This window comes from Meles meles, chromosome 14 (assembly GCF_922984935.1).
Source record: "Meles meles chromosome 14, mMelMel3.1 paternal haplotype, whole genome shotgun sequence".
In the NCBI taxonomy this organism is placed as follows: Eukaryota; Metazoa; Chordata; class Mammalia; order Carnivora; family Mustelidae; genus Meles; species Meles meles.
In genome coordinates, this window is record NC_060079.1 from 32,106,154 (window position 1) to 32,324,785 (window position 218,632).

General features: G+C 38.8%; 3 protein-coding genes and 1 pseudogene across 16 annotated transcripts; 3 read left to right on the top strand and 1 right to left on the bottom strand.

The window, feature by feature from the left end:
* Positions 1-306: 306 nt before the first annotated feature.
* NAA16 (N-alpha-acetyltransferase 16, NatA auxiliary subunit) lies at positions 307-66,040 on the bottom strand. Of its 9 annotated transcripts, none has more exons than XM_046028359.1 (20): positions 65,756-66,031; positions 60,930-61,014; positions 59,471-59,575; positions 57,953-58,110; positions 55,428-55,562; positions 53,981-54,134; positions 49,369-49,488; positions 46,841-46,936; positions 40,146-40,252; positions 24,101-24,173; positions 21,543-21,712; positions 21,042-21,194; positions 15,777-15,905; positions 10,502-10,715; positions 9,202-9,395; positions 7,893-8,001; positions 7,372-7,470; positions 6,899-7,042; positions 2,973-3,070; positions 307-1,701 (listed from the first exon to the last, which is right to left on the bottom strand). In XM_046028359.1, the coding sequence occupies exons 1-20, from the start codon at positions 65,807-65,809 to the stop codon at positions 1,504-1,506; spliced, it is 2,595 nt and encodes an 864-aa protein (XP_045884315.1). In that variant the 5' UTR covers positions 65,810-66,031; the 3' UTR covers positions 307-1,503. The 9 variants fall into 9 exon arrangements, 7 of the variants coding, with proteins under 7 accessions (XP_045884315.1, XP_045884320.1, XP_045884316.1 ...); XM_046028364.1 differs by lacking the exons at positions 57,953-58,110; positions 65,756-66,031 and adding exons at positions 58,185-58,227; positions 58,664-58,693 and having other exon boundaries at positions 59,475-59,575; positions 60,930-60,944; XM_046028360.1 differs by lacking the exon at positions 65,756-66,031 and having other exon boundaries at positions 59,471-59,573; positions 60,930-60,991.
* Positions 66,041-82,904: 16,864 nt separating this feature from the next.
* Positions 82,905-131,519, top strand: MTRF1 (mitochondrial translation release factor 1). Of its 6 annotated transcripts, none has more exons than XM_046028367.1 (10): positions 82,905-83,210; positions 85,065-85,478; positions 90,420-90,511; positions 91,927-92,008; positions 92,208-92,315; positions 101,667-101,839; positions 107,815-107,932; positions 122,576-122,712; positions 125,799-125,897; positions 130,950-131,519. In XM_046028367.1, the coding sequence occupies exons 2-10, from the start codon at positions 85,073-85,075 to the stop codon at positions 131,061-131,063; spliced, it is 1,329 nt and encodes a 442-aa protein (XP_045884323.1). In that variant the 5' UTR covers positions 82,905-83,210; positions 85,065-85,072; the 3' UTR covers positions 131,064-131,519. The 6 variants fall into 6 exon arrangements, with proteins under 6 accessions (XP_045884323.1, XP_045884326.1, XP_045884324.1 ...); XM_046028370.1 differs by having other exon boundaries at positions 101,667-101,764; XM_046028368.1 differs by having other exon boundaries at positions 82,905-83,118.
* Positions 131,520-136,862: 5,343 nt separating this feature from the next.
* LOC123925094 lies at positions 136,863-138,375 on the top strand (annotated as a pseudogene).
* Positions 138,376-141,930: 3,555 nt separating this feature from the next.
* Positions 141,931-147,031, top strand: KBTBD7 (kelch repeat and BTB domain containing 7). Its single transcript, XM_045978574.1, is given in 2 exon segments — positions 141,931-144,335; positions 144,337-147,031. Coding segments are annotated over 2 exon segments (2,040 nt in total). The 5' UTR covers positions 141,931-142,616; the 3' UTR covers positions 144,658-147,031.
* Positions 147,032-218,632: the final 71,601 nt, after the last annotated feature.

Sequence of the window (218,632 nt, forward strand, 5' to 3'; positions counted from 1 at the left end):
TTTCCACATTATCATTAATGGGAATCATTTATGCAAGTGGCATCTTGCTGAAAGTTAACATAATGAATTACATACTTGCCAGGATCACTTCCTGACAAAGACTGCCAAGTTCAAAAATTATTAAAACACTAATAAGAAGCCAAGCTGCTATGGCACCAGAATTTATTGGTACGTGTTTATTTTTTAATAACCAACTTTCTTTTTTATAAACTTGTAAAGCTTAAATGATTAAGTTTTTATTCCTTTGAAGAAAAAACATTTTGCAAAAATATTTTATGTGAAATAATAACACAAATACAAATAAACAACTGTGTACAAAATAATTTATTACAGCATTATATAGGTTGGCATTATTTTACAGTGAGTTTTTTTTCTCTTAACAATTACGAATCTAAACAGCTTAGAGTGAAGGAAAACCATTTTAATTAGAATGGATTCTCTAAATAAAATCTCCCTTTTTGAATTCATATTTGCCTTAAAGGGATGTATTAATATTAGACATATTTACACAGTTCTGAAAGAAATATACTGAATGATTCCAATATTGTTTTCTGTACAAGATAAAACAAAAAACCTATACTCCCACCCAAAAATATTGCTCAACAATGTTTTAATAGTTAAACTAACAATAGTTTAAATTCTCATTTTGCTGATACAAAAACGTATTTAAGAGTCAAAGCATGGCTATAAGAGTAACAATGTTTCCTTATAATCTGTATTCTTCCCTATTAAGCTCCCTTGAAGCACACCACTTAGATATAAACTACTTGTTAACACCTGAAGCAATTTAATCAAGATAGCATAATTCTTACACATAGGTCCTTAAAAGACTGATCTGGGGATATGCAACAAATTTACCAGTGAATTGATATGATTAAGAGGCAAACCAGTCCCCACATTCTGAATCATCTACATAAAACTGGAGTACCCTTATTCAACAGAAAGTATCATTTTCATGGATATTAAGGAGGAAATGGTACATCATCAAAAAATTAAGGTGGAAAAAAGGGCAAATTGAAATAAATTTAAAAATAAACCTCTACATTGCCAAAAAAAGTTTCATGTTGTTTTTAAAATATAGTTTACACTTTAAAACTGATGTGCTTTAATCAAAAAGCAACCAAATAAACAATAATACAACAAACCAATAACAGATCAAAACACAGATTCTGAAACCAGGATCTAAAGAAAATACTACAGTGGGGCTGTATACAACTGAGGACAATAAGAAATTATAGTCATACAACAGAAGTGACAGCACCCATCACAATGCTGATGATCTTAAAGTTTAAGAAAACTGCACAGGTATAAACAGGTAATTTTCAAAAGAGTTTATGTAAATTGACAGGGTCAGATAAAGGATAAAATAAGTTTACAGAATACTCCACTGCCAAATTCTATCCAACTATTTCATTTCATACCTATATTAAAATATACCCTGAAAAGGAAACCCCGATCTGAATTCAGCTCTGAGTCTTATAGGAGTCGACTTTCTATGGGATTTCAAATTTCGTTTGCCAAGACATCATGGTTGCCTGTATGGTTGAGTGCCACACCGGGACCGTCTGCTTCGTTCGCACCGGGCAGGAAAGCGGAAGTGAAAGGAAGCAGGTTATGACAGGCCACCCTGTATTCTTCATACTGGGAATTACAGTTCCCAAAGCTGCCATCAAGCAGTGCCTCGGAAACCTTTAGTAAAGTCTATTTAAAAAGGCGAGAATAAAAATAATTGTTAAGAAAAAAGGCTGGGTTACTAATCACTTTAATAACCAAAAGTTGCCAGGTGTTAATTAAGCAAAAGAAAACTGGCAAGGCCTCAGGGTAAAATAACTTCTTGCTACTCACAGTTAGTAATCACCTCAAAACAGGAACATTTTCTTTTTTATTTTTTTTTTAACTTAAATTCAATTACTCAACATATGGTGTATTATTAGTTTCACAGGTAGAGTTCAGGGATTCATCAGCTGCACACAACACCCAGTGCTCATCGTATCATGTATCCTCCCCAAGGCCAATCACCCAGTAACCCCATTCCCCCACCTACCTCCCCTCCAACGACCCTCAGTTTAGAACAGGAACATTTTAGAAATCAATTCTGCAAAGTCTTAAAAAATGGCAAAATTCTACTGCTTGAAAAAGCGACTGAAACTAATCACTACAATGAAAATGTCCTTTATTAACTACAGTAGTTCCCATTTCCTGAGGGCTTACTATGCGCAGGCAGGGAGTAAGCCCTTTGCAGGGCAGTATTTCGGTGAACCTTCCCACGAAGCAGGTAAGTGGTACAGACACAGCCGGTGTTACTGTGCCTCGCTTTACTGCGCTTTGCAGATACTGTGTTTCTTACAAATTGAAGGCTATGGCAACCTGGTGTCTGCAATTCTACTGTCACGATTTTCCCAACTGTATTTGCTCACTTTGTGTCCCTGTGTCATATTTTGGTGATTCTTGCAAATATTTCAAACTTAGTCACTATTATATTTATTATGATGATCTGTCATCAGGGATTACAACTCGCCAAAATCTCAGATGACGGTTAGCATTTCTCAGTAATAAACTATTTTTTTAACTAAGGCATTTAGATTTTTTTTTTTTTTAGACATAACACTATTTTACACACTTGACGGACTACAGTACAGTATAAGACTAACTTTTATATGCACTGGGGAACCAAAAAATTCACCAGACTCATTTTGTTGTGCTATTCACTTTATCAGCAGTGGTCTGGAGCCGAACCCATAGTATCTCCCAGGTATGCCTCTGTTTTCATCCTCATCTTATAAATGAGGAAGAGGAAGGCAAGAAGTGGAAATCTGCCTAATGTGTGTGACACAGATCATAACTGATAGAGCTGAGATCCAAATCCAGACATAACTCTGAAGGCCCACTCAAGAATTATGTTGTAAAGACCCATGTTCTGTCAGAGCACTCCGTATCCACAAATTTGCCCAAATCAATCTGAAAAATCTTACCTTTACATTTTTATCTTTTATACTTTCATCCAATCTAGTGGCAATAGCAATTGCTTTCTCTTGCCTTGACTTGTCCAGAAAATACATCATTTTAGCCCCTGAAATACCAAGAAACTACAAAATGAGTGAACTCCAAGATCTTAAAATTGATTCAACTGACATCGACCAGTGACTTCAAATAGGGTTCCAAGCATTTAATCAGCAGTGGGTTGGAGCTGACTCCTACCCAGAACTTGGGATCCAGATGCAAAGTCTCCACCCAACTCCCAATTCAATGACATCCTACTGACAGACTAGGGTTTATATTATGACAAAATGCTGCAATTCAGGGCTTCTTCTGTCAAAAAGAGATGGTTGTCAAACACTTACCAGGAGACCAGATTTAACAACCACCCCTCCCTCTGGAAATGCTAAAGCTCAAATTATAAATATGGGCTACCCTGTAGCTAAAATCATTTTTTAAAGATGATACCTTCAAATAAAACAAATAAGGAATAAATTACTGTCACAGAGAAGTGTGGCAGAGGGACAAAAAGGAAAACGCTTGCATGTTCACAAAGAAAGTAAGTAATTCTTTAAAAGGTTTTTTTTTTAATCCCTATTCCTGGGTGGTATTTTTTCTGCATCCACTAAAATGATCATATGGTGTTTACCCTTTCTCTCTCATTGAGGCAATGTTTCACACTGATCTGCAAATACTGAACCCTTGTAACCCAGGAGGAAATCCCACTTGATTGTGGTGAACGATTTTTTAATGAATTGTTGGATTCAGTTTGTTAATTTTGTTGAGGATTTTTGCACCTATGTTCATCAGGGATATTGGCCTGTAGTTCTCCTTCTGTACTATCTATATCTGGTTTTGGTATCAGGATAAGGGTGACCTCATAGAATGAATCTGCAAGTTTTCCCTCCTCTTCTGTTTTGGGGAATAGTTTGAGAAGAATAGGTATTAACTCCTCTTAAATGTTTGGTAGAGTTCACCTGTGAAGCCTTCCCTTTCACAGTGGAGACAACAGGTATTTTATTTTTTTAAAGATTTTTATTTATTTATTTGACAGAGAGAGAGAGATCACAAGTCGGCAGAGAGGCAGGTAGAGACAGGAGGAAGCAGGCTCCCTGCTGAGCAGAGAGCCCCGTGCGGGGCTCGATCCCAGGACCTGAGATCATGACCTGAGCTGAAGGCAGAGGCTTAAACCGCTGAGCCACCCAGGCGCCCCAACAACAGGTATTTAATAGCCGCTTTCTCCATGTCTGTATCTCCTATATCTCCTGGTCCATACTCTATGCTCATTTTTCTCTTAGACTTTTAACAATTTATACTGTTTACTGTTAATTTATAAGAGCTCTACATACATTATTAGCTTTTTATTAGTTGCATATCTGTAAATATTTTTTCCAACTGGCCTTTTGACTCTTCTTCTAAATTTTTATTTATTAAGTAATCTCTTCCCCTAACACAGGGCTTGAGCTCGCAACCCTGAGATCCAAAGTCACATGCTCTACTTGACAGAAGGTGCCCTAGCCTTCTGACTTTCTTCATGGTGTTTTTGTTTTTATGTGGCAAAAATTACCTTTTTCTTAGAATTTCACATATTTGGGAAGGCATTTCCCATAATAATAATAAAGAGGGGTGCCTGGGTGGCTCAGTGGGTTAAAGCCTCTGCCTTTGGCTCAGGTCATGATCCCAGGGTCCTGGGATCGAGCCCCGCATCAGGCTCTCTGCTCAGCAGGGAGCCTGTTTCCTCCTCTCTTTCTGCCTGCCTCTCTGCCTACTTGTGATCTCTGTCTGTCAGATAAATAAAAAAAAAAAATCTTAAAAAATAAAAAAAGAAAAGAAAAAAGAAATGTTTTCTTTCATTATCCTGTATTCTTGAAGAGAAATTATCTGTCCTTACTACCAAGAAGCTGTCATTTTTCGTAGGAAATAATTTTTTTCCATAGACACCAGAATCAAAAAGTTTCCCTTTAGAACAAGAAAACTTAGGTTGAAATATTTAAGTATATGGCTTACTGCAGGAGCATAATTATACACTTCTTGCTGTCCCCAATGCCTTTTCCACAATCTTTTGTCCAGTTTACCATCTTATCTATCCATGCCATTTTGTCATTTTATGAATTTGTATAAACTGCCTAAAATCCTTCCTGTAACTGCAGGATATAAATAAATCCTCAAAATACAAAACATATGAAGTAATAAAAATACAAGAAAAAAAAAGATCACTCATAACCACAAAATGTGAACGGAAACAACTAAAGCCCCATATGTATTTCTTTTTAGCCTTTATCCCATGTAGGCTTTTTTTTTTTTAACATAGTTGAGATTATATTGTATGTTAATTCTGTGTACATACTATAAAATTACTTACTTCTGTTATTACAAATTTTTTGAATAAACATTACTTTACAGGACTGCCTGGTTTTCTATCTCATTACAAACTTACTACCATTTCCCCACATACTAGACATACATTAAATTTGTTTTCATTCTCTTCCCTACACTTACACACAGCATTTCAGTTACCATCTTTACACGTAAAGCCCTATCTCTGCTTTGGATTAATCTTTAAAATTATTTGCAAAAGTATGACCACAGCAAGAAATCACAGATAATGTGAAGCTTTTTTTTTTTTTTTAAGATTTATTTAATTTAGGGGCACCTGGGTAGCTCAGTGGGTTTAAGCCTCTGCCTTCAGCTCAGGTCATGATCTCAGGGTCCTGGGATCAAGCCCCGCATCAGGCTCTCTGCTCAGCGAGGACCCTGCTTCCCCCTCTCTGCCTACTTGTAATCTCTGTCTGTCAAATAAATAAATAAAGTCTTAAAAAAATTTTTTTTTTTTAAATTTATTTGAGTGCACACACACGAAGGCGCAGGGGAGAGAGTCTCACGCAGATTCTTGCTCAGCACACAGCCTCACGTTGGACTCAATCCAGTGTAAGGGCCTATTTAGCCAGAGTGATTTCATCTCAGTTAAACAGTAATTTTGTTGTTTATGCAGTAAAACTTAAACTGACCCTGCCCCCCACCCCAACTTACTTAAAAGCAAGTCTGGGAAACCAGTAGAATGTGGTCGACCAGTCCCTGATAACAGAGCCCAAATACAAGGGCGGGTCAGGTCAGGTGGAGGTAACAGAGCCGGAATGCAGGGATGAGTCGGGCCAGGTGGAGACATCCAATCAGTGGGGCGCGCATACTGTCTCCCTAGCTACCAAGGAGTGTGGGCCCTGCCTTTTGGGCACCAATTCTGACCAAGGTGATAGGCTAGTTCAAATATCTACTATGGGGTAAATTGTAATTCAGTTGGCCACCTGTGTGTGACCTAGCATGACTGTGCAGCTTTCTCTGTGTGTTGCAATCTCATTGGCCACCTGCGTGTGGCCAGGCTCAACGACATGGCCTTTGCTCTATAAAAGTTAGTCTGTGGGGCTGGGAGTCAAACGCTCTCTCTATAAGAGGTGGCCCCAAACGGTCGGTTTGATTCTTGGTGCTTGGAGCGAAATAAAGCTTTGCTTGACCTTTGCTTTGAATCAGTCGCGCTCCTCCTTTGATCACGGACCTAACAGCAGGACCCTGAGATCATAACTTGAGCTGACAGTAAGAGTCAGACACTCAAACAACTGAGCCCCCCAGGCGCCCCAATGTGAAGCTCTTACTCAGAATAACAAACTGCTTTCCTAAATGGCTCGGCCACTTTACACTCTCAGAAGCAAAATACTGAGTGCTTATTCACCATGTCTTTACCATACTTTCATCTCCTTTTTCCAAACCAACAAAAAAACCCTTTCTTATTTTGAAAGATCAAAAATGGTATTGTGTTAATTTCTTTTTCTATGATCATTTATAAGGCTGAACATCTTTCCAAACTTTCATTTTCATCACATTCTAACCTCTTCCATAAATGTTTTAACTCCAGGAGTCAGACACTGACCTGAAAGCAGATGCTGAAGAGAGGTAGCATTGTGTTTGAGAAAATCTTCATTAAAACTTTCCAAATCTTTGTTGACAAATATTTTCTGCATTTCTTGAAATAGAACTTTGCTCACAATGTCTGGAAGATTACTATGATTAGACACTATAAAAACAAAATATTTGGAATTAAAAATTTTTTCATCTGTTCTCTGAAACAAAATCAGCATCTTTAAAGACATTTACATTTACTATTAACCTTGATACATATTACATAGTAAAATATTGCTCCTTTTGAATATAAATATATTCTAGCTTAAACATGTACTAATTTTTAGCATATCCTTGCTAGTATGTTTAATTTATAGATGCACTACAAATATTATCTTTTTTTTGCTTTATATTATTGCAAATCTTTTTAATGTCCAACTTAACAGAAGGCTGCTGAACTGTCATATTCGCTTTTACATTAACATTACCTTTTGTATAACTTACCAGACTTAGAAAATTTAATTAAACATTCATGTAACCATGGGTGATTACTGTTGATGGCAAAAGCTCGTTTGACAGACTGCAGCATTAACAGAAACTTCCCTGTGTCAGAAAAGAAAATATAAAAGTAACAGCATGAATATTTATGTATGCTATTTTAGTCACTTTATTTTATCCTCACTAAATTCCAGTGACAAAATGTTACCTTTCCTGTAACATTCATAAGCAAAATTCAAAGCTGACTTTGGTTATCAAAGACAATTTTTATTTTCTAAAGAAAAGCTTGAAATCATGTAGAATTGAATGCCTCAGGTAAACAATTTGTATGACTGTTCAAACTATTCTCAAAATGGATTTGATCATAATATTCTGATTGCCCTGTAAAGTTTTGAGTAGCAAAGGAAAAAGGGATCAGGAGCCTTTGTGGAAGGCTGAAATGGAACTCTAACGATCTAACTGATAAAGATCACACTGAATACGTCACCAATATAAGTAAGGATAAACAACTGAATTCAAATGATTACCTTTTCTAAAATATATTTCAAATGCTAACAGATGAGTGTCAATGTTATCAGCAACAAGGTTCTTAAGAGGTATAAGGAACTTGATAGCTTCTTCTAATGGATTTTCTATCTATTTTGAAACAGAAAGGAAAATTACTATATTTAAAAACAGCGTTATACAAGTTAAATTTCCCCCCAAATCTCATATTAGTACATATCTAAAGTAATTTACAGTTCTCTTTATATGACCAAACAAGCAAGAAAACATTTTAAAACTATCATCTGTAAACAAATTCAAAATAGTCAACAATTTCAAAATGAAAATAGCTCTATTATTTTTTCTGATTATAAAATCAATATAATCTCATAAAACTCCAAAATGTCCAGGAAATTATTCCACAGGCTTAAGGAGATGGGACACCAAATACTGATAGCCCTTATTCTTGAAACATTTAAAGTAAGGAGACAAATACAATTGCATTGTGTAAGTAGAAAAAATTACCAGTTTAAAATCCTTATGCTAGATTCCACAGTAAATAAACCTGAAAGTTAAATATTTCCCTAAATCTGATCCCCAAATAACTACGGACACTTTGAGAAAATCCCAGAGATGAAGTGCTTTATCTTTGTAACTAAAACCTATCAAGATACACAAGATGTTTTCAGATGTAACAGATAATTGGCTGTTCTAACAAATTACCAAAAATCTAGTGTCAATAAAGCAACACAGAGTTATTATCTTGGCAGTTCTGTAAGTCTAAAGTCCAACATGGGTCTCTCCAGGCTCAAAAATCAAGAAGCCAGCAGGACCATGTCCCTTTTGGAGGCTCTAAAGGAGAGTGTGTTTCAATGACCTTTTCGGCTTCTCAAGGTTGCCCACAATCTCCGTTTGCAGCTCCCTTATTCCCTCTTCAGAACCAGATAACAGAGGACTGAGTCCTGCTCAGCTACTCCAACCCCCTCTCCTTTGAAGACCCACTGTGATTCTACTGGGCTCACCTAGATCATCCAGGCCAACTTCTTATTTTAAGGCCATCTGCCACATTAATTCCCCATTGCCGTGTAATACAACATATTTGCAAATTCTAGAATTTGGAATGTGGCCGGATTTCAAGGACCACTGTGCTGCCCACCACAACTACAATTCTATGGATCATTTGCATTAACCAAAATTTGCATATTATCACTAAAAAATAATTGACTACTATCATATTGACCCTGAAATATTAAAAACAGCTCTGATCTCTAGATTTAATTAAAACATGTTCATGACCAGAACAGAACAAAATAATGTAAATCCTACAAAGAAACACAGTAAATTTCATCTCACCCTTTCTAACTTTTCAGGTATAAGTTCTTCTTTGAGACCACTGGCTTCTTCTTCTTCATCATCCCTTTTTTTCTTTTGATTTTTTTGTTGACGTTCCCGTTCTGCATGCTTTCTCTCTTCTTCCAGTTTAGCCTTTTTCTGAGCTCTTCTTTGCTTGCTGAGCATTTTCTTCAATTCTTTGGCTGACAGGTTTTCTATAAATATCCAAATGAACACAAATTCTAAATCAAGGTTTCTATTTTCCTCACATTCTTCTGCAATACACAGTACTGCATTAAAGCAATATAGCTTTACGAGGGGAAAGGGGGAAGAGGCAAGGACACAGAGGTTTTTTAGAAAGTATATTCCCGTCTACAGCCATACCACCCTGAACGCGCCCAATCTCGTCTGATCTCGGAAGCTAAGCAGGGCCGGGCCTCGTTAGTACTGGATGGGAGAAAGTATATTCCCACAGCCCAGCACACACACCAGCACACATGAGGCAACCAGCAAATACTGTGACTAAAGTTAATCAATTAAAAAAAATTAATAAAACAAAATTAATCAATTTTGGCCCAGTTCCGCCTTGCACACAATACATGGCTTTAGGCAAATCACTTCATCTTGCTGAGCGGCAAGTCCCAATGAGCATGCAGTGGTGTGCTGACACTGATCCTCTTGGACTATGTCAAGGGTGAGTCGGACGTGTACACATACTTGTGATCTGTTCAGAAATCTGCCTCCACGCTACTACCTCTCAAATATCTGGAGACACTAACATTTTAGTGAATAAAAAGCTGTACATGTGTTCTCAATGGCACTATTATTTTCAACCAACTAGGCAGTAAAAGTTGTAAGAATACGTGTATTTCCCAAAAGGGCTCAAAGCTATTAAAAAGGAAAGAAAGAAAGAAAAAATTCAGACATTTCTATTTTTTCCAATTGGCCTTACTGAAGATAAAAATGATTGTGGGGAGCCTGGCTGGCTCAGTTGGTGGAATGTGGTACTCTTGATCTCAGAGTTGTGCGTTTGAGCCCCATGTAGGGTGTAGAGATTACTTAAAAAAAAATCTTTAAAAAATAAAATTAAATAAATAAATAAATAAATAAATAAGATTGCAAGTCATCCATTAGGGATACTTAATAAGTATCAGCTACAGAATAGGATCCCTCCCCCACCCACCGTTTTTTTAGCATATAAGTGACCTGATTTCATCTTCACATCCATTTGACAAGAAGCTTTTCTATATGTTGTTAATGCTAAAGACATTCTGAAATGTAGTTTTTTCAATCTTTTTATCACAAGTTCCTTTCCAGTTACCTGAATTTATTTCTTGTTGTTTGCTCTCATTGGTTAAGGGGTTATCATACAATTTCAAGTATATTTCAATCGCTGATCTGGCAGCCTTGAAATAGAAAGCATGTCTTCTGAGTGTATCTTCTAATCTCAAAAGGTCAACATAGGCACGAAGGGTCATCTTTCTCATGCAGTATGTATGGAAGTCAAATTGATCATCGGTTATCTCAAAAAAATGCTTAAAAAAAAAACCACAAAATTATTCCTTACATATATGTCAACGATGTCTATTTTTAAAAAGAAAATCATAAAAATCCCCAAATACAGTGTAAACAGTCACAATTCCACTTAGTTGCCCTCTCTACTGGGCAATCCTTAATACTACAAAGGACATCAAACTCTTCTTTGCATTCAACTGAAGTTTGTTATAACAATCCTTGGCCATTCCTTATAAATCATGTTTTGTGATGATACTCAATGTGTGTGTAATAAGTTAGATCAGATTTTTTTAAACTGAAATCAGTATATATTAATTTTTTGCTCTAAGGAAATATGTCTCCTTAGTATTCTCCCAAAATTAACATGACAAAGTTGAACAGAGCTCTGAATGACGGTCAAATATATATAGGTTCATATTAAATGTTTACAGATCAGACTACTCTACTCAACTTTAAGTTCTTTGAGGGTAAGCCCTGTCATCTCTATCCCCACTGTCTGGCATAGGGCGGAACATTGAATAAGCATAATTTTTGCCAACTCAAGAGAGAAGCTGCTTATCAGGCATGTGTGACCTCTTAATTTCCTACAGCCTCAAATATTTAATCTCAGTTAGGAATAAAGAAATGTATACAGCCAATTTCACAAAGTTGTTAAGGAGTCAAATAAGATATTTTAAATTTTATTGGACAAAGAGCATTATGATTTTTTCTCATTCAATAAATTCCCACTAATCTACCAACATTCTATTTTAGCAATGGTTCTTAATATGTAGTCTGTGTATAAATGAGCATAATAACATTTTCCCAAGGAGAGAGTTCAAGGCTTTCATTCAACTCTCAAAGCTCCATGGCCCCAGAAGTTAAAAAGCTAATTCCTTACATGGCAAGAAGACAATTAACATCGTTACTTCAAAACAATGTAAACTTTTATTTTCTTTCCTATGTGCATCTCTACCTCTATCTTCTTTCTTCTCCCCTATTTTAGCTTCTCTAAAAATACAAAGAAAAACGAATGATTCAATATGCAAAACCAGAGTAAGCTCTTCTCCTACTTCATCTGCCCTCTGTCCTGGGGGCCAAAGTAACTCACTGTGCAGAAGACACATTAGTAAGTGTCCACATTTCATAACTTTAGTTGTGTTGGTGATTAGAAATACTCTACACACAGAATTACTTTAAGTACCTGAGATTTTAAGGGAAGAACTCTAAGATAAAAAGAATAGGAGTACACAGTGTAGGGGGGGAAAAATGAGCATTTAACATTAGTTGATAACTTTAAGAATCATGCTTTAATAGGTTATGTTTGAAAACTGCATTCCTCTCATCAATAAGACAAACCAACTCATAAGAATTAACATGAACCTGTTTTGTTTTTTTTTTTTAATCAAAGGGTTACATATTTCATAAAGCTCTTCATGGTTAATGTAAATCAAGTTATGTCTAGTACCATAAGATCTTAAAATCCAATACAACTCAGGAAAAATGGCAGTGCCAATAATCAAGGAATACAAAATGAGATGATAACACCTATGAGATTACAGGACTTTATTTTAAAGTTGAGAAACATTTATGTGTAAAAAGGCAGATGCAAGTTTCCGGAGATACTCTAGCAGCTTTAGTAGACACAGTCTAAGTCAAGTCTTAGAGGGAGCCATAGGGAACCACAAACATTTAAGCCGCCTCTTTACCAGTTAACAGCCCACAGGCTGCCTCTCTCCAGTTAGTCTTCCATACATAGGGTAACCAACTTATCCCAGCTTGTCTGGGGCTTTCTCGGTTTTTCCAATGAAAGCCCTGTGTCTTAAGAACCTGCCCTGCCCCAGGCAAACCAGGATGTTGGTCACTCTATAGTAAGCTAACAGTGCTGGACAGCATAAGGCTAGAGTACATTAGGAAAAGTAGGACACTAACAAAATAATTTTGCTTTGGGAAGAAATGCTATATTGTAGAATCCTACTTATAAACAACTAAATAATCTTAGCTTGATTTTCTTTTTAAAAAATTCTTTATTTTGGAATAATTATAGATTCAGAGAAAGTTACAAAGTTAGCATAGAGATATTCTGTACACTTTTCTCAGTGTCCCCCCAGAAGTTATATCCTACACAACGACAGTATGAGAACAAACTAAAAAAACTGACATCGAAACAACATGGGTATATAGTTCCATATGATTTTATCCCATGTGTAGATTTATGTAAATACGACCACAATCAAGACACAGAACTAATCCATCACCACAAAGATCTCCCTAACACTACCTTGAGGTGATATAAGTCTCCAGATTTATAAAACATAAAAATCTACTAGCTGACACAAACAGGTGAAGTTAGTTTCCTCATACTTTAGCTAAACAATAACACAGTATGGTCACCTACCAGCTTCCTGCAGAAACTAGGTACCCAAATTTTAACATACAGCTCAGGCTTTTAAATCAATTTTCCCCTCATTATAAACTACCAGTTCTTTTGGGGCCAGGGGAAGGTAATGTTGGTAGGAATTGCTTAACTTGTCAAAATCAGGCTGGAATCAATGTTAAGTCAGTGAAGAACTGAGAAATGCTACTGATAGCTTACGAGTGTGGTTTCCTTTAAGAATTCCCTACTACTCCCTCTCTTCTCACCCAGATTCTCCCACTCCATTACTTCTCAGAGTTCCTGGAGGAAACCAACAAAAGCTCACATACAGAAAGGCAACAAAAACCTCTGACTCAAAAAATAATAATCAGACCAAATAGCGTAGTATGCGATCTGTGCCCTTTATAGAAAATCCGTCATTATAAAGCAGGCGTCAACTGGATCAGGATTAAGATGCGCTAGAAGATCAAGTTATGAACTGCCTATGGCTCTCATCTATTGGAAATTCTAGATCTTACCATAAAGTTTTAGAAATATGTATTACTGCTCTATTTCAGATATAAACCAGCACACTAAAATAATAAGAAACTAATCACCTGGAAAAATAGAAAAAGAAAGGAATTCTTAAAATAGTTTAAAGTTATTCTGAACACAAGTTTATATCCAATATTCTGAAGATGGTTGTTTTGTTTTTGTTTTTAATAAAACTCAAGTTCTAAACAGATTGGGCTGGACTTTATAACTGTTACATATAATCCTAAAATCCTTTGAGGGTGGTAAGATGCAAGCAGAGAAAGTATTACACTGGACCATTCCAGAATTCTAACATTTTAAATCCAATTACTAAAAGCTCACAGCAATATGTGTCATAGCTGAAACTAACCTTGAAGAGAGAATTCTTGAATGAATTTTTGAAGGCAAAAGAAAGGCCTAGCCCTTATTTGAACTTCTATTGTATTCATTGAAGGTGAAGGTAAACTGAAAAGTTGTATTTTTGAAAGGTGCTCATTTCTTTACAAAAATAGTTAAAATCCAGGCACAAAAGCAACTCATGCAGATACTTATAATAAATCTGTAAATTCTGCAATTACTCTTAAATCTTCACAAATTATATCATTAAGAATTATTTTAGATTGTTAATTTTATTAGAAATGAATTTTAGCATTAATCAATTAATAATTAATCTCCCTATTTGTACTAAGCATTCACACTTCAACATATAACCACTGGAAGAGTTAACTCTTACTTTTACTATAAAAGACTAGCTTACAAGTGGTCTACAAATAGGCTTTTTTTTTTTTTAAGATTTCATTTATTTATTTGAGAGAGAGCAAGCATAAGAGAGAAAGAACAAGCGGCAGGAAGGGGCAGAGGCAGAGGGAAAAGCAGGCTCCCCGCGGTGCAGGGAGCCCAATACAGGACTGGATCCCAGGACCCTGGGATCATGACCTGAGCCAAAGGCAGATGCTTAACTGACTGAGCCACTCAGGCACTGCCCCCCCTCTCTTTTTTTAAATCTGTGTCTAGTTCTTTCTGTCCTCAAGGACTAACAAATCCAAAATCAAAACAGTAAAGTTTCTAGCAATAATTATGTAACATGAACAGAGGGTGACAATGTCTGCCATATTTTGATCTCTGATAGCCAGTGATTTCCTGTAATCTTTTTTCTTCAAAAATGCTACCAGTCAAATCATATTTCTTGAACTAGATATAGCCGATCTGACATTACAGAATTTTATTTCATGCTCCTCAGCCAACATCACTATAAATTCAAGGGAGAGCATAATCTAAATGAAATTTAGTAATGGCACTGCTAGTCTTCATATTCTAACAATCCTCAATAAATATCACAAAGAAATGTGTGGTCATTAATGTTAGGAGGACTGGGGCTGAAGCTGGAGATATGATTATAATGATCTTAAGGATGTGCAAATTTCTTTCTTCTGGGTCACCTCAGAAGTTTCACACGGGAAAACAGCCAAAGTGACTGCCGAGTGCAGACAGCAGGCTCACCTGACTACGCCGCCTGTGGCTTTATACTGCGTCAGCATGGGAGCAGGGGGTGCCGATTGAGCCCCCAACTGAGGGCTGCTGAGGACTGCCTCAGGCGCGCTTTTGTGGCTCTTTTCCTCCTGTTGTCCATTTGGAAGGAGAGTGCTTCAGAGATGACAAAGAACAGGAAAACAAAATTCACACAAAGGAAAAGAAAAGTCCCCTCGCTAAGGCACATCACACATAATCCTAAAAGCAAGTAATACAATAAGCCTGCAAACCAGATGCAGACTGCTGTTCACAGAGAACAATATCCTGGGAAGACAAACTGGAGAGAGGCTGACTACAGAGCAGATCCTGACGTAAAGGGGAAAGAGGTGGCCATCCGCTTGTGTGTCCTGCTGGGCGAGTGATGAAATCAAACAATGGCCCAATTATGAAACACAAATTCTGAATGTATGTTAATAATAGCAATAATGGCTTGATAGATCAATCTTTTCCTTCTTCCCTCAGACCAAATTATGTAGACACATCACAATCATAACCAATTGAGGATCAAAAAAGCAGACATCTGTTCACAACTTCTGAATGTCTGAAAGGCTAACGATCCAGATTTCTTTCCACAATGAAGCTTCCAAAGTAGTCAGAACAGGTAGAGGATCCCATGTAGAAATCAACCTGCTTTTTTCGTCACCTTACAGGAGAAAAATAGAGTCAAAATTCTACAACTTACCCTTTCTACTTCGTGGCATTTTTTCAAGGCATCCCCGTACCTCCCCAAACGCTGGTAAGCTGAAATGCATTCGGTCTGAAACCACATACACTGCATTTCATTTAGATTTTCCATGGCAGATGTTCCTTCCTGCAAGGGAAGCATTCACAAATATAGGAAGCAAACAATAAAAGAGATCCTATAAAAACCTCATTTTCTCTTTTACAACTTTGACTACAAGTATTACTATGACAATAAATAGCAATAAACAACTATCTCAAGGTGCTTCCGAAGGCTCCTGCTGATTCAAAATCACATGTCTTATTTACCCAGCTCTGTCGGGGTATTCAACACTCTACCCAGGAAAGGCACCAAACTGCTGAAGCTAAGTTTTGAACACCACAGGGTCGCCTGGTGGCTCAGCTGGTGAAGTGTCTGACTCTTGATAGCTCAGGATTGTGAGCTCAAGCCCTGTGTTGGGCTCCACACTGGGCGTGAAGCCTCCTTAATGAATGAATGAACCATTTAAGACAGTAATCCTATGAAGCCTATCTTCTTTTTAAGCAAACGCTATTTAACCTCTCCGGGTTGGCTGAGGGTCACTATGATTGATGTACACCCACTATTGCTGAATCTGTTAGGAATAGTTCTAAGCCTGCTTTCTAGGTTCCCAGTCTCCTCCCTTCATCTTAGGCCATTGGTTGATACTTTCTTCATGTCCATGTGTCTGTTTCCTGTTCCTTGCCAATTTCTCTCATTTGCAGTGGGCTGACAAAACCAAATAATGGTATTTGGGAAGAACAGTTGTTAACTTGGGTTCAATGAGAATTCTGAGCAGAGTGAAAGACTTATGGAGGGACACTGAAGCTTTGTCACAATTCAGAAGAGTTATTTCAAATATATTTTATGTGACCCACCAGGGAAGATGGTAAAGGTATACATACATAAATAACTTCAGCCTTCAATTCTTTTTCACACTCATTTTTGGGTGACCAGTTCAATTTTCAACATTCTCATTAAAAGTATAAGAACTGGTTATCTTGGGACACCTGGGTGGCTCAGTGGGTTAAGCCTCTGCCTTTGGCTCAGGTCATGATCTCAGGGTCCTGGGATCCAGACCCACATCAGGAACTCTGCTCAGCAGGGGGCCTGCGTCTCCCTGCCTCACCCCTGCCTGCCTCCCTGCCTATCTGTGATCTCTGTCTGTCAAATAAATAAATAAAATCTTTAAAAAAAAAACAAACAAACTAGTTATCTCTCAGTGAATGGAATTATAGGTATATGCTATTTCTTCCTTATGGTTGTATTTATTTTCCATTTTTTGATAATTACATATTTTTTTAAGAAATCTACATTCTTTTTCATTTGAAAATCTTTATTAACTAGAACTGTCCAGCTTGCATCAGCAACTCTGTACAAAAACTCTAAAAACCTGAAAATTCTGCAAGAAGGAAATGTGCCACTTCACTGACTTATTAGCATCAGCTAGAATCACTTATCATCACACATAAAGTGACTTTCGAAGGTTAGCAGTCTTCCTCCCCTGGTTCAGTGGGCTATCCACCACTATTATGGACATTCCTGGCCAAAGAACAAGGGTGGCCAAACAGAAGCAGCTCTCCATCTGACAGGAAAACTTGTCAAGCGTGGATGACCAGATGCCTAGTCTGACAAGCCAGCTGGACCAGAGATTTCGGGGACTCCTCTCCTCAACCAGCCAGCCCTTCCTGTTCTTCCACATTCTGTGGTGCCTTTTCAGACTCATCTTGGCTGACTGTGGCTTGGTGTGCACGTTGGTTTTTAAAATCACTGGACTTGGGGCGCCTGGGTGGCTCAGTTGGTTAAGCGACTGCCTTCGGCTCAGGTCATGATCCTGGAGTCCTGGGATCGAGACCCATATAGGGCTCCCTGCTCAGCAGAAGAGTCTGCTTCTCCCTCTGACCTTCCCCTTCTCGAGTTCTCTCTCTCAAATAAACAAGTAAAATCTTAAAAAAATAAAATAATATCACTGGACTTATTCAATTTAAGAAGTTTTGTACAGGGTCGCCTGGGTGGCTCAGTTGTTAAGCATCTGCCTCGGCCTGGATCATGATCCCGGAGTCCTGGGATCAAGCCCTGCACCGGGCTCCCTGCTCAGCAGGGAGCCTGCTTCTCTCTCTGCCTGCTACTCTGCCTGCTTGTGCTCTCTCTCTCTCTCTGTCAAATAAATAAATAAATAAAACCTAACTTCCTTTTAAAAAAAAAGTTGTGTATACTCGTTTTACTGGCACTTTCCTTCTTATCCCTGCTCTGCCCTTTCAGGGGGTTATCTCCTGCACAAACACTGCTGCCTTTACATCTACTATTGTACCATCTTGCCATCTCCAAAACTGTGCTGCACTGCGAAGGGCATGGGAGAGTCTGAGCCCCAGCACTACGTACTACGTGACCCTTCAGAGTCTCGACCACTTTGTTGCCAAATGCCAGACACATGGTTCAGTGCTATATGAACATAAACATTATCATGATTTTCCTTATTTTATTTTTCCTTCTCCTAACCTTTAGCCATCATTCTTGCTAATGCTTTCCCCCCACAATATACCTACCATTTTGCACCTGTTGATCCTGCAGCGTGTGAATTTCAGAAACATTATTTACTGCAGTTTCTGCTCCTAGTACAATTCTAAAACATGGGTTTTAGTTTTAGAGTCAGAGACCTCCTAAGCTAGAATCTTGGCTCCAAAATGAATGACTAGCTGGGTGATCTCCAGCTAGCACAGTACCTGATCACTCTATTTTCTTGACTATAACACGGGAGTAATGCTATCAGAGGACTGGTAAGATTAAGTGAGATTATGTATACAAAGTACTTAGCTCAGAGCTTAATAATTGTTAAAGCCACTTTCTATTTCCCCTTACAAATGGTACACAAATTATCTGCATTACTCTAAATATGAGAAAGTAGAATTCAGGAAGGTTCAGATGAAAAAGCCATTTTTATGAAGAGCGAGAGACAACATATGGTCTCTAGGTGGTAGCCTTTCATGAAAATTTAAATGTGTGAGATATACATACATACAAACACACTCACATATATCACACATTTAAATTTTCATGAAAGGCTACTACCTAAACACCATTTGTCTCTTACTAATATAACTTACATTTCATATATATGATATATATGTGTATATATATATCTGTATATGTGACAGATTCCTTACCAATACCTACTAACACCAGACTTAAATTTACGCTACTTAGGTAGTACAAAACGAGATCTTACTATGTCCCTGATTACTAATGAAAGCATCTTTTCTGGCCATTCCACTTTCCACTTCTGTGAACTAACTATTTGCATCCTTTCTCTTGTCTTGTCTTTTGCTTACGAGGTTTAGTGTGTGTGTATTTTTGTTTCTATGACATTCTTCTAAGTAGTTAAGTTTTCACAATAAAAGTTCAAGCTCTTCTGTGATTTCTAAATTATGATAAACACCCCGACACAACCAGAATCTGGTTAACATTTTTTTTTTCGTTTTGTTTTTTCATTTTATTTATTTTTTCAGTGTAACAGTATTCATTCTTTTTGCACAACACCCAGTGCTCCATGCAAAATGTGCCCTCCCCATTACCCACCACCTGTTCCCCCAACCTCCCACCCCTGACCCTTCAAAACCCTAGAATCTGGTTAACATTTAAGGAAGGTGGTACACTGGGGCTGCAGTAGGAATAGCTTAGTATACAGGGCACAGTTACTTTCATCTAAAATCACTTACTCACAAACACCAGCACTAAAGCCCTCCAATGTGTATGTCATGTGCACTTGGAGGTAAAAATTTTTTTTTTTTTTTTTTTAAAGATTTTTTTTTTTATTTATTTCACAGATTGTAAGTAGGCAGAGAGGCAGGCAGAGAGAGAGAGAGAGGAGAAAGCAGGCTCCCTGCTGAGCAGAGAGCCCGATGCGGGGCTCGATCCCAGGAACCTGGGATCATGACCTGAGCTGAACTCAGAGGCTTTAACCCACTGAGCCACCCAGGTGCCCCAAATATATTCACTTTACTCTTATACTTAAGGTTTTTAGTGACTTAAGAAATGCTTCCTACCTCAAAGTCAAAAGCTAGATTACAAGACTTTCTTTAATCAAGTTGCAACTGATTTATGTACAGCAGAAAAATGTCATTTTATGTTTTTTTAAAAAGATTTTATTTACTTATTTGACAGAGAGAGATTACAAGTAGGCAGAGAGGCAGGCAGAGAGAGAGAGAGGGAAGCAGGTTCCCTGCTGAGCAGAGAGCCCGATGTGGGACTCGATCCCAGGACCCTGAGATCATGACCTGAGCCGAAGGCAGCGGCTTAACCCACTGAGCCACCCAGGTGCCCCTCATTTTATGTTTGTTTATACAAATAACTAATTGTGTCAGCAATGTCTTTTCATCTCTGATCCTGAAAGCACCTCTGGCTATATGCCAGTTTCCAAATACGTGTGCATCTGTTTCTGACCTTACCTGTTCCATTAGTCTACATATATTTTTAACCATAAACTTACTATTTTTATAACAAGATAGAAAGTCCACATGGTAAAATATATGTAAAGAGGGTGAAGGAGGGAAAAGAAAGGAATAGATGTTAAGCCCAACAATTTCGGAGAACTTAAATTCTAAAATGCCAGAGACTATAGTCCATGAATGTTAGTCCTTTTTTTCTTTTTGTTTTTAAGATTTATTTTTTTGAGAGAGAGTGCACGTGCGCGCACACGCCCGAGGGGGAGTAGGGACAGAGAGAGAATCTCAAGCAGACTCTGCACTGAGAGTGGAGCCTGACGTGGGGCTTGATCTTACGACCTGGAGATCATGACGTGAGCTGAAACCAAGAGTTAAATGCATAACCAACTGAGCCACCCAGGGCACCCCCAAAAATATTAGTTCTACAGAGAAAGAACTCTATGAGCAGATCCAAAACAACTGTAAAAGAGAAATTAAAAAGGAGCCACAAGTTACTAAAGAGACAAAAAAGTTGTAAACTGAATACTACACATAAGCACTAAGTCTGGCATATTGCTTATTTCTGTATAAAGGTACTGTGTTCCTATTGCTGTCTTTCAACCATCCGCCACCAGAAGCACACGTGCACACACACTCCACCACAGAAGAAACCGTACTTAGGACACGACCTAGACAGGACTCACACAAATATTAACAAAAAATGAATTCTTTTGAACTTCAGTGGCAAATTTCACAAATCATCATAGAACTGGAGTTTCATTTTACTAATTCAGAAAAGTACACGCTCATGTATGGTATTTCCTACCCTTGTGAACTTGGAGCACATTTCCTCTGCTTCTTTTATCATATTTGCTCGAAGCATGTATTTCGCAGATTTGGAGTTGATGAATCTATCGGCTGTGTCCAAAGACTGTGCTTCAGCCATCCACTTTGCAGCTTCTTTGAGATTACCCATGTGCTTTAAGAAATCAAAGTATTAAAGAAACCACAGTATTCATGATTAAAAAATTATGGGTGAATATAGAAAAAGTTAATAAAGACAAACTAGAAATTTGGTACCATTTCTAACAAATTTATCTAGAACTCTTTGGATAAATTACAATTTGCATTTACTAAGAGATGTATCAAGAGATTACCAAGATTATCCACTGTTTATACCACTATGTAACATAAAATGCCCTAGGATTATTAGAATGTTAGAAATAGATTATCAGTGTACCCTAGAAGTTATTTTTATATTTTATATAGAAAAAACTCCAAGTTTCTTAAAGTGTCAAATTCATCCAAAAACACAACTAAATTTTACCTTGTAAATTTTTGCTTTCATATAGAATAATTCTATTAGAGTGGGAGTACTAGCAATTGCAGCATTGATATAATCCAAAGCCAAAGAATACTGCCCAAGTTTATCAAAGTGCTGTGCCAGGAAATACTGAACCCAGAGCAGTGTTGTTGGGGGTTCCTTCTCCCCATTCTCTGCAATCAAACAAATATAAAATTACTATGGAGAAGGCAAAGTAAAGCAAATCATGTATTTTCTCCCTTAATGCATGATGAAGTTAATAATTACTACAAAAATAATGGGTAAAAACACAGAAAAATAACCAATTTCAAAAGAGAAAGGTAGGACTTTATGCCATAAAGTTCAAATAGTAGCAGCCAGGCAGAGAAACAAGATGCTGGTTTCATAGGCTTCTAACACCTACCTCATCCCAAAGAAACCATCCTAGGGAAAGAGGTAAATCGGTCTACTCTATGAATTCTCTGGCTGAGAATGTAGGGCAGCAGACCAGGAAAAGTCAGGGGAAACAGCTGGGTTAAGAGAAGTCCCTAACTACCCCACACAAACAAGACCTGCCAGGGCTTTGCATTTCCTAGGTCTCAACCCTACATCAGGGGAAACCAAAGTTGAAGGTATGAAGAGACCTTCCTGACAAGGTGGAATGAAGCCTACAATGTGACAAAAGCATGACAGTCAGTTGAGCTCTATCCTGTTCCCCATTCTGAACCCCGAGCTACAGAAGAGTAAATAAAGAAATACCAAGCTCTCCAAATGGATTTTAGCAGGGAAGACATACAGGTCTGAAATTAGGCAGAAAGAGAAGAGAGGAGAATTTACCCACACCACAGGGAAAAAAAAGGTTTCCTAGACTAGCTAATCAAATAAAAGAACAATGTAAACACAAAAATTAGCATAAATTAAAACAATAAATAAGGGAAAGAGACAAGCATTTATTTTGTTCCTTTTATATAAACCATATTTCAGGGGAACCAAATATTTGATGAGGGCAAGTTCTTTATAAGAAAAATTCTAGCTATTAAATGCAAGGGAAAAAATGATTCGAATGAAATAAGGGACTAAGGCAATGGTCCTCAGGGGCTGCCAAAATCACCAGGTAAGAGGAACTTTTTAACCAGCAGATCAGGCTGACCACATCTAAACCCGGATCCATCATCACATCACAAACAGAAAACCAGAACGTCTTCCGGCTACAGATGTGAGACAAAGCAACACATAAGTATTCACAAGAAACCTGGATTTAATCAAGCCTGTAAACCTAACTATAGGTTTACAGGAAATATGGAGAGCAAAATATATTAAATGATACCAGGAGAAAGCAATCGGCCAAATCCATAACATGGAACATTCCATAAGACAAATGACCTTTCAACAAATAGTGGGGATTTTTTTTTGTTTTTGTTTTTTTGTTTTTAATGGGAGAGGAGGTTACTGCTCAAAATTAAAAGACTATCAGAGACATAACCAAATGTAAAGTGTAGACCTTTGTCGGAGCCAAATAAGTCAATTACACAGAGACATTTTTTGAGGTAACTGGGGAAACTTGCACGTGGACTGGGTGTTCAATATTATGATACAAGCGTTAACTTGTATGAGCTCGCACCCTGGCTGCATCTTCTGTGTAAGTGTTTTAAACCATTAGAGATGCGTGCTAAGGTACTGACAGGTAAAACAGGACGTCACTTTAAAAATACCCCAGAAAAGAGACACAACATAACTTCAGACAGGACTGGCAAAATGTTGGCCACTGAGGCTCAGTGATGGGGACACAAGGGTTCATTCTCCCATCTACTTCTGTGTTGCTATTTCATTATGAAGTTTGTTTTAAACTAACAAAAACAAAAGGGCAATAACATGTAAAAGACACAGGAAGAACTCAGAATAAATTTAGCATCTGCGTGACTTGAAAGCGTTCTAGAATGTTTTTTAAACTAAGATGCCTTAATTTACATATGTCCGGGGGGGGGGGGGCGGTACCTAGGTGGCTCAGTGGGTTAAAGCCTCTGCCTTCGGCTCAGGTCATGATCCCAGGGTCCTGGGATCGAGCCCCGCATCAGGCTCTCTGCTCTGCAGGGAGCCTGTTTCCTCCTCTCTCTCTGCCTGCCTCTCTGCCTACTTGTGATCTCTGTCTGTCAAATAAATAAATAAATAAATAAATCTTAAAAAAAAAAAAAAAATTTACATATGTCCGGATAAAGAGAGAAATAAAAGACTAAATCATACAGAATTTAAAGTAATAAAAGAGTAGAAAGAACAGAGAAGTAAGAATTTGGGAAAAACAGATTTCAATATAAACTAACTGTACGATCTCAGCAAGCCACTCAACCTCTTAAGTCTGTTTACCCATGTTAAAACACAGTTAACTCCCATCTCACAAGATTATGGAAAATTTAAATTAAGTAAGACTGAAAGTGCTCTTCTAATTTCCTTCACAAATTCAAAAACTATTTAGTAAATAGGTATCAGGTAGCACATACATAAAATACAGGCTAGTTTTACTCTAAGTGATTAAAAATGGATTGAAGTGAGTAATCAAATTCCAATTCAATCTAATTTAAACTTACCATAAGGGCTAAAAAAGTCACACGTTTTAAGAGAGGTTTCATAATTCGTAACAAGCTCCTGGATTATAGAAATCTGTTAAAGAAACATAGTTTTAAAATTTAAAAATATTTTATTAATGGTATTCATATTTACTGTGGAGTGTATTAGATTTGGAAACAATGTAGAGGTTATTTCAGGACTACATATTAACTAAACTACTAGTTTAGTTAATGTCTGTTCTAGGATGTCTGTTCCCCCTGCTTCCCCACTGTGTGAGGGGAAAGCAAGAAAAACACAGAAAATATACTGTTCTCTTTATTAATAGTCAGAAAATATACTATTCTCTTTATTAATAGTAAGACAGAATCTCATTAATTTGTCATCTCATTAAATAGGTTTGAGTTTTTAAAGGACAAATTATCAATAATTACTACAAAACCTTTTTTTGGCTAATAGTTTACCTGCCTTTTGCTTCTCACTGTTAGAGTGGGTAGCTGTAAACAATTATATATTCAGATTTTCTAAAGCTACTCATAACAAAAAAGACAAATGAAATGATCCAAATGACACAGTGATTCAATGGAAAAGGTTAAGTAAACTCCAAACTAGGTATTTACACTTCCTTTACTTTCAGTGGTCATTCTGATAAACAGATTTGCGTCTCAATGTCCCTCTCAAGTAGGACTGAAATACAATAAGCTGCACTGGTAAAGTGCTCTGCCCTCAAAGTGGCAAACAAAAAGTGACATGAATTAGAAGCCCAAGAGGAAAAAAACCAGCTTATATATATATAAAATTGGTTTTAAATGCCTATTGATGTTAACTGTTCAGAATGAGTTGGAAAATATAACTACCTTATTTGTGAATTCCAAAAGGGTAAATGTTTAGGACTCTTGGTTAAGTGGTTGTCTTCGGCCCAGGTCCCAATCTCAGAGTCCCTGGATTAAGTCCTGTGTCCAGCTCCCTCGCTGAGCAGAAGTTTGCTTCTCCCTCTGACCCTCTGCCCTCTTGAGCTCTGTCGCATTCACTCTTTCTCTCTCAAATAAATAAAATCTTTTTTTTTTGTTTAAAAACAAAAAACAAAACAAAACAAAAAACAAAGACAGGCGCCTGGGTGGCTCAGATCATGATCCCAGGGTCCTGGGATGGAGCCCCATGTTGGGCTCCTTGTTCATTGGGGAGCCTGCTTCTCCCCTGCCTGCTGTTTCCTCTGCTTGTGCTTGCTCTCCTCCTTGCTCTGTGTCAAAAAATAAATAAAATCTTTTAAAAGAATAAAAATTTAAAAAATTAAAAAATAAAGAGTAGGGGTGCCTGGATGGCTCAGTCGTTAAGCGTCTGCCTTTTGCTCAGGTCATGATGCCAGAGTCCTGGAATCAAGCCCCACATTAGGCTCCCTGCTCAGTGGGAAGCCTGCTTCTCCCTCTCCCACTCCTCCTGCTTGTATTCCCTCTCTCTTTTCTGTCAAATAAATAAAAATCTTTAAAAAAAAAAGGAGTAAAGATTTAAAAGTGAAGGAAATCCATTAAAACTTTTAATAGTATCTAACCAATATGGTATTATTTTAATAGTGATAATATTTAAAGTTTTCTAGTTTTAAAACATGGGATGCCACTAATACTACCAGACAAAAAGAACGTAGCAAACAGGAACAACAATAAGAAGCCAGTAACTGTTACAAGTGCTTTACATGTATTAAAATAATAATTATACTGAGAGTCAACCCCCTACATGGCACTGTTTTAGGTACTTTACTTGTATTAACTCACTTATGCTCAAAAGAACCCTATGAGGTGTGCACTATTACTAACTTGATCTTACAGGTGAAAGGAAAATAAAAATAAGCTGAAAGTGTACCATGGTGAAGCATGGAGTTGTTTAACCCAAGCAACAAGGCTCCAGAAAGTAGTTTCTAACTACTTGGTGTATCAATGAATGGATGAGACACAGCACATTTATTACTAATGGACAATTCTCCTGGATTCACAGGAATGCATTAAGACTAGAGACTAAGAGCAGGACAGGAAACTTTCCCTGATCAGGTTTAGAGCACAAAACACCAAGTGGTGCCCATTAAATCAGCCAGAACATGGAAAATGGAAAATGATCTCTGTTTTGCAAATAATATGATCTTACTTATAAAACCCCTAATAATTTCTGGGGTACCTGGGTGGCTCAGTCAGTTAAGTGTCCAACTCTTGGTCTCTGCTCAGGTCAAAACCTCAGGGTCCTGGGATCAAGCACAGAGTTCTGAGTGTGGAACCTAGCTTAAGAGTCTCTCTCTCTCTCAAATAAGTCAAGCAGAGAGAGTCAAGTATCATATGGTTTCACTTATTTGTGGAGCATAACAAATGACATGGAGGACATTGGGAGATGGAGAGGAGAAGGAAGTTGAGGGAAATTGGAAGGGAAGGCGAACCATAAGAAACTATGGACTCTGAAAAACAACCTGAGGGTTTTGAAGGGTCGGGGTTGGGAGGTTGGGGGAACCAGGTGGTGGGTAATAGGGAGGGCACGTATTGCATGGAGCACTGGGTGTTGTGCAAAAACAATGAATACTGTTATGCTGAAAATAAATAAATAAATAAATTTAAAAAAAAAAAGAGTCTCTCTCTCTCTCTGCCCCTCTCCTACCTCAAAAAAAAACCCAACCAAACAAAAAACCCCTAACAATTCCAAAAACAACAAAACTGTTAAAACAAAAAAATATTGATTCAGCAAAGTAAAAGGATACAAAGTCAACACACAAAAACTAGTTGTATTTCTATACGGAACAATGAACAACCTAAAAAAAACAACAACTACAAAAATTCAATTCATAATAGCATCAAAAAGAATAAAATACTTAGAGGAAGTGAAAGACTTGTATAATGAAAACTACAAACTATGACTGAAAGAAGTCACAAATAAATGGAAACGCATCACATGTTCATGGATTAGAACATTTAATATTATTAAAATGTCAATTCTTGTCAACTATACTTCAGTAAAAACATTTTCTAATGTTAATACTACCCAAAGAGATGTACAGATTCAATGTGATCACTATCAAAATTCCAATAAGGCTTCTTGTGTGTGTTTTTTGTTTGTTTTGTTTTGTTTTGTTTTTTTCAGAAATAGAAAAGCACATCCTTAAATTCACATGGACTCTCAAGGGTCCAAAATAGCCAGAATAATTTGTAAAAGAACAAAACTAGAGGACTCACACTCCAGATCTCAAAATATACTACAGTAAGTTATAGTACAGTAATCAAAATAGTGTGATAATGGCATAAAGACTGACATAGGGATTACTGGGGTATAACGAAGAGCCCAGAAATAAACCTTCACATATATGGTCAGATGATTCTTGACATAGGTGCCACTCAATGGGGAATGGACAGTTTTTTCCCAGATGGTGCTGGGAAAACTGGATATCCATATGCAACAGAAGGAAGCTGGACTATGACATAATAGCACATATAAAAATTAACTCAAAATGGATCAAGAACCTAAAGAAAGGGCCTAAAACAATAACACTCTTAGAGAAAACATAGGACAGAAGCTTGATTACACTGGATACAATGATTTCTTAAGAGACGACACCAAAGGCCTGTTACAAAAGAAATAAAAAACAAACTGGACTTCATGAAAATTTAAAATTTTGTGCATCAAAAGGCATTATACAGAGTAAAAAGGAATGAAACCCACAGAATGGGAGAAAATATGTGCAAACTGGATAAGGGACTAATACCCAGAATATACAGAGAACTCCTAAAACCCAGGAACAAGGACACAACAGACTTAAAAAACGGGCAACTATACTTGGATAGAATTTCTCCAAAGAAGAGGTGAGAATGTGAAAGAAAGAGATAACATGTAAAAAGATGTCCCCTACCACTAATCATCATGAAAATGCCAATCAAAACCAAAAGGAGATACCACCTCACACCCAGGAAAATGGCTACTATCAAAAAAACAGAAAACAATTTTGATGGGAATACAAAATGGTACAGCCACTCTGGAAAACAGTATGGTTAGTTCCTCAAAAAACTATAAACAGAATCACCAAATGATCCAGCAATTCCGCGTCTGGGTGTATACCCAAAAGAGGTGGAAGCAGGGTCTTGAAGAGATATTTGTACACTTGCATTCACAGCAACATTAGTCACAACACTAGAATGTGAAAGCAACCTAAATGTCTGCCGATGGATGAAGGGATCAACAGTACCTGGTCTATACACACAATGCAGTATTATTCAGCCTTAAGAGGGAAGGCAATTCTGCAATATGCCATGATACGGACAACCCTGGAGCACATTGTGCCACATGAAATAAGCCAGCGACAAAAAGACAAATGCCAGGATTCCACCTGTATGAGGTATTCAGGGTACTCAAAATCATAGCAACAGGAAGTATAATGATGGCTTCCAGGGGCTGAGAGAAGGGGAAAATGGGAAGTTATTGTTTAGTGAGTACACAGTTTTAGTTCTAGATGAATAGAGCTCTGGGGATGGACGGTGAGGATGGCTGCATAATAATGTGAATGTATTCAATACCAATGAACTGTGCACTTAAAATAATAAGGTAGTTAGCTTTATGGTACCTATATTTTTACCACAATAAAAAAACAAAACAAACCTGTGGTTCTTAAAAGAGTGTGCTCTGCAGACTATCAACATCATTAATGTGAGCATTAGCATCACCTGGTAATTTGCTAGAGATACAAATTTTGGCACCAGACCCCAGATTTACACAATCAAATTCTGGGCCCAGCAATCTCTTTTTAGCAAAGCTTCCTATTAATTCGGATACACACTAAAGATTATAAACTGAAACAGATGTTACCCAAAAATCCCCACCAACTATTGCTGTAAGACAAAATTATTTTTAACCCACCATGACCAATCCCACCCCATCAATGTCACTTAGAATATCTGTAACTTTGAAAGTTTCCAGGCTTAGAATTCAGTATTCAAGTTGTCTAATTTAAGGAGGCAAATATTTTTTTCATGAACTTACAATGCCATCTACTGGTAGTCACAAAAACTGCAGCTAGAGCAGATTTTATGTAAAGGTGTATCTGAATTTCTAGGGTAAAACATACTTGTTTCAATAATTTAAAATATATACTGAAGTTACACATAATTCTTCATAAAGGAATATAAAAACTGCTGAATGAAACAGATTTCCAGTTTCAGGACTCACAATAAAATATGATTAAGGAAAAAAAATAAAGATCATGGAAAGTCCACATGAAATCTAAATAAAAAGTATGGAGAACACCAACAATCCTAGTTCATTAGGCATACTTCTTTAATCTAAAAACTGTATTTTAATCACTAACTTAGTAATTAAGTAGACAATTATCTTTCCAAATTTGTCTATGAAATTAGTCTAAAGAATTTTATTCAGATATACGGACCCATTTCATTTCAAGTTTACTTATCCTTTATATCTCAATGAGAAAGTAAACTCACTCCTTTTTTATAAAACTTAATATGTAACGGATATTTTTCTTGAAAATATTTTGTCACTGCCATTTAAAATCAAGAAATCCAATCCACTTGAGTTTGTTATCTAAGATCACAATAAGAACTTAAAGCCTCAAAATGAACATCTTAAATTACAAGGCCAAAATTTTTTGTGAGTGGAAAAATTTCAAAGTTCAATCACCTTCTCTTGATTTAAATATCTAATCAGGATTGAAGCGGCTTTATTTTTGCTAGTAAAATCTAACCTGAGCAAATACTGTGACTACTATAATTTCCTAAAATATGGCCCTTTACCTGCTTTTTTTATGTGTGTGCTAAAAAAATTATTAACCCTGAAGACAAAGTTCTGTAATGCCATAACCAATACACAATTTTGTACAATACAGATTTTTTACATACACATACAAATCACATGTCTAAAATAGTTACTGCAACAGAAAAGCTACAGAAATTTTTTGGATTTTACCCAAATTAAAAAACTAAGAATAGCTTATCAAAAAGGACCAAAACTGCTAGATTAATTTCCAATAAATGTGTGATTGGTGGTAACAATTTTGGTTTTGGAGGAGCTAGCCATAGAGATAAGTTGTCCGAGAACTACAACGTTAAAATTAAGTAATTTCCTACAGAGATGAGGTGTGAGGATGGGGTGGTAAAAGAAAGACCAGCTCTTGAACATCTTCTTTGAATCAATAAGCACTTTATAAGTTTTATCATTTAATTAAAACAAATATCAACCTTCAAGTATTGTCTTTTCTCAACTTTAAGATCCAGAAACAGACTCAGATAAATGCTTGGGCCAAGAGTGATAGAATCAGGATTCCAAACCAGGCCTGATTCCAAAACAATGCTCTCTTCCCTAAACCAGTATTTTCTGAAGTGTGGTGCACATGGTAGAATACAAGATGATTATAATTAATTCAACAACTGTAATTTAAGTTTTATTTTTACATTCTGTGTTATAAAAAATATATTAGCACAAACCCATGGTTTTATGAAAAACAAAAAAGCAATCAAATTTAATGAAAAATATGAACTAAATAAGTAACACTATCAGTGTTACCTCCATTTGGCAAAAATCATGAGAGACATTAATAAATGCATGTCAGCAGACATTATACTATACTGTGATGTCTTCCTAGGTAGGAAAAGCACTTGCTTTTATTTTCCTCTTCCCAGATTTTTAAAACTCTTTTTAAACAAACAAAAAACTCATTCATGCACATAATTGTAATTATCATTAACTGCTGATCGAAATGTCTTAAAAATACTGGCTGGGGAGTTCTCGGATACTGTTACCACTGCAAATAATGCCTTTTGGAATTTTTGAAGATAGGGATTGCTGGGATGCCTGGGGGCTCAATCAGTTAAGGGTCTTCCTTCAGCTCAGGTCATGATCCTAGGGTCCTGGGACCAAATCCTGCATCTGGCTCCCTGCTCAGCATGGAGCCTGTTTCTCCCTCTCCCTCCGCCCCTCCCCCTGCTTGTGCGCTCTCTCTCTGACAAATACATAAATAAAATCTTAAGGGAAAAAAAAAAAAAGATAGGGATTGTTGACTTCCCTTTTTTCCTTTTAGTGAGAAATCTGTCATTCTCACAAAGACATATATATTCTTAATGTAGCCTTCCATTACTTAGAGCATCTAAGAAAAAAATTCCTTCATATTGCCCTGATACAAATCAAACTTGCTTTCCTTGGTAATTATGCCCCAAATCGCCTTCTAAAAATCTCCCACTCTTCCAAAAGTAAATATGAAGTAAAGCATTTTAATTTAGAATTTTACAGAACCATAACTGTAAAAGCCATTATTATACTGATGACAGAATCCTATTATTTTTATAATGCTATCCAGCTTCATTTTTTTCTAATTTCCCTTCCCAGCTGAAGTTAGATGATAGATATTAACTCAATTTTACACCTGCCCGAGTTACTTAAGAATAAAGAAAGAACCACAGATACCTTATAGATAATGCATTCCAGGATTAAAATCCAGTATACCCACCATCCCTACCAACCAATTAGATATTTCCCAGACAATTCACCACTTCTCATAAAAATCTTCCAATGAAGTTGATGAGGATTCTCTTTTTTCACCGAACAAGAGGCCCCGTTTTCTCTTTGTGCCCACTGTCTCCAGTTTCTAAAGGGTACACATAGCCCCATAAATTATTTAAATGAGTAAGGATCTTGGGATATTTTCATAGTATGGGTGGGTTTAAGACGAGAAAGACGGGTCTTCTGGGAAACAGCCTACCTTCCCTTCCTGTGTATGGATACCCATATAGCTTTGGTTGAGAGCTCTGATGCCTCATCCAGTGAGAGTCTCATCAAGTCCTCACTTTCCATGCTGTTTGAAGTGACTCAGATTCAGCGCATCCAGGCACTGAGGTCCAGCTTCAGTGGAATCAAACAGACTTATCATAACCTGTACAAACCTTAATGATGATTCACTGTCTTCACTCAAGAGTCTGACATAGTGAATGGATAGATAAGAAAATGAGAAAAAACTTTCCATTATAGGTAAAAAGGAAGTCCAAAATTAATTTGTACTTCCTCTTCGTCGTTTTGGTTCCTTTAGGACACTAAAAACACACAGAATTATCATTTAGCCTTGACAGTTGAACTAAAATTAAGTAATATATATATATATATATAGCCTTGACAGTTGAACTAAAATTAACTAATAACTGATTACATTAATTAACTTTTTCTGAAAATACAGATTTTTTACTGTTAGAGAAAATCCATTTTTTTTTCAGCCATTAAATCAGCTAGATAAAAGACAAAAGTATAGAACACTAAGAACATGTTAGGAAAAAGATACTGGAAAAAGGCAAGCAAAAAAACTTAAAACAAGCAGAAGTAAGGACATAAAAAAGATGAGAGTAAAAATTAACAAAGTAGAAAAGGGTCAACAAACCCAACTTGGCCCTCTGAGAAGATTAACAAAATTGGCAAATCTTAAGCAGACTGACCAGGAAAAAAAAAAGACTCAAGTTATGAAAACTGAAAATGAAAGAGGGGACATTACTACCGACATAATAGAAATAAAATGATGATAAAAGAATAGGAGGAACAACTAACTGTATGCCAATACTGGATAACTGAGAGGAAACTGACAAATTTCTAGACACAATTTTCAGAAACCAAGTCAGGAAGAAGTAGAAAATATGATAAACCAATAACAAGTAAAGAATTCTAATAAGTAATCAAAAACTACCCAAAAAGGAGAGTCCAAGCCCAGATGACTTCACTGGTAAATTCTGCCAAATATTTAATAACACCACCAATTTTTCACAAACTTTTCAAAAAGAAGAAGAGAAGAGAACACTTCCCAACTCATTATAAGGCCTTCATTTCCCTGATACCAAAAATAGACAAAAACCTCACAAGAAAACTACAGATCAGTACCTCTATGGAATATGTAAAAAAAAATCCTCAAAAAAAGTACTAGCAAACTGAACCCAGCAACATATATGAAAAGAATTACAGACCATGAGCAAGTGGGTTTTATCCCAGCAATGCAAGATTGCTTTAACATCTGAAAATCAGGGCGCCTGGGTGGCTCAGTGGGTTAAAAGCTCTGCCTTCAGCTCAGGTCATGATTTCGGGGTCCTGGGATCGAGTCCCACACCGGACTCTCTGCTCAGCAGGGAGCCTGCTTCCTCCTCTCTCTCTGCCTGCCTCTCTGCCTACTTGTGATCTCTCTGTCAAATAAATAAATAAAATCTTTAAAAAAAAATCTGAAAATCAATTCATGTAATACATCATAGCAAGAGAATAACATACAATCACCTCAATAGACAAAAAACATTTGACAAAATCCAACACACTTTCCTGATAAAAATGCTTCGTGAACTAGGAAGAGAAGGGAACTTCTTCAACATTATAAAGGTCATCTATAAAAAAACCCATGGTTGGGGCACCTGGGTGGCTCAGTGGGTTAAAGCCTCTGCCTTCGGCTCAGGTCATGATCCCAGGGTCCTGGGATCGAGCCCCGCATCAGGCTCTCTGCTCAGCAGGGAGCCTGCTTCCTCCTCTCTCTCTGCCTGCTTCTCTGCCTGCTTGTGATCTCTGTCTGCCGAATTTAAAAAAAAAAAAAAAAAAAAGAAAAAACATGGTTAACATAATATTTTATGGTGAAAGACTAGATTCTTTCTCCTAAGATCAGGAACAAGACGCAGATGTCCACTCTAATCACTTCTATTCAATGGTGTACTGGAGGCTCCAGTCAGGGCAATTAGTCAAGAAAATAAAACTAAAAGAATACAAAATGGAAAGGAAGAATAAAACTTCCTATTTGTAGATGATACGATCTTGCACATAAAATCCTAAGGAAAAGTAAGGGCAGAGGTGCCTGGGTAGCTCAGTCAGCTGAGCATCTGACTCTTGGTTTTGGCTCAGATCTCATGGGTTGTGGGATCGTGTTCCATGCTCAGCATGGAATCTGCTTGAAGATTCTGTCCCTCTGCCCCTTCCCCATTTGTGTGCATTCACTCTCTCTAAAATACATAAGTCTTAAAAAAAAAAAAATCTAAGAAATCCATTACACCAAATATAAGCAGTAAATAACAAATAAGCAAGTCCAGCATGGCTGCAGAATACTAGATCAATATATAAAAAAATCAGCTGTATTTTATATACTAGCAATTACAGTCTGAAAATAAAATGAAGAAAATAATTCCATTAGAATAGCATTAAAAAGAATAAAGTATTTAGGAGTAAATTTTACAAAAGATGTACAAGATTTGTATACTGAAATCTACAAAATATTGTTGAAAGAATTAAAGAAGATAATGAATAAATGAAAAGACATCCAAAGTTCATAGACTGAAGAACTTAATATTGTTAAATTGATCCTTAGATTCAAAGCAATTCCTATAAAATTCCAGCTGGTTTCCTTATAGAAACTGAAAACCTGATTCTAAAATTCAAATTAAAATAAAAGGAATCCGGAAGCATCAAAAGAATCTTGAAAAAGAGCAAACTAGAAAGGTTCATACTTCAGTTCCTAATTTCAACTTATCCCAAAGCTACTGCAATCAAGATAGTGTGGTACTAACACAAGGACACACAAAAAAGATTAGTGGCATAAAACTGAGAGTCCAAGGATGAACACTCATTATAGTCCATTTATTTTCCCAAAAATCGCCAAGACCTTTCAATGGAGAAAGAAGAAACTTTGCAACAAATGGTACTGGGAAATTGGAGAGTAATCTGCGAAAGCAGGACTGACTCACACCATAAATAAAAATGAACTCAATGGACCAAAGATCTCAATGAATGAACTAAAAATGTAAAACTCCCAGTAAATATGTATAAATCTTCATGACCCTAGATTTGAAATGCTTTCTTAGTTATGACACAAAAGCACAAGCAACAAAAGGGAAAAAAGATAAGTTGGACTTCATAAAAATTAAGTTTTGTCATCAAAGGATATTTTCAAGAAAGTGAAAAGACAACCCACAGAATGATAGAAACATTTCCAAATCATTTATCTGATAAGGGACATATATCTGGAATATACAAAGAACTCTTACAACTTAATAAAAAGACAACTAACCCAAAGGGTCTGAATGGACATTTCTCCAAAGATGATTTACCAATGGCCATAAGCACATGAAAAGCTATTCAACATCATCAGTCATCAGGGAAATGCTAACCAAACCATGAGAGCACCTTTACACTCACTAGGATGGCTATAATCAAATGTCAAGTAATAACAAGTGGATTATTGGTGAGGATATATGGAAATCAGAATCCTCATATACTGCTTGTGGGAATGTAAAATGGTACAGTTACTTTAGGTCACGATCTCAGGGTCCTAGGATCAAGTCCCATATTGGGCTCTGCTCAGCAGCAAGTCTCCTTGTCCCTCTCCTTCTGCCCGCCGCCACCCCTGCTCATGTGCTCTCTCTCTCTCTCTCTCAAATAAATAAAATCTTTAAAAAAAAAAAAAAAGAAAGAAAATGTACATGTAAAAATTAGCACACAAATATCCACACAGTATTAGTCATAATAACTAAAAGGGAGAAACAACCAAAGTGTCCATCAACTGCTACAGTGTGGTATAGCCATACAATGGGACAGTGTTTAGTGATAAGAAAGAATGAAGTAGTCATTGACACTACCACATGGATGAAAATACCAGGCTAAGGAAAAAACACTAGAGAATGAAAGGTCACATATTTTATTATTTCATTTGTATGAAATGCCCAGAACAGACAAATGCACAGGGGAAAAAGTAGACTAGTGGTTGTCTAATGTTAAAGGGAATGGGATTTCTTTTTGGGGTGATGAAAATTTTCTAGAGTTACACTGTGGTGATGGTTATAAAACTCTGAATATATTTTAAAAATCACTGAATTGTACACTTCAAGTAGGTAAATTTTATGGTATATGATTTGTATCTCAATAAAGCTATTAAAAACAACAAAAATACTGGGGAGGGGGAACTACTGGTATCTAGTTGGTAGAGGCCAAGGACACTGTCTATTGTCCTAGGGACAGTCCCTATAACAGTCCCTATAACAAATTATCTAACCCAACAGGTCAATATGGAATTCTTTGCTGTGGGGAGCTGTCCTGCGCATTGTAGAATGTTTAGCTGCATCCCTGGCTTCTACCCATTTGCTATCAGTAGCATACTCCCACAGTGGTGATAATCAAAAATGTCTCAAGATGTTGCAAAATGTCCCTTGGGGGTCAAAATCCCCTCCCTCATTGCAACTTCAGAAATACTGCCCTAGAGGAAGAGGACCTTCCAAACTGTTTCTAAAACAACAGATGAACTTCCATAATACAAAGATCAGCAAACCAAGTTGTATTACATTTTTAACCACTTTATGTTAAAAAAAAAAAAAAACAAAACTATATCCACAGAAAAGCAAACACAAGGGAAAACATTCAAGAGTATCTAATGCTGGTGACGGTACAGTGAACCTTTCACATACATACACTGCAGTAATGATACAACTGGTGTCTACAACCTCATAGAAACCAAAGTACCAGTGTTTACTGAGAATCACAAAATGTACACACCTTTTACCCATTAATTTATCCTGAGAATTTGTAAGACGGAAATAATCCTGAGTAAAGGTACGTGATCAAAGATATTTATAATGGTTTTTTTTAACAGTGACAGTTTGGAAAACCAAAGTTCAACAATGGAGGTATGACTGATAAAAGAGCATGCAGTCATCAAAAAGGAAGGTAAGGAAGACTATAAAATAACACATAAAATACTTACGAACTTGCAAGGGGGGAAAGGGAAAAACAAAACTTTATGGCCAGAATTATTACAGCTACATACAGACACCACAAATAAATTCACGGGAAAAAAACCTTGACAGGAATTATCCAAAAAATGCTCTCCATACTTCTAAATTGCATATTCACAATTTAAAATGCTGCAGGCATTTTTAAAATACTTTTTTACAATTGTACTATATCCTGGTCTAACTTCAAAATATTATTTTATTTTCACGCTACCTAACATGGATCATTCTTTAAGACTCAGAAGTTTATGAAACTATAAATGTTTATCAGCCTTAACCTCTTCTAAATACTTCCTCCAGAGTTAAAATGCAGTGTTTAGCTACAATACTTACTACTGGTTAGAAGTCAATTTTAAAACACCCTTATTAGGACAAGTGACAAATACACGTGGCCGTAATTATTTATTTGAAAAGTACTCCCCATGCTTGTACATTTTTTTCTTACAATACTAAGTTCTAATAACCTGAACTGAATTTTCTGTGGTTTAATTCAGTTTTCAAAAGCACTTGGTAAACATTCCTATTCCATGCTTAAAGATAACACTAAAGAGATGTCAAAGGTTCCTATATAAATTAATATACTCTCAGTTCCTTCTTTAAAAATATAGGGGCAGGGCACCTGGGTGGCTCAGTGTGTTAAGCCACTGCCTTCGGCTCAGGTCATGATCTCAGAGTCCTGGGATCGAGTCCCGCATCGGGCTCTCTGCTCAGCGAAGAGCCTGCTTCCCTCTCTCTCTCTGTGCCTGCCTCTCTGCCTATTTGTGATCTCTCTCTGTCAAATAAATAAATAAAATCTTTAAAAATAAAAAAAAAAAGGTAGGGGCACCTGGGTGGCTCAGTGGGTTAAAGCCTCTGCCTTCGGCTCAGGTCATGATCCCAGGGTCCTGGGATTGAGCCCCACATTGGGCTCTCTCCTCCACAGAGAGTCTGCTTCCTCCTCTCTCTCTCTCTACCTGCCTCTCCGCCTACTTGTGATCTCTGCCTGTCGAATAAATAAGTAAAATCTTTAAAAAAAAAAAAAAAGTAATTTGCATGCTGTATAAAATACCAAGAAATGTTTTACATCTTTACGATGGTCATTTGGGGTCAATATGGGGGGGGGTATTTAAAAAAAGAAAAGTCTGGGGCACCTGGGTGGTTCAGTCATTAAAGCATCTGCCTTGGGGTTGTGATCCCGGGGTCCTGGGATTGAGCCCCACATCTGGCTCCCTGCTCAGCGAGAAGTTTGCTCCTCCCTCTCTCACTCCCCCTGCTTCTGTGCTCTCTGTCAAACAGATAAACAAAATCTTTCAAAAAAAAAGAAGAAGAAGAGGAAGAAGAAAAGCCTGTGCCCCTTGTGAAAACTGAGAGAGCCCGTGAAGGCTCAGTGGCTTAAGAGGAACAAATCCTTTGAAGACACTATATTCAGCAGCTGCCACAAGATATTATTACAAAAACAGTACCAGTGTCTCAGGCTTGTTGAAAGCTTGCTCCTCACATGACACCACTTCATTTTTACCAAAGACAGACGCTGGTACCTTCGGTTCCCCAGAAAAAGGCAGAAAGTGAAATCAGTGCTCAGCATTTGTTTTGCAGTGAGCCCTTACAGAGGCATCGCACACTCTGAGCATTGAGGGACACTGCCAAGCTCAGTCCCCCAGGAAGGACATTCAGTGTCAAGTTACCCTAGATGTGAACTTTGTCCATGAGCATCTGTGCTTTGTCTTGATTTGGTTTGTGTATCTGTCAGCAAGATGTGTCCTAAGATATCAGAAAAGCCAAGAGAGGTAATTTTTGGGCCTGGGGATTTCAAAAAATTTTCAAATCTATATTAATGTTCAAGAGACTTTCCAGGTAAATTAATGCTAACTGCTCTTCAAACTTTACACCACTTCAGCAAGAGAAATCTCACAGGAACACTCTACTTTCAGGTTGTGGGAGAAACCTGTATTTGAACTCACACACGTTAAGTTCTTTATTATTTCTGACGTCTCGTCTTACCTTTTTTCCCTCACCCTTGCCAAAAAGAGTAAGGGAGGAATTTTGGCAAACGTTATTTTAAATAACCTACAGAAATTATTGGTAGGCACTGTTCCATGTTTTCCCATGAATCAAACACTATCAAAAAGTGACAGCAGCACCACTAAAATCAAATAAAGGATACTACAGACACTAAGGAACCAGAAACTTTCTAAAAAAATGTAAATGACACTTTTTACTTATGGAGCACTAGATATTATCAGTTGTTCCATTTTATTTATGAAAACTGCTTCCCCAGAAAAGAAAGTATCTTCGGTTATACTACCTATCATTGACCTTGTTTTCCATATATTATATTCACAACTACTGCAAGTTTACAAATTATGGGTCAAAACTAAACTCATAAGTGATAGATTTCACTATAAATATTTTACCACGTCTAATAAAATCTTTTCTTTATCCCCTAGTAACTTTCAGGAATTCTGACTACAGAAAAGAACACAAGACTTTACACCTTAAGAAAAAAAAGCAGAGCGCCTGGGTGGCTCAGTGGGTTAAGCTGCTGCCTTTGGCTCAGGTCATGATCTCAGGGTCCTGGGATTGAGTCCCGCCTCGGGCTCTCTGCTCAGCGGGGAGCCTGCTTCCCCCCCCCCCCCGCCTGCCTCTCCATCTACTTGTGATTTCTCTCTGTCAAATAAATAAATAAAATCTTTAAAAAAAAAAAAAAAAGAAAGAAAAAGCAATGCCCAGAAACAGAAATATAACTTGTTTTCTATTCATTTTTAATTTTCCAAGTACCTAATTTAAGACCAAGTGCCCATTTTCTAATTTTAAAGGTAGACAAATACTATTCTTTTCATTTAAGAAAGAGCCAAAACTATTCTTACTTATTAAAATGTTGCCTACTAGTTAAAACTAGTAATAGTCTGAAGACCAAATGGCACTTTACTGTTGCACTAACTTGACTGTTCATGCTCTAATATTAAAAGCATGCATAATGCATAACAAACTTTAAAAAATCTATAAACTATGAAATAATAATCATGAAATATTTAAATACAGACTTCTGGTGTCAATATCAAATTTCAAATTCTATGAGAAAAGTACACCCATTCAAAACAACCTTTATAATCTTAGTGCTTTTATAAAGCCTTTATTCTGTAAACTTCACAGGCTGACGATACCTTTGATAGTATTTATCCTACATACATATAATTTCAGTTCATCTGTTATTAAACTAAGGTGAATACTAGAAGAGAGAAAATTATTAAATCATAGCATATTATTTACATTGAAATCTTTCTATAATAAGTTAGTAAAAAGATTATAGCAAAACTGAATAAAGACCAAATTTTACCTTTTCTGTATTGTAATATAAAGATTTCAAAGTAGTAAACAAGGGTGGGCAGCCTTTACTGAAGTTAACCCTCAGGAACTTATCCATTAGTTCTCTAAATTTTTCACCTAGAAACAAAAGTGTACTTTGTTATACTTCAATTGATGCAAACAGTTCTCAAAATGATTTTACAAATTAAAATATAGCTCCCTCAAAAACAATGATCCCCCATCCTATTTTTAAACCCAAAAGTCTGTCAGCATTATTGCTTGACTCTTAACCACCAAAAAAGGATAACACTAAGGATCTTAGTTGGCAACTATACTTTTCCCTGGATCCTGTTTGAAATATCTTCAAAGAACACTTCAAAAGGTAAGTAAAGAAAATCATTGTGCAGCTTTAAGTAGAGTGAAAAAGTTACTTACTAACCATCCTGAATACAGTCCCCATAGCAAGTCTCTTTCCTAATCTAACTAACCAGCAGACTCAGTCCTCATCTGCAGACACCTCAGAAAATACTCTGCAGACTATAATAAGAGCCTACTGTAACCAGCACTATATTCAATTAGCAGCCAAAATATCTTGTTAAACACTAAAGCAGAATTTGAAGATGTTTTCCAAATGAACAAGTGCTTTACTTCAACATTCATTCCACAATCACCTTTCAAGGACCCACCTTGTGCCAGGCACTGTTCTAGGTATTAGCGATATAGCTGTGATTAAAACAATTAAAAAAAAAAATTCTGCCCTCATGGAACTTAGCATTCCAGTGGGCAAGATGGAAAATAAGCAAAATAAACTTTTGTTAGACATTAGACTGAGCCCCAGAGCATTTTAACATTAGAATTAAATACCCTATTTGCAACATCAAGTAAATAATTCTATTATGGTTAAACCCTAACAAAAAAACCTCGTCATCACTTTCTGGAAGCAGAAAAAATTAGAAAAATTTTCATTTTAAATACAACACGAGGGGTGCCTGGGTGGCTCAATGGGTTAAGCCTCTACCTTCAGCTCAGGTCATGATCTCGTGGTCCTGGGATGGAGCCCCACATCGGGCTCTCTGCTCAGCAGGGAGCCTGCTTCCCCCTCTCTCTCTGCCTGCCTCTCTACCTACTTGTGATCTCTCTCTCTGTCAAATAAATAAATAAAATCTTTAAAAAAAAATACAACACAAAGCCTTTAACTCACTTAAAGCTTTAATTATTTTGACAGTAAGAGTTAATATACAGGGACATGGATTTGCTCACTCATTTAAAATAAAATTAAAAAAAGATATATATGTCATAAATGGCTTAACCTAAAGTAAAACTACTGAAACTACCTCTATGGTTTCATTATGAAACAACACTTGACAAAAAAAATACCAACAACCCAAAGTGTTTATTTTTATTGTTGTGACTGACTATATTGAACAAAACATGCGTACTCAAATATAATTATGTCACAAAAATTTGAAAGAGATATTTAAATTTTCTTGAGGGAAAGGAATATTTATCAAACATAAAAACATGTTTGACATTTGTTAACTCAAGTTACTATACAGACTGTTTTCATTTTCAGATAATCTCTAATCTTTTATCAGATCATATACAAAGTGTAAGTGTTTTGAAAATCAGATTACCAAAACAACACAAAATTTCACTCTGGGTTAAAGACACATCATTACTTCTTTAAAACTCAAAAGTAGTTTCAGAGATCAAGTCTTTCCAACACTTTGATATAAGGCAAAAGTTAACAGTATCGTGGTGGACAGTGAGATGTAGGTACTTAGAGAAATGTGCGTTCTTCCACCTCCTCTGTGTGTGACCTTGAGCAAATAACCTGTCCACTAACGTCCTCTTTCCCCACTGCAGGTGAAGCCAACAATGCCAGCAGCCTCAAGAGTGCTCCCACATGGCTCAAACCAGGTAAATATATAGCAGTAAACAGAGTATCGGGCATACAGTAACCACTCAGTAAATGTCTACTATTATAGGCCTTGATATCTGACAGCTACTATATTTCTGTAGTTAATAATCTTTTCCAGGGGCGCCTGGGTGGCTCAGGTGGTTAAATGTCTGCCTTCAGCTTAGGTCATGATCTCAGGGTCCTGGGATTGAGCTCCCTGCTGTGGGGAGTCTGCTTCTCCCTCTGCCCCTCCCCTCTGCTCGTGCTTGCTCTCTCACTCTCTCAAATAAATAAATTAAATCTTAAAAAAAAAAAAAGGAGTCTTTTCCAAATTTGCTGACATCCACTGAGAAAAAGAAGCATTTTATCTTCATGTCAGAGGCTATTCTCAACTCCTCTTCTTGGTCAACTTTCTCAGTCAATTCAGACCATCGTGGCAGATTGGAGTTAAAAGACAATATACTCAACTCTCGATTATCCATAATATTGAAAGCCTCATCTCCTATTAAACTGTTATTTAGACTGAGCAGCTAGGAGAAAGGAGGGAGCTCTTTCTGTGCGAATTTAAGCACAGATATATGACAAAACCAAGTGCACAGCAATCTATGCTATTACCACTTTTGTACAAAGAGGGATAAAAAAGGAAAGCTATACACGAACCCCTACCCCATACATTTTTGCTTGTATATGCACAGTATATTTATGCAAGAATACGCTACCTACCGATAACAATGGCAGCCTCTAGAGAAGTAAACTTGGTAGGTAGAGGATAAACAGGAAAAAAACTTTGCACTTAAAAACCTTTTTATAGGGGTGCCTGGGTGGCTCAGTGGGTTAAGCCTCTGCCTTTGGCTCAGGTCATGATCCCAGGGTCCTATGACACAGCCCCACATTGGGCTCTCTGCTCAGCAGGGACCCTGCTTCCTTCTCTCCCTCTGCCTGCCTCTCTGCCTACTTGTGATCTCTGTCTGTCAAACAAATAAATAAAAATCTTTAAAAAAACCCTTTTTATAATCTTTTATCTGGAACTATAATAATGCATTATCTAAACAAGAGGCCCACAGACAGCTACTCAAATGCTCCATCACATGCTCTATTCCAAAATTAGTTACCATTATCCATCTCCCAAACGCTTTCTTTAGGCATAAGAAAAACCCTTCCACAAAACAATCTATCTTTCTTCTTCCTAGTTATTTAAAAATAATTTTTAGTAACTCCCAACCCCGCCAGACTTTCCTTTAGGGGAAAAAAGACCATCACTCATTAGTGCCTGTTAGCATTACAGCTTACCAAACAGGTCATAGCACAGATGCTATGCTAATTCTTCTCTGGATGATTAGTGTGGATTCAAATAAAAACTGCTGTCTCAAAATCCACTGCTGAAATAATTAACACAATCAGCAAGATAAGACTAGCTGATTCACTGGGAATTTATTTTAAATAATGGAGAATGCTCTCACTATAAAAAAGAAATGATAGGGGCACCTGGGTGGCTCAGTGGGTTGAGGCCTCTGCCTTCAGCTCAGGTCATGATCCCAGGGTCCTGGGATCGAGCCCCGCATCGGGCTCTCTGCTCAGCAGGGAGCCTGCTTCCTCCTCTATCTCTGCCTGCCTCTCTGCCTACTTGTGATCTCTGTCTGTCAAATAAATAAATAAAATCTTTAAAAAAAAAAAAAAGAAATGATAATTATGTGACCTAGTGGAGGTGTAAGCCAACATACTATGATACCACTATGATAATATTATAATTTTTCAAATCAACAATTGCACACCTTAAATTTATACAATATTATGTGTAATTACACCTCAATAATAAATAACCCATAAAGAATGGAGCAAAATTTGATGAGAACTTTGTATTTAATCGTCTGGAACCAACTCCTTCCCTCTCATCTGTATAACAGAATAGAAAATGATGAATTAAACTACTTCTTTGGAAAAGTTGCAATATTCCTGCATTATTTTCACAGTGCTTAATATTTAGGCTGTTGGAAAATCTACCTAGGACTTCTGTGTTCGCTACTCCATAATTTTAAGCCTTTTTTTTTTTTAGATTTTATTTATTTATTTGACAGAGACACGACACAAGCAGGCAAAGCAGCAGAGGGAGAGGGAGAAGCAGGCTCCCCACTGAGCAGGGAGCTCGATCCCAGGACCCTGGGATCATGACTTGAGCCGAAGGCAGTCACTTAACTGACTGACCAGGTGTCCCAGTTTTAAGCCTTTTTACCTCAAAACTGAAAAAACTCTTTTTCAAAACTTTCACCTTACATTCTCAAGTTCCATGATGTTTCTTAAACAAAAATCTTACTGCTTTTGATAATGCCAAAATACCTTTCTTATTGTACATAAAAATATTTCTAGACAGGCAGAACACCACGAAGGATTCAATTTCTGCACAGGTATCTGTAGGATTTTATTTATGCTCACTGGAGCTTTGTAAATCCGTATGTGTTAGAACCTCACAGTGAAGTTGACTTTGAAGCCCATGCCCTAAGATCCTTCAACTGAGCCTCATCTTGTATAAAGACTCCTTTAGCATTTCAAAGACAGAATCCCAGAGAGTCCATGATAAGGCCACAAAAAACTAAATCACACTCTACAATCCACAGTTGGTTCCAAGCTGCCTTTCAGTAAAAATGTATTTCTTATCATGCACTAAGAGCTTTTGGCAAACTTTATGAACTGTGAAAAGAACTGAGGAACTGTAAAGTTGAAGCCCCATGTTCCATAAAGGAAAAACAGGCCTAAGATATCTTGTTAGTAATCATCTTAGAGGGGCACCTGCATGGCTCAGTGGGTTAAGCCTCTGCCTTCTGCTCAGGTCATGATCTCGGGGTCCTGGGATCGAGCCCTGCATTGAGCCCCGCATCGGGCTCTCTACTCAGCAGGGAGCCTGCTTGCCCCCCTTCTGCCTGCCTCTCTGCCTACTTGTGATCTCTTTTTCTGTCAAACGGATTAATAAAATCTTTAAAAAAATAATAATAATCTTAAAGTTAAGTGAGTCTTCTTTCTTTTCTAAGAGGCCAATGAATGCATTTGAAAGTTCCAAACTAAAAGAATATCCCCACTCACAATGTGACATAAGACACACATTGAGACTGATTAAAAAAAAGAAGCCAGACACCAAAGGCCACATATGGTAGGATTCCACTTATATGAAATTCCCAAAGAGGCAAATGCAGGCAAAGGAAGTAGATTAACGGTTGTCTGGTACTAGGAGGTCAGGGAGAAACCACTAGTGAGTGTGAGGCTTCTTTTGGGAATGGTGAAAATTTTCTGAAACCGGATAGTGATAATGGTTGCACAATTCCATGAACACACTAATACACTGAGCTGCATACTTTAAAAAGTGAATTTTATGGTATGTGAATTATATTTCAAATGCTGTTACTTAAAAAAAGACATACAGAAACATGGGGCCAAGCATCTTCAACAAAACACTTTTATTATGGGAATGCTCCTCCTCACATCTCAGAAATTCACAATGCATGTATGAAAGTTCCAACAAGTCCCGCAGAAACCTGATTGCTGGGTTCAGCCCAAAGCTTCCCCAACTCACCTGCCTAAAGAATATCTCAGCAAACAAGTCACCCTCCCCACTGAGCCTGATACTATCCACTTGAGCTTGATGTTCCCTGAAAAACCTGAGGGAAATCTGCTTTCAATATTTCATAAAGCCACAACAAAAATGGGAGCATCAGAAGAATACTATTTATCATCTGAGATGTACTAGTGGAAAATAAACTGTTTATAACAAACTCGTACCGACTGTCTAATACAATATGCTTCTAATAGGTACTTGATATATTTTTAAAGTTAGTCCACTAAAAAACTTTTTAATTTCCATGAATCTTTTGATAAAGAAAATTATAACCCAATTATTTAAACAAATATTTCCACTATAAATGAAAACTCATTAGAAAATAAACCACCTCCTCACCCCATGCCTAGACTAGATTTTTTTAAGTTGTTTAGCTTTCCAGGGTCTGACTTATGTCAAAAGACAAGTGAGAAGTCCCATAGATCACAGATCAATAGTGATCTATAGCATTTTCAACTAAAAATAAAGACAACTTTAAGAAAAAGGCACAATTTTCTATAAAATCATCAACAAAGATATTAATTATCCGAAGAACTAACACACTTTTACCTCCTCTACAGCCCCAAAGTGAAGGAGTTCAACTGCATGCAAACTTGGATCAAGGTCGTGAATACACCACTATTCGATAAATGCAAGTCACAATACATACCACAGTGCTCTGATTTACACAAGTACAAAAGTGGGGGGGAGGTGTTCTGTTTCCTAGAGATACAAAATATACGGAGTTCTCTAAAAACAACAGCGTGACACAGGCAAATTTCAGGAAAGTGGACAACTTTGAGGAGAGAGGGCCTTCAGAGTGAATGGCGATGTTCTTCAACACTGTGGGGGGGCACAAAGGGCTCACCATGCTTTCTCTGAATGTAGGCTCAAAAAGAAAACCTAAAACTTCAAAACTTCTACCACTTAAATCACAATACCTCACATACAATTTGTCATCAATTCTACAGCACTTAATTTATCTTCTAAATCTGCTGTTTAATATTTAAAGTCACATAAGAAAAACAATCTTATATGGATAACTTTGGATACTTGAAAGCAACATATAGCTATATGCTACACACACTTATTAACACATGAATAAGTTTATAACTGATCACTCCCACCCCCAAGACATGTGTAGATGTAAAGTAAACTCTGTACCAGAAACAAGTTTTTTTTAATGTGAATGATGTTGAATAACAAATAATTATTAGTGTTACAAAAGATATCCTAGTATTACCTGGGGCAAGATTCAAAGGTAATCTTCTAGGTGAAATTGCTCTGGGGTGCTGCTTACTAATTTCTTCATAAATTTGAAGCCTCTCTTCTAAAGTGCCTATTATCAGTAAATATGTGTGAGATTCAAAGCATCAGAACTTTTATCTATGATAAAATGCTAATAAACTTTAAAAACTGTAATAAACTGTAATAAAGAAAGATTGCATTGTCAATATTAAAAAACTCTGGCGGTAAAATAATAGCATCAGCAAAACACCATTTTAAACCCAATCTCCAGAGAAATCCAAAACTTCATCACAACAGATTCTACATCCAACTTAAGTCAGACGCATACAAGACACACAGACTCAAGATATGCAGCGCTTCTCTTATATTCCTTAGTGCACAACCCATGAAAAACAAAGCGCCCGCTTCTAACTTTTCTCATACAAATTCTCTAACTTAGTGAGGCCTACACACACCCCAAAAAAGCCTGTAACTGCTAAGTGGTTAGGCTTTAACATATGTGCTGCTGAAGCGAGCACTACTGATTGATTAGGTTTTAAAAAGCAACCGTTTCAGCATCATGAATGTAAATGTTTTATAGTTTAAAAGATGAACTAAATTTTTAAGGTAGCTTTGACATTTAAAATCTTCAATGAAAATCCATTAAAAAGAACCCCGTTAGTATAGACTGTTTAAAGTGGCAATTATTTCTCCCTGTAAATACAATGATATAAAAAATACTTCTAACAGAAAGTTGTCTTCCCTCCCACGACAAACCTAATTTTATAGTACTCAATATAAACTATATGTTACTCTGCAGCAACAATTTGCAAAGTAGGATCTGGGTCTACTTTGTTATTCGAAAATAATATCCTGCATAATTTTCAAAGACAGATTTTATTTCATGTAAGCAAACGACAATTTACAGGAGAATTTAAAGAAAAAGCAAACAAACCTGATTTTAAACTGTAAGGTTTTTAATTAATTTTCATTCAGAAAACAGAAATATTATTTTAAGAAGAACCCCTCGTACTAACGATCAAGGTATCTCTGTATTAAATCTAGTGTTCACTCTCAAGATTATAAATATGATACTTAAAAAAAGTAATGTTTGATTTTGTTTAGACTCTTTCCTTCCCCCAATGGTATGTTTTGGAGCTCCAATGTGCTGGGATTCAAAACTTGGGATATAGGAAAGATAATTTTCATAGTCCTTTAACAATTTGGAGACTTCAAGAAATATCAAGAACCCTTACACTAAAATTTACATGAAGTCTATTTACTGCATATTTTTAAAAAGCAGGTCTCATATTTATGCCTAATCTAAAGAGTGTAAAAAAAATTTTCTTCACTATCCCAGATACAACAAATCTTCTAACTGTAAGTAAAATTAAGGCAAAACCAAACCATTTCAATGCCCTACTTGAAGTCACAAGTTGGAGCTCCAGAACTTACCATGGGGGAGAAAAGGTCCTAAGGAGGAAACCTAAAAAGATAAAGTAATGTAATTAGTTTTGTAATCAATACATTTTAGAGTAAGCATGGATCTTGACATGGAACATATATTCATTATACTAAACATTTAAATATCTCTATTATTAACTACATGTCAATAACTGATAAAGAAAAACATCATAGTTATCTCACCTTTCCAACCTCCAAACATATTATGACTTTTGTCCTGATTTTTAAAGACACAAATTAATGATCTAATTAATATTTTAATTTTCATCATTTTTGTAAAAACAATTTAAGGAAGGAAATTAATTATTCATGATATTAAATTTTAAACACACACAGAAAACCTGGATTAATTTGTAAGAGTGAGTAGGGTAAAACAAATTTTTCTCATAGCTCACATTTCTATAAATGATTATGAATAGCTACCTATTTTTACCATATTTTTTAATTTAAAAGTTCTGCTGTTTCAACCCCCTTGAGCCATATTTTCATAATTATTTCAGCCATGTATTTATCCATAAGTAAATCTACTAGGGGTATTAACTGGTCTTAAGATTTAATTATGAGACTATTAAGGAAAATTTGGAAAAATACTATAGATTTCTAAAAAGGATAGGTCACCTAATTTGAAAAGAAAATACATAAAATTTTGCTTTACACAAATTAAGCTAGTTTGAAATTAAGAAAATAATTTTCATGTCAATGCTGTACACTACATACCCTCAGCAAAATTTCTTTGGCCTAATTCTCATGCTTAGAGGCTGAGGGTAACAAACCTCTAATTCTTTAAAAAATATTAAACTTCCCAGAAAGGGAATGCTTGTTTTGTTCCCCAGCTCTCTGGTTAGTCTAAATTGGTAACACTTTAATGGGTTAAGGAACTTAAAATTATCTTTGAGCATTCATCACTTACATATAAATAAATATCTAAATTCCTCTTCACTGCCATGTTTAACCTATAATTTTCCTAAATGGAAAAATAAATGCTAAGGCTAAAAATATTTGTCTTCAAATATTATTACAACTGCACATTTACTTCAAACACTAGTTAAGATTATGTAGAGGAGAAAAATCATTACATACTAAGTTGCAGAGCTTTTTCCAAGCCTTCATAATAACACCAATTTTCTGCATTCCGATCAATCAAGTTTTTGAATACTTCACTGGCTTCTTTTAATCTTCCCAATTTCAACAGCATTTCCCCTAAAATTGAGTTTAAATTCACATTCATTTTACTTAAACATTAAATACCCTTCTGATCTCATAGACTTCACTAAGCATTATTAGCATAACAGATGTTTATGAAAAACAGAACCGTACGTGCTTCCCTTTGGGGCATGCTGCAGTTTAACCAACTCAACACAGACTAATTCACAGCTTGACTTCAGAAATGAACCTTCATTCTATATAACATTCTATTATACTAACATTTATTTCTGGCTCCCCTCTACATCCCAAATATACACACAGGATATTTAAATTCTTAGTAAAAATATTTGGATTGTGCACATTTTTATATACCCTTTAAGATACTTAAAGACTCCCTCTATAGACTGGTAAATAATTCTAATGAAACATCCCTACATTCCTACTGCTAGATTTGAATGTACTCTACCTCATCAAATCATTTATTAAACAATTCTCCATTCAGTTCTCTTAGCTTCCTTTCAACGTCACTAAAATTGGAGAAGTTTAACTCAGTAAAAAAAAAAACACTAAGTACCACTTCACAGCAAGAAACCACACAAACCAGGTTCACATGTGGGTCGCCCCTAAGGTTCAAATCCTTTTACTAAGCCATACTAATTGAAAGTAGGCATGGGAGGGGTGTTTGAGGGGCTTAGTTGGTTGAGTGGCTGACCTGACTCCCCACAAGGAATTTGCTGAAGATTCTCTCTCTCTCCCTCCGCCCCTCACCCTGCTCATGAATGCACACACGCATTCTCTCACTCTCTCTCTCAAATAAACAAATCGTTAAAAAAAAAAAAAAAGCAGGTACGGGAAATGAGTATCTAAACTAATCCGATATAAAGGAAAGCACATCTAACCCAAGATAAAAGGGAGATTCTTAAAAAAAGATATATCTCAACTTCCTATCACTAAGACTTCCTCTTCCCCAATCTATCTCAAAGAAATAACCCTTTGAACATGTCTTCAGATGTTTTATTTCAGGTTTCATCATCTTGGAGGAGACAATATGTTGAAGTAGTTATTATATACTATTATTTCACTATTTACATATATATATATATATATATAAAACTCAAGCTCTAGAGGAAGACTAACCAAATGCAATTTCCAGTTTTACCACTTTCTCGCACAAAATTCCTATGTCCATTTACCTATAAAATATCAACTACCTCAGTTTGTTTTTGTGATAAATGAATTAATTTAAAGGGGTTAGCACAGTGCTTGGTAAAAACGAATATACATAAATGTTTGCTACCTAAAACTATAAACGTGCCCCACTCCTCCAAAACTAATTGCTGGCTAGTCCAATTTTTACCCTGCTTATCCTAGGTAAAAAGACAAAAACATATTTTTCAATTCTATTATCTGCTTCCACCACAGGCAAAAGTTATTACTAGAGGAACACAGAACAAGTAAGCACAACTGCATATGCATAAATTAGTGAAAATCTCTAACAACATTTTTTAAGTTTATAAAAAGATCTTAATAAGCTAAGGACTACAAAATACATAAATCTGTAAATACCAAAGGCCTCTGGGCCTGCACAGTTCACTGAAAAAATAAAAATACTGTAACTTGTCTCTATAAACAGTATAAAGCACTGGCTTTATATTCAAAATGAAGACTCCCAAATTACCCTCACTAGCAACATATGGATGAATATGGTTACATGACAATTTGCAGACTTTTTAACTAGAATTCATCTCATACATCATATCTACTTCTTTTTTTTTTTTTAAGATTTTTTTTTTAATTTTTTTTTTTATTTGACAGAGAGATCACAAGTAGGCAGAGAGGCAGGCAGAGAGAGTGAGAGGGAAGCAGGCTCCCTGCTGAGCAGAGAGCCCGATGCGGGACTCGATCCCAGGACCCCGAGACCACGACCCGAGCCGAAGGCAGCGGCCTAAACTACTGAGCCACCCAGGCGCCCCTCATATCTACTTCTTAATCACTGCATTCTGGATCGATGTCACAAGAGACAAAAAGCAACCTAAGCTAATATTTAATCAAGAAACAGCAATAATACATCAGAATGTGAAAATAATTGTCATTTTTCTTTGCTCTTATCAATTATAAGTGATAGAAAAAAGAAACCAGAACATTAAAATTATTTATCCCCATTTTACCAACAGTTTGAAAAATAGTGTTGTTCAATAGCCAAATTATGGAAAGAGTCCAAACATCCATTGCCTGAAGAATGGATAAAGAAGATGTGGTATATTATATACACAATGATATTACTCAGCCATGAAAAAGAATGAAACCTTGCCATTTGCAATGAGAGGGATGGAGCTAGAGATGATTATGTTAAGTGAAATTAGTCAGAGAAAGAAATACTGTACAATTTCACACATATGTGGAACTTAAAAAAAAAACAACAGATGACATAGGGGGGAAAAAGACAGGTAAACACAAAGCCAACTCTTAACAATAGAGAACAAACTGAGGGTTGCTGGAGAGGAGGTGAGTGGGGATGGGTAAAATGGGTGATGGGTATTAAGGAGGGCAGTTGTGATGAGCACTGAGTGCTGAATCACTAAATTCTACACATGAAACTAATATTACACTGTATGTTAACTAACTGGAATTTAAATTAAAACTGGGGAAAAATAAATAAAAATAAATACATAAAATAAAAATTAAAAGTGTTGTCAATATTAGTATTATTCACAAAAATTAATCAGTAAGTTACTGTACATTAATTGGAAGAGCAGAGTATAGCAGTTAGAAAGGACTCATGAAAGGGAAAGAGAAAGTAAGGATTCATAAAAAGACATGAAGAAATCTTGAATTACTAAGTGAAAGAAGCTAATCTAAAAAACCTACATACTACATGATTCCAACTATATGACATTCTGGAAAAGGCACATCTATGGAGATAGTAAAAGGATCAGTGGTAGCCAGGAGTTGGGGGCAAGGAGAAAGAAACAGACAGCACAGAGGATTTTTAGGGCAGTTAGACTACTCTATATGACTACAATGGTGGAGATATTTCTCAAAACCTAGACAAGAGTGAACCTTAATGTAAACTGTAGACTCTGGATGGTAATTACCTGTCAATGTGGGGGTTCACTAATTACAACAAATGTACTATTCTGGTAGGGGATGTTGATATGGCGGAGGCAGAGGGTGGCCCAAGCCTTACATGTGTGGCAACAGAGGGTGTATGTGAAATCTCTATACCCCCACTAAATTTTGTTGTGAACCTAAAATTGCTCTATAAAAATGAAGACTATTTTTAGATTTAAAAAAGTATGGGGATTGACTGGCTCAGTTGGTAGAGCATGTGACTCTTGATCTTGGGGTCATGAGTTCAAACCCCATGTTGGGTGCAGAGTTTACTTTAAAAAATAAATAAATAATAGGGACACCTGGGTGACTCAGTCGGTTAAGCATCTGCCTTCGGCTCAGGTCATGATCCTAGGGTTCTGGGATCAAGTCCTGTATTGGGCTCCCTGCTCAGTGGGGGGTCTGCTTCTCCCTCTGCCTGCTGCTTCTCCTGCTTGTGCCACGCTCTCTCTCTCTCTCTGACAAATAAATAAATAAAATCTTTAAAAGATAAAATAAAATATAAAGTAAAAAAAAAAAAAAAAGTAAGGGTTCTGAAGTCAGGAAGATGTGTTTAGAAATTAACTCTACCACCTAAAAGGCAAGGTGACTTTGGGCAAGTCCTTAACCTCTCTAAATTTTAGTTTCCTCAACTATAAAATGGGGATAATCTACCCATGTTAGAAGTGCTAAAAAATTAAATGAAATAGAACAGTTTAAACTATAAAATGGGGATGATCTACCTATGTTAGAAGTGCTAAAAAATCAAATGAAATAAAACAGTTTAAACAATTACCATACTCTGAGACACAGGAAAAGTAAATAAACATTAGCTATTATTTTTATTAAGCTTCAGAAGTCCTACAACTATATGAAGCTTTAGTTTTAAACTCATTATTACTTTAGTTCGACATTTTATTATAGTATTGCTCAGAGAATGGTAACTGATGAGCAAAACTTTGTTTTAAAAAAATGTGTTTGGCCCATTTTTAACAAGCTATTTATCAGGATCCTGCCTTCATACTTAGCCCATATTGAAAATAAAGGAATCTTGCTTTTATGGTGACTTCGGTGTTATCATTTACTATTCTCATCGTAATTTATTTATTTGTTTCATGGACACATATTTGGGGGAGGGGAGAAGATATGAAGGCAGTATAACATACTGCCTAAGAAAATGGAATCTGGATAGACTCAAATGTAGTACTACCGAGCTTACTTGGCTATATGACTTTGGGCAAGTCACTTAACCTCTTTGTTCCTTAGCCCCTCAACTCTAAAATGGAAGTAACAACCATACATAGTATTATTATGAGGATCAACTTAATAAATAATGACTTAACAACAAAACTTTTTATTATATAGCAAGTCTTATTTAAATGTTAGGAGAGAATAAAGTGTATAGTTTTTGTTCTTTAATTGAGGACACTAAAAAAGAAAAAGCAGGTCAACCTACCTTTAATTTCTTCCACCAAAAGTTTATCACATATTTGTTTCTCATATGTTTCTATATGTTCCAAAGATTCCTGAAATAGATCTGCCTCTCTCATCACTTGATTCTGGTATAATATTAGTTCACTATATTCGTAGTCTATTTTGTTGGGAGGAACCTGAAAAAAATTGAATTATTTATATAATTACACAAAACAGTTATAGATCTTTAATTGCTTCCTCAGAAAAGTCATTCACATAGGCTAAAAGAAGCAATTACAAATAGAAGACAATAACACATTCTTTAAAATAAACAAAAAGGTGGCATTTCTGCCTATGGCAAAGTAAAGATTCAGGTCAGCAAATCCTATACCCACAGAAAAGTATGTAAAAAACTACTAAAATAAAAAAGTTTAGCAAGGTGACAGAATACATGATCAAAATACAAAAACCAATTATACTTCCATATACTAGCAACCAACAATCCAAAAATAAAACTAAAATAATTCCATTCACAGTAACACCTAAAAGAAAAAAATATTTAGGAATAAATCTAGGAAGTAAGACCTATACATTAAAGACTGAAAGCATGCTGAGAGATTAAAGACCTATGGAAATGGAGAGACATTTCAAATCGTGTTCATGGATCAGAACAATATTGTTTTGACAGTGATTTTCTCCAAACTGATCTACAAATTCAATGCAATCACTATCAAACTCTCAGCATGCTTTTTTTGCAGAAATTGACAAGCTGAATCTAAAATTCAAATGGAAATAAAAGAAACCATGCATAGCCAAGGAGTCTTGAAAAAGAACAAAGTAGGAGGACATGCATTTCAAATTTCAAACTTAATATAAAGTAACAGCAATCAAGACAGTGTGGTATTGGCACAAGGAAAAAGTGGAATTAATAAACTACAGCTTATTTATATAATGAAATACCAGGCAAAAGTTAAAAATGGATAAACTGGGATACCTGGGTGGCTCAGTTGGTTAAGCGGCTGCCTTCAGCTCAGGTCATGATCTCAGGGGTCCTGGGTTCAAGCCCCCATCAGGTTCCCTGCTCAGTGGGGAGTCTGCTTCTCCTTCTCTCTTTACCCCCCTTTACCCTTAACCCTGCTCATGCTTTTTCTGTCTCTCTCAAATAAATAAATAAAATCTTTAAGAAAAGGATAGGGATGCCTGGGTGGCTCAGTAGCTTAAACCAGATGTCTACCTTTGGCTCAGGTCATGATCCCAGGGTCTTGAGATCCAGCCCCATGTCAGGCTCTCTGAGCACAGAGCCCATGGGTCAATCCCATGACCCTGAGATCATGACCTGAGCTGAAATCGAGAGTCAAGAAGCTTATGCAACTGAGCCACCCAGGTGCTCCCACAGGTTCCAAAGACTAATGCACAACTGGGAATCAGGGCAATATAGAGGTCAACTACTTTAGTTTGTGCAGGTAGGAGAAACCGAACAAAGTTCTTACTTGCTGAGTTTGTCTAAATTCTTCCAAAAGTTTTAGTGCCATATCATAATCTTTTAGCAAATGGTATGCAATAGCATATCCAATCCAGGAAGCACGCTGTGTTGGGCGCAACTGAAGAAGCTGATACCTTGTCTCCTAAAAAAATAATTAAATTAAATTAAAAATTGTCTTTTTCTCTTTTTACTTTAACTTTCCAAAATTTTTATATTTTACCACAGAGCTTTATGAAAATGATTTAATGCCTTTAATTCCTTTCTAATGAATTCCACAAACAAATAACAGCTTCTGAATAAAACAGAAATATTTTTTATGTTAAATTACTTAAGTTCTAGAATACTCTGTAATGGTCCCTGTAAAGCTGTCAATGAGGAGCTGACCTTGTGTGGTCCATGCTTTTGTGCTGCCTTAGAAAATAACCTTTACATAACGGGAATTTCTTTTGGTACCTAAACATCTTAGAAGAGAGACTAAAATACCTTTTTATTCAAATATATTCTTCTGTTTATAAAATCACTGTATAAAATTATAGCATCTTTATTACATTGTTACAGCAGTTCCCAGAAACAGGGCAGGTGCAGCCAGGGCAAACAGTCAAACAGAACACCCTGCTGCTACTCTAAGACAGCTCTGTATCTATGACACCAGGGAGAAAACACCAGAAATTCCACCGTGGCTGCTCCAGAAGAATCCAAATATCTTCACCAGCAGAAAATGTCCCCTCCCTACACGGCCCCCACCTCTTGATAGCTCGTATTTGCCTCCAAGTTTTAGGCACGTGCATCTGCTTGGAGGAGCAGGGCCTCAGGAAGAACACTAGCTGCAACGAAGTTCTGCAAAAGTGCCATTTTGCTCCTGCTGTGGGACTAGGGGCCAAGGGAGTCCTTCCACACTATATGCCAGAAGCAGTAACATGATCAGATCTTTGGCAGAAAGAGAGATCTTTGAGAAAACAGCTTAGACAGTCTCACACCTCTGCCTTTATATGCCTGTTCCTTCAGGCATATGACATTAATATGTCTCTCTCCTTGACACCTCTCTTTGACACCACTGCTTTTCTGTCACTTCCCTCCTTTACTGAAGTCTGCATCAGTTGCTTTTTCTCTGCCAAATCCCACCACGATCCTGTTACAACTGCAACACTGCAGAGCACCCATCCAACAACTTAGTGTTTTAGAATCAGGACTTCTTTATCTTTAATGATCTCCATCGCCCTGCTTTGGGCACCCTAGACCTTACTGCCATGCAGAAATCATAAATTCAGACAGCTCATTCTCTGTCCAACGCTCTTACTCAGTGACATCCCTACCCTGGTTCTGAGCTACCACCAGTGCCTCTGGCTCCCTAGAACCTTGGCCTCTAACCACCAGCTCCTACATCTTCGTTTATTTCACTACCCCTTTAGGCAAGCACTGTCTTGCAACATTCTTAATTTCCTTGCCTCATTCCTACAGATAACTGATTTTAACTCCCACCACACTTGGGCTAAAAGAAAAACCACAACATCTGGAAGAATGATACCATTTTTATGCTCAGCAGCATGCTTGAAATCTCTGCAAAAATCTACGCAATAGGCATAAGGATTTACATGGCAGTAGAAGACAAAAGTAAACAATAGATGAAAGAACTGAACTTATTTAAAGAGAACTGTTAAGAGTTTGTGGGTTCCTTCACATGAGAAAGAGAGAGAATTCCACTGTGGACATACTGAAGTTAGGGTACTTAGTGGAGTAAGCACATGGAGACAACCCAACAGAGTTGAAGATGCCAGTGCAAAGAGGTCTGGACCACAGAAAGACTGCTTTTCAACAATCCTTCCCACAGTATTTTATATTTACTAACCCATAACAGAGAAAACTAATTAATCCCTACATTTAGATTTCAATGATAAAAGTTCTATTTACGGTGCACCTGGGTGGCTCAGTGGGTTAAAGCTTCTGCCTTCGGCTCGGGTCATGATCTCAGGGTCCTGAGATTTATTATTATTATTATTAAAAAATTAAAAAATAAAGTTCTATTTACTAAATCTGTAAACGTCAAGCCCACAAAGAATCTAATACAGTATTTACACATAGGAGATAATCTAGTTTTTTTAAAAAGCATTAAATGAACACAGTTTCCCTGTTTTTTAATGATCAAGGATGCATTTCTTTTCTTTTTTTTTAAGGTTTTATTTATTTATTTGACAGACAAGATCACAAGTAGGCAGAGAAGCAGGCAGAGAGAGAGGAGGGAAGCAGGCTCCCTGCTGAGCAGAGAGCCAGACACGGGGCTCGATCCCAGCCCTGGGATCATGACCTGAGCTGAAGGCAGAGGCTTTAACCCACTGAGCCACCCAGGCGCCCCCAAGGATGCATTTCTTAAAACTATTATTGGGGAAGAAGGTCACAGGTGACTTTCCCCTTCTATTCCAGACTATAATGAACAATCAAATCTACATAATTTCAGCCTATGCTCACCTCATTCCGAACCTCCACATTTTAAAATTATGCCTATTGTAAAAACAACACTTAAGACTAAGTACTTACTCGATAGCCTTCAAGGTCCCTCATTTGGATCTGCAACAGGGAGAGATCCCTCAAAATTTGCAGATTATCTTTATCTAATTTGAGGGCATTTCGATAACACTTAATAGCTTCATCATACTTCTTATCAGAACGCTGCAAGAGTCCATACACATGCCAACCTACTAAGTTAAGGAAATAGAGACATTCAAGGACACTAGTATACATTATGCTACGTAGCTAACATAAAGCTTACCTTAACGACGTGTTATGTTGTCTGGGACTTACTTCAGAATAATCTTGAGTCAGAGAAAGGGGGACAGCGAGGGGGTGGTCAAAGATGAAACCAGATTAGTGCTGACTGACAGCTGTTAAATGAAGTTCAGTGACGGGCACATGGAGGGGTGGGTGCATCATTCTACGCCCTCCACATCCATATGTTTGGAATTTTCTGTTATGTTTACATAACGTCAGAAAATTTTTGGAAAAATTCTTCACACTCCCTACCCTTCACCCCCTCACTTTCCCACCCCAGCCCTTAGTCATTTATTCTTCATTTCTATTTATACAAAAATTGTAATTATCTCTTCAAACTAGTTTATATTCAATCAATTCTAAAACATGTAATCATCAGTTAATTCACTAGTGATACTAAAAAGCACAAAAATTAAGTTTTTATCTATTATAAATTAAGGTCTCAGCATATCTTGGAGCCAAATAAACTATCATACTTACATGCCCTCTCTCCTCTTTCTGGGGTAAATGCTGAGATAAAGAAGTAAGTATTTAGTATTTCGAGAGAATCCTAAGCTAAATATGTGAAAACAGTATCTAGACTATTGATGTTCAATACTGGCCAACAGCTAGATGAATAAAATGTAAAAAATTAAGATAAGGGCAACATGTGAAAAGATGGCAAATAAGCATACAGATAGGCAAAGCGGAAATGGAAATCAATTCCGATGACCTATCTTCGAAAAAGTATTTTTGTTTTTCACAAACTGAGATACCAGCCAATGAAAAAAAAAGTGGTTAAGTATCTTGTGGAGTAATAGCTATGTTCCTGTGCACCAGAAACCTCACTAAAGAACCAATATCATCATATCTGCTTTAAAACGGGGTTCTTCTTCCTGAATTTTTCTTGTCTACAACAAAGTTTAAGGAACTTAAATTCACTATACAAGTAATTCATTTGGAATGACAGGAAAGTTATCACTCGGTTTATGGATATGTGAGAAAAAAAAATGGGTTTCAAGTCACAAATCAGTTAGTTTTCCCTCACACAAAGCACAGCTGAAGTAAAAAAGTTACAAGAATTCTCTTTCAACTACTGCAATAAATAAACAAGGGGTAGGGAACAGAAGAAACTACTACAAAATGTTGATAATTATGGAAGCTGAGTAATGGTACAGAGCGTTCATTAAATTCTCTCTTCTATACAAAATTTTCTATAGTAAAGGTCTGTTTTTTTTCCTGAATTAGAAAACCCTACTAAGTGGAAAATAAATGAAATAATAAATTTCAATTATTGCAAAAGGATACAGACATGGCTTTTGACATCATTACGAAGTCCTTTACGAACAAATTCATACGCTTCTTCTTTTTTTCCTAAACAGTTCAATGTCAATCCTTTCATAGCCAAAGTCTCTGAAAGATATTTTTTAACCTCTATTTACACACAAAAACTTCAAATTATTCTCTTAGCACTATTTTTTTTTAGCTCTTACTATTTTAATATGATATCTGCCAATGCTTGTACTATTTGTCTTCTTAATAACATAGTTAAAATTTCTGTCCAAACACAGAAAGTAAAACTACATTTAAGTATTTATTAAAGCGTAGCCTGGGTCCTTTTCTGAAATCTCTGAGGCTGGGACTGAGTTCCTCAAATACCTTCTGCCTTTATAAGACTGTTCAGAGGGGCTGAGATGATTCAGCTGAAAAAACCAAATACGGTGGGCCCCCAAGTTCTGCTGTGTTAAATTTATGGCAGTAGCTCCAGAGCTTTCATCCAAGGTCAATTCTAATCATCCTCCAATTTACATCGCACAAAAACAATCTACCTTAGCAAAGACATGCACACAATGTAAAATTCAGCTTATTCATTTATTTTTGGCAGTAAGTTTATTCCAACTAACTCTGGTTAGGCTAATTAACATCAGTTTGCATTCTAAGAGTGTAACACTGAACTGAGGGAGTGGTAACCCAAAAATGTATTTAAGGCAGCTAATGAAAGATGGCTTACAGTGAAATAATTCTCTGACTATATCCACAAGAATGAGACAAGAACAATGGTTTTCAAATGATCTCTGTGGACTCTGGTTCTCAGAACATGGTGATCCAGCAGTTCAGGCCCCTATAAACATCTTCATTTATCTGTTTTCACACAATGAACTTCCCTATAAGCTGCCATGTGGATAAGGGTTCCACAGAGAAAAAAAATGAAAATAAACTTAACGTTTCTCCAACTTTATGAACCGAAGACTTCTTTCCATTTCCTTTAAAGAACGTTTTAAATGTTAGTTGAAAGCTGAGCAAGATCAGCCTACTTTCCGAATAAGATGGTCTCAAGAATTACCCATGTCTAATATTCAGAGACCCTAACTGGCAGTGCTCCACTGGAGGACTGTGACTAGCATGTCTCATCTTATCTGTCCTTCAAACAAGCACCGGTCACCAGTGAAAAGGGATGAGACAAGCAAATATAGACCTAGTAACACCAGTGCTAGAAAACAGCTCAAGATAAACAATCCAATGGTAAATCGATAGTACCTAATTTATTTATAAAGGTCAGCAGATATGTAAGAATGACATTTACCAGAGAATAAAATACATGTGACTGTATCTTCATACTACTTCTATACTGCAAATGTTGTCTTCATTTCATACATAAGAAATCAAAGCATAAACTTAAGTTCTACCCAAAGTAATAGATGAAACAAGGTCTCTAAAAGTACTATTATATACTCCGATAAGCAGTCTCTCACAGATGAGACAATACCTCCGTGTTCAGCAAATTTTGGATTCGAAAGAATCATCTTGCAAAACTTGAGGCCATTTTTGTACTGCTTCTGTTCATAGCATTTCTGTAAAGAAATATGAACAAAAATTATTTAATAAAATGAATTAGGGTGCAACTTTTCTTGCATTGTATAAATTCTAAATTCAAGATCCAAAATTAGATCTAAAACATATGTGATGGGAAGGTGTTATGTCAATTTTTATCACTTATAACATGACATATATTTTCGTTACCTACTTCTTGCCAAGTTGTTCTAGTATGAGTATTTTCACATTTATAGGAACAAAGGGGGAAAACCCACTTAACAAATAGGAAATTTAATTGTCAGCCAATACTTTTACAACTTTTTAAAATTCAAAATTCAAAAGCAAAAATTATGTGATAACAACATAGAAAAACACTAAAAACTGCACTATGTTTTTGCTACTTCAAGAGTGAAACCAAAGTATACTACATACACACACACACACACACACACACACACACACACACAGCAACTACTACGTATCCAGATAAAACCTGTTATATATCTCACAGGTATCCCTCAAGGTAGGTGTCGTCATCTCCTCCCTACAGATGTAGAAACTGAAATTTAAGAGTTCATAAAAGGTGTTTATAAAAAGCTCAGCCTACTTACAAACTCTGGTCTGATTCCAAAAACCATATCTTTCCACACTAGGCTAATACAAGTATGAGCAACACCTTTCTTCCTAAACACCACCAGCCAGGCTAAGTAATCAGCACCTGTCCACCACAGCCATTGATCACAAGAACATCTCATCATCTTCCACTTACCCTCCCACTTACGTTGACATGGGTTTTCTTTCTAGTACTCAACATGCCAAGTTTGTGCTCACATCAGGGCCTCTGCACATGTGTTCCTTCTACTTGAAATGTTCTTCCCCAGATCTTCCTTACCAGCAGAATTTCACACGTCACCTGCCTGACCATTCTATCTAGTACTGCCAGCCTCCCACCCCCACACAATTATTCTCTATCATATCACTACATTTTCTGCACAGCACTATCATTCTCCAAAATTCGTATCTGATTACTTATTTAGTGTTTATCTTCCTCACCATACTGTAAGAACTCCATGAGAACAGAGATGAGCTCTGTAAACTTGTAAACATTGCTGCATCCTCAGGATCTACACAAATTAGGACCGCTCAAAAAATCAGTCTCCTAAGTTTAAAGCAAAACAGTACCAACAAAGAAGCAGGAAGTGGTTAATCTTTGCAGCAGGGGTGGGATGGGGAGGGGAGAATTAGAAAAGGGTTCATAGAAAAAAAATGTTTAGGGGCACCTGGGTGGCTCAGTGGTTAGGTGTCTGCCTTCAGCTCAGTTCATGATCCCATAGTCCGGGACTGAGCCACGCATGGGGCTCCCTGCTCAGCAGGAAGACTGCTTCTCCCTCTCCCACTCTCCCTGCTTGTGTTCTCTTTCTGCCAAAAAAAAAAAAAAAAAAAAGGCGGCTTCTTGGTTGCATCTAGGGAAGGGAACTAGTAGGCAGGAGACAACAATGGGAGAGAAACCTGAATTCCAAACCATATGAATATATTCACTATTCCTAAAATATTTAAAATAAAAATAAATGGGCACCTGGGTGGCTTAGTCAGTTAAACATCTGCCTTCAGCTCAGGTTATGACCTCATGGTCCTGCTCCCTACTCAATAAGGAGTCTGCTTGTCCCTCTCCCTCTGCACCTTCCCCCATCCCTTGCTTGTACACTCTCTCTCTTGCTCACCTTCTCTCAAATAAAATTTTTAAAAATAAAATTAAAAATTAAAAATAGTGTTGACTATAGGAGTTCACCTGACAAATGACAAGAAGAAAAACAGAAGCAGAAGGAACCACTGGCAAACAGTAAAAGAAGAGAAATATAGTTTCTTTCTGACTTACCAAGTGATCTAGAAATACTAGTAATCATACTACCAATAACAGTAATAATTATAGTTAATACTTTTTGGAAGCATTTACTAGAGTCAGGCATCATTCACTTAATCCTCATTTAAATCCCAGGAAAGCCTATGAAATACAGGTTATTGCCATTTTAGATGGAGACAGTGAGGCACACAGTTACTAAGTTTACAGAGCTAGTGTCAGAGACATAATTTAAACCATGTTGTCTGTCCCTAGCATCCAAGCACACAGGTTAAAGAAAAGTGTTAAGTTATACTCAGTACAAAAGATAGATTCTACTTTCAACTTTGTTACTAACCAGACAGAGAACCTTAGACACTTAATCATTTACCACTCCTTGGTTTGTTCGTTTCATTCTCAAAAGAAAGCATGGATTAGCTCCAAAATTCAAAAAAACCTAAAGCTAACAGCCAGTTTGGGGAATAAAACAGGCATGCACAAGCCCATAACATGTAATAAGCTAGCTACTGAATTTGTATGGATGTGTTTAAGTATATTCATAATTCATTTTAAAAAATCTGTTGTTGGGGGAGCGCCTGGGTGGCTCAGTCAGTTAAGAATCTGCCTTCAGCTCAGGTCATGATCTCAGGGTTCTGGGATGCATCTTGGGATCCCTGTTCAGCAGGGAGTCTCCTTTCCCCTCTCCCTCTGTCTCTCCCCCAAAACCCTTCAATCCCCCTGCACTCATGCACAGGAGACAGCAAGCTCTCTCAAGTAAAATAAAATAAAATCTAAAAAAAAAAAAAAAAAAAAATTTTTTTTACTGTTGGTGGCAGAGCACTTTGGTCCACTAACCAAACTTGAATAATAATTTTAATGAACAGACTTTGTCAGGGAATTATTGTAGCAAAATTCTACCCACATTTATTGCAACTGTGAGATGCTAAGATCATTCACTTTTGCAGCACCCTCCTAAATTCATGTACCCTTATAATAAACATTACATAACCAGAGAAAAACGTGTTTAGCATTTCCCAATTTATGTAGGGATAAAGTTAACTCAGCAGCAGCTGTAACTTTCTGTAACTAGAGTATAATAAATCATGTAATTTTTTTTTTAAGATTTTATTTATTTATTTGACAGAGATCACAAGTAGTCAGAGAGGCAGGCAGAGAGAGGGGAGGGGAAGCAGGCTCCCTGCTGAGCAGGGCTCATCCCAGGACCCTGAGATCGTGACCTGAACCAAAGGCAGAGGCTTTAACCCACTGAGCCATCCAGGTGCCCCCATGTAATTGTTTTTTAAATAATCTACCGATAACATGATTTAAACTAGAAAATACCCAAATAGAGTGAAAAATAAGTTTTCTGTCATCCTTTAGGGATAATGCCAAATGTACTTAAATCCAACCAACAACTTACAGATGAGCCTGAAAGGCGCAAAAAGTTCACTTCTCCAAACCCAACCTGTGAAAAAAGAGAGGTATGGAAAAAACGAAACTAAAATAACAAAAAAAGGGGCGCCTGGGTGGCTCAGTGGGTCAAAGCCTCTGCCTTCAGCTCGGGTCATGGTCTCAGGGTCCTGGGATCAAGCCCTGCATTGGGCTCTCTGCCTGCTGGGGAGCCTGCTTCCCTCCCTCTCTCTCTCTGCCTGCCTCTCTGCCTGCTTGTGATCTCCGTCTGTCAAATAAATAAAATCTTTAAATATATATATGTATGTGTGTGTATATATATACACACACATACATAAAGCCCAATGAAGCAATCTGCCACAATCCTTTAATTTGAAATTTTTGTGTTTTACATTTGTCTCTCATTATTTGCTCGACACTAAGTATCACATAAAATTAAGACTTAAAATGTTAATCCCATCTACTGTGTATCTTTTTAACATTTTGAAGAAGCATAAAGTTTCTATTGGCTTGAAACAGAAGAGCTGCTATGAATTCCTACTCTACCATTGATAATACTTAAAACTATTCTAACTTAGTATTTTATTTACAGTAAAGGTAAGCATATAGTCATATAACCAACACAAGCTCTAAATAATAAATTCCCGCTTATATTCAGACGAAATGACACCCTAAAAAATACACTATGTACAACAGCAGTTTAAAATTCACAGTCTCCATGTGTGCTGAGAAAAGCGAAGGCATGTCGCCTCTCCTCCTGGAAGGACGGAACCTAGAAAACGAGGGAAGGCACTGGGGACAGTGGCACGAAACCCACAGAAAACTCTCCCGGCCGGCAGCGGTCTTCTCTACGGGGTCATTACTCGGGTTTCAGCTTGAAAACAAAGTAGAGGCGCCCCTGCAGAGTGAAATCAGCCAGCCCGCGCGCCTTTGCCGAGTCCGGGCCTGAACGAGTTCGAAGCAACCAAAGAGCTATCCGCGTTCGACTTTGTAACTTGGAAAAGCAGTTCAAGTCGCTCATTCGCTCCCTAAAGAGGGTAAGTACCGTACACCAGAAGCATGCAAACTCTTGGGAAGGGAGGCTCGGCTTCCCAAGGTTTGCTTTCCCCATCCCCAGTGTAAGCCGGAGCCCCACTCCGCCCTAGGATCGCCCCATCTTCAGCAGGTATCGGCGTGCGCTGTGCAATGGGTTAAGCACGAAGCAGTGAGTGAACACCCGGCCGAGGGGAAAGGAACACACGGGAGTTCGGGGGAAGGAGGGGTGCAGAGGTCGCGAGTCCGGCTGCAGGGAGCCGCGGAGGCCAGGGGGGCCACCTCCCGGGCCCACGCTCCCTGGCCCAGAGGGACTGCGGAGAGCGGCCGCAGAGGGACGAAGCGCGCGGAGAAGCGGACGGCGGAGGCGGGCAGTTAGGTCGCCGCGGCGCAGAGATAAACAAAGAACGGAGCCCGGGACCAGCCCAGCCCGCGCAGGCGCCGCCGCCAGACCGCTCGCCGCACCGGGCAGGCTCGGGAGCGCGGCCTCGGCCACTCACCAGGATGCGCTTGAAAAGGTTGCTCTCTTTGGGCGGCAGCTGCACGTTCGGCATCGCGGCCCGTGGGGAGGACGGGCACCCGGGCACCCGCGTTTCGCGGGGGCGGGCCGCTGCGAAGAGTCGGGCGGCGGGTCAGTTCATGGCCTGGAGTGAGGGCCGGGCAGGGCTCGCGATAGAAAGGGAAAGGGACCCGGACCGGACCCTGTCGACTCCCACCCTGCGGCCCAGCGAGCGGCCGCAGCTCCCCCGCGCAGCAAGATGGCAGCCAGGGCCCGTCCCCTCGAGCGGGCCGGTGTGCGCCTGCGCTGGGCGCCTCGTGGCCAGAGGCGGCGGGGGACTCTGGGCGGCGCGGAGCGCGGTGTTCGCAGGGCTAGGTGGCCTCTGCCACTGGCACCCCGCGTAGGTTACTGGCTGTGCGGTGCTCTGATTGCTGGGCTTGCGGGCCACCGGAATGTGAGTCAGACCTTTTTGATTTCTCTGCACTCGGGAACTTAAGCGGTGCTGGCTCCGAGTAAACTCTCGATTCAGGACGAACTTGTTTTCCTTCCTAGACTTTGAGAGAAGCCTTCTCTTTCTGGCGCCTACCCAAGACTGATGCACCGCGTAGGAGAGGTCCTTGGACGGGCCTTGAAATGGACTAACGGGGAAGCATGTTTGAAATGTTAGGGAAAAAAACATACTGCCAGCAGCTTAGAACACCTGACCTTGGCGGTGAAAACTGGTGGTTTCATGGGGCCACTGAGTCTCCCAAATCTACCTACCCTTTCTCCTCAGAAGGTTCCCATTCATACAAGTCATATAATAACGTGGCTTAATAAGCCAATAATAATGAGAGAAACAATAGTCAAACCCAGGATCTTCCAATTCTGGGACACCGTCTGTCACACCTAAAAAGCAGCCTGGTGATAGAAATGTGTGAGTCTCGAAAGATACGCATACACATCTATGAAAAGCACAGCCATGCATACGAGGTAGGTATATTATCAAGAAATATGTAAATATTAGGTGCATAAACTTATTTCTGCGTGTTCCGGATCTTCATGTGTTATGTGTTTGTGTGACTGCGGAGGGGTTGAAGGGCAATTGCACTGAATGGGCTGTAATCAGAGCTGGGGTGGGGCTTACTTGAATTTCCCTTTAGCCTGAGTTTGTTTGGAGATGGAAGAAGGCATCACAGGGGTCTTTAAAATAGGGAAGAGCTGGCTCAGTTGGTGGACCGTGTGGCTCTTGATCTCCGGGTTGTGAGTTTGAGCCCCACATTGTATGTAGAGATTACATAATAATAAATATATATGTATATATTTAAATTAGAAAAATAAAATAGAGACTGGACTGTTATTAAAAGGGGGGTAGGTTCAGAGGGACCTAAGTGTTCCGGACAGATCCTAGGCTCCTCAAGCGACTAGAGAAAAATTGGCAAGGAGAGCTTCATGGGAATTTAGCTGAGTTGTACCTGAACTGGTTGGTGGTAGTCTTCTAGACAATGGAGCAGGACAGAGCACCCTCATACCCAACCACTTCCATAATCCTTACCCACTGTTTGCTCACCATGCTTTACTGATTCCTGAAAATTCTTTGGCTCCCAATTTATCTACGCTCTCAGGAGCAAAGGGTTAATTGTGGCAAGAGCTGAAGATCCAGTACTCTGGTCAGGCCATCCTTTTACTCTCATCGGACACAGACTTTTCTGGACTGTACCTCAGTCAGCCGTCTCAAGATATTCTGCCACACCTCAAGGCCGATTTCAAAAGGACAAATTGAAAAAAAAAAAAGTGGAAAAAAGCATCGTGCCAACTGTAAATATTTTGGAGGCATGTAATGTTTATCTTTTATGAAAGTTTCCGTGGGCCTAGTACAGCCTGACTCGTTACAAATCACTAACTGTCCCCATTCTCTGCAGTAGCCGCTGGATCTTTACCATGGCCTCACCCCTAAATCAGGCACCCCTCACTGGTTCTTCATTTGCACTCAGCAACTTCCCACCCATTGCCAACTTCTCCCCTTCCCATAGCCTGCCCACCATCTCTCAGCAGTGCAAAGGAAACCTGCAATCCCAAACACGGAGAAGTGAGTAGTTATAAACCCTCATATTTACTATTTTCCTCATCTGCCTTACACGCACCATAGCATGTGATACACACATACCTATATTGTCTACATTAGGATGGGAGTGAGGGGAGAGGTGAAGACTTGAAAAGAATACCAATAGTGGGCACCTGGGTGGTTCAATCCGTTAAGTGTCTGACTCTTGGTTTCGGCTCAGGTTATGATCTCAGGGTGGTGAGATCGAGCCCTGCATCGGGCTCCATGCTCAACAGAGAGTCTGCTTGGGTTTCTCTCTCCCTCTCCCTCTGCCCCCTCCCTGCTGTGCACTCACACTCTCTCTCAAATAAGGAAATATTTAAAGAAAAAAAAAAAAAGAATGCCAATAGCATTGCTGGTTGTTGTCAGCATAAGTCTTAGAGTGTGTAAAGGATATAATGCATGCACAATCAGAAAGCCTGCATTAGCCAGTGGTTATAATTTTATTACTAACTTCCTGTTTAGTCTGGAGCAAATCTTATTTCTACCTTTCAACAGAAATGAGGTTATAATAACATTATTTAATCTTTCACAGCAAGTTGTGTGAATATATTGCTTTATCATTTCTAAGCCCAACAGAGGGGAAAAGAAAAAAAAGCACACACATTGTAAATCTGAACTTGCCGACTCTCAGGAAGAATGCTGAAGCCTGGCTAGGGCCATCATGGGCCTCCACCAGATGTTGCTTCCTGGTGCTTCAGACAGGTTGTACCTTCTTCAGAATTATGCACATGGTACATTAATAGCAACAATATCTATGAAGACCTTTTTGCATATATGATACATGCCAGTGATTCTCTTGCTAAGCTTAGTAGACCCAAGGAAAAAATAATCTAGAAAAGGATGTCCTCCACCCCATATGCAGAGCATGTTTTACAGAACTAGCTGGCATGGTTTGCTGCTAGTCCTACAACCAACTGAACCATGTAATTAAGGGCTGATGGGAAAAGAACTCATGAGGTTGCATAGTGCATTATACCCTCAATTCCCTAATGTGTCTACTCTTGTCTTCCTTCCTTGCTCTTGTTTTGGAGAAAGCAAGCATACTTCATTCCTCCCTGGAACTCTTTTTTTTTTTTTTAAGATTTTATTTATTTATTTGACAGAGACCATAAGCAGGCAGAGAGGCGGGGGGTGGGGGTGGGGTGGAAGCAGGCTCCCCACCGAGCAGAGAGCCTGATGTGGGGCTCAGTCCCAGGACCCTGAGATCATGACCCAAGTGGAAGGCAGAGGCTTTAACCCACCACCTGAGCCACCCAGGGTCCCCTGGAACTCTTGATCCCATTGCCCTTGGTGTTTCCTAAACTTTTATTCATCAGTTGCCCCCCCCCCCCCCGCCATGTTTGCATTTTCTCCCTCCTTATATAGCCTGTATTCTAATGGGAGGAGACAGACAGAAAACACATCGATCAACAAGATCCTCCCAGACTGGGAAGTCCTGGGGAGGGAATAAAACAAGGTCCTGTGAGGGCAGAGGGGACTGAAGGAAGGACTACTTTAAACCAAGTACTCAGGAATGATCTTTGGGATGGGGCGGTGATAACATGTGAACAGACCTAAAGAATGAGAAGTGAGTTAACAAGGAAAAAGCTGGGACAGCATATTCTAGCTGAAGGGACCCTCATGCAAGTGCCCTAATGCAGGGGCAAGGTGAGCATGGTCAAGGCCTAAAAGGGACAGGTAAGAACTTCAGTTTCAAGGAGGTGACTGGAGAGTGGTGTGTGAGATGAAAAGCAGTTCAGTTGAAAATGTAGACCAGCTTATAAGGGGATGGCCATCTCAGGCAATGTGGTTTGGTTTGGTCCTAGGTTCAGCAGGAAGCCATTGAAGCACTTTAAGCAGGAAAGTGGCATGATCTGATTTTTTTAAAAGATCACTCTTTGGGCACCTGGGTGGCACAGTCAGTTAAGTGTCTGACTCTTGGTTTCGGCTCATGTCATGATATCAGGGTCAAGAGATACAGCCTGATTTCCAGCTCTGTGCTCAGCATGGAGTCTTCTTGAGATTCTCTCTCTCCCTCTTTCTCTACCTCTTCTTCCCACCCCCACCCCCTGGCTCATGTACACACGTTCTCTCTCAAATAAATAACATCTTTTAAAAAAATAAATAAATTTATTTTAAAATTTTTAATTTCTTAAATAAAAATATTACTTTAAAAATGTTATTTAAAAAAATAAATAACATCTTTAAAAAAATAAATAAAAGGGTGACTGACCAGCTCAGTCCATACAGCATGCAACTCTTGATCTTTGGGTCATGAGTGCAAGCCCCATATTGGGCATAAAGCCTACTTAAACCTACACACAATTAAAGTCATTCTGGAGGTGACTGGCTGGCTCAGTCATTAGGCGTCTGCCTTCAGCCCAGGTCATGATCCCAGGGTCCGGGGATCGAGCCCCACACCGGGCTGCCTGCTCAGCAGAGAGTCTGCTTCTCCCTCTCCAGTCCCCCTGCTTGTGTTCCCTCTCTCTCTGTGTCTATGTCAAATAAATAAATAAAATATTCTCCCTCCCCCCAAAATAGAAGGTCATTCTGACTACTTAAGGAAAATGGACAAGAAAAATAATGAGGTTGGGGTGCCTGGGTGACTCAGTGGGTTAAAGCCTCTGCTTTTGGCTCGGGTCATGGTCTCAGGGTCATGGGATCGAGCCCCGCATTGGGCTCTCTGTCAGTAGGGAGCCTGCTTCCTCCTCTCTCTCTCTCTCTCTGCCTGTCTCTCTGCCTACTTGTGATCTCTATCTGTCAAATAAATAAATAAAATCTTAAAAAAAAGAAAGAAAGAAAAAGAAAAATAATGAGGTTTCTTCTGGCTAAGTGGTAACTCTTATTTGTTCCTTAAGATTTGGCTTCTGCCTCCAACAGTCTTCTGAAAATATTGTCTGAAATCTCAAGAATGCATTTTTTCCCATACTTAATTACTGAGTACAATGTACAGGCAGTCTTCTAACAAAAACATCTACCCTCATGAAGCTTATATGTTAAGGCTGCTAGGTAGCGGCCAACTCTGAAGATTTTTTTTCCTGTCCTCCTTCATTTTTCCTCCTTAAGTCACCAAGACCATGAAGAATCCTGGGTATTTTCTTCTTCCCAGTTACTCTGCTGGTCCTCCATCAACTCTTCTTTCTTCTCTTAAACTCTGTTTTCTTTTTCAACATCAGCAGTAAAATGGGTTCATTGAGTACCTGCTACTCACCCCCAAAACCAGCAGAATTAATAAATCCTCCCACTCCCATAGGTTCCATTATTAACACCAAGCTGATTTGAAATCTGCCTCTAGCTTCAGGCCTCTTTTGATGGCCTGGCCTTTATTCCCACTTGTTTGTGAAAGAGCTCCATCTAAGGTCTGCCAAGCATTTTCCATTTGGACGTAAAGAAAAAACTTAACCTTCCCATCAAACCAGTCCAAGTCCTGACTTCCCTATTTTTGTTGATGATAGTACTCTTGTAGTTAAAATTCTCTGATCACCTCTGACTCTTCTTCATTAATCCCCACACCCAAATTGCCTTATCATTTAGGTGCTAGATCTGTCACGTCTCTTCCTTTCCTGCCCTGCTTTCCAGTCCCTCTTCACCTTAGAACTAAATTCTGCAAAAACCTCATAACTAGTGCCTCACTTTCAGTGTCTTCTCTCCGTTTCATTTTGCATGTTGCTTGTAGGTGTGTCGATATGTTGTTTCTACCCAAAAACCTAAATGGGTCTCTCAGTTTATCAAAACTTTCAGTGGTTCCTATTGTCTATAACTAGTCTATTCCCAGATTTTTCTTTGCTCCTGCAATTACATTATGTAGGAGGGGAACCAATGGCTATAACCGGTCCAGTATTTTCTAAACTCCATACTCTTGCTCACCCTGATAACTAGATATTGTTTTTTTCACTGCCTGAATTTTTTTTTAAATCCTTCATCTCAAATGTCATGACTTTCATAAAATCTTTCCTAGTCTTTCCAGTGGATCTGATCTCACTTTTCCATGAATTTACATAGCACTTTGTCCTTCTTTCATGCCTTTGTCTTACTATTTTATGTTTTATAAATTATAAGTTGTCTGAAGGCGATTGTTGTCAACCTTGCTGCAACCTTAATGTATCACATTAAGAAGTTTCAAAAGGGGGCCCCTGGGTGGCTCAGTTGTTAAGCATCTGCGTTCAGCTCAGGGCATGATCCCAGGGTTCTGGGATCTAGCTAAGCCCCCCATCATGGGCTCCCTGCTAAGCGGGAAGTCTGCTTCTCCCTCTCTCACTCCCCCTACTTGTGTTCCCTCTCTCACTGTGTCTCTCTCTGTCAAGTAAACAAATAAAGTCTTTTAAAAAAAAAGAGTTTTCACCTCTTTAAAAAAAAAAAAAAAAAGAAGTTTCAAAAGCTAATGCCCGAGTCCTACCTCCAGAAGTAATGACTCAGTTAGGGTGGGGTGGCGGTTGGGTTTTAAAAAAATCTTTCCAGATGATTGTAATGTACAACCAGAGTTGAGAACCACTGCTTCAAGGCATTCTATCCTAATCCAGGTTTAAACATGCCTCCCATTCATCTTGAGGTTAAGTTTAGGCAAGGCACAAAAACAAGCAAAGAACCCTCATCACTAAAATTCAATTTGGAACCCTAGGTAGAAGCCACAAATTGCTGATAGGCCCACAAATAGTAGATGTGGTCTAGAACTGGCATCATTTAAAGTCTCCGGATCAACAGAGAAACATTATGACACAAGAGTTCTCTCAAAACCATCATCAGATTTACACCCCGCCAGGTATCTCACTTCTGCTGTATGCATGTTTGTTTGGCTCTCTGCTTTATCTGCAAACTCCTTTTCCTCCTGTTCTCTGTGCCAAACTTTCCAATGGGCTTCATCCTCAACCCCTTTGCTGAACACTCTCTTCCTCCTTGTTTGAAACGCTACCCAACCCTTCTCCTAGGACCTTGTCTCTCATTTTGCATCTTCCTGGCCTCACATATCGTAGGTGTTGGTGGGGGAGAATCAGCATTTTTTCCCATCCCACTGCCTCTCCCAAATCATAAAACTTCACCTATATTTATTTTGAGTTTATACCCACCAACTCTATTATTCTCTTTTCCTTTTCACCTTGGTCACTTTCCTTCATTTGTTCATTTGCCAACTGACAGTCCTTTCAACTTCACTCATAATATCCATCTACTGTGATTCCAATATCCATATGGATGATTCAAAATTCTAGCCTTTGGGGGCTCCTGGGTGGCTCAGTCGGTTAAACATCTGCCTTAGGCTCAGGTCATGATCCCAGGGTCCTGGGCTCTCTGTTCAGCATGAGAGTCTGCTTCTCCCTCTCCCTCTCCCTCTGCCCCACGAGCAGGCACCTCAAATGCATAAAATCTTAAAAAAAAACCATGCCCTTTGATAAACTATGGTACATCCAGACAATGGAATATTATTCTTTACTAAAAAAGAAATGAGGGCACCTGGGTGGCTCACTGGATTAAAAAGCCTCTGCCTTCAGCTCAGGTCATGACCCCAGGGTGCTGGGATCAAGCCCCACATCAGGCTTTCTGCTCAGCAGGGAGCCTGCTTCCCCTCCTGTCTCTCTGCCTGCCTCTCTGGCTACTTGTGATCTCTGTCTGTCAAATAAATAAATAAAATCTTAAAAAAAAAAAAAGAAATGAGCCATCGAGCCATAAAAGACATGGAAGAATCTTAAATACATATTACTAAGTGAAAGAAGCCAATCTGTAAAGGCTATATACCACATGATTCCAACAATATGACATGCCAGAAAAGATGAAGCTATTGAAACAGTAAAAAGATCTGTGATTGCCAGGGGCTGGGGGAGGGAGGGATAAATAGAAAAAATCCTATGTGGAGAATTTTCAGGGCAGTGAAAATATTCTGTGTGATACTATAATGATAGATACATGTCATTATACATTTTTCAAAACCTAGAGGGTTTTGACCAAATTTTGAATCAGCAGCATTTGCCCTACGTTTCAAATCAGAAATTCCAGGAACCAACTCTGACTTTTTCTAGTTATTTTTAAATTACAAGAGATTTGCCAATGTTCGTTTAACTCTAGGGAGACTTCCTACAGTAGGCATGACATTCCTGTTAATGGAGATGAGATCCCAGCTTGTGGGGTTAGTAGTCTATCAATGTGACACTGAAAAGTCTTCATTTACTTATTTATTTATTTATTTGGGAGAGAGAGGAACAAGCAGACTCCGTGCTGAGTAGTGAGCCCAATGCAGGGCTCGATCCCATAACCCTGAGAGCATGAGCTGAGCCGAAATCAAGAGTCAGATGCTTAACCGACTGAGCCACCCAGGCACCCCCTGAGAGAAGTCTTTCTGCCATTGCACTGAAACTCCAGAATCCTGCCTTCAGCATGAAGCCAAGAGCCATACCCCTCAGACTGTTGTTCTATATACATCTATAATTTCTGATGGTAGTGACTCCAAGCGGATTCTTTTCGGACAGTCCATCTTCTGAAGACAATCTCCTATTGCTCTTTGAACAAACACTTGTTGATTCCTTTGTCACTGCCATTCATTCTTCAAGATGCAGGGGTCTAGGCTCACTCACTCACTCTTCTGTCCTCCATGCACCTGTTCTTCAGTGGCCTCTCCCTTGCTAGTGTCTGGATTTTTGCCATTATCTCCCTGTCTATTCACTCATTCGGCCCACAGTGGTTGAACACCCATCTGCACCCGTTATTTTCTTCTCTCTTCTTTTCTCAGCAAAAACAGTGCCTTCTGGCCTATGCAGAATTAATTCCTCCATCTGTGCTTGGAAGAGAATACATTTTTACCTTCTTTGGAGACTTTACTGCTCTCTCCTTGTACTCTCTTCTCTTCTTAATGACTGTAACCATATAGGGGCACCTGTCTGGCCCAGTGGGTAGAGCATGTGACTCTTGATTTGGAGTTGTGAGTTCAAAGCCCATGATCGGGGAAGAACTTACTTAAATAAATTACTGTAGGGGGGCTCCTGGGTGGCTCAGTTGGTTGAGCGACTGCCTTTGGCTTAGGTCATGATCCTGGAGTCCCGGGATCGAGTCCTGCGTCTGGCTCCCAGTCCTACGGGGAGTCTGCTTCTCCCTCTGACCTTCTCACTCATGCTCTCTCTCGCTGTCTCTCTCTCAAATAAATAAATAAAATATTTAAAAAAATAAATTACTGTAATCATTTCATAATAACTATTATTGAACACTTACCCTGTGCCAGGCATTATATGTAACGGGCTGTTTTGTATTTAATCCTCATGGGAACTCTGTGACAAAAATACTATTATTCTACTTTTACAAATGAGAACTGAGGTTTTTTTTTTTTTAAGTAAATTTGCGTTAAATTACAAAACTGCAAAGCAAGGGCCACCTTGCCAAAGCTCTTGACTCAGCTACTATGCTAAACTGCCTCCCTTGACCAGCCTCCTTCAGTTCATTTTCTGCATAGCTGCCGAGGGAGTCTGTATTCAGGCCTTATTGCTGCTGTAAGAAATCACTACGCATTTAGTGGCTTAAAGCAACACAGATTTATTCTCTTAAAGGTCTGGAGGTCAGATGTCTGAAATGTGTCTGCAGTACTATATTCTTTCTGGAGGCTCTAGCAGAGAATTCCTTTCCTTACCTTCGCAGCTTCTCAAGGCCACCTACACCCCTGGGCCTTTGGCCCTTTTTTTCCATTTTCAGAGCCAACACTGTAGATACTCTCTCCGCGGCCGTCTGCTTCCTCTGCACATCTCCGATCTGCTCTTACTCCACTGCCTCTTGTCATAAGGACTCTTGGGATCACACCCACCAAGATAAGGCAGGGAATTCTCCCCATCTCGACATCCTTAACTTAATCACAGAGGCAGAGTCCCTTTTTGCCACGTAAAGTGACACATTCCCTGATTCCAGGGATTAGGATATGAACATTTTGCCAGGAAGTAGGGCTTCATTCAGCCTACCAGGTGATCTTGGGAAACGATAACTCTCACACTTACGGCTTAAAATCCTTCCATAGATTTTAGGAGAAAGCTGAGCCTTTTCCCCTAGGTATGTGAAGCCATTTATGATTTGGTACCTGCCTGATTTTATAACCTCATGTCTCACTCAGCCAGACTGCACTACTGGCCATTTCTCAAGTCCTAATATATATCTGTGTTGTCCTCCTTCTCTGTGCCTAGTTAACTCCAACCTGTCCACCAAAACTCAGATTAAACATCATCTCCCAGAAGGCATTCCTACCCACCCCCCACTCCAATGCGGGTAGGCCTTCTCCACATTCTCAGAACACTCATTACTCACCTCCCATATAGCACTCTTCATACCATGTTGATTTGTTAACTTACTTGTCCAATTCCTCCGTTAGGCCGAAGTGCCTCCGGATTGGACACAATGTCTTATTTGACTGTGTTTCAGAGTTGGTCCTCAAAAGCTTCTTTGTTGAATTAATCATTTTCCTCTAGCACATAGCATCACATCTTACAGACAGCAGAGAGTCAAAAACATATCAGTTAAAATAAACTGCAGTTACTTTCACCTCCTTGAGAATAGAGAGATAATTTATTATCCTACACAAAAGATATTTAGAATTTGGAAGCTGTATCCTGTTCCCCCAGAACTATAACAGCCAAGGTGAACAATACATTGCTAAGTATAATACAAGGAAAGATTTAGCAACATCACAAGAGATGTAATTGAGATTACGTGGGAGCTCAAAGGGAGGCAGAACTAGCTGATTAGATTGGTGAGCCGATCTATAAAAGACAGTGATAGCAGGAAGGACATCTATTCTCATCACTGAACACGTAGTACTTAGCACGCCTGGCACATAGTATGAATTGCACACCAGACAGAGAAATTAATGTGGTGAAGAAAAAGCGTGAGGCTTTGAAATGGGCAGAAAGATTATGGGACAGTCCTGCTGAGTGAACGGTTTTCCCTCGCCTTTGAGCTATTTTATAACTCTTTTAAATTGTAGAAAACTGCTAACAATACAAATGATTTTTATCCCTAGCGATGCAAATTCTGTATAATGGCAATGTGAATTATTATTGCCTCGTATATATTGACCAGCTTTTCATCTTTTTTTTTTTTTTTTTTTTTTTTTTTTAGATTTTATTTTTGAGGCGCCTGGGCGGCTCATTCGGTTAAGCGCCTGTCTTTGTCTCAGGTCACGAAATTAGGGTCCTGGGATGGAGTGAGCCCTGCATCAGGCTCCCTGCTTAGTGGGGAGTCTGCCTCACTTTCTCTCACCCTTTTTTGCTCTCTATCAAATAAATAAATAAAATATTTTAAAAATTTTATTTTTAAGTAATCTCTATAGCCAATGTGGGGCTCGACCTTGCAATCCCGAGATCAAGAGTCATAGCCTCTACTGACTGAGCCAGCCAGGTGCCCCAAGTTTTTCATCTTTTAAACAAATTCATTTTAGCACTCCTCATGGCATATTTATGTCTTCTCTTGGGATTTTTCTTTAGTTATAACATCCTTCGCTCATTCATACCTAATTAAAATTCTTAACAGGTATACATCTCATATCTCTACAACAATCATAGTCTTACCTTTAAAAAAACATGAGGTTCTTGGAGGAGATCGCAATGGAAGAAAGGCTAGATTGGGGCCAGATGGTGCAGAGCTGGGGGTGTGGGTGGGGGATGATGCATGATTAAGTGAAACGGAAAACCGAGGGCAGAAGCAAGGTCACAGTGCAGCCCAGCCGATGTGGTTCAACTCCCTTTGGCCAAGATACTGTTCCTTCGGCACAACTTAGAGCAAGTCATCTAACCATATGCTGTGCCTGTTTCCTAAACTGGGCTTTGCACCTCAATCTACCATTTAGGGGTGTTATAAAGATTGAGTGAGTTAGTTCAAGGAAAGACATTTAGAGCATTACCCAGTAAAGAGTAAGTACTCAGGGAGTATTAACCACTGTACTATTGTTACAGTTCACAGTTCTCTGTCTGAAGTAGTTGGGTGCACATGTTTTCAAACTTGGGAATATTTTGGATTTAGAAAGGAAAATGTGTACACCGTATGTGGCATAAGACTCTCAGTGGGATCTGGGGTAGGAACCTGTAATCCAGTACATAAATATTTCTTCGGTAAAATATATGAATGTTTATCCTAAGTGAGATAAACACAGATATAAATAGCCTCATAGAAGTCCAAGTCAGGATTGCTTGCCAAATTGGTTTAAGTTACAGGAGATTTGCCCATCAAGTGATTTACCGAAACTGCAGCTTTCAGAAATTTTTGAATTGAAAATAAGGGTTTTCAGAGTTTTGGGACTTGGGAATTGCAGACAACTGTTACATCCACGAAGTAAGAAAAGACCAAATTGACATAGGATTTGGAAATCCTGGAAATTATTCAGAAAGCAAGCTTTTTTAAAAAATTTATTTTTAAAGATTTTATTTATTTATTAGAGAGAGAGTGCGTGCATGCACAAGTAAGGGGATCAGCATGCAGAGGAAGAGGGAGAAGCAGGCTTCCCTGCTGAGCAGGGAGCCCAATGCAGGGCTGGATCCCAGGACCCTGGAATCACGACCTGATTTGATCACCTCTCCACTTTGGCAAAGTTTTCATTTTTCCCTTTTAAAAATTTCAAAGCAAGGGAGACCAGTAGTTGAGAAGGGCAAGTTTCGTAACCAAACTCAAAGGAGTTCACCCTTGAGGAGCATTAAATTGAACACCACCCAAACAAGTATCAAAAGCAAAGAACTTTTTATTATTTGTTACAAGTCAGGAGGCAGGGAGATAGTTCCCAAAGCCCTGTGTCCCCACAGGGTTAGTACAGGCAGCTTTGATTCAGTATACGGGGGGCGGGGGCAGGGGACTTGCAGGGCTACTCTAGTTTAGTAGCGCACGCCTAGCATGTCAACACACTAGGCATATACTTTTTTGCTCAAAAAAATGGCAACAAACTCCCATGGGAGATCTCAGTATTATAATGAGCTAAAGGTACCCTCAGGAAAACTCGAGGTCATCTGCACAGGTCCTCAACCCTGGTCCACCTCTAACAATCTCAGATAAGGGGCTGTCAGCTGAAACACCTAACTGGGTATCTCCTTGGCTGAACTGTTGGCTCTGCAAAACGAAACACATTCCATCCCTGCTTTTGTCCCATCCTCCTCCTCCCTTCTGCTTGCAGCTTTCAGCCTTCAGCTTTGAGTAACAGCCCACTGCCTCCTAGCCAACGTTTTCTCTTTATAATGAATGAAGAAGGGATGATAAAATATCACCATTTTGCAACCTCTAGGGAAATAATGGATCCAGACAATGAAGAGCTTCTAGTATCATTTTAAAAACTCACAACTAAGTATTTTGCACCTCCCTTTGGAAGTTTCTAACCCACCTATAAAGTACTTTTGCCTCCAAAATTTGAATCTGAGTCTGATCAAGCCAGGTTATAGGAAAAACAGGTCACTAAGGAATAAACGTCTCAACATAATACTAGGAAAATCCAGACTGTGTGACTCTCCTCAAGGCAAAAGATCTGATTTCTTCAACAAATATGTTGCAAGGAGGATTAAAAGGGGCAGGGGGAGACCTAGATTAAAACAAACTAAAAATATAGGAAGAAATTACAATATATGGGGGCGCCTGGGTGGCTCAGTTAGGTATCTGCCTTCAGCTCAAGTCATGTTCCCAGGCTCCCTGCTCAGCAGGAGGTCTGCTTCTCTCTCTCTCTCTCCTCCTTCTGTGTGTGCTCTTTCTCTAGCTCTCACTCTCTCTCAAATAAATAAGTAAAATCTTAAAAGAAAAAAAGGAATTGATATATATAGACCTTATTTGAATATCAATATGTACAAACTGCCAAGGAGATAAAAAAAATCTGCTACAGTGAGAGAAATTTGAACATGAAGTAGGTATTTGATAATATTAGGAAGCTATTTTTAGTTTTGGGAGGTGATTATATTTCTCAGAAGTCTTTCTCTTCTGGAGCTACAAGCTAAAATTAAATCGACCCCTTTGGACTTTGGACTAAGTTTGATTTAAACGAATCTGAAAAACAGCTGCAAATATTTTGTTGTTAGCTCCAAGGCAGAGGAAAGGGACCCAGGTCGTTTCATTTCTAAAGGAATACCCAACTGTCGGTGCCCATTACACATACTTTCATAATAGAAAGGTTTATGAGATCAACTTTATTGTGAGAATTATCTCAGACAGAGGAGCTCTTGGCGCTAATTTGATCGAATGCTGTAACTTTCACTGAATCAACCTTTTTATTACTGCCTCCAGAAAAATATTTCGTGTAATGTATCAGACTCTTTGGAAGTAGAAGTTAGCTTCATAAAAATGATTCAATAATAAAAACTCAATAAGGCTTTTTCAAACAAACATTAAAGAATGTCCTTTGGGGGGCGCCTAGGTGGCTCAGTCCGTTGAGCATCTGACTCTTGATTTTGGCTCAGGTCATGATCTCAGGGTCGGTGAGATGGAGCCCTGTGTTGGGCTCATGCCCAGTGGGGAGTCTGCTTGTCTTTCTCCTTCTGCTCTCCCCCCGCCACTTGTGCTCTCTCTCTCTCTCTCTCAAATAAATAAATAAAATCTTTTTTTTTCTTTTATAGCTGTCTTATTTACAATAATACTCATCACGAAACTTCATGAAATCCAGACTACTATGAAGAAGATAAGGATTACCTATAATTCCACTGGACTTTTAAATACATATGCATCACATATATTTGTTTTTGTTTTTGTTTTTATATAGTCTCCACACCCAGCATGGAGTCCAGTATGAGGCTTCAACTCATGACCCAGAGGTCAAGACCTAAACTGAGAACAAGAATCAGATGCTTTGCCAACTGAGCCACCCAGGTGTCCCATGCATCATATGTTTCTAAATGGAACTCAGTTTGCTGAGCTGTTGTTGGTTTGGTTTTTTTTTTTTTTTTTTTTGGTACCCTCCCACCCCCACTGCCTCCCTTTTTATTTTTTTGTTTGTTTGCTGTGTTGGTTTTTTTAAAACAATGTCTTTCGTTTAATGATGAATTGTGGACATCATTGCATATTCATAAATATAGATATACCATATTATGTTCTTTTTAAAAAAGGATGGAGGATTTATAGTACCAAGCATAAATGTCTTTAGGGATTTTTTAAAAAAATATTTTATTTATTTGTCAGAGAGAGCACAAACAGGGAAACCAACAGGCAGAGGGAGAAGCAGGCTCCCTTCTGAGCAAGGAGCCCAACACAGGACTCAATCCCAGGACGCTAGGATCACCACTGAGCCAAAGGCAGACCCTTAACAACTGAGCCACCCAGGCAGACGTCCCTTTAGGGACTTTTTTTTTTTTAATTGAGAAATAAAATACATAAAGTATGTGAAGTTTCATGTATATCATAAAGTTTCATGTATATCCCCATAAATTTTTACATACATAAATGTTAGTTTGCTTGGGCTGCCATAATAAAATACCACAGACTGACCAGCTTAAATGACAGAAATTTATTTCTCACACTTTGGGAGGCTGGGAAGATCAAGGTGTTACTAAGGTAGGTTTCATCCTGAGGCCTCTCTGTCTTGGAGAAAAAGAGAGGAGAGAGAGCTTGCACTCACAAGTTCTCTGATATCTCTTATAAGGGCACAAGTATCACCAGATCAGGTCTTCACCTTTATGACTCATTTAACTTTAAAGGCCCTGTGCCCCGTGCAGTCACACTGGGGTTACCTTCAAATCTTAAATGGGGGGGGGCACACAATTCAGTCCATAGCAGTAAGGTTATTTTTAAGGGAGGATAAAGCTTTATATACTCTATTACCTAAATTATATATCTGCATACCCAAATCAAAATAAAGAATTAAATGATTTCATTGGATAATTCAGGAGAATGATTTTTATGGGTTCTTTGGAATTTGTTCCTTATTGGAACATAAACTCCATGTGAGCAAAAATTTGTGTCTTTTCTATTCATTGCTAAATTCTCATGTCCAGAACACAGTGAGTAGCATATAACTGGCGCTCATTGTTGAATGAACAATGGAATGTTTCCTTTTTTTCTTTCCTTCTTTTTTTCTTTTTGTGGGAGGGGGAGGAGAGAGGGAGTATCAGAGCTTAGGAGCCACAGAACATTAGCACAGACTGCCTTAACTGAATCGCAGTTCTATTACTTACCAGTTCTTTTACCTGGACAAGTTACTTAAGCTTTCTGTGCCTTAGTTTTCTCTTCTGCAAAATGGGTATTTTAGGGTTGTTGTAGTAAGGATTAAAGTAATTAATAGGTTTAAACCATTTAATATAGGATTTAATATATCCTAGGTAAAAGTAAATACCCTGAAGTAACATAACACTTAGAGTTAATTGTTCTTTTTATATGCAATCACAACCTAAGAAAATATCTTGTGAAGTCAGTTATATGGGATGATGTTTGCCTTGGCTTTTGATGAAGAAATATTGAGACACGGCAGTGACTTGTATTCAAAGTAAGGCAGTATGTTTGCATTTTCCTGGAACTGTTTATTAGTTGGATTTTTATAATTATTTAATCAGTAGTTTACAAGCTATGAACCTAGTTTGAGCCCCTAAATTCAATATACGCATGCAACATCTATAAAGTCATTAATTTGTGAATAGATATAGTCTCCTATCTTTTGGATCCTGTTATGATTTTTAGAAATATAAGTTTATATCCTCCTTTAGTTATTAGGTATTTTCCCAAACAGTGGAAGCTGAAAGTACAACTACTAACATGCAGAATCCCATAAAGGGTAAAAATAGAAAAATAAACAAAAACAAAAAAAAAATGTAGAATCCCTAAATCTGGGGATGATGAAAAGGGAATCCTCAAAAAAAAAAAAAAAAAAAAAAGTAAAGAACCACTGCTTTAAAAACAAAACAAAACTCCACTGCTTTAGTGGCTCCATTATATAATTTCCACATATAAAAAATTCTTGTAATTTCCTATTAATATATTGTAAATCTTGATCTCCTAATCAGAATTGTAGAGAGCTCTCTCCTGTGTTTGCCTCTGTGAAACCAGAAGTCCGCTTTTGTCCCAGGGCTTGGAGGCCAGCCTGTGCACAAAATACAACTCCCAGGATTCCCGGGGAGGAGCTCCCGGAAGTTGTCGTTCATTCTACTTTCCGCTACCGCCCACCCTACCTATCTTGTCGGAACCCGCGCCCTGGGCTCCGGCTCCGGATGAGTACCGCCCGTAGTCATCTCCTGGGATTTCCTTTATTGCCTTGTCTTTTTATTTATTTTTCTTTCTCGATTTGTCATTTTTATCTCGGGTTTCCCCTGTTAGCTGTTACGCACGCCGAAGGACCACCGTTCAAGAGAAGGTGGTTGAGCAAGCGTTAACCCGGAAGGAGTGACCCGGATGTGAAAGTGAGTCAGCGTTCGTCGGGCTGAAATGTGGTAGGTCACAGAAGGTTCCGGCTTCAGAAAGGAAAGCCGTCGTCCTTTCTTCTTTTTCTTAGGTACTCACATTTTTTTTTTCTCTTTTTTGATCTCAAAAAGTATTTTTCCACTCCCTCTCTTTTCCCCATGTTGTCTCGATAGGATCACTCCGTATACTGAGTGACGAAGTGTGGCTTACACGTGTTGTTCTGGCGCAGGCTTAGTGTCACTTCTGACCTGCCGACTCAGAATTGTTCCTAGAGTACCAGAGTAATGCTGCTCCTGGGGTGGGTGATGGAGGGACTGGCCGTGCTCAGGCATAGGTAACCCTAGCGAGTAAACGTCTTGGTTTAAGGGGAGAGGGGTGTGTTCTCTCTTAACATTGAAGTTCAAGACCTTAAGAGTTACTCATTCTACTGCTGTTTCGAGGGTGGACATTTTAGCTAAGTGTTCTAACAAAAATTTGTCATCCATTTGTCCATTTTTTCAAATGGACACACTTCTCTGATCTGCTTGATACTAGATGTAAAGACACGGGAACTTCTGCTGAGGGACTGTAACGTGTGGCTGCTGGGCATTGGCACATTCTTCCACAGTCTTTTTCCAACCGTGCTTCAGACATTAAAGTTCATTAGCAGAATCCTGCAAAATCTGAATGTTTGGGAGACCACTCTGAATATTTTAGTTTCTAGGAGGTTATGATATTCAAGTTAGCTGATTTATAATAATCAAATGAGTTGATACATGAATGCACCTCCTAGCATAGTAGGAACACCGGAGACAATAAAGGTTGATTATCATAAAATTTTGACCCTCATTTCAACTTGGAACCTCAGAATTTTAGGAGTCAAGTGTTTTTCCTAAAATACTTTATCTTTCCCCTTTCTTAATAAAGCTGCTTTTGTTAGCTTTTGATTATGTCTATTAGAGAGGTGAAGAGCAGGAAATTAGTGTACACAGCCGGTTACACCTAAGTTGTAATTTTTTAAAGTAACTATTTTTTCCTGATTGTGACAGTAATGCATGCTGTGTGTACAGAAAAATTAAGAATGCTGAAACGTAGAAAAAACAGAAAGCAAGCGAAAGGTATCCACAACTAGAGATCATCTTTTTAACATTTTGCTATGTTTCTTTTTTAGGTTCACCCCCCCCCCCCAAATATTCCATTTACTTATTTTCCTTGTATATCATATATCATAGAAAATTTTGAAAACCTAATTGAGATTATATTGTTTTCCATTCTGCTTTTTTCACTTAATACAAATATTGCCACTGTCCCTTCTTACCAGACCTACTTTCTTAATCTGTTAAATCTGAAGTTTTCCTCCTTTAGGATCTTAGCTGAAAGGGAAGCACCCGATTGCAGAATTGAAAATGGAAAGCACTGAGCTCTGAACAGGCAGACCACTTTCCAGTATGAGCTCTGCCTCTGTCTGGCTAAGTAAATAATCATGATTAAGTTACTTGATTTCCTTGGACATCTGGATACCTAAAATTAAAGAACTAGACAAGAAAACAGTTAATATTTCCTTCGAGCTTTAGAAATCTATATAAATGTGAACCACCTAAAACTTGCATGATTTTTTCATACCTTTCAAGTGCTTGTTCACATACTCAATTCTAGATCTTGGATACCTCCTAGAAAGTAGCTGATTTAACCCAGCCTATTGATTTATTTATTTATTATGCTCCTACTCATTTGCCATCGTTAATTTTATACATTGAGTGAATAGAAAACTATGCTATCTTCATTTATTTTAATATGTTATATTCAGAGGTATGAAGAATTATTTTCCTTTTATAGGTTACTGAATTTTCAGACTGTGTTTGGAGCTGGCAGTGCCCAGAAACTGAACAAGATTTCTTGAGGCTCCTTCCAGCTTTTGTATTTGTAGAGCTGATTTTTTTTTCAGATTGTGTTTATTATATTTCAGATGCTGAGATGAATCGTCACCTGTGTGCTTGGCTTTTTAGACATTCATCCCTTAATGGCCCCCGCCTCCATTCCCAATCTCATCAGTTTACACAGATCCATCTTGATACAAGGCTGTGGATTTTTAGACAAAGCAGGAATCCCATTCTCCACCATCTGTTAAATAAGAATTGTCCCAGGAGATACTGTCATCAGTCCAAGATGCTGTGGAAGCATAAAGCACTACAGAGATATATGGAGGACCTGAACAAGGAGTACAGGACGCTTGATGACTATTTGCAGCGTATGTCTGTGAATGAAGGGGACCGGAAGTCCCTGAATCGAAGGCATGCTGAGTTGGCACCACTTGCAGCCATTTACCGAGAAATTCAGGAGGCTGAGCAAGCAATTGAAGAATTAGATTCAATGTGTAAAAGTAGGTAAAAAAGTATGTGTGTAAACGATGTGATTGGTTTTATAGGTTAAAGCTTTATTTTTTTTTTTTTTTTTTTTAAAGATTTTATTTATTTATTTGACAGAGAGAGATCACAAGTAGGCAGAGAAGCAGGCAGAGAGAGAGAGAGGGAAGCAGGCTCCCCGCTGAGCAGAGAGCCCGATGTGGGACTCGATCCCAGGACCCTGAGATCATGACCTGAGCCGAAGGCAGCGGCTTAACCCACTGAGCCACCCAGGTGCCCAGGTTAAAGCTTTATTGAACAGTCTTTTAAAAAGCCTAGAATGGCTGCACTCTGTACTTGGAGAAGACAGGATTCTGCTCTGTGTGTTTGATGTATTTTGGCTACTAAAAATCAACTGTTAAGAGACCAAGCTCCTCGTGGTGCTTGTCAAGAAGTTTTTAGGGTCTAGGCAACTGAATACTGACCTTTACAGAAACTTTAATTTATTGAGCAGGCCTTTCCTGAGCACTGTCCTGCTTATGTAGCAGAGATACAAAAATGCAGTTCCTACCCCCAGCAAAGGACTTGTAGGGTCCAGGTATTATTTCATCATCCCAGGAAGAACCCTGCACCTTGTGGCCACTTCCCCCAATTCCCCTTCCCTACCAAGCCGAGGCAGTAGCTCATCTATTTTCTAGATTTCTTTATTTCAGGCATTGTATATAAGTGGAGTCATATAATACATCGTTTGTGACTGGCTTCTTTCATTTAGCATAATATTTTCAAGTTTCATCTATGTTGCAACATGTGTTTGTAGTTAATGTCTTTTTGTTGTGGAACTGCATTCCATTTTATGGATCTACCACATCTTACTTTTATTTATCCATTCATCACTTACTGGATATTGATTGTTTCCAGTTGTGGGTTGTAATGAACAGTGGCGCTACAATTGCCTATCATAACTCTGCATTTAACCTTTTGAGAAGTTACCAGACTGTTTTCCAAAGTGACTGCACTATTTTTACCCCGCCCTTTTGATTCTAGCTGCCCTAGTGGGTGTAATGATATCTGATCGTGGCTTTGATTTACATTTCCCTGATTAATGATGTTGAACATCTTTTCACGTGCCTGTTGGCCTTTGTGTCTCATCTTTGGATAAATGAGTGTTCAGATCCTTTGTTCATTTTTAAAATGAGTAATTTGTCCTGTTATTGAATTGTGACACTTCCTTATATTATAGCCACAAATTCCTTTTCAGATACATGATATGCAAAACTTTTCTTCTGTTCTATGGGTTATCTTTTGAAGCAGTGTAACTTTTTTTTTTTTTTTAAGATCCTATCCATTTATTTGACACAGAGAGACAGCGAGAGAGGGAATACAAGCAGAGGGAGTGGAGGGGGGAAGCAGACTCCCTGCCGAGCAGGGAGCCCAATGTGGGACTCTATCCCAGGACCCCAGGATCATGACCTGAGCCAAAGGCAGATGCTTAACCGACTGAGCCACCCAGGTGCCCCTAAGCAGCATATTTTTTTCATTTTGATTATGTCAAATTTATCTTTTTTTCTCTTGTTGCATGTGTTTTTGGTGTCATATCTAAGAAACTGTTGTGTAACCCAAGGTTACAGAGAGTACATCTGTGTTTTCTTCTGAGAGCTAAATTTTTTAACTTTACATTTAATTTTTTGATCTATGTAAGAGATGTTTATTTTTAGTTTTGGTATTTCTTTTTTTTTTTTTTAAAGATTTTATTTATTTGGCAGACAGAGATCACAAGTAGGCAGAGAGGCAGGCAGAGAGAGAGAGAGGAAGGGAAGCAGGCTCCCTGCTGAGCAGAGACCGCAATGCGGGGCTCGATCCCATGACCCCGGGATCATGACCTGAGCCGAAGGCAGAGGCTTTAACCCACTGAGCCACCCAGGCGCCCCAGTTTTGGTATTTCTTTTTCTTTCTTTTTTTTTTTTTTTAAAGATTTTATTTATTTATTTGACAGACAGAGATTTCAAGTAGGCAGAGAGGCAGGCAGAGAGAGAGAGGAGGAAGCAGGCTCCCTGCTGAGCAAAGAACCCGATGCGGGGTTCGATCCCAGGACCCTGGGATCATGACCTGAGCTGAAGGCAGAGGCCTTAACCCACTGAGCCACCCAGGCGCCCCTTGGTATTTCTTAATATTGCTTATTGCCTTAACATTTTTTCCTCATATGAAAATAACCAAAATGTACAGAAGTTGAGAGAAAGGCACAGTGGACTAATCTGGGATTCAACATTTATCCAGATAGTACTACAGGCTTTTAGTTTCTAAACTTCTGTGCTCTATCCTGTTCCATTAAGTGTTAGAGATGTTAAGCAATCTCAAGACCAGTCACAGTTATAACTAAAGTCCTGGATTTTCTGCCGTCTGTTGGTGGTACCATGAGTCTCTCACTATGTTTAATGAGGATTTTTTTTTACTCTTTGCATTATGCCACTCAAATTTGTAATCAAGTAGTTTGGGGAAGGTTCTTTGCATATAACAGGAGTTTACTAAATGCTTCTAAATTAAATTGACATAATCTCTTTCAGCCTTGGTTGTATCACCATTATACAATGGTGTATACATTCTATCACCAGTATAATTGAGATTGGATTGGATTGTTTCCAAAGTCTCTTCTAGGTCTAAAATCCTGCTATTCTGTAATAACAGTGATAGAAGTGACATTTACTGTCCTACCATATGCCAGACACTAAGCTAAGTATTTTGTAAATATTACCTCATTTGAGTATTTACAGTAATCTTATGAGATAGGAATTATTATTAATGTCCCCATTTTATGGATGAAGAAACTGAGAGCTTTAAATGTCAGAGGTCACTCAGCTAATCAGGCAGGGAGCAAGGATTTGGACTCAGTGAGATTCCACAGCCTGTCTTATCCACTGCATGAGTCCAGTTCCAATGAGTCTCCTTCTGTTTCTGTAGTGTACCCTTCATGAGTCCCCTTCTATTCTTTCTGCTAATTTATATCTTTATTATAGCTCATCCTGGATAATTACAATACATTCCTAACTTTTCGTGCCACTTCCAGGTTTTCCCAGTCCAAGTACAACCTTAATCAGATTACTCCCCTGCTCAAAATTTTCAGTAGCTACCACTGCCTATAAATATAAATTTCTCGATTTGGTATTTAAGAGCCTTCAGATCAGGTCATGATCCTGGGGTCCTGCAATCGAGTCTGCTTCGCTCTCTCCCCTGGGCCCCTCTCCCAACCCTACTTGTGCTGTCTCTCTCTCTCTCATAAATAAGTCTATAAAAAAAAAAAAAAGGAGCTTCTGAAAACTGACACCAGCCTCTCTGTATAGTGTATGAATTCCCTTTGCATATGCTACCTTCCAAGAAAAATAAATAACTTGCTGTTCCCTGAATATACACGTCATCACATTTCTGTCTTTGCACACATTGTTACCCACCAATTTTACCTTGTTAAAATTCATTTCACTTATAAAGTTGGCTTGGATGTCATACTTTGGCTTCAGTCCCCTCTGTAAAACAAAAATGTTACCTTTCTCTGTTTTGAATTTTGATCCTTTATGTAATTGTCTTAATTTCTGCCCCTTCCCTCATTATCTGTTTCTCAAAGACAGAGCCTGTGTCTTACTCATTTTTATATTTCCTGCAACACTGAACATAGGATATATTAGACTCTCAAATCTTTCTTGATATAATGAAACTGAATTAGGTTAGATTTCAGACATCAGAAAATAATAGGCCACAAAAATAATTTTATGTGACTGCATATCAGGTTTTTCTGATATCTTTGACACAGTAGGTACCTGTACGGAGTAATGTCAGCCTAGTGTCCATTTGTGGCATAAGTACATGTTATGGGGCCACTAGTGATATTACAGTTCTGCAACAGATGATCCGTAATTAGAATTTAGTTCAGAGGACATCTATCCAGGAAGCCTTCCTCAAGTGGTAAGGTCTGGGTTAGACCCCCTCCTTTGTGCCTCCATGGCACTGTCCTATCCCATACTGTACTCATGTGTACATGTCCTATTTCCCACCAGACTGAGCCACTTAAGGCCTGGAACCACATTTTATTCATCCCTGTGTCCCCAGCAACTAGCAGAGTATCTGGTGCATAATAAGTGTTAGATGTTGAAGGTATGAATGAGGAATAGAATCCCACCAGGTGTTAATGACTTCCATGACCAGGGAAGAAGTTTCAAGAGCCTTCTCTGTTTTATAATGAGGATGTTTCATTTCTGTTTTCTTCTTCGCTATTAAGAATCAAACATTTCTACATCAGCTGGCAAGCATCACCATTAACAAATGGAGTCTAGGTATCCGGAGCAATGGAGTCAAAGGTTGTAAGATCTACTATCTCTCATTGTTAGCTTTTTTGTTGGGAGTTCTGGGATTTAACTTTCTCTCTTGAAATGATGTGAAAAGGACAATTGTTTCCATAAAACGGAGGTTACAAAGATGTTTCCTTTGACTTACATGGTGCTTTTAAAAAGTGTTCACTAGGTATAAATATTTCAAGAGATTTCAAAATTCTAAGAGTTCTTATTTCTGACTTTGAGGGGAAGAAAATGGAGGCTTCAGCCCTCCTGGATTACCCACGGTGTGCTGAGTAATGGCTGCTACCTTTAAGACAAGAAGCGGTCACTCCAGTTTACTCTAAAACTTACCTTCTTTAGGTTTGTATTTAATTAACCAGTCCTTTTTCAAACTTGTTTTATTAATCATTGATTTCTGTAATTAGTTTTAGACATTCAGATCATAAGCTTTTGGACAATGATCATACTTCCTTATACACTGAGTTTTTTTAGACATGCTTCACAAGTACTTATTAATTAATTAATATTCTCTAACTATTCTGACTGTTCTTTTGTATAATCCCTCCTTCACAACTGAAATAAAATTTATAAACAGAAATTAGCTAGCAATTTAAGAGTTTTCCTATATTTAAAAGCATAATTTTTGTTGATGGTTTGTAGGTCTAAATAAACAAGATGAAAAGCAGTTACAAGAACTCGCATTGGAAGAGAGGGAAACCATCGCTCAAAAAATCCATATGTTATACAGTGAGGTATGTTTTAGGAGGTAAACTGCTCAATCGTGTTACTATAAAAGAACACCGTTTTACGAGGCTATACTTTGGTGTCAAAGTACTTTCCAAATACCAGTTTATTAAACCTTCTTTTATGGTGAATGAGTTAGCTGGGTTTAGTACTGTAATTTGCTACAGAATGAGGTTGAACCGATTGGGATGCCAGAGAATAAAACATCATCTCCCCCCTCACCTCCACGAGCAATTATATTCCAAAGCCGTTAACTTGCCAGCCAAGGCGGCAGATGCTGGTAAAGAAACTTAGTTCACCAAGAGGAAGAATCAGGTTTTTAAGCCTTAGAAAAGGGGATTGGTACATAGTGATTTTGTTAATTAAGGATCGAAAATTTGGTTTCTGTATGCAGTAGAGTGAATCCAAAGGTACAGACACAGTTGGTTCATACCAAGTCGTTAGCTCCTTGTAGTTCAATGGATGATTTGTCTAAAAGACAATGAAAACCACAGTGCTATAAAGCATCTGTAGTATCTTCTCTTCTGTCCTGTTTGCCCTTGTCCTGCCTTCGGTCCCCCTACTCTGGGACTCTAGGGAGGGGCTCGTTGAGGGGAATGTGGTGGAGGAGTTACTGTTATCACTGATTTAACCAGCAAGTCAAAGGCAGAAAGACTGTCACTCTTGGTCTGATATTCCCTCTCACAGACTACCATTTCTAACAGAGATGGAGTATTTCAAAAACTGGCAGTAGGGAGAGTCATGGCATGTAGGTAGTTTGATTTGAAAAACTTTTCACTAATAAATAAAAAATAAAATTGCATCCCTTTTCTTCTTTAGAAGGAAGCTAGTTACTTTATTAGGAAGCCCCTTGTTTTCTTGTCACGGCTCAGAAACTATTTCAGCCTTATCCTGGGAGTCCTCAATATATTCTTTAAGCAGAACAGCTCTACTGAGAACACAGGGCACGACCTGGGGCCAACTGTCATCTGTGGCAGGAGAAAATACACAATCATATGTAAAGAGTCCTCATTTTCTCCAAGTGAAGACTTTTCAAAGCTTCACTTCATTCATTAGATGAAAGAAGCCACTGTTTAGAACTAGCTACTGTTTAGAACTAATAAGAGTCAAAATCTGAAAAATGAATGGAACACTCTGGACTTTGATCTAAACTTGGGCATTTTAGAAAATTAAGATAATCTGATAGCATTGTGGAGAATACCCTGACAAGTAACTCCATTGTTAGCGTGAATTGATCACTTATTTTAGGTCAATGCAGTCTACTTATTGTAGCATTTAATGACTAGACCTCATTGGGATACATATAATTTTGTTAATCACTGACTTTTTTTTTTTAATGTTTGGAGGTCTTTTGTCTAAAATCAAGCAATAGTATAATCATGGAAAATATACAAACAAATCTGATCTTTCTTTCCTTTTTCAGCTTTTCCAGAGTCTAGTGCCAAAGGAGAAATATGACAAAAATGATGTTATTTTAGAGGTGACATCTGGAAGAACTACTGGAGGTCAGTTAAATAATTTTATTGTAAATGATCTAAAAGAACACTTAGATTTTACCTTGGTTTGATACCATATAACTTTAACAGTCCAGTAAATGTGTTTCACTATGGAAACAGTTACTCCTTATTTCCCAGGGGGCCTGTATCTAAGAATGGCTCTCTTTAAAACAATCTGTGCTGACTGAGTATTTTTGTATTTTTTTAGGTGATATCTGCCAGCAGTTTACTCGGGAAATATTTGATATGTACCAGAATTATTCAAGCTACAAAAACTGGAAATTTGAACTCCTGAATTATACACCAGCTGATTATGGTAGGGATATTTGAGAGTTTAGTCCACAAATGATGCTGAGAATTATTTTACCTCTGATCTTGATTAGAACCATGTTGTCCCATTTTTTAAAAAGATTCTATTTATTTATTTTTGCAAGAGAGAGAGCACACATGAGTTGGGGGTGGGCAGAGGGAGAAGCAGACTCCCCGCTGAGCAGGGAGCCCAATGTGGGATGCAATCCAGGAACCTGTGATCATGATCCGAGCTGAAACCAAGAGTTGGACACTAAAGTGAGTCACCTAGGCACCTCAAGTCCTTAAACTTTTAAATACTCAGTTGTGTTAAATCAAAACATCTGATAGTATCTTTTTTCCTCATTCTTTTAAGCCATATGGAAATTTTTTCTTCTTGCTTATACATTGCTACCCAATAATAAAGTAGGGAAAGAGGATTAAAGTAAGTTAAACAATAGAGAAAAATGAAAGCTAGTATCTAGAATAAGTAAGTTGTGCTTGGTACAGGTTTTATTTTTTAATTTTTTATCTTTTTAAAGATTTTATGTATTTATTTGACAGAGAGAGTACATGCAGGGGGAGCAGTAGGCAGAGGGAGAGGAAGAAGCAGGCTCCCCACTGAGCAGAGAGCCCGATGTGGGACTCGATCCCAGGACCCTGAGATTACAACCTGAGCCAAAGGCAGATGCTTAACCGATTGAGCCACCCAGGCATCCCTTGGTACAGGTTTTAAATACGGCCACTGGTCAAGGAAAGGGAATTGAGAGAAGGGAAGAAAAAATCAGAGCAACCACATGGTGGTGGGAAAGATCTTGATGTGTGTAGGGCTATGTTAGGAAGCCAGCCTACCCAGAGCATATCTGTGACAGGAAGACATAGTAAAAGGTGAGAGATACATATGATCAGAAGAGAAACCGGAGTATGTGATGAGAAGACATAGGAAATGAGTTCCAGGGGGTAGAGTTTGAACAGCCTTAAAAGCAGAACAGGACTTGATTGTTAGAGAGTAGTGACCTATTGAAGATTTTATCAGTAAGCATATGATGTGGGGGCACCTGGTTGCTGCTGTCGGTTAAGCCTCCAGCTCTTGGTTTCAGCTCAGGTCATGACCTCAGGGTTGTGAACTTGAGCTCCATGTCCAGCTCTGTGCTCAGTGCAGAGTCCGCTTCAGACTCTCTCTCCCTCTGCTTTCCCACGCCGTGCTCCCTTGCGCTCTCTCAAATAAATAAATCTTTTTTTAAAAAAGGCACATGATAAAAAAAAAAAGGCACATGATTTGGTAAATATATATCTTAGGGAGATTATTTAGATAGCAGCGTGTGGGATGGACCAAGAGGTTCGATTTAAGGCAAATTGCAGAGCGGTTGCTAGAGCAATCCAGGTGTGACTAAGACTTAGACCTGGCATAGACCTTGGCAGACCTTCACAGGAAGAGCGGACAAAAGACGGGCCAGTGCTTGCTCCTGTGTCCTGCATACGGTATAGGTGAGCTGATCCTCACGGCCCTGTGAGATAGGAGTATCAGTCCCATTTTACAGATGAGGAGCCGGGCTCAGAGAATAAGTGACTGATCCAAGACCACACAGTATGTAATGGCAGTCCTAGGATTGAACTTAGGTTTGTCAGATCCAGAACCACACTACATCCTAGTAGTCTGTTCTAACGCAAATAAGATGAGCCACGGGGATTCTGATCTTCCTAGCCAGAAAGACTGTGATATTCATTCAAGTTGGAGAGCAGAGCCCATACGGGAAGAAGAATGATAAGTTGTTTTTTGAATGACTAACTCTGTGGTTATTGTGAACACCCATTTAGAAATATCCAGTAAATGCTGAAGTCATGTCAGCAGAGCTTTGGCGAGAGAACAGAATGAAGGAGAGAGATTCAGTAGCCCTTAGCACAAAGGTGGTATCTGACACTGAGAGATTATGTGAGGGAGAGGTTGGGAGAGGGAACATTCAGGGTGCCAAACCCTACGTAATGGCCACATTGAGAAAGATTGACTCTTGGCCAAAGAAAGGAGTGAGATAAGCAGGAAAAGGATGAGTATAGTATAATATTATGGAAGCTAGATATGGGAGAGTTTCAAGGGGAATATAATCAGGAACAGCAGTGTTTTGGGACATCTGACTGGCCCAGCTGATGGAGAATGTGATTCTTCATCTCGGGGCTGTAGGTTTGAGCCCCACGTTGGGTGTGGAGCTTACTTTAAAAAAAAAAAATCTTTAGAAATACAGCATTATGAAAGAGAGAATTATGGCAAATGTCAGCAGTGATCTCTCTCAGATACTTTGAATCCAGCTTTTAAGAATGAAGGATGAGCTCAGTAATAACAGGAAGAGTGATTTGGTTCCAGGGATGCAGAGCAACCTAAACAATCCCTAGACAGTGGTTGGAAAACCTTTCTTTTAGATAGACTGGCGTAGTGGCAAAATAAAATAGAGGTACTTTAAGAAGTAAAAAGAACAGGGGACACACCAGATGACTGGGTTTGTTGAGCATCCGACTCTAAATCTCAGCTCAGGTCTTGATCTCAGGGTTCTGAGTTCAAGCCCTGCATTGGGCCGTACATGCTGGGCATGGAGCCTACTTAAAAAATAAAAAAGAAATTTTTTAATTAAAAAAAATCAAAAGGACTATTTTTTTAAGGCAGGGAAACTTTAAATATTTTACTTTAAAGACTAGGAGGGACGCCTTGATGGCTGGGTCAGTTTAGCATCTGCCTTTGGCTCAGGCCCTGAGCTTAGGACATGATCCCTGGGTCCCAGGATCGAGTCCTGTATCCACTCCCTGCTAAGCGGGGAGCCTGCTTCTCCTTCTACCTGCTGCTCCCCGTAGTTGTGCTCATGCTCGCGCGCTCTCTCTCTCTCTCTGTCTGATAAATAAATAAATAAATAAAGATTAAGAGTAAACCTCTACTCATTAAAATTAGAAAATAATATATAAAAATTGATCTATTTATAATCAGGAGAAGAAAAATATATGAATAGGAGGACTAACATAGAGAAGGGGTGAAAAACACCTGTCTTATAAAATATGCTTATGAAACAATATGTGTATATATTTTAATGTTTAATTGAAACGGAGAGGAACTCAGATTCATACAGCACTAAAAGCTAAGGTTGAAAAGAAACATACTCTCAGGCAAAAATTCACGCATCAGGTGACTTGGAGCCTTGTAGTTTTGTGATTGGAGGTATGGATAGGGACAGTACTCAAGTATTCCATGAATAGTCCAAGCTAAAGGATTACAGGATGGTTTTTGTGGCAGCAGGGGAGGGCGATAGCTCTGGGTATGTAGTGTAGGTCTGACACTTTGTTATTCTGTGTATCTGGCATCTGACAAATTGAAATCTCTTCCAAGTTAAAGGGATTCTATAAAGATTTATCTTAATCTTTATCTCTTCCCTCCCAACAGGTTGATGTTTATAATTATGTTTTGTTATTTTCTGCTTGCTAGTTAAATTCAGGGAGAGGTGACTTCAGGTAACATGATGGTTAGTTCTACATGTTCAGAAGACGTACTTCCTACCGTGAGTGTGAGAAATAAATTTGTAAGGGGAGCCCTGACATCCTTGAAGGGCTCTGTGATGGCTTTTTTCTGTGGGCCAGACTCAACAGTAGGAACTCTGGTAACTAAACTGGGAAACCTAAGTGTACTGGAAGTTATTGGATTTCAGGATGGCAGGGGTCAAGGGTAGCAGTCCACAGCCAAAGGCCAGATGAATGTGGTTACTGTCGTGGACAGCAGAGCCAAGGCAGCAATCAGAGTTGTCTGACTTGTGCAGCCCTGTGGTATTTGCTAGTTGATTGTGGTGCCCCTAGAAGTAAAGAGGTAGGAAGACTAGTAAATTCTCACTTACCTGTGTGAGCAGAAAGGTTTTAGATCAAGTGAACAGAAATGTAACTTTAATCATAAAAACAAGCCATGGCCCCTCAGTCAGTTCTCAGACTTGAGCCAGTGGATAGGCCCAAAACCCTTGAATAAAGAGGGGGCGGGGTCCCCTTGAGGAAGGACCCCCATATATTGCCAAGTATTTATGCTGTTGACCCTTCTCCCAGCCTCCTCCCAAAAGGGGTCTGTCGCCTTTTCCCAGGGTAACTATGCTTTAGAGAAACGGAAATAACCAGACTTTGCAGGGACTACTGGATGCTGGCTCTGAACTGGTGCTAATTCCAGGAAACCCAGAACATCTTTATGGCCATCTGTTAGAGAAGGAGCTTGTGGAGTCACGTAATGAGTAGACTTTTAGCTCAGGTCCTGCTCGCAGTGGGCCAGCAGGTTCCCAAACCCATCCTGTGGTGTTTTCCCCAGTTCTGGATACATAATTGGCAGATACACTGAGCAGCTAGCAGAATTCCCATCTTTCCTGACCTGTGGAATAAGAACTGTTAATGGTGGTAAAGGCATAGTAGAAGCCACTAGAACTGCCTCTACCTGGGAAAATAGTAAACCAGAAGCAGCATTGCCTTTCTGGAGAGGTTGCAGAGATAAATGCCACCATCAAGGACTTGGAAAATGCAAAGTTAGTGATTCCTGCCACATCCCCATTCAACTTGTTTCTTTGGCCTAGAAAGGCAGTAGATGGAGCTCAGTGAATGACAGTGGGTTACTATTAGCTCAGCCAGCCAGTGATTCTCATTACAGCTGCTGTACCAGATGTGGTTTCATTGCCTGAGCTGTTCATACCTCCTGGCACCTGGTGTGCAGCTGTTGATCTGACAAATGCTTTTTTCCTTCATACCCATCCATGAGGACCACCAAAGGCAGTTTTCTCTGAGCCAGCAAGGCCAGCAGTGCACCTCTCTGTCCTCTACCTCAGAGGTCTATCAGCTCTCCTGCCCTACATCGTAATTTCCATTTACAGGGATCTTGATCGTCATTCTCTCCCACATTGTCTTGAACTGGTCCAGGAGAGCCAATGATACAGTTCCAGTCACTACTGATACTTACTGACGGTAAATATCAACACTGCTAAGTACACTGCGAGTGTTTATCTGTTATTCCTCACAACAGCCCCTTCGAGGGAGGGAGGTTGAGTTCAGGCTGTGTCATATGCTTACACAGGACTTGAAGCACGACTCACGGGATCTGCAGTATCAATAGCCTCTCATTCAGGTGCGCAGTACTGTGATGCAAGCTATAATTACCATTTCCAGAGAAGGAAACCGAGGCATGAACAAATGAAGTAACTTGCCTGTGGGCACACAACTAGGAGGAAGAGCTTAAATTTGAACCTATGCGGCCCAAGATCGGCTCTGGTAATCTGTACGGTAAAGCAGCCTTCTTTCAGGTCATACAAATTTAAATATGTGGCCTGGACATGAAGTAGGTAAATGAGGTGAGGGGAATAATTTTAAAAGTACACAACAAGCGGTGCCTGGGTGGCTCAGTGGGTTGGGCCTCTGCTTTCAGCTCAGGTCATGGTCTCATGGTCCCAAGGTCCTGGGATTGAGCTCCGCATCAGGCTCTCTGCTTGGTGGGGAGTCTGCTTCCCCCTCTCTGTCTGCCTGCCTCTCTGCCTACTTGTGATCTCTCTCTCTGTGTCAAATGAATAAATAAATAAAATCTTAATTTTTTTTAAGATTTTATTTATGGCAGAGACCATAAGTAGGCAAAGAGGCAGGCAGAGAGAGAGAAAGGGAGAAGCAGGCTTCCTGCTGAGCAGAGAGCCTGACATGGGGCTTGATCCCAGGACCCTGGGCATGACTTGAGTTGAAGGCAGAGACTTTAACCCACTGAGCCACCCAGGTGCCCCTAAATAAAATCTTTTTTTAAAAAAAGTACAGAATGATTTCGAGGTGGAAAATTTTAATTGTTTAGCCTCGCTCTGTTTGTTTTGAGGTATTTTTCAGAATTGACCATCTTGACTATACTGAGTGTGAATGGTAAACATTACATTTTTCCTATCACATGACCCCTAAATGCTTGTCATCTTTATCTGGTGTTCAAGAAGATAAACAGTAACCTGTTCCACCGCTGGAGGAAGACTGGCTATTTTGGACTTACTTTTTTTTTTTTTTTTTTTTTAAGATTTTATTATTTGACAGAGAGGGAGAAAGCACAAGCGGGGGCGGGGGGAGGTGTAGAGATAGAGGGAGAATAAGGCTCCCCACTGAGCAAGGAGCTCTATCCCAGGACCCTGGGATCATGACCTGAGCTGAAGGCAGACGCTTAACCAACTAAGCCACCCAGGCCCTGCTGTGTGGGACTTACTAAGAGACAGGTCAGTCTCTGGTAAGGTACCTTCCTTTGGCATTTTCTAGGGTAATCTAAAACTCTGCCCAATTTTTATCCACCATGCTGACTTAATTTTTTTTTTCCTCAAAGATTGATTTGTTGAGAGGGAGAGAGAACAAGTGTATGTTAGTGGGAGGAGGGGCCGAGAGAGAGAGAGAGAGAGAAGCAGACTCCCTGCTGAGCTCAGGGCCAGATGTAGAGCTTGAGCTCATGACCTGAGTAGAAACCAAGAGTCAGACACCCAACTGACTGAGCCATCCTGGTGCCCCACCATGCTGACTTTAGAAACTGAGTGGATTAGATCTGACGTTGTAGCACTGAGTCTTCATTAGAAGCCTATTAGGAACGTGGCGGCAGCAGTAGCAGCATAGTTAAGGAAAGGAAATTTGAGTTAAGGATTTTATAGGCAACGAAACTAACTTAGGAGTATAAGGGTACAAACTTAACAATATGCAAGAACTTAAGAAACACTTTTCCCATTGTCCCTTTCTGAGGAGTCTGTTAGAAAACAGGACTTTAGACAGCTAAAATATGAAGTTTTGGCATAGGGAGTAGGGGTGAGCATCAAATATGTGGCTACCTGTAGAACTAAGTCTGTATGGGCGCCTGGGTGGCTCAGGCAGTTAAGTGTCTGACTTTGGCTCAGGTCATGATCCCGGGGTCCTGGGATCAAATCCCACATTGGGCTTCTTGCTCAGCAGGGAGGTTTCTTCTCCTGCTGCCTCACCCTTCCACTCATGCTTGTGTGCTCTCTCTCTCTCCAATGAACAAACAAAATCTTTAAAAAAAAAAAAAAAAAAGACCTAGGTCTATTTGAGGAGGAGGGAAGAATACACTATATAACCATTGTAAGATCTGACAGTATAGAGTACAGCCATTTGAAAAATGGGGGAAGAACAGGAAGAGCATATGCAAAAAAGTTTTAATGTTTTTAGTAATCATGTTGTGGCAGAACTCGCATTGTTACTCTGAGACTGTTGTATGTATACTGTGGAATAAAGTAGATGAGTAGTTAGGAAATATTCTAATTGTAGTATCTTCTGTGTCATTGGGAACCAGATTCTTGGTATAGAAGACAAGAGTGATAGAGAAGAGGCTGTCATCTTGAATTTACACTGGAAATATCAGTAGTCAAGAACTCCAAATGGTCTAAGATTTTACCCCACTTGCAAGCTAACAAGTTAGCATGTCACACTTTCATGGGTCAGAGGTGGAGGGTGGTTTATTACTCACAGAAACAGTAGCCAGAATATCAACATTTTTGTGCTCGTTCCATGAGCCCCAGGTCCTACAAGGTGACCGAAGGCCAGATGATACCTGGCCTGTGCGGTAGGTTTCATTATATGAGAGGAATTCTGAGCTAAGTGATCTCAAATTTTTTTTTCTTCAAGATTTATTTGTTTTAAAGAAAGAGAGCACATGGGCGGGGGAAGAAGCAAAAAAAAAAAAAAAAATTAGGTATAATTTCTCTCTGAAAGGAACCAAGACTTCTTGGGGAGATCACTGATTTCAGGTGTGGGGCAAGAATAGTTCAGGATAATCCTGGAATGTTTTGTTATACCGTAATAAGAGGTGTGTCAAAAAGAACTCAGAAATTAACTTGAAGAGGCTTCTGCTGGCCAAAGATGGATACATTGAACTTTAATCATAATAATTGCAATTGGTTTAGACATGCTAGATGTATTCAGATCCTTGAATTCATGATGATATTTTAAAAATAGTCATCTGTAGATGATTAATCCTAACTCATATTGCAAAACACAGATACTGGTAAAACGGGTAAAGGAACAGAATCAAGCATTTATCTTGCCTTTCGTGTATAACTCTAGCACAGGGTAATCAACTAGTAGACAAGGGGAAATATCTCTTTATAAATGTATTTTAGCTACTAATACCTGACAAATTACAGAAATAAACTATCACTATTTTATAACCCATGATACATTAAACATCAAAGGCTGCCAAGACCATAAAAAGAAAGAAAATAGTCATTATGTGCCTCCTGTAGTCCTGCCAAGGAACTCAAGCTGGTGATCCGGTCTCTGGATCCATCTGCCAAATCGTAGCCAGAACAGAGGGCGGAAGACAGTTGAATGAATTGTACCAAGAGTATGCAGTTGGCAAATTCATACTATGAGAAATTTTACAGGTCAACGTCCAGGTTCCTCAGGAGATAAGTTGGAAAGAACAAAAGAAGTCAGTGATGAGCGTGTATAGATTAAGAGCTTTAAAAGGCATCAGACTTTAGGGGGCACCTGATTGACTCTTGATATTGAGGTCATGAGTTCAAGCCCCACATTGGATGTAGAGATTACTACACAAAAATAAATAAATAAACTTAAAGAGGACATGAAACTTTTTTAAATGGACAAGACTAGACTGTAGCACATTTAGGTAATGAAATTGTAACAGGAATGAAAGTCAGGATCATAGTTACTTGTGAGAAAGGAGGGGATTGTAACTGGGAAGGTGCACATGAGAGCTTTTGGGTGACTGACAAAGTTCTTTTTCTTAATCTTGTGGTCACTAAACCATTTGTTGCATGTGAATTTTTATGTCTGTATGTTATTTTATAATAAAACAGTTTTTAAAAAAATATGTCCAATAAGAAGAAACTAGCTTAGGCATTAAGATTGGGGGCGGGGAAGCTTATTGTCACACCACAGATGAGCAAGAGCTAAATTTCAATAGACTCTTGAGAACTTGGGAGGACCTATAGAGTTTTCCATCATTATTAAATTGTTATGTTTTTGAGCTTTCTTATATATAGATACCATATCAGCCTAAGGTTGCAGAGGGCAGTTCTATGCAGAAAATGTCCCAGTATTTTTTTTTCTAGTAACACTTTTATTAAAAAAAACTTGGCTGATTATAGAACATTTAGAAACAAAGTATAAAAAGTAAAACAAAAAAAAATATTGTTGTTCTGTTCCCCAGAGGTAAGCATAAATAATGTTTTGGTATATTTCCTTTTATATATGACTACATTGACATTGGGAAAATACCATCTTGTACCTATTTTATGTTCTCGTCTTTGGCTCTGTACTTACATTCAGGCCTAAGATTAAAGGTTTTTAAGATCCAGATCCCTTTCAAAAGAGAACACATTGGCATTTTTGGATTTTATGTTCCTAGGTGGGCTACATCACGCAGCTGCCCGAATTTCTGGTGACAGTGTCTACAAGCATCTGAAGTATGAAGGTGGGATTCACCGAGTTCAGCGAATCCCTGAGGTGGGCCTGTCGTCAAGGATGCAGCGCATTCACACGGGAACCATGTCCGTTATCGTCCTCCCTCAGCCAGATGAGGTGACTTCACCCGCACACGTTGAAAACTTACTCTCATGTAGTGGGTATTGTGCTGAGGAAGCTTACCTTCTAGCAAACTGATTTACAGGGTTTCACATTGAACTTTGCAGTCTCTATTGGGAAATCCTTAACTCTTCCCCAGGTAAAGTTGCCCTTCTTACACCTGACCAAGATATTTTGTTTTCTTTAATTAGAAGCCACTTCTCTTCATAAAATAGAATTCACAAACCTTTTCAGATCTTCTTGCTTAAGTTTTATCTTAAGAAAAATACGATTTCCACAGATAATATGTTGAGATCAGTGATAGAATATCTGTATGGGGTCAGTGTCTTATTGAAGCCAGCCATATTGCCTCTATCTTTTTTCCTAACTTTTTAAAATTTAATTTTAAACATACAGAAAATTGGAAGAATACCACTCTAAAAGAATACCACTCTAAAAACTTACATAACCTTCACCTGTAGTCAACACCTGTTTATATGTTGCCACATTTGCTAGATTCCTCTGTGTGTGTGTATGTATACTTTTTTTTAAATAACTATGAAGAATATAGCCGTCACTGGGAGACTTACTCCCTCAAATCTTCAACTTAACATCTCCTAAGAATAGGACATTCTTCCACCTAAATGATGCCATTGTCTGTCTATCGACTGATGAACGGATGAAGTTGTGATGCATATACACAATGGAATATTACTCAGCCATCAAAAGAATAAAATCTTGCCATTTGCAGCAACGTGAATGGAACTAGAGGGAATTATGCTAAGCGAAATATGTCAGAGAAAGACAAATACCACATGATTTCACTTACATGTGGAATTTAAGAAACAAAACATAAACATAGGAAGAAAGAGAGAGAGGGCAAACTGTAAAAGAGGCTATTAACTATAGAGAACCAAACTGAAGGTTGTTGGAGGGGAAGTAGGTGGGGCGTGGGCTAAGTGGGTGATGAGCACTAGGGAGGGCACTTGTGTGATGAGCACTGGGTATCGTATGTAAGTGATGAGTCCCAAAATTCTGGAACTAATATCTTAACTGGAACTTAAAAACTTAAAAAATTAATAAATAAGTAAAATGGGTATAATAGCTCAACCCCATAATTTTTCTTTTTTGGGGTGGGGGAAAGGCAGAGGGAGAGGGAGAAAGAATCTTAAGCAGTCTCTGTTCTCAGCACAGAACGCAACGCGAGGCTCGATCTCACAATGCTGAGATCATGACCTGAGCCAAAATGAGGAGTTGGACACTTAACCAGCTGAGCCACGCAGGTGCCCCAACTCCATAATTCTTCTGTAGGGATTAAATGAGACACTAAGGGTTATGCACTTGTCCCCAGGAACCAACAGATTAGAGACCTTTGTATAACATCAATAATAAAATTGGAAAAGTTATTAGAAAAAATACCATTAGCTATGAAAATCAAACGCATATCTGTAATATTTCTATGAAAAACTCCTATGCATGTCTCCTCACAGAATACTTCTACCCTCTAAATCTGTCAAGTTTTTTCTCTCACCAGGCAATTTCTTCAATTCTGTGTGGACACCAAGTTAGGTATCCTACAAGCCAATTCAGTTCTGACAGCATCTGCTGGGGAATAGCTAAGAGCTCAGCCCCACAACACTTTCTTCCCTCCTCCTTCAGAGGCCAGTCACAAGTCCAGGTTGTCACCTGTGCTTCCCACCAAGTGGCTATGAATTGAGAGGTTTCCACAACCCCTTCCTTGGGTTCAGTAATTTACTAGAGTGGCTTATAGAACTCAGACTCCACACTGAACATGGAGCCCTGTGCAGGGCTCACTCCCATGACCCTGAGATCATGACCTGAGCCAAAATCAAGAGTTGGACACTCAACCAATGGAGCCATCCACATGACCCTCAACCTTTTTTCTTTTTTTTTAATGCCATTATTTTTTGAAGAGTCTGGAGTCTTCATCTTGTAGGGTGTCCCACATTCTGGATTTATTTGTTTCCTCTTGGTACTCTTCAACTTGTCCTTTTATCCCATTGCATTCAGGTCACAGGTTTTGAGTGGGAATACTTTATAGGTGTAGTTATATTCATGTTGTGTCTTATCAGAAGGCACATATTCTGAAATTGTCTGATTTTCAGCGAAGATGACCACAAAACCAGCTCCATTGTAAAAGTGTATTTTTTTCGCTTTGCAGTTACTGAGTAATGCCTGTGGTACATATAGCCTATTTCCAACAACTTTTCTTCCACAATCGTAACATCCATTAGTGATCTTTTTTGCCTGAATCGGTTATTTCATTTGGGGTGGAAGATGGTGATTTTGTAACTCTGTCATTTCTTCTATATTTATTACCTGGCATTCTTTTCTGTCAAGAACTTTCCTCCCTACTATCTTCTCTCCTCCTTCCTTCTTGCTTGCTTTCTCTTATTTTACCTCATTATAAACTCAATATTATTTCATCTATTGACTTCATTATAGACTTACATTTTTGTTTTTTAAATTGTGTGAGTTATAATTACTATGGTTTTTGATGTTCAAACTTGTCCCTGATTTGGCCAATAGTAGCCTTTTTATGGGAGTCCCTTTTGCAATGACTCCATTAATTTTTAAGCATACCCTTGCTTTCTGATATAATTAGATATCCTAAGCCCACCTTCTGCCTTTCTGCCCTCAGACTTGGGAGTCAGATCTCATTTTTTTTTGGTGAGAAATGTACCCAGAAATCAAAGTCTAGGTACTAGGTATGCTCATTATTACTAAAGTCTGCTTATGTTTAGATTTCGTAGTGGACAGAGCTAGGAGATACATATGAGTTTAACACTGGTTCAAGTTATTATTACCAACTCAAATTTAACATTACAGGGAGTTTTTCCCCCTCACCATCTTGTATTTATATCTCTTCCCACTTAGAGTAAAAATTTTATTTCTTAATCACTTAATGTGTTTACTTTTTTCCTCCTATATGGCATATACAAAAACTTAAAAATTACTTAGTAAACTACTGAGCAATGTTTAAGATTTCTGTCCTTAGAATATAGTCCACCAAGAAAGCATTGTCAGAACACGATGTTCAAAGACCATCAGAAATAATGTTTTTCTGTGTGGTTTTATGATATCATTATGGTAAATATTTTGATTCCTAGGTTTCTTTTCCTATTGAATATTAGGATTTGATTTTTCCTTCCTCTTTTATCTAATTTCATTTTTGGCGTATAGAAGCATTTATGTCTCTCAGAAATCAAAGCCATTAAGTTGTCTTTCTTTTTCTTTTTTTTTTTAGAGATTTTTTTTTTTTAAATTTATTTGACAGAGATCACAAGTTGGCAGAGAGGGAGGCAGAGAGAGAGGGGGAAGCAGGCTCCCTGCTGAGCAGAGAGCCTGATGCAGGGCTCGATCCCAGGACCCTGAGATCATGACCTGAGCCGAAGGCAGAGGCTTTAACCCACTGAGCTACCCAGGCACCCCATGAGTTGTCAATTTCTTAACTCCTTATTCCTTCCACTGTTCTCACCCATCCCCTTATTCTTTTCACGTTCTTGAAAATTAAACCCATGTAGTGGAGTTTGCTTTTCATAAAAGAGCAAAGTCTTATTCTCTTAATTGACATTTAAAATTCTTTGTATATTTTTTTTTTTTTTTTAAAGATTTCTTATTTATTTATTTGACAGAGAGAGATCACAAGTAGGCAGAGAGAATGAGAGGGAAGCAGGCTCCCCGCCGAGCAGAGAGCCCGATGCAGGACTCGATCCCAGGACCCTGAGATCTTCTTTGTTCAGAATTTCCCAACAGTCATTAGGTAGTTTCTGTAACATTTGGGAGAATATGACATATAATATACGTATATTTGCTATATAACTACTTAATATACTATAGCCACAAAAAATGGGAAATTGCTGTTCATCTCTTTAGTGTTTATTGAAATTTTAAGGTAGCCAACACTGGCATATTTAACAAAAGCTGAATACTCTTTTTTTTTCCCCCACAGTAGAGTACTCATTTTAGAGGAAACAAAAGAATAACCACGCTGTATAGTAGATTCTAAAATTGACCCTGTTACTACTGTGCTTTACAAAGAGTCACATTACTGTCATTCATACAAATGAATGGTAAATGTGAAATAAGATGTTAGTTCTCTCAGGAAAAACAGCATGTTTTGTAGTATTTTTCTGTGTGTGTGTGTGTGTGTGTGTGTGTGTAACAAATAGGGGCTTAAAACAATAAAAATTTATTGTCTAACAGTTCTAGAGGCCAGGAGTGCAAATTCAAGGTATCTCCAGGGCTGTGCTCCCTCCAAAGCTTCTGGGTGGGGGAGGGATGCTCCCTTGCCTCCCCCAGTTTCTGGTGTCTCCAGGTGTCCATTGGCTTGAAGCTGTGTAACTCTGAATGCACATGTTCTTCTCATCCTCTTTCTCCTTAGCTGTCTGAGGGCACTTCTCATTGGACTTAGGACCTGTCTGAATAACCCAGGATGATCTCATCTGAACTCAATTACAGCTGCAAAAACTCTTTTTCCAAGTAAGGGTCTAGTGGTTAGAATGTGAACGTATCTTTTTGGATGCCTCCATTCAGTCCACTAATCACTGCACATGCACAGTTGGTTCTCATTGTTCACGGTGGTTATGTTCTATAAAGTCTCAGCAAATGCTCATTTAGCAAATACTGAACCATCATTTCCCCTAGGGAAAATTGTGTGTGTGTATGTGTGTGTGTGTCTGTGTGTGTGTGTGCAGGTGTACATAATGTTTATATACCTATATATAGATTTCTATATCTATGTGTCTTACGTAGATTATAAACTTAAAGAAGTGACCCATCCAAATAAATAAATAAAATTTTAAAACCGAGGAAAGTAACCCATCCTGGTTACTTAGAATAGATTCTATTTTCTTTATTTTACAAAGAGAAAATGAGGTTCAGAAGTGTTCAGTGACAGGCACCTGGGTGGCTCAGTGGGTTAAGCCGCTGCCTTCGGCTCAGGTCATGATCTCGGGATCCTGGGATCGAGTCCCACATCGGGCTCTCTGCTTAGCAGGGAGCCTGCTTCCTCCTCTCTCTCTGCCTGCCTCTCTACTTGTGATCTCTCTCTGTCAAATAAATAAATAAATAAAATCTTTAAAAAAAAAAAAAGTATTAAGTGACTTGCCTGAGGCCACTTCACTTCCAGATGGATGCCAGAATTGGGGTTCACACCGTGTCCAACTGACCTGAGAGCCAGGGCTTCTTGTACTATCGGCTCTGCCCACTCCTGTCTTCATTCTCTGGTCAGACTGAAAAAAGAAAGCAAACTGTCACTTTGTTGGGCATCAGCTGGGAATGTGCCCATATAGGACAGCTTGGATTTTTTGCTGCCCTGCACAAGTTCTCTGGTGACTTTGAAAATGCTGTAGTAATTGATTTTGGGGAACAAATAAAGTAGGTGAATTTGCAAATACAGAATCAGGGAATAATGAAGATCAACTTTTTGTATATACACACACTTACATACACACACATGTACATACATATATATAAATGTATGTACATATGGAGAGAGAGCATGTTTTCTATCCTGTGGCTTTGTGGGATGATGGATGCTGAAACTTGAAAGTTTGCATAAACTCAGTGATCTCATGGCATCAAAAGTCACTGTCAAATATAGGGAGTTTACGGTTCTTTCATTTTTATAAGCTATTTCTTAGTCTAATGGCTGTGCCTTAGAACAACACAGCACAGTTTATTTGAAGAATCTTGAGAATATATTTAGTATTAAAGTATTTGTTGGGACGCCTGGGTGGTTCAGTCAGTTAAGTGTCTGCCTTTGGCTCAGGTCATGATCTTAGGGTCCTGGGATCGAACCCCACATTGGGGCACCTGCTTGGCAGGGAGTCTGCTTCTCCCTCTGCCTGCTGCACCCTGATTGTGTGCCATCTCTCTCTCTCTCTGACAAATAAATTTTAAAAATCTTTTTAAAAAAGTTAAGTGTTTGTTGAGTGTAGAATTGACTTCCGTGTTCCCTTTTGTTCTAGGTAGATGTGAAGGTGGACCCGAAGGATTTGCGGATAGATACATTTCGAGCCAGAGGAGCGGGAGGACAGCATGTTAATACCACAGATAGTGCTGTCAGACTTGTCCATGTCCCCACAGGTAATCAAGTCTGTTCGCTTTTATACTTTTGATCTGTTTTTATGTCTTACAAAACTATTCAGCATTGAGAAGAAAGTAGTTTTGTGTTAGGGTCTTGTTTCTTGCCCAAACCCTTTAAAGGTGACACTGAGTCATGGGTTTTAGGTCTCCAATGTTCATATCCCACTTCTATTTGGACAAAGCACCTCTCGTAAAGGATGCAGATACTGAGTGTTCCTATTCCAAGAAACTGCCCAGGTGTACTGGACAGTGATGGGCAACCAGAGGTGTCCCAGCCTAAAGAAACCCACAAAAGCAGTCCTGGACATGCCCCTGCAATGGAGCTTTTGTCATCCTCTTGTTCTAGACTGACCACTACTTCCGCTGGTCTGTGTTGCCTTAATGTTGTTATTTTGAATATTGGTAATTTTGGTATACTGTGAAGTAGTTTTGCAGCCCTTACTGTGATTTTAAATATTTCTATCATTTTTCACTTCTCTCTACTTCTATCACTTTACTTCTTTCAATTTCAAGCTTTTAAAATTTCCTTTTTAAAATTAATTTTTACGTTATATGTTAAATGGTTTTAAAGGCCCGTGGGAAAATCCTTTAACAAAAACTAGCAGCTCCCAACATGTCTTTTTTCTTCCCCTCCCTCCTACCTTGACCCTAACGTCCCATTAAGCCACAGGCAACCAGTTTAAAACTCTTAGTTATTTTTTCCTGGTAATTACCTCATTCTAAATATTAGGCAGATCATTCTCTTCTGATAGATTAGATGTAAGATTATGTACATATTGACTTTTTTTTCTTTTTTAAGATTTTTATTTTTTTATTTGACAGAGATCACAAGTAGGCAGAGAGGTACGCAGAGAGAGAGAGGGAAGCAGGCTCCCTGGCTAGCAGAGAGCCCGATGCGGGACTCAATCCCAGGACCCTGAGATCATGACCTGAGCTGAAGGCAGCAGCTTAACCCACTGAGCCACCCAGGCGCCCCTGGACATATTGACTTCTTAACTTAATGTAGTAGATGAAGATTAGGCTCTCATAATAGCCTATTTTCCTCTTTCTAAAATATTTATATTTTGGCAGAATTAACCTTCACTACTTTCATGTAAAGAACAAGTATATAGTGTTCACTGCCGAGCCAAGAAGCATACAGGTATCTCCCTGCTTTTCAAAAATTCACATGAAGCTGCTTTACTTTTATGAAAGACCTACATTATACCTGTTCTCACCAACCAAAAGAAATCTAAAAAAGATTTTCATTTTTACAAAAAAAGGTGAAAAGCAAAAATAGTGTTCAGTATTTTTTTGCAGCTAACAGTTGTAGAAGATTTGCACACTCTGGGCAGCGAGAGCAGCCCCCGCCAGCTCCTTCCCCAGAGCTACCAGCATCTCAGAGAGTTCAGCATCTCAGCATCAGGCTACCACAGCTATGAACTCTGTGAGCATCTGTGTAACTCAGTTTATTTTCTCAGTTTACTTTCTCAATTTATTTTGGACGTCCATTAGCAAGATGTGTTTTAATAACAGATTTTGCGGGGGGGTCTTGGAATGCAGAAAAAATTCTCTATATAACTTAATGGTAAGTGCTCTTCACTTTACAACATTTCGGCCTATGAAAGATATCATAGGATTGTTCTACTTTCTGATAGCAGGGGAGACATACTGTGATTTCATTTCATAGAGTTAATGATTACTTCATTGCTTTTATATTTGCTTCTCTTTGACTCTGAGTCTTCTTTGATCTTCTAAAAACTCTGTAGAATGAAACTAACCAGATTTCCTAGATGGCTAATGCGTGGTAGCAACACCTCTGGCAGAGCTCTCTAGTCTAGAGCGGTTGCTCTCCACGGCTACAACACAGAGGTGGTTCTGAACACCAACAGGGAATTCCCTTCGACCATACTGTGTGTTGGATCCTCCTGTATCTTGGATCCTGTCTCATCTCTCTTAGTGTATTCCTTCATTTTAATGAAGTCCTTTTTCAAGTGGTTTCCTGAGAAAAGATGCATGAGATGTACATATTCTGAAAACAGCTTTATTCTAAGCTCATACTCTGCTGACCATGAATACTTGATTAGAAATCGTTTCCGCTTAGAACATTTAAGACTTTCGTCACTCAGGGCGCCTGGGTGGCTCAGTGGGTTAAGCCGCTGCCTTCGGCTCAGGTCATGATCTCAGGGTCCTGGGATCGAGTCCCACATCGGGCTCTCTGCTCGACAGGGAGCCTGCTTCCTCCTCTCTCTCTGCCTGCCTCTCTGCCTGCTTGTGATCTCTCTCTGTCAAATAAATAAATAAAATCTTTAAAAAAAAAAAAAAAGACTTTCGTCACTCATTATTTCTTCTTCTTCTTCTTCTTCTTCTTCTTTTTTTCATTTAAGTAGGCTCGTGGAGCCCAGCACAGGGCTTAAACTCATGACCCTGAGATCAAGACCTGAACTGAGATCAAGAGTTGGACGCTTAACTGACTGAGCCACCCACGTGCCCCTATCATTCATTGTATTTGTATCTGAAGTATTTTCTTCAATAATTTCTTATTTACTGTTTTCTTTTTCTTCCTGGAATTTCTTTGAGTCAGATGTTAGACATCTTGGATTTATGGTTTGTCTTCTTTTTTTTTTTTTTCTTTCACATTGTCTACCACTTTGTGTTTTAGGTTTTTTCCCCAACACTTTTACTGAATTTTAAAAATTTGTTCTTTTTTAAAATTTTCACAAGCTCTCTTTTTATTCTCAGAATTGTCCTATTTTTATAGCATTCTTTTATTATTGATGCAATTTTTCCTTTTTTATTCAAATATATTAATTTTAATTTCCCTGAAATTTTTTTCTGCTTCCTGCATGTCTCTCTTTCCTTTGAGTTTATTTTTTCTGTTTCACTCTTGCTTTCTGCTTAGAAGGGTCTGGGAATTCTTTTTTGTCTTTGTATATACATAAAAGCTCTGAGTGTTTGGGTGCCACTTACCCACTAGTAAGTTTCACTGTGGGACAGTTAGATTATTAGTTAGCTTTTTTATTAGGGACTCCCAAGTGTCAGTGTTTTTACAACTTTTCACTTGGGTAGTTTGTTTTCTCCTTAGTAGGATCCTCCAAGATACATTTAAGAGTAAGGTCAAGGTCTCACCATTCAATAAGCAAACTTAATCCTCTTACTTTCAGTACCATGTCTCATATTTATTCTCTTTTGTACCAAGTCCCAAGTCAGACTTCCCTTATTTAATTCTTTAAAGACTGTACCTTCCACTTCCTACAGATCGAGGGAGGGGACTTAAAGATCTACTTTAAGACTTTCTGTTTTTAGTCCCCAGCTTTCGAAGTACCTGATGCCTCAATTCCTGAGCCCTTCTGGTACTCTGCACGGCAAGAGGCTTGTTTCTAGCCAGCTCTCCCACTAGAGGGAGTTGTGTTTCACCTTTCTCCCCACTGCTAAGTCACTTACCATTCTTCCATATGCTTTCTGCCTTTACATATTGTGTTTGTGGCTGTGTGCATCACCTGTTTTATTTTGTATTTCCATTTCTTGTTCTTGTTTTAGTGGGATTTTTTAAAAGAAAGAGGAGGCCATCTTGAGATCAGATGTCACCTTTAAATTTTAAATTCATTTTTAGCCTGTTGTTTTTGCTTGTACTTTTATAATAGCAAAAGTTAATGTAACCTAAATATCCAGCAACAGCATAATTTTATAATCTCTCTGATGTTGATTTTTATTCCATAAGAAACTGTAAAAACTGAGAATATATACATAAGCAAAAAAACAGAAAACATCTATAACCATTCCCAATAACCATTGTTGGTATATTTCTTTGGTGTATATCCTTTTGAATTCTTTTTTATGCATATAGAATCATATCCTTTTTTACCAAAAATGAGGTGATAATTTTTGTAACTTACCATAATTTACCTAAGAAATCCACAAACTTTTAGATACTCATTGTGTTTTACGGGATATTGTTCTATATTCTAAACTTTCCAGAGTAATAATAATGAGCTGAAGCTGAAATAAAAATTAAAATGAGAAAAAGTCAGGTGAAAGTGATAAAAATTCTGACAAAAGTGAATCAGAATACTTTAAAACATACACTTGTGCAGCCATAAATTATACTGACGACAAAAAGTGACCAATGTTTTTGTTTTCAAGTTTACCTTGGGCCAAATTAGTTTTTAGCCACTTAGATCTAGTTCTTTGATTTAAAAGAGGCCTTATAGCTTACCCTCGAACCTCCCCTTAAGCAATGTATGACAAGGCCTGCTGACTTTTATGAGTGCATGTTGTTATGAGCAAGTGATTTCTTGAGTCAATGCTATGCTTGGAAGCTTTCCATGATTTCAGCATCTGTTGCAAAGAAAACTCAGTCTTTCTTCTATTCTGGGCACTCCACAGCCCTTAGAATGGGAACTATGTCCATGTTAGACTTGTAAGTGAGAGCTATAGGTCATTCTTCTGTTTCCCTCTTGCACATGGACTCTTGAAGACTCGTATTGTTTTCTAACCTACTGCTTCTACAGAATTTCATTTTTTAGCCATTGGAAGAATGGTACTATAGGGGTATGGTTAAATGATTGTTCAGAGAAAAGTTAAATTTTTTTGGTAGAATTTATCAAATCAAGATGAAGACATTAATATTTTGTGCTTTAAAACAAGCTTTTTAGTTTCTTACCAGTTAGTGAAAGCGGGCCTCTGTAATTCTTACAGTATCCCTTCATCATCATAGATTATGGATAATACCTAGTTCTTCCAAATCAGATTTAATTTTTTACTTCATTTTGTACTTTTAAGATTATAGGATTTTTATTTAACCTTTGGTTATGTACAATTTATTTCATCTGACCTAAGAACTCATCAACTGAAAGATATATCACTATTTTGTTACTATGAGGAAATATAAAAAACACTACCAATTAAACTATCATATGCCAATGAACATGACGCATATCAAGTTCAGAGATGTTCATTTTTTTAAGTGGGCTGTTTAGAATAAAATATGGTATATTTGTTCTCACTTATAATTGAAAATCTTTTAAATAATGTAGTTATTTAACAAATATGTATTAGATACCCACATAGTACTATTGCTGCCTGGAATTTTGGAATCTCCTGTAGAGTATTGAAACAACACAAGAGTTCTTTTCTTTTTTTCAAAGCCCTTTTACAGTTTTTTAACAACTGCAGCATCTTACTTTAACAGCTCTTCCGTTATTCAACTTACCTCCCTTTACCCTAATCCTCTATTCCTGAGGGAGTACTTACAATTAACTACTCCTCTATAGAAAGTGTAGTAAAGTACAAGATCAGGTGATTCCCTTGGGAATTACTGAGCTGGTAAGAGTTGTAGGCTAAAAATTCTGACCTGAGCCTCTGGATAGGAATAGTGCCGATGTGTAAGCAAAGCTTACTGCCGGTCAGCTGAGATGAGAAGGAATTTGAAGGAAAGCTTATGAATATCTTGCAATGACTATTTTCCTATCCTTTTGGGTGGTGAAAAAAGAAGAGCAGAAATCACACAGCTCCATGCGAATGCCTGAAGACGAAAGCAAGTCGGTGCCCCAGCCCAAACTCGTGACTGCAGTAAAGCAGTCAAGAACAAACTAACAGGGGCACCTGGGTGGCTCAGTGGGTTAAAGCCTCTGCCTTTGGCTCAGGTCATGATCCCAGGGTCCTGGAATCAGGCCCCACATCGGACTCTCTGCTCAGTGGGGAGCCTGCTTCCCCCTCCCTCTGCCTGCCTCTCTGCCTACTTGTGATCTCTCTCTCTCTGTCAAATAAATAAATAAAATACTAAAAAAAAAAAAAAGAACAAACTAACAGACTCATGAATCACGGACCTGTACCCCTGAAACTAATAATACGTTATATGTTAATAATAATAATCTTTATAAAGCATCAATAATTATATCCTAGAGGGTTGAGGTAAAAAGATACCAACATTTAAAAAACAAAGAATAAACTAATAGAGGTGAAACCTGGGTGTTCCTACTGAAAGTGTTAGCAAGTGTACGTTGTAGCTTATTTAGATGGGGGAAAACGTAATTGGGAGAGGAGGATTTTGTCTTGTTTAGGGACAGTGGAATTTTATAGGAATTTTTAAAATCTTCACCCAAGGAGTTGCCAGTATTTTAGTTCAGCTGGCCTAGCTAATGCGGTTTTTGGGTTCTGTGGTTCAGAAAGAAAAGTACTTTCACCTCTAATGTACCTGAGAATGGGATTGGACACAGACCTTCAGACTGGTAGGTGCAAGGTTAAGGATAGCGCAGCCTGAAGTCTTAAGAGTCACTGTTCAGGTCGAGATTTGGGCTAGTAACTGGGCTACACTGGCAAAATCTACCCAAATCCAGAAGTTGGTTAACGAAAACATGTATGATTAGATGTGGGATTAGCTGAATTTAGAGCTAGGACAACTGCGAAATACTTGCTCTAAACTCTTCCTTGTAAAGAGTTTAGTTTCTTCTTTGGTTTCTATATATAACATCTATATATTGATCCTTGAACAACATGGAAATTAGGGGTACTAACCCACTCAACCCCTTGCAGTCCAAAATACACATATAGCTTTTGATTACCTCAAAACTTAACTAATACCCTACTGTTGACCAGAAGGAAGACTTACCAGTATCATAAACAGTGATTAACACAGGTTTTGTGTTGTATGTATCATATACTACATTCTTTTTTTTTTTTTTAAGATTTTTTTTAGTGTTTTTTTAATTGTTAGAGAGACACAGGCAGAGGGTGAAGCAGGCTCCCCGCTGAGTAAGGAGCCCAATGTGGGACTCAATCCCGGGACACTGGGATCATGACCTGAGCCAAAGGCAGGCACTAAACCAACTGAGCCACCCAGGCGCCCCTATATACTGCATTCTTAAAATAAATTAAGCCAGATAAAAGAAAATGTTATTAAGAAAATCAAAAGGAAGGAAAATACATTTATAATACTATATTTAAAAAGAAAGAATGCACAAGTGAATTTGTGTGGTTCAAACCTATGTTGTTCAAGGGTCAACTATATAAAGTCATTTTTATTTTTTTCTTTTTATTAATTTTTTAATTCTAGTATAGTTAACTTACAGTGTTGTTAGTTTCAAATATATAGTATATATATAATATGTATGCAATAATTTAACAATTTTATACATTATTCAGTGCTCATCACAATAACTGTACTCTTAATTCCCATCACCTACCTCCCTCTGGTAACCACCCATTTTGTTCTATATATTTAAGAGTCTGTTTTGTTGTCTCCATTTTTCTTTATGTGTGTGTTTTGTTTCTTAAATTCCACACACGAATGAAATCATTGGTATTTGTCTTTCTTTAGCTGACATTTCACTTACCATTATGCCCTCTACATCCATGTTGTTGCAAATGGCAAGATTTTGTTCTTTTTTTAAATTCTTTTTTATGTCTGAATAATATGCCATTATGGATATATTATATATATAAATATCTTTTTTTCTTTTTCAAATTTGTATTTAAATTCTAGTATAATATTGGATTCAGGTGTAGAATTCAGTGATTCATCATTTACGTACAACACTCAGCGCTCATCACAATTGCCTTCCTAAATGCCCATCACCCATTTAGCCCATCCCCGACCCAGCTTCCCTTCATCAACTCTCAGTTTGTTCTCTGTCATTAAGAGTCTCTTATGCTTTGCATCCCTCTCTTTTTTTCCCTTCCTGTATGTTCATCTCTTTTGTGTCTTAAATTCCACATGAGTGAAATCATCTGGTATTTGTTTTTCTCTGACTGACTTATTTTGCTTAGCATAATACTCTAGCTCCATCCATGTTATTGCAAATGGCAAGATTTCATTCTTTTTGATGGCTGAATAATAATATTCCATTACATAGATCTATGGATATAGATATGGAGGTATAGATATATAGAGATGTAGATATCGATAGATATATGTATGCCACAAGGCCACATCTTTATCCATTCATCTGTGGATGGATATCTGGGCTCTTTACATAGTTTGCCTATTGTGGACATTGCTGCTATGAGCATTGGGTGCATGTATCCCTTGCCACTCTGTATTTTTGTATCCTGTAGGTAAGTACCTAGTAGTGTAGTCGCTGGGTCTTAGGGTAGTTCTATTTTTAACTTTTTTGAAGAACCTCAGTACTGTTTGCGAGTGGCTGCACCAGCTTGCATTCCCAACAGTGGCAGAGGGCTCCCCTTTCTTCACATCCTGTGTTATTAATTTTAGCCATTGTTGTTTCCTGTGTTTTAATTTTAGCCATTCTCACAGGTGTGAGGTGGTATCTACTGGTTTTTATTAGTATTTTCCTGATGATGAGTGATGGAGCATCTTCTCATGTGTCTGTTGGCCATCTGAGTGTCTTTGGAGAAATGTCTGTTCACATCCTTTTCCCATTTCTTAACTGGATTATTTGTTTTTTGGGTGTTGAGTTTGATAAGTTCTTTATGGATTTTGGGTACTAACCTTTTATCAGATATGTCATTTGCAAATATCCTCTCCCATTCCATAGGCTGCCTTTTAGTTCTGCTGACTGTTTCTTTTGCCATACAGGAGCTTTTTATCTTGATGAAGTCCCAGTAGTTCATTTACGCTTTTGTTTCCCTTGCCTTTGGAGATGTGTTTATAAGAAGTTGCTGTGGCATGGGATGCCTGGGTGGCTCAGTCGGTTGAGCCACTGCCTTCGGCTCAGGTCATGATCCCAGGGTCCTGGGATCGAGCCTGCATTGGGCTCCTTCCTCAGTAGGGAGCCTGCTTCTCTCTCCACCTCTGCCTGCCAGTCTGCCTGCTTGTGTGCTCTCTCTCTCTTACAAATAAATAAAATAATCTTAAAAAAAAAAAAAAAGTTGCTGTGGCTGAGGTAAAAGAGAATGCTGCCTGTGTTCTTCTCTAGGATTTTGATGGTTTTCTGTCTCATATTGAGGTCTTTCATCCGTTTGGAAGTTGTTTTTGTGTGTGGTGTAAGAAAGTGGTCCAGTTTCATTCTTCTGCATGTTAGTATTCACAATACCATTTTTGAAGAGACTGTCTTTTTTCCATTGGATGTTCTTTCCTGCTTTGTCGAAGATTAGTTGACCACAGAGTTGAGGGTTCATTTCTGAGTTACGTATACTGTTCCGCTGATCTGTGTGTCAGATTTTGTGCCAGTACGATACTGTCTTCATGAGGACAGCTTTGTAATAGAGCTTGAAGTCTGGAATCATGATGCCTCCAACTTTGCTTTTCTTTTTAGGATTGCTTTGACGTTTAGGGTTTTTCTGGTTCCATACAAATTTTAGGATTGTTCTAGTTCTGTAAAAAATGTTGGTGTTATTTTGATAGGGATTGCATTGAATATGCAATCCCTATCATTGGTTGTATGGGTAGTAGGTTGCTTTGGGTAGTACAGACATTTTAACGATGTTTGTTCTTCCAACTCATGAGCATGGAATGTTTTCCCATTTCTTTGTGTCCTTTTCAGTTACTTTCATAAGTGTTCTGTAATTTTCAGAGTACAGATCTTTTACCTCTTTCGTTAGGTTTCTTCCTAGGTACCTTACGGTTTTTGGTGCAGTTGTAAATTTCTTTTTGATTTCTTTTGAAATCTTCCTTGATTTCTTTTTCTGATGCTTCATTATTGGCATATAGAAATGAAGCAGACTCTATGCATTGATTTTTATTCCTGTGACTTTGCTGAATTTTCCTGTATCAGTTCTAAATTTTTTGTAGTCTTTCAGATTTTCTACATAAAAGTATAACATTGTCTGCAAATAGTAAAAATTTTCTTTCTTGCTGTTTGGATACCTTTTATTTCTTTTTGTTATCTGATTGTGGCGGCTAAGATTTCCAGTACTATGTTAAATAGTAATGGTGAGAGTGGACATCCTTGTCTTGTTTCTGACTGTAGATGAAAACCTCTCAGTTTTCCCCCATTGAGGATGATACTAGCCGTGGGTCTTTCATATATGGCTTTATGATTTTGAGGTATGTTCCCTCTATACCTACTTTGTTGAGGGTTTTTACGAAGAATGGATGCTGTATTTGTCAGATGCCTTTTTTCTGCATCTGTTGAGGGGATCATATGGTTCTTATCCTTTCTTTTATTAATGTGGTATATCACACTGATGATTTGTGGATATTTACCCACCCCTGCAGCCCAGGAATAAATCCCACTTGGTCATGGTGAATAAGCCTTTTAATGTACTGTTGGATTCAATTTGCTAGTATCTTGGTGAGAAATTTCATCCGTGTTCATCAGGGATATTGACCTGTAGTTGTCGTTTTTAGTGGGTACTCTGTCTGGTTTTAGGATTAAGGTAGTGCTGGTCTCATAAAATGAGTTTGAAAGTTTTCCTTCCATTTCTATTTTTCGGAACACTTTCAGAAGAATAGGTATTAATTCTTCTTTAACTGCCTGGTAGAAATCCCCTGGGAAGCCGTCTGGCCCTGAACTCTTGTTTGTTGGGAGATTTTTATTTATTTATTTATTTTAAAGATTTTTATTTGAGAGTGAGAGAGAGAGAGAATATGAGCAAGGAGAAGGGCAGAAGGAGAGGGAGAGGCAGGCTCCCCACTGAGCAGGGAGCCCAATTCAGGGCTCGATCCCAGGATGCTGGGATCACAACTGAGCTGAAGGCAGACGCTTGACTGAGCCACCTAGGCGCCCCTTGTTGGTTTTCTGATTACTGATTTAGTTTAGTTACTGGTTATAGATTTGTTCAAATTTTCTATTTCCTCTTATTTCAGTTTTGGTAGTTTGTATGTTTCTAGGAATTTGTCCATTTCTTCCAGATTTCCCAGTTCATTGGCATATAATTTTTCATAATATTCTCATATAATTGTTTGTATTTCTGTGATGTTGCTTGTGATCTCTCCTCTTTCATTCAAGATTTTATTTGGGATCTTTCTCTTTTCTTTTTGTTAAGTCTAAGTGGGGGCTTATCAATTTTATTAACTCTTCAAAGAACCAGTTTCCTTGATCTATTCTGCTGGTTTTTTGTTTATTTGTTTGTTTGGCTCAATATTAATTATTCTCTAATTTTATTATTTCCTTTCTTCTGCTGGCTTGAGGTTTTATTTGCTGTTCCTTTTGTAGCTCTTTTAGGTGTAAGGTTAGGTTGTGTATTTGAGACTTTTCTTGCTTTTTGAGACAGGCCTGTATTGCAATATATTTCCCTCTCAGAACCTCCTTTGCTGCATCCCAAAGGTTTTGGACTGTCATGTTTTCATTTTCATTTGCTTCCATGTTTCGTTTTTTTTTGAGATTTCACTTATTTATTTGACAGAGACACAGTGAGAGAGGAAACACAAGCAGGGGAAGCAGGAGAGGGAGAAGCAGGCTTCCCACTGAGCAGGGAGCCCAATGCAGGGCTCGATCCCAGGACCCCGGGATCATGACCCGAGCCGAAGGCAGACACTCAATGACCAAGCCACCCAGGCACCCTGCTTCCATGTATTTTTAAAAATATCTTCTTTAATTTCCGGTTAATCCATTCATTCTTTAGTAGGATGTTCTTTAACCTACATGTATTTGTGGTCTGTGCAAAGTTTTCCTTGTGGTTGACTTCAAGTTTCATAACATTGTGGTCAGAAACGATGCATGGTATGATCTCAGTTTTCTTGTACTGACTGAGGCCTGATTTATGACCCAGTGTGTGATCTGTCTTGGAGAATGTCCCATACGCACTCGAAAAGAATGTGTATTCTGCTGCTTTAGGATGGAATGTTCTGAATGTATCTGTTAAGTCCATCTGGTCCAATGTGTCACTTGAATCATTCAAAGCCCTTGTTTCCTTGTTGATCTTCTGCATAGATGATCTATCCATTGCCGTGAGTGGAGTGTTAAAAAGTCTCTTACTATTACTTATTATTATCAATGAGTTTCTTTATGTTTGTTATTCACTGATTTATATTTGGGTGCTCCCAAGTGGGGGGCATAAATATTTACAGTTGTTAGATCTTCTTGTTGGATAGACATCTTTGTTGATATAGTGCCTTCCTTCAACTTTTGTTACAGTCTTTGGTTTAAACTTCAGTTTGTACTTGGCTTTCTTTTGATGTCCGTTAACATGGTAGATAGTTCTCTATCCCCTCACTTTCAATGTGCAGGTGTCTTTAGGTCTAAAATGAGTTTCTTCTCTCTCTCACTCATTCTGTCTCTCAAATAAGTAAATAAAATCATTTAAAAAAAAAAAAGGGCAACTGGGTGGCTCAGTTGGTTAAGCATCTGCCTTCAGCTCAGGTCATTATCCCAGGGTCTTGGGATCAAGTCCCACATCAGGCTCCCTGCTCAGCAGGGGAGTCTGCTTCTCCCTCTGCCCCTCCTCCCAGCTCGTGGTCTCTCACTCACTCACTGTCTCTCTTTTTTATATAAATAAAATCTTTAAAAATGTATAAATAAATTAAATGAGTCTCTTATAGGTAGCATATGGATAGGTCTTATTTTTTTATTCATATTTATCACTCTGTCAAATAAATAAATCTTAAAAAAAAAAAAAAAGGTAGATCCTGTTTTCCCTAAAGCTGAAGCTTTGCAGCACTATGTGATGAGTAGACTTGGTGCCTATAAGGGGTCCATGCTGGTCTTCTGGAGTGGGGCCTGCTGTGCTGATTCTTAGTCCAGCTTGCCCTAGTGGAGATGTACCTGCGGGGCCATGAGGCGGTGTGGGAGCTTGGTGTAAGCTGCTTTAGTTGCCACTGGGTGGCACTATGTTGCTCACTGAAGTGAGTCAGTGCTAATGGGCAGGAGAGAAAATCGCTTTGCCAGGCCCTCTCTCCTGGAGCAGGAAGTTCGCACCAGCACTCTTCAGGAAGTGCTCACAGATGAGCAAACCATCACCCCTCCTGTGTCCCCCTCTTCTGTCAGATCCTTGTCTTCACCCTATTTGTGTCTGAGCTATCTGCATACTAGGCAGCACAGTACTCCTGTGTTTTATCTCAGGCACATGGCTCTGTTTCAGAACTCTAAATTTTAAGGATCCCCATGGCACAGACCCATGCTGATCCTTTTGGGGAAGGTCTCACCTCGCTGGCTGGTGCTGGTTTGTCCCAGAAAAGCAGTCACACACCGAACGGTGGTTTATGGTAAAGTGCAGCTAAAAGCCAGCACCAAGGCTTGTTGCCCTCAGCCAGTGTCTCTGTTCCTATTAGGGAACAGGGACACACATCGCTGACAGTACTTCTTCTGTCTCCAGAAAGGCCCTGCCACCATTCCCAGGTGCACGCCAAAAAGAGGATTTCTTTCTAGCCACGTGACCCAGGGGATGCTCAGACCACTCTGCCTACTCCCAGGTCTTCACCCTCCTTTCCTACCAGAGCAGCACTAACCCCCCCCCCAAGCACAGCCCCATCCATGGCACGGTCTTCTAAAACTTCAGACTTGGCACTCTGCTGCTTATAAAAACTAGCAATAGTCATCCCCTCTCCTTTTCCAAATCACTGGTTTTGGGGAATAGCTTTTTTTTGTGCAGTGCCCTGCCTGCTGCTTCTCTCGCTCTCTCTCTCTCACTCCTCTCCCCATGATCAGGGCTCCCTTCCCTCCACAGCACCTCCAGCTTTTCTCTCTCCCAAATCAACTCTCCACAGCCCTTACCTTCTGTGAAGTGGCTGTTTTTCTACCTGTAGATGTTCATTTTGTGCTCTCAGTCCTCAGATCAATTTCTTGGGTGCTCAGAATGATCTGATATTTATCTAGCTGTGTTCGAGGGATGAGGCAAGCTCAGGGTCCCCCTACTCCTCCACCATCTTAACTCCTAAATATATGCATTTATAAATATATATCTATACACACACACACACCCGTATCTTCTTTATCCATTCATCTAGTTTTTAAAAGATTTTATTTATTTGAGATAGCAAGAGAGAGTGAGAGAAAGTGAGGCAGACTCCCTTCTATGCGGGGAGCCCAGTGCCCCCGGGATCATGACCTGAGCCATTTCACCGACTGAGCCACCCACACGCCCCTATCCATTCATCTGTTGACGGACGCGTGGGTTGTAGAAAGTCATCTTTAAAACATCAGCTCTGTGCGAATTTGTGGTTAAGGAAGGAAAGCTGAGTTCTCCTTGACTAAAACAGAGAATGGAGCAGCTCTGTGTGGGGGTGAGACTCTGCTGGGCTGTCTGTCCGCATGAGCTGAGAGAGAGAGAGGCAGAGATGTGGGAATGAAAGTATGTGTAACCATCTGTAGATGCAGCTGCTTCCAGTCTTCTCATCTGAAGTGTCTCCTTCAGATCTCAGAGTCGAAACAGCCATCTACTGCTTTCGTCAGCACGGTTCAGGGATAGTTTCTAAAGTATGCTAAGTCTAAGTTGTTTTTAATCCTTTGCGATCTTTTCCTGATTAGCCTTTCCCCCTTTAAAGATTTTTTTTTTTTTTAATTTGTCAGAGAGAGAGAGAGAGAGCGAGCAAGCGAGCACAGGCAGACAGACTGACAGGCAGAGGCAGAGGGAGAAGCAGGCTCCCTGCCGAGCAAGGAGCCCGATGCGGGACTCGATCCCAGGACGCTAGGATCATGACCTGAGCCGAAGGCAGCTGCTTAACCAACTGAGCCACCCAGGCATCCCAGCCTTTCTCCCTTTAAAACGCTCCTGAGGCCTATCTTTTTTTCCCCCAGTTTTATTGAGATATCATTGACATCTCAGTTCTGTCTTAATCTGGCTTCTGGAAGCTACAGTTTACCTCTGATCCTTGTTCTTTTTCAGGGCTTGTAGTAGAATGCCAACAAGAACGATCACAGATTAAAAATAAAGAAATAGCTTTGCGTGTGTTGAGAGCTAGACTCTACCAGCAAATTATTGAGAAAGACAAGTGTCAGCAACAAAGTACTAGAAAACTGCAGGTAAGGCTTACACAGTGTGATACATCTGTGGGGCACCTGGCTGGTTCAGTAAGAAGAGTGTGTGACTCTTGATTCCGGGTTTGGGAATTCGAGTCCTATGTTGGGTGTAGAGATTTCTTAAAACAAAAATAATAATACCTCTGCACAAAAGTCATCATTTTCTGTAGAAAATGTAGCATTTGTTCTTGATCAAATGGGACTATCTTATAGCATAGGGAAACATACTTATTTGTAAATAAGCAGTAATTTCATGCATATAGATTGATTATAGCTAGATTTGGATGTGCCAGTTTGCAAATGAATCAATGAGATATGCATAAACCCAGGATTATCTCCCAGTTTTTCCCTCCAATGTTTGTATCATGCCTGTTTTGAGAGGAGATTAGGTTAAAAGATAAAATAATTCCCTGGAAATTAAGGGACTTTCAGATTTTTTTATTTAAAAACCTATACTCTTTTATTAAAACCCTATTGGATCAAAAGTAAATGGCACTGTAAAAAACTGGTAATGATGATTGTTACTGATGGGATGTGGGGGCAAGGGTAGAAGAGAGATTTATGTCTGCTATATACCTTAATACTTTCTGAATTTTGTACTACATAAATGTGTAGTATTATTTATTTAAGTATGTAGGTACATACTAAGCAAAATGAATAAATGTCACTGTTTTAAGTAAACAGATTATAGGATTTTAAATCCTAAAAAGTGTAAAGTTGGTTCTTTGAGAAAGGTTGGAAGAGAAAGTGAAATAACTGTGCGTTTGTGTTGTTTGCTGGTGGGTATGCTACACAACATTTGGAAGACTTTGTGGCCTTTCAGGACAATGAATTAAATAAACTTAACCATTAATTATTCTTTTAGGCAAGATGTCCTGCTCTCCCACTTTTGCCCTTCAGGCTCTCCTTACCCACATTCTAACTTCCAAGTAGTGAAAGTGATGGGATTAATGGAATATTAATCCTCTGGTAGTCCTAGATTGTTGTCCTGGCATCAGTATGTACATTTGCAGATAGGAATGCCCATTAACAAAGCATTGCTTCTTAGCACATAAGTGGTTAGCATAAACACTAAGAACTCCCCATGAGTGACATTTGAATTAATAAAAGACATTGGGATTCACTTGCTATTTGGCATTTTAGTACCAGATGTTTCACACAGTAATTTTAAAAATAAGTAACTCAAGATTGGCCTGTAAGTTGTGTGTGTGCGTGTATCCTCTTCAGAAATTTCTGGTTTCAAGCACCAGAAAAGACCTCCATGCCTCCCAATTAACTTATCCATCTGTGTGAAACTTTTTTCTAGGTATTTCTAATACTTAGAGAAGTTTTTGCTTCCACTAATATATATAGTAGCTTTTATAAGGAAGGCATTATGTCAGGTTCTCAACCCTGGTTCCATTTATCTCCTGAAGAGCTTTGTATATCCCTCAGGCCCCAGCCCCCAAGAGTCTGACATAATTGATTTGGGTGGGAGCCTGGGCATTAATATGGTACTTTGGGATAGTAGTTTCTATACCTGGCGGGTTGCAGAATGGATGGCCTGAAGAATGTTCTAAAAATCCATAAATCCCTGCTTTGTTATATCTGAGATTAGACTTTAAAGTCTTTAATTTTAAAAAATTCTTCTAATGGTCAGCCATATTTAATTTAGTTTCATATCATTTGCCTGAGGAGTAAAGAAACTAAGTTACAGAAATGTCTTTTTTTAGTCTTAAGAAGTGAAAGTGAGGGACGCCTCAGTGGGTCTGTTGGTTAAGCGCCTGCTTTTGGCTCAGGTCAGGATCCTAGGGTACCGGGATAGAGTCCCACATCAGGCTCCTTGCTCAGCGGGGAGCCTGTTTTTCTCCCTCTCCTGCTCCCCCTGCTTGTGTGCATGCTCTCTCTCTCTGACAAATAATAAATGTTTTTTTTTTAATTTAATGTGAAAGTGAGTGAGAGAAGGTGTTGTGCTGGGGAGGTAGTAGAGATGAGGAGATTAGAATACAAATAACCATAGCATAAGGCAAACTGTAGTGTGCTCTGAAGATTCCAAGTATAAGGGGTTTCAAAGGAGCACATTAATCTATCTCAGTTGTTACTAGCTGGAAAAGGGGGATGATAGAGTGTGTGGGAAGGGCATCCCTTGAGATGATATTTTAGCTGAGTAAACAGACATGCCCATAATTTTGATATGGTATTGTAAGTGGCATGGTAGTGGTTCACATAATTTTCAGAAATAATGTTGGGAAAGTTGGCTACATTGTGAAGTGCCTTGAATGCTGAGTTCAGTTGTCTCTGCTTAGTAGACAGGAAGAAACGAAAGACGAAAACTTATCAAAAAGCTGTTTTAGGCAGATTAAGCAGGGTAATACAATGTAAGCAGAGACCTGGAAGATTCATCAGGTGATTTTTACAGGAAGGAAGGTGAAAAATCGTGAGCCCTTGAATGATAGAAATGAAAAGGGCAGATTATAACAGGAGACTCTTAAAATCAGCAGGAATGGGCAGGTAGAGAATATGATGAATTGAAGATGGTTTCTCCCCCAGTGTCTGTGTCAAAGCTTAGCATGTAGTAAGTGCCTGTGAAATGTTATGTAAGTTGCGGGATGTCAGAGTTTCCCACTGGGAACCAAGGACATGTGGTGGTGCCATTTATAGAAGCCAGGAGGAAGAACTGATTGGGGTGCAAAGATAATTTCGTTTTAAATATTTGGAGTTTAAAGTACCGAAGAAATACTCATTCTTATTCCATAACCTTACAAAGCTATAGTCTTTAAGTTCTACCCATTCTTGTTCCTTGTCACTTTGTATATATGACCTAAAAAAACAAACTGGGTGGCTCAGTCAGTTAAGAGTCTGCCTTCGATTCAGGTCATGATCCCCGGGTCCTGGGATCGAGCCCCGCATCGGCTCCCTGTTTAGCAAGATGTCTGTTTCTCCTTCTGTCCTTCTCCCCACCCAAGGCACTCTCACTGTTTCTAATAAAAAATAAAATCTTTAAAAAACTGAAACTGTTACAATAGAAAAGGCATTTATAAGTATGTTTCCCATTGTAATAAAGGCAATTATAAAGTTAAAATATGAATTACCTTTTTGTTGTGGCACAGGTGGGAACGAGAGCCCAATCAGAGAGAATTCGGACATATAATTTCACCCAGGATAGAGTAACTGACCACAGAATAGCATACGAAGTTCGTGATATTAAGGTAATATAACTTAATATGTTTTATGTACCTTTGCTTTTCAAAGAATGTGTACTCATATTCTAGAGAGTTCTATCTAAAATATTATCAAGTAACTTAAAATCATGAAGCCAGTTTAAGGTTGTATCCCCAAATAGGCAAACATTCATATTAGTTTGTTGGTCAGAAATGGGGTCTTAGTGTCAGTTTGAAACAGGTCTCTTTGAACTCCAAATTCTTTGCTGTGCAGTCACAGTGTATTAAGGTCTATTCAGTATACATATATACACTGTGTCAGATTCCTATTGCTGTGTTACAAATTACCACAAACTTTTTGGCTTAAAGTAGTATTTCTTATCTTATGGTTACCATAGGTTAGGAGTCTGGGCAGGCAGAGCAGAGGTCTCTGCCCTCGGGCCCTAAAGACCACTAGCAGGTTCCTTGCTAAGTGGCCCCTCCATACACTTTCTCCCACTTTGAATATCTTGCAGGAATGGCTCAAGCCTTTTTAAGGGCTCACGTGTTTAGTCAGGCCCACCCTGGCAATATTTTGAATGACTCAACATCAACTGATTAATATCACTGGAGTGATATTCCATCATATTCACACCTTCTGCCTCCATGTAAGGGAGGGAATTCTGCAAGGTGTGTACACCAGGGGGCATCTTAGAGTTCTGCCTAGCACGATGAATTGTTCATGGGTTTCAGGAGTTATAATTATGCTGTTGGGGAAAGACCCTGTTAACATGGTTTGAACATTAACCTAACTAAATCCCATTTAGCCAGACCATTGGCATTAATACATTAATGATGAAGTACAGGAAAATTCCCCTTTTGTTTCCCCGAAGGGGAAAACGAACTGGTTCTCATAAAGGACTATGTACAAAAGGCAAGAGGTAGAAGGTTCTGATTTTTTTTTTCCTTGATGTCATGTGATACCTAGGGCTTCTTTCAGTTGATTCTGTCCCATTCTGTACTCAAAAGTAAAGTCCTAATTTTATAAGGGCAATGTCTGTGTTTTTAAAATGTTTAGAAATTTCTGTGTATCTTACGCCACTTCCTCCGTCTTCTTAGCAATTTAAGGCTGTCTCAAATAGGAAAATAATAGCCTTGTCAAAAAGGAGAAAATATTTGCTAACTTCCCTTTCCTCAGGAAACACACAGTAATAACCAAACATGTTTGGCCATATCGTTCAGATTACACCATATTCTTTCAGTTGTTTTTCTGGTCGTGGTGATGGTTTTCCCTGAAACGACTGCATTCTTATGATGGGTAATATTTTTTAGACTAGCCCTTAGGTCCTGAGTTAATATTCAGTCTTGAAACAGAGGCAGGTTAAGTGGCTTTTATAGTTATAAAATATCTGACTTTGGCCTGCATGCTAACATATTATTACTAACTAAACTAACATGCCAGATTTAGAAATAATTAGGGAAATTATATTTGTGTGCTCTCATAATGACTAAGCAGCCCATTGGAAGGGAAAAAAAAATCCCATATTAATGAAATGGAAAAGTTTGGTAATGTGATAAAAAAAAATGTAGTAAAACATTAAAATCTGTATGAAGGACAATAAAGAGACTAGTTGGAGTGAATAACTATGGAACAGAATAGTTACAGATGAGGCAGGAAAAGGGATAAGGGCCTTAACCCCAGAGGCAAGAGCCACAGGTCAGAATGGAAGGAGTGGAGAGGGAAGAAAGTGGATGTCTGTGGGACTCCGCTCAGCTCAGCTGAAGTCTTAGAGCCTGAGCTCTCCCTACTCCATTTACATAGTTCGTGATGAAGCTGCTCTGCTCTTACAGGATCATGATCCTGACTCAAGACAATAATTGGTTTGTTTGGGGAGGAAATCTGAACGAGCCCCCCTCAATGAGTTAGTTCCTTCCGAGCATTTTTAAACTGGAGACAAAGAGGGCCATTCTCGGCTGAAACTGAAATATGTAAAATGGATAAGAGGTTAGAAGCCACATTTCCAAGCCATGAGGAGAAGGCAGTGTTCAGTAAGAGATGAAGCTGATATTGAAAGGATCAAAAATAGAACTGGGTGGAAAGAATCTTGTTGATATCAGTCCTCACATTCATTTATTCCTGTGGCCAGCTTCATTCCCAGGGCGGTGGCAGTAGCCTTTCCATTTCTATCCTTGGGTTCTATGAGATCACCTCATATTCTTAGTGTGGGTTCTCTCGTAGGTAATTTTATTTTTATTTTTACTCATCTAGATCGTAAGTGCAGACTACCCTGTAATCTATTGTTTTATGTTTTTATTCTGTTTCTTAAAGTCCTTGTGCAGATTCCATAACATCAGCCTATCTCCTGCCCTGTATCCCTCCCTGAACTGAAAATCACCCCTTGCCCTTTATGCTTGCACATTGCCTCTGTGCCTCACTTCATCCTCATTCTTTTGACTGAAATGCTCTGCTTGTCTCTATTTGGAGAAAAAAAAAAAAACTATTCTGTTTTTAAGATCTAATGCAAACTTGTTCTTCCTTCCTAAACTCTTCCCTGATGCTACCTTCTTAAAAATAACCTTACAGCCCTCACTTGCTTTTTTTTTTTTAAATTTTGTAATTTATTTGACAGAGAGAGAGGTCACAAATAGGCAGAGAGGCAGAGAGAGGGGGAAACAGGCTCCCTGCTGAGCAGAGAGCCCAACGCAGGCCTCCATCCCAGGACCCTGAGATCATGACCCGAGCTGAAGGCAGAGGCTTAACCCACTGAGTCACCCAGGCGCCCACTTGCATCTTTTTTAATTTCTTGTGCTGGTTGTGGTGCCTAGCTCTGTCACTAGATTATGAGCTTCCCCAAGTCCTTCATCTTTGGTCTTTGTATCTCTGGCAGTCTGATTATTCCAATCAAACTCTAAATGTGGTTTGATTGTCGTTTAAGAGTGATAATCCTTTTAACATAATTTCCAAATGATGAAATCACCTTGGCAACGCCATGATAATTTGAGCTCTGGGCATGCTGATTTTATAAGCAATTCCCCATATTATGCTCAAAATGGTATAAATTTTAATTTTGAAACTTGATCATAGGGCTTTTGCTTTACTTTTAAAGTTTAGTTGAGGTTTTAATATATGCTGGTGTTTTGTAGGATACAAAGATAGTAAGTCATCTTTTCCCCTACAGTTGAACTTGAAAGATGAATGTATATACCTAAAATACAACTCTAAGGGGGCGCCTCAGTGGCTCAGCCTGTTAAGTGCCTACCTTTTGCTCAGGTCATAATCCCAGGTTTTTGGGATTGAGCCCCAAATCGGCCTTCTTGCTCATTGGGGAGTGTGCTTTTCCCTCTCCCTCTGCTGCTCCCCCTGCTTCTGTGCTCTCTCTGGCAAATGAATAAATTAAATCTTTTTAAAAATAAAATAAAATTCAACCTTAAGACTGTTCAAGAAAGACCAAATATATGTTTAGTTCACATGAGGGCACCTGGGTGTTATAGTCGGTTGGGCTCCCGGCTCTTGGTTTTGGTTTGGATCAGGATCCTAGGGTCCTGGAATGGAGCCTTGCATCAGGCTCCACACTGAGCACAGAGTCTGCTCAAGACTCTTTCTCCCTCTCACTCTGCCCCTCCTCCTTGCTTTCTCTCTAAAATAAATAAAATCTTTAAAAAAAAAGTTCATACCTACATCAAAATTTTAAATGTTCTGTGTTCCAGATGCTGACATGGATATTTCCATTAAGCCAATGTTTAGATTTTGAACATTTCTAAAATATGAGACTGTGTTAATTCACTGTTCCCAACAACTGTTACTCAGAACTTGTGACCCAGGAAAGGTACTCAAAGTTATTTTTAGTGACTTGTAGAGATGAACTGTAGGGAAGACTACAAGGGAAATCTAACAACACTTTTCACCCAGTGGACTTATTTGGGGTAAAATAAGAGCATTTATTTTTCTGAACTTTCTATTTAGAAAATTTCAAGTATATATGTTTAAAGACCGGTTCCGTATACACCCTATACGTAGATGCAGCCGTTGTTAACATTTGCCTTCTCTTCCTCTTCTATCTCCTGTGCTGTTGGTGAACCATTCGAGAGCAAGGTACACACTCAAAATGCCTATCCCCTAAATATTTGGGCATATATCTTTTTTTGATCACGCAGGGTTTCTAGATTTTAAAACTGCCATATTTCCAATTTAAGAAGAAACACAACTAGTATAACCCACTTAGAGATTAAATAAAATCTAAATTTGGAGGTTGGGATGAGAAGTGTAAACAAGAATGGTCCCAGGAATGGTGAGCAGAGATTAGCGGGGCTCAGGTGTGCGGGTTCAAGTGGCAGCAAGGTGCCTGGGGCATTGAGTGAGGCATTTCAGGTTTTTTTGCCCTTGGGAAATAATGTTATGAATGACAAGGGTGGAATTTTCAGGACAAGAGTGAAAAAGTCTTATCTTTTCTAAGGAACAAAAGGAGAAGGGATTCAGCAAACATATCATCCCAAAGATGGTTTGAGATCCTAGAACCCTGTTGTCAGGAATATCAAGTAAAGGAATTTTAAAGAGAGATTCAGATCTCCTTTTTTTTTGTTGTCTCCAGAGTTATTGAAAAAATCCAACTCCCAGAAGACTGATTTTTAAACAAAATGATAATGTAAACAAAGAAAGAGTAGAATTTTATTTACTCTTTTGGATTCACTTTTTATGAGAAGCCAGTATAACTGGGGATCCTCCCAAGTTAGCAAAGTTGCCCATTATGTTACAGAGCCATTTTAGTAATCCGTTGTTGCTATTAAATAGTGACTGTAGGGGCGCCTGGGTGACTCAGTGGGTTAAGCCTCTGCCTGTAGGGGCGCCTGGGTGGCTCAGTAGGTTAAGCCTCTGCCTTCTGCTCAGGTCATGATCTCATGGTCCTGGGATCGAGCCCACATCGGGCTCTCTGCTCGGCGGAGAGCCTGCTTCCCCCTTTCTCTCCCTGCCTGCCTCTGCCTACTTGTGATCTGTCAGATAAATAAAATCCTAAAAAAAAAAAAAAGTGACTGTAAAGAAACAAAGTAAATACACATTTAATTCTTTGTTTTGTTTCCCTTTTATTTCTAGTAATCAGGTTTTTATAATAACTCTTTTACCAGGAATTTTTATGTGGGGAGAAGTGTCTGGATCAGCTAATTCAGAGACTCCTTCATTCAGCAGATGAAGAAGCCATTATTGAATTTTTGGACAAAAACCTTAAATCAGCAAAATAAGTGCAGATTTATTATTTATTATTATATAAAGGAAATGGACCTATATCAAGAAGCAGCTGTTTATAAAGTACAGCTAAAATTACACAGGACGTACAAATATATTTTTTAATGAGTAAGTCACATTTCTTGACTGAAGAGCTTATAAAGTACAATCCAACTCTTCAAGCAGAAAACAAGCATGCACTGTTGAAGAGAGAAATGAAATTTTGAAAATTGATTATGTGATACAGGCTTATAAACTTTGTAAACCCCTATTTCAAGAAAAGTATTATAAATCATATTAAAATTAGGCTTTTAACTACTACTTTTAAACAAACAAACAAATAAAAAAATACAAAAATTGTGAAGAATGGGAGTCACTAACAGCATCTCCAGGATATAGATTGTAGAGCTCTTAGAGAGTGGAACTAATTCTGTGCTGTATAAACTACAAGCCAATATTTAAAGTGAACTCTCTGCTTGGCTTTTCTTTCTTGTTTTTCTTCGGCTTAACTTCGGAGCATCTTCAGATGGAGTATAATGTGAGTAATTCCCTATGCCTGGTTCTGTGCAGTGATGTCCATAGAGCCCAGTCCTGACCTCACCGAGCTTCCAGTTGAGTGACAGAGCCAAAATAGAAGCCACCAACTCTAATACCAAGTGATGTGATGTATTTAGTACTTGTTCTCTGGAAGTTTTTTGAGCCAAAAAGAAAGGAGTTATTATTTTGGACATTCTTCAGTAGAAAATTATGTGCCCAGGAAAAATTAGCTAAAATAGAGTTCTAAGGCCAATGGAATTAATTAGGAGGTAAACATTGAAGTCATATTTTTTCCCCCAATTCTTTATGTTGAGAGTTTTCAAGCACCCGGAAGAAATTTTTAAAATAATTTTTAAGAAATAGTGCAATGAATTGCTAGATATTTACCCAGAGGTTACAAAAATACAGATTCAAAAGGGTACATGCCCTCCAGTGTTTATAGAAACATTATCAACAATAGCCAAATTATGGAAAGAGTTCAAAGAATTGATAAAGAAGATGTGGTAATATCTATGATGGAATATCACTCAGCCATCAGAAAGGATGAAATCCTGCCATTTGCAAGGATGTGGATGGAGCTAGAGTGTGTTATGCTAAGTGAAGTAAATCAGAGAAAGATAAATACCATGTGATCTCACTCACATGTGGAATTTAAGAAACAAAACAGATGAACATATGGGAGCAGGGGATAAGGAGTGGGAAGAGAGAGGGAAACAAACCATAAGAGTCTCTTAACCAAAGAGAACATTCTGAGGGTTGATGGAGGGAGGTGGCTGAGGGATGAGCATTAAGGAGAGCACTTCTGATGAGCGCTGGGTGCCGTATGTAAGTGATGAATCACTGAATTCTTCCGTATCACATTGTGTGTTAACTAACTAGAATTTAAATAAAAATTTGAAAAGGCAAAAGAAAGAAGAGGAAATAGAGCCAAAACAAAAACAAACAAAAAAACCCCAAAACCCAAAAGAAGGAAAGAAATTGTTCAATGAACAGTATATACTCTAGAGTTCTACTGTTACCATTTTGCTATAGTTGTTTTTTGCTCTCTGTGTACACACACACATACCTGTGGTGGTTATTGGACCATGTAATAGTTGCAGACCTTGTAACACCACACCAAAATATTTCATCATGTCCTAAGAATAAGGACATTCTCCTACAAAATCATAACTCCCATTATTATACTTAATTGTATAATAATAATTATATAATATGATCTATCACATATTAAAATTTCTTCGGTTATCCCCAAAATGTCTTTTTAGCTGTTTTTGCTTATTAGTTTTATACAATCCAGGATCCAGCCAAGATTCACAGATTGTATCTGGTTGTATGTCTTTAGTGTTTGGATTAATCCCTCAACCTTTTTTCCACATGATGTTGACATTTTGAAGAGTCCCACAAAGTTGTTTTATAGAATGACCTACATTCACATTTGTCTGATTGCTTCCTCAAGGTATTGGTAACTTTTAATTATCCATTCAATGTACTGTAAAGTAATATTAAATCTAAAAATTAATTAAATTCAGTTAACACATTTGGCAAGACTACTTCCTAGGTAATGTGAAACTCATAGTGTATCGTATCAGGAAGTTCCACTATTAGTAATGCTGAGTTTGCCAAATCACTCCATTAAAATGGTACATGCTCTTTATAATAATTAGTACGTAATCTATGGGGTAATACTTTGGCATTATATCAACATTTGATTCCTCATAGTGCTAGGCAGCTTCCCAGATGGCCCCAGTGATCTCATTCTTGGTATTCATGCACCTGTGTAATCTGTTCCCCTTGAACAGGGCTGGATTAGTTGACTGTCTTCTAATAGAATGTGATAGAAGGGTAGGACTCTCACTTCCAGTATTAGGTTATAAAAAGACTTGCCTCTGGCTCTGCCTTTCTTTCTGGCCACTCACACCGTTGCTGGGTGGACTGTGGAGACCCCCAGGCCCTGAGACTTTCATCCAGCCTGTCTCCGAGTTGTCACAGGAGGCTCTTGGTCTCATCACGAGAGAGAATTCAAGGACAGACCAGACACAACAGTTGAGCAGTGCAAGTAAGAAAGTTTATTAAAGTGAGAGTACACTCTCAAGATGTGAGAGCAGGTGAGCTCAAAGGAAGCTGGTGGAATATTTATTACTTGGGGAGGAGATTTGGGTGAGGGGGAACAGGTTTTCATGCCTTTCTCCCTTACTTAGGGTTTCTGGCCTTTGTCTTGGGCCTGTCTGGTTTGATCCAGCTTCTTGTGGCTTTGTTTTGGAATGCTACCAGGTTTCTAATTCCCCCCCCCCCCCGCATTCCTTCTACCCCCACCAAGGCTAGCCTTGCCTCCCACTTTGCTGGCCTGCAGGCATCTTGTTAAAACTTAACTTCCTACTCTAACAACACTGGTGGAAGCTGGATGATGTGATCAGCTCTGTGGAACAGCCCATACTGTGTGACTAAACTGGAACCCTTATTCTGACAGTTCTCAAGGAACTAAGATCAGTCAGCTAGCACAGGTGGGAGCTTGGAAGCAGATCATTCAACCCTAGTGGTGGCTTGACACAATGGTGGTTCTGGTCAACAGCTTAACTGTAATTGCACAAGAGAGCCCTTGAGCCAGAGGCACATCACTAGCTGCTCTGGATACCTGACTCTAAGAAATTGAGTAAATTATTATTTTTGCTGCAAATTTGAGGGTAATTTGTTACACCAAATTGTTTGTAATGAATGTACCCAGTGCCCTTTCATCTCATTGATTTAACATCAATTAATGATTCTTGCTTTGCCCAAATCAACTTGAGTTTAAAAAATGGTGATGTTCTTGTTCTTTCTACGTTAATAGGTGACATTATTTAAAGAAAGCTTTCCTTTGTTTTTCCTCTCACTTTCTCTAAGTGGAGAGATAATTTAATCTTGTTTGGATCGATATCATTATTATTTCCCCAGGGGTAAGCATTGCCCTCTAAAGTAATCGATGTCTCTGGAGAATCTGATTTAATTCGAAAGAACATTCAATTAAATAGGGAGTTTTAGGATAAACATTAGAAACTGATTTTTATTGTCAGGTGGTTTACATCACAGAAACATCCTGGGGCACCTGGCTGGCTTAGTCAGAAGAACATGAGACTCTTGATCTAGGGGTCATGAGTTTCAGCCTCACATTGGGCATAGAGATGACTTTAAAAAACTTAACTTTAAAAAAATTATAAAAGAAACATTTATCCAAGGAAATGTAAATTAAAACATTGCATGAATCAAGGCAAAATGAAGATAGTCTAATTTGCTATGTGATATGTGTGAAAGCACATGTCATTTTTTAAAATTTTCAGAAAAAAATCACTAAATACTATAAGCCTCAAAACATGATGTCTGCAAAAAAAATTTCATTAATTTAAGAAAGTGAAAAATTGTAAGAGGGAAAGCAAGAGAAAGAGAGAGGCATTAATTTGTTCTAATCATTCGATAGTCAGTATTAATATTCTATACATGGCAAAGAAGAGCAGACTCTAAGAAGGCATGAGGACAAAAGGAAAAGTGCTTCCTCAAGGAAAGGGAGACTGCGCCTTTCCAGAAGGAAGTTCAGACCTTTGTATCACCACCAAGGTCTTTGCCCTTCCCTCATTCTCCAGCTCTGGCTTTTCCTTAAAGCACACACTTTTTTGGAGGAAAAAAAAAATCAAAACAAAAGTTGCAACTTATGAACCCAGAAAAATCTTGGGTAGTGTTTTTTCTCAAACCTCTGTATAGTACAGGTCACTTGGGGATCTTACCATAATGCAGATTTTCATTCAGAAGGTCTGGGGCCTGTGGTTCTATATTTCCACAATTCATTTCATTTCCACAAGCTCCCAGGTGATGGTGGTTACTTCTGACTCACAAACAACACTTGGAGTAGCAAAGATCTAGGATGCCTATTATTCAATTGTTATATATTTTATGTGTACTTTCAGTTGTTACACATATTATTTTTGTACAATGAGTTTCAGTTAAACTTGTAATCCTACTTGATTCAAGTAGACCAGTTTATCTCCCAAACTAGAAAGATAAGGTTGACATTTTTAAATATTTTCGTAATTTTTAAAAAGATTTTATTTATTTATTTGACAGAGATCACAAGTAGGCAGAGAGGCAGGCAGAGGGCGGGGGTGGAGGGTGGTACAGAGCAGGCTCCCTGCCAAGCAGAGAGCCCGATGCTGGACTCAGTCCCAGGACCCTGGGATCATGACCTGAGCGGAAGGCTTCAACCCACTGAGCCACCCAGGAGCCCCTAAAGTTGACATCTTTTAACTATTAGTAGAAAAATGTTAGGAATCAACTTATAAGCCAGTGATAAATCAGGTTCCTGTAAAAAACTTGAAAAGCCAAAGTTCATTGCCTCATATGCACAGCACCTTTAGAATATCAAAGAATAATAAACTTTATTTAGAAAACAAACTTAGAGATATTTTTAATTAAGGTTTAGTCAAGGGATTAAGAACAAGCTACTACTGTCAAAAAACTAAAAGAAACTATCTTTAAAATCTGACTTTGGTGTTAGGGGTCAATAGTGATTAGGAGGCTGTTGAGGGGGATGCTTCTCAGATTCTGGTAGTGTCTTATTTCTTAACCTGAGTGGTGTTACACAGATGTATTCATTTTGTGATCATTCATTACATTTACGGGGTACCTGGGCAACTCAGGGTCAGTTGGGTATCTGCTTTTAGCTCATGTTTTGATCCTGGGGTCCTGGGATCAAGCCCCATATTGGGCTCCCTGCTCAGCTCAAATAAGTAAATCTTTTTTAAAAAATTCATTGCATTTATCATTTTTATTTGTTCCCCTTTTCTGTATGTGTGCTGTACTTCAAATTTTTAAATAATAAATTTAAAATTGTTTCAGTTTAAAACAAATGAAACAATGTTGTTTGATGAATGAAACAAGTTGTTTGCTACTAAATAATGTGGAGCACAAGTCATGTCCAAGGCTGCTCACTCACTAAGCCCTCTCTAATTGAGCAAGAGTGGACCCATCAAAAGCTCTTCCAGTAGCCAATGACTAATGGCAGTGCAGGTTATTTTGGATATAGAAATAAAAGAGTGAAAGTTTGTGGACTCTATTTAAAAATGAGAGTGAGGGGCGCCTGGCTGGCTCAGTGGATTAAGCCGCTGCCTTCGGCTCAGGTCATGATCTCAGGGTCCTGGGATCGAGCACCGCGTCGGGCTCTCTGCTCCGCAGGGAGCCTGCTTCCTCCTCTCTCTCTGCCTGCCTCTCTGCCTACTTGCGATCTCTCTCTCTGTCAAATAAATAAAATAAAATCTTTTAAAAAATAATAAAAAAATAATAAAAATGAGAGTGAAAAACAATACAGATGGGGCCCAGGATGACAAACTAGTGACCCCTGAGTGCACACAGGACCTGAATTAGAGGTTGTGGAGAGAAAGGGACTGAACGCTCATGAAGTGGGAGGCGGCGCAGCCTGGCATGAAGCCTAAATTCTGGGGAGGTGAGTGAGTGCTGTGCTTGCATGGGCTTCTTCATGAAACCAAGTGAGTAAAAGTTACCATAAAGAACAAACAAGTGAAATACTATATACATTACAGTGGTTGGGACGAAGGGGTTCCCGAAAGCCGAGTACTTAAGATGCATGGAAACCAGTTACTGAATCAGTAACACACACACACAAGAGGTCAGTCAGGAGCGACATTCAGAGGGGAAGATTAGAGGGGTTGCCCCAGGAAGGAGGATGTCTGATCTGTGAGAATGTTGAAGTCACCCCGAAATGGAATTGGTGGCAGTACCAGTGAGATGCCTCAGCCTCCTCAAAAGAAAAGGGCCAGAGTAGATCCTGCTGTTGGAAACACTGATGAGCAGAGTTGAAGTTAAAAGATTTCTGAAGAACTAAAACCATGGATTGTTGGGGCACCTGGGTGGCACCGTAGGTTAAACGTCTGCCTCCTGCTCAAGTCATGATATCTGGGTCCTGGGATCAAGCCCCGCATCGGGCTCCATGCTCAACAGCAAGTCTGTTTCTCCCTCTCCTCTTCTGATCTCTCTCACTCTCACTCTCTCAAATAAATAAATAAAAATCTTAAAAATAAAAAAGTTTTAATTAAAAAAAATAAATCCATGGATTGTTAATGACTGAGGCGTAATTACCAGGCAAAAACTGTTCTATCTTCCTGTGAAGAAGAATGTGGATTCCATTGTAAAGGATTATGCAAATTCTAAGAAATCTTGAGGAAACAGAAAATAAGGATTATGCTGTTAATGAAATTGTGGCAGGAATTTTAAAAACCGGAATATAATGTTGGGGGCTCGGCTGCTCTACAAATTTGAAAGACCCCAGTATGTCAATTCCTCAAAGATTGCCCTGAGTCACCTCACCTTTATCCCACGTACATGGAGTGCCACATCGACTGAACTGGAGCAGCGTTGACTTATTCGCCTCAAGATAAAAAGATTCTTACTTAATGACGGAATGATCTTCACAATTTCTTGGCAAAAATTCTGCAACTTTATTTAGTGCCACCAATTACGAAGTGGCTTCTCCTCAGAGAAGATATAATTTATAGTAAATGAAATGCAACTGCATACACCATGTAACCACCAGCTCAAGCAAAAAGAGGACATTTGCATCACCCCTGAAATTTCCCTTGCGTTCCTTTCCAGTTGACCCAGCAGTCTGCCAAAATCCCTTCCTCCAACAGTGGCAGCCTCTAATAAGATTTTTTTCTTCTGACATGCTTTATATTCACCATAACTTATTTTCACTATTTTGGAACTTCACATACGCTGTGTACTCTTGTATATCTGGCTTCTTTAGATCAATACAAAAGTTTTGAAACCTCACATTATGGCATATATCAAAGGTGGTATCTTTTTATTTCCAAGTCGTATTACACTGTATGAATATACCACAATGTTTTTCATTCTCCTATTGATGCCCACGGGGATTATTTCCAGTTTTTGGCTGTTACAGATAAAGGTACTATGAACATTCTTGCATAAGTCTTTTGTAGACATATGTTTTAATTTCCCTTGGGCAGGGGTGCCTGGGTGGCTCAGTCATTAAGCGTCTGCCTTCGGCTCAGGTCATGATCCCGGGGGTCCTGGGCTCAAGCCCTGCACGGGCTCCCTGCTCTGCGGGAAGCCTGCTTCTCCCTCTCTCACTCCCCGTGCTTGTGTTGCCTCTCTCGTCTCTCTGTCAAAAAAATGGATAAAATCTTAAGAAAAAAAAAATTTCCCTTGGGCAAATAAATGCTTAGGAGAAATTACTGTTTAACATCCAAAGAAATTACCAGTTCTCTGAAATGAGTATACCAAATTATATTCCTATTAGTAGTATATGAAGGTTTCAAAGGCTACCTATCATCACCAACATTTAGCACTTTTGACCTTTTTAAATTTAGCCATTGTCGTGGGTATGCAGTGTTTTCTCATGAATTTAATTTGCATTCATCTGAGGATGAAAAACATGGAGCAGCTTCCTCATGTTTTTATTGACTATTGGGTTTATGTATCACAAATTTTTTAAAGTTTTACTTAAGTAATCTCCACACCGACCATGACACTTGAACTCACAACTCCCAAGATTAAGAGTCACATGCCCTTCTGACTGAGTCAGCAAGGCGCCCTTACAAATAAAAATTTAAATATATGTATAAGTGTATATATATATGTGTGTGTGTGTATATATATGTGTGTATATATATATATATATGTATATCAGACTATGGCTTGTCTTTTTAATTTTTTCACTGCCTTTTGATAGGCAAAAGCTTTTAATTTTGTTGAAGTTCATTTTATCATTTTTTTATGATTAGGGTTTTTATGTATGTGTCCTAAAATGTCTGCCTACTTCAGAGTCAGAGACAGCCTTCTATATTTTCTTTTAGAGGTGTCAGAGTTTTCATGTCTCTGTTTAATATTAAGGTCCATTTAAAATTTTATGTGTGTAATATAAACTAAGGGCCAAAGTTCTTTTTTTTTTTTTTTTTTTTGCATTGTGAACTGATTGTTCAACATTATTTGTTGAGCAGACTTTCCTCTTCCCATTGAATTGCAGTGATACCAATGCTGGGTTTCTAGTATATGTGCTGCCGAAGCGAGCACTAATGCTGGGTTTCTAAAATGTTAAATTCAGTTCCTTAGTTGCACTAGCCACATCTGAAGTACTCAAAAGCTGCCTGTGGCTTCCAGCTACCTTAACAGTCAGCGAAGGTATTAAACATTTGCAAAGTTCGGTGGCAGCACTCCTTCAGACCTTAGGGCACTGTGCCTGCTAAATACTTTGGTTTTTCTTTTTTCTTTTTTTAAAGATTTATTTATTTATTTGACAGATAGAGATCACAAGTAGGGAGAAAGGCAGGCAGAGAGAGAGAGAGAGGAGGAAGCAGGCTCCCTGCCAAGCAGAGAGCCCGATGCGGGGCTTGATCCTAGGACCCTGGGATCATGACCTGAGCGAAAGGCAGAGGTTTTAACCCACTGAGCCACCCAGGCGCCCCGTCTTTTTTCTTTTTTTTTTTTTAAGATTTTATTTATTTGACAGAGAGAGATCACAAGTAGGCAGAGAGGCAGACAGAGAGAGAGAGAGGAGGAAGCAGGGTCCCCGCTGAGCAGAGAGCCCAATGCGGGGCTTGACACCAGGACCCCGGGATCATGACCTGAGCCAAAGGCAGAGGCTTTAACCCACTGAGCCACCCAGGCGCCACTAATTTTTAATTTTTTTAATTTCTTTTCAGTGTACCAGAATTCATTGTTTATGCACCACACCCAGTGCCCCATGCAATATGTGCCCTCCATAATACCACCACCAGGCTCAGCCAACCTCCCACCCCCCCCAAAACCCTCATTGTTTTTCAGAGTCCATAGTCTCTCATGGTTCATCTCCCCCCCCAATTTCCCCCAGTTCCCTTCTCCTCTCCCTCTCCCCATGTCCTCTATGTTATTTCTTATGCTCCACAAATAAGTGAAACCATATGATAATTGACTCTCTCTTCTTGACTTATTTCATTCAGCATAATCTCTTCCAGTCCTGTCCATGTTGCTACAAAAGTTGGGTATTCATCCTTTCTGATGGAGGCATAATACTCCATAGTGTTTATGGACCACATCTTCCTTATCCATTCGGCCGTTGAAGGGCATCTTAGTTCTTTCAACAGTTTGGCAACTGTGGCCATTGCTGCTATGAACATTGGGGTACAGATGGCTCTTCTTTCACTACATCTGTATCTTTGGGGTAAATACCCAGTAGTGCAGTTGCAGGGTCATAGGGAAGCGCTATTTTTAATTTCTTAAGGAATCTCCACACTTTTTCCAAGTGGCTGCACCAACTTGCATTCCCACCAAAGGTGTAAGAGGGTTCCCCTTTCTCCACATCCTCTCCAACACACGTTGTTTACTGTCCTGCTAAATACTTTGGATTGTGTAAAAAGATAATCTAAACCAACTAACAAAGGGCATATATAAGGAAGTTAAAAATCAATCGCTGAACTGATACGCAGTACTTAAGGTAGTCAAATTCGGAGACAACGTAGAATGGTGATTATTACTAGGGGGTTGGGGGAGGGGGAAAGGAGAGTTACTGTAAATGGGTACAAAGCTTCAGTTCTGCAAGATGAAAAGAGCTCTGGAGATGGGTGGTGGTGATGTTTGCAAAAACATCTCTGCCTATTTGTAATCTCTGTCAAATAAGTAAAATCTTTAAAAAAAATAAAGTAAAAGTTTCCTTTTAAAAAAGGAGGACACAAAACCCAGTGTCTAAGCACTTGATTTTGACCATTTAACTAAGAATATTGATCAACACATACATAAACGTTTGTAAAGCACAGATTGAACTATATAAATTCAAAATATTACGGCATGCGTGAATATAGAGCTTTCAGGATCTTGTGCTTTTGTACAAGGCCTTGTGTTTAAAAATTTTAAGACTCCCGTTTAAACTCCTTGATAAAGACAACTATAATCTTCGACTGATTTGCGGAAAGGAAGTCAAATGAGAAGTATTAGACGACTCAAAAAACACTCAGATTAAGAGTTTATGAAAATAATCTTGCTCCCCGGAGGAAGTGTTGATTTAGTGAGATGTTGAGACCCACTGTTTAATATGCCTTATCTGCTTTTTTGAGGCCACCTATAAATGGTGTTCTCTAGGACCTCATCTTTGTCTAAGACATCCTAATGAACCTATGGATATCGCTTAGTACTGAAAATATTGTAATAATCTTCAGAACCCTTCAAAAGAAGCAACATTATAAACGAAGTTTTCTTGCAGAAAATTGCTCATGGTTTCACATGTTCTGGGTATCTCATTTTTTTAAGCCCCCCCCCCCAAAAAAAAGCTAACAAAGATCGAATCTTTCTATTCTAGGCATGGTGTAAGCATGTAATTATTCTAATCAACAAGTATTTATTGAAGCGCTCTGTGTCCTCTCCAATTTATCTCATTCCACTCTCACACAATCCCACGAAAACTGTTATCCCCACTTCACAGAGGGAAAAGTTCTCAGAGGGATGGCACACAATTAACGAATACTAAAACGGAGATTTTACCCTGGAACTTCAAAGCCAATCCTACAAACCAACAAATCCAGGAGAATTAACGCTTTCAAATTCTGTTAGCCAAGCGGTTCGCCCCAAGAAACCTCGCGATATTACTCAAACTACTACTCCCAAGATGCACAGCGGCTTCGGTTTGTCCGCTTATCCCCTTGAGTCTGGAGGGCCCCGACATGCCTCGAGGCGCGAAAGGCAGCCTGGGAGCTGTAGTTCTCTTGGACGCCTACCGGTATTGCCAGCGCGGCAGTGGCGGCTTTCTTGGTTCCGTCCAGCGGGTCCTGTAAACGAACTGAGGCGGAGAAAGGGCGCGGAACTGGAAGAGGGTGAGTCAGGCGCTGTCTACGCGATAAAGGGAGGCGGCACCGCGGCGCAGGACTGAGTTGAGTAAGTGCGGCCCCTGCAGTCTATTCAGGGACGCCGCGATTTAGCGCCTTCGAAAAGAGGGCGAGGAGGAGCCAGAGCCCCGGTCCTTGCACCCATTCTCGCCCTCGTACCCCGCCGCCATCTACACCATGCAGTCCCGGGAAGAAGCTCCGCGTTCTCGCCGCCTGGCCAGTCCCCGAGGCGGGAGGCGACCCAAGAGAATTTCCAAGCCTTCTGTTTCAGCTTTTTTCACGGGCCCGGAGGAGCTGAAGGACACGGCTCATTCTGCAGCCCTCCTGGCACAGCTGAAGTCCTTCTACGACGCGCGGCTGTTATGTGATGTGACCATCGAGGTGGTGACGCCTGGCAGCGGGCCTGGCACCGGCCGCCTTTTTTCCTGCAACCGTAACGTGCTGGCTGCCGCGTGTCCCTACTTCAAGAGCATGTTCACCGGCGGCATGTACGAGAGCCACCAGGCGAACGTGACCATGCATGATGTGGATGCCGAGTCCTTCGAGGTGCTGGTCGACTACTGCTACACGGGTCGAGTGTCGCTGAGTGAGGCCAACGTGCAACGGCTTTACGCGGCCTCTGACATGTTGCAGCTCGAGTATGTGCGGGAAGCCTGTGCCTCCTTCCTAGCCCGCCGCCTTGACCTGGCCAATTGCACTGCTATCCTCAAGTTTGCCGACGCCTTCGACCATCACAAGCTGCGAGCGCAGGCCCAGTCCTTTATAGCCCACAATTTTAAGCAGCTCAGCCGGATGGGTTCAGTAAGGGAGGAGAGTCTGGCAGATCTGAGCTTGGCCCAGCTGCTGGCTATCCTGCGTCTGGATAGTCTGGACATCGAGAGTGAGCGGACTGTGTGTCATGTGGCCGTGCAGTGGTTGGAGGCGGCTCCCAAGGAGCGGGGCCCCAGCGCTGCGGAGGTCTTCAAGTGTGTCCGCTGGACACACTTCAGAGATGAAGATCAGGATTACCTGGAAGGGCTGCTGACCAAGCCCATAGTGAAGAAGTACTGTCTAGACCTTATTGAAGGGGCCCTGCAGATGCGCTATGGTGACAAGTTGTGCAAGTCTCTGGTGCCGAAGCCAGATAGCAGCAACAGCTCTGTTGTACCCACAGCAGAAAATCCCCCCCAGAGACTGGGTATGTGTGCCAAGGAGATGGTGATCTTCTTTGGACATCCTAGAGATCCCTTTCTCTGCTATGACCCATACTCAGGGGACATTTACACAATGCCATCTCCTTTAACCAGCTTGGCTCACACGAAGACTATCACCTCCTCAGCTGTCTGTGTCTCTCCAGACCATGACATCTACCTGGCCGCTCAGCCCAGGAAGGACCTCTGGGTGTACAAGCCAGCCCAGAATAGCTGGCAGCAGCTTGCCGACCGCCTGCTGTGCCGGGAGGGCATGGATGTGGCCTACCTCAATGGCTACATCTACATATTGGGTGGGCGAGACCCGATTACTGGAGTCAAACTGAAGGAAGTGGAATGCTACAGTGTCCAGAGAAACCAGTGGGCGCTGGTGGCTCCTGTACCCCATTCCTTCTATTCCTTTGAACTAGTAGTGGTTCAGAACTATCTTTATGCTGTGAACAGTAAGCGCATGCTCTACTACGATCCTAGCCACAATACGTGGCTGAACTGTGCTTCTCTTAAACGTAGTGACTTTCAGGAAGCCTGTGTCTTCAACGATGAGATCTACTGCATCTGTGACATCCCAGTCATGAAGGTCTATAACCCCTCCAGGGGAGAATGGAGGCGGATTAGTAACATTCCCCTGGACTCAGAGACCCACAACTATCAGATTGTCAATCATGGCCAAAAGTTGCTTCTCATCACTTCCACCACCCCTCAGTGGAAAAAAAAACCGGGTGACTGTTTATGAATACGATACTAGGGAAGACCAGTGGATTAATATAGGTACCATGTTAGGCCTTTTGCAGTTTGACTCTGGCTTTATTTGCCTCTGTGCGCGTGTTTATCCTTCCTGCCTCGAACCTGGACAGAGTTTCATCACTGAGGAAGATGATGCTCGGAGTGAGTCTAGTACTGAATGGGACTTAGATGGATTCAGTGAACTGGACTCAGAGTCAGGAAGTTCAAGTTCTTTTTCTGATGATGAAGTCTGGGTGCAGGTAGCACCTCAGCGAAATGCTCAGGATCAGCAGGGTTCTTTGTAAATATTTTGAAGCACTAAAATGTTTCTACTACTGTGGAATGTATCTTAAAAAGATTTCCTTTTCCTGAAAAGAAAAATGTTGATTAGGATTGCAGATTTGGTTTGGAAAGGGTCATGTTTGAATTACTAATGTAATGTTACAGAATTGAAACAGTCCATGAAGTCAACCTATGTGATAATTTACTGTGCTAAAAGTTGAGATTAAAATATGCAAATATGAACTATTCTAATTGATTAGAATACTTGGTGGTTTTTTCATTGTTCAAATATTTGTTGCACCAGTGGATTGTTTTGGTTAGTTATGCCCTTTTTATTTTGATTTTCTACTTTAGCCTTCTGTTAACTTTTTTCTATTTACTGCCACGAAGAATTTAACTTTTTAATTTTTAAAAAGTAGAACATCGGACTAGAAGCTGTTGGTAAGGCTTTAAAGGTTTATATTTTCCTTCGGAATAATGAAAGTAGTAGATTTCCCAAATTTTGAACTAGCCAGTTTGTAGTATTATAAGTTAGTATAGTTAAATTTAGTTTGGTTTTCTCCCCTCTGCAAAGAAAAAAATTTGGATATATGTTATAAAATGGGATTTCATTTTGATAATGTGCAGAATGGTCTTAAGAGCTCACAGAAAGTTAAAAAAAAATCAGGATTCCACTGCTTTGAAAGAAATTTCACTTTTAATTTTGGAATATAATGTGCAGTTGCTAAATGACCATTTTTCTATTTTAAAAAACATCCAATCTAGTAGAATCACCAATTTAAACACCCTTCTAAACCAAAAAAAGGTAACTTGCTTTGTAAGATCATATATTTCATCTATATCTGATACGTGCTTCATTCAATCAAATAAACAATCCTTTTTTTCACTGGACATATGATGGAGTAATGTACATTTTTATCTGTTCGTCATGCCTAGTCTTAAAAAGTTTATATGCTTTCCTAAAATATCTTGGCTGTATAGTTTTGGTGTTCATCTTAGAGGATTCTTCAGCAGGAAGTGATTTATTCTTTACTGTTTTTGTGAAGTAATACTGGTTTTGAAAATACATTTAAGCTAAAAGGGTATTTTATTGAGATCAATAATTACTGCATCTATCAACCATAAAATCAATGCCCGCAGAGAACTTTAAAACTTAAAGCTGTGTATGGAACTGTTTTGTGTAGCATTGAAATGTTCTGTCAAGTTTTGTAAGTCACTGTATATGATTATCATCACAAAGTTATTTTTCTATTAAAAGTTGACAGTTAAAGAACGTAAGTGGGTGATGGCACTTGGGGCCAACAGTGAAAGTATATTTCGCCTAAAATGTTTCCCTAGCAATGGTGTACATGGTTATTTTATTAGGGTATTTGTCTCTGTTCTGTATTTCTCTGTGAACCATGCTCCAGTCTTTGTTTTTTTTGTCTTTTTGTTTGTTTTTGTGTCACCATAAAGTAAGGGTAAGTCCAGAACTAGAAACTAAATCACACAAAATTGATACTGTTAAATACAGAGAAATAGAGGTGCTTACCTTTTGAGGGTCTGTTAATACATATGACTGTCACAACACATATCCATGATAGATGGTGTACATACGCAAATGCTTATAGTCTATAAATTTTTCTATACCGACTTAGAATCCTCTTTTTGCATCTTTTTTCAAAATGTTAATTCCTCTTACGTGTTTATTCTGTAGTGACCAAATGCTAACATTTCTTACACCACGTCAGAGTACTGAGGAGTTTGCCTGGAGTAGGGACCTGAATTCTGAATAAAAAAGAGGGAGAGAGAAAAAGATTAAGAAAAAAAAAAAAAAGCCAACACACAAATGTTTTCTTGGCCATTTTGACTGGGCATCTGAAGAGTCCATAGGACATTCCTGTTTAACATTATTTCTAGTGAAATACGACTCTTGCTCTAGCAATGTGTTCTTAAGAATGTGTTCCCTCAAAAAAGAGAATGTGTTCCCTCAAAGCAGCAAACATTCTTTAGTGGCCTAAGGCTAACTTTCATTCCATTTGATATCAGGGATGTTAAAAGCACTGGTCTCAACTTAGCGTTTTCTTAGTAGTGTTATTTTTGGCCACTTCTTCTTCACCAGTAACTTCTTGTGGATAGCTTTTTGTTTTGTAAGGTTGAAATCGGACAGTGCTGATCTCAACCAGATTCTCCATCTGCAGAATTGAAGTCTGCAACTGACTGATAAAAGACAAATTCTACAATTTGTCACTTTCATGCTTTAGTTAAGTAGAAGCTAATTAACAGTAATGTCCTGGTTTAAAACGAAGTTCTGGGGGAAGAACTGGTTTCATGATATATTTGTGAATTAGGGGATAGATGTTAACCATTATTTTATAGATAAGTGATTTGTATATGGTTAGTTACAAATAAAAATGGCAGTGGAACCCAGGCCTTCTGATCTCTTAATTAGCGTTTCTGCTAAGTGTACAAAACCTTTGCTTGTGCAGCGAGTGACACAACCAGCAGTGTTGAAATCCCTTCTTGACGGGGAAGCAACTTTGTCTCAGTTTTACAATAAATTGACACCTTTTAGCAAATGCTCAATATAATATTGTTTGTAAGGCTATTCTGTGTAGGATTTAGAAGGATCTTAATGGTTTTTTTGTATCTTTATGCCTGTAGTCTGAAAAGCTCAGCGAACCCAAATTAAATACTTGCACAATTCAAATGGTAAGCGTCGTTGGCATTTTCGGAAGGATAAAAGACTAAGTTAGCAAATACCTTGTTTAATTTGGGTTTAGGATTAAATTTAAATTGTAGTTGCCTTCTTCTGTAGTTGCAGTGTTTTCTTCTGTTCTGTACCTGGATCTTATCGAGAACCTGAGGAAAGCTTTTGACTCATTCCCCAGAAAAATGTATATGTTCATGTTTTTATAATTCCAAGGGTGTTATGACACTTCTGAAGATATTCCACACACCCAGGAAAAGAACACTTGTGACAGAGTCCCAAGAACACTTCGACAAAAAGGAATTCACCTTTCTTCACAAGGCATGTTGCGCAAACGTTTGTTAGAGGGAGAAGAACATTATTACATCTCTCCTAAAATAGAGCTAACGAAGTAATATACATTTACCATCTGAAAGGGATGTGACTATGAAGGGGTACCTCAGAACTGAGGCAGAGTCGACATTTCTGCTGTTTAAATTTCTCCATTTAATAATTAACACGAGTAGTTAAGTAACTAAATTTGATTTCTGAATCAAAAGAAATTAATCAAATGAGCTAATCTATTTGAAAGCTTTGACTTGAAGAGTTATGCATATATGTTATGTATATGATTTCTGTCTAGGAAGACTGTATAATGAGAATTCAAAGCAAAACATAGGTTCCAGATGTTTCAAACTGGCAACATATCAGCTGCTTCTTAGCCATACACCTAAGTAGCCAGAGTTCTTTATCTCATAATGACCAGGTTAACAGGTGGTTGGAAAAGGACATTTAACCATAAGGAGTCTATTTAAAATATAATCAATCTGCTACTCACTGCTCATTAAACTAGGAACCAGTGCTTTGCCTGACGTCATTTTTGTCAATTTGTGCTGACATAAGGAAAATATATAAAACATGACAAATGAGTTGTAAACTAAAACCATTTAGCTGAATTTGTTTGAATGTTCGTAAGTTGGAAGTATTAAAAAGTTTGCAGCTCTGTATCAGTCCACTAAATTTTGAAAGAAAGTTTGTCTTTGGAATCCTAAACTGTGTAACCAGAATGTAGACATCCCTAGTCTGCTTACATTGGAACTGTTGGAATCATTTTATGTCACGTGCTTCTGAGGTGTTTTACTTTGCCTCTGTCCTCTCATCAGATCTCACCTGCATCTTAACTTAAACACCGTATCATTACAATTAACTTTAAGAGAATATTCATTATAACAAATAATGATAAAGCAAGAAAGTAGTGGGGAAAATTATTCTTAAAAAATGTGACTAGCGCGAAATAAGTCAAGCAGAGAGAGTCAAGTATCATATGGTCTCACTTATTTGTGGAGCATAACAAATAACATGGAGGACATGGGGAGATGGAGAGGAGAAGGGAGTTGAGGGAAACTGGAAGGGGAGATGAACCATGAGAGACTATGGACTCTGAAAAACAACCAGAGGGTTTTGAAGGGGCGGCGGGGGGGTGTGGGGTGTGGGAGGTTGAGGAACCAGGTGGTGGGTAATAGGGAGGGCACGTACTGCATGGAGCACTGGGTGTGATGCCAAAACAATGAACACTGTTATGCTGTAAATAAACAAATTAAAAAAATGTGACTAGCAATCCCAAGAGAATTGATAAGCTATTTTTAGAAACATTAAGATTGTTAAATATGGGGACGCCTGGGTGGCTCAGTAGGTTAAAGCCTCTGCCTTCGGCTCAGGTCATGATCCCAGGGTCCTGGGATCGAGCCCCGCATTGGGCTCTCTGCTCAGCGAGAAGCCTGTTTCCTCCTCTCTCTCTTTCTGCCTGCCTCTCTGCCTACTTGTGATCTCTATTTGTCAAATAAATAAATAAAATCTTTAAAAAAAAAGATTGTTAAATATGTGCAAACCAGTTTTTGTTGTTGTTTTGTTTTTAATTTCATGAAGGAATAAAAATAGTGTTCACAGAAGCTGCCAAGTCTTAGAAAACCAGATAGGCAATAGGTTTCATGCCCTTTCCCTGACTCGGGGCCACTTTGTCACCCATATCTAGCCAATCAGCTGCAGTTCCTTGCTTCTTTAACCTTATGGACTAACCATGGTCTAAGACACAGGGAGAGTAAGGGACAGACGTTGTTGCATACCGTTTCCCCCATTTGAGATGTATTTTCTTAGTAACCATTCCTATTCTGGACAGTCACCTCTCCAATGGAATCAAACTTTAGAGTCTCACCTCCAAAGCAATTACAGCTGCTTGAAACCACCATATATTAGGAATATTTGGAGTGGGGGAGAAAACTATTCCTTAATTCTGGGGTAACTAACAAATAGCGATGGCTCTCACTTCAAGGCACAGTCTGTTCAGAGTCTCCAAGTCCTTATGGCTTTCTTTGTGTAGAGAAGATATCAGGGATTGATGTTTTCCTCTCATCTTATACATTAATTATGATCTGTGTGTGGTTGTATGTATGTGGAGACCCTATAGTTGTTTTAATAAGATAGAAGATTATCGTATAAATCCACAATCTGCTATGTCTCCCCTCATCTAGAAAGTCATCTGAGAATAGGCTTTCTGGTTTCCCATTCTGCTAACCCTAGAGGATTCTGGTCCACACAGTCCAAGCTGGTTCACACTTATGTTCATGACTATATACGGAAGGAAGGGGAAGAAGCTATAAGGAAGAGGGTAAGAAGAGGACATGACCCTTCCCTATAAGGGAAAGTGTGTACATCACGTCCAGTCACATGACACTAGCCAGGTCTTAACCACGTAGCCACACCTACTGCAAGAGTGCCTGGGAGAGGTAGTCTTTACTCTGGGTCAACAAGCATAAAGTTTAACTTTACAGATTCCTTCTTGTAGAATGCTATGGAAAAATATTGTATAAATAGCAATCTCTACTATACCATCAGTTGGGCTAGATTTTATGACATGGCAGCCAAAATGATTACCAGGACACCCAAGACCCACATCCTACCAGGTTGGAAGCCCCAGTGGAAAAAGGCAATATTTAATGATATCTCTGGCTGATAATTCCTGGAAGACCTGGGACTCTGGGTAGCCACTTGTAGATAGTCACTTGTAATCAATGAAATTGAAGATGGGAATGTTGAGGAAGACCGTTAAGGAAATAACTTCAATAAAGAGTTATAGTTCCTACAGAGACAGTAAGAGTTCCAATGATGGGAATGTTCAAGTTATGGAATGTATTTTGTTTTGACCAGATTTTAGGATAGGAGGGGAGGTTTGGAATGGGAACAAGCTGGCAATGTTGGTTAACATCAGATCTTGGTAACTTTATATTCCATGCCAGGGAATTGACTATTTTTGCATCTAGTGTGAATTCACTGAGAATGTTTAAGTAGGGACTTGACACAATTGAATTTGTTTTCTCGAGATTCAGCTTCTGAATGTATTGACGGCCCAAGATTGGGAGGCAAGAACAGTTTTTTGTGTGTGTGTTTGTTTTAAAGATTTTATTTATTTATTTGACAGAGAGAGAGATCACAAGTAGGCAGAGAGGCAGGCAGAGAGAGTGAGAGGGAAGCAGGCTCCCCGCCGAGCAGAGAGCCTGATGCGGGACTCAATCCCAGGACCCTGAGATCACAACCCGAGCCAAAGGCAGCGGCTTAAACCACTGAGCCACCCAGGCACCCCAAGAGGCAAGAACAGTTAAAGGGACATTGTTGTAGTCCAGTGAGAGGATGCAGTCCTCGGCAGGGACAGTAGTTGTGGGCTTAGTGAGTGAGGTAGGAGCAGACATGAGAGGTTGAAGAGATTGAGCTGGACCCATAATTGTATGTTTGGTGATGAGAGAGCTGTAGGTATATGAGAAAGGGAGGACTATAGGCTATTTCCCAAGATTCTTGCTCGAATATTGTGTTCATGTGTAAGCCAAACTTCTGTACCAAAGAGGCCCTAAGATAAAGGATGGAAACTTGTTTCTCTGCACTGAGTCCAGAAGTGAGCAGTCACAGGCTGGCAGGGTGGGTCTGCCCAGTAAGATTCTTCATGAGCCCAGTTCCTGCATCATTTCCCCCAACTCCTAGTGAGTCATCCTCATCCTCATAGGCAAAAAGCACACTCACCAGAATTATATCTATGTTGCCAGCCTGCAAGAAAGGGGAAAGAGAATAAGTGCAAAAAATTCCTTTTGAAATGGACTTTTACATAATTGTGCCATTTTTCCATTGGGGAGAATTTAATCATACCACCATATCCACCTGCAAGGTGGACTGGGAAATAGTCATTAGAGGGGTAGCTCTGTGCCCAGCTAAAACTTGGTGTTCTATTACTAAATAGACTAATAAATGAATGTATTTTAAGAGAGACATGTCCAGGCTTCCTGTATTCGAATGAAGATAATTCACAACACCATGCAGGCTTTATTGCCTTGACGGTCATTTCAAATCTCCCTAATCCTCTTTCCACAATAATTCACACCCAAAAGTTAAATTCCATGTAATCCCAAATAAAGATTTTTCACAAGGCAGAAATTAAGCCTTCATAGTGTCAGAGCTCTTTTCCAGTCCCTTCTTTTCTGGGAACCCACCGCTGAGCCCCCTCATTCTTCCCACACCCCAACAGCTCTCACTAAGAGGAAAAAGAGGAGAATGAAGAGGCCAATTAGCGGAGGCTGTCAGGGTTGACCAAGTGGTTAGTGCTGTCAGTGTGTTTGAGAGTCTTAGGTGTCAGATCAGATCTGGAGACGCTAGTAGACGTATGTGGTGTCCCACGTCACCTCTGATTTCAGCCGCAGCTATGGCACACACTCCCAGACCGTGATAACCGTCCACTTTACTTTGCTTTTCTGGCTAGAGGTTTCTCTGAAAGATCATGCTCTTGGGCAACGCTCTTGCAACAGCACAGGAGTTCAAGGGGAAGTTAATGCCCCCAGGGCAGTTCTTAAGCAACAGAGGTTGGGAATTGGTAGGTGTATGTTGCAGGATCCCAGCTTTAAGAAAGAGACATCTCTGAAATGCACTCGGTACGGATCCTCAGCGGGTCCCTTGCTGGACTGTACCCCAGTTTCCCACCACAGTAATCAATTCAGTAACACCTCTTCCCTGTGTCATTTTCAGGGTATGGCCAACTGGGTCACATCACAGAAAGGACTTGGCCCTTAGAAGGTCCATGGGTGGTATTTGACAAAGAAGTTTCAATCTGAAGATTTGCTTGGGGGCAGAAGCTTAGAAAGAATGAATCAGAAAAAGTGAGATGAAACTTCAATTAGCCATCTGCCAAATACGGGTTCACCCAGCCACGAAAGAGCGCAGGTGAGTTCAAGTCTCACAGCCCTTCTTATAACATGACAACAAAAAACTTAATGTTTATAACAATTGTGTTGCCAACGATGTTTTTTTTTCCCCCTAAGATTTTATTTATTTGTTTGACAGAGAGAGACACAGCGAGAGAGGGAACACAGCAGGGTCAGTGGGAGAGGGAGAAGCAGGCTTCCCGTGGAGCAGGGAGCACGGTGTGGGGCTCCGGGCTCGATCCCAGGAGCCTGGGATCATGACCTGAACCAAAGGCAGACCTTTAATGACTGAGCCACCCAGGTGCCCCTACCAACAATATTCAGCCTGAATCTAATTAAGCCATTAGAACAAACTTCCAGTTTACAGGACAGCCTGGCCAGAAGGACCAAGTAAAACCAGTACGAAGAAGCAATCAGCCAACTCCAGAACGTGAGTTATCCAGCAGGACAACTAACGCGATGTCGACAGGACTCTATCTTCCCTTACATGGTAAGATGTGAAGAAGTGGAAGGGCAGGCGTGGCCTACTCTATGGAAAGGAAGAGAGAGTACCTAGTGAAAGAGAGAGTACCTCAGGTTGTGTTTCTGGTTGCTTTGAGTCTTTAACACCTTACGAGGCTCAGGCAAAAATCCATTAACAGAATAATGAGGACTCTGGGCCCAGAAGTTCAAGGAAAGGGAGGAGATGGACCAAAGCCCAAGGGTCAGGGTCATATTGGAACAGGAGCCACGACCCTCTTTCGAAGTGGGAGGGAGAAAGGCTCACAGAGATAGAGATGAATTTCTTAATTCTTTCATTGAATTAGGATGCCAGGTTTTCTGCTCAAAGAAAGGGAGTGGCTTGGAGCCGTGAGTTTACCTATTCACTGGTAAGCTTTGTGAGTTAAACTTTACAGGTTCCTTCTTGTAGGGATAGGGCCTATTTCACCGTTATATCTCTCATAACACCAATCAAAGTGCTTTGAACAGAGTTTTTAAAAAATCAAGACTGGAGGTGTTACTGTAAAATAGGACTGTAACTATCCTAGGTCTTAACAATCTATTACTAAAATTATTTTAAGAATAATCCTTAAATAGTTTGAATTTCTGTATATTATTCTTGACCACTAAGTGAGTCTTGATTTTTTTGTCAATTAGACTCACAGAATACTAAAGCCCACTTTTCTTATTTAAACCTAAAGAGCTTTAGGGATGCCTGGGTGGCCCAGTCGGTTAAATGTCTGCCTTCGGCTCAGGTTCCCTGCTCAGTGGGGAATCTGCTTCTCCCTCTGTTGCTCCCCCAGCCCCCTGCTAATTCTCAATCTCTCTCTCTCTCTCATGAATAAATAAATAAATAATCTTTTAAAAATAAAATGCACAGTATTATTTTTTAGTGTTACATTATGCTTTTATATTTATATTTATATTATATTTGGTATTTATACTATTTATATTTTAGTATTATATTTTGGCCATTTCAGTTCAGATATACCTCAGTAATCTCAAATCAGCATTGAGCTAACTTAATAAATTTCAAAGTCTTCTTATATTAAAATTCACAATTATGATATTAAATATGTCAAGGTAATGATAAAGTATACTTTCTCAAATAGTACCTCTGTGTACTCACTGAATACCATTTGAATATAATTGTGAGAAGTAATAAAACAGTCTAAATTTGAATCAATTTGCACAGTATCAAGGTTCAGACTTAAAGATATGATTATGTCACTTTTTATTTTAAAACGCAATAAATTTATATCAAAAGTTACACATTTCTCATCATGAAGTTTGGAATTACAGCTGGAGTCAAAATTAAATAACCATATGATTTAATGTTTGAGGTCTCTGAAATGTCAAGAACTTTTAATATGGTCAATTTCTGATTTTCTAGGAACTCGGGTCCTTTCTTTTCCCATGTTGACTGTCTGATGGCTCTGTGAATGTTCGAGAGAAGAGACAGGATGGAGAGTTGGAATCAGCCAATTGAATTGCTTGTTAGGAGACTCAGAACATTTGGAGAAAGGTGAGGCACATCCAAGTATTTCAAATAAGGTCTCTGTAAGCTAAGGGTCCTGTTCATTTTTCTCTACGTGTCGTCCAGTTTTCTCGGCACCACTTGTTGGGGACTGTTCTTTCCTCACTGGCTGTTCTTGAGTCCCTTGTCACATATTGACTGACCTTATGTGCAGGAGTTTATTTCTGGGCTCTGTATTATGTTCTGTTGATCTATGCATCTCTATTTATGCCAGTGACATAGTGTTATAATTATTATAGTTTTGTAATATAGGCATACCTTTATTTATTGTGCTTTCTTTTATTGCACTTCACAGATATTGTTACTTTTCTTTTCTTTCTTTTTTAACAAATTGAAAGCTTTTAGCCCTCCTGCATTGAGCCAGTCTATTGGCATCATTTTTCCAACAGTATTTGCTCACTTTGTGTTTCTGTGTCACATTTTGGTAATTCTCACAATACTTCCAAATTTTCATGATTATATTTGTTATGGTGGTCTGTAATCAGTGATCTTTGATATTATGATAGTAATTATTCTGGGGTACCACAAACCACACCCATATAAGATGACAAGCTTAAGGGTACCTGGATGGCTCAGTCAGTTAAGCACCAACTCTCGATTTTGGCTCAGGTCATGATCTCAGGGTCATGGAATCAAGCCCCGTGTCAGACTCTGCGCTGGGCGTGGAGCGTGCATAAGATTCTCTCTCTCCCTCAGCTTCTGCCCCTCCTAGCATGTGCTCTCTCTCTCTCTCAAAAAAAAAAAAAAAGGAAGAAGGAGAAGGTGGCAAGCTTAATGAATAAATGTTTTATGTGTTCTGACTGCTCCACTGATCTGCTGTTTCCCTGTCTCTCTTCCTCTCCTTGGGTTTCCCTATTCCCTGAGATAACAGCAATATTGAAATTTGGTCATTGAATAATCCTAGAGTGTCCCCTAGGTATTGAAGTGAAAGGAAGAGTTGCATGTCTCTCCCTTTAAATGAAAAGCTGGAGCTCATTATCATTAAGTGCAGTGGGGAAGGCATGTCAAGACCCAAAACAGACCAAAAACTAGGCATTTTGCACTAAACAGCCAAGTTTTGAATGCAAAGGAAAACTTCCTGAAGAAAATTAAAAGTGCTACTCCAGGTAATACACAAATGCTAAGAAACTGAAACAGCCTTATTGCTGAGATGGAGAAAGTTGGAGTGGTCTGGATAGAGGATCAAGCCAGCCACCACATTCCCTGAGGGCAAAGGCTAATCTAGAGCAAGGCCCTAACTCTCTTCAATCCTAGGAAGGCTGAGAGAGGTGGGGAAGCTGCAGAAAAGTTGGAAGCTAGCCGAAGTTGGGTCATGAAGTAAGGAAAGAAGCCTTCTCCATAACATGAGAGTGCAAGGTGAGGCAGCAAGTGCTCATAGAGAAGCTGCCCCAAGTTCTCCAGATAGGGCTAAGATCATTCATGAAGGTGGCTACACTGAACAACAGATTCTAATTGTAGACTAAAAAGTCTTCTATTGGAAGAAGATGTCATCTAGGACTGTCGTAACTGCTATTCTTTTATAACCCCAGCCTTTTCCTTTCTCACTGCCCTAACCCTTGCCAACCCTAGTCTGTAATCCATATCTCTTGTTTTGTTTTGTTTAAAGAATATCATACAAATGGAATCATATGGTATGTAAACTTTTGAGATTTTTTTTCATTCAATATAATTCTCTTGAGACTTGTCCAAGTTTTCTGTGTATTGGGTAATTCAGTTCTAGATGTAGATATTCCAAATGGTATAGTAACAATCTGCCCCCAAAATCTTCCCCTTCATAAAAGCAATGAAAGCTCTAGCAAAAACTCTTAAAATAAATGTATCAGAACTATGGAAATGAACTAAAGACTAAGAAGTGTTCATTCAAGGGGAAACAGATGAATCTTGGTAAGAGCAGTAAGCCCTGTGACATTTTGACATGCCCTAATCCCATCCTTCTCATCTAGCTTTATGGAAGCCTTAAAATTCAACAGCTTCACAACTACAGGGCCTGTAAAAAATAGCAGTTTAGCAGCCACTGGATGAGACATAATAGATTTGGAGATCCCTAAAAGCCCTATTTCCAGAGATTTGCTTCTCTCGTGACTCACCTAAAAGCTCCATTATCAGGACTTGTCTTTATTTGACATTTTTCAGAGTACATTCTGTGAAAAAAGCTTGACATCCAGGGCTTTTATAAAAAAAAAAAACAGTGACAAAACAACAGGAAAAAATAGATAAATTGGTCTTCCTAAAAATTAAACTTTTGTGCCTCATCTGATGCCATCAATAAAATGAAAAGACAATGTAAAGGGAGAAAATACTGGCAAATTATTTATCTGATATGATTCTTGCATCTACTATATGTAAAGAACTTGTACAATTTAATAATAAAAATACAAACAACCCAATTGAAAATAGAGAAAGGCTGTGTATAGATATCTCTCCAAAGAAGCTATACAAGTGCCGACAAGCACAAGAAAAGATGCTCAACATCAGGAGTCATTAACGAAAATGCAAATCAAAAACACTTCACACCCACATGGACTGCTAGAGTCAAAAACAAAATGAAGGGCAGCTGGCTGGCTCAGTCTGTGGGATGTGGGACTTTTGATCTCAGGACTGTCAGTTCAAGCCCCACTTTGGATGTGAAGATTACTTAAAAATAAGATCTTTAAAAAAAAGAACAAAATGAAATAAATAGCAACAACAAAAAACCTTGACTACAACAAGAGCTGGGAAGGACATGGAAAAAATGAAGTCCTTATAACAGCTGGTGGGAATCTAAAATGGTGCAGTTGATGGGGTGCCTGGGTAACTCGGTTAAGCATCCAAATCCTGATTCTGGCTCAGGTCATAATCTCAGGGTTGTGAGATCAAGCCCCATGTCCAGGCTCAGTGTGGAGTCTGCTTGAGATTCTCTCCTTCTCCCTCTGCCCCTCCCCCTGCTTGTGATCTCTCTTTCCCTCTCTAACACAAAGAAAATTTTTTAATTAAAATTTTAAAATTTTATTTTTTTTAAGATTTTTTTTTAAAATTTGACAGACAGAGATCACAAGTAGGCAGAGAGGCAGGCAGAGAGAGAGGAAGGGAAGCAGGCTCCCTGCTGAGCAGAGAACCCAATGTGGGGCTTGATCCCAGGACCCTGGGATCATGACCTGAGCCGAAGGCAAAGGCTGTAACCCACTGAACCACCCAAGTGCCCCCAAATTTTTAAATTAAAAAAAAAAAATAGAAAGGTACAGTTGCTTTGGAAAACCATTTGAAGTTCCTCAAAAAGTGAAACATAGAGTCACCATATGACCCAGCAATATCACTTCTAGGTATACTCAAGAAAATTGGGAACATACATCTAGAAAACAACTGGTACACAAATGTTCATAGAAGCATTATTCATAACTAACAAAAAGTAGGAAAAAAACAAATGCCCATTAGATGATAAATGGATGAAAAAATGCCAAAATCAATACCATGGAATATTATTTGACCATAAGTAAATAGAGTTCTGATACATGTTATGACATGGATGGACTGAAAGCAATAGGTTAAGTGAAAGAAACCAAAACAGAGGACACATATTATATGAGTCCATTTTTTAAAAAATTTTATTTATTTGAGAGAGAGAGAAAGAGATCACAAGCAGTGGGGAGGGACAGAGGAAGACAGACAAGCAGACTACCTGCTGAGCAGGGAACCTGACATGGGGCTCAATGCCCGGACCCCAAGATCACGACCTAAGCCAAAGATAGATGCTTAACCAACTAAGTCACCCAGGTATCCCGATGTGATTCCATTTAAATGAAATATCCAGAATAGGCAAAACCACAGAGACAGAAAGGAGATTAGTGGTTTCTGAGGATTTGGGGGCTGGGCATATGGAAGGTCAGGAAGAAATGGATATTCATTGCTAATAGTTATGGAGTTTTGGGAGAGCAATTAAAATATTTTGAAATTTGTGATGATTGTTGTACAATATCTAAATAGTTCAGATATCTAGTTTATTTTGTTTTTGTTTTAAGTAGACTCCATGGGCAGCACAGAGCCCTATGCAGGGACTAAACTCATGACCCTTAGATTAAGACCGCAGCTGAAATCAAGAGTCAAACAATTAGCCAACTGAGCCACACAGGCACCCTTAGATATCTAGTTTTTCTATCATGACGACTGTAAAAATGAGTGAATTGTAAACTTTAAAAGGATGAACTCTATGGAGACTTCTGAGTAGGAGGATGGAATGGAGGATCCTAGACTTACCTTGTCCCTTAGATATCTAGTTTTTCTATCATGACGACTGTAAAAATGAGTGAATTGTAAACTTTAAAAGGATGAACTCTATGGAGACTTCTGAGTAGGAGGATGGAATGGAGGATCCTAGACTTACCTTGTCCCTTAGATATCTAGTTTTTCTATCATGACGACTGTAAAAATGAGTGAATTGTAAACTTTAAAAGGATGAACTCTATGGAGACTTCTGAGTAGGAGGATGGAATGGAGGATCCTAGACTTACCTTGTCCCATGAATACACCTAAATAACACCCCCATCCATGTAAATAACCCAGAAAATGATCCAAAGACTGGGTCAGGCTGGCAGAACAGTCTCTCCACAGTTAAATTGAGAGAAAGGGGCACATTGAAGAGGTAGGAAAGGAAGAGAATGCCACTAGGTGAAAAGAGGGGAGAGGAGCAGACCCCCACTAGACCCCCACCTCAGGCATGGGAGCTCATGTTGGAAAGACAAATTCCCAAAACCTTTGGCTCTGAAAACCAAAGGGACCTAACATCATAAATTCTTATGATCAGTGTGGCTTAGCACCTGGAACTTTAAATATCAGTGAGCTCATCATCTCTAGAGAGCCGGAGGGTGATAGGAACTTGAATCCCTACCTTTAAAAGAGAAAGCAAAACAAGCAACCCTACTGACATACAACATAGAAGCAGCAGTTTTGAAAAATATCTGGACCGTATGAGGGAGATTTATTTACCCATCTCGGAGCGTGTGCTGGAGGGGTCGGGATCTATGGGAGACATCTCCAAAAACATCTGACTGGGGGACAGGTGCCATTTCTGCTCCCCACCCCCAGCCTAGATACAAGGACACCTGTGGGAATCAGCACATCCCCAACACTCTTCACCTGGCTTTGTAAAAGTGTACCCTGCCACCACCCGTGTTCTCCTGCAGATAGGCACCCTCCACCCCAGCCTTGGCAAGAGTTGTCCCAGGTAGCTGCAAGGTCCCTCCCTAGAGGGACCTCCCTATTCAATAGATATAGAATAGCACTGGACAAGTACCAGCACCGACCTTGTTAACCGTGTGGCTTGACCCTGTGTGTTCTTGCAGACTTGCCCCCTCTAACAACCCATTGGCAGGAGTCAATCCAAGGTTGTGGCACTGTGCAAACAGCTTCTATGTGTTTAGGGCCCAGTACCATTCCAAAGAGACTCCTGCCTCAGGGAGAGGGGAAGATAATCACATGTACAAGTCTAACTGAGGCTCCACCAACTGGTCTGACTGCAGGACACACGCACTAACTAAAGCTTCTTGTATCATATGGTCTCACTTATTTGTGGAGCATAACAAATAACATGGAGGACATGGGGAGATGGAGAGGAGAGGGAGTTGAGGGAAACTGGAAGGGGAGATGAACCATGAGAGACTATGGACTCTGAAAAACAACCAGAGGGTTTTGAAGGGGCGGGGGGGGGGGTGGGAGGTTGGGGAACCAGGTGGTGGGTAATAGGGAGGGCACGTATTGCATGGAGCACTAGGTGTGGTGCAAAAACAATGAATACTGTTACGCTGAAAATAAATTAAAAAAAAAAAAAAAGCTTCTTGGGAACAACACAGAGAGAGCACCCGGCAGTTCAGTGCTGCTACAGCTCGGGAAAATGTCTTATCTGACTCAATACAAAGCCAAGGCAGCCCCAGACTGGCCCACTAACAACACAGGGATGAAATCTTGCCCACAAAAGGCAAAGAAAACCATTGCAAATGACTGGACTTAAGATAAATGCTGTTCTACCACAACAGTGTGATGCATGGAACGCACACAGGAGAAACCCCTGAAGCATCAGGTTCTGGTGAACAGAGGACATTGTAGTGCAGGGGACTACAGGATCTCTTTTTCATAAAGCCACTAATTGCAAGAGGAGACATAGCTGACTTTCCTAACACTGAAGCAGATACAGATAATTTGACAAAATGAGGAGCCACAGGAATGTGCCCCAAATTAAAGAACAGGATATAATCATAACAAGAGAGCTAAATGAAACATGCTCTCTGTCTCATGCTCTCTCTCTCTCTCAAATAAATAACTAAAATCTTTTTTAAAAAATAGCAAAATGAATCCAACAGTACCTTTAAAATCATTCACCATGATCATGTGGGATTTATTTCTGATCTGCAAATATGATTCAATATTCACAAATCAGTCAACACGAGACATCACATCAACAAGGGTAAGGATAAAAAGCATATGATCATTCCAATAGATATAGAACAGCATTTGACAAAGTACAACATCCATTCATGATAAAAACCCTCAACAAAGTAGATTTAGAAGGAACATACTGCAAACTAATAAAGACCATATATGGAAAAACCTACAGCAAACACCATATTCAATGGTGAAAAACTGAGAGCTTGTCCCCTATGATTAGGAGTATGACAAAGATTCCCACTCTCACCGCTTTTATCCACCATAGCATTGGAAGTCCTAGGCACAGCAATCAGACAACAAATTGATAAGAAAGAAGTTACCAATGACATGAGATTAGATAGAGAAAACACTAAAGACTCCACCAAAATACCACTAGAACTGATAAATGAATTCAGGAAGGTCTCAGGATACATAACAAATATATAGAAATCATTGCATTTGTATACAGTAATAATGAAGTGGCAGAAAGAAATATCAAGAGAACAATCCCACTTACAATTGCACCTAAAACAATAAAATGCATAGGAGTAAACTTAACCAAGGACGTGAAAAACTTGTGTTCTGAAAACTATAAAACACTGATGAAGAAAATTGAAGATGACAAACAAATGGAAAGATATTCCACCAGCGTGGATCAGGAGAAAAAATATCATTAAAATATCCATTTTACACAAATCAATCTACATATTTAATGCATTCACTATCAAAATACCAACAACATTTTTCACAGAACTAGAACAAATAATCTTAAAATTTGTATAATCACAAAGACCCTGAATAACCAAAGCAAACTGAAAAAAAGAGAAGAAAAATGAAGACATCAGAATCCCATATTTGAAGATAGACTACAAAGCTATAGGAATCAAAACAGTATGGTACTGTCATAAAAATCAACATAGATCAATGGAACAGAATACAGAGCTCAGAAATAAACCCACACTTTTATGGTCAATTAATCTTTCACTAAAGAGGCAAGAATATGCAAAGGGAAAAAAATCCCTTTAATAAACGGTGAGGAAGGGCGCCTGGGTGGCTCAGTGGGTTAAGCCTCTGCCTTCAGCTCAGGTCATGATCTCAGGGTCCTGGGATGGAGCCCCGCATGGGGCTCTCTGCTCAGCAGGGAGCCTACTTCCTCCTGTCTCTCTACCTGCCTCTCTGCCTACTTGTGATCTCTCTCTCTCTGTCAAATAAATAAATAAAATCTTTAAAAAGAAAAAAAAAATAAACGGTGAGAAAAACTGCACAGCTACATGCAAAAGAATGAAACTGGACTATTTTCTTAGAACACACAAAAATAAACTCAAAATCAATTAAAGACCTAAATGTGAGACCTGAAACCATAAAAATCCTAGAAGAGAGCACAGGCCGTAATTTCTCTGATGCGACCTTAGCAACATTTTTCTAGATATGCCTGCTGCGGCGAGGGAAACAAAAGCAAAAATAAACCATTGGGGCTATATCAAAATAAAAAGCTGCTACACAGCAAACGAAACAACCAACAAAATTAAAAGACAGCCTAATGAATTTTCAATAGCACAGCCAATAAATGGTTAATATTCCAAATAAGGAAGAACTTACACCACTCAACATCAAAGAAATATCCACCTGGGGCGGAGGCATTAAGATGGCGGAGTAGTAGGAGCACCCTATGCTTACCTTTTCCCTCAAACAGCTAGATAAATACCAGATCATTCCGAGCAGCCAAGAAATTTGATGAGGACAGGGAGAACAAACTGCACAACTAGAGAAAGAAAAGAGGCCACGATGTGCACGATAGGAGGGGCAGAGACATGATTTAGGGGACAAAAGAATCACACATGCTGCAGAGGGGAGGGAGCCATGATCACAGAGAGATGAGAGAGAGAGAACAGTGTGCAGGGGATTACACAAGAAAAACATGTCCCCAAAATCCACTGATGGAGAAAACAAGGAGGGCTGATTATGGCAAGTTTTGCAATCAGTGAGTCAAAGACTGAAGTTTTAGAAGTCAACGCTGGGCAGAGCCTAGAGGGCAGAGCAGTCCTTCAGTGAAGAAGGAGGGCAGAGGCCCCGGAGTGGACAGGATGGTCTGAGGATGCACTGGGTCACATGGGGAGAGATAGTTTGCCTTCTTAGAGTGCATTTAGGAGAGGTGGCCTTGCCTCTCAAGAGACAAAAGAGCCAGTGGGTGCCACTGCACTGCCCCATTCAGTAGCATACAAGCAGAGACACCTACTGAGGGCAGCTAACCTGGACGCCAGCTTTTTGCTGCACTTCACCATCAACTCAAAGCCCCCGCAAGTTCCTGGAATTGCCCTTCTGGGACAAACCATCACCAGCCACAGTGCAGGGAGATGCTCCCCCAGAGGATCAGTGTGGGTCCAGGCCAAGCTGGGTGTCTGGAGTTTGGAGTTTTGAAACTCAGCCTGTGCACCCGAGGTAAAACAAAGGAGCACTGCGCCACCAGGTGGGCAGACAGCTCGGACCCTGACAGGGATCTGAGGGATGCCTGGGACACTCGAATAGAGGTTATTCATTCTTCTGTGGGGGGCTTCCTGAAAAAATGGCAAGCGCAAACTCCTCTCTCCAGGGGGAGAGACTAGGCTGATGTCACTGTCCCCTTGCCCAGCAGCACAGGGGAACTTCAGTGAGCAGCAGAGGACCCACAGTGGAGGCTTGAGCTGCTTACACCAAGCCCCACCCCTGTGCTCTGCAGGTGCTTTTTTTTCTAGGACATGTGTGCCTGACAGCCAGAGCATCAGTGGGCACCCTCTTCCAAGAGACCAACACAAACCCCCTACATGCACCAAGTCTACTAAGTAGAGAGTGCTGCAAAGTTTCAGCTCTAGTGGAAATAGGATCTAGCCTCTTTTAACCAGCAGACCAGAGCACACCTATTTAAAACTCACCACAGACTGGACAAGGTCCAAACATTCCCCACTACAGGCAAGGAGAAACTCTGCAGAGTACTGACCTGAGGGAAAGAGCAGCCCAAATACAACAGAGTACACACAGGATATACCAGAAACACTTCCCGAAGTGCCAGGCCCTGGACAGTATATGACTTCTTCTTCATATAGCCATTACTCTCAGAAGCAGGAAACATAACAGGCTTTCCTTTTGCACAGAAGACAGAGACCTAGACACAATGCCAAGACAGAAGGATTCATCCCAAAAGAAAGAACAAGAAAAGGTCATGGCCAGGAATCTAATCAAAACTGATAAAATATTCCTGAACCAGAATTTAAATCAACAATCATAAAGATAAAAGCTGGGCTTGAGAAAAGCATAGAAGACACGAGGGAGTCCCTTACTGCAGAGATAAAAGACCTAAAAACTTGTCAGGCTGAAGTAAAAAATGCTATAGCCAAGATGCGAAACCAACTGGGTATAATGACGATAAGGATGGAAGAAGCAGAGGAATGAATAAGTGACAGAGAACACAAAATTATGGGCGGAAATGAAGCTGAAAAGAAGAGAGAAAGAAAAATACTCATCACGAAGGTAGAATTAGAGAACTCATCGACTTCATAAAGTATAACATTCATATTATAGGAGTCCCAGAAGAAGACGAGAGAGAAAAAGGGACAAAAGGATTATTTGAGCAAATAACTGAAAACTTCCCTATTCTGGAAAAAGAAACAGACATCCAAATCCAGGAGGTCCAGAGAACTCCCATTAAATTCAACAAAAGGACAGCCAACACCAAAATCTGCAAAAATCTGTAATAAAACCTGCAAAATACAGAGATAAGGAAAAGATCCTGAAAGCAGTAAAGGAAAAGAAGGGAAGACAAGTAAGTTTAGACCAATCCACAGAAATTTGGCAGGCCAGATGAGAGTGGCGTGATATATTCAACCTGCTGAATGGGAAGAATATGTAGCCAAGAATACTTTATCCAACAAAGCTATCATTCAGAACAGAAGGAGAGATAAAGAGTTTCTCAAACAAAAACTAAACAAATTCATGAATACTAAAACAGACCTGCAAGAAATATTTAAGGGGACTCTGAGTGGGAAAGAAAGATGAACATCCACAAAGACTAGAAAGGAGCAGAGACAATCTACAGGAATACTAACTTTACAGGTAATACAATGGCATTAAATTCATATCTATCAATAATTACTCTGTGTAAATGGACTAAACATTCCAATCAAAAGACAGAGAGTATACGAATGTATTTAAAAAACAAAACTGGCCTAGGTGCTCCCCACAATAGACTCATTTCAGACCTAAAGACAACTGCAGATTGAGAGTGAGGGGGATGGAGAACCATCTATCATGCTAATGAACATCAAAAGAAAGCCAGAGCACCAATTAAAGTTTAAACCAAAGACTGTAACTAGAGCTGAAGGAGGGTATTATATCAATACAGGGGTTTGTCCAACAAGAAGATCTAACAAGTATAAATATTTATGCCCCCAACTTGGGAGCACCCAAATATATAAATCAATAAATGTCAAACATAAAGAAACTCATGGAAAATAATACAATAATAGTAGGAGACTTTAACACTCCACTCACAGCAATGGGCAGATCATCCAAGCAGAAGATCAACAAGGAAAGAAGGGCTTTGAATGACACTGGACCAGATGGACTTTTTTTCTTTTTTATGTTATGCTAGTCACCATACAGTAGATCATTAGTTTTTGATGTAGTGTTCCATGATTCATTGTTTGTATATAACACTCAGTTCTCCATGCAATACGTGCCCTCCTTAATACCCATAACCAGACTGGAGGAGATTATGCTAAGTGGACCAGATGGGCTTAACAGATATATTCAGAACATTCTATCCTAAAGCAACAGAATACACATTTTTCTCCAGTGCACATGGAACATTCTCCAGGATAGATCACATACTGGGTCACAAATCAGGCCTCAACCAGTACAAAAAGATTGAAATCATACCATGCATTGTTTCTGACCACAATGCTATGAAACTTGAAGTCAACCACAAGGAAAAATTTGGACAGACCACAAATACATAGAAGTTAAAGAACATCCTATTAGAGAATGAATGGGTTAACCAGGAAATTTAAAAAGAAATTAAAAAAAATACATGGAAGCAAATGAAAATGAAAACATGACAGTCCAAAGCCTTTGGGATACAACAAAAATGGTCCTAAGAGGGAAGTATATACTGCAATACAGGACTACCCCAAGAAGCAAGAAATGTCTCAAATACACAACCTAACCTTACCTATAAAGGACATAGAAAAGGAAGAGCAAATAAAGCCTAAAGCTAGCAGAAGAAGGTAAATAATAAAGATTAGAGCAGAAATAAATGACATAGAAGCAAGAGATATCCAATTTAAAAATGGACAGTAGATGGGTGCTTGGGTGGCTCAGTTGTTTAAGCATCTGCCTTCAGCTCGGGTCATGATCCTAGGGTCCTGGGGTTGAGCCCAGTGCCAACACTGGGCTCCCTGCTCAGCAGAGACATTTAGATTTGTTGTCAATTTTTGCCTATTACTAAAAATGGAATGATTCTTGATATGAAAAAATACCCATTTTGAAATACACAAACAGCCCTTATTCTCATGTTGAATCCACCCAGTTTGATGGGAATTTGAGCCAAAATAATAATAATGTTTTAGTTAGCCGTTTTGTTTTTTTTCCTTTTTTTAAAGATTTTTAAAATTTATTTGACAGAGAGAGAGCACAAGTAGGGGAAGCAGCTGAGGGAGCGGGGCTTGATCCCAGGACCCTGAGATCATGACCTGAGCCGAAGGCCGGCACTTAACCAACTGAGCTATCCAGGTGCCCCAGCAGTTTTGTTTCCTAAATAATTTTTATAAATAGCCTGTAAGTTTCCATCCTCTATTTCTTCACTTTACTAAATCTATACTTAAAGTCGCTATTTATGATATCCATATTCTATTCAAGATTATAGAGAAAACAGCAGTTCTCTGCTTTGTCCAGTATCAGGTTCCATTGTTTTATTTCCTATAGAGCTTTTCTCACATGTAGGAAATATTTAGTGTATTGAGATATATATATATATTTATATATATATATATACACACACACACACACACAAACATACATATGTATATATACATATATATACATACATATATATATTTTTTGTTTTCTGTCTCTTCCACTAGAATGGGCACCCCATTATAAGTAAGGCCATGTCTGGTTTTTTCCACCTGTTCCTGGCATCACATTATGCATGGAGTTGTGCTCATTATTGAAGAAACAAATAAATGTGTTTGGTGCTAGTTTGCATTTATATAACAAATATCTGCATTTACAGATCTCATCCTTAGTAAATTACCTGTCTTTGTGGGAGAGAGCTATTACTGCACCATTTTTTTTCTGGTTGTTATAGCAACTCACTGACCTCCAGAGCTACAAGTTAATTCTGATATATTTATTTTCCCAGAAGACCAAACAGCATTTTCAGTTTTGAAATAATGACGCTATTATAAATCACATTTGTCATACTATAAAAAGGCATTGAGAGGTTTTCTCTTTATCTTTTATGAGATGGCAGAGAACTAGAAAGGGAAAAAAAATCTGTTCAATCCAATATACGCAGGAAAAAAACAAATAACAGTATGACCCTCATCTCCACTCCTAACCTTTTCATATTTCCCCCAAGTTCTCCACCTTTCCACAAGCATCTGCAAATTTGGTTGTGTTTTTTATCCACATTGTTAAAGTTTCAGGAAAAATTCTCTTCAGATATCTTAGTCTCATTAAATGAAATAATGGGGGTGGGTGCCTGGGTGCCTCAGTTGGTTAAACGTCTGCCTTCAGCTTAGGTCATGACCCCAGGTCCTGGGACTGAGTCCAACCTAGGATTCCTTGCTCAGGGGGAGCCTGCTTCTCCCTCTACCTGCCATTCACCTTGTGTCTGCTTGCTCTCACTTCAGTCATCAAATACACTGTATAAACATTATGACTTATAAAATATACCATTGTATAATTAATAACATACTTTTGTGTGTATTCATATTTCTGGTCTTTCTGCTGTTTCTTTGTCCTTCCTAATACTAAAAGATACTCTCCTTTATCATTTCCTTCCCAGCCTTTTTTTTTTTTGAAGATTTATTTATTTATGGGGGTGGCCAGGGGAGGGAGAAGCAGGCTTCCTGTTGAGCAAGGAGCCCGATGGGGAACTCAATCTCAGGACCCCAGGATCATGACTCAAGTCCAAGGCAGACACTTAACTGACTGTGCCACCCAGGCGTCCCAACACATACGTATATTTTAATACCAGAGCAAATACTAAAAACCATACAGATATATGCATTCAAAATTCTACAAATAAATACAGATGAATCCCCAATAATGTTCAAGTAACTCATAGGAAGGCAAGAAAAGAGAAAAAGAGGAACAAGAACCAGAGAAAATAAATAATAAAATGGGAGGCTTAAATGCTAACATGGCAATAATTACCTTAAATGTAAATGTTCTAAATATACCAATCAAAAGAGACAGATAAGCAGAGTGAATAAAAAACATGACATAATCATAATATATTGTTTATAAGGAATTCATTTCATTTTTTCCTTTTTTTTAGATTTTATTTAAATTCAAGTAAGTTAACATATAGTGTATTAATAGTTTCAGGGGTAGAATTCAGTGATTCATCAGTTACATGTAACACCCAGTGCTCATCACAAGTGTCCTCCCTAATGCCCATCACACATTTACCCCTTCCCCTCACCCACCTTCCTCCAGCAAACCTGTTTGTTCCCTATAGCTGAGTCTGTTATGGTTTAGCCCTTTGCTTTTATCTTTCTTTTTTAAAAAGATTTTATTTATTTATTTGTCAGAGAGAGAGAGAGAGAGAGCGCACAGGCAGGCAGAGTGGCAGGCAGAGGCGGAGGGAGAAGCAGGCTCTCTGCTGAGCAAGCAGCCCAATGTGGGACTCGATCCCAAGATGCTGGGATCATGGCCCGAGCTGAAGGCAGCCGCTTAACTGACTGAGCCACCCAGGTGTCCCATTCTCTGCTTTTTTTTTTTTTTTTTTAGATTTTATTTATTTATTGACAGAGAGAGAGCACAAGTAGGCAGAGCTGCAGGCAGAGGGAGAGGGAAAAGCAGGCTCTCTGGTGAGCAGGGAGCCTGATGTGGGACTCAATCCCAGGACCCTGGGATCATGACCTGACCTGAAGGCAGCCGTTTAACCAACTGAGGCACTCAGCAGCCCCCCACCCCTGCCCTCTGCTTTTATCTTACTTTTCCTTCCTTTCCCCTATGTTCACTGTTCATCTTCTTTGTTTCTTAAATTCCACTTATTATTGAAACCATATAGAATTTGCCTTTCTCTGACTTATTTAGCTTAGCATAGTACATTTTAATTCCAACCACATCATTGCAAATGGCAAGATTTCATTCTTTTTGATGGCTGAGTTATATGCCGTTGTGTGTGTCTGTTTTGCAGAGTGACTGCCCCAGTTTTGCATTCCTACCGAGAGTGTAAGAGAGTTCCCCTTCCTCCACATCCTCACCAACATCTATTGTTTCCTGAGTTGTTCATTTTAGCCATTCTGACAGGTGTGAGGTGGTATTTCATTGCAGTTTTGATTTGTATTTCCCTGATGCCAAGTGATGTTAGCCATTTCTTTGTTTTCTTTGGAAGAATATCTGTTCACATCTTCTGCCCATTTTGTGACTAAAGTTTGGTGGGGTGGGGGGGTGTTGAGTTTGATAAGTTCTTTATAGATTTTGGATTCTAGCCCTTTATCCAATATGTCATTTGCAAATATCTCTAGGTTGCCTTTAGTTTTGTTTACTGTTTCCTTTGCTATAGGCTTTTTATCTTGATGAATTCCAAATAGTTAGTTTTTGCTTTTGTTTCCCTTGCCTCCGGAGACATATCTAGTAAGAACTTGCTTCAGCTGAGGTCAAAAAGGTTGCTGCTTGTGTTATCCTCTAGGACTTTTCTGGATTCCTGTCTCACTTTTAGGTCATTCATCCATTTTGAATTTATTTTTGTGTATGGTGTCAGAAAGTGGTCCAATTTCTTTCTGCATGTGGCTGTCCAATTTTCCCAACACCATTTATTGAATAGATAGTCTTTCTTCCATTGGAGATTTTTTTCCTGATTTGTTGGAGATTAGTTGCCATAGAGTTGAAGGTCCATTTCTGGGTTCTCTATTCTGTTCATTGATCTATGTGTATGCTTTTGTGCCAATACCATATTATCTTGATGATTACAGCTTTGTAATACAGCTTGAAGTCTGGAATTGTGATGCCTCCAGCTTTGGTTTTCTTCAACATTACTTTGTCTACTGGGATATTTTCTGGTACCATACACATTTTAGAATTGTTTATTCCAGCTCTGTAAAAACTGTTGGTATTATTTTGATAGGGATTGCATTGAATGTGTAGAATGCTTTGGGTAGTATAGACATTTTAACAATATTTTTCCTTTCAATCCATGAACATGGAATGTTTTTCCACTTCCTTGTGTCTTCCTTAATTTCTTTCATGAATGTTCTATAGTTTTCAGAGTACAGATTTTTTCCTGTGTGGTTAGGTTTATTCCTAGGTATCTTACAGGTTTTTTTTTTTTTAAAGATTTTATTTATTTATTTGACAGAGAGAGATCACAAGTAGGCAGAGAAGCAGGCAGAGAGAGAGGAGGAAGCAGGCTCCCTGCTGAGCAGAGAGCCCGATGCGGGGCTCGATCCCAGGACCCTGAGATCATGACCTGAGCCGAAGGCAGCGGCTTAATCCACTGAGCCACCCAGGCGCCCCTATCTTACAGTTTTTTCATGCAATTGTAAATGGTATCAATTCCTCTTTCTGCTGCTTCATTATTGGTGTATAGAAATGCAACAGACTTCTATGCATTGATTTTATATCCTGTGACTTTTCTGGATTCCTGTATCAGTTCTAGCAATTTGGGGAAGGGGTGTCTTTCAAGTTTTCTACATAGACTATCATGTTGTCTGTGAAGAGTGAAAATTTGACTTCTTCCTTGCCGATTCAGATGCCTTTTATTTCTTTTTGTTGTCTGATTGCTGTGGCTAGGACTTAACAGTACTATGTTGAACAAAAGTGGTGAGAATGGAAAACCCTGTCGTGTTTTTGACCTTAGGGAAAAAGCCCTCAGTTTTTCCCCACTGAGGATATTAGCTATGGGTCTTTCATATGTGGCCTTTATGATGTTGAGGTATGTTCTTTCTATCCCTACTTCTTTGAGGGTTTTTATCAAGAAAGGATGCTATAGTTTGTCTATTGCTTTTTCTGTATCTATTGAGGGAATCATATGGTTCTTATCTTTTCTTTTATTAATTTGGGGTATCATGTTGGTTGATTTGCTGATATGGAACCACCCATGCAGCCCAGGAATAAATCCCACTTGGTTGTGGTGAATAATCCTTTTAATGTACTGTTGGATTGGATTAGCTACTATCTTGTTGAGAATTGTTACATCCATGTTCATCAGGGATATTGGTCTGCAATTCTCCTTTTTTAGTGGGGTCTTTGGTTTAGAGATCAAGGCAATGCTGGCCTCATAGAATGAGTCTGGAAGTTTTTCTCCCATTTCTATTTTTTGGAACACTTTCAGAAGAATAGGTATTAATTCTTCTTTAAATATTTGGTAGACTTCCCCTGGGAAGTCATCCGGATGTGGAGTCTATTAGGAGATTTTTGGTTTCTCATTCAATGTATTTGCTGGTTATCAGTCTATTTACATTTTCTATTTCTTGCTCCTTCAGTTTTGGTAGTTTATATGTTTCTAAGCATTTGTTCATTTCTTCCAGATTGCCTAATTTGTTGACATATAATAGCTCATAATATTCTCTTATAACTGCTTGTATTTCTGCAGTGTTGGTTGTGATTTCTCCTCTTTCATTATTGAATTTATTTAGGTCCTTTCTCTTTTCTTTTTAATAAGTCTGGCTAGGAGTTTATCAAGTTCGTTAATAGAGTCAATGAACCAACTCTTTGTTTTGTTGATCAGTTCTATTGTTTTTTTAAAATTTCTATATAATTTATTTCTGTTCTTGTCTTTATTATTTCCCTTCTCCTACTGGCTTTAGGCTTTATTTGCTGTTCTTTTCGCAGATCCTTTCGGTGTAAGGTTAGGTTGTATATTTGAGACATTTCTTGCTTCTTGGGGTAGGCCTGTATTGCTATATATTCCCTCTTAGGACCACTTTTGTCGTATCCCAAAGGTTTTGGACTGTCATGTTTTCATTTTCGTTTGCTTCCATGTATTTTTTTTAATTTCCTGGTTAACCCATTCATTCTCTAATAGGATGTTCTTTAACCTATATTTGTGGTCTGTCCAAAGTTTTCCTTGTGGTTGACTTCAAGTCTCATAACATTGTGGTCAGAAACGATGCATGGTATGATCTCAGTCTTTTTGTACTGGTTGAGGCCTGATTTGTGACCCAGTATGTGATCTATCCTGGAGAATGTTCCATGTGCACTGGAGAAAAATGTGTATTCTGTTGCTTTAGGATAGAATGTTCTGAATATATCTGTTAAGGCCAACTTGTCCAGTGTGTTATTCAAAGCCCTGGTTTCCTTGTTTATCTTCTGCTTTGATCTAACCTTATGATCTGCCCATTGCTTTTAGCGCGGTATTAAAGTCTCTACTATTACTGTATTATTATCAGTGAGTTTCTTTATGTTTGATATTTATTGATTTATATATTTGGGTGCTCCAAGTTGGAGATATAAATATTTATAGTTGTTAGATCTTGTTGTTAGATAGACCCCTTTATTGATATAGTGCCCTCCTTCAGCTCTTGTTACAGTCTTTGGTTTAAAAATCTGGTGTGTTTCAGGTGCCTGGGTGGCTCAGTGGTTTAAGCCTCTGCCTTCGGCTCAGGTCATGATCCCAGGGTTCTGGGATCGAGCCCCGCATCGGGCTCTCTGCTCAGTGGGGAGCCTGTTTCTCCCTCTTTCTGCCTACTTGTGACCTCTCTCTGTCAAAATAAATAAATAAAATATTTTAAAAAAAACAACAAAAAAAACCATGTTAAAAATCTGGTGTGTTTGATATGATTTATGTATGATAAAGTACTCCAGCTTTTTTTTTTTTTTTGATGTTCATTAGCATAGTAAATGGTTCTCCACCTCCTCACTTTCAATCTGGATGCTTGTTTGGGCCTAAAATGAGTCTCTTATAGGCGGCATTTCAGTGAGTCTTTTTTTTTAAGTGCATTCCTACACCCTATGTCTTTTAATTGGAACATTTAGTCCACTTACATTCAGATTATTTATTGAAAGATATTAATTTAGTGCCATTGTATTATCTGTAAAGTTGATATTCCTGTAGATTATCTCTGTTCCTTTCTAGTCTTTGTTACTTTTACTCTCTCTTTCCCACTCAAATTGTCCCCCTACATATTTTTTCCAGAGCTGATTTAGTATTCATTAACTCATTTAATTTTTGTTTGTCTGAGGAACACTTTAAAAAAAAGATTTAATTTATTTATTTACTCCACAGAAAGAGTGAGAGAATACAAACAGGGGGAGCAGTAGAGGGAGAGGAGAAGCAGGTTCCCCTCTCAGCAGGGAGCCCAATGTGGGGGCTTGATCTCAGGACCCTGGGATCATAATCTGAGCTGAAGGCAGATGCTTCACCATCTGAGCCACCCAGGCACACCTGAGAAAATCTTTACCTCTCTTTATATTCCATATGACAGCCTTGCTGGATAAAGTATTCTTGTTTGTATATTTTTCCCACTTAGCATGTTGAATATTTCCTTCCACTCCTTTCTGGCCTGCCAATGGACGGGTCTGCTGCTAACCTTATGTGTCTACCCTTTTAGGCTAAGGACCTTTTGTCACTAACTACTTCCAGAATTCTCTCTTTATCTGTGTACTTTTAAGTTTTGCCATGATATGTCATGATAAGAAACTCATTTCAAATTCAGGGACATAGCTAGGTTAAAATAAAGGCATGTAAAAACATTTACTATGCAAATATCAATTTTTAAAAAGTATAAGTGGCTACATTAATATCTGAAGTAGTAGGTGGTAGAGAAAAGAAAATTACTAAAGTAAAATGGAGATGATAAAGGGAAATATTACATAATAAAGATATCTACAAACTAGGAAGGAATAATGATCTTAAATGTATATTCACCAAAAACCAGAACTTTAAAATATCTGAAGCAAAAAATGATAGAAATGAGTGGAAAAGTAGGCAACTCTACAGTTATCAGTAGGGAATTCAACATGACCTTTCAACAACTGATAGAATTACTAGGTGGAAAACTGAAAAGGGCAGAGAAAATTTGAACAACACAACCAGTCATGGAGTGACCTATGATTTAAACGCACTGGATAATAACAATACATGTCTTGTTGTTTGCCCAAGGAACACTTACCAAGATATATATATCTTGTACCATGAAACAAACCTTGACGAATGTAAAATTGAAATCACACAGGGTACATTTTCTTTCTTTTTTTAAAAAATTATTTATTTACTTATTTATAAATATATCATGTATTTTTATCCCCAGGGATACAGGTCTGTGAATCACCAGGTTTACACACTTCACAGCACTCTCCATAGCACATACCCTCCCCAGTGTCCATAACCCATCTCCCCCTCTCCCAACCCCACCTCCCCCCAGCAACCCCCAGTCTGTTTTGTGAGATTAAGAGTCACTTATGGTTTGTCTCCCTCCCAATCCCATCTTGTTTCATTTATTCTTCTCCTATCCCCCTAACCCCCCATGTTGCATCTCCACATCCTCATATCAGGGAGATCATATGATAGTTGTCTTCTTCCAATTGACTTATTTCACTAAGTTTGATACCCTCTGTTCCATTCACGTCGTCGCAAATGGCAAGATTTCATTTCTTTTGATGGCTGCATAGTATTCCATTGTGTATATATACCACTTCTTCTTTATCCATTCATCTGTTGATGGACATCTAGGTTCTTTCCATAGTTTGGTTATTGTAGACATTGCTGCTATAAACATTCGGGTGCACGTGCCCCTTCGGATCACTACGTTTGTATCTTTAGGGTAAATACCCAGTAGTGCAATTGCTGGGTCATAGGGTAGTTCTATTTTCAACATTTTGAGGAACCTCCATGCTGTTTTCCAGAGTGGTTGCACCAGCTTGCATTCCCACCAACAGTGTAGGAGGGTTCCCCTTTCTCCACATCCTCACCAGCATCTGTCATTTCCTGACTTGTTAATTTTAGCCATTCTGACTGGTGTGAGGTGATAGCTCATTGTGGTTTTGATTTGTATTTCCCTGATGCCAAGTGATGTGGAACACTTTTTCATGTGTCTGTTGGCCATCTGGATGTCTTCTTTGCAGAAATGTCTGTTCATGTCCTCTGCCCATTTCTTGATTGGATTGTTTGTTCTTTGGGTGTTGAGTTTGCTGAGTTCCTTATAGATTTTGGACACTAGCCCTTTATCTGATATGTCATTTGCAAATATCTTCTCCCATTCTGTCAGTTGTCTTTTTGTTTTGTTAACTGTTTCCTTTGCTGTGCAAAAGCTTTTGATCTTGATGAAATCCCAATAGTTCATTTTTGCCTGTGCTTCCCTTGCCTTTGGCGATGTTCCTAGGAAGATGTTGCTGCGGCTGAGGTTGAAGAGGTTGCTGCCTGTGTTCTCCTCAAGGATTTTGATCTATATGTCTGTTTTTGTGCCAGTACCATGCTGTCTTGATGATGACAGCTTTGTAATAGAGCTTGAAGTCCGGAATTGTGATGCCACCCACTTTGGCTTTCTTTTTCAATATTCCTTTGGCTGTTTGAGGTCTTTTCTGGTTCCATATAAATTTTAGGATTATTTGTTCAATTTCTTTGAAAAAAATGGATGGGATTTTGATAGGGATTTCATTAAACATGTAGGTTGCTTTAGGTAGCATAGACATTTTCACAATATTTATTCTTCCAATCCAGGAGCATGGAACATTTTTCCATTTCTTTGTGTCTTCCTCAATTTCTTTCATGAGTACTTTATAGTTTTCTGAGTATAGATTCTTAGCTTCTTTGGTTAGGTTTATTCCTAGGTATCTTATAGTTTTGGGTGCAATTGTAAATGGGATTGACTCCTTAATTTCTCTTTCTTCTGTCTTGTTGTTGGTGTACAGAAATGCAACTGACTTCTGTGCATTGATTTTATATCCTGACACTTTACTGAATTCCTGTACAAGTTCTAGCAGTTTTGGAGTGGAGTCTTTGGGTATTCCACATATGGTATCATATCATCTGCGAAGAGTGATAGTTTGACTTCTTCTTTGCCGATTTGGATGCCTTTAATTTCTTTTTGTTGCCTGATTGCTGAGGCTAGGACTTCTAGTACTATGTTGAATAGCAGTGGTGATAATGGACATCCCTGCTGTGTTCCTGACCTTAATGGAAAAGCTTTCAGTTTTTCTCCATTGAGAATGATATTTGTGGTGGGTTTTTCATAGATGGCTTTGATAATATTGAAGTATATGCCCTCTATCCATACACTTTGAAGAGTTTTGATCAGGAAGGGATGCTGTACTTTGTCAAATGCTTTTTCAGCATTTCATCTATTGAGAGTATCATATGGTTCTTGTTCTTTCTTTTATTAATGTGTTGTATCACATTGATTGATTTGCAGATGTTGAACCAACCTTGCAGCCCTGGAATAAATCGCACTTGGTCGTGGTGAATAATCCTTTTAATGTACTGTTGAATCCTATTGGCTAGTATTTTGGTGAGAATTTTTGCATCTGTGTTCATCAAGGATATTGGTCTGTAGTTCTCTTTTTTGGTGGGATCCTTGTCTGGTTTTGGGATCAAGGTGATGCTGGCCTCATAAAATGAGTTTGGAAGTTTTCCTTCCATTTCTATTTTTTGGAACAGTTTCAGGAGAATAGGAATTAGTCCTTCTTTAAATGTTTGGTAGAATTCCCCTGGGAAGCCTTCTGGCCCTGGGCTTTTGTTTGTTTGGAGATTTTTGATGACTCTTTCAATCTCCTTACTGGTTATGGGCCTGTTCAGGTTTTCCATTTCTTCCTGGTTCAGTTGTGGTAGTTCATATGTCTCTAGGAATGCATCCATTTCTTCCAGATTGTCAAATTTGTTGGCGTAGAGTTGCTCATAGTATGTTCTTATAATTGTCTGCATTTCTTTGGTGTTAGTTGTGATCTCTCCTCTTTCATTCATGATTTTATTTATTTGGGTCCTTTCTCTTTTCTTTTTGATAAGTCTGGCCAGGGGTTCATCAATCTTATTAATTCTTTCAAAGAATCAGTTCCTAGTTTTGTTGATTTGTTCTATTGGTTTTTTTGGTTTCTATTTCATTGATTTCTGCTCTGATCTTTATGATTTCTCTTCTCCTGCTGGGTTTAGGGTTTCTTTCTTGTTCTTTCTCTAGCTCCTTTACGCGTAGGGTTAGGTTGTGTACTTGAGTCCTTTCTTGTTTCTTGAGAAAGTCTTGTACTGCTATATATTTTCCTCTCAGGACTGCCTTTGTTGTGTCCCACAGATTTTGAACCATTGTGTTTTCATTATCATTTGTTTCCATGATTTTTTTCAATTCTTCTTTAATTTCCTGGTTGACCCATTCATTCTTTAGAAGGATGCTGCTTAGTATGTATTTGGGTTCTTTCCAAATTTTCTCTTGTGATTGAGTTCTAGCTTCAGAGCACTGTGGTCTGAAAATATGCAGGGAATGATCCCAATCTTTTGCCTGGCTGAGACCTGATTTGTGACCCAGGATGTGATCTATTCTGGAGAATGTTCCATGTGCACTAGAGAAGAATGTGTATTCTGTTGCTTTGGGATGAAATGTTCTGAATATATCTGTGATGCCATCTGGTCCAGTGTGTCACTTAAGGCCTTTATGTCCTTGTTGATCTTTTGCTTGGATGATCTGTCCATTTCAGTGAGGGGGGTGTTAAAGTCCCCTACTATTATTGTATTATTATTGATGTGTTTCTTTGATTTTGTTATTAATTGGTTTATATAGTTGGCTGCTCCCACGTTAGGGGCATAGATACTTAAAATTGTTAGATCTTCTTGTTGGACAACCCTTTGAGTAGGATATAGTGTCCTTCCTCATCTCTTATTATAGTCTTTGGCTTAAAATCTAATTGATCTGATATAAGGATTGCCACCCCAGCTTTCTTCTGATGCCCATTAGCATGGTAAATTGTTTTCCACCCCCTCACTTTAAATCTGGAGATGTCTTCGCATCTAAAATGAGTTTCTTGTAGCCAACATATAGATGGGTTTTGTTGTTTTATCCATTCTGATACCCTGTGTCTTTTGATTGGGGCATTTAGCCCATTAACATTCAGGGTAACTATTGAGAGATATGAATTTAGTGCCATTATATTGCCTATAAGGTGACTGTTACTGTATATTGTCTCTGTACCTTTCTTTTTTTTTTAAGATTTATTTATTTGACAGAGATGACAAGTAGGCAGAGAGGCAGGCAGAGAGAGAGAGAGAGGAGGAAGCAGGCTCCCCACTAAGCAGAGAGCCTGATGCAGGGCTCGATCCCAGGACCCTGGGATCATGACCTGAGCTGAAGGCAGAGGCTTTAACCCGCTGAGCCACCCAGGTGCCCCATTGTCTCTGTACCTTTCTGATCTACTCTTTTAGGCTCTCTCTTTGCTTAGAGGACCCCTTTCAATATTTCCTGTAGAGCTGGTTTGGTGTTTGCAAATTCTTTCAGTTTTTGTTTGTCCTGGAAGCTTTTGATCTCTCCTTCTATTTTCAATGACAGCCTAGCTGGATATAGTATTCTTGGCTGCATGTTTTTCTCGTTTAGTGCTCTGAATATATCATGCCAGCTCTTTCTGGCCTGCCGGGTCTCTGTGGATATGTCTGCTGCCAATCTAATATTTTTACCATTGTATGTTACAGACTTCTTTTCCTGGGCTGCTTTCAGGATTTTCTCTTTGTCACTAAGACTTGTAAATTTTACTATCAGGTGATGGGGTGTGGACCTATTCTTGTTGATTTTGAGGGGGGTTCTCTGCACCTCCTGGATTTTGATGCTTGTTCCCTTTGCTATATTAGGGAAATTCTCTCCAATAATTCTCTCCAATATACCTTCTGGTCCCCTCTCTCTTTCTTCTTCTTCTGGAATCCCAATTATTCTAATGTTGTTTCATCTTATGGTGTCACTTATTTCCTGAATTCTCCCCTCGTGGACCAGTAGTTGTTTGTCCCTCTTTTGCTCAGCTTCTTTATTCTCTGCCATTTGGTCTTCTATATCACTAATTCTTTCTTCTGCCTCATTGATCCTAGCAGTGAGAGCCTCCATTTTTTATTGTACCTCATTAATAGCTTTTTTGATTTCAACTTGGTTAGATTTTAGTTCTTTTATTTCTCCAGAAAGAGCTTTTATATCTCCAGAGAGGGTTTCTCTAATATCTTCCATGCCTTTTTCGAGCCTGGCTAGAACCTTCAGAATTGTCATTCTGAACTCTAGATCTGACATATTACCAATGTCTATATTGATTAGGTCCCTAGCCTTCGGTACTGCCTCTTGTTTTTTTTTTTTTTTTTTGTGGTGAATTTTTCCACCTTGTCATTTTGTCCAGATAAGAGTATATGAAGGAGCAAGTAAAATATGAAAAGGGTGGCAAAGACCCCAGAAAAATACACTTTAACCAAATCAGAAGAGATCCCAAATCGTGGGGGGGAGAAAGAGGATAAAAAGAGGTTCAGGAAAAAAAAGAAAATTTAAAAAAGAAAACAAATAAAGAAAAAAATAGTAAAAAGAAAGAAAAAATATATATATTAGATAAACTAGTTAAAAAACGTTAAAAAAGAAAAGGGTAAAAGTTTAAAAAAATTTAGCAGAAGAAGAAAAAAGAAAGAAAAAAAATTGAAAAAAAAATTAAATTAACCGCAAGACTAAAGAATCATGGGGAGAAAGCCTTGAGTTTCATGCTTTGCTTTCTCCTCCTCTGGAATTCTGCTGCTGTCCTAGGTATTGAACCTGCTTTCTTTGGTAGATGAACTTTGTCCTGGCTGGATTTTTTGTTGATCTTCTTGGGGAGGGGCCTGTAGTGACTCTCAAGTGTCTTTGCCCGAGGCAGAATTGCACCGCCCTTACCAGGGCCTGTACTAAGTAATCCGCTCGGGTTTGCTTTTGGGAGCTTTTGTTGCCTGAACACTTTCCGTAGAGTTCTGGAGGATGGGAATGAAAATGGTGGGCCTCCCAGTCTCTGGCCCAGAGGAGCCGAGAGCCCGGGGCCCCACTCCTCAGTGCGCCCCCAGAGAACAGTGCCCAATCACTCCCGTATCCCCGGCCTCTAGCCGCTCTCCAAGCTCACCAAGCCTGCGATCGGTTCAAGGTAACCCCGAGCTGAGAGCTCAGTCCTCAGCTCTGTCTCTGTAGCCGGCTTCCCCGTTCTAATACCTGTGAGCTCTGCGACACTCTGACACCCCCGATCTTTCTGTGACCCTGTGGGACCTGGGGCCACGCTGACCCCACGTGGGCTTCACCCCAGTTTAGCCTCTGGAGAGATGTCCCTCAGTGGAACAGACTTTTAAAAGTCCTGATTTTGTGCCCTGTTGCTCCGCCGCTTGCCAGAAGCCGGCCCCTCCCACCACGGTCTATCTTCCCATCATTTTGGATTCACTTCTCCGCTAGTCCTACCTTTCAGAAAGTGGTTGATATTCTGTTTCTAGAATTGCTGTTCTTCTTCTCTTTGATCTCCCGTTGGATTTGTAGGTGTTTGCAATGTTTAGATAAGCTATCTATCTGATCTCTTGTTGTAGTCTCAGCCTGCTACTTCTCCGCCATCTTGACTCCTCCCTCCCAGGGTACATTTTCTGGCCATATTGAAATCACACTAAAAATCAATAATAGAATGAGAATAAGACAATCTCTAAACACACAAATTAAACAACACAATTTAAAATAACCATGCATCAGAGGAAATATCAAAGAATATTTAAAATAGAATTGACTGAAAATAAAAATACAGCATACCAAAACTTGTTGGATGCAGCTAAAGCATTGTTGAGAGTGACGTCAGTTGAACTAAATGCTTGCATTAGACATGACAAAAGGACTCAACTCAATAGTGTAAATTTTTACTAAAGGTGGGATGCCTGGCTGGCTCAGAAGTTAGAGCTTGTGACTCTTGATCTTGGGGTTGTTAGTCCAAGCCCGACACTGGGTATAGAGATTACTTAAATAAATAAAGTAAGTTTTTACTTAAGGCACTAGCAATAGAAGAAGAAAAGAAATCTGAATAAGTATAGAGAAAGAACTAATGCAGAGATCAGTGCAGTATTTAATTACATTGAAAATAAAAAACAATAGCACATATCAATGAAATAAGAGACAGGCTTATTTTAAAATCAATAGAATTAATAAACTTTAGTAAGACTGGCAAAAACTAAAAGAAGAAAACACATATTACCAATATAAGTATAGAAACAAGGGATGTCGCTACGTATGCTTCAGCCACTAAGAAAAAAAGGAATATCACAGAAAACATTACATTCATAAATGTGACAACTTAGAAGTAATGGACTGCTTTTCAAAAATCACAGATGATCAAATTCAACTGAGATGAAATAGGTTATATCAATAGCCTTATACCAATGTTAACATTTGAATTTATTTAAGTAGCTCCTCAAGAAAGAAATTTATAGTCCTATATGGTTTCACTGGAGAATTCTACCAGTCATTTAAAGAATTAACACACAATCTCTTCCAGAAGAGGAAAGAACACTTTCCAATTCATTTTGTGAGAGCAATAACAAACACCCTGATATCAAAAGCAGACAAAACAAATATAAAAAAATGACAGACAAATATCTCTCATGAACTTAGATGCAAAAATTCTCTACAAAATGTTACCTGAGTGAGCATAACAATGACCAAGAAGAATTTATTCCAGGTTTGCAAGTCTGGTTCAAAATTTGAAAAATCAATGTAATACACCAGATCAACAGGCTAAAAAGAAAAAATTATATGATCATATCAATAGATGACAAATACCAATACCCATTCATGATTAAAAAAAAAAATCTCAGGAGAGATATCATGAAAATGGCACAGAGGGAAGATCTAAGAATCCATCTTTCCACTGAAGTAACCAATAAGCTGACAAAAACTGGCAGAATCAACTTCTTTGGAACTGTAGAATATAAGCAAAGTCTTACAGCAACCAAGAAAATGCTTAAAAAGAAAGACTGATAAACTTCAGTAAGAAAACATTATATTCTTGTTTACCCACTTATCATCCCCATTCTCCAGCTAAGTGGTGGCTATGGGAATGGCAGCTTGAAATCCAGGTGCACCTTACGGTTGCTATGGGAACCTTGTTCTCAAAAAATTGTAGTAATGGGGGCGCCTGGGTGGCTCAGTTGGTTGAGCGACTGCCTTCAGCTCAGGTCATGATCCCGGAGTCCTGGGATCGAGTCCCACATCGGGCTCCCTGCTCCTTGGAGAGTCTGCTTCTCCCTCTGACTTTCTCCCCTCTCATGCTCTCTCTCTCAAATAAATAAATAAAATCTTTAAAAAAATTGTAGTAATGCATTTTGGTCTGCCTGATGATCAACATAGAGACTGACCTTTGTTTTACCCCCACTGGGCTGGAACATCTGTCCAGGAGACATGTCACCAAAAAAATTTAAAAGTATATACCACTCATAGTCACCCAAGTCAAGAGAAAGCAGAGATAGCAAGGCCTGGGAAGATACAGAGCTTGAAAAGGAAGAGGCTGTGGTGGAAGATTTGGGGAAATAAGCATTTTGAAGGGCTACTCTATATGCACCATGGAATACAAAGACCAACACACATGCCCAGGGCCAACTGTTTGGTCAGAAAAGATTTGAGATGACCATTGGCTTGTACCTCTGGCTGATTTTTGAGCTCCATATGAACAAGAAGTAAAAGCTAAGGCAAGTTGGTATCTTGTTGAAGGAGTGCTCTAGCTTAGATTCAAACTACAAAGATCAGGTGAGTATTGTTTTTCTTTTTCCTTTGGCATCAGGTGTTTAAGGAAATCTGTCAGCCTTCTCAGCTGACTGCTGAAATAACAGAAAAGAGACTTCAGTGACCACACATGACACCAAACAGTCTCTGCAAACTTTCCAGTTTGGAAAAATCAGTAAACAAGAAAGACAACTACTCACCTCAATAGTCAACAACAGAGAACCACAGAGAAGAGGAGATTCTGATTTTCAGAGTTACCACATTGTAACATTCAAAATCTTTGGTTTTCAACAAAACATTATAAGACATTAAAAGAGATGGGAAACATGGCCTATTTGCATGACAAATAACTGACATAAACAATCCCTGATGAAACCCAAACACTGGATATCATAGACAAAAACTTTAAGGAACTATCTTAAGTATGTTCAGGGAGTTAAAGGAAACTATAGACAAAGATATAAAGGAAACCTGGAAAACTATATATGAAAAAAATGAAAATATCAATAAAGATGTAGAGATTATAAGATGAAACCAAATAGAATTCTGGAGCTGACAAGTAAAATAATTGAAATGATTAATTCACTAGGGGTTTTTAACAGGAGATTTGAGAAGGCAGAAGAAAAAAATTAGCAAACTTGAAGATAGGACTATAGAAATGATATATTCTGAAGAGATGAAAAAAAAAGAAAAATTAATATAACCTGAACGATCTCTGTAACACCATAAAGAATACCAACATTCTTTGTGAGTCCCAGACAGAGATAAGAAAGAAAGAGAAATAAAAGGGGACAGAAAGAATACTTGAGGAAATAATGGCCTAAAATTTTCCAACTTTGATGAAAGATTGAATCTACACATCCAAGAAGATTAACAGATTTTACATAGGATACATTCAAAGAGACTGACACTGAGACACAGCCAAAAATTTGAAAGACAAAGACAAAGAGAAATTTGAAAGTAGCAATAGAGAAGCAACTTGTCACTTACAAAAGATCCTCAATATAATTAATAAGGAATTATTATCAGAAACAATGGAGGTTGGAAGACAGTAGGATAACACAAATTTTAAGTACTGAAAGGAAAAATAATTGTCACCTGATAATTCTTTACCTAGCAAAACTTACTTTCAAAAATGAGAGAGAGGGGTACCTGAGGGGAGCATTCAGTTAAGCAACTGATGCTTGGTTTTGCTGGGATGGTGATCTCGAGTGGTGGGATTAAGCTCTGTGTCCAGCTCCATGCTCAATGTGGAGTTTCCTTACAGTTTTTCTCTCCCTCTGCCCCTCCCTCCCCTACTCTCTCTCTCTATACAATAAATAAATCTTTTAAAAAATGAGAGATATATTAAGACAGTCACAGATCAACAAAAGCTGAAGGAGTTTGTTGTTCGTATGCCTGCCCTCCAAGAGATGCTAACAGGAATCCTTCAGGCTGAACCGAGAGAGAAATAGATGGCAACTTGAAGTCATACCCCAAAATAAAGATAGTTACAGAGGTAACAGAGGTAACTACAAAGCCAGTATTATTGTATTCTGTTAGTGGTTTGTAACACTTTCTTTCCTCCTGTATTATTTATTTATTTATTATTTTAAAAAAAGATTTTATTTATTTATTTGACAGAGAGAGACAGTGAGAGAGGGAACACAAATGCAGGGAGTGAGAGAGAGAGAAGCAGGCTTCCTGCTGAGCAGGGAGCCCCAAGCAGGGCTTGATCTCCCGACTCTGGGATCATGACATGAGCTAAAGGCAGACATTTAACAACCGAGCTACCTAGGCACCCCTACTCCTGTATTATTTAAAGCACATGAAAAAAACAGTAATTATAAATCAATGCTAATAGGCGTGCAATATGTAAAGATGTAATTTGGTACCATAACAACAGAGGAGAAAGCAGTATGGGAACAGTTTCTGTAAACTACTGAAACCAAATTTGTTGGGACACTTGGGTGGCTCAGTTGGTTAAGCATCTGCCTTTGGCTGGGGTCATGATCCCAGCAAACTGGGACAGTCCTGCATTGCGCTCCCTGCTTATCAGGGAGTCTGCTTCTCCTCTGCTTGCCACTCCCCCTGCTTGTGTTCTCTTGTATGCTGTCTCTTTCTCTGGCAAATAAATAAATAAAATCTTAAAAAAAAAAAAAAAAAAACCAAACTGGTATCAATTTAAACTTGATTGTTATAAATTTAGCACATTAATTGTAATCACTAGGATAAACATATGGAAAAGAACTACAACATAAAGAAAAAGGAAATTGAGGAAGAAATAAAAATGTCATGCTAAAAAACTTAAACACAAAAGAAGGCTGTATTTAAATAAAGAACAAAAAGGCTCATAGAAAATAGCAAAATGGCAGAAGGAAGTACATCCTTACCAGTACTTTAAATGTAAAGAGACTGAACTCACCATTAAAAGACAGACTTGCAAACAGATTTTAAAAATTAATAATTCAGGATGCCTGGGTGGCTCAGTGGGTTAAAGCCTCTGCCTTTGGCTCAGGTCATGATCCCAGGGTCCTGGGATTGAGCCCCGCATCAGGCTCTCTGCTTGCCGGGAGCCTGCTTCCCTTCCTTTCTCTCTGCCTGTCTCTCTGCCTACTTGTGATCTCTGTCAAATAAATAAATAAAATCTTTTAAAAAATTAATAATTCATTTATATAATGTCTATAAGAGACTCATTTTGGATACAAAGACATAAATACATTGAAAGTGAGAGAGTGGGAAAAAATATTTCATGCAAATAGTAACTAAAGTCAAGCAGAAGTGGCAATACTAATGTCAGACAAAATACATTTTAAGTCAAAAATTAATGCAGGAGAAAAAGAAGAATATTATATATTGAGGAAAAGGTTAATTCATTAGGAAGATACAACAATTTAAAAAATATACACACCACTAGCAGAGCCCTTTAATATATGAAGCAAACATTAAAAGGGAAACTTAAGGGAAGAAATAATCAATTCTATATAATCATTTGAGACTTCAATAACTCATTTTCAATAATGGATAAAGCATCTAGATAAAAGGTCTAGAAATAAATAAAGGTCTTGGAGCACCCAGGTGGGTAAGTTTCAGTGAGGGACTCGGTTTTGGCTCAAGTCATGATCTCATGGTGGTGAGATCAAGCCCAAGTTGGACTCCACACTCAGCAGGGAGTGTGCTTGAGATTCCCTCTCTCTCCTTTTCCTTTATCCCTCTCCCTGCTCATGCTTTCTCCCTCTCTAAAATAAATAAATAAATCTTAAATAAATGAATAAGTAAATCAATAAATCGAGGTCTTGAACAACACTAAAATCAATTAGACCTAACATACATATAAAACACTCCACTCACCATAGCAGAATATACATTGTTATCAAATATACATGGAACATTCTCAGAATAGATATTTTAGGCTCAAATTATACAAAGCATTTTCTCTAAACACCATGGAATAAAGCTAGAAATCAAATACAGAAGAAAAACTGGAAAATACGTAAATATGTGGAAATTAAATAACACTTTTAAATAATCAATGTGGGTCAGAGAAGAAGTCAACAAGGTTAATATGAAGATACTTGATATTAGTTTATATTAGTTTAGTTAAAACTAAAACACATAGGATGCAGCAAAAGCAGTGCTCTGAGTGACATTTATAGTTACAACTGCCTACATTAAGAAATAAGAAAGATCAAGGGCACCTGGGGGGCTCAGTCATTAAGCATCTGACTTTGACTCAGGTCCCAATTCCAGGGTCCTGGAATCCCAGGGTCCTGGAATTGAGCCCAGTGTTGGCCTCCCTGCTAAGAAGGGAGTCTACTTCTCCCTCTCCCACTCCCCCTGCTTGTGTTCTTTCTCTCTGTCAAATAAATTAAAATCTTAAAAATTAAAAAAAAAAAGAAATAGGAAAGATCACAAAGCAATAACCCAACTCTACAATTTAGGGAACTAGGAAGAAAAAAGAAAATATTAAATAATGAAGAAAATAAAAAATATTAGAGTGGAGATAAATGAAATAGAGAGTAGACAAACAATAGAGAGTATTAAAGAAAACAAATGTTGGTTCTTGAAAAGATCAGGAAAATTGAGAATCTTTTAGGTAGACTGACTAAGAAAAAAGGGAGAAGACACAAATAACTAAAAGAAGGAATAAAAATAAGAACATCACTACTGACCTTACAAAATTAAAAAGGATTATTAGGGAATACTATGAACAATTGCACAGCAACATAGTAGATAATCTGGGTGAAATGGCCAATGACCAAACTGATCTAAGAAGAAACAGAAAACCTGAACAGACCTATAACAACTAAAGGAGTTGAATCTGTAATTTTTAAAAAATCACCAAAAAGAAAAATCTGGAACTACATGGCTTCACTGATGAATTCTATCAAATGTTTAAAGAATCATTACCAATCCTTTTCAAATTCTTTCAAATAATAGAAGAGATGGAAACACTTCTTAATTAATTCTGTAATGCAGGCATTACCCAATACTATAGCCAAAGACACTACAAGAGAAAACTGTAGATCAATTACCTTATGAATATAGATAGGAAAAGCCTCAGAAAACATACTAATAAAAAACAGCATGTTAAAAGGATTATACACCATCACCAACTGGGATTTATCTCAGAAATGCAAGGGTGATTCATTTTAGGAAAGTCAATGCAATGCATCACATTACTAGAACAAAGGAGAGAGAAAACCCCACACTATCATACTAATAGAAACAGAAGAAAAAAAACTTGAGAAAATTCAACACCGTTTTATGTTATAAACACTCAGAAAACTAGTCATAGAAGAAGAATTTTCTCAATATGATAAAAAGCATTTATGAATATTCTGCAGTTTGTACTATGGACAGAATTGTGTCACCCAAAGTTTGTAAGATCAAGAACTAACTCTTAATGTGATGGTGTTTGGATATGGGGTTTTGGAGAAGTAACTGAGGCTAGGTGAGGTCTTGAGTGTTGTTCTCTTGATAGAATTAGTAGCTTTATAAGAAGAGGAAAAGAGAGAGATTGAGTGAGAGTTGTTTGGACATAGCTATGGCCCTCACAAGCAAGAGGGCTCCCTGATTCAGCTGACTCCTTGATTTTGGACTTCCAAGCCTCTAAAACTGTGAAAAATAAATGTCTGCTCTTCAAACCACCCAGTCTTTGGTGTTTTGTTATAGCAGTCAAATAGACTAATACAGCTATTATCATAGTCATTTGTAAAAACCCAAAGCTTCTCCTCTGAAAATCAGGAACAAGACAAAGATGTTGTCTTTTATCATTATACTTCAACATCCTACTAGAAGTTGTAGTTAGAACTGTTAGGCAGAGAAGAAAGCATCCAAATTAGAAAGGATTAGTAAATTAACACTTTGCATATTAAATGATTGTATATTTAAAAACCCCAGGGGTGCCTGGGTGGCTCAGTGGGTTAAAGCTTGTGCCTTCAGCTCAGGTCATGATTCCAGGGTCCTGGGATCGAGCCCCGCATTGGGCTCTCTGCTCAGCGAGGAGCCTGCTTCCCTTTCTCTCTCTCTGCCTGCCTCTCTGCCTACTTGTGATCTCTGTCAAATAAATAAATAAATAAAATCTTTAAAAAAACCCCAAAGAATCTAAAAACTACTAGCACAAATAAATAAACTTAGTAAAGTTGCAAGATAGGAGATCAACATACAAAAATCAGTTGTACTTCTATATACCAGGAATAAAAATCCAAAAAGGAAATTAAGAAAATAATTTCATTTACAATAGCATAAAAAATGAAATTTAGGGTGCCTGGGTGGCTCAGTGGTTAAGACTCTGCCTTCGGATCAGGTCATGATCTCAGGGTCCTTGGATCAAGTCCCGCATCAGGCTCTCTGCTCCGTGGGGAGCCTGCTTCCTCCACTCTCTCTCTCTCTGCCTGCCTCCCTGCCTACTTGTGATCTCTCTCTGTCAAATAAATAAATAAAATATTTTAAAAAAAAATAAAAATGAAATTTAATCAAAGAAACAAAATACCTCTGCACTGAAAAACAGTAAGACATAACTGAAGGAATATAAAAAGACCTAAATAAATGGATAAATTTTATGTTCATGCATTAGAAGATACTGTTAAGGTTAAGGTGGTAATTATCTCAATGTGACCTACACATTCAGTGTAATCCCTATCAAAAGTTCAATTACCATTTTCACAGAAATGAAAAGGTGAGTCTTTAAATTCATATGAAATTGCAAGCAGCCTGAATAGGCAAGACAATATTTTAAAAAATGATGGAGAACATTTGTGCATCAAAGGACATTACCAAGAATGTGAAAAGACAACCTACAGAATGGGAGAAAATATTTGCAATTATTCATACAATCAAAGTCTAGCATTTAGAATATATAAATAACTCAACTTCATAACAAAAAGACAACCACTTTAAAAATAGGCAAAGGAGGGGCACCTGGGTGGCTCTGTTGTTGGGCATCTGCCTTAGACTCAGGTCATGATCCCAGAGTCCTGGGATTGAGCCTAGCATTGGCATCAGCTCCCTGCTCACTGGAAAACCTGCTTCTCCCTCTCCAGCTCCCCCATGCTTGTGTTCCCTCTTTTGCTATCTCTCTCTGTCAAATAAATAAATAAAATCTCTTTTTAAAAAAATAGGCAAAGGGACTTGAATACAAATTTCTCCCAAAATGATAAACAAATGGACAACAAGCATATGAAAAGATACACATCAAAAGGCAGTGGGAAAATGAAAATCAAAACTATAATGAAATACTACTTTACACTCATACGTGACATTTTTTAAGAAAAGGAAATTAGCAATTGTTGGTGAAGATGTACAGTACTTGGAATCCTAATGCATTACTTGTAGGAATGTAAAGTGGTTCAGCCCTTGAGGAAAAGAATTTGGAAGTTCCTCAATAAGTTACATATAGAATTTCCACATGACCCAAGAGTATTAGTCAGCTAAAAAAGAGAATGAAGCACTGATATATACAACATGGATGAATTTTTAATGCCACAAAATTGTTCAATTTACAATGGTTAATTTTATGTTATGTGACATTTGCCTCAGTTTAAAAAAAAGAAAAATGAAAACACTCAGCAAAGTAGGAATAGAAGGGAATTCACGCAACTTAAACTTGATAAAAAGCCTCATCCAAAGAACCCTACAGCTAACATCATAATGATGAAAGATCGAATGCTTTTCCCCTAATATCAAGAAAAATTCAGGAATGTTTTCTTCACCATCTATACAATATAGCAATGTAATTTCTAGCCACTGCAATAAGTCTAGAAAAAGAAAGAAAAGGCATATAATTTGGATTGGAAAAAATAAAACTGTCTGTTTGTAAATAATGATTGAAAATCCCAAGGAATCTAAAAATACTTTCTAGAACTAATGAGTTCAACAATGTTGCACACAAAAGTCAATGACATTTCTGCCCACCAAAATGAACATGCAGATCCAAAATTTAAAAACACAATATTGTTTTTTTACGAGGTAAATATGTGAGGTGACGGATGTGTTAATTAACTTGATTGTGGTGACATCTCACAATATATACGTATATTCAATCATCACATGGTACACCTTAAATATTTACAAGTTTTATCACATTTATAAAGTGGAGGGAGAGGATAATGCCATTTGCATTTACCCCAAAGAAAGTGAAATGCTTAGGTATACACTGCACAAAGTCTGTAAAGTATGTTGAAAATTAAGAGAAGAGAATTAAGGCTGAAATAGATAGAAAGTCACACTGTATTCATGGATTGGAAGATTCAAAATAGTAAAGGTGTCAGCTCTCCCTAATCAGCCTATCATTTTAATGCAATTCCCATCAAAGTCTTGGCAAGGGTTTTTGTAGATGCAGACAATCTTATTCTAAAATTTATATGGAAAAAATAAAATAAAATTTATTTGGAAAGTCACACAGCCTTAGAAAAAGCTGTAACAAAGAAGAAAATGGGAGAAATTACTCTGATTTTAAGGCTTACTATGTAGCTAAGGTGATTTGGTGGTATTTAAGAGCACATACCCTCCCCAATGTCCATCACCCTGCCACTCCATCTCTCCCACTCCTCCCCCCTCCAGCAACCCTCAGTTTGTTTCCTGAGATTAAGAGTCTCTTATGGTTTGTCTCCCTCTCTGGTTTTGTCTTGTTTCATTTTTCCCTCCCTTCCCCTATGATCTTCTGTCTTTTTTCTCAAATTCCTCATATCAGTGAGATCATATGATAATTGTCTCTGATTGACTTTATTTTGCTTAGCATAATGCCCTCTAGTTCCATCCATGTTGTTGCAAATGGCAAGATTTGGGGGTTTTTGATGGCTGCATAGTATTCCTGTATATGTATATACCACATCTTCTTCATCCATTCATCTGTTGATGGACATCTAGGCTCTGTCCATAGTTTGGCTATTGTGGACTGTTGTTATCCATTTTCCAACACAAATTATTGAAGAAACTATTCTTTACCCATTATGTATTCTGCACTTATCAAAGATTAGTTGGCCATATATGCAAGGGTTCATTTCTGGGCTCTCTGTTCTGTTCTGTTCCCTTGATTTATCTGTCTTTATGCCAGTACTGTACCATTTGTAATATACAGTTGACCATTGGACAACATAGGTCTGAGCTTCACAGGTCCACTATACACAGAATTTTTAAGTATAGTACTGTAAATATACTTTCTCATCCTTATAATTTTTAATAACATTTTCCTTTCTCTAGCTTACCTTATGGTAAGAATAAAATATATAACATATATAACATATAAAATATGTGTTAATTGACTCTTTATGTTATTGGTAAGGCTTCCAGTGAACAGTAGACTATTAGTAGTTAAGTTTTTGGGGAGGCAAAAGTTCTACTTGGATTTTGACTGCACAGGGCATGGGTACTCCTAACCTCAGTGTTGTACAAGGGCCAATTGTAGTTTAAGTTTGGAAATTTGACGCCTGTGACTTTGTTTTTCTTTTTCAAGATTGCTTTGGCTATTTGGGATCTTTTGTAGTCCCATACAAGTTTTATGATTGTTTTTCTATTTCTGTGAAAAATGCCATTAGAATTTTTATATAGATTGCTTTGAATGTAGAGAATTTTTTGGGTGGTGTAGATATTTCAACAATATTAATGCTTCTAATCCCTGAAATTAGAATATCTTTCCATCTATTTATGCCTACTTGAACTTCTTTGATCTGTGTATTATCCCTTTCACCTTTCACACTTTCAGTGTATGAATCTTTTGCCTTCTTGTTTAAATCTATTCCTAGGCATTTCATTGTTTTTGATACTACTGTATTTCATTTTATTTTATTTTTAAAGATTTTATTTATTTCAGAGAGAGAGTATACAAAGAAGGGGAGATAGACCGAGGGAGAGGGAGAAGGAGACTCCCCCTGAGCAGAGAGTCCAATGTGGGGCTCCATTCCAGGATGCTAAGGTCATGACCTGAACCAAAAGCAAATGCTTAACCAACTGAGCCACCCAGGTGTCCTATTTGATGCTAGTTTAAATGAGATTGTCTTCTTTTTTTTTTTTTTAAAGATTTTATTTATTTATTTGACAGAGAGAGAGATCACAAGTAGGCAGAGAGGCAGGCAGAGAGAGAGGAGGCAGAGAGAGAGGAGGAAGCAGGCTCCCTGCAGAGCAGAGAGCCCGATGCGGGGCTCGATCCCAGGACCCTGAGATCGTGACCTGAGCCAAAGGCAGCGGCTTAATCCACTGAGCCACCCAGGCGCCCCTGAGATTGTCTTCTTAATTGCATTTTAAAATAGCTTGTTGTTAGTATATAGAAATACAACCATTTTTTTTCACAACTGATTTTTCAATGTTGATTTTGTGTCTTGAAACTTTATTGAATTTGTTGGTTAGTTCTAAGTTTTTGGTGGAATCTGTAGGGTTTTTTTATATGTAAGATCATGTCATCTGAAAACAAAGACAGTTTTATATCTTTCTTTCTGATATGGGTGCCTTTTATTTATTCGATGTGGATGCCTAATTGCTCTGGCTAGGACTTCCAGTACTATTGAACAGAAGTGATAAATGTAGGCACTCTTGTCTTGTTCCAGATCTTAAATAAAAAGCATTCAGCTTTTCACGATTGAATATGATATTAGCTGTGTGCTTGCAATATATGGATTTATTATGTTCAGGAGCATTCCCTCTATCTAAATTTGTTGAAAAATTTTATCATGAAAGGATATTGGATTTTGTCAAAATTTTTTTGTATCAGTTGAAATGATTATATCATTCTAATCCTTCATGCTGTTAATGTGTTCTCTCACATTTATTGATTTGTATATGAGCCAACCTTAATTGGCTTATATACAAAGCATATTTCCCAGCTAACTATATTGTGTCAACTATTAATGCGCTTTGAATACAATGTGCTAGTATTTTTTAAAGTATAGTTGACATAATGTTACATTCATTTCAGGCATACAGTACAGTGATTTCACAATTCAGTATGTTACTCTATACTGTGCTAGCATTTTGTTGAGGATTTTTTAATCTATGTTTATCAGGGATATTGGTCTGTAGTTTTCCTTTCTTATAGTATTCTTATCTGGCTTTGGTATGAGAGTAAAGCTGATCTCATAAAATGAGTTTGGAAATGTTCTGTCCTCTTCAATTCTTGGAAGAGTTTAAGAGGGATTAGCATCAATTCTTTAAATGTTTTGTAGAATTTACCAATTAAACCATCTGGACGTGGGCTTTTTTGTTGTCGTTGGGAGGTTTTTGATTACTGCTTCAGTCTCCTTACCTGTTTTGATTCTGTTCAGTTGTTCTTTTTCTTCCTGACTCAGTCATAGGTTCTATGTCATAGGTTCAATCACAGGCCCTATGTTCTAAGAATCTGTACATTTCTTTTAGGTTATCTAATTTGCTGACTTGTAATTGTTCATAGTAGTTTCTGATGATCCTTTTTTCCCCTATATTATTAACTGTATTGTCTCCTTTTTAATTTCTGATTTTATTTATTTTTAAGATTTTATTTATTTATTTGACAGAGGGAGAGAGAGAGCACAAGCAGGGGGAGCAGCAGGCAGAGGGAGAAGCAGTCTCTCTGCTGGGCAAGGAGCTAATATGGGACTCGATCTCAGGATCCTGGGATCATGACCCGAGCTGAAGGCAGATGCTTAACTGATTGAGCCACCCAGGTGACCCTCATTTCTGATTTTACTTACCTGAATCTTTCTTTTTTCCCCCTATTTAGTCTAGCTAAAAGTTCATCGATTCTGTTTCTTTTAAAGCTGAGCTCTTATTTTTACTGATCTTTTCTATTGTTTTTCTCATCTCTTATTACATTTATTTCTCCTCTGGTAACTGTTGTTCCTTACTTTGTTACCTTGGAGTTTGTTTTTTTCTAGTTCCTGAGATGTAAAGTTACGTTGTTTATTTGCGATCTTTCCTTTTTTTTTCTTTAAAGATGTTATTTATTTATTTGACAAAGATCACAAGTAGGCAGAGAAGCAGGCAGAGAGAGAGGAGGAAGCAGGCTCCCCACTAAGCAGAGAGCCCGATGCGGGGCTTGATCCCAGGACCCCGGGACCATGACCTGAGCCAAAGGCAGAGGCTTTAACCCATTGAGCCACCCAGGTGCCCCTTTCCTTTTTTTAAGGTAAGCATTTATTTGTATAAATTTCCCTGTGAGAATTTCTTGGGCTGCATCCCACAAATTTTGGTGTGTTTTCATTTTTGTTTGTTTCTAAATATTTTTGGATTTCCCTTTTGATGTATTCTTTGACCTATTGGTTTTTCAGAAGTGTGTTGTTTAATGTACACCTATTTGTGAGTTCTCAAATTACCCTTCTATTACTGATTTCTTGTTTTATATTATTGTGATCACTAACATTCTTCTTATCCTGGAGAATGTTTCCTGTGCACTTGAGAAGAATGTATATTCTGCTGCTATTGGATAGAACGCTCATACATGTCTGTTACTTCTATTTGGTTTATGGTATTGTTCAAATTTGCTGATTTCTTTTTTACTTTCTGTCTGGATGATCTATCCATTGTTGACTGCGGGGTAGGAAAGACCCATGCAATTACTTTATTACCTTTTATTATTGAATGTTTTTATTTCTTTGTCTTTTTAACCACTCTGTGACTTCCAGTATGTACTGTGTGGGGTAAGAGTGGTCAGAGTGGGCATTCTTGTGTTGTTCCTGATCTTGGAGGTAGAACTTTTAATCTTTAACTATTGAGTCTGATACTAGCTGTGGGTTTGTTATATATGGCATTTATTATGTTGAGGTATGTTCTTTCTTCTTCTTTTTTTTTTTTTTTTTTTTGGTAAGATTTTATTTACTTGTCAGAGAGAGAGACCACAGGCAGGGGAAACAGTAGGCAGAGGGAGAAGTAGGCTCCCCACTAAGTAAGGAGCCGGTTGCAGGACTCAATCCCAGGATCCTGGGATCAAGACCTGAGCTGAAGGCAGAGGCTTAACCCACTGAGCCAGCCAGGCATCCCAGGTATGTTCCTTCTATACCTAATCTGTTAAGCATTTTTATCAAGAAAGGATGTTGCATTCTATCAAACACATTTTCTGCACCTATTGATATGATCATACAATTTGTGTCCTTCACTCTATTAATGTAGTGTACTTACATATGTTGGACCATCCCTGAATGAATCCCACTTGATCATGGTGTATGATTCTTTTTATGTGCTGTTGAATTCAGTTTGCTTATATTTTGTTGAGCATTTTTGCATCTTTGTTCATTGGAAATACTGGTCTGTAGTTCTCTTTTCTTGTAGTGTACTTACCTGGCTTCGATATTAGGATAATACTGGTCTCATAAAATGAGTTTGAAAGTGTTCCTTTCTCTTCAATTTTTTGGAACTTTGAGATGGATTAGCATCAGTTATTCTTTAAATGTTTGCTAGAATTCACCAGTAAAGCCATCTGGTCCTGGGTTTTTCGTCCTGGAATGCTTTTGATTACTGATTTGATCTCATTGCTCAATATTGATCTGTTCAGATTTTGTACTTCTTCCTGATTCAGTCTTGGTGGGTTGTATTTTTAGGAATTTATCCAATTCTTCTAGATGATCCCATTTATTGGCATATAACTGTTCATAGTGGTCTCTTAACAATCCTATGAATTTCTTAGTCTCATTGGCAATGTCTCCTTTTCCATTTCTAAGTTTATTTGAATCTTCTGTTTTTGTCTTAATTAAACTAGGTTATGTTTATCAATTATTTATCATTTTATCAATTATTTATCATTTTGAATTCCATTTATCATTTTGAAAAAGCAGCCCTTAGTTTCATTGATCTTTTTTTCTATTGTTTTTCTGATCTCTATTTCATTTATTTCCACTAAGATCATTGTTATTTCCTTCCTTTTGCTAATTTTAGGTTTAACTTGTTCCTCTTTTTCTAGTTCTTAGAGTTGAGAAGTTAGGTAGTATTTGAGATCTTGCTATTTTCTTAAAATATCTATTTTGTGCTGTAAACATCCCTGTTAGAACTGTTCTTGCCGAGCCCATATAGTGTGTTGTGTTTCTATCTTCATTTGTTTTGAAATATGTTTTTTTATTTTATTTTTAAATTTTATTTATTTATTTATTTTCAGTGTGACAGTACTCATTGTTTTTGCACCACACCCAGTGCTCCATGCAATATGTGCCCTCTCTGTTTTTATTTCTTTTTCCTTTTTTTTTTTTTTTTTTTACCCATTTGTTGTTCAGGAGTGTGTTATTTAGTTATTTAGTTTCTAAATTGCTTGAAAATATCTAGCTTTCCTTCTGTTTCATTTATTTATAGTTTTTTATAGTTTCATACCATTTTATGAAATAAAATACCAAATTTATAGTTTCATACCATTGTTGTCAAAAAAGATATTTGGTGTGATTTCAATCTTCTTAAATTTGCTAATATTATTTTGTGGTCTATCAATGTGATTTGTTCCAGAGGATGTTCCATGTGAGCTTGAGAAGAATGTGTATTCTGTTATCTGGATAGAATGTTCTATAAGTATGTGTTAGATCCATTTGTTCTAAAGTGGTTAAAATCCTATGTTCCCTTGTTGATTTTCTGTCTGGATGATCTGTTGATTGCTGAAAGAATAGGATCGAAGTCCCTACTCTTATTGTATTTAGTTTTTCCCTTAGATCTTTTAGTATTTGCTTACTATATTTCGATGTTCCAATTTGGGGTGTGCATATTTACAGTTATTATATGTTCTTGATGAATTGACTCCTTTGTTATTATATAAATATCTTCTTTATTTCTTGTTACTATTTTTGGCTTAAAGCCTATTTTGTCAGAGGTAAGTATCCCTGATCTCTTTTGGATTTCTCTTGTATGGAGTATCTTTTCCCATCTCTTTGCTTCGAGCTTTTGGATATTTTTAAATCCGAAGCGAGTCTTTTATAGGTGGCAGGTATGTCCTTGGGTTTTTTTATCCACCCAGTCATTCTGTGTCTTTTGATTGGTGAACAGTCCATTTATATTTAATTATTGGTATAGAGGGACTTGCCAATATGATCTTATTAATTGCTTTCTGATGGTTTTATTGTTCCATTGTTTCCCTCTCTCTGTTTTGCCTAGCTTTGTAAATTCATAGTTTTCCGTAGTGGTTGGATGCTCTGTTTCATCTTTATCTTCTGTGCTTCTGCTCTAAGTTTTTGCTTTCTGGTTACCATAAGTCTTACGTAAAACCTCTTAAAGTAAAATAATTCATTTTAAGCTGATTGCAACTTAACTTTGATCACATAAAAAACTCTACCCACATGTCTTTCCTTTATATTTTTAATATTATAATTTACCTCTCTTTAAGATGTGTACTTATTAACAAATTGTAGTAGCTACAGTTATTTTACTCTATTCTTTCAACCTTTGTACTTAAGTGGTTAACACACCATCCTATTACAAAATTAGAGTTCTCTAAAGCTGACTGTGTATTTACATTTACATTTACATACTTTCATATGTTCTCATGTCACTAATTAGCAATTTTTCATTTTGCTTAGCATTATGCCATCCAGATCCATTCCTGTTGTTGCATGTGGCAAGACTGCATTCTTTTGATGGCTGAATAATCTTCCATTGTATACACAGATACCACATCTTCTTCATACATTCATCTATTGATGGACACTTGAGTTGCTCCCCTATCCTGGCTACTGTAAATAATGCTGCAATAAACATAGGGATTAAATTAGTGTTTTTGTTTTCTATTTTTAACTTTTGAGGAACCTCCATACTGTTTTCCAGAGTGGCTGAACCAGTTTACATTCCCACCAACAATTCATGAGGGATCCTTTTTGTCCACATCCTCAGCAACATTTGTTTCTCATGTTTTTATTTTAGCCATTCTGACAGGTGTAAGGTAATATCTCATTATTGTTTTGATTTGCATTTTCCTGATATTAATGATAAAGAGCATCTTTTCATGAGTCTGTCGGTCATCCATTTGTCTTCTTTGAGAAAATATCTGTTCATGTCCTCTCCCCATTTTTTAATAGGATTGTTTGGGTTTTTTGGTGTTGAGCTGTATAAATTCTTTGTGTATTTTGGATATTAACCCCTTAACATATATATCATTTGCAATTATCGTCTTCCATTTGGTAGTTTGCCTTTTTGTTTTGTTGATGGTTTCCTTTGCTGTGCAAAATTTGCTTTTTTAAAATTTTTGATGTAGTCCTAATAGTTTGATTTTCCTTTCTGTTTCCATTGGCAGTAGAGACACAACTAGAAAAATATTTCTACAGCTAATATCAAAGAAATTACTGCCTATGCATTCTTCTAGGAATTTTATGGTTTCAGGTCTCACGTTTAGGTCTTTGATCTATTTTGAGTTTTCTTTTTGTATGATCTAAGAAAAGAATATGCTGTATGGTGTCCAATTTCATCTTTTTGCATGTAGCTGTTCAGTTTTCTCAACATTTGTTGAAGAGACTATATTTTTCCCATTATATATTCTTGCTTCCTTTGTCATAGAATAATTGATCATAAAATTATGGGTTTATTTCTGGACGCTTTACTCAGTTTTCCATTGATCTATGTGTCTATTTTTGTGACAGTACCATGCTGTTTTGATTACTTCAGCTTTGTAGTATATCTTGAAATCTGGGACTGTAATACCTTCAGTTTTCTTGTTCATTTTTCAAATTGCTTTGGCTATGCAGGGTCTTTTGTGGTTTCATACAAATTTAAAGGTTATTTATTCTAGTTCTGTAAAAAATGCTGTTGGTATTTTGATAGGGGTTGCATTAAATCTGCAGATTGCTTTGGGTAGTATGGACATTTTAACAATATTGGTTCTCCCAATCCATGAGTATTGGAATATCTTCATATTGTTTGTGTCATCTTCAATTTCTTTCACCAGTGTTTTATAGTTTTTGGAGTACAGGTCTTTCACATCCTTGGTTAATTTTCTATGTATTTTATTGTTTTGGGTGTAATTGTAAAGGTATAATTCTCTTCATTTCTCTTTCTGCTACTTTATTTTTAGTGTATAGAAATGCAACACATTTCTGCATATTAATTTTTTATCCTGAAACTTTACTGAGTTTATTTACCAGTTTTAAGTTGTTTTGGTGGAGTCTTTGGGGATTTCTATATATAGTATCATGTCATCTGCAAATAGTGGCAGTTTTACTTCTTCCTGATAAATTTGGATGTCTTTTATTACTTTTTGTTGTCTGATTGCTGTGGCTAGGACTTCCAGTTCTATGTTGAATAAAAGTAGTAGGAGTGAATATCCTTGTCATATTTCTGATCTTAGAAAAGCAGCTCTCAGTTTTTTACCATTCACTGTAATTTTAGCTGTGGTTTTCCATGTATGTCCTTTATTATGTTGAGGTACGTTCCCTCTAATCGACTTTGTTGAGTTTTCATCATGAAGATGTTCTACTTTGTCAAATGCTTTTCTGAAACTCTGCAACTACTGAAATGATCACATGTTTTTATCCTTTCTCTTGTTAATGTGATGTATCACGTCAATTGATTTGTGAATATTGAAACACCTTGCATCACTGGAATAAATCTCACTTGATCGTGGTGAATGATTTTTTAACGGATTGTTGGATTCTTTTTCTTAATATTTTGATGAAGATTTGTGCATCTTTGTTCATCACAAATATTGACCTGTAGCTTTCTTTTTTCCTGTTTTCATAGTGTTTTTTTTTTTAAGATTTATTTATTTGAGAGAGAGAGAGTGCACAAGTGCAATGAGGGGCAGAGGGAGAGGTAGGGAAAGAACCTCAAGCAGACTCCCTGCTGAGTACAGAGCCTGATGCCAGACTGGATCCCAGACCCTCAAATCATGATCTGAGCCAAAATCAGGAGTCGGATGCTTAAACAATTGGGCCACCTGAGCCCCCCCCCTTTAGTATCAGGATAATGTTTGCCTCATAGAACGAATTTGGAATCTTTCCTTTCTCTTCTATTTTTGGGAATAATTTGAAAAGAATAGGAATAGATACTAACTCTTCTTTAAGTGTTTTGTAGAATTCACCTGTGAAGTCATCCAATCCTGGACTTTTGTTTATTGGGAATTTTATGAATAGTGGTTCAATTTCATTGCTAGTAATCAGTCTGTTCAAATTTTCTGTTTCTTCCTGACTCAGTTTTGGAAAGTTATATATTTCCAGGAATTTATCCATTTCTTCTAGACTGTCCAATTTGTTGGCATTAAATTTTTCATAATATTCTCTTAAAATCCTCTGTATTTCTGTAGTCTTGGTTCTGTAGTCTTGGTTGTTACTTCTACTCCTTCATTTTTTTTAAAGACTTATTTATTTTAGAGAGAAAGAGAAAGAGCACAAGTGGAAGGGGCAGAGGGAGAGAGAATCTGAAGCAAACTCCACCCTGAGTGCAGAACCCCATGCTGGGCTGGATCTCATGACCCTGAGATCACAACCCTGAGATCACGATCTGAACTGAAGTGGAGAGTCAGATGCTTAACAGACTGTGCCACTCAAGTGCCCCTGACCCCCTTCATTTCTGATTTCCTTGAATTCTTTCTCTCTCTGTCTCTCTCTATCCCTTCTTCTCCACCTCCTATATATTTTGATGATCTAGCTAAAGATTTAACTATTTTGTTGATCTTTTCAGAGAACCAGTTCTGATTTTGTTGATCTGTTCTACTGTCTTTTTAGTCTCTATTTCACTTATTTCTACTCTAATCTTTATTATTTCCTTTTTTCTACTGACTTTGGACTTTGTTTCTTCTTCTTTTCCACTCCTTTAGGTGTAAGATTATGTTATTTATTTATTTTTCTTGCATCTTGAGGTCAACCTGTATTGCTATAGGTTTTTACTGTATCCCATTGACTTTGGACTGTTGTGTTTTCATTTTCATTCATCTCCATGTGTATTTTTTATTTCTGTTTGATTTCGTGGTTGATCCATTCATTGTTCAGTATCATGTTATTTAACTTGCATTTACTTGTGTTCTTTCCAGACTTTTTCTTGTGATTGATTTCAAGTTTCATACTATTTTGGTTGGAAAAATGCATGATATGATTCCAGCCTTTTTTAATTTGTTGAGACTTAGTTTGTGGCCTAACATGTGATCTATTTTGGAGAATGTTCCATATTCTCTTGAAAAGAATATGTGTTCTGCTGTTTTAGGATGGAGTATTCTGAATATATTTGTTAGAACTATCTAGTCCAATGTGTCATTCAAAGCCACTACTTCTTTGTTGATTTCCTGTTTGGATGATCTATTCATTGATGTAAGTGTGATGTTCAAGTCCTCTACTATTATTGTATTGCTATCAATTACTACCTTTATGTTTGTTATTAGTTGCTTTATGTACTTGGGTGCTCCCATTTTGGGTGGTAAGTATTTATAGTTTTTACATCTTCTGGTTCAGTCATTCCCTTTATCATTATCATATCCCATTCTTTATCTCTTGTTACAGTCTTTGTATGAAAGGTTATTTTTTTTCTGTTTCCATTACTTTAAAAAAAATTTTATTTGAATTCAATTTAATTAACATATATTATTAATTTTAGATATAGAATTTAGTGATTCATCAGTTGCACGTAACACCCATTGTTCATTACATCAAGTGCCTTCCTTAATGCCCACCACCCAGTTACCCCAACTCTCCACCAACCTCTTCTCCAGCAACTCTCAGTTTGTTTCCTGTAGTTAAGAGAAATGCTACCCCAGCTTTTTTTTCACTTCCATTTCCATGATAAATATTTTTCCATCCTTTTACTTTCCAACTGGATGTGTCATTAGGTCTGAAATGAGTCTCTTGAAGGCAGCATATGGATGGGTCTTGCTTTTTTTTTTTTAAGATTTTATTTGTTTAAGAGAGACGTTTATTTAAGAGAGAGAACAGAGAATGCATGAGAGAGAGCAAGCACAAACAGGGGCAGGATGGGGGGCAGGAAGGGCAAAGGGAGAAAGAGAAGCAGGCTCCCACCAAGCCTGGAGCCCTTGATCCTAGGACCTGGGATCATGACCTGAGCTGAAGGCAGCTGCTTAACCACCATGTGTCCTGGATCTTTCTTTTTTATCCATTCAGTCACCCTTTGTCTTTTGATTGGAGCATTTAGTCCATTTGCATTCAAAATAATTATTGATAAGTATGTACTTACTGACATTTGTTACTTGTTTTATGGGTTTTTTGGTAAGTCTTTTCTGTTCCTTTCATCTCTTGCTCTCCCCCCTTATTGTCTGAGGGCTCTCTTTAGTAATATGCTTAGATTCCTCTTTCTTTATTTTTTGCATATATATTACAGGTTTTGCACTTGTCATTACCATTAGGTTTATATATACATCTTATTTATATAACAGTCTATATTAAGTTAATGGTTGTGTAAGTTTTTTTTAAAATTTTATTTCTTTATTTGACAGACAGATATCACAAGTAGGCAGAGAGGCAGGCAGAGAGAGAGGGGGAAGCAGGTTCCCCGCCCAGCAGAGAACCTGATGCGGGGCTTGATTTCAGGACTCTGGGATTGTGACCTGAGCCAAAGGCAGAGGCTTTCACCCACTGAGCCACCCGGGTGCCCCAATGGTTGTGTAAGTTTGAACCCATTCTAAAAGCACTAAACTGCTATTCCTCCCTCCATATTTTATACACATAATGTCATATGTTACATTGTTTTACTCTGTAAATACCTTGACAGACTTTTTTCTTAAGTGGGCTCCATGACAGTGTGAAGCCCAATATGGGGCTTGAAATCATGACACAGAGATCAAGACCTGAGCTGAAATCAAAAGTCAAGTGCAGGGCGCCTGGGTGGCTCAGTGGGTTAAGCCGCTGCCTTCGGCTCAGGTCATGATCTCAGGGTCCTGGGAGCGAGTCCCTCATCGGGCTCTCTGCTCGGCAGGGAGCCTGCTTCCCTCTCTCTCTCTCTGCCTGCCTCTCTGCCTACTTGTGATCTCTCTCTCTCTCACTGTCAAATAAATAAATAAAATCTTAAAAAAAAAAAAAAAGTCAAGTGCAGGGTGCCTGGTTGGCTGAGTTGGTTAAGCAACGGCCTTCAGCTCAGGTCATGATCCTGGAGTCCCAGGATTGAGTCCTGTATTGGGCTCCCTGCTCAGTGGGGAGTCTGCTTCTCCCTCTGGCCCTCTCCCCTCTCATACTTTCTCTCTCTCAAATAAATAAATAAAATCTTAAAAAAAAAAAAAGAGTCAGACACTTAACTGACTGAGTTACCCAGGCACCTCCACCTTGACAGCTTTTTATTGATGTAATAGATTTTACTTTTTGTGTGCTTCAACCTCCATACTGGTTTTATAAGTGATTAATCAACTACTTTTGTTATGTATTTGCCTATGAAGTTTTTTCTTTCCTAGTTCCCTTATTCCTGATTATGGCCTTTTCTTTCCACTCAAAGAATATACTTTAACATTTCTTTTGAGACTGGTTTAGTAGTGATGAACTCTTAACCTTTGTCTGGGAAACTGTTCATCTCTCCTCTATTTTGAATGATAGCCTTGATGGATACAGTATTCTTGGTTTTAGGTTTTTTCCTTTTAGCACTTTGAATATATCATGTCACTCCTTTCTGGCCTACAAAATTTCTGCTGTAAAATCAGCTGCTAGCCTTATGGGATTTCCCTTGTATGTAACTGTTTTCTTTTCTCTTGCTTTTAAAATTCTCTTTTTAGGGGTACCTGGGTGGCTCAGAAGGTTAAATGTCTGCCTTCAGCTCAGGTCATGACCCCAGAGTCCTGGGATCAAGTCCCACATTGGGCTCCTTGCTCAGTGAGGAGTCTGCTTCTCCCTCTCCCACTGCACCCCCACCCCAGCTGTGCTCTCTCTCACTTGCTTTCTCTCAAATAAATAAATAAAATCCTTAAGGTAAATAAATAAAATTCTCTTTTTATCACTAATTTTTGCTATTTTAATTATCATGTGTCTTGGTGTGGACATCCTTGGGTTGATTTTGTTGGGGGCTCTCTGTACCTCTGGATGTCTCTTTCCTTCCCCAGATTAGGGAAATCCTCAGCTGTGACTTTGTCAGAAAAACTGTATGCTCCCTTTATTCCCTCTTCTTCTGAGATCCTTACAATATGAATGTTATTACACTTGATGATGTTGTTGAGTTCCCCTAACCTGTTCTCATTTTTATTACTATTTATTTATTTATTTATTTTTGTTCTTCTTCTTCTTTTTTTTCCCCCCTTTCTTTTCTATTACTCTGTTTTCCATCTTGCTGATTTTTTCTTCTTCTTCTGGTAATCTACTACTGATTCCCTCTAGTGTATTTTTAATTTCAGCTATTGAGTTCTTCATCTCTGATTGGTTCTCTTTTATATTTTCTCTATTAAAGGGCTTGCCAAGGTCCTCCACTCTTTTCTTAAGTCTGATGAATACCTTTATGACAATTACTTTAAATTATCTATCAGGCATATTGTTTATCTCTGTTTGTTTAGCTCTTTTGCTGTGATTTTGTCCTGCTCTTTCATTTAGGGCGTATTTCTCTGTCTCATTTTATTTAATTCTCTGTGTTTGTTTCTATGTATCAGCATGTTAGCTACCTTTCCTGCTCTTGAAAGAAGTGGCCTTATGAAGAAGAGGTCCTGTAGAGCCCTGTGGTGCAATGTCTCCTGCTAGCAGAACCAGGCACTTCAGGGATGTCTCCTATGGGTGTTTTGTGTGTCCTACTATTGTGACTGAGTTATAGTTGTCTTCAGTACAGCAGGCTGCAGTGGCCCATTTTGCCTGTTGGGAGCAAGATCCATTCCCTGTGCTGTTCAGAGGTCAGGCTGGGGCCAACTCATGTTTGTGGTTGGGTCTGCCCAGAAGTCTGCCCCAGCCAGCTGCTGGAGCTGTGGTGGAACTGGTGTGTGCAGTTGTCTTCCCCTCTTCCCAGGGCAGGAGTCACTTTGGAGCTCTGCTCTTGGCTATCAGTGCTACTTGCATAATGAGACACATCAGGAGCACTTTAGAGGAGCTCCTGCTGAGTGGGAACATTGGAGTGGGATGATCTACAGAAGAATAAGGGATTGGGGGCACGTGGTGTTAGCAAGCTAGGTGGAGAGTGTTCAAGCTGATTCCTGCTGTGTCTGGCTATCTAGGCTAGGTGGTGGGAGTGGGGAAGAAATGACACTCATCAGCTCTTTTGTTCTTGGAGAAGTCTCCTAAAGATCCCTGACCATCCTGCACATGTTCTGAGATTAGTAAATAAATCTCCTTCTGTATATCCCAAGATCCTTTCAGCTTAACAATAACCCACAACCTTCGGACCAACTCCAAGATCCTTTCAAACTGTTGTTTCTATGTTGTATCTAGGGGGTGTTGTTTCTTATGTTCCCTCTTTAAGGGCAGGAACTGAGTTTCTTATCATCTTCTGGCTCTTCCCAAGCTGAGCCTGTTCATCTCTTAAGTACCCCGAGTTAAGCCTCACTGATTATACAAATTCCTAAAGTTAACCCCTACTAGATTTCAAAGCCAAATATTATGGGGACTCAACTTCCCAGTGCAGGTCCCCTGTTATTGGGGGACTGATGTAGGGTCTATCTCTCTCCCTTCTCTGTGCCTCTGGTGTCCCTTCTATTTGTGGCTAGTCTCACAGGAGAATTTGGTTCATCTCTACTGCCACCCCTCCTACTCTTTTTGATGTGGCCTCTTCTCCACAATCGACTGTGGGGAGTCTGTTCTGCCAGTCTTTGGGGGTATTGTCCGGGTTAGTTGCGCTGAAGTGACTATTACCTAGGTGTATCTGTGGGACAAGGTGAGCTTAGGATTCTCCTATTCTGCTGTCTTTCCAGGCTCCTCCGACCTTTCATTTTTGACAGTTTCAGTATAGTGTGTCTTGGACAGTTTGTTTTGCATTGAGATAATGGGGTGATCTATTATCATCATGTACTTGGACGTCTACTTCTCTTTCCAGAATTGGAAAGTTCTCAGCTGTTATTTCCTTAAATCAACTTTCTGTCCCTGTAACCAGGGCCAAAGGGTGTATGAGCACCTGGCTCTGGGGGTTCCCAACAGACGACATTTAGCCATTCACCCCTGACACTTCCAACGGTAGAGACCAGTGGTGGTGAAACAAGAAAGGAATGTATTTTGATGAGACCAACCCTGGGAAAATAGCAGACTATCATCTCAAAGGCTGTCTCCAGAATGCTGGAAATACCTCCGGGTTTATATAAGAAAAATGTGGGATAAAGTTTGGTGGGGACTTGCAGCTGGTTAGTAAAGGTCAGGTTGATCATTGTCTTGGGGTCAATCACGTGGGGTCTTTATTCCTTGAGGGGGCAATTTTGTTACTTGTCACGGGATTCTGCGGCTGCCAGGTCTTTTGCCTGAGTTAAAAGATAAGCTGGAAAGAAGAACTTAATCAATTAGAAAGTACAGACTGAGAACAACTGAAGTCCTCTTTCTCCACCTTCCCCCACTATTCTCCTTCTGGAACTCTTGATTATTCTAATATTTCTACATTTGATGGAGTCCTATTTACCACCATTCTTTGTTTTCCATTGATGAGTTTACTTCAAAGTTCTTATCTTCTACATCATTTATTCCCTCTTCCATTCGGTCTACTATGCTGTAGATATTCTCTATCACATTTTTAAATTTTATTCACTGATTTTTTTTCAGCTCCAAAATGTCTGTTTCATTCTTTCTAAAAGTATTTTTACCTCTATTAAATATCTCATTTTTTTCATGTATCATTTTACTCCTTTTATTGAATTGTGTTTCTGTGTTTTCTTGAGACTCATTCACGTTCCCTCAAAACAGCTATATTTAATTCTTTATCAGTTAGATCACGAAGTTCTGTGCCTTTGAGTTCCGTTATTGGAGGCCTGTTTTCTGTTCGTTCATTTGATTGATTTTGATGACGTGTTTCCTTGATTCTTTATATTCCTTGTAGTTTTGCATTGCTGCTTTCATATTCATAGCAGTAGGAAATTCTCAAATCTTTGCAACTTAGCTTCAGGATAGATATGTTATTTGTTGGTCCTGTTCTATCTGGGTTTTTCTCCAGCCTTGTACAGATACAACAGCTCCACACTTCTTACTCCCTCTTATGATATATTTCTTAAGCTGTTATGTTTTCTCTGGTTCTTAAAACTCACCAGGCTAGTTTCTAGAAACCTTTCTTTTTTTTCCGGAGGGTGGACATACAGCTCAAGACTGTGCTTTTCCCCTTGCCCACAGACCTTGTCTGTTTTGTCTGAGATACTCAGTTTACTGGAGAGCTCACTCTCACCATCACGCTCAGGAGCACATCTAAAGAGCCAGCCGCAGATTTGGGGCAAGTGTAGGTTTAGCTCATAAGGCATTGGTGGTTCCTGTGGACCCAGTAGGGGATCCTAGGGTGAGGTTTTTCCAGAGTCTTAAGGGTGGAATTCCTGCTGAAATCCTGAGTACAGTCAACAAGAAATGTGTTCCTTTAATGCCCTTAGATATTCTTATCTGCGTCTTTCCCAATCTCCCTCCCTGGAGTCACCGAGGTCCTGCCTTAGTACTCTGGGTGCTCCTAGCGAGAAATGGGTTTCTCCGGCAGTGTACCTCACAGCAAGAGAAGCCTGGCATTTATTCACTGCTCTCTTTTTTCCCATGGGGCTGGTCATTGCCAACTAGTCCCATCCCATGCAGTGTTACCTTGGGGGGCTGGGGGCACTGGAAATGTTCTTATTCTCTCCAGTGTGTCCAAACTGATAATTTTATTTATTCATTCCTACTGCAACAGAGTGTTCAAATCTCCCCTTGGAAGGCAGGACTTCTACAAGGTCTCTGTTATCCCTGGGTTTCTGCCCAAGTCAGCACTCTCCAGGTTTTCCCCAGTTGCAGCCTAGAGGCTCTGAGGCAGATTTGCTGGCGTTTCCTCTTTCTGCAGCCCCTTCTGAGTGCTGTCTGGATATTATTGCATGCATGGAGTGGGAGAGTACCCCAAGATCCCCTGGCAGGCAGTGCTGGATCCCACAGGGCCTCCTGCAGAGGCATCTTTACTTCTGGATGGATGTCTCTTTAGTTGTTTGAAAGGGGGATGTCTTACACTGGCATGATGCGAATGTCACTCCCGGAAAAATCAGTTTGTCATTATTCACGAAACAACTTGATGGCTAATTGGATGGAATTGCTTGAATCTGTAGATCAAGTTGGGAAGAAGAGGGCCACTTTTATTTCAAAAGAATATTTACAAATTATGAAGAATCTGAGCCACTCAATAATAGGGAGGAAACAAACTATCAGCTTCTTTGAGAGTTGAATGAGTTCTGCAATGAATAAACCATATTTACAGTGTTGGGTTATCTCTACTTCTGTGCTTAGCCTCTAATTCTTGTTTTTCTTTGCCTTAATTGAATGAGCAGCAGCAGATGGTCTAATAAGAGTAGTCTACTGTGTAGGTTTATAGAAATGGCAGTGAAAATAAAACCCAATTCTTTCCTTCAGGAGCTTCCAAGTCAGTTCTTATAAAAATAACTGCACAACAGTGTGGCATTATGTATGTAGTAATTGTTCTGAGGAATGATTTTGAGCAAGTAAGAGAAACTATTATTTTAGGCATTTCCCAGAGAGGAAATATATGCCAGGAAAGACTAGCTGAAACTATTTTAAGCCTAGTGGAATTATTTGGATGAGAGATATTTTCACCAAATTTTTATTTTGAAACATTTCAAGCATACAGAAAAGTTTAAAGAATTCTTCTGTGAACGTTATATATGCCACACATAGATTTAATGACTATTAATATTTTTCTCCACATTTGCTTTTCTTCTTTCCCTATACTCCCTCCTCTTCTCCCTCCCTTTTCATGTGTGTGTGTGTGTGTGTGTGTGTGTGTGTGTGTGTAAACACAGTTGACCTTTGAGCAATGTAGATTTGAACTGCATGGGTCCACTTTTGCCTGGATTTTTTAGAGTACAGTACTGTAAGTGTATTTTCCTTATGATTTCCTTAATAACATTTTCTTTTTGGGGCACCTGGGTGGCTCAGTGGGTTAAAGCCTCTGCCTTCAGCTCAGGTCACGGTCTCAGGGTCCTTGGATCAAGCCCTGTATCAGGCTCTATCCTCAGCGGGAAGCCTGCTTCCGCCTCCTCCCTGCCTACTTGTGATCTCTCTCTCTGTCAAATAAATAAATAAAATCTTTTAAAAAATAACATTTTATTTTCTCTAGCTTACTTTATTGTAATAATACAGCATATAATACATATGACATACAAAATTTTTGTTAATTGACTCTCCATGTTATTGCTAAGGCTTCGGGACAGTGTAGGCTATTAGTACTTATGTTTTGGGGGGAAGTCAAAAGTTATATGTGGATTTTCAACTGTGTGGTAAGTCAGCAGTCCTGAGCTCTGCATTGTTCAAGGGTCTACTGTATGTATGTATGTATGTGTATATATATATATTCAATTTGTCCAGTCTAGAATCTAATTAGGACTCATGCATTGCCTTTGGTTGTATGGTTTTATTTTCTAGATTAATTCCTCTAACTTTTTTTCCACATGGCATTGACTTTTTAACAATCCAGCAAAATGGTTTATGTAGAATGGTCTACCTTCTAGATTTGTCTGGCTCCTTTCTTAGGTATTGGTAATTGTGATGTTTAATTTTACTGTCAACTTGAGGGGATCACAAGGTGCCTGGATATTTGGTTAAACATTATTTCTGGGTGTGTCTGTGAGGGTATTTCCAGAGGAGATTAGCATTTGAGTTGGTAGCTGAGTAAAGCAGATTGCCTTTCCTATGCCGGTGGGAATTATCCAATCCATCAAGGACCTGAATAGAGTAAAAAGGCAGAGGAAGAAATAATTCACTCTGCCCTGACTGAACTGGGACATTGGTCTTCTGTGCCCATAATGGGACTTGTACCAATGGTTGCTCCTGTTTTGCTCTAATAACCTTGAGTCAAGCTGGAACTACATACACCACCAGCTATCCTGGATTTCAGACTTGTAGAGAGAAGATCCAGAGATTTACTAGCCCCCATATTTGCATGAGCCAGTTCCTTATTAATAAATCTCTTCATGTATATGTATCCTATTGGTTTTATTTCTCTGGCATATCCCGAATAATCCAGTTAATTTCATCCATCCCCTTGATGTATTATAAATTAAATTAGGCCTAATGATTAGATTCAAGTTAAAAGCATTGGACAAGATTTTCATAGGTAATGTTGAGAAGTTCCTACTGTGTCACATCTGTAAGGACATAATTCAGGAAGTCTCACTATTAGTGACACTAAGTTTAATCACTAAGATAACAGTCATGTCTACGGCCATACCACCCTGAACGCGCCAATCTCATCTGATCCCGGAAGCTAAGCAGGGTCAGGCCTGGTTAGTACTTGGATGGGAGACTAAGATAACAGTCCTATCTCTTTATTATAATTATTCATTTTCCATTAATAATTAGTATGCAATCTGTGGCATCATATAAATACTTGGTTCCTTGATGTAATAGGCAGCTTCTGAGATTACCCCAGAGCATGCTCTCTGCTCATGCTATGTACTTGTGTAAACTCCTCCCCTTGAGTGCGGACTGAACTTACAGCCTCTCTACTAACAACAAGATAAAACAGTAGAGGTGGGATATCTCCTCCAAGCTTGGGTTATGAAATAAAACTTAAGTATTTTCCACCTCTCTCCTTATCTCTCTGTCTCATCACTCATGCTGGGGTAGTATGGCATGGGGAGAATCTGAGGCCCTCATTCCAACAATTCTTAAGGACCTGAAGACTGATAATGAAGCAGATCTTAAACCACAAGTAGAGTTTTGAGATGAATGCAGTCCCGGTCAATAGGTCATGAGTGAAGTTGAGCCAGAACCACCAGTTAAATCCCTCCTGGATTTCTGATCTACAGCAACTGCAGAATGATAAACATTGCTTATCTTAAAGATGATGAATTTGAGTGTAACTCATTTTCCATCAAGAATTACTCCAGACCTTTTATCTCATGATTTTAGCATCTGCTAACAATCATTGCCTGACTCAACTCTTATAATGACATTGTAAATGGTGACTTTCTAACTCCATCTTTCTTCCTAAGCTTATTAGTTGATATTCTTCTATAAAGAAAATATTCATTTACTTTTCCTCATTTTTTTCCTCAGTTGAAAGATTATTAAATCACATTTGAGTCAATGTCAGTACTTCCACTGTGAAAACAAGACGGCAGAAAAGGAAATCCTGGGTTTTAGTCCCCATTACAAAGAAACCAACAAGCAACTATTCACAGAAAATAACATCAGTGTGAAAATCATAGAATCCAGAGTGTGGATGAAGCACCCCTTGGATAACAAAAACTGGGAGAAGCTGGATTAGAAGGCTACGAGAGGTGGTTTCACTTTGACCAACTTGCCCTTCCCTCAGGCTGGCACACTACCACACTGACAGGTTCCCCTGGGTCCATGGTTTCTCCACTGGAGAACAGAGAGCCTGAGGTTGATATCCAGCTTGTCCAGCATTCCATCAGGAATGCTTACTTCTATCCCACCTCATACAGAACAATGGGGGGAATTGGCAGAGTTACACAAAATGGGGTTAACTAGACAAAGAAGAAGGGAAGAACTCCCAGAAACCAGTGCAATGATCATGCTGTGGCACTGCATTCCTCATCATGAGGGTCCTGGAATGAGTGGAGAGAGAGACAAAGGACAGAAAGTCAATTAAAAAAAAAAAAGGCCTATCTCAACAGCAATGCATGAAGGAAAGAAGTCCAATGCAGTCATGTCTACCCACTGAACTCTCCCATCCTCCTCTCTCCCCCTAAAGTTTATTTGGTTGGTTTGGACTCACTTACAGCCTTTGATTAGATATCTGAGGGGCCTAAGGAAGACCTTCCTACTGCACAGGGTTAGAGGCACTTGAGCTAGGACCCCACTCTCCAAAACTTTGGCAGTTGGGACATGGGGATGGGGGGAAGCATTTCTGGGAAATGCAACCAGCCTAGATAACAGGAACTCACAGAGGAGCAGAAGCTGTGACAAGTTTAGTAGTCTCTAAGTGGGTTATATCCTTCCCCCATCACATCAGCATCTTCAACAGAAAGAAGGATCAAAGGAAGCCAATCTCTCACACACTTCCCAGGCAGAGTAGAGGTGGGAGTCAAACCAGGGTGAGAGGTGGGAGAGCCCTGTTTGAGGTTGTGCTTGATTCCTGTTAATAACTTTCCCCTAGGGACAGGAAACTCTAGGAAGAGGGGGACCCAACAGGGGATCTTTCTTCCCACCCGTTCATGAGACAAGCTGCCTGCCAACCCCATCCTTCAAGGAATGGCCTTGCCTGGGAATTCCCACTACACACACCCTCTTCTTTTTTTCCAGTCAAACTCTGTTTACTCCCTGGCCTCCCTCCCTCCCTCCCTCCCCTCTAAAACTTTCCTGCTGATTTCTCTTTCATGGAATTTGGGACTGAAGTTAAACTCCAACAGTGGTATCAACACCCAGTCTTGCAGGAAAAAAAAAAAAAATGACGAAGAAATTTAACAAAAATATATTAGTAAAAAAGTTTTAAAAAAAATACTGGCTGAAAACTTCCCAAATTCCGGGTGAGGAATTACATCTGGGCTTATGAGTCCCAAACATCCTCAAATTGTATGACCCAGAAAAGGTCACCAAGACACATTACAATTAAATTATCAAAAGTCAAAAATAGAGAATTTTGAAAGCAGCAACTGATTAATTATATACAAGAAGTCCCAAAAATATGAGCAGATTTCTCAGTAAAAATCTTGCAGCCCATGAGAATATCTGATGACATATTCAAAATACTGAAGCAAAAAACTTGCTAAATAAGAATACTATTCCCAGAAAACTGTCCTGAGAAGCAGAGAACTCCCAAACAAGCAAAAGCTGAGGGACTTTATCACCATCACCATCTGACCTGCCTTACGAGAAATGATAGAGATCTTTATAGTGAAATGGAAATGAAATCAACAATGAAAAACAGTGAAAAGCACCTAAATATATAAAACTCAATGATAAAGATAAGTAGTCCAAATCAGAATTTTCTAATGTTGTAATAGTGGTGCAGAAATTATTTTCAACTCTAGTTTAAAAGCTTTTAAAAATTAATGTATTAAAAATAACTACATAATAGTTTGATAATGGATACACAATATTTTAAAAATGTATATTATAATACCAATAACCTAAAATGAGGGTGTATGGGGAAAAGCACAGAGTTTTGTATGCAGTTGAAGTTTTTATCAGCTTAAAATTGGATGTCATAAGTATAAAATATTTTATGTAAGCTCATAGGTAGCCACAAAGGAAAAACATGTAGTAAGTAGCACAAACGATTAAGAAAAAAGTCATACATCACAAAGAAAAATGGCAAGAGTGGAAGTAAAGAATTAAGGAAATACAAAAGTCAGAAAACAATAAGACCACAGTAATTAAGTCCTTACATACCAAAAACTACTTAACCAGGGATCCCCAGGGGGCTCAGTTAGTTAAGTGTCAGACTCTTGATTTGGTTCAGGTCATGACTGAGCCCACATAGGGCTCTGCGTTCAGCAAGTAGTCTACTTGAGATTCTCTTTCTCCCTTTTCCTCTGCCCCTCCCCCTGCTCGTACACACCGACTCTCTCTCAAATATATAAATAAATCTTCTTTAAAAATTACTTAAACATAAATAAATGCTCCAAACAAATACTATAGAAAGATTGAATCGATATAAAACAAATTCCAATGATAGGCTACCTGCAGGAGACTCACTTTAGCTTCAAGGACAATAGGGGAGGGGTGCCTGGGTGGCTCAGTGGGTTAAAGCCTCTGCCTTCGGCTCAGGTCATGATCCCAGCAGGGACTCTGCTTCCTCCACTCTCTCTGCCTGCCTGTCTGCCTACTTGTGATCTCTGTCTGTCAAATGAATAAATAAAATCTTTAAAAAAAAATAGGACACATATAGGGGAAAACTGAAGGTATGGAGAAAGATACCCAAGAAAATGGCAGCCAAAAGTGAGCAGGGACACCTACACTTACATCAGACAAAATAGACTTGCTGTGAAGAGAGGTAACAAGAGACAAATAAGGTCATTATATAGATAAAAGGATCAATTCATCAAGAGGATATGATAATTATCAATATTTATATACCCAACATAGGAGCACCTAAATTTATAAAGCAAATACTAACACAGATAAAAGAAGAAAAGAACAGCAATGGAATAGTTGTACAGGATTGTAATACTCCACTGTCAACAATGGATAGATCACCTGGACAGAAAATAAGTAAAATAGCAAGTGTAAACAATATTATAGCAAATGGATTCAATAGACAAAAATGTTCCATCTAATACCAGCAAAATAGACATTCTTCTCATGTGCACATACAACATTCTCTAGGACAGATCATACACTGGGCCACAAAGTAACTCTTAAAAATAAAAAATATTGAAATGCTATCAAGTATTTATCCTTACCACAATATTATGAAACTAGAAATCAATAACAGGAGGTTAATTTGGAAAATTCACAAATATATGAAAATTAAACAACATACTTCTGAACTACTAGTGGGTCAAAGAAGAACAAAGGAAAAGCCAAAATATTTTGAAACAAATGAGAAGAGAAACAACATACCAAAACTTGTGAGATATAGCAAAAGCCATTCTAACAGGGAAGTTTACAGCAATAAATGTCTACATTAAGAAAAAAGAAAGTCTCAAATAAACAACCAAACTTTACATCTCAAGGAACTAAAAAAAAGAGGAAACAAAATCCAGTAACAGGAGAAGAAAAGAAGAAAGATTGTAGAAGAAATAAATAAAAGAGACTACAAAAACACCCCATAATCAGGAGGGATTTTATCCCTGTGATTCAAGTTTGGCTTAACATAAGCAAATCAATAAATGTGATTCATCACATTAATAAAATGAAGGATTAAAATCACATGATCATCTCTATGCTAAAAATCATTTAACAAAACTGAAGATCCTTTCATGATAAAAGCTTTCCACAGATTTGGCATAGAAGAAATGCTCCTCACATAATAAAAGCCATATATGACAAGTCCACAGCTAACATTACATTTAATGGTCAAAGTTAGATGATTTTTCTAAGATTAAGTATAGAGTGTCTACACTTACCACTTCTAATCAACATAATTAACTTAATCATCAGGAAAAAAGAATCAAAACCACAATGAGATATCACCACACACCTTGTCAAAAGACAAGAGATGGGAAACCTGGGTGGCTCAGTCAGTTAAGCACCTGACTCTTGGTTTCTGCTCAGGTCATGATCTCAGAGGACATGGGGTTGAGCTCCGCTTCGGGCTCTGCACTCAGCAGAGAGTTTGCTTGAGGATTCTCTCCCTCTGCTGTTCCCCTCACTCACACACATGAGCTTCTCTCTCTCTCAAATAAATAAATCACAAAAAAAGACAAGAGACAGCAGTGCTGGGAATAACAAGAATGTGGAGAAAAGAGAAACTTTCGGCACTATTGGTGGGTATTTAAGTTAGTGTAGCCATATGTAAAACTATATGGAGATTCATCAAGAAATTAAAAATAGAACTACTGTATGGTCCAGCAATCCCACTTCTGGTATATATATCCAATGAAAATGAAATAAATATCTTGAAGAGATATCCACACTCCCATGTTCATTACAGCATTATTCACAAGAGCCAAGATACAGCTACAGCCTAAGTATCCATTGGTGGGTGAATAAAGAAAATGTGGTATATGTGTATAATGGAGTATTTTTCAGCCATTAAAAGAAGGAAATCCTACCTTTTGCAACAACGTGAATGAACCTGGAGGATATTATGCTAAGTGAAATAAGCCAGGCACAGAGAGTCAAATGCTGATCACTTACATGTGGAATGTAAAAATCCCAAACTCATAAAACCAGAGAATATATGGAGGTTGTCAGTGAGTAGGGGTGAAGAAATAGGGAGAGGTTGGTCAAAGGGTATGAAATTTCAGTTGTAAAATGAGTCAGTCCCAGGTGTCTAACATACAGCATGGTGATTATAGTTAATAACACCATACTGCGTACTTGAAATCTTCTAAGAGTAGGTCTTAAATGTCTTCACGACAAAAAAAAAGATTTTTTTAAAGGTAAGAATGTAAAGTGATGAATGGATTAATTCACTTAATTGTGGTAATCATTACACAAAAGATCTGAAATCATCATGTTATACACCTTTAAAAAATCATGTTGTATAATCAAGATATGTAATTTTTTTTTTAAAGATTTTATTTATTTATTTGACAGAGATCACAAGTAGGCAGAGAGGCAGGCAGAGAGAGAGGAGGAAGCAGGCTCCCTGCGGAGCAGAGAGCCCGATGCGGGGCTCGATCCCAGGACCCTGAGATCATGACCTGAGCCGAAGGCAGCGGCTTAATCCACTGAGCCACCCAGGTGCCCCCAAGATATGTAATTTTTATTTGTGAATCATGCTCCAGTAAAATTGAGGGGTGGGAGGAAAGACGTGTGTTGTTTAATCCTTACTGACACATCTTGGTGTTCTCCAGTTATTTTTCTGTTACTGACTTCTAGTTTAATTTCATGTGGTCTGAGAGTATGCTTTACATGATTTCTATTCTTTTTGCAGTGTGTTAAGGTATGTTTTACAGCCCGGATTGTGGTCAGTCTTGGTGAATGTTCCATGTGAATTTAAGAGGCATGTATATTCCGCTGTTGCCGATGTAGCGTTCTTCAAATGTCAAATGTCAGTTTAGATCCAGCCTATTGATGGTGCTGTTCAGTTCAACTAAAATCGTCCTCCCTTATTCACGGTGGATATGTTTGGAGATGCCTGATGGATGCCTGAACAAGCAGATACTCCCGAACCTATGGAGACTGTGTTTTTCCTATACATCCCCACCTATGATAAAGCTGAACTCATACATTTGGCACAGTAAGAGACTCATAACAATAAGCTAGAACATTATAACAGTATACTGTAATGACAGCTATATGAATGTGATCTTTCTCTCAAAATATCTTACTGTACTGTGCTCGTCCTTCCTCCCAGGATGTGAGATGATAAAATGTGTATGTGATGAGACGACGTGAGATGAATAACATAGGCATCGTGGTGTCATGCAAGGCTACTACTGAGCCTCTGATGGTAAGTCAGAAAGAGGCTCATCCGCTTTCAGACCACAGTTAACTTCAGGTAACTGAACTCATGGAAAGGGGCCCCTGGGTGGCTCTGTCTGTTAAGCATCTGCCTTCAGGTCAGGTCATGATCCCAGGGTCCCAGAACCAAGCCCCGAATCTTGCTGTCTACTCAGCAGGGAGCCTGTGTTTCCCTCTGCCTGTGCCTGTTGCTCTGCCTACTTGTGCACTCTCTCGCTCTCCCTCTGGCAAATAAATAATCTTTAAAAAAAAAAAAAAATGAGCCTCTGCCTTCGGCTCAGGTCATGATCTCAGGGTCCTGGGATTGAGCCCCACATTGGGCTCTCTGCTCATCAGGGAACCTGCTTCCCCTCCACCTCTGCCCGCCTCTCTGCCTACTTGTGATCTCTCTCTCTCTCTGTCAAATAAATAAATAAAATCTTTTAAAAAAATGAAACCATCAAAAAGAGAGTACTACTATATATCCTTACTGATTTTCTGCCCGCTGGACCTATCAATTACTAATACGTACTCAAGTGAATTTTATATAATTTTATATGCTCTTCTCTCTTGGCATACCAATTTTATTTCTTCTTCTTCTCCTTCTTCCTCTTCTTTTTTAAGTAAACTCTATACCCAACATGGGGCTTGAACTCACGACCCTGAGATCAAGAGTCACATGCTCTACAAACTGAGCCAGCCAGGTGCCCCATCAATTTTACTTCTAGTTAATTTTTTTTTCAGTGTTTCAGACTGCTGTCTGTGCAGTGCCCTGAGGGTAGTAGGCTGCTAAAAGCCATCTGTCCAATTTTTACAGGCCCTTGGAAACCAGGACCTCAAACCCTACTGGCCTCCAAAGCCAGGTACCTGAAGTAAAAGCTGGACACCAGAAACGTGTAAGAGCTCCTCTCTGAGGTGCTGGCATTCTGGAGTGTGAAGGGGGGTGGCGGGTGGGGGAGCACAGAGACAGTGCCTGCTGTCTGTAGGCTCAGGAAAGGTTTACAGTCAGCTCTCAGATGTAGATTTAATTAGAGGCCTGGCCCTCAGGCTGCAACTATGGTAAGGCCTCTGTCACTGAAAGACTGAGCTCCTGGGTCTGCTGCCTCTCGCTGGGGATCACAGCTGTTGAAGAACTCTTTCTCCATTGGTTACAGTCCTGTGGGATCCACAATGGTAAGGCCTGTTCACCCCTGGAGCCAGACAGTGGTGGGGGGTGGGGGTGGTCCCTGGCTGCAGCTGCAAAAATGAGGGCACCAGACAAGTGTTTAATGTTCTTTGTGGAAGAGACCAGTGAGCTGGAGGGCAGGGGCAGAAGGAAAGCACAAACACTGGGTCCCCTGGCCTCTGCTCCCTGGAGGTAGCTCCCTAGGTCCCTCTAAGTGCGCCAGACTAGCGGCGCGCTGCGTCCTTAGGTCACAGC

Coding starts and splice junctions, on each gene's coding strand:
- NAA16 (XM_046028359.1), bottom strand. CDS start 65,809: ATGCCGAACGTGCAGCTGCCGCCCAAAGAGAGCAACCTTTTCAAGCGC. Junction 46,937..49,368: donor GGAAAAAGCTCTGCAACTTA/GTATGTAATGAT, acceptor TACTGATAATAG/GCACTTTAGAAGAGAGGCTT. Junction 9,396..10,501: donor ACAACAAGAAATAAATTCAG/GTAACTGGAAAG, acceptor GGATATTTATAG/AAAACCTGTCAGCCAAAGAA.
- MTRF1 (XM_046028367.1), top strand. CDS start 85,073: ATGAATCGTCACCTGTGTGCTTGGCTTTTTAGACATTCATCCCTTAAT. Junction 107,933..122,575: donor ACTTGTCCATGTCCCCACAG/GTAATCAAGTCT, acceptor GTTCTTTTTCAG/GGCTTGTAGTAGAATGCCAA. Junction 125,898..130,949: donor ACGAAGTTCGTGATATTAAG/GTAATATAACTT, acceptor CTCTTTTACCAG/GAATTTTTATGTGGGGAGAA.